The sequence below is a fragment of the Toxotes jaculatrix genome, chromosome 21 (genome assembly GCF_017976425.1).
Source record: "Toxotes jaculatrix isolate fToxJac2 chromosome 21, fToxJac2.pri, whole genome shotgun sequence".
Lineage (NCBI taxonomy): Eukaryota > Metazoa > Chordata > Actinopteri > Toxotidae > Toxotes > Toxotes jaculatrix.
The window spans coordinates 17,967,614-18,234,585 of record NC_054414.1 but is presented as its reverse complement, the minus strand read 5'-3'; the positions used below and the strand labels follow the sequence as shown (position 1 = coordinate 18,234,585).

General features: G+C 42.2%; 9 protein-coding genes across 12 annotated transcripts; 6 read left to right on the top strand and 3 right to left on the bottom strand.

Moving 5' to 3' along the window:
• Positions 1 to 25,768: 25,768 nt before the first annotated feature.
• Positions 25,769 to 71,844, bottom strand: tbkbp1 (TBK1 binding protein 1). Its single transcript, XM_041029501.1, is given in 11 exon segments — positions 25,769 to 28,342; positions 30,348 to 31,135; positions 32,779 to 32,894; positions 37,928 to 37,989; positions 39,117 to 39,319; positions 40,732 to 40,879; positions 43,300 to 43,404; positions 46,809 to 46,934; positions 50,564 to 50,822; positions 71,553 to 71,673; positions 71,676 to 71,844. Coding segments are annotated over 11 exon segments (2,226 nt in total). The 3' UTR covers positions 25,769 to 28,213.
• Positions 71,845 to 78,179: 6,335 nt separating this feature from the next.
• Positions 78,180 to 85,155, top strand: pdk2a (pyruvate dehydrogenase kinase 2a). The gene is made up of 11 exons (XM_041067240.1): positions 78,180 to 78,400; positions 79,116 to 79,257; positions 79,816 to 79,887; positions 80,065 to 80,249; positions 80,785 to 80,874; positions 81,043 to 81,120; positions 81,545 to 81,621; positions 81,715 to 81,813; positions 82,938 to 83,048; positions 83,424 to 83,537; positions 83,732 to 85,155. Exons 1-11 carry the CDS (start codon positions 78,283 to 78,285, stop codon positions 83,873 to 83,875), a joined length of 1,230 nt encoding a protein of 409 aa, XP_040923174.1. The 5' UTR covers positions 78,180 to 78,282; the 3' UTR covers positions 83,876 to 85,155.
• Positions 85,156 to 87,481: 2,326 nt separating this feature from the next.
• On the top strand, positions 87,482 to 91,063 carry LOC121200944. Its single transcript, XM_041066451.1, has 10 exons — positions 87,482 to 87,544; positions 87,629 to 87,697; positions 88,178 to 88,252; positions 88,500 to 88,565; positions 88,722 to 88,784; positions 88,861 to 88,903; positions 89,060 to 89,239; positions 89,329 to 89,598; positions 90,147 to 90,239; positions 90,361 to 91,063. The coding sequence occupies exons 3-10, from the start codon at positions 88,178 to 88,180 to the stop codon at positions 90,765 to 90,767; spliced, it is 1,197 nt and encodes a 398-aa protein (XP_040922385.1). The 5' UTR covers positions 87,482 to 87,544; positions 87,629 to 87,697; the 3' UTR covers positions 90,768 to 91,063.
• Positions 91,064 to 91,755: 692 nt separating this feature from the next.
• myo1d (myosin 1D) lies at positions 91,756 to 168,472 on the top strand. Its single transcript, XM_041066972.1, has 22 exons — positions 91,756 to 92,228; positions 107,138 to 107,346; positions 107,877 to 107,970; positions 108,857 to 109,022; positions 109,439 to 109,492; positions 109,679 to 109,774; positions 110,506 to 110,622; positions 111,178 to 111,381; positions 111,801 to 111,946; positions 112,129 to 112,243; positions 112,527 to 112,697; positions 122,819 to 122,889; positions 124,014 to 124,088; positions 124,630 to 124,762; positions 125,429 to 125,595; positions 128,153 to 128,360; positions 137,237 to 137,460; positions 138,155 to 138,293; positions 138,901 to 139,005; positions 139,207 to 139,320; positions 146,020 to 146,174; positions 164,259 to 168,472. Exons 1-22 carry the CDS (start codon positions 92,134 to 92,136, stop codon positions 164,413 to 164,415), a joined length of 3,015 nt encoding a protein of 1,004 aa, XP_040922906.1. The 5' UTR covers positions 91,756 to 92,133; the 3' UTR covers positions 164,416 to 168,472.
• Positions 168,473 to 172,600: 4,128 nt separating this feature from the next.
• cdk5r1b (cyclin-dependent kinase 5, regulatory subunit 1b (p35)) lies at positions 172,601 to 173,509 on the bottom strand. The gene has a single exon (XM_041029176.1). It carries the CDS (start codon positions 173,507 to 173,509, stop codon positions 172,601 to 172,603), a length of 909 nt encoding a protein of 302 aa, XP_040885110.1.
• A 2,896-nt stretch (positions 173,510 to 176,405) lies between these two features.
• Positions 176,406 to 183,269, top strand: psmd11b (proteasome 26S subunit, non-ATPase 11b). Of its 2 annotated transcripts, none has more exons than XM_041029413.1 (13): positions 176,406 to 176,515; positions 177,432 to 177,533; positions 177,722 to 177,918; positions 179,526 to 179,583; positions 179,887 to 180,081; positions 180,831 to 180,975; positions 181,095 to 181,155; positions 181,489 to 181,551; positions 181,832 to 181,957; positions 182,047 to 182,082; positions 182,174 to 182,225; positions 182,316 to 182,458; positions 182,554 to 183,269. In XM_041029413.1, the coding sequence occupies exons 1-12, from the start codon at positions 176,425 to 176,427 to the stop codon at positions 182,456 to 182,458; spliced, it is 1,269 nt and encodes a 422-aa protein (XP_040885347.1). In that variant the 5' UTR covers positions 176,406 to 176,424; the 3' UTR covers positions 182,554 to 183,269. The 2 variants fall into 2 exon arrangements, with proteins under 2 accessions (XP_040885347.1, XP_040885346.1); XM_041029412.1 differs by having other exon boundaries at positions 182,549 to 183,269.
• Positions 183,270 to 185,097: 1,828 nt separating this feature from the next.
• LOC121201380 (vesicle-fusing ATPase-like) lies at positions 185,098 to 204,693 on the top strand. The gene is made up of 22 exons (XM_041067198.1): positions 185,098 to 185,193; positions 187,647 to 187,732; positions 187,996 to 188,092; positions 188,974 to 189,013; positions 190,434 to 190,600; positions 190,793 to 190,900; positions 191,185 to 191,260; positions 191,763 to 191,918; positions 193,721 to 193,920; positions 194,828 to 194,993; positions 195,167 to 195,241; positions 195,587 to 195,774; positions 196,466 to 196,561; positions 196,869 to 197,025; positions 197,190 to 197,323; positions 197,680 to 197,746; positions 197,900 to 197,979; positions 199,324 to 199,458; positions 199,608 to 199,721; positions 202,469 to 202,524; positions 202,730 to 202,800; positions 203,464 to 204,693. The coding sequence occupies exons 1-21, from the start codon at positions 185,182 to 185,184 to the stop codon at positions 202,758 to 202,760; spliced, it is 2,241 nt and encodes a 746-aa protein (XP_040923132.1). The 5' UTR covers positions 185,098 to 185,181; the 3' UTR covers positions 202,761 to 202,800; positions 203,464 to 204,693.
• A 2,937-nt stretch (positions 204,694 to 207,630) lies between these two features.
• Positions 207,631 to 224,238, bottom strand: wnt3 (wingless-type MMTV integration site family, member 3). Its single transcript, XM_041067224.1, has 4 exons — positions 224,159 to 224,238; positions 212,920 to 213,161; positions 209,762 to 210,027; positions 207,631 to 208,110 (listed from the first exon to the last, which is right to left on the bottom strand). The coding sequence occupies exons 1-4, from the start codon at positions 224,236 to 224,238 to the stop codon at positions 207,631 to 207,633; spliced, it is 1,068 nt and encodes a 355-aa protein (XP_040923158.1).
• A 1,223-nt stretch (positions 224,239 to 225,461) lies between these two features.
• ormdl3 (ORMDL sphingolipid biosynthesis regulator 3) lies at positions 225,462 to 237,219 on the top strand. 3 transcript variants are annotated; one of them, XM_041029289.1, is made up of 4 exons: positions 225,462 to 226,538; positions 233,220 to 233,484; positions 234,340 to 234,491; positions 235,385 to 237,218. In XM_041029289.1, exons 2-4 carry the CDS (start codon positions 233,311 to 233,313, stop codon positions 235,518 to 235,520), a joined length of 462 nt encoding a protein of 153 aa, XP_040885223.1. In that variant the 5' UTR covers positions 225,462 to 226,538; positions 233,220 to 233,310; the 3' UTR covers positions 235,521 to 237,218. The 3 variants fall into 3 exon arrangements, with proteins under 3 accessions (XP_040885223.1, XP_040885224.1, XP_040885222.1); XM_041029290.1 differs by lacking the exon at positions 225,462 to 226,538 and adding an exon at positions 232,015 to 232,305 and having other exon boundaries at positions 233,276 to 233,484; positions 235,385 to 237,219; XM_041029288.1 differs by lacking the exon at positions 225,462 to 226,538 and adding an exon at positions 232,017 to 232,305 and having other exon boundaries at positions 235,385 to 237,217.
• Positions 237,220 to 266,972: the final 29,753 nt, after the last annotated feature.

The following is a 266,972-nucleotide window of genomic DNA, read 5'->3' as shown; positions in this document are numbered from 1 at the left end:
TGTCAGACGTCCCCAGCCATCGTGGGGCAACACTAGACCTGCAGCTGTACTCTCAGCTCTCAGATGACAATCCAACATAAAGAACATTAAGCCGTGTTTTTGGAAAGTGTTCCCCACTCATCAGGGCAGCTTGAAAAACACACAGAAACGGGATGTACGTGTGTGGAGCTTTGAAAACAGGTTCAAGTAAAGCTCTGCAGCTTTCTGCTCCTCTGTGAACTTTGGAAGATGTTTTACAAAAACTTGACAAAAAGCTCAAAAACCTCTGTGATGTGATGTGAAGCCACCGCCCCTGATCACCAGTGGACTACATAGACGTCACTATTGGCACATGTTGTGGTGCGACCCCCCAGGCACTTGCCACTTTCTCCAAGAGCTTGTTTGGGGGTGGTGTGGTGTGTGTGGGGTGGGGGTGTTGTGGTAGGAGAGTAATGGGGCAGTGTGCACTCTCTAGTTGGCCTATGAACCCTCACTAACCCCTATAAACACAGAGAGGGTATGTGTAAACCTAAGGCAACAAGCAGCAGCCTCTCGGGCACGGCCTGACACTCCACAGCTATGTGACCTTTCAGCATGAAAACACCTAAAACTCAATTTCATATTCTTTTAATTTGCTTAGTTCTCAAGGTGAACACATAGTCCTCATCACTTTGAGCTCCAGTCACATGGTTGAATTTCAGCCCCTGCGTATCATCATATCCCTCATTGCAGTGCAGCATTAAAGCCTTTAGATGTGATTGATTAACAGTGGCCCGCAGTGCTGAGGTTGCATCTGCTACATTTTCTTATTGCATGTGTCAAAACTTTCAAAAATCAAAATTCAAAAATCTTCTTCCTGAATTAGCAGAGCTGCATATTCAAAGGATGCGTCCTGTAGTTTACACTGGTTTCACAGTAAGCAAATGATAGACTTGACAGACGGATGAGCCAAACTAAAATAAACTAGGACCTGACTGATGGCTGGTGTTGCTTTCAAGCGCAGCCTTAGCTGTATTAGTTGGTGCCCATGTAGGTTCATTCATGCTGGGTTGTGCATCTGGGGCCCGCGGATCCATGGGAGGTCCTGCACACGAACACACAACACTGGCAGCTTTATGTTGCTCAGATAGACAGCACAGTGTACTGCTATGACAAAACAGGGCAGCTGTGCACTTCCACACATTCCTCTGGCCTGCTCCATGAACGCAGAGCCCCCCCCCCCCCTCCTCCCACCACCACTACCACCACCACCAACAACCCCTCCCAAAACACCGCCAGGCTTCCCTTACAGGCACCATACCTCCCAACGCACACCCATACCCTGCACACACCTCATACGCAGACAGACTCCCCAGCTCAGTCGCCGTCTACTTGCCTTGCCCTCTGACTACATTAAGAAATCATCGCCCTTGTCAGGTCCAGGCTGACCCTGCTATACTAAGTGCTGCTGTCAGGGTCAGATGGTCCAGGGTCAGCTGCATGGCTGCAGCTACTGTTGGCATTTAATTACAGGCAAATGAAAAGCTTAAAGCAGGTTGAGTATAAAAAGCATTAAGGAATGACTGTGAACCTGTGCAGAGTTACCGACTTTTAAAGGATTGAGTTTCCTCACATAGAAATTTTCTATGTGTGACTGAACTTGTGAATGAGTGGTTGTGGTTGTGCGGTTGTGTTTCTATTGGCCAGTGGCCCAGAGTATGTGTTTGGCATGTTTCCAAGTTCAGATAGTATGTTTTTATATGAGTAAGAGAGAGAATATGGAAGTGAGAGTGAATGTGCTCATGATTCTGTGCAGGACTTAAACAAACAGAAGCTGTTTGATGAAACTGATTAAATGTGGGATGGATCATGAAAGAAAGAGAGAAATGAAATGTTAAACGTCACGCTTTGATGGTTTTTTACCGAGAAATGAGAAGATTGATACTCCTGCTATGTTTGTATGCCAAATATGAAGCTACAGCATGGTTAGCTTAGCTTAGCATGAAGACTGGAAACAGAGGGGAACAGCTAGCCCGGCTTTGTCTGGAGGTAACAAGCTCTGATTCCAGCAACTCACAAATTAACATATTACATCATCTTTACTTAATCTGAAACCTAGATAACGATTGAAAATGGGGGGCACATCTCGCTTGGCTCAAGAAATGATTAAGCACTTAACATGACACCCCTTCTTAAACCCACAAGTTGTAGTTAACATAAATGTGGCATCAATCTTTTCATCTAACTCTCGTCAACAAGGTCAGAAAGTAAATAAATGTCAAATTGTTCCATTAATATAAAAAGACTAAACATGTTTTTACTGGGCCTATACATTTTTTCTCAGAGTGACTAAGTCACTGCAGCATCCTGTGTACATGAACTCTGCCTATTCTGTTCATCCACAAGTTATCTAAAAAAAGTTTTGAGTGTGTGCTTATTTGGTGATGCCTGGTTATTTGGGCCATGGAGAAGTACAGTACGTTTTCCCTTCAGTGACACGTTCTGTTGTGCCAGCTGTGCATCAGCTGCCACTGGACAGGCTCCTGTTCTAATGCCTAATTATCAGACCATAAATCCTCCTGAACAAGGTGTCAGGTGCTGTCAATTCAGCCAAGGTTTTCCATGTGTCTGTGTTCACCTATCCAGACAAAGGCACGGTCTGTACGTTTAATAATTCATTCCCCCTTATGCAGGTCCAGGGCATGTAGGCACCTCACATGGTTTCTGTCTGCCCTGAACTCTTAATCCCACACTGACACTTGAGAAATGGCTTTATTATCCTTGAAGTTACAGTAACTTAACTGGTGGAATTTAGAGGATGTCCACGGGATACCAGCAGAAATACGAGATGTTTAACTCTTGGCAGTGAAATGTTTGGAGAGTCACATCACATTTCCCGAAGTTGGTAAAATACTTTATCGATAATTCTGCTGACTTTGCTTAATTTCAAGCTCATACTTCTGTAAACATTCACTTTAAAAAAAAAAAAAGGGTTTCAGATCATCAAAGCAGTCACCCGGGTGTCCTTACTTTCACATTGACCCACTTGGCCACCTTTCTTTGCCTTAGCCCATTTACCCTCTGTCTACCTCTGACATCTCTGCCAGGCGCCTGGTATTTTTAGTTGCTGGCCTGAAGGAACACTGTTGGAAAACAGGGCTTTTCTTGGAAAACAGTGCTTTTCTGAAGCCCATAAAGAGAGAAGCAGAGGAAACATCATGTCTTTTCTTTCATTTTTCTTCTTCTTTTGCAGACAGTTGAGTTTGGCTCAGAGGGGCTGATAGGTCCAGCCCTGCTGGACCTATCACTGTGTTGATATGATTGTATGTTGAAAAATTAGTGGGTCTCGTCATAGCTATCAGATTGTTGGGAAAACAGCTATAATCAGACTTGAACTACTTTATAAACTCCCAAATGACAGACCACTTAAAACTTTTGACCCCCTTTGCTCCCTAACTCAGTCTTTGAAGAACACCGCCTGAGAAGGTGCAGCAGAAAATTACTTTTGAAGGAAATCTGATCTGAATGCTGTATTAAAATAATCTTGCCCCCTTGCTCCTTAACATCCTGCAAGCTTGATGCTGGGGGCCTTGATATTACAATCACTGTAATGACGCTGGGATTGATTGAATGATTGGCAGCTTGAGACATGAGCGATGAATGACCTGAGCCGCGGATTTAATGCACAAACCCAGTGATGGACACAGTGTTCTGGGGGAGGTGAAGACGTGGAAAGTGCAGCAGGGTTAAAGCGCAAGAGGCTGAGACTGAAGTGTGTGTGTCGGTGTAGGCTCACGCTGGAGTCCGGTAGCCCCCGTGTGTTTCGCTTGCTCCTGGGCGAGCGCTGGCATTTGTGTGCAATGTGTGTAATGTGAGTGTGTGTATTTGTGTCTATGGCCTGAGTGGCAGGAGGCAGAGGGGCACTGCTGGGGGTGGTCAAACACAACAAGTGAAGAAGAAGAGGGAGGGGGAGGTGTACTGATACCGAGGGGGTGTACGTATGTATGCGTGTGTTAGGATTCAGATCAGACACGTTTAGCTGGACACGGTGGCTTTAAGCGCCATTTCAGCTGACAACAGCTTGCCAACCAGAGGTCTTGCCTGCCACCGCCACCACCTAAGCCCTCTGATTCATCTGGCCCTATCAGTCCACTGCTATCTGTATCAATCATTAGAAATCATTTATTTTTAGTGGGATGTGGCCTCTCGCCCTCCTCACTGCCCTCTTGCCCCCTGCAGGCCTCCTCTGCCTCGGAGCCTCTCACTAATGAGTGTCAATCTGCAGGGCTGTGGCACTTTTACTGCAGACACCTCCCCTGACAAACGCAGGGCTTCAGTCAACATGAATCACGCAAATGGACCCCAGCAAAAGTGACAACCGTGCCATCCGCCGCCAAACCCCTCCCTCGTTTCCTCCCCAGCCTTTTAAAAGTTTCTTCATAAGAACCCGAACATCTTTTTGTTTTTCTTTGATGCATTTTTACTGCTTGATTTTTTCTTTACTAAGACCACATGTGTTTGACATCCCTCCATATTTAGTTCACTATATTTACCCTGCGCCACTTTATTTGAGTGACCCAGTTCTGACTGTGAAATTTATCCACAGAGCTACCATGGTGTGGCATAAGTGCAGGAGAGTTTCGGTTTTTGGTCTTAAGCCAAAGTTTTGGACAAAACTGAATGAGTGAACCGCACAGTGGTGTTGTGGTGTAGGTGGATTCACTGTGACATCAACCTAACTTCAACCTGATGAATTATGATGCACTGCTACTCTGCCCAAGGGTAAATAAAATAATTAAAACTAGCTTCATCTCGACCAACTACAGCAGTAAAATGCTGCCTCCACTTTGATACAACCTTTACGTGTGATAGAATATTTTCATGTTGCTTTGTCAACACTTTCTTCACCTACTGGCGTAGCATCAATGTTAAACATGTCCGCTGCATTGTCTCCTTCTTGAAATTTATTTCCGTCCAGCTCACAGCAGTAATTCATGTAATTGAAATTCAAAGATTATTCAGTGGATGAGAGAAAAAATTTGACATGTGATCAGGGGGGTCACCAGTGTCATGGGGATTCATCCTCTGTGTCAATCCTGTCATTCCATCCAGTAGTTTCTCACATATTTCAGTACAACAACATAAACATTGACATCATGGACATTTACACTGGACATCAAAAAAATCCATCTCTCAGCTCTGGGGGACCTCGGCTCCTGTAGTTGAACTTTTGTGTTGTTGTTTTTTGTATTGATAGTATTGATATGTGTGTATAGGGTCAAAGTCTGGTCACTATTTAGACCGCAGACCCCCCCCTCCCCACCTCCCCCCACCCACTGGCACTCAGTTTACGAGCCTGACATGACGATTTGAATTGGTCTGCTTCTTGACAACTGTGTTTTGTCCTGACAGCAACATAATGCTGGTATCAGTGTTTCTGTGATTGGATGAACCTTTGTGTCGATGTGTATAAATAAATTTACTTGTGTACAGCCCGTGCACATGTGTGTGTCTATCCTCTGTGTTCCTTTGATTCTTGGGACATTGGCGTATTCTAGTAACCAGGCGGACGTCAGAGATCTATTCTGGATGCCCGCTGCGACAGCCGGCCAGCAACAGCAGCAGGGGGAAGGAATGCCGTCTGTCCGGAGGCCTGGGCAGAGTGATCGCTGATCCTGTCGGAGGAAGCGGAGATGGCAGCTCTCCTGTTTCATGGGTTGTGGAAGAGAGAGGGAGAAATGAGGAGAGCGAGGGGGAGTTGGACTGGGGACATGACGCTCATGAGAGGGAGAGAAAGGAGTGAGAGCGGTGGTGGTGCTGGGGGGGCTGAAGGCATTTGGTTTGGTGCCAGTCGAGCCAGCTTTCTGGCATGCTGCATTCCAGGAGATCAACACCCCGGTGTTTCCTTTCACCCCCAACCCACATCAACCACCCTGTAGCCCATCCTAACCCCACCAGCACTGTGTTTTTCAGTAAATCTTTATTGATTCACTAAAAACAAACCAAGAATGTGTTAGCATCTGTACAAAAACAATATATGGTCAAAACAAGTGTAAAATATAGGACAAATACTGCCACAGGCTCCATTGATTAAAGACACTTTAATATAAGAGTACAGAGGGCTTCATAAATCCAAAATCCTGAACCCAATCCGAAACGGACCCACAGAAAAAACTAAACCACAATGTGCATGAAATAATAATAATAATAATAATAATAAATAGAGAACCCGAACACAACGACACCTGGTCTGACTGGACCTGATGCAAAGTGTGGTTGACCTGAACAGACCCTAACAGAGCGAGAACACCAACAACCTATTTAACGTTTATAAATAAAACTCCAGAAAAAACGTTGATTTAATAACAGAAATATTGTAGGACACTGATTTTACCAGAAATGGTCTCGGCTTCAGTTCCCCTGTCAGAACAAAGGAGGACTGTTTGTAAACTTTGCCTCGTGTTGCCTTGAACATCTCTGTCCAAACTCTCTGAGCAATGTATAGTTAATACATTGCTCAGCGAGGAGAGACACTGCTCCTCTATGAGTCCTATTAAATCACCAAGCAGGCTTTTGGTGTATGTGTGTTAGAAACGCTGGCTGCGACTGACACTGCTGGCTTCCAGTAGGGTAATGAGAGATAAAGTCCTTGACGGATGATGATAATTTGATATCAATACATCAACATATGATTTTCACTCATCCAAACCCATGTCATGGAAAGAAGTTAATCATGACACTGATATATTTAATGTCACTGGCAGGGAGGGACTTTCATTTAGCATGTTTTGCATGTTTGTTGGTTTGTACATGAAAACAGTGGCCTGGTGGTTTGGGATATTAACCGTATAATGTAATGTCCTGCCAACTATCTACAGCACAGCATCTGATAAAAGCATAAAAAGGCCCCAGAGTTCTTAACCAAGAAGTGCTTCAAGCTGTGCACTAATCTGCTGCGGTTCAGGGGATGTTTCCAAGAAATTTACCAAGGTACTGATGAAAAGTTAAGGGACCACCAACCTACAGTCACACATGACATTCTGTACTCCCTGTAGCTTATATCAAGCGCACCCTTTGTTGCAAGGCGGGCTGTTTGAGCTGGTACTGCCCTGCTCAGTGCTGAGCTCTGCTGTGGTGCTGCTTCACTGCTGCTTAGTTAACCAGCTACCTGTGCTTCAACACTTGGAGCCTGTGTAGCATTTCTAAAAACAATGAACAGCACGACAGGCCGGTTGTGTTGCTTTGTGACGGCTTGGTGGAGGAAATAATGGTGTTTGTGCTGAACTCTGTGTTGCTGCTGCCCGGATCTAAGAAGCCTGCTGGATAAGTGTTGCTCATATTAGCTGTAGGCCTCAGGCCTGAAGCTGGAGTTTCCTGTTACTGCTGTTGGCTGTTTGGGACCATGGAGACTCTTCCTGAAAGGTTTCGCTGCTTCACTTCTCAAGCTAAGTATTTGCTGTTTTTGTTTTTTTTTTTTCTTCTTTTGTGTAACATGCTTGTCCTGAGTTGATGTTTCATCTGTGTTTATGCGCTTGGAAATGCTTAGAAAGCTTTGAGCTGTGTCATGAAGTCTGCTGATTGATTATCTCTGCTCCTGTGCTGCTGCTGTTATTTACCTATTTGCAATGTATGCATTGGTGTGGACTGCAAATCAGTTTGCTGTGGTGGTTGAGCTTTGATTTGGTTTGGTTTGATTTGGTTGTTGTTTGGCAAACACTTCTCAGCTCACTGACTGTGAACTTTAGGGTCGAGTAGAATTTATAAATGCTTTAGTTATTATCACTATAATTGGTTCTACAGTAAGCTTCTGGCTTTTGCTGCTTTCCTCACTAATTACCTGCTGCTGTGTGGTTTATGTGGCTTTACTTGCTGCTGCTTCAGGTCAGGTGAACTGCTGGTTTTAGACGTATGTGTGTTACCACACTAGAGTTTATTCCCTGCAGTATCTGCGAATCAGCGAATGGCCTCTCAGCAGCTGCGGTCGATTCCACATGTAGCAGACTTTACATCTCTGTGCCAACTGTGGTTTTTCCCAACCTGCTGATCTTGGTGTTTGCTTGTGGGCTGTGATGAGATCAGGCCCGAGACACCAAGCATCATCCTGTGCGTTAGTGTGTTCACCTACATAAACTGATTCTGCTTAAGCTGGCCGACTGCAGTGACATGAAGCCGAACAGTGCTTTATAACATGCTGGAAATGCCACCAATGATGTCGCTGTCAAAATTTCAGTTTCAGACTTGAATTTTTTGATGTGGAACATCAAGAATTGCTAATGACTCAGATGCCAAAATCTGAAGTGACATTTTGAAGTGACATTTTAAACTTCAGGGAACATTATGCTCCATGTGCCTGGTGTTACATCTTGGCCTTCTGCCATCACGGCCTCCAAGTGCCCTTAAGCAAAGCATGGGATTCCAACCCGCTGTGGGGTATGTGAGGGATGTATGTAGGAGATTATTATCTGTGTGTCTTCTGCAGGAGTTTGTGAGGAAAAAAGGGGTTTCTCTCATGTTAAACACAGTCAACTCTATTGTCTTAATACTTAAAATAAAATAACAATGTAGGAGAGAATTACACCATATGTACTGTAAACCATCCACTGTAATTTGCACACAATAGACTAGAGAATGGCCTTTGAGTAATCATTGTATTCTCTGAAAACAAAACAAAACAAACAAACAATGAACTTCATAACAGATACATCTGACCAACATCAGTTTCCACTCTATGTTTCTAATCTGGTCTCTAACCACACCATGAAGTTCACATGAGCATGCTGGGTGTGAAAACCATCACATCCCCTCCGACCTTTGTCCCCTTCTTATTTGTGCAGTGCATTTTACTGTCAGTATGAACAGCAAGAAATCAAGTGGAGGTCAAATTCATGTTTGTATTAATTTATCAGCCGTCGTTATGGATGGAACCATTACAGAGCAGAGGATGAAACCTACTGACTGCGGTTATCCCCTGACTTTTGCTCTGATGTCTCCATGAGGTTGACATTTGTGGTTTTGGTTGAAGTGTCTTGGCAGTTATTGGGCAGATTGCTATGAAATGTTGTACAGATATTTATACCCCCCCTCAGAGTGAATTGTAATAACTTAAGTGACCTCTTAAGTTCCTCTAGCACCATCATCCTCAGGTCAACATTTTTACAGCGTTTTGCTTTATGACCAAATACCTGCAAAACTAATGACGTTCTCATTAGTCTCAGCTGCACTTTTTGTTTTGTGTTAAATAGAAAATGTTGGCATGCTAAAAGGCTAAGATGGTGAACGTGTAAAAAGTCGTAACTGTTTGTTTGCATTGTCATTCAGAGGTTAACAATAAGCTCAGAGTACTGGCTTTAAACCCTTACCCTGGTTATGTCTGTGTCCATATTTACATTTCTCTGAAAACTACAAGGGGAAGTACAGAAAAGTCTCTCAGAAAAGTGATGTCAGACCTTTCACATGTAGATATGCTTCAGTGTTTTTTTTTTTTTTAATGATTGCACTGCTTGCCTCTGTGTGTGTGAGAGAAAGACTGTGCATCTGTGTGTAAAAGGAGGTTTTGTGGCTATTTTTTATGAATTTGTGTGTGTGTGTGTATTCATGTGTGCATCCGTGTATGTGTATATTTTTATGAGTCAGTGCATGTGTGAGTGCGTGCACGCCTGTGTGAGTGCAGCGTGGTGGACGGTCTGTCAGCTCAGGTTAACCTGACGCTGAGTGGCCACACCTCGGGGGTGTGCAGGCCTGCGAGGCGGGCTCTCTCTCATCAGCAGCATTAGGCTGCCGTGTGTGATGGTTGCTGACCCCCGGCAGAGCGTTGGCCGTGACGGTCGGTTGGCCGGTGTTGGGCACCAACAACGCCAGGTTCTGGGCTCACTTCCTGCCAGGAGCAGCCTTCACTCTCCTGCTGTCAAATAGTAAGTGGCGATGGCAAAGATGGCACTTTGGGTAATTTGTGCTGGGCCTCATCAAGGACACCCTGTTAAAATGCCCCATGTCTCTGAGTCATAGACCATGGAGGAGATGGATGAGAGGGAGGGAGTGTCGGGGAAAGTAGTTTGAACAAAACTTTCTCCGCTTTCAAGAGAGAATTTAAGGATAAGTGCAGTTTATTAGAGCTTGGATCTAATTTCTGTAGTTATAGCCATCGATTCTATCACTTATGAAAAAACTCTGCTCAGTGAGTTGATTTTTAAGATTGACCCAAACTCACTGTTGTAAACGTCCGTCGGACTTAAAACAACAAATTCGGGTACAACTTTGACCAGCTGAATTTTCTGTGGCTGTGTGTGTGTCCACATTTTGGGTGCACTCAATTTTTTCACCTCAGACTAAACTAGTTTAGATAATCTGGCTAAACTTGTATCTTATTTACAACCTGTTTGATCTGACTATTTATTTTCTTTCTCTGTTGGAGCCTGATGGCCAAAGCTAAAAAAAATGAGTTTGTAATAAACTGGAGATCTTCATTAAAAGCAGCTGAATAATGCTCGTGCTGAGGTTACTGTGTCTGGTTGAGGGATTCCCTGTGCTGATAAAATCAGAAATGAAATAAATATAAACTGTGGTAATATGACACATTCTCTCAGCAACACTGTAGGTATGTTGGATTAAGGTCAGGGCTATAATCTGTGAACGGAGACATTTGGTTCCCTGTTGTGTGACGGTCAACAATGGCAGCAGGTGCACCATAGGGAAGAACAACAGGGAGGCAGGGCCACCACCAGGAAATGACCCCTGCCACAGAAACAACAATGAAAAAGCCAGGGTTTTGGAGCCTTGAAAATATGAAGTGACAAAGCGTGCCCTTTGTGTGGGAATTGACATGGTAGAAGACTGACACTGTGCACCCTCTAGGGGTTGATCTTCCAGTCAGGATCAAATGCCAAAACTAGGTCAGGGGGAAGAGAGAAAGAGAGAGACAAGAAGGAGGGGAGGGGAGGGGGTGCGTTAATATTTAGAAAAATTTGTGGCAGTTTATTTTAGTGTTGAGCACCTTAACCAGAATAGGCTGCACTGTGTGTCAAATACACCATTATCATCCACTCATCTGCCATTTTCAAGCATTTCTGCAAATGACAAAACTGACAGTTTTATCAGATATGAGACCTCAGTGGCCAAAAGACGGTGACAGACTTGTGGTTTTGTTGTCAGTGATGATTTAGTCCGTACTGTTGGCAAAGCACCTGTGGTTGTTACCGCAGGTCTCCACACAATTGCAAAGGGCAACTGATACCGACAACAGCAGCATATAAACTTTAGCTGACTTTTTAGGCTAGATGTCTTGCAGGATGTTAAACAAATGAAAGCAAGAACTGAAAATAGCAATGAGGAGGAGCTCCTTGGTCCTACTACGGCTGGGTGTGGAACCTCAGTACTTTTAGGAACCCTGTGAAATGTGTTCCTAATGTTGGGAATCGGCATCAAACGTCTGGTTGTAATCGTGTTGCATAAGATTTGATCAGACATTTTCCGGTTTAAATTAAAATTTTGCAGTTTTTTTTCTTTTATTTCAACCCTGTCCTGGAAAAATATATAGTACCGTAAATATATAAATTTAAAGTATATAAATGTAATTTTGAAGATACAGGGTTGTTTTTGTACAGCTGCTTGTTTTTAGAGAACAAGAGAAAGTTTAAAAAAAAAAAAAAAACATGTTCATATTTTCGAAACTCGGGTATCGTATCAATGTTTTTGATATTTCTCAAGCAAAATTCAGTGAAGATGTTCTGCTTCTCTTCTTCTTCTCTTCTGCTTGGTATTAAATTATCGTATACTGAGGATTTCTGGGTTTTCTATTAATTCACATACTTGGCAGATTAATCGATAATGAAAATAATCATTCAACCACAATAAAAACACCTATTTGTGTAGTGGCAGCATAGATTTTGTTCCTGTTTTGCATCACTTTACTGAGGCATAAAGAAGGACAAATATAATTGCCCATTATCGTCGTTTTAATGAAAATTAGCAAGGGAGATCGTAGTGAGGTAAAGCATCGTTTTCTCAAAGATTTAACCCCAAATAAGGGTTATGCATGTTGTAATTTGTGCTAACAAGGTGGAATGCCAAGTTCTTTCTTTTCCCCTCCAATCACCTTCTGCCTACCAGCCATGACTTGCCTGTAAAGTTCTCATCTGGGAACGCAGGGTCTAGCATCGTGAGATGAACAACAGCAGCGATAACAACAACCGGGCTGATCTTCCCCTCCAGAGGAACAGGGGTCTGGCTGGTCCAAGCACACCGGCGACCGACCCTCCCTCTGGCCCTTGTTTGTCACGAGCTGACCCTTCCATTTAATTAATTAAAATTAGCATCTGTCCCCTTGGCATTGACTTGTTACGTCAGATGGAATCAGCTTTTGTATCAGTGGGTCCCCGGGGCTGCTGGACCTAACGAGGCCCAAGATCCTAATTAGACAATGTAAGAGGGAGGTGAGGTGGAGGGGGGTAAGAGGGAGCTGGACAAGGAGGAGAGAAGAGAGGTGGGGGTCTGAGCAGGGGGGGCAGAGAGGGGTCCTGCTGGGCTGAGTTGGCCCTGGGGGGAAATGGGGTATTTATACACCCGGCACCTAAACATGATGGAGGGGGGAGGCAGAGGGGAGGAGTAGCCCTGATTCTCTGTCCGTGTGTTGTACATCCTCTTCCTTTCTCTGTTTATCTTCCTCTGTCTTTGTCCGGTATGTGTCTCTATCTGTCTCTTTCTGCCTCCTATTCACCTGTTCTCACCCTTATTGTCACACTCAAACAAGAAATACAGGATCAGACAAGGATGTACACTCACAGATTAGAGAACAAGTCAGCAAATTCTCACAAACCCTCCAGTTTCTTTTTATCTAAGTGTTAGAAGGGTAAAAATGTGTTCGTTTAAAATCGGATTTTGAATTGAAAAGAAGACTACACCTTTGCTGAATTTATCACAGTGACCGCTGTTTGGCTTCAAAAAACAATCCTTTTTTTTCTTTAAAGAAACTACTTAAAATTTTAACCCAATAAGCCAAAATTCTACATTTTGGCACATTAACAAAGTGTGGTGGCACCTGGTCCTAGATAAACCTAAACAGTCACTACATTTTCAGAGCAGGGCCTCTCTCACCCATGTACTAACACACATACTTGTGTTGTTGCCTCTTGTTGCTAGCTGTTGCACGGACTGCTTCCCATCTCTGTTTTCTTAAACCACAACTGTATCACTGTTGCACTCTACGCTTTGAAGCAGTTGTGAGAGCTGGTGGCTCTTCCTGGGTTTCAGGCACGTGTCATATCCTGATCAGCTCACTATCCGGGGTCGGTAGAGACGGTCCGTGCTCGGGCAGCTGCTGGTGACGGGGACCAGCTAACGTGAGCAGACAGGATGTGGGCAGTGATTCGTCCCAGATAGACCTGTGTCAGTAAAACAATGGGCGACATGAGAGATGTTAAAGCTTTCTGAAAGTATTAGAAGGAGAAGGTGTGTGTGAGGCAGAGAGAAAGTGAGAGCAAGTGAGTGAGACTGAAATGTTTTTTTAATCCACAGCAAGAGAGACAAAGAGTCTGAGTCTCTGGCAGGTCACTGGGAGATGGACATACGATGTTGTCCTGTATATTCATACTATACAAACTTAGGTTCACACAGTTCAAACTGTGGACAAACTTTCCATCTTTGCGTTTCTTTTCATATTTTTCAGTCAAGTGCCATGGTACAGCTTGGCAAATGCTATTTGGTCCAAAGGGCTAGAAGGCCGAAAACATAAAGAATGCTTAATTACTACTGCAACTAGTTAGCTAGACATACTGATGTTTTCAGCTTTCATTAGATAAACATACAGTTTAAACCTGTTCTCACACTTTTTCAGACTCTGTAAATGCACTTGCACACCAGTTCAGTGTGGGGAGAAATCTATATCTTGACAGATTTAGGGTTTAGCTGATGCTAAATTTAATTTTATTATAAGCAAAAGCAGATCATGATTAATGATCACTGATAAAAAAAAAAAAAAAAGTCACACACACCTTGCACATTTCTCAAAATCTTTTTTGAGGTTTTGACTAAGATCTACGTCCCATTTCCTCAGCTCATGTTTTATTTCACTCTTCCATTCTTGAATTCAAATCAAAGAAAATTTACCAAAGGCTGGTTTATATAAAACATTTTTCAAAGTTCATCTCTGGTCAGAGTATAAACTGTGAATGTGGTGCTGTGGAGCATTTGTGTGTGTATGTGTGTCTGATCACACAGACTGTAGGTGTGTGTATGTGTCTGTTCATAGACTGTAGGTGTGTGTGTGAGGCGTGATGATGGGGGTGGCCAGTCAGTCATCACCCAGTTTGTGAGTGAGAGGACTGGGACCACATGTCTCTCCTTTAACTGTGTCAGATCGAGGTGGCCTGTCCAAATCATGTCCACGTCACACGCCGTGAACTGGATTGCTTACATTTTTTTTGGTCCAAAACATTTTGACCGAGGACGTCACATACTTTCAAGAATGCCTGCTTTAATTTTAGTAGCTTCTGTTATCTGCAGCAGTTATATTATCCTTTTATTTCCTTGCAAAAATTTGTCAGATTTGTTTGTTTATTATTCCAAACCAACCCGGAAAAAAGGCTAACACTGAAAAGCTAAATTAATAGGAAATGAATAAATGAAATGTAAGTTGTCTTGGAAAACAGCCTCCATTGTCTAGATGTTGTGTGACAAACATAAATACACTCATGTGAGCTGATGTCAGTGGAGGAAAAGATAGATAGACATTAGTCATCTAAACTGAGGAAACGTGTTTTAACGTGTGAGACTGTGTGTGTGTGTGTGTGCATGCGTTCAAACACCTGTGTGTGTGTATGTCCAGCGTAGCTGTGAGGAATTCCTTCAGCCAGTCCCCGTGTTTGTCCGCTGCTGAGCATTCTCAATATAAGCACTCTAATTGCTCAGAAAATTACAGCTAACGATGATTGCACTTGACACGGGCTGACATTACGGTGACACCACAGCTCCTCGTGTTGCCCCAGCCCCCCACTATCCTCACCTCCCCGCCTCCTCTCCCCTCCCCTCCCCTCTCTGCCCGACACCCTCCTCAGGATGTTGTGCCAGCCCCCATTGACCGCAGCCTTGCCCCCGGTGACCGCCGTGTGCCCTGTGCTTGTTGAAGCTGTCCAAAGCAGAGATGTCCCAAAGTTCAATCTGCTTTGGCATCGCTTTCTGCCACCCTTCATCTGTCAGGCAAACTGTTTGTGAACCATAATGTGTTCCTCTGTTCTTCATGTGTGATCTTTATAGGTCCATGTGTGAGTGTCTCCTTGTGCTTGTAAAAGTGTGTGTTTTATTTTGTGGTAATGTTTGCATACGCTTTGAATGTGATCAGACGTGTGTGTTCAAAAATTCCAGTCAGATTATCTGAATCATAGTGATGGCAGCAAGTGTATCATGAAGAATAGATGAAGATGAGTCTGATGAAGAGAGAAGCTTAAGACTTCACACGACAGAAAAATGGATTGTGTTTAAAAAAAAAGAGAGACAGAGGTTTTTGTAAGTGTTCCTGTTCTTTCCTCTGCACACTGGCATATACTGTAAATTCATGTGTGCACAAGTGAGTGTGAGTAAATGCCTGCATGTGCATGTGCATGTGCATGAATGTGTCCATATACCCGGGCCCCTGCAGGCCGGCATGTGTCACCTCTTTGTCTTGTCAGTGTTAATGTGAGCATGGCCAGCCAGGCGTGGAGCTGTGACAGATCAGCAGACAAACCCCTGCTACCCCACCCACTCCCACCTCCTCTCACCCTATTTCCTCCTATAGTCCCCCCTCACCTCCCTGCTTCCAGCACAGAGATTAAATATCCTTTACTGTCCGGGCATCACCGCTGGCATGTAGGATTTTTATTTCATTTCAGGTCAGAACTTTCCGGCTCTGGTTCTCGGGCTACAATGCATCACGGCGCCACAATGCGCCCAGTGGGCACTGCCAGGGTGGCAGAGAGGATCAGCGGTGATAGCTGGGTCCAACAGGCACCACACAGGCGTCATACTCATGGCTGAAAGCCACAGTGTCACAGCAGCTCTGTAGCTTTAAGCTGTGGCATAAACTCTTACAACAGTACATATATGATGGGTATAGGTGCAGTGTGTGTATGTATGGTTGTGACAGGCAGGTAAGGTGTGCTGCTGCTGTCACACCGTGTAGCAAGCCTCTCCATTAAGCTGACCTTTTCACACAGCTGTGTGCAAAGCGCCACATACACAGTAAACGTCGCGGCTTTGTGGCTGAGGCGGTGTGGCGCCTCTCTCGATGCTGAAATGTGAATGAAACCAGCAGAGATGCAGACCTCAGATTCAGCCATGATAACAGATTTTTAGAGATAAAGTTTGTACTGGTCTAAATATGGCAACTACAAGATGTCAGCAATATCTGAGAGTTTCAGAACGGCCACACCTTGGTTGGGCTTGACCTGTTGGAGCCATGACGTCATGTTAACGTGTTTGATTTTTATGGTTACATCTGAAAATCGATCAATGGTACGCTGATCTGCAAGTAAATTCTGTCACTTATTATAAAGAAGCAGTGACATTTAAATTAACATTAAATTAGCATTATGATAAAACACCTATCTATTACTATTAATCGAGCTTCAGGCAAAGAGAATTGAATTCTAATTGTTTTCAAAATTAGACACAGACTCATTTCCTCTTACTGTAAATTATCTGCTCTAACACAAACACTATGGGTGGGTCTCTTGCACATACATGGCTGGTACATCTGCCTGTGGTCTGCAACACTCAAACTTAGTCAGTGGAAGCCTCGTGACTCACAGAGTTGACACTATCTTTACAGACTGAGAGGCAGAGACCACTCATCAGATTCAGATCCAGGCAGCTCTGTCATCCACTCGCATGTGAAGATGAATTCAAAACAGAAGCTATTACGTGTCTTTAAAATTCTGTGCTGTTGCCTTATGTTTCCAGTTTGGCCATTTTTCCATCATCCCACAAACAAGCATCTCAGTTCATCTGAGTGTCACCTCTCAGGGGTAATTTGGTTAGAAATAATTTTACATCTGATGGTTTTTGCTCTGTCACTTAGTTTCACTGCAGTTATTCATCTGAACACATCCACTAAACTGCTGCTACAGCGTCTCCTGAGTTCTGGAAGCCTTTTTTGATATGATGATGATGTTTTTCATCATTTTATTTGTGGTTGTAGTTGTTGATGTTTGTCTAAGCTCACGTAGCAGTGCAAGAACGAGGCAGCAGCTCTGTTGGATGTCTTACCTCTGTCTTACCCCGTTTCCTGTCCCTTTATGCACTGTGACTGTCAAAAAAGGCAAAAATGCAGACAGAAAGAAGAACCTGCATGCTCTACAGTATGTCAGTGATATTTTTACCTTTGAAGATGTAACATGCAATCTTTCAGAACCCAGACAACATTGATTAGGGTTGAATCTTTTGACAGAGCTTCTCTTGTTTGTCACTAAATCTAAAGTTACTTGCTGACTGACGAACACTGGTTAGATTCTTAGTTACTTTCATTGCTTGCGATATAACATTGTAAAATCACACCTGATAAAAACACATAGGTGTAGTATAACCACTGTTAAAAATTCCAAGCGTGTCGTCCTGTGTCCTCTTTTCCTGTCCTCCTGTCCTCTAATAAAAGCAAATGTCTCAGAAAAAAACACAAACTCTATTCCTTCAGGCACCCAAAAACCAGCATGAGTGGTATCACCTGCACTCTCTAATCTAAGTTATAATCACTCTCTCCATTGACTCAAACATGACAGCTGCTTTCTTAGCAGTTGAAAATATAATTCACTTCAGCTGCCCGCCCCCCCCACCCCGAAAGTTTGTGTTTTTATTACATCCAAAGGACCCCTGGCTCTGGCTGTTTGGCACCCCTGTCACTCATCCAGCCACAGTGATGGAGGTGTGGTAGAAGAGGAGGTGGTGGTGGTGGTGGTTGTTGGGGATGTGTGATGTGTTGTGACAGCGGGAGCCAGGGCTGGCGGGCGGTCACCACGTGGCACCATATTGCTGGGCTCCCCGGGGATGAGGGATCAGCATGCCAGCCTTGCCAAGAAGTGCTAATAGGCGCAACACGTCTTGCTTTCACACATTAAGGCAAGCGAAGGGTGACAGATCAGAGCTGTGATACTGCCGCCTGTAAGGAAAAAAAAAAAGGGGCCACGCCACCCGTTTGCCGTGCAGTGCAGGCTAATGATTAAAACTCCCCGAGTCGAGCAATATGCCCACCAATCACCGAGCTGATATGTTTGCAGACAGACATATCTCCGTCTCTCTGTCGTCACAGAGTAGAGCCCAGTGCAGCCTCACTCTTCGCTGGAGTGATGCTCAACTCCATATTGTAACTGACAATAAAGCTGTAAAGTGTTGAAACGGGATCAACACTTTTCGAAGAAGACATCTACGTTCTCACCCAAAGCAGCCGAGGTCAAGTGGGCTGCTCCGGGCCACAACACCTTTGTCACATCTGTTCCCAGAACCCACAGCTTGGACGTAGTCTGCTGAGCTGAACGTTTCACTGTGGAAAGGAAATGAGAGCGTCTGTGCACTCTCTCCTGTTACTTCCACCTTAGGGGCCATATGGTTGATTTGGCAGATTCTCAAGCACCTGCCTCCATTTGTTTGCCTCAAAGATTATTTGGAACGGTTTGTATTGAGCATGTTTGAATAGCAGATCGAGTGATCTGAGTCCAGTTTATTGCTCCAGTCAGAGCTGTTCAAATTGTTCTACGAGTTTCTATGATTAATAATTATTAACGGCTTTACCACATGGAAAAGGAACACATTTAAATAGCACAGTCACATTTTAGAGTAGTATTTGAATACAACACTGTCCGTGAGGCTGAATTCTCGCTCTTATTTTTGGAAGCTTGGCACATTTAGCTGCCAGAATACTTGGAGCAAAATGAAATGGCCTACACACTGTATTATTTCAGGCCTTTAGAATAACCTTGTGAAGCTCAGTCTGGAGCTTTTACAACACTACATGGCCAAAAGTATGTGGATGGGGGATCCACAGGGTTTCATTTTGTATACTCCTACTTCTGGGGCTCTGCAAAGAAATGGTTTTCCCAGTGTGGTGTGAAGAATTTGGCTGGTCTGCGCAGAGTCCTGGCCTCAGCCCCACCCTTTCCTGCTTGCAATTCAATCAATCACCTTGTTCAGTTCAACCAATCAGATTGTGCCATGACCTCTGTGAGCCAGAGGCCTCGTCTGGGTCAAACTTGAAAAACTCTTCCTTCCTCTCTAGATCGCATCCATACAAATCTTCATTCAGGGTTGTTTCTCACTGTTTGACCATTACCTGTGTGGACTCCACAGGAGCATCTTCCTGTACAGCTCATGATGTGATTACCTCCATAAAACACTCCTCACATGTCTCTTTAACTTCTCTGAAAACATCCTTTTGTCACCCCGACTGATCTCTGCAGGCGTAGTACCAGCCCTGCCTGCCTTTACAAAGGTCATTTCTTCCGTGTCAGTGGGACAAAGATGGAGTCACTGAAACTGTGTCAGGCATCTGAGAGCCATTTCATCTTGGTGGATACCCCGGCGAAGACCCCTGCGATACGTCCGCGGCTGCCTGTTCTTGATCAAATATTAAAGCGGGAGGCAGAGCTGACAGTAAAAACCTCTTAACATAGCTCCATCCTAATACTGACTGCGGTTACCTTCTAACATCCATAATGGATAATGTGTTATGGATAAGAACATGCTAACATGAATGTGTGGACACTGCATGAAGCTAAATAGAGGATTATAGAGCTTTACATTGAAATGCTAATGCAAAGTTAGACAGTTATACATGAAAATGAATGATTCATGGAGGCGGTGGCTCACCTCTGTGTCACCCCTAATGCTTGTGAGGCAACCAATCTATGTGGGCCAGAACAGGTCACGTGACATGGGCAATGAAAGTGTTGCTCAACACATGTGTTCAACACTGTGTCTGTACATATGTGTACAGTTTACTTGCAAAGAGACATAAACAAATGATGTTTTCTTAATGCCAGTGCTTCATTATAAAGCACTATATGTCCAAAAGTATGTGGATGGGATCCACATACTAATCTCTCTAAGTCAATGTCCAAGTTAATGTCTCTCACTCTTCCCTCTTCTGTCTTTCTCTTTGTTATTCCACCATAACACCTTGACAAAATAAACTTGAGTGGCAATATTTTTCACTCATCTGTCGTCCGTCCATCCACCCCTCCCCTCGCCCCTCTCCCCCCACTGACGCCTACAGTCCCTGGGGCCATGCTATGCTTGCTGAAGCGCTGTGTTGTGAGTGAGTGCGCTGCCTGCCATCAATATGGGTGAGTTACAGAGGTCGCCGGTTCAAACGCAGTTCACCACTTCACGCCGACACTAGCTGTGGCTCTACCCGTGCACATTACGTGTATTGGAGTGTCAGAGCGTGTAAATGTTTGTGGACAGATACGTGCATGCAGATGTGTGGGTGCCTGGCTGTGTGTACAGTATGTGTATTTTTCAGTTTACTATTTCCCAGTCCATGTATTAATGTATGTGTGTTTGTGTGAATGTGTGTCATCGTACTGTATGCATGTTTCGCCCTGTGTGATCTCTCACTCAGCCGCGGCGCTGAGGGATTCGATCTCTGGCCTGGGCTTTCTGCCAGCCGACATAATGAACATGTTGTCAGTGGGACATGTGGGACACCAGCTCTGATTCCTACTAGAACGGCAAGTGGCGAGTGTGTGTCAGATCAGCTGTATCACCGCGTATAGATCAGTAACCGAAAGGAAAATATCATGCAACTATCAATACAGTGGTAGTAGTTATATCTCTTGACTTTTCTATCAGTTCAGTATCTCTTTGGCCCGATCACTGTTGTCACATTTATGAATTAATTTTTGGACAGTGAGAATATTATTACTGATTAATGACATTTTTGGGAGTCAGGACGTTTTGGAAAGAGAGAATGTCTTTTTTGAAAATGAGAACACCTTCTGGAAAGTGTACATTTTTAAGTGATGCATCACAAACATATCACAACTCTTTGTTTCAACTGAAAATTCAAATGAATTCAGGCATAAAGTCAGGCCACAACTCCCACATTCTCCTCTTGCATTTTCCTTTTTATTGAATCTGTAGCAGCAGCCTGCTTCCACGTCGCCTCTGCCTTCTGTCACCTGCACATGAATTCAATGCTCTTTTGTGTTCCCTTCAAGAGATTCAGTATAGAGTAATGAGTAGAGCTGGTTCCCTCTTTAGTTTTACAACAAATGTCAAGACAATGTCAACATGACTTCACCAGAATATCTGGTGTGGTGTGAAGTGAAGTAGGGTGAAGGTCTGTGGTTTATGTGGTTTATGTGGCCATCTAGTGGGCTGGTAAAACACTTCCCACATGGAAACTAAAGGGGTGGAAAAATGTTTTTTTTTTTCTGCAATGGGGGAGTATTTTTTTACAGCCAGGTTTCTGTACTGATGATGTACTGTCACCTTTTGAACAAAAAAAAGAAAGAAATAAGAAATGTACAATACAGCTTTACACTTTTCTGAATAACTATGTACAGTAATTTACCATATATCACAAAACAAAATTATAGTTAGACTTGCTGTGTGCATATTTAGGAAAACAAGTGTTATGACGAAGCCTTGTCATGATCGAATATGCAAAAAAAAAACTTCCTCAGTGCCTGTCAGCATATTTAACTTCTACATGTTTTTGTTTTTTGACACTACGCTTTCTGTGAGATTTACAGATGTGAGACGTGAGTTTTAGTTTTCGCAGTGTTCTACCATTAAGTGTATGCAAATGTAAAAGCCTGCTCTGAAACCACAACGTTTCATTCCCCAGTGTAGAGCAATTCCTCTGCAGCCGTGTTCAAAGTGCTCAAGGAAACTTCAGTGTTGCTGTCACTTGTTGAGGGGAGAACAGGCCCTTCAACTTTCCTTACCCTTTGTGTTCCGGTTTGGAAAACAATCACAACTTTGAGATCAGAAATAGCTGACAAAGTGGTTGCAGTCAACGTGACATGTCACAGCTTAAAAGAGAAATAACGAAGTAAAGAAACGTGTCAAGAGTCCTGTAGCGGCTTATTACCGGAGACAAGTGTCAGTGACGATGGACCACAACATAGAAAGAAATTCACTCATGTGTAGCTCGTGTATTTTTTTTTAGCTCATAGCAAAAAGAAAAAGAAACAAAAAACCCCACAGTGGCACGTTTTTGTCTCAGTATGAGCCTCCTTCTGCTGAGTTCTTACTGTAAGTGACTAAAAACAAAATATATACGAAAAACACACTGGATGCGTTGAATCGTTTTTTAATTTCAGTGTTTTCGAACAGCTTCATGCTGATTTTTATGGTCTGTTGACATCAGCCAGTTACTGCATGTGAACATTTTTCCATATGTGTAGGAATTTGATAGCATGCAGTCATTTAAATTAAATCTTTAATATGAACATTTTCTAAAACTTTACCAGCAGTCCTTTTACCAAAAACAGCAGGCAAGGTGTGATGTGGTGAGGGTTAGTGGAAATACTGAAATGGCAAAAAAAAGCTTTGTCTTCTAAGAAAACTATGTCTGTGTTTGCATTACAGCCAGAGAGTTGCATGCATGCAACATACAGTGTGTGTGTGTGTGTGTGTGTGTGTGTGTGTTTGAGAGTTTGTGTACCGAGCAGTTGTTGTTTTTGATCAGTGAACAGAAAGTGCTGCTTTTCATTATTGACTGAGTTCGTGTGGTTTTCTCATAGTTCAGCCTGTTGCTTTTTCATATAAGTCTACCAGAGTTTGTGGTTTTGTGGCCCGGATGGGTGGGTGCATTTTTCTTTTTCCTGAGGCAGACTATGTATTGAGGTTAGCGACACAGAGCTAAAGATGTAGGAAACAAACTTGTTAAGAAGCTTGGCGGATAAAGGGAGGTCATGATTTGAGGTAAACAAAATGGCCTTGACTTCATGCAAAATGGGTTTGGGCATTTTTTTTTTCCAGTCTGCTCTTTGATTAGTTTGGAGTCTGAATCAAAGCTTAATATCTTAAAAATATTGAAATTTTCTACATATTTTTTGACAGAAACGCTTCCTGTGAATTGGTTCATTGTGAAATCATGTTGTCTCACATCAAAAAGCAGCTCACAGAAAATGACAGCTGTGAGTTGCTGGATGTTAACTGGTTTGTACCCCTTTATCAAAAGACCAAGTTAAAAAAAAAAGATTATATGTCATCACTTACAGCCCTTTTGATGCTTAATAAACATCTGTGTATCATGCATTTGAATAAAGGGTAATTTATCAAACCCTTCATATTCCAGTTATTAATGACAGTAAGTCAGTAGCAAACGTTCGTGCGGGTTTTTGTGTCACAAATAGCCATCAGGCCTGCTGCTATAAATCTTATAATTCATTGATTAAAGGAGATCAAATACTTCTTTCATTGTTGTAATCAATACCTTGATAATGAGTGAAACATGGAAATAATATCTATACAGTAATCTTTTATATGGCAAGTGCACGACAGCATCAAACAAATAACGGACTGAAACTGAATACGTCCAGCAACAATTTTGTTTCGTGTGCATCACAAGTTCTAAAATTAAAACGCAGCTCAGAGGAAATGGCATCATTTGTACATAAGGAATCCAGTTCGAGCCACATTTCAGTGCAAGTTCCAGTTTATTTATTAGAATATTTACAGACAGAGAAAGAGAGAAAGTAAAAGTGACTCTTTTTATATATCTCTGTTTTCTTTTTTTCTTACGCCCGTAAAGTAGTTGAACGCCAGCAGTGTTGTTCCACCACACACATGCTGCAGACATGACTTTTCATTAGTGTTGTGGAGAGTTCATCAGTGCTGAGGTCTCCGTGTACGCTTAGTGTTACCCAGGAGAACAACCCCCACGTAGTTACTTCATAGGAGAGTGAAGCTCTACAAGAAAGAAAATCAACGAGTTCTTTGTAACTGTAATTCTTTGTTGGACCTAGCTGTTTTGTCTCCTGAGTAAATCTGAGGGAAATTTTGAGCAAAATTTCACAATAAATAAATAAAGACAATTTCAATCTAATGCTGACAGATCTGATCTTTCCTCTGCTGTCTTTGTCTCTGTGTTTCATCTCCTGAGTGAACCAAGGAGTCAATTTGCTGTTAGGACACAACAAATGATGCAAAACAGACGAGACGATGTCAGATTGGATTTTCTGTGTGTTCACAGTTGGTGGACACACAAATAAAAAAAAAAAAAAAAAAAAGAGAAAGAAAATCCTAAACCTGAATGAACGATTCTGAACTTTATGCGATGGACCTCAGCACAGTTTGTGAACCTGCGGATGTGTTGCAGTGTAAACATCTGTGTGCATCACACTGTGAGCTCATACAGGGCGTGATCTCTCTGCATTGCTGGCCAACAGGTTGTGGTTGTGAACATCACACAACGCATTCAAAATACAGGAAATAATTTGTTGTCTTTGGCTAAGAGCCAACGTAGGCCCTCTGATAGGGAGGAAAAAAAAACGTACGCATTGTTTGTGAAATCTTTAACCGCTGCACATTTCCTCTGTGACAAGAAAAAAAAATGAACTCAGCTGCTTGGACTTCAAGTTCAAATAAATCACCTAACTATAACTTAAAGTTTCCAAATGCAGTTTAAGTAGTTTATGATGCAACGTTACATCATCATCAGTGAAGACAGACACTCGGTGCACATTTTGATCACTGTGCTTCTTTCTCTCTTTGCTGCCTGATAAATCAGACCAGGTAGAATAAGCATCAGAGACATATTATTCCTCTGTGTGACTAAAACCTTCAAACATTCATTTGTCTTTTTTCTTTAAACCCTTTGTAAGTGAACTTGTGGTGGTGTAGTCAGTCCAGATCACACGATGTCATGTGTGACAAAACCCTGAAACTGCTCACTGTCACACATCTCACAGCTAAAAACTGACTATATCTGGATATTAGTTGACTAAAGGACAAACCACTACATACTGAGTAAGAGAGGAAAGGTGAAGGGTAGTACTTGTATATAACTCGCATATAATTCATATTCAGTGTTGTGTTGGTGGTTGTGGTTAGGATTATATATATACCGATTTACAGACACTCCAATTTGAAGTTGTTGAATAAAAGAGTACATGTTGAATTAGTCTTACACACTTGCAAAATATCTGTCTGTACACAGCTTTAAATATATTTTTTTACACAGAGTGATATAGGAACGTACATACAGTATAGAATCATTGGGAGTCATTAAAGCCCTCTTCGGTTTAATGGTCAAGTATCTCTGTACTGCCTTGATGTTTTTATTCTGCACCTCAGTGTGTAGTAAAGGATAATTCCAGTTTATTTCAATGGTTTTTCCAGTTACAGTAACATTGTGATCACCAAATTATGTGCTGAGTTTTGTGACATTGCTAAAAAAAAAAAAAAAAGTGTGATATGGAAAGAAACCGAAGCAGTCAGATGATCACACTGTAAACCAGCCATCAGTTTAGCCAATTGAAACCCCATAACAAGTAGTGAGGATGACTGAAGGGGCAGGCAGAGGAAACATACAACATATGTTTATTTTTGAGACTTCTTTGAACCTCACCATTTTTCTTGTGAAGTTCTGTATAGGCTTCAGGGTTTCCCCCAGGAAACTGGTTAGCGGAGGTGGTAAAATGCTGCCTGGAGTCTCTCTAATCGGTCACTGATACAAAGAACAAAACATGGAGCTAGTGGTAATGACCCAGCTCTTCTATATCTAAACTCAGCTCCATACAGACCATGACGGGTAAGTTGAGGTGCTCTTTATTTTGGCGTGGCAGGGCTGTTCCACTATAATATACTGTGGAAAACCCTATTTCTTTTTTTTTTTTTCTTGGCCTCAAAAATAATTTGAATTAGATTTCGAGTGATAACAAATTCAGTTCATTCCAGTGGACTCATGACTCAGCTTCTTCTTTTTTTTTTTTTTTTGAATCAGCTTCAGCTTGGGTGAACTTTGACCCACATATGTGAGTCATTTTACCAACAGCAAGCCCTCCTCAACAGCGCAGACACTTCAGGGAATTTAGAGTGAAAGACATTAAAATGGAGGAAGATATAATGACTAGCTAGTTGTGTTGCACCTTTCATATTTATTTAACTTCCTCTGTCGGAGTATAAACTGCTCCGGAGTAATGCTTTACAGTTACGATACGGGAGACGAAGGTGCATTCGCAGGTCTCAGTTTAAGTAAACTCCACTAGATCATGACTGAACCAGTGTCCAAACCTACCAAAACGAGTCCAAGTGGCAATAAACCAGAATTATCCTTTAATCTGATATATTCTTTGACTCCCACTGGAAAATTCTCTTTATTTTTCAAACCTTCACAGAAAAGTTTTAGCCTGAAGCAAAGTCTCCAGAGCTTGTAGGGATTCGGGTGTTTTCAAGAGTACTTCAGCGGGGTTGAGGTTAGCTGACGCAAAGACTTGAAACCTATGTCCTGCATCATCCTGCTGCCACAGTCATTAGACTATGCGCTCTAATCTACTGCATTTCATCTCTTCAGTATCAGACCAGCTTAAATGCATCGGTGGGTGTGCAGGGACATCCCCGACATTAGAAACTGCACATGTAACTGAAAGCCTCAGATTAGCTGACATCAGTGTAACTTTTTTTTTCTCCTTTTTTCAAAAAAGAAGTTCAAGTTCCACAAGCAGATCTCGAAACGAGATTCCACTTTAGATAAAAATTAAACCCATGTATCAAAAGAAGAGTATCGTCTTTGCTTAAACCCTGCAGAGATAACGTTGCTGATTGGAGATGATGGTTCTGGTGTCAGATCTCCGAGATAGAAATACAGTACACTAAAAAGCCTGCCACTTCTCCCTCACAGCAGGTCAGAAGTCTTGATCTCATGCAGTACGTATTCTTTAAGTTTTTTTTTTTTTTTTTTTTTGTTGGGTGGTCTGGGCAGTCGTGACATCAAACTGTTTTTGAAGGTCAGATCTTTAGGAAGACCGAGGAGAATCCCAGTTGATAATTTTAAGTCTTTATACAGAAAAGCATCCCATGCAGTGGGATTTCGACCTTCGAATCCTCTATATACAGCCGTGTGCAAGCACGTGGGAGAAACATGTCACCAACATGAGACACGTGGTGCATCAACATTTGCAAAAATATATATTCATATATTTTTTTGCCTTACAGATAGACAATATAAATAGTAAATTATACATGGAAAATATATATGGGGACTGAAAACAGATACATTTTATAGGCTATGCTAAATTAAAGTGCTAAGATACGTAGATTTTTTTTAACAGGCTGCAAGCATAAAGGTATATTCTGACTAAAATTTCCCTCCACTCAGAAGACACATCAGCATCAGTGCCCCGCCCTGCAGGGCATCATCAAAACCGCCCTCAGGCTGATCCAAACCTACTTTCACATTCGTATTCTCCAGCTTGTCAGTTGATTTGTCAGTTGATGAAATGTGAGACTGGAATGTTTTATGCTTTCTTAACTGCCACAGAAACATACTCCCTTGTTTCTAAAAGAGTGAAAGTGAAGCGGCATCAAACCCTGATCGACAGCCAATCAATCAGAATTCCTTCACAGTGTCATTCTCTCACTCTACGACTTATCACTGTCCCATATGTGTGTCTGTCAGACCATTTCAACAAGCCAGCTTCTACCAGATCACTGTCCTTGGCACTTACTGCACAGGATCCTCTGCAAAATATACTGTAGTATGTGTGTGAGATAGAAAATTTCCAAGCAGGTGTACAGTATTTAAAGCTAAGTGGTAAGAATAGTCTGTCAAAAAGGACGCCTCAGCTCTCCCTGATCGTTTACTCTTGAACACTGAACCTAACGCTTTGCCATGCTGAGTTCCTGAACTGGCATGCCTGCCTCTCATACCCCATCTTCGGCTTACTTTGCTCAAGTGTACTAAGCGTGAAGCGAAAAACAACACGATACCTGAAACTGAAACTGTCTGAAATCACACAACAAGACTCATTACAAAACAGCAGCAACCAGAGCCAGTGATTATACAGGCAGAGCTGTGGTAAGGGCAATCAGTAAAGGACTCTGCATGTACACTCACAAATCCAAGACGGACCCGTGTTTAAGTACTCCCCAAATAAAACCGGCCCCTGTGCCGTTTTGCATCCCTACCTACAGATTTTTGCACATAGCTAACTGGTGCTAAATTGATCGCCTGTGATTCTACGTACGACTCTCCGTTTGTCCGGGTCTGCCAGTCTCTTACATAATCTATAAGAGGAGAGCGCAGATGTGTGTGTGTGTGTGTGCGGGCTGGTTGCCATGGCAATCAGATCTTGCTGTTCTCCAGGTGGGAGTCAATGTGCTTGATGAGGGCATCGTCAGGGTAACCAACGGGGAATATCAGCTGGCACAGAGGGCAGCTCCGCATGTCACTCTCCTCGGTCTCCATCCAGAGCTGCAGAGCAACACACACACACACACACACATTAGACTTAAAGATGAACCACACCTGGTCCTCAGATAACTCGCTTGACTGGACTGTGTTAGTCACTCTGTGGGAGGCAACAAAATTACATCAGCACTTGTAGAGTGATCACTTCAGACTTACACAACAGGGACCACTTAGTCTTGTGATGAAACAGACGAACTAGTAGTAAATCCAGGTGGAAGCGCTCATCAAAGTCCTGATTCACTGTTTAATCCGGTTCAGTTTAGAGGCGAGAAGAGCGAGTGGAGAGGTGGCTCAAATAGAAATTGTGCTTATGAAATATGCAAATTTGTTTTCTTTCTGAGTGACATGAGAACGCTGATATCAGTTTTGTGTGTGCGTGTTGAGTACGGAGCCGGAGTCGGGCACACAAATACATGTTTTCTTTTCTCTCTGTTTCTTTTAATAATTTTTTTTGGATGACTTTTTTCTTACCCACTCCTGTTTTCTTCTTTTCTAACATTTGTAAAATGTAAATTGCACTTTTCTATTTAATAATCTTGCCTATACATTGATCTTATTACAAGAAAAACAATAAACAAAAAACATACACAACATAATGAACTGACATCTTGCAAAGGAAATTTAGATTAGTAATCACAAAACTAATTTATATTATAAATAAATGCACAGACCCTCAGCACAATTCAGCAGTTTATCAGTGTCCTCCCGACACGACTCCCCACCACCTGCATAACCATTTCCCACCAAAAATCCATCACTCTGAAGTTAATTTTATTAGAAACAGAGGCTGCAACCATAATAATAATAATAATGACTATAGTAATAATTATGACACAGCATTATAGTAGATATTATATGGAGAAGTCTTGTAATCTATCATTGATCCAGTCTTTGCCGGCTGATATAACAGAACCAGCTCAGCTGTTTCTGATTTTAATTTTTTTGTTACCATGTAAATTGGTAGAAAAGTGTTTTTCATATAGTTGGTACACGAGCACAGCTGTGCAGATCTCCCAGGATCCGTGTTAGGGGGTTTGGTGTATGTCTATTTTGCTGAGAATCAATATTCGTTTTGAGATTCCAAGTCATCAAACTACATCGTCTTTCAGACTCAATGTAACAAAAGTAAAGTCTACCTGAAATTCAATGGCATTTTCTGTCTGCTGCAGCATACATTCAGTATCTGCCGTGTAAAGACTTTACACACCTTTTTTCACACACACAGTACGTGACAACATGTGTGAACGGACTGTGATGTGTAAATCGGTGGAGTTCCCCCTTAAAGGTTAGGGAACCTTCATCATCATGGTGAAAAGAAACCAACATGGTCCCGAAGGAAACAGGAAAGGAGCAGTGGTCGTTGACCCATCCCTCCTCCGCAACCTCATGACTTGGTGGCTCTACGCTGACTTTTTCCTTTGCTACCAGTCGGCAACAATGGTAATTCCTACCGCTGGTAGGAAGGTTGCCAGGTACAGTTTACGAGCACAGGTTTTGGTTTTAGAGTCTGCACAGACCTGACAACCTCAGTGTGAAAACGCTGTTGTGAAATAGTTCCACAGGCTCAAAAACCAACAAACCCTTGTATATTTCTGCTCATGTACAAGTCAAACAAATGAGACCAAACAATAACCATCTGTTATGTAGCTTCCCTTTTTATGATACGCTAAGTTAAACATGTAGCCCGAACTTAATGCACAGTCATTAGATCGAAATCAAACTTCTCATGTCACCCTCAGAAAGAAAGTAAATAAGTTTATTTCTAAAAATGCTGATCTATTCTTTTAAAGGAACTTGGAACTAGGAAGAGACACGGTGAAAACAGATGTCTTGAGATGATTGTGACATGCAGTGTGAAAAAGTCATGGGGTGAAACACAAATACTTTTCTGTAGCAGTAACTGCGTCTGTGACAAAGGGACACTGGACACTTGGTGTCCAATTCACTAAATGTGTAGCTGCACTAACAGTTAAATGACATTTTAGTTAAGTTTTATTCTTTGACTCACATTGATTGAAGGCCAGGACTGAGCATGCTCCGCTGACATGTACCCCGGCTGCGGGTGGCAGCTGAGGGTGTTAGGCCTCTGAGGGATGGGGAAGGCTGAGCAGGACGCTGGGCCTCTCATGACACCACTGGGCACTGCTGCAGAAAGTGCTCCCAGCGTCCGCGGTGGGCTGATGGGATGTGGGCAGGTCCACTCCTCCTCGTCTTCAGAGGACTGTGGGGGCTGGGGTGCCGGAGTGGAAGGAGGAGGGGGCTCGAAATGAAGGTGAGCCACCTCAGACAGTGGGAATGGCATCTCTCTGGAGTGGCGCATGGAGCTCTCCCCGTGCCCCCCGTCTCCTCCTGCACCACTTTGGTGGGGAGATGGGGAACCCCTGTGCTGCAGTCCACCATGAGGAGAGCCCACATGCTGGGGCTGTTGTTTTGGGTAGCTCTCAACGTAAGGCCGGGGCTTAGGCAGGGTGGAGACAGGGTCCAGAGAGAAGCGGGGTGGGCACTGGTAAGCCGAGGGGTCGGCAACCTCGGAGTAACTTCGACGGCCCTGGAAACTGGCCCTCAGGTGCTGGCTTGGCGGCCGGCAGGAGTAAGAGGCCGGTCCGTTGTTGACATCCAGCAGGGGTGAGCGTCGGTGCATGTCCGGTGAGAGGCGCTGCAGCACTGGGGAGCGTCTCTGTTGGATCGGGGAGTGATGCGGCGGAGGTGGGACTGGAGAATGGCGTTGTGAGATGGGCGAGTGGCGCTGGGATACTGGAGAGTGGCGCTGATGGTGGATGGGAGAGTGGCGCTGAACTGGGGGAACACAGAGGATAAACAAATACATAAAATCAGCTTTGAAAAAAACAACAACAAAAAAACACTGTCGGTTTTTGTGTACTTTTGGTCTGGGGCTGTTCTTAAAGAAAGGGAGATATTTTTGAACCAAATCTGTCAGTCACATACAGTGGGGCAACACGTATTGCTGCAGCAGACATTTGTGGCAGTTTTCGACAAAGTTTCCTACAGATATTCAACTAATAGAAATGTACATTATATTCCTCTTTGTATTCATAAAAAGATTTAGATCTGCACAATTGTAGTGTTTCCTGTAATTACACGACATGTCGATGAGTCAGTCACCCCTGAAGTCACCACTTCAGCTCCACTTCCCATATCAAAGAGGAAACATCGTTTATGACCAGTTGGTTGAGGTGTAAAAAGGGAGGAGGTGTTTGTGCACTGAAGTGCTCTCTGAGCCTCCAAATGAGGAGGAAACACTCAAATGGGTCTGTTCAGTTTACGCTTACTGTTACAGTGCAACACCCAGGAGGACCGTTACGGCGCCATGCAAATTCCCACGTCCCTGATTATTTCAACAAGTCACGAAAAGTATTTGTTTTGTTGTGAAAGGTAGCCGAGAGGCAATCGTATCACTTGCACGATCCTGCAACTAATTAAGCAGAAGTGCCGTTCAAGTCACATTTTGTAGATCAACGCGACACAACATGGCCTCTGGGAAAAGTCAGGCAGAGTTTGGGGTTTTCTGTGTTTTTCCCACAGTTAGCTGTGTAATACGCAGTTATTCGCCGATTTACGTATCACGGTTTTCCAGTTTGTAGAGGCACTGCGTGTGGCACCTTCTGGTTTGTGGTAGGTAGTAGATGCAGAGCTGTAAGACATTAGCTATGTGTGCAGGAAGAGAGAGGTGTTGCTACTGTTTAGCGCTTGTAAGTTGTACTCTCCAACTCTCCGTGCTTGCTGCTGTCTTTCAGCCTTACTTAAACCGTAGTGACAAATCACAACCAAACATGTAGAGAGCTACAGGAATATATGAAGAGTATGTGATTTAAATGACATTTAATTTTACAGAGTATCATCATCTTTCTAAAAAAAATCTGATTCTTCTTGTTGAATTTACAAAATGTTACACAAAAACCAAGAATTTCAGTGGTAAAATTTAAATAAAGACATTTGCCCAAGTTCAAATTTGAGGAACCTGTACTGAGTGTTTCAGTTTCAACTTTATTGTAAATTTACTCGACATTTTAGAAACATTATAGTTTTTACTTATTAAAAATCTTAATTTAAAAAGTGACTTTGATTTAAAATATAACTCTACATATTGTATACAGGTAATAGTTTGCAATTTTATATAATATTGGATAGTTTTAATCTATAAAGACACTGACGGATCACTAACAATAATTAAAGGGGCCTTTTTCTTGCATTAAGTACATTTGACTACTTTAATATTACTTAAATACTTTTATGTAAGTAGCACTGTCAGTGCAGGACTTGTACTTATGGTGAAGTATCTTTACAGTGAGGTATTACTATGTTTACTCGAATGACAGAATGAAACGCTTGCTCCATCGCTGAGGGACTGAGGGGATGCTGACTCATTTTTTCCACATTACTGATGTACAGTACTCTACATGGGTGCTGTAGATGCTAACCTGGACTGGCCTGCTCCTGTGAGGCTTTCCTCAGGATCTCCGTCTGCTTGGAGCTCAGTGCTTGGAGGCGCCCCAGCTCCTCTGTTAACTCTGTGTAGGCCAGAGCCAAATTCACCCTGCAGGAGGAAGGGAGGCAATTATCATAATTATCATAATCACTGCCATTACAGAATATTACACTGTTGTTGGAGTGTTAATGTATTACAACATACACAGTACTCTCTGATTCGTCACTGATATGTATACCATTGTTGGAAGTTAATCAAAGGCTTTTTAATACAGTAAGATGTATGAAACCACAGTGAACTGCATCACAAATCCACACTGATCCTCATCACTTTAAGCTGAATGAGCTCTGCAGCAGTAACAGCCTCACAAATCAGGCCGGCTAATTGAGAGGCTTATAGGCTTATATTTTTAGAGTCGCAAGACACAGCACATAATTGAAGTGCATAAAATCACACCATTTCATGCAAGATGTGTCATGACTCTCTCAGGGGCCATACTGACAGAGCAGCTCTATTTCAAGAACCATAAACAACGATGGTTGGCTCACAGGCTGCTGTGTCTTTTAACCATGGCAACAAACTGATTTAGTCCCAGCTCTTCATTTTGAAATTGATCTGAGTCCCACAATATAAATTAACGTGAGCCAAGCATTATAATCCCCCAGCACATTGTATATCTCCGAGCATCTATTTGACAGCTTAGATGGTATAAAGAGTGGTGTTTACTGTGTGTGTGGGTAAAAGCAGAGAGACTTATGTAGTGTAGGCTGCTTCATGGCAGAAGGTTTGCAACTATACAAGTTAGTCACTGTTTGCTCTAGCTGCCCTCAAATCTGATAATGGACAGCTTATCTCAAATGTCTAACCAATTTTTATAAACTCCTTACTTTTGACCTGAAATTGACTCATACCAGCACTGACGGTGGTAGATTAGAATGTTATTTACAAGATGAGAGACGTGAAACTTTTAAATCTCATTTTAAATCTGTCAAGATAATGAGTTTTGCTGCCAGCTTTGAGTGCTTTCTTGTATCATGACCAGCATTTCAAAAACATTAACGTTTCGATTAGCTTCATAAAGGCAAATTTAAATGTGCAACTTAAAAAGGAAAAAAAAAAGGAAAGAAATGACATGTTTTTATCGATCCGTGATCACACTTTTACCGGAAAGTTGAAAGAAAAAATAAAACACCTTATGAACGCAAATGTACAGGCAACTTCAACACCTGTCGCGTGATGATGAGCGGAAAGATAAAGACAAAAGGAGAATGCTGTTGTACATGAGTACCAGATAATAACCGGACTCTGATCTGAAAAAGCACCTCTGGTAACCAATTTAACCTCATTGTTGATGAGAATTTGACTTGGCTTGTTTCTCCATAGAGATTGTGATAGATAAAAAAAAAACAAAACAAAAACTACAAACAACACTTATGTATGTCCTGGGGATTTCTGCTGTATAAGTAGGAATAGACTTGCAACTGCAACTGCAATGCTGGAACCAAAAAAAAAAAAAAGAGAAAATTAAAAAAAGAAGAGAAAAACACTTATGTATCCTGCCTACACAGCAAATAAAACAGAGTCAAATTAAAAATATGTTCCCCAGCACACCCACACACTAACTTAATTGAGTCTTCCCACTTGTGTGTGTGAGCCTGCTGCCTGGTTATGTATCAGAGGAGCACCGCACATTTTTAGTGCTAATAACAGCAGATTCTTTTTCACTTCTGAACTACAATCTCATTCTCCACCTTTTTATATGTTACAGATATCTGCACAGACATGCATTAAAAAAAAAAACAAAAAAAAAAACAAGCTTAAAACCAGGATACACGGCTACAAGTTTATCACCCAAAATGTTTTAAGATAATGTCAGGGACCCTGTTTCAAGGAAGCTCACAATTTCATAAAAACTCTTAATAAGTCAGAACTTCCACCAGTTAGTTGTCTGGCCCACCTAGTTTTCCACCAACCTGCTATGACTCAGACAGAGTGGGGTATCAAACCCCCTACATTCCCCACCTCATAACAAACAACGCTCTTCTTTGTGGTACGAGTCGGTGGAACCTGATACTAACATTGAAATGATTCAGGGTCATCTGTGCCGAAAAGGCGCACACTCCCTGCGTGTGGCTTTGGATAAAAGCCTCCTGAAAACCTCTAAATATATTTAGTGGAAAATAGTAGTAGTTAGTAGGAAAATACCAATCATTTAGGTTACTTACTGGCATGGTGGGTGGAGTGCGCAGTGCAATATTCTTATTGCAAAAGTGCTCATAAAATGTAATTTATCCGCTTCCTTCCCTCCCTGCTCTCAGATGACTCTCAGCTCCAGCTCTTACTTTATCTGCTTTCTTTCTAAACGCAGGCCAATGCTTCATTTCTTGACAGTTTAGATTCGTGCACCTCTTCCTTTTCTCACTTGTACTATCTCACTTTTCAATTTTGCTTGTGTGTTTTGACAATTTGTGTGAGAGCCCCGGGTAAGAGTGCAACACCTCTCACTCATGGTCGTCTGTAGTAAAACTGATGTGTGAACACCTGCACGAGTGCACACAGGGACAAACTTTAAAGGGTTTCTCAGTCATTGTCTGTTTCAGAAAATCTGTGAAATGGGGTCTCTCTTTATGTCTAAAAATACCATGCACGTTCACCAGCATGCATCTGCTCTTTTGCATTCATTTTAATTTGTTTCCTTTTTCTTTGCTCTTATATGTGTAACTGCACACGTACATACTGTACAATGTACATTACAGTGTGTGGGAGGAGTGTGATAATGCTAGTGCAGCATTGATGAAAGCCTTGTGCTATTGAATTGATCAGGCACAAGTGTATACTTGTGTGTGCTTGTGTGTGTGTGTGGGAGATGGAAGTGTGGGCTGAAATCTGACCTCTGGTCTGATCGGACGTTTCAAAGAGAGCGCCGTCACTGCAGCAGCTGCCTATGAGGTCTGAGCGTCTTTGTCGGCTCTGAGCAATAATAAATGTTCTTTTTCAAATCTGCTGGAGCTCAGTCACGCACATGGCCTCCAGGGAAAACTAACACTTGAATACAGGGTGGTCAGCAAGATGTGGCGTTGGTAAATATGTTTGCAGACGTGTGTGTGTGTGTGTGGTTGTGTTCTCTGGAAAAAGGAAGATATCCATGGCACATAAAAAGAAACGTAGAAGCTGAATGTTGGTCTTTACCGGTTGCCTCTGGGCTCATGTGTTAAACAACCATCAGACCACAGTGGGGGCTTTTCACACTCTGCAGTACATGTCCCACCCTTACGTCTGCTATGTGCATGAAGCACATTCAGCCGAACACAGAGGTGTCAAACAGCCCTCACATCAAGCCATAGCACAATAAACAGTCACTGACGAGTTTTGCTAATGTTTAACTTCATTTGTCTTATAATATTTTTAGGGCCAATTATCAATTAAAATGGAGAAATGTTTTTTTTTTTTCCTAAAAGCTACACTGGGCTGTTCAGAGCACTGTTTTTTGAATTTCCAATAAGAAATGGGAATTTCACATCAACTCATAATTATAATGTTGTGATTTATTGGAAACAGTTCTCACTTTCTGTGAGCTGAAAAGGGATTAGTCAGTCGCTCTCTATACTGAAGTCTGGGGAGGGGGGTGTCAAGCCTGGTGGCTGCCAGCCTCTACAGCAGTGTGGCTTGTGGTTGGTGGAGGGAGCTTATTCACGTAGTATTGGTTATGAGTGAGGCAGATGAAAATTCACAAATGTAGTCATGAAAAATTTGACTCAGAAACTTCTATTATAAAACTTCTGGAAGAAGCAGAAAGGAGAGCTGTGGTAAAGAAGTAAAACATTACAGAAGCACGAATGTTCAGGAACAAGTGGAAGATGAAATTAAATTTAAGCTGTTGAAAATGTGAAGATCTTCACTCCTTTGCATTTACAGATGTTCATGAATTTACCAGCTGTTGGTTACAAACGTTTCAACATAACAGAGACGCTTTAAATTTATCGAAGACAAAACTGAGGCTTTTATTTGAAAAAAGCCAACACCCATCTCCCCAAACATCATCTCATCCAGATAATAAGGTGCTGATGATAATTAGGGCAAAGGTGCGTTAATATGCCCCCAAGGACATACAAAATCTGCCATATCAATCTGTGCAGTTTACACTAAATGAGCCCAATTACAAGAAAAAGTGCCAGGAAACACAGTATAGGCATTGTAGGTTTTAAGTGGGAGTAAATGATATTGTTGAGTAAAACCAAAAGGTGGCCAAGGTCTGGAAAAAACAGTAGGCTTCCACCACACACTCTCTAGAAGCTCTGACTCTGTGCCGCACCATATACTTTCGGTTTGCTCCCCATCGAAACACTTGTGGGGTTTCATTGTGTGGGAGTCAGCTGCCCAACACTGCTGTGGTTTTTTTTTTTTTTCTTCTTTTTTTTTTTCTACCTGTTACCTGTGACACTTGTAAGCAAACAGTCATGCAAAGTCTGGGGCAATTTCACAGAGTTATGAAGATAAGCTACTTTCTTTCCTCTCAGAGGAAGTTAAACACGTTTCCCATTTTGGCTGAAAGTGACAGAGAAATGCGTGGAAACACAACCGCTCGAATACTCACTACTGCTGTCATTTTGTTGGTTTCTGGTGTGGAGGATGAAAAGAAAGAAAGCGTACATAGATGAGCGTGGACTTTCATGCCTCTTAGAGATGAGGAAATGGACAGGAAGGCGTCCTACTCTGTGTTTACACTGCCCCCTGCTGCACCGACTAAGTTCTTGCCAAACGTCTGTGAGCAGACGTCACATACAGAAACACAGGTGTTACATTTGAATGCACAGATAGTAGAATTTACAGTAAATGCAGCTTATCTGCCCAAACAATAATACTTCTTCATTAATGCTGCCTTTGAACCCAGTTGGCCAGCGACGGAGAGCTTGACTGCTTTCTAATGAGGTCAGCCTGAGCACATCACAGCAGGAGAGTAAATATACTGATGAGCAGCAGCTTCTGGTGAAACATTTCTCCTTTTGCTCTCATCCTCTCGTTCCTTGTTTTCTCTGTTGCTGCCGTTGATGATGCTCTTTAACCAACATCTGTCCTGTCTGGACTCCTCCTGTCCTCCCTCCCTCCCTCCCACCACCCAGAGATCGGCTGTGGTCACTTACTGCTCATCTCCCACCTTCTTTATCCACTCCACATCACACTGCTTGCACGGAGAAGTCATTTCCTGCCGAAGTAGAGCGTGAAATTAGATTAGCATGCAGGTGCTGGTAGAATATTGGACAAAATCTGTCAGAAAGAGCCTGTTGAGACAACGTGTTCGAAGGTAACATTGTCAGAAAAAAACGTGTGAGGGTGGAGCGTCTTCGGATTGATAATTATGCTTTGAGCACTGTGTGTTTTCTTTGCATATACCTGTGGAACTGTGTACTTTTTTTGTCTTTATATGTTTAAGTAAAGCCATTAAAGAAGCCCCATTGTTTAGCAGTGTTGTCTGATATCGAATACAGATGTTTGTTCTACACAGGTGGTGTAAATGTGGCATTCTCATAAACCTGCAGTGACTTTTTGGCTCAATTATTTGGGCCACTTGGGGGCAGCAGAAACAACATTGACATTTTATCACCTTTGAAGTTGACATGGTGAACTCAGGGTCCTGTTTCTAGCAACCTGGCAAATGTAAGTGGAGTGTTCCCTCTCTTTTTTAGCTCTGTTTTTGGTCTCTACCAACACCTGAGGGAAATACCTGACTCTTTAGCTGCTCCACTGTGTGTGTCTGTCTGATCTTTGGTGCTGAGCAGGTAGAGCACCGTGGGTTTTTAAAGCTGTTTCTCTGAAGACGTTGCTATGAAAGCAGCAATGAACCACAACGGAAAAGTCGTGGTTCAGACAGCTGAACGATGAGCTGAGGCTCTGTAAACCTGAGGGAAGCTGCAGATTCAGGTGATAACTCTCCGTATGTTCATGACCATGAATGAAACCTGTCATATTGTCATATTTTTTTTTCACATGGTCATTTGATATCTTGTTATTGTGAAAATATTGATTATGGGTAATTTAACCATACCCTAGTCATTGTTTAGTTGGCATATGTGGATACTGTAGAGATAAATAATTAAACGCTGGCTTTGAATGGAACATGAGGTTTTACAAAATTGTCCAATATCAGTTTTCTCTCTGGAGATAAATTTGATCTGTACATTTTTCACAAATCAATTTAGGATAACTCTGGAAGTGCATCACAAGTTGCTCTTAGTTGCTCTTGCTTAGTCCTCGACATCACCGAAATTTTCCTGACTCAGTAAGCTCCACCCTTGTGGCACCCCAGGCAGTTGAAAACAAACCAACACTGACCCTCTCCCTCTGGCTGTTCTGTATCTGTCTTATCTCCTCCTTCAGTCTCTCGCACTCCGCCTTCAGCTCCTCTTCCCGCTGACACGCCCCCTGGGCCTCGTGCCGCGCCCCCTCCAGCTCGGCCTCCAGCCGCTGCAGCTTCAGGTCGGACAGGGCGTCCAGGCTGCGGGAGCTCTGAAGGGTCAGGGCTGGACAGTCCAGCACTGGTTGGAGGAAAGAGAGAGGGAGAAAATGTAGACATGAAAGACAAAAGACAACACCACGTCTTCATTGCTTTTCCCCTCACTGATGCAGCGTTCTACCGTCCACAGTTGTTGTACAATAGTTGAGTATGAAAGAGCAAAAGAGCTGACTTCTTCCAAGGCCAGCATCTTTCAGTTTGTACCTGGGTGATGTGATCTGCGTGGGCATGTTAGTGATTCAGCTCCGCTCACACAGACTCAGTCCTTGAGCCAGAAGACAATGTAACAGCGCAGCAGTATCATCTTTTATATCCCAGCTCCTCCTGCCTCCTCACCACCACACTCATATGTGCAGTCACAGGTACACACACACACACTGTATGCAGTCTGCACTACAAGATATTTTCACACATTCACCCTCATTCATATGCACATGCAGTTATTAATCAATATTGTACATTACTACCTCACAAACTCTGACTCCTCACACACACGAATTAAGGAACAAAAAAGCTTGCAGACTCATTTTTTGGCCTTTACAGTGCTGCCTATACAAAGTGATACCTTCTCCTCTTCACAGCACACCAGCAGCACAGGCATCTGTTGAGGTGGCAGTGACACATTTCTTCCATGTTTCCATCAGCCACCCACGTCATCGAAGAGAGCAAAGTTTAGCATCTACTGAGTCTAGAGCAGCTAATGTTCTAAAACAGAAGTGTAGTGGACTGCATGTTTTATCTTGAATTTAGTGCTGCGGTGTGAAAACGAGGCCGCCTGCTGAGCTGGTGAGACTGTTCCAGAATCCTCAGATTTGACAGTGGGGCGTTGCCTTGTTTGGAGCAACTTTGAAACTTTCACATTTTTGATGCAGGAATTAATTTGCATCGTAATAAGTCGAATTATCTCACAGGTTTTCCAGCATTTGGTAATACAGTCTAGTCACAATAGAGATCACTCAGCAGTGCAGATGGATGCAACAGGCTGAATAATACAGAGAAATGCTTTCAAAATGTTTTTGAAGCCAGAATGATTGAATTTCAATGATTAGCACCCGCGTAGATCACAGGTCTCTCTTTTCGCGACTGTAGCTGGGGAGTTGGAACAAAATGTCCAAGCTGGGTTTCTCCAACAGGCCGAGGATTAACCTGACCTCAGTTAAAATGCTTTCTGGCCAGATTGTTGGATTTGATTAAAGATTGAGTAATAGAGAAGAGATGAGCAGTGATTAACAGCGATAACTGGTGTCTGGGCTGGTTGGCCGGCTGGTTTGGGGTTTTAGTGATTGGCTTTTTTTTATTCCTCGGCTCCAGATACAGTTCTTTCAATTCTTCCTTTGCTTAACTGGAGACATTTTTTGGTACATCCAGTCACTGATCTGTGATCTCACATAGATAGGGACAGAAATAAAAAGATAAACATCCTGCGTCACTTACTGTGTGCGTCTGGGCCGGCGTGCAGCTGCAGATACTGCATGTCTTTGCTGTGCAGCTGCATGTTGAGTTTCTGCAGGGAACTGTCTCTCTGCCTCAGAGCTGACTCCAGGTTCAGGATACGCTCGACATGCTTCTCCACCAGGCTCGTCTGTAACCGCACAACACCACAACACCCGAAATCACCAGTGACATTGCAAGTAAACAGCCTTCATTACTTAACAGACATCATACACATTGTTTAGCATTTATGGCCTGCACCACACAGCCTGTTACAGCTGAGATGGAACAAATGTTTGTCTTTTTACTCGCTAGAAAAAACTTTCTTTGTTTTGTATTTATTTTTTTAGTCACAAAAACAAGGGAGAGGAAGAAAAACTAAACAAAAAGTGAATAAAACAGAAACACACACACAAACACAGTCATATCTATATATAGAAATATGTAGGTGAGTGAATGAGTCAGTGAGTGCACTGCTGGAAGGTTACAATCAATGAGGCCCAGTAGGTAGATGGAGCCACAGCTTTAGGTGACACTGACAGTGGGTCAGTCCTTGGCAGGTGGCAGTTCCAACATCGCTGGCTCACCTCATCCCTTAATCACTCTGACCACTTAAAACTGCTGAGGCTGCTCAGCGTGAGCTGCTCAGCGGACTTCACTCTCATATGAGATGGTTTATTATCACAGAGGGGATCTGGGGGAGACCAGCCAGCCAATCTGTTCAGTTGGAAGCCTCCACCTGCTCTGGATCGACTTTGATTTGTAACCACTTACAGTAATGTGTTAAAATAAGATTCTCACAGTTTGAAATCTACCAACAAAATGACTCACAAAGTCAAGCTAAAAGCTAATTTTAGTATGTTTTAAATAGTAGGAACATGCAGAATCTTGGGGAGAAAAAAAACAGTAACAATAATTTGCTGAATTTAGTCTGTTTCAAAAAGGATTTACAATAAAAAAAATAATTAAAATAAAAAATCAGGTGTGTGAGAATAAATTTTACTGAATGACTCTAAAATGTCTCTTCTCTCTGAGGGACTGTTCAATCAGAGTAAGATGCGATGAAAAAAGTTTTCTCAGGGGTAACTACTTGGAAAAGAGCAGTGGAGACTGAAGTTCACAATGAGATTTTGTGACGTGTCTGTTTTTCTTGCTTGTGTGAAAGTAACGTCAGCAGAGACAAAGAAACGCAAATATAGCTGTAAAACTCATTTACATTCAAATGAATGGCTATTAAAATTTTAACTTGCAACAGTATGAGTCATTGTACAGACTGATTTTTTTTATGGAATATTACCCATGAGAAGAAAACTGTGAAATGTTATTCATTTTATTTTGATACAAGTAAAATAAATTGTCCTGAAAAGTTGTGATTAGGAGGAGCATCCTTTCAATGTGTACATGCCGGAGACAGATGAATAAAAGACAAAGATCCTGTCCAAAGATATCTTGAATATTAAAATATAGTGTGGGTGAAGCTTCAGAAACACTGGACCCTTCGTGTTCTATGCGACTTTCATTGAATAATCTGTGTAAACACCCACATTTTACAAACTCTGTGTATCCAGCTTGTAACACAGGTTTCTGTTATGAATTTGTAATCTCAGGGTTATTTTCTCTGACTTGACGACGCTCACAGGCTGAGTAGTGGTATACTTGTGACGAGTAAACTGAGCCTTGTGCATTATGTTTGTGGATTGTCCCTTTTAAATGGTGAGCACGAGTTCAAGTCCACTTATTTTGTCCCCACGAGCTTCTGGACCTTTGACCAACCTGTGAGGGGGACGCTCACTGGAAGAGTTACTCCTTCAGAGGACAAATACAATGTCTGAATAAACAGGTGGAGATGAAATTAGCATTCTTTTCTGTCTCACCATAGCAAGGGCATAAGTGTTGTTTGTGTGAGACACATATTTAATAAGAGCAGCACAACATCACTTTACCACAAAAACAACACAAGACCAAATGTTTATAGATATATATGGGGACTATGGGGGCTGTCCACATACTTTTGACCATTTTGTGCATTTCAGAATCAGAAAACTTAGATTCTCACAGGAAGGTTCCTTTCTTACAATTGCTCAACTCTCATTTAGGAAAATGGAAGTAAATAAAAAAAAAAAAAAACAGTAAAAACAACTATAAAACACTGTGTGTACCGTACTATAAATAAATACTACGTACAAATGCAAGTGTGCAAAAAGTAAAAAGTAATGTGTGAAGGAGAATAACGGTGTGGACAAAAGGGAAAAAATGGAAACATGCAAAGCAGATTAACTGTAATTTAACATTAAATTAACCATAATGTGCAAAGTAAACTGAATGAAAAGTGTAATGTGGGTCAACAGTAAATTAACAGCAGAGCACTGATGGAGATGTGCATAATTAAGGTGAATTAGCGATAAACAAATATTCATGATTTTAAACCATGCTGAGTTTTACATTTTATATCCGTCCCTCGTCATCAGAGTGTGAAACTGTAAGAATTAATTAATGGGCCATATGGCTCCTGCATAAAGCGCCGGTAAAATAACAAACACACAGCGCGGCGAACTGAATAATGTCTCTGACCATCTTGTCGAGATCCCTCTGGAGGTTGCTCTTCTCCATGTGAATCTTCTCGTAGGCCTGGATCACATCCTCCAGCTGCTCCTCTCTCTCCTTTCTCTTCTGGAGCTGAAGCCGAGATACAGAGAAAGAGAAGCTGACATACATTTACTTTTTCTGTCCTTCTTTTGTCACTTTTCAAACTTCCTCACAAAGACAGAGAGAAAAGAAAAACACACAGACACACACACACACCAAAAACTTCCATTGTGAGAGTCATCAAATGTGTCTCTTAAGAAACTGTTGTATAACCAAGCAAATTTAGGACACTGAAATCCTGACACCTCAGCATGTACAGCAACGCCTCCCCCATCTCGACAAATGGATAAAACATGATTTCAACAATTCAACAGTGTTCAACACTATTTAAAAAAAAAAAAAAGTTTGTTGATGTCCCACTGATCTATTCTCCTCACACAGTGGCATAATAAGGGGGTGGGTATCAGTGGATGCCATAATCACATACCATCTGACACAGCCGAGACACAGTGACACACACCAAACTGAGTGAAACGACGAGACGTTCGCAGCAGATGAGGACACAGGGGCGAGATTTGTTTATTTATTTTTTAAATGGAAGAATAATGTCAGTTCAGACAACACAGAGAGTGAGAGTCTGCGGTAACATATGCTGCAGAAAACTGGCACCAAGGTGAGGACGGCTTGTCAGCAGCGTCGTGACTGAGGAGAGCCGGATTTCTCCGGACACGCACGCAGAAGCTAGACTTCGTTCTAAAGATGTTCTCATTATCACCTTTTAATTTTTCACTTCAGTGTGGATGCTGTATGTGGGATCGGTTTGTTGTGTTAAACGTCTCTTAGGTTCAGAGCTGTCTGTTTTTGTTCTGGTTTTTTTTCTCAGAGTATTTTTAGTTTAATTGGTCTTTTTTACAAACAGCAGCATAAAACACTTGATATGACTGCTGCAGTGTTCCAGTTTGAATGTTGCTGGGAAGTGTCAGTAAAATTGCACAAATTTAAAGAATAATTTTGGTTTATTACAGTTTATGAGCCTCTTTCCAACCAAAGGTGACAAATTTTAGCCACATTTCCAGAAACTTGGCAAAAGAAAAAGTGAATGAATGCACGTTTCCATCCACGACTGTTTAGCAGGAGTCGGTCCATTGAGATAAACTGATTAGCCACTGTAAAAGAAGAGGGGGAGCAACAAGAGGATGTAATTAAAAGAGAACTGGTCAAATGATGGTACATTAACTTTTCCACCTCAGTCAAGTGCAAAAGCTTTTTTGTGAAATTTACGATGTTGGAAACACACTTAGTGAAACAGGAGCAGTCAGATGATCAGACAGGTTATAAACCAAATGATCTCGACCTCCACCACAGTTGTAAAGCCACAACTATGGTGGGTCAAAGTTTAATAAAGAATCAGAATCAGTTTCTGCAGGTCTCCAGTCTGTGTGTCACCGTGTGTGTCCAGTACAGACAGACTCTGAATCAGCTCTGATCATATGCTGGGTCGTAATTACTGCAGGAGAAAATCAAGCTTTTAAAGGTGAGATGCAGCGTGTGAACTGTGAAGTGTAGGAACAATGACATGTAGTGCTGCTCTTTTCAACCACAGCCGCGTGTTAGCTGCTGTAGCATCACGCTGTAGCATCACGCTGCCGCCAGTGTTGTAGTTCCCTCTCAGTTCTGACAGCCCATGGGTCAGTTTTGGGTCAGAAATGTAGAAATCAGCTTGGTGAATTTATTGTTATTATTATTACTGATGAGAATGATCTCCCCATGATTCATGAACAGACAGGTTTTAATATATCAGTGTTTTCCTTTAATGTGAAAACATAATGACATCCCTCTTTAATCTTTACCACATCAGGGCAGCAGTGTTACCTTTTGCTCATGTTGTGTCTACAGACATCGGAAAACAAACAGCGAAACACAGAAATGAGTCACTGTTATAATTCTGCCCAGATCAACCAGCCAGGGCGACCCCAGGCGACAGTGAGCTGTTTGGCCCTGGTTTACCACCAGGTACTGCTGTGTGGTAATTGGTTTAAACACATTAATGGAGGAATATGCAAAATATAAACACAAAGCTGAAATAACAAAGGTCTAGAGATCAAGTAGTGAAGCAGGGTGTATTTTAAGGCCTTCATGTCAGTTGATATTGTGCTTTAGTGGTTAGAGGATTTTGCACTTTACGTACCGGGGTACAGCGCATTGATTCAGCATCTAATACATATTCCCAAACAATATTTACACACGGCATGCTCGCATGGTAGCCTTGGGTGTTGCGTGAGTCAGGCAGGAGGTGAGGAACAGTTGCACATGTGCAATTTTATCTGCATTTATGTGAAAAACGGTGACAGGATTTTTAGCTTCACACTTTCTGGCCTTAAAAGTCCTCTGACAGAAAATATATCACCTTTCTCTGCTTCTTCTTGATAACTGCAAGTCACCACTTTACCAATAGGAAGAGGGTGTGTGTGTGTGTCTGTGTGTGTGATGGGGGGGGTATTCCTGTCCCAGTAGAGCATGCTCAGTGAGCCGTGGCACATTTCATCACTCTGAATGGCCGGTGTCAGAGCCGTGTGACCTTGTGTGTCCCACGCTAATCGTTTCTGCTGCTCCCTTAAACCATTTCCTTCCTCTTTCTTGCTCTCTAGCTCCCTTTACCGCTGCCACTTACCAGTTTCACCACTGCCTTCCTGTGTCAGTTGTTTCTCATTTCTATTTCCCCACACCCTTGTTCTCACAGTCAGAGAAGTAGTGGAGTTACGAGTCAGGGAAAGTAGTCGTCCAAGCACATTATGGGTGCTGCCATTCTCCTCACTCACTGTAGCCTTATTTTGCATGGGAGTAAAACTCGAGTGAAGAAAAGTAGTAGTATGACTCTTGGTCATTGTGAAATACAGCCTGTGTGTTGCATGCACAGATCTTGCTTTATATTTTAAATCATGCTGTATATGTACTAAATAATACCTATTTATTTGAGAACATGTGATCTCAACATACAGTGCGGGATCTGTTAGGAAAGACATGTCGTCTTTTTTTTTTTTTTTTTCTCGAGGTATACACATTCAGCAAAATCTTGGCCAGGTTTTGTCCCAGTTATACCGCATCTCAAAAATAGAACACCAGTGTGAAAATCCCATGTCACAGTGCTCCTTGGACGGTTTCTTAAAAACACCCAATCTCAGTAATTTTGCTTGGACAGCAGCTTTAGTGCTTAATTAGTTCTGGATGTCTTTCAGCATATGTCCACCAGGGTTGGCCTCAATTCACTTTTAATTCAATTAATTCACATGCAGGGAGGGATTTCTGCAGAATGCAATGAGAAAAACCTTTAGTGCGATAAGGTTTTCTCTCCAGTACCAAAAAAAAAAAAGAAAAAAAGAAAATGGATTTATAATGAAGTGGATTTTTCTCTTAATTCTTACATATCCCATCATGCCTCTGCCTTCTCTCATAACTCCTTTGTCCCTCCCTGCTGTCCTCATCTCTCCTCTTACCTCGTGGGTCAGGACGTTGACTCTCTGCTGCAGGTTGCCATTTTCTGAGTGCAGCAGCGCCGTCTCCTTGCTCTCGAAAGAGCAGTAGGAGTTTGTGTCCTCCCCAAACTCGCTGATCATAGGGAACTGCAGAAACAACAAGAAAAAGGCATTAAAGAAACATGAAAATAGACGTGTAATAATAAGCATGTGGTTAAGATGGAGTGTGGAACAAGGTATAGTGAAATAATACAGTGAGCGAAACCCCTTTTGCTTATTTATAATTTTTGCTTGTTTGCTTATGCTCCTTTTTTCCTGCTGTATTCTGCAATTTTTTGATGATTTCACATGGGGATCATTAAAGATTCATCGAGCATCAACTGCAACTTCTGTCTGGCCCAGATCTCACTCAGAGACTCAGGGTGTTTTAACTAATGTCATGTTTTCCTCTTGAACTAGATTTAATTTTTTTCAGTTCACATAAACTAATTGGAGAATTTACACAGCAAGTTCTTTTAATCATACTTTTTAATTTCATCCCACACAATGAAATCTGGGGAGGGACCGTGACTCAGCTGTTTGTCAGTCCATCAGTTACTGTCTTTGTCCATCTGTCTGCGTTTATTGACGAAACTCTTGAGTATGATAAATACTTTTTCAAAAATCACGCTGACTGGCACAAGGGTGGGTGCTCAGATGGTCATTTTAATGCTTTTATGCCAATCACGATATCTCAGTCGCTGCTGACTTCATTGTTGAAATGTTCTATCTCATTGAACCACAATGTAATTTTGAAAATTACACAGATTAACCAACATGTTGTAATCAACTGGAAATTCTGAAAAATATCTAAACTGCAGTTTTGATTCCCATGAAAATGTAGAAAACATTGTCTGCACATCACAATGTTGTGGATGCACTGATTACAACCTCCTTACTGTGTTTTTAAAATTGCTGAGTTAAACTCATAGGATGAAAAAGGAGCTTCATGGCTCAGAGGAATAAGGAATCAGGTTACTTGTACTTTCTTTTAATGGAATTGGTTGTCAGAAAAAAAAATATACGTAGAATATCTCCAGACTTATCCTTTAAGCACCCAGAGGCAACATAATTCTATCTTACTTCCTCACCACAAGTCATCATCCACGGGGGAAAACATATTTATTGTTGTGTATGGTAATACAGGAAAACAGAGGTGCGACTGTGTTGTAACAGCGCTACATGAAAACATTGATAATATGCAGAAATAACTGGATCTTATGCAGCTACGATGGTGCGGATATGACTGATTATGTAATCCTAACTTTGTACAGTATGCGTTAATGGGCCGTGCCACATTTGCTGTTGTTTTACTTATGTAGTGAGCAATTTGTCTAGTTACAGCTCTAAACTGTTGTTTTTTTGGCAGAATCCCGTGATAGAAACACAAGACAAGTTATATAACTGCATGTGGTTCAACCTAAATGAACACATTTACATTTAGAGTGCCTACCATAAGCACGGAAAGCTCTTCATTTTCTGTGTGAAGTCATTGCTGCTGATGCAACGTCTATTTGAGGAGCAAACAGCCCTTTTCCATTTAGCAGAACACGTCTCTGTGCTCAGTTTAACAGTAAATGTTCGCAACATGGGCAAAATCCCCCCAGGGGGCCCAAGAATTCTCACAGTGCCGAGCATCGGGAACTCTAAACCAGAGAACAGCCTCACTTCAACCCATGTTCAAAGTAGCGGGAAGCACTTCCATCTGCATCATTACAGCAGCTGCACTCAGGCATCTTGTATTTAGAGGACTGCAGCAGAAACACTTAACTCTTCACAAAAAAACGGCTCAAAGTAATAGGAGTTTGGACATTTCAGGAGTCAATATTGTGGCGTTCGTATTGTCTAGATTGATTATCCAAATCTAAAAACAGGCACATGCTGTATTTACAAAGGCACAGGTGTGACAACTCCTACTCCAAACAGCTAACATCTGCACCTGTTCTCCCAAAATCAACACCTGTCTCTCTGGGAATGGGCCCTGAACAAACTGCCACTTGTGAATAAGTCAACAGCGCCGTGCCAGCCTGCAGCCTTCGGTAACAGCTGCTCACTAAAGGGATGCAGGATTTCAGCTCTGACACATACTGTATGTCAGGAGCAGAAAGGCAGAGTCAAAGTTCATTTCCATCAATCTGAAGTTTTCATCTCGTTCAGATCAATTCAACTTAAACCTCTAAATCCCAAAAAATCTATCAAAATAAATATATGAAAAACATCATCACTGATCATTCGGTTTTTATGTCAGTCCCCTGAGAATCGAAGCTTTCTGGAGTTTGCACAGACATTCAACGCCAACATCACAGAAGATTCAGTTTCAGTTTCCCTACTAACACTATCTCTTGTGCACCCCAGTGCAGCAATAGCTTGCATCTTTTTGGAATAGTCTTCTTCAGCAGTTCGAGTACAGCAGCGTCTTTCTTTTTTTTTTTTTTTTTTGTTATTTGAAGCATTTCATTTCCTCTCATACTACTCTCTCTCCAGCAGTGTAAACAGTACAGCTTGTTCAAGGCCCTTGTATACCTCAAGTAAAAGTGGGCGACGTTAGCTGAGGGGGAAGTGGGTACATTACAGCTTCATCGCCGTATAATTCCTAGAATAAGTAGAACACCAGAGACTAATGATAATAAGAAGAAAATCCAGGGGTGGATTTTTTTTCTTTAATCCTCCTTTGTTCTTAATTTCAGCAATTTCTTTCTCCCTTGTTCTTTATCTCCTTTTACTCCCTCATTCCTCTTCGTCTTTCTTACACCACATCTTTCCGCCCATTTAAGTCCCTCTTTCCTCGTATTTTTCCACTTTTCTTCACTTTCTGTCCTCCCACACTGTTCCTTTATGCTCATTCGCCCCACCTACCCCCTTCTATATCTCTGTCTGCCGGTCCGGCTTCTGCTAGGAGGTGGATTTCTGCTTCACCTGCTCCTGCAACCAGCTGGAAACTTAGTCTGATTTCTACCCCACAGCTTATGGGCCGTGCTATGCAGAGATATTTATGGTGTCTCTGACTTTAAGCCAAGAAGTGCAGAGCATATTCTGAAATTTCATATTAATTGACTCAGTGGAAACATTTTGAAAAGCAGCTTGAATAGTGAAACAGATTTCAATAGTTAATTTTCTTTGTGACATGCAGTAAAAAGAAATAAACACACAGTAGTCTTTGCTCTTCCCCAACACCTGAACTCTTATGACCTGCTGAATGAGCCTACATGACCTTTATGTGCAGCCCTTTGACATGACCATTCTTCATATACTGTAGCTATTTCCCTGCTGAATTCATTCAGTCAATTTTCCCAATAATCTTAATGTTTGTTGTCAGATTTGTCAGCGTCAGTAGGTTTAAACCAAAGAAAAGAATCACTGAAGATGCAGCAAAGCCACACGCTTCTGTTCAGATTATTTATAATCATCATTTTTAATCAGATGATGAATGAAAGAGGAATTTAAAAAATGAGTCTCACCTCCACACACCTGACGTATCACTGCTTAGTAGTTGTTGTTGTAAAAGTTTGGAAGGAGGGAGTTTGGTGATTGAGTGATCACTTTGTCTGAAGCATACTAAGCAGACAGTGCTAAGGATGAGTGAACAGCTCTCTCTCCCTTTGAAAGGCTTTCAATAAATCAAAAAACAAACTAGGCTTATCGTTGTCAGTACCTGAGACCTTCAGTCTGATGATTAGTTTTCCAAAATGCTGTAATATTAGACTTTGTGATGCGGCTTTGAACTGAAAACCCTTCACCTTGATCTCATAGATCTTGAGCTTCCTCTTGATACTGGTGTTCTCTCGCTCCAGGCAGGCCAGCCTCGTCTTGATGTCCTGATAGGCCGTGATAAGGGCAAAGTGTGAGGCTGAGTAGACATCGTCGGGGGGCAGGGGCGAGGAGCGCCATGCCATGCTGCCGCAGCCATCCTCCTTCAGGCCCCCTGCATCGCCGCCTCCTCCCAGCAGCCCCAGCTCCCCTCCGCCAAACAGAGACTGCATCACTCAGAGCCTCAACCTGAGGACAGACACAGACAGAGATTTGCTTATTTATTATTAAATCATCAGATTCTTTCCATTCAATTAAATGCACCCACCAAAAATAACACCGTTTCATCCTAAAAACATCAAGCAGGCAGCTACTTACAACAAACAAGAAAGAACAAAGCAGCTGCGAGCAGTCGGATTTCTGGCACACACACTGTAAAATATTCAAAAGCAAAGTGGGTACAGAGAAACTCAGGAGGGAGACTGAGGGACACTGTTACACTCCATGTGAAATTTCAAGATGACCCAGCACCTTACTGTGTCTGATCACTTCAGATGTAAATACAGTCATCCAGTTAGCTACGCCGTCACACTCGTATTCTGGATTTGATCACGTTTGGTTTATGATGTTTACAATCAAAAAAGAAAAACCTGATTTTTAATCACTCTGTTTCATGAATCACGTTGCCTCTAAAGTTTGGTTCGGCTTCTGTCTGAGGAAAACTGTAGAAGCTGTGTGATTACACATCAGGTTGGTGCAGAGATGCAAATCAGTGGACATTAACAGGCACAAAGAACTCAGCCTTAACCTGAGTCTTTATGACTCTCCAGGAAAACAAGAACAGTTAGAAAGAAAGGAAAAATGACCACAAAGAGACATAAAACTAGCAGAAAGGGAAACAACTAAAAACAATGTGCTGTTTAGGTTTTTCAGTCTTTCAGTTTCAGTGCCCACAGGCTCATTGTGTCATAGTCCAGCTGTGCACATCATCATGTTTTTGTTTTACTGACCTGCACACACGGCAGCTAGTGATCAGAAATCTGGGTAAGATTTTTACATGTCTCATGTCTTTTCTCAAAACTGGGATAAAGGCCAGGAGGTTTACAAACATACAACTGGGAAACTCCAACACCCTGAACATAACCAAGGAAACTAATGAGCATGTAAACATTCATTTTCTCTCGCAGATAAAAGCCTTAGCCTTAAGAAGTTCAAAGCCATTATCCTCCTTTCACGTTTGTCTTTCAGCTTCGACTCCAAACATTTTTTTTGGTGAGAGTTCCCCTTTTGGGAGAATGAGTAACCAGCGCATGAAGCTGATATGTTAATCAGACTCAGATTTACATATGAGCCTCATTCGTGCTCTTGTTCCATTTCACAGTACTTAAAAAAACATGAGCTTTGACAGCCTACGCTCCTTGAGTGGCATGATGGATGAGCTGGGTAGTTAGCTGACCATTGCTGCATAACAGCCAACCGGCCTTGGCCCCCGAGCCCCCGCCCCCGAAGACTCGAGGCGGTGCTGTCAAAAGTGATAAATGGCACCTGTGATGTCGCGTCCCTCTTTTTATGCAGCCACAGTGAAGGCGTGCACAAACGTCATACCAGACATAGCTGGACACACCAAGAACAGTTTGATTTACGGGTACTCAGAGAGTTACACAACAGCTAGTTGATTTGATGTATACTGGAATGGATGCCTTCCTGACTCCCAGCATTGCCTTGTGAGTCAGCGATTGCCTACTGAGCTATTTTCATCTGCTCCCTTCCTCCACGGTGCTATTTTCCTTGTGTTTCGAGAGAGAGGGGGAATAAAGCCTCATCCAATCTACGGCTCTTTTCCTCGCTGGTCTAACAGGATGATCCAAAAGCACTCCCACATGCACAGGCGTGCGCACAAACACATGTCTGTGCACATGCAGCCAAAAACACCACAGAGGAGCAGCCGCACACAGAGAAAAATACACGTGTGGACAAAAACGCAGACGACACAGACTCAGACGGTCTGTGCCGGTCACCTGCCAGCTGCCCGACGACGGCTATTTTCAATGAAAAAGCCCATTTAAACCAACTGTCCACTACCTGCCCAGCACCAAACACCAGACAGGCAGACAGGCAGACAGGCAGGCAGGCAGACAGGCAGACAGACATGTGAGCAACCAGCTGGAATATTTAGCAACTGGAGAGCCAGATGTTTTTCTTAGGAGTTGATGGTTGACACTGTTATGTGGGTTGTTTTAGATGGAACTGACAAGCAGCATGCAGTGTTTTCGTTATTTGTGTAGTAGGACTTGTTAGATGAAGTGAAAGACGCTCCGGAGGGACGCTGACTCTCACTTTAAGCTTGTTCGTATATGTTGTGGCTTCACCAAAGCAGTTCAGTTATTATGCTTCTTGTTTTTTTTTGCATTTGGTCTAAAAATGACCTTCAAACAGAGAAGTAAAGAACTGCAGGAGGTGCCACAGTGTTTCTGTTTGGATGCATACTGTATGAGAAAATGGATATTAAGGGGTAAGCCTTCACCTTGTTATATGTGGTGACCTCATTTGCATAAAAATCCTATGTATACACCATCCACCTACATTCAGGCTTGAGGACATAATTGTCCATAAACCAAAAATCTGATGAAACCACCGAGTGGATATTATGATTCAGTAGTTTGTGGAGTACATATTCACATTCTATATCCCTACATGGAACTACAAATACATTGGTTATATTTATATATCAGGAATGCAAGAAAATACCAATATCTCCACCATGGACCGGCTCACATGCTCCAGTAAACAGTGACCACAGATAGATGTGTCCTCAGATGGGATAAAATAACGGACAGGGGCACAAGAACATCCATTTTGTCTGTGCTCCTCTCATTGGCAGCACCGAAATGAGGCATTTATCACACACATACACACTCTCACACAGCTCCTACTAAGCTTCCCTTGCCCATCCCTTCCTTTGCTCTCTGCTCCTCTACCCAAAATATCCCTCATCCAGCTTCATCCAGCCCCCCCAACCCCCCCTTTCCCGATCGCACAATCCACTCAATCTCCTGGACCTCAGGGCTCATTTGCTGAGGCTCTCTGGGCCCCACTGGACTGTAGAAGGGAAGGCAGACTCTTCCATCCCAACCAGCTCTCTGCTTCATTATAGTGATTACCACAAGAAGTCATACATTACCTGGGGTCCACATGGCATTCGCTGTTCCACTGAGACCACCTCTACCGTTCTCTTCCTTCCTCTCCCGAGATTAAAGAACCACTCCCCTCCATCTATGTCACCGTATACTGTATTGAAAAGGCCAAGCACCGCTGCCGTCATCAGAAGACCTGGAAAATCTGGAGCTATGAACCTAGTGGGTGACTCCGTGACGCTATAGCCTTCATTACCTACATGTGGCAGCAATTTTACATGTAGGTCTCGTGTTTGAATAAACTCGAGAGCTCATCTTTTGTAAAAGTCCCAACAACAATCTGACAGGGTCAGACCTGCTGGCATTTTCTCACAGATCAAGTCTGAATCAACTGCTGTCACATTAACATAAAGTCTGCAGCGGCACAAGGCTGAATGAAGACAGAAAAAATATGATGTGGCTCGTAAAAACTGCTCTCGGCTCGTAAAAGCATTTAATTGTGATCACAAAAAAAATAAAAAATAAATAAAAAATCAGCAATTTTCTGTTGTTCAGGAGATTCTTCTCATGTCAGATGAGTCTACGTGTTTTCCTCTGTGAAACTGTTGAGCAGAGACTGTAAGCCACCCAGGATCTGACGCAGCTCATCTCCTGATCAGTTTAGCAGATTTTAGCCGTAACTCTAATAATTTCCCCTGAAGGTTAATGTTTTATTTAAGGCAGTGCACGGGGACCCTGGTCTATTAAAAATGTGTTTTCATTTAGTGTTCCACCGGGGCATCGGTCTCCCTAAATTTTCAGCTTTCATTAATACTTACTGAATATAGTTTTAAAAAATGTTTTACACTCAGCATTTGAGGAAATGGGAATTAGATCAGTCACAACCTAATGTTTTACCATTTTTAGCCATGTTAGCGGCACAGCTCCATGGGTAGCAAAGTCTGTTTGATGGGCCGGTGGTTTGGTCCAGACTGAGTACAACTCAACAACTATTGCATGGATTGCCAATGAAAATTTCTATACACATTCATTGTTCCCAGAGGATGATTCATAATAGCTCTGGTGATGTTTTTTGAGTGTGTGATTCTTAAAGTCTTGACATATACTGGTATGGACTCTCAGTATGACATATCATCACTTTGGTGACCCCATTGCTTTTCATACAGTGCCATTGAATTTACTTATCTGCCTCTCTTCTGTTTTCCTTTGCCGCCCTCTTAATAGAAAATAAGGAGTTTTTTTCTGACAAGGACTAAAATTTGGTGTCCCCTGTCCTACAGATTCCAAACAAATACAGAAGTTTACACGCAAATCCGTGTTTTTCATCTCAGCTATTAACTGAAAAAAATTCAAACTAAACCAACCTACGGCACAAACTGACTACGGAAAATTAATTAATGTCAATCAGACAAACTGCATCCATTTGGAATTTGCTTTTTCACTTTGTATGCATATGGTTGTATATTAGATGCAGTTACTTCAAAAGGCAAAGTGTAATATTGCAAACGCTTGTCATATCCTTGATTTAACATGACACACAACAGCTGCAGTAATCCAGAGTCTCAGCATGGTATCCCACGATGCATTAAAAAGAACAAGCCTCATCCATTTACAAACATTCATAACCCAATCAAATCCCAGAGCTGGGGCTTTCTGTAAATACTGCAAATCGTATTTTTGGGAGCCTTTGAGGATTGAAGCAACAGATGATTGTTCTCTCAATGGGAGATCTGTTTGTGTCTGCCTGTTAGCTAATCGTGGATTGTAGAGGAACATAATGGGACAAATCTCTTCTTACAGATGTTAATACTGATAAATTCTGGTCTGGTTCTTGTTTTGTGGCCTGACTCTTTCTTTGGCAACACTAAAGAAAATTAAACTCCAGTATGTAAACAAAAGCTATTATTTCTTTCTCCATAAAGCCTGTGCATGCATATATACAGGGTCCTGTCTGTGTATTTCTGCTCCTCTGTGCCTCTGTTGTTTCCAAGGTCATAAATATATGAGAGCAGTAGAAATCACGCCAGCTGGGTCAAGGCTGGGTTTTCCGGTGAAAACAGAACCAGGATCAAAGGGGAAATTGGGGGATTGAGTCCCCGCAGAGTAGGATTTTAATGTTGGATCTTGTGGGGAGGCACAACCACTTTCCTTTCTATCTCCTGCTCTTCCCTCCCCGCAGCAATGCATTTCACTGTTTATCTGTACCTCAGTCATACCGTCCTGCTCCTAACATCCCATTTGTTCTTTTCCCCTCCTCCCTCTTTATTTCCTCCCTCCTCTCTGTCTGGCACTAAACAGTCCAGCTCTCCTCAACGCCACCCTGTGATCCCCACAGGCTGGACATTTGGCACCTCTGACTCAGACAGTATGTCTGTGAATGAAGAGTCCAGGGCAGAGAGGTGGTGTGCCTTTCTGCCCCGTTCTCATCCGCCAAACACTCCCATAATGCCTAGCTTCGCTCCACTGCACCTGTTTTCTCTGCTATAGTCTCCTCTCGCGGTGAACAAGGCCAAAGCTGGACGGTACAACACACACTGAGAACCTATTAACATGCCGGCAGGTAGGGCTTGATTGTGTGTGTGTGTGTAACAGTGCGGACATGTGAGCACATGCACATCAATGTGGCTTCTTGTGGAAATGAATCAGTGCAAAAATATGTGTGTGTGTATGTGTGTCAGTACAAGGACAAAGCAGCAGCCACACAAGCAGGAAAACTGCTGTGTGTGTGTGTGTGAGAGAGAAAGACAGGTAGTAGTTGTTGATACTAGTAGTAGGTTAGTAGTCCTATGTACGGTGGCTGAAAGGGCTCAATTCGCTGTAACACAAGCAAATAAGTAAAACGCAAAGAAATTAAGAAACACATTCACTAAATTAACACTCAGTATGATGAAATGTGCTGCAAATACACAGAAATGTAAACAGAGAAACACATCAAATTAACTGCAGCTGGACTGACACTGTGCATTTTAAAGTCTCTCGTATGCTGTGTTAACTCTTTCGCTCACACCGTGCAGATCATTTGATCATCCGCTGCCTGGAGCTCACACCGAGTGTAAACATGGAAACCCCTGGCCGGCTTTGTCCATTGATAATTCCATGTTTAATCAACACACACGGCTGTATTTCCCAAACAGTGTTGACAAAAAGAGAGAAAGACGGCATTACTTTGTGCAATTTTACTATGAAAGCTACAAAAAAAGAAAACTATGGAGCTGCAGTCTGTGGGAAGATGGAGTCAGATGTAGGGTAGTAGTGCCAGAAGGGATGCTGGTGCAATATAGGACAATTCAGTGGATGTAATAATTTAGTACAGTCACAGAAAAGAAAGCTGAAGCTCTGAGATGTCACCAAAACTTTCAAATAAAGCAGGAAATTATTGTGATGTTTTTTTTTTGAAAGAAAAATGACTGAACACAATGATCGAGCTATTTTGTGGTATTTGGTAACTAGCCTAATAAGTTTAACTCCAACCTGATGTGATAAAACCCAACCATCTGGTACTGCAGACTGGTTCAAGCTAATGCCAAGACATATTAACAAATACTATTTGAGTCAAGTACCTTGAGAAATTGTCATTCTCACCTGCCTGCATGTGTCAAGTATAAAGAGTAACCGCCTCCACTGCTTGAATTAGAGCGGAGTACCTGCTCGTTGGATCAGTGCAAATGAGTATGATTATTTAATATTCAGTTCTGCCACTTTCTAATCAGTGTGGAGAGGAGGTAAGAGTGTGCAGCTGTGTGTGTGTGTGTGTCTGGACTATTAGACAACAATATCTATCTAAAGCTTGCTACCATTAGCCACAAGTTTAGTCAGTTCAGATTAGTTTAGATTTCTGATTGCACCGTCAAATCCTCTGTCCACAGACCATCAAATGAAAAAAGGGTCTGACGTTTATATTCCTAAAAATAAGGTACAGCTCAGGCTCTGATATCGATACCCATCCTTTAGTTTTTTGTTGGCCTAAAAGTAGCCAAAGTTAAAGACAGTAAGTACAAATATATTGGAATCAGCCTGTAAATGGCCCGGCAGGTGTAGGTTTTTAATAGCAGACTGTAAACTTCCCTTTCTTTGCTGTAACCAGACTCCCAGACGATGATACAGAGGATGTGACCTCTGTCTTCAGTGGCAGCCATGGTCCTGATTTATACCCTCAGATTAGATTAGATTATTGGTTTGAAGCACCGACCGATTCTGGTTTACTTTTACCATAGATAAACCAAATAAATGTTTTTTATGGCGCCAAGAGCACCTGAAATTTAAATTGGTGCTTGGGTATAATAAACTAAACTAAATGAAAATCAATGAATGAGATCGTGTTCAGATCCCATGAAATTTCACTTTAATTTTTAATTACAGAATCAAGTAATAGACCAATAAAACACATCTAATAAATAGACAATATGAATTTGTTTGTTTTTCTTGTTGTAGACTAAAAGGCTGAGTAACAGCTCTGTGTCTGCTCTGCTCTGTGTTAATAAAGATGCTGTTGCTGTGTGTGTTCAGGCCTGGTTACCTAGAAGACACATGGCTTCAGATCTCTGTGTACTCTAAAAACACATGTATACTGTACACACACACACACACACAGCGCAGCAGCAGGCCTACACCACCTGCCACTACTGTCCACATCCACAATATACACACCCACACACACATATACGTATACGTATACATACTCACACATACACACACACAATACAAAGCATTTATACAGCCTGTCAGCGCAGGAGAAAAACACCACCTCTAACAAATGCCGTGCTGTGCCACGCCATACCGCGCCATGATTCATCACTCGGGGAATCAGCTGTGTAGGCAGGCGGGCAGAGCGCTCTGTGTGTGTGTGTGTGTGTGTGAGAGAGTAAGGCAGCTGCCATGCGGGAGATTGATGGCAGGGGCAGGATGGAGACAATGAGCTGTGTTGCTTTTTTTTCTCTCCGTTTTCTGTTTTTTCTCTGCTCCCTTTCTCTTTCCTCCACATCTACAAGCCCCCCCCCCCCCCCCCCAATCCTTCTCTCCACCGGAGCTGAAGTGAACCATCAATTCCTTCCCCCTCTTTTTTTTTTTTTCAACCGTCGTCCCCTTGTGCTCTTTCTCTTGCTCTGTCATTCATCCATCTTAGTATTCGGCAGCAGAGTTCATCACAGCCCCCTGAGCGTAGACGGGAAAAAAGTATGTTTTGACTTTGAATGAGAACTTTCCCCACAAAAGACATTAATCTCCTCATTACTGCTACAACCAATCCAATACTTGGATTCCCTCGCTCTGAAATCTGAGTCAAAGTCGAGCTAAGCTGCAGCCCAAAGACCAGAGAGAAAAAGATGGAGGGGGTGAGATAAGAATGACTTTTTTCTCTCCTCTGGTTACAATTAAAGCCCACCCTCCTGTTACCAACTCTGCCTCGCCTCCCCAGTTAACCACGGCCACACGCAGTCTCTAACGCATGTGGTGCACACGAAATGCACGCACATACATGCTGACACGGGGAGTGAGCTGGATGACTCATGTGCGCCAGTGTGATTCCCAGTGAAGTAAAGCTTGTAATTTGGTCTCAGCTGTTAAAAAGCGCATTAAGAAAGAGAGTGCGATGCTTTCTCTCAATGCACAGTTGGCACGCCAGCAGGATGGAGTGAAACATGGCTGCCCAGGATAGATGAGACACACACAATGTGGTGAATGTGAGAGAGCAGTGATTGCAGTCAGCCTCACAGGAGGTCAGACGGAGACAGTTAAAACTGCACTGATCAATATTTCTGCAATAACAATGGGTGAAATGACTGAGTGTAATGGGAAAGGTGTCGCTCATAACGACAAACCCACAGAGAATTATCACCCAGCGCTGCCAGCTCTTATTCTGCTGACCCCGAGCGGCTGCGAAAATCAGTTCCTGCAGCTTTAAATTTTCATCTCAGGATAAAAGGAGATTTCATTTCACCTTGAAAAAACATTTTGCTCCAGCCTGCACATATGTACGGTATAACTGTTAGTGGTACACATTTGAATTTGTGATTAGTAAGCAAGGTTATCATTTAGTACAGTGCTGAAAAGATTAGTCATTTAACTGTCCAGTCTATTGACATCAGTTTTGATTATTAATTAACCTTTTCTAAACAGCAGCTTCACAGCAACAACACCTTAAGTGGAGAAGAGTCATTAAGTCAGTCATTGTCACATAGTGATAAGACTGTGTGTGTGTGTGTGTGTGTGTCTGGACTATTAGACAACGATGTCTATCTAAAGCTTGCTACCATTAGCCACCATAAGCTACTGCTCATACCAGGCCAACTGATGCTGCAGCAGCAAAAAATCTTAGGTGGATTTTTTTGCTTAAGAATTCAGTTTTTTATTTGTAAAAGAAAGAGCGTGCTGAAAAAGGCCTTCTACTAAAACTTATATTATCTCGATTTAAATCATTTATCAGGCACATAAACCACGTTCGCTGGTTCCTGTGAGTAACTGTAGGTGTTGGGTTGTCCCAGCAAACCAAGGAAGTTGATAAAGTACAAAACTAGCTAATCTGAGAAATAATCAACATGTCAATAATGGAAAAATCGCAGCTCCAATTTTATATGAAGCCCGCTGTGGAGTCTGCCTCACTGGAGAGTATGCAAAGCGAGGGTCTCATCCTCCAAGCATCATGGTTTATTAATTAATGGTTTGTGATTATTACACACAGCACAGTGTGGTTCTAGTTTTGTGGTTTTGTTTATGCTGCAGTTGTCGGCTGTGTTTTCGTGACCTGCTGCAAGGGAGGATCAGGTGGTGAGGAAGACGTTGTAATGCAAAACGGTACAGCATGTTATGACTTCACAGCCTTGAAGTGGAAAACAGTATCAGTCAGATCCCATGACACACACACAACACACACACACACACACACACACACACCTTTGTGTGTGCTTCCGCCTCACGGTAAATTCATACATTAATGCCAGCCAGAGACCTTGACAGCTGGAGCAGCTCGAATCATTCCAGTGCCAGTGGCCCTGACTCGTACTTGGCTCTCACTTTTGTCTTGTTCCCCCGGCATCTAAAGGCTCTTGTGCTTCACAGAACATCACATCCTCCTCCGATGTGTCTGTTCTGCCGTCATGCACTGACTAAAAGACAGACTGATAGTCAGACACACAGGGTTTTACACACTCACACACAAATAGACTAAAAATGACTGAAATGAAAAACGATGGTGCACCAATGATGCATGCAGTGAAAAGTAACTCAAATGGAGCACCTAGAAAAACAGACAAACAGAAAAAACACCACTCATTGATTGTGTTTTTAATTATTTTTAGATTTCAATTTCAGGCTCATTCGAGTCAAATTAACTGCGCCTGTGAGGACGCATGGAGTGACATCAAATAAATGGAAAATGCACAAAACAAAAACACGTTAACAGACATCCCCACTCAGAAGCATCGTGAAATGGTTTTATGCTGACAAAGGCTTATTCGAGGAGAGCTGGGCCCTATTATTATATTAAAAAATCTTTTCCCCGTATCTAAATTATACAACTAATTTCTATCTGAAATGAAATTGTAGAAATTACTCCAACTATAGCAAACTGTAGATGGAACTGCAAAAAAAAAAAATAAAAATTTAAATTAAAAATTAATTCCAGCTCTGGTCTCCATTATTTCTTTAGAAATAAAAATCTTTGAGAATGTGCTAAAGACAGAAAATCTAAGTGTTTAATTGGCTCCCAGTGCTGATATCACAATCTGTGGCTGCTGATTAATTAATGGTGCATGTTGCTGCTGCTGCTGCTGCTGCTTGTTGGATGAGTCCAGAGACACGATGATGTGGGAGGGGAGAAAAAGAAAGAGCACAGGCTTGGATCAGAAAGAATATATGATACATGAACATGAGCAGTGCATTGTGGGAGCAGGGTACTCATGATGTGTGCACGTGTGTGACATCATCTATACACAATGGAGACACCTCTGCTCATCCAGGCGACATTAAAAAAAAAAAAAGACATGCACGTGCATGTGTGTGTCTCCCAGATTGTATGTGTGTGTGTGTATGTCTGTATGTGATCCAGTTGGCATGTGTCCTTGGCAAAGGACACAACTGCCCAGCCACCGATGGCCTCTCTCCCTCTCACACGTACAAACACACACACATTAAACCCTCCAACCCTCTGCCCTCTGCCGCCCTTGTGATGCTCATTTCCTCACAGAGACTGGAGTGTTGAAGGGATGAAAGGGAGAGGATTTTTGTGCATGTATGTGAGTGTGTGTGTGATGGGGACAATCAAAAGACGGTGAGGGAGTGGAGGAAGGAGTAAGGGGCATAAGAAGTGTGCTGGAGCAACTATAGAAGTGTGGGGGGAGGAGGGGGAGGAGTCTGATCCCGGGGGAGAGACACTGGTTGTAAATGTGAATGTCACACTGGCTCAGTGGTGAGTCTGAGAGCTATTTAGACACACAGGCAGAAACACACACATAATAACTGAGGGAACAGTGTGTCAGAAAAATCTACGTCAACACAGAGACATTGGGAGACATGGACACACACACACACTGATATAGTGCCATGGCCTAGTGCTGGTATGTATTGTTTCTCAGTCCTAGTGATATTGATACTGATATTGACTTTTGCATTTTACTCAAATGCAAATGCAATTTAATGTCTCTAAATCTTGTGAAAAGCAAATAGTGACTTGGACTTGACTTGACTTGGGACTTTGTAGCTCGGAGTCCCGCCTCCTTGATGTGGTGAGAAAAAACATTCCTCTCACTTGCACTCCACTTGTACTGTTTGTGTTTTTTATCCAGCCAAACTGTTTTTAGCATGAAACGAACCTGAGAGGTTCACAGACTCTATTCATGAGCGGTGAACCCTGAACTCCACAGGGTTCGCCGACAGAACGGATGGATCAAACCAGAATGAGAACAGCTCCCAGCCTTTTGACTACAAGCTAAAATATTGTTTGTGACATCAGGTTAGTAGAAAGCGTCTATATCATCCCAATCGTACATGGAGCATCTCTGTCACACTCTCACTCACACACTTGTACACACAGTGGTTAATGAAGGAGGTTCACATGCACCGGCAGTCAGCACACACTCTCCGTTTGCTAAGAACAGGCACATGCAGAGAAATGGAGAAATAAAAAACAGACAGAAGAATGACAGGAGAGAGAAATGTACTGTAACCAAGTGACCTGGGGGAGTTGGGGACATGCAACACTTGTGGAGGATAAAGCAAACAACTACAGTAGATTACAGCACAGCTGACAGGGCGAGCAAAGATAGAACAGGGAGGGAAGAATGAGAGAATGAAGGAGAGATGAATGGAGGCAGGCAGGCTAAACAGTTCTGCAGGCTGGGCTTCGCTTTCTGTTTGGAGGAACAGGTGCGAGGGCTGCGTTCACCAACCAATTATCAGACACAGGCACAACAGTGTACTTGTTAGGGCATCGAACCCCTGTGTTCCAGTTCACGTGTCTTTGCACACTTCACACTTGGTAAAGATCATTAACTGAAGAAGCACCATTCAACCACACACTCTTGCCTGATTCCAGCTCCTCTGTCTGTGTAAAGTAGGATTCTGCACATGTAACGCCTCTCTATCCTTCAGCGTCTTGGCTTGAAATAAAAGATGAGGTTTTGAGAAAAGGTCTTTGACTGCAACATCAACCACACAATAAAAGAAGGTGTTATATGAGAGCAGAGAACATGAATCGCTGGAATCAGGCTTCTTTAGTCAGACAGGATAACAAGGTGGTGTGTGTGCAGTTGTTTGTGCTCAGCTCCTCCCTGCCAGATGTGGGATCCGGCAAATATATAGAGAAAACATTGTTTTTAAGGAGTGTTGCATAAGACGTTTTGTCCCAGTGTGGGAAAACGATGAGGACAGATCCTCCTGGATTATCGATATGATTGTATTGATTTCCACCAGGAACGATGAATTCATTGTCTCCGTCCACTGTGTACAGTTCATCTGGATATTGGCTTTCAGTACCATGGACAGCAGCCCACGCAAGCAGCAGCACTACCAAGGCTTTCCTGCAGGAAACAGTGAGCTCCAACACATTCTTGGACCTTGAATAGATGTGATACTGTTTCAGTGAGACAGAAACATGTGTTAGTCTGGACTCTCGGACTGAGATATTTTCTGCCAGCAACATGCAACTCTCGCGCGTCCTTCGTGGTTGCCCCACAAAAACACACCATCAAAGACGAAGCAGTTGTAAACATAAAGCAGCTGGGTTGTCTCTTACAAAGTCACCGAAGAGTAGCCCTAAATAAAATCCACCTTCAATCTTCTCTGCAAAGGAAAATGATGCAGCAGACAGAATACAAACACAACTGAGTGCTTCCTTTCAGTCTTGCTCCGCAGCCTGGATGTCGCTCTCTCTAATGCTCACTGTATTTCAGCTACATATTTATTGGAAGTCTATGTGCTGTGCCAGGGCCCTGCTGCAAACACAAAGATTATATCACAGATTATTCTTTCTATACTTGGAGTCAATCTGATGACAGTTTGTTGGTTGTTAGAGATGTGACAGCGTCGTCAATATGCCCGACTCTGCTCTCCTTTTTTCCGTGTGTGTATTTCGTGAAATATCAGCAGAGGAAAAATGTCACAGCAGCAGCAGAATTAAAATAGCAAACATTTTCTGAGATGTCAACAATAAGACATTTTCTTACAAAACAGTGGCGGGGCATTCTCAGAGTGTGAGTGTTTATTTTTAGGTGCACCGCAGGGAGTTTAGGCAGTCCAGTAACGAGTGGCAAGCAAGTGGGTAACCTGGTTTCTCTGAGACACAAAAAGAATCATGTGAATCCCCAGTGAGGATGAAGACTCCAGGCCCAAAGCGGACTTTCTACCTCTTTCTCAAACCAGGATATCTCCAGTGTCACACACGATGTCCTTTCTAGTGTCTCTTTTTACTATAAGCCCCCCTCCCCACACACACACACATACTCACACACTCACACACAGACTTTTAGCTGCTCTGCTTCCAAACACACACACAGGAACATAGACGTACTATGCATATTACTCTACATTATCCGTCCACGGTCGGCACCGTGCATTGACAGGGCAGAGACAGTGCGTGGTCACATTACACTGAAGTTACATCACATTCCTTCAGTCTCCTTAGCAACCAGGTGTCCTTTAACAACAACAGCTACACAACTACAACCCTGTTATGTCACCCTACAGTTATCACACAATGTTCAAGGTTCCATACCAAACAAACCACATTTCACATCAGTCCTGCTGTACTGCTGTGCAAAGACGTGGTGGTGTTTGGTGCAGTCAGTGGGGTTGCTCTTGAACAATGAAAACAGCCGGGATGGGGTCGTGGGAGGTGTGAGTTTGTTGCTTTTGAGAGCAGCAAAGCAGAGTTCGGAAAGAGGTGAGGCTTTCTTCCCTGAAAGAATATGGTAAAGTGAGTCATCTAAAGCCAAAACTCTGATGGAGAGGAGAGCCTTGGTGCAGGTGGGCCGCCCATGGCTTTTTCAGAAGCAGGAGAAAAGAGAGAATCAGTGGTCACTGCTTTGGCCCACAGATATTACACCACAGTTATATAAAAAAAGTAATAAAATAAAGAGAGAAAAGGTCATTCAGAACTAAAGGCTGATTGTTGTAAAGAATGAGCATAAGAGAAAAATCCACATTTTCTTTGAACTGAAGGACAATGTTTTTTTCATTTTGCAGTTGTTTTTTTAAAAATCAGATTTCCCACAGTAATAAAATTTTTAGGAAACACACTTGTTTGTTCTCTTACCAAGAGTTGGATGAGCAGACTAACACCTCTGTCACATCTGTACACAAAATGTAAAACTACAGGTAGGCACAATTAACAGTTTTGGTAATAACTTTACAGTTTGCCTTTATTTTCTCTTCCAAGCAAACATGGGGCTTTGTTTAAAACCTATTTGATCGTGGTATTATATTATATCAGCAAACTGAAACTTTCCTTTAGCTTTCCCCTTTCCACAAAAAAATTAAAAAACCAGAGCAACAGGATTCAAGCTGATATATAATAATAAAAAATAATTAACACCAGTCACCAATCTTAGTCACCAGTTATCTTTTGCAAATGGACTTTATCCTGTTTTCACCCAGAATGATGATTGTTTGTCCCACTCAGAAACCTGCTGCATGGACTTATGGAACAAAACAGCTGATATAGTCTGGCCAGGCCTCATTGGAAAAATCTGATGTACACTACATTTGAAAATGAGAGCATAGCAGTGCATCATTCCCTCTTTTTTCTCTCTCTCCCTCTCTCTCCCCCCCTTCCTTCACCTCTTGTGACCCTTAAAAGCCGTCTATGAATATTCCATCAGCCAGCAGAACCTCTGCTCTCTCTTCATTTAGTGATTCAGTGTGTAAGTAGCTTACATAAATGTCCATATTTATGTATATGAACATTATCAAAGCATAAGTGTGTAGATTCACGGAGAGAGCAGACCCAGAGGCAGGAAACATAGAACATGAGTATGAAAAAGTGGCAAAGACATTGGAGGAAAATGGAATAGGTTTTGCATAAATTAGCTATCTGTGAATGATGTCAGTGCTGTTTCTAGGCAGGACACTTCCTCAGTGTGTATGTGTGTGTGTGTGTGTATTTGGTCTAATGTGTGTTGCCCACCGGTGATGATACTGCAGAGTGAGATAAATGACCTCATATTCTCACGTCTGAGCCGGGCGCTCAGGTGCTCAGTGGAAACTACAGCATCATCAAGGTGCAGAGTGAACAGAGAAAGTTATTAATGCAACTTCAGGGTGAGATAAATTTACTGTAAAATTTACTGAAGATGGCATTACATTGCTGTGATGCTAAAATCAAACTTTTAAAGTCAGACTAAACTTATATTCCTGTATAAATGTAATTACTTTAAAAACAAGCTCAACAGCAGCCAGCCAGTGGGTCAGTGAGTAAAAGCTCAGGCTGTGCTGCCAAACACTGTTCAAACACACAAAACTTTATTTTAAATCTTAGTGGAGACACCAGATGCTAAATATGCTGGGCTGAATCCTGGGGCGTGTGTGAACAAGACTTAGAAACATAATGACAGTGCTAACATGCTAATGTTTACTATGTTCACCATCATAGTTTTGGCATCTTGCATTTGCAAACAGCACAGGACACAAAGTACTGCTGAGGCCGAGGGGAATGTCACTATTTTGAATCATATATAAATGATAATATAAAAGTAATTTCATAGCAATATATAGCACTACAGCTAAAAATGACATGTAGAACATTTCCATTTAATTGACTGGTGCTGTAATAAAAAATATGGAGTTTTAAGTTTGAATATTTCACTTCAATAAGGAGGGAACAGGATGATTTAATAACTTTAAAGCTACTTGCGCTAATCAGTGTTTTTATATTAATAATTGATCATAGAACTACATGTAATGTGAAAGGGAGAATTCTACATAAACAATTTTTGATTAGAGTCAACTGATGTGCAGGCAAAAGCTAAAGAACAGTGAAGCCCAGATTGAAAAGTCTTCAAGTGTTTGATTAAATAAACACTTTCCTTATTCTCTCATCAACAGGCCTCTGGGCTCCTGCTTAATCTCCATTTAGATCAATTTTACGTAATTATTTCGACTTAACACTTAATTCGGTACTGATTTGTCAGAGGTTATTCATTTATGCTAAACCCATCTCCCTGTGACACAGGTGAGAACAGTCATTAACACCATCAGTGCCAGAACATCTGATCCAGACCATGCAAACATCATGATCAAGGAAACAGACAAGTACTCACTGTTTGTGCCATCGTGATGCAGCTGACGTACGCTAAACTCAGCTGAGAAAGGAAGTAAATCACACGGCGTCTGCGGGATTTCAGATTCAATCAGTTTGAAAAACATCAACCCTTAAACACGAGTAGCTCTTCAGTCATAGAGCTGTGAAGCAGCGGCCGTGGTTTCAGAACAAAGATCCAGCCTATTTGCTTTGGCAGCTTCCTTTTCTCCTTTTTCGAAAGCCAGTGACAAATGAGAGATTGGTATTATGCTCTGTCTTTCATTTGTTGACTGACTTCAATCTTGGGAGGATTTTTAAATGCTCCGGTGTATTATTATGTCAGAACTGCCTCTGAAGAGACAGTGTTCGCTAAAGAAAATGAAGACCATTGTATTTTGTGTAGGGAGAACAGTGTATTCCGCTCAGTGTTGCTGTCGCTCTCAGCATCAGCATCGTCAACATCAGGTTTCTGGGGCTGTAGCCATGTTAAAGGTAATACACAGTTTTGACCTGCAGGCATAGATGAAAGGATGGAGGATATTTGCAGAGTTGGTTAGACAAAGTGGAAAAAAGGGAGTTGATTGAATTGAAACAGTCTACTGTCATGTAACGTCTGCAGTGGTTACACAAAGCAGTAAAATTAAACTAAATTTAGGCAGCGGTGTTAGAGGCCGAACAGCAGGGACCACCCAGAACAACTCCTGACCTCAGACCCAGATGGTCTGGGCTTAGCCCCAGACCTTGTCAGCTCCTGAAACACCCCTGACTCTCAGCATGTTGACAGCTGTGAATCTCAGACTCAGTCCATGAGGACAGTCAGGTTCAGGGAGGGAAATAACAGAGTGCACGTCCAGGCCTCAGAGAACATACACTTCATCTCACTCGATAGTCCTCACAACAGAAATGACAGCATCAGTTAGAATGTGCAAAACAACACGTTTGCTTTTAACAACGAGGACGTCCTGTGTGTATTATTACTGCTGTCGTGATTTGAGAGAAGAATGCCTCCAATGACGATCACTGAAAACTGATTTCTGTTTACATGCTTGTCAGAATTTGACGTACGACTTGGAGAAGAATTATTTCAGGGATCTGCGAGTTTAAAAATGTGCGGCTCAAAAAGCTGAAACAGATTCAATAATTTGCTGATTTTATTGATTTTGCAATACAGAGGCAACACTTTGCAAATGCTCCCTTTTTGAATGAGAGTTCAAAAATGAAATTGTTTTGATTAGAATGATAAAATTATATAATTTATGACTTTGAGGCTTTACAGTGTAGCTTTATCTAGAACACTGAACAAGTCGTGCCAACAGGAACTCAGCTGTAATTCCTATTTGCTTCTGCGAGTTAATTCATTCAGCAGAGAAAAACACTTCCTCTGTTCAGTCAAAAGTGCCAATGTTCTCAATCTGATTGCGTCAGTAACACCCCCCCCCCCCCCCCCCCCCCCCCCCACACACACACACACACAATTACACACACACACACACACACACATTGCAGGAGTTACTCAAGAGCAACCCCTCCTCAAGGTCAGCTGGCAAAATGCAGCTCCAAAAAACATTCAAATGTACTCCACAAACAAAACAAACACTTGAAGGGTGTGTCTCCTATTATGAGTCATGGCTCTAAACCCAACCTGTTGGAACTGTGATACTTTCGCCTGTAAAGCGCTTTAATGCCATCAAACAAAACAAAACACCTTTATATAACATGCCTTGTGTTGGATTGAGACGGTGTCCTTGGTAGAAATCTAATGATTTGAAAAGCAAAATCGCTGACATCCTCCAACCTCACTTCACAGCGCATCATGTTTCAGAAAAACAGCATCAACAGCCCTCATCAGCACATAACAAAGTACATTATACAACGGCTTCAAGCATGGAGGAGCTCGCTTCAGTCCCATTTATAAATGTTGGGGGGGGGGGGTAAATAAAAAAACATGATTAACGAGGGCAGAAAAACAGCAAAACAAACCCAGACCCCTGAGAGACAGCGCAGCAGCGCAGCAGATACGTGATTGGTGATTAGCACGTAGGCTAAAGCCAAGATTCACTTCCTTAAATTAGCTCCGTGGAACAGAACCCACTGGGAACGGACGAGAAGGGTGGGCTGAATTCTTTAAATGAAGTGGTGGTAATCAGCTGAAGTCTGAGACCAGTAAGATCCGCCTCTGCAAATGGGTGAAAAATAAGCAAAAGCAAAAAATAAGGAGCTGTTAATGTAACCTACTGACCCCTCTCATAGGCCCCTGCAGAGGCACCGACAGTGACTGACAGACTTTGGCATGGAGCTAATCATCAGGCCTGTCTGAGCATGTGAAATAATGACTTGGATCAGAGATCCCAATGCCAATAGCATGAGTAACTATTCATTTTTTTTTTTACTGTATAGGCTTTCCTCTGCATTGTTAAAAGTTATCCTTCCTCCACATTTCCCCCTGCCTCTGTGAGACCAGTGAGGATAAACCCGGCTGCATTTCAGCACCACGTCGCTGTCCAGCTTTAATCCACTCCAGACTTTCTCTGAGGAGAATAACAGGCCGGCTTAAAGCCTCAGTTCATACAAAAAAACCCCAAACACCTCTGTGTTAGGTATCAAGGTGGGATTAGAGACTCACCACTACAATATAATCTGAAACGTCTGCATCATGATATTCAGTTCAGCTCAAAGCACGTGGCAAGCAGTGTTTTACATGCTCCTCTACTCTTGTATTCAACAGTTCTTAGCCTGATGTACAGTGTTTGTATTTACAAGCCAGAAATGTTCTGACAGACCAATAAGCATGTTCTTTTAGACTGTATGTTTTCAGCCAAGCTAGCATCATGATGCTAGAGAAAGCAATGTCCATACTATAAAGAACCTGACAAATATGGGATGGATTGCCATGATATGGTACAAATATTCATAGTCCCCAGAGGATGAATCCTAATGCTTTTATGATCCCCTGACGTGTCCTAGCACCACCAGCAGCTCAAACATGTAAAATATCTCCACAGCTACATCATGGATTGTCATGGTTCTCAGATGATGTACCCTGAAGATGTTAGTGATTCCCGATTCGATTGGCTTGTCATGAAATGTGGCTCAGACTGAGATGGTGAACATGGTGAACATTGTTCCAGGTTAACATCATCTTCGTAGCGTTATAATTTTTAGCATGCTGACACTTCCTCAGAGCAACGCACAGATGCTCATAATGACATTTTTTCAGATCAGACACTATTTCTGGGAATACTGTTACAATCAAGCGACATTCAGGATGGGGAGCTGTAGCTGAGCTGAGCTGAGCTCAGCTGTGAGCTTCCTCTAACAGTCTGACTCCAGCAGATATTCAGTGCAGTTACATCCACATCTATTGTAAGAGGAAAGGGCAAGCAGTGTCTGTGCCTCATGTATTTGTGTATACTTAGCCTGATGTACAGTGTTTGCACTTCCAAGCCTGAAATACTCCTCGAAATTGTACAGCAGCCTGTGAGCCTAAAATTCCTAAATATTCTTACATGGTATTAAGTTTTTGCTGCGCAGAAACGTGTGTTTTTATATTTCTATTTACTACTACTGCGATGGTGTCACACATTCAGCTGATATTCCGAGGGAAGAATAAACAGGGCAAGTTCAGCTGTGGTGTCTTTATAGCAGGCTGCACTGAGGCTTTTTTTTATAAGTCACTTGGATATTAATATGCAGTGATAAAAGCAGGCCAGAGAACAACTACCCGCCGACAAATGTAGGCTACTTCTGCTGACCGCTTTCCATCAGCACAGAGCTGAAGTTGAAGGTTGCCTGCGGCCAGGGCATCGCTCTGTGTGATGCTGATGTTGCCAAAGCGCCGCGCACACGCGTTTGTATTCATCAGCTGTGGTCACTGCAAACAAATTGCGCGTACGATAAATAAACACAACAGATTATGTTTTTTTTTTTTTTAATTTATTTATGATACATCTCCGTGTTTGGCCCAATTTCTAAACGAGGTTGTGCTCTGCTGGAGCGATTATTAAAACATGGCTGTGATGCGCTACGCTGTTAGACATCCAGTTTGCTCCGTATCTTCAGCTCACATTGTACCCGTCACATGAAAGACACCGCACGGATTGTATAAAGGAGATAACTCACGCGCTCCCGCTGATCGATCCGTAGATGCCATCGCTCGGGAGGGTGGGAGGCGGGGGCAGGGCACCCCCAAAAAAGCGCTCTCTTTTCACGGTGTGTCCAGTGCCCGGTAAGAGCCTGCTGGCCGCCGCTCCGGTCCTCCTCCTGAGCTCCTGTGGCAGGGACAAGCACGCCTCCTGTAGCTGCTACTGTGCAGGACTGAGCATCATCACATCGCACACCGTGGAGCTCCACTAGTGTGGGATGATGATGTCGCGGGAATAGGAGCGTCAGTCTCTCCTTTTAACGAGAACATCTATGTCTCCTGCCTGAGTCACCCTGCATTTCAGAGGGAGAGCCAAGGCAACAAATCTCCCAGCAACTTGAAGCAAAGATTCACGTTTTGTAATATTCTTACTGAGATATTTGTCCCCCGAGGAATTCAAATTAAAGCCTGGCCCAGACACCTCATGTCCTCCCAGAGTTTCTGAGGAGGAGAGGGAATGAGATGAAAGCAGAAAATAACCAGGCTGAAGTGTATTTATATCTTAAGCATGCAAACAATTCAACAGCTTACATTTAAAGCCACATGGCTCAAACAATGGCTATATCCTCTAGATGTGAAAACTCTTCACACCTTCTGTTTTTCAGACTGTGAAGAAAAATTTCTGTTTGTGGCTAGAACTGGCAAAGTGTCCAAACTACATAAAGAAGAGAGTGTCAGGGACTGGAAACACAGTGTTTAACACAGATCCATATTTCACTCCTCTGTCTTTTACAGCCTTGACCCTCATATGAATGAATATTTCATCACATGTAAAAATGCATTTGTAATGAATTTTAAAAGAAAACATACTGCACAGTGGGTTTTAGACATTTCATATATGATGTAAATTTACATGCAATAAGTACATGTGGATATCTGACAAACAAAATATATTTCACAAGTGTTTCACACATGCTGTTGTTCAGATAGGGTCCCAGTTTCATTCCCTAACTGGAGTGAAGCTGAATAAATCCTCACAGGAAACTAGAATTTCCTCCTCCTGTTGTACGCCTCCACCAACCAGTCAAGATGCAGTTTAAATCCATGTCTCTCCTCGTATCATTTATGTGGTGAAGACTTTGGAAGAATTAAAAAAAGGTATTAAGTGTTTATTTGATCAAAATTAGTGAATAATGGGTTCTTGAGTTATAAAAAATGTGTTTGGTGAAATGACAGTGACCTTGATCTTTGACCTTTGACGACCAAAGTCTAATCAGTTCATCCTTGAGTCCAAGTGAATGTTTGAGGCAATTGAAGAAATTCCCTCAAATCATTCCTGATAGATCCTGATCACAAGAATGGGACAGACGTGTGTCCATATGTAGTACACTTCCACATTACATTCAGTCCACTGCAGCTGGGACACGTGTGTTGTCATGCATCGTATTCCACAGTGGACTCTGCCTCCTGTTTCACATACTGCAGCAGCCAATATGAGATTTCTCTGCTTAGAGCTTGATTGATGGAGGCATAAAATATTCTTTTAACCAACATAGACTCTATTGGAGCCTAATGGAAGTAGATGATATTCTGAGTGCAGAATATGAAGCTTGGTCATAGACACTTTTATGTGCACATCATAAAGCAGTCTACTCATGCAATATGTTACTTAATGGCTATCATCTTCCAGATTGTCTGCACAAAGCTCCATCTGAAATACTGAATCTTTAGATGCACTGAAGGACTGTGCTGCTCCACACACCACGCCTGTGTAAGAAATGCTGTCGTTACTGAAATCAGGAACAAAATCTAAAGATGTGAGCCTCCCAGGACAATGTGCTCAAAAAGTGTCTCCTCCGTCTTTTACAACAAGACTATATTACTACTATATTGTCGTTATTGTGCTTTTATATTATTACATTATATGTTACAAAATGCTGGTTCTCCAGAACCAGGACTCTGAGTGTGCTCCTGATTTCAGGGATATTATGATAATTTTCCTTGCGGGGCAGAGCTCACATCCTTCACCTTCTCCCTGGCTGAATACTTCATCAAATAAATAACATACTTGTGGGTGTTTCTTACATAACATACCCTACACATAATAGGCATTTTAAAAATTTTTTCTCTTGAATTTAATTCACAGATTCATTCATTGTCTTCACTGCTGTTTATTTGTTCTCGTTCTCAGTTTCAGAGGACTGAAACCAATCCAGCAAACAGTGGGCAGAAGAAAAAGAAAACACTGTTGCTGAGCCTTTAGGCAGCACATGATGTCTGCTGTAAAAGAAATGTGGCACAGAACCAGCCTGTCAGTGAGGGATTCACAATTTATTCCACGAGTGAAAGTAGCTTTAAGCAAATTTAAATTAATTTGAAAAATAAACTAAATCACATGTAAATTTAAACACAAACTTTAAATCCCAGGTACTGCTCATCAGTAAATACTCACCGAGATCCTCACAAACACTAACGTGGATGGCTGATTTAATGGCTAATGTAAATGTTAAACGTAATTTTTGGTGGCATGACCTTTGGAAGATTGCTTACTTGAGGCACCTAAGTTTTCTCTCCTTGATTATTTTTCCCCTTGTACTTTTTTCACTGTTCACTGTGAACAGTTCCTTTCAAAATGATTATAATGACCAAGTAAAAGCTCTATTCATATGCTTGATTAGCAGGATGTCTTCTCTAATCTGTATTCACGTGCCACTGCCATCATCCACTGTTTCATGAATAGGAACTTCACACAGTGTGAATGTTGTGGTGATTACACTGGTCAGACAAATTGTAAAAATGCAATGGGCTTGATTAATTATTAAATGATTTAAGGCAGGAGCATGTAATAATAAGGAATGGAGTTCAGTAAGAAGTGGATTTGACTTTAAACGTTAATCAAGGCGAATCTTTTCCTACATCGCAGCCTGTGAAGTGAGTCGCTGGCATTTAAATGCAGTTTTTAACTGAACTGACCTCAGTTCTGCCAAATGGGCCATCAACAGCTCCCCCTGGCCTGGAGCGAGAGGAAATTTCCACTGGAGTTGTTGTTGTCCGTCGGCTCGCTCTTGAACCAATATGGCACTGACAGAATGCAACATCTATGCCTGTTATGCCCTGCTGTTGACAGTGGGGAATAGGAGCTGACTACTGGCAGGAATGTAGGCTGATGGAGAGCGGAAAAGTACTGGGGCTAGCCAACAACTACCCCCCTGCACCCCTGACCACTTAGGCACTCTCCACTAGATGTGCCTCCAGGGCCAGTTTATACAGAACAACAGCCTGAAGTTAATCTGTCAAAGATTCATAAATAATGTTTGTGTTGCCACTCTTCATTAGCAACTGATAAACTGCCATTAAAGCCATAACGACAAGGGAAAATCTTTATAGTAGTTTTGACAAAATGCACTGGCACTATCAAAAGTACATTTACTCTGCTATTATAAAGAGAAATTGTAATTAAGGCACAAGATAAAATAAGATAAGATAAGATAAGATAAAGAGGTGGGGGTTGGTTGGGCCTGCACTGTTGAGTCAAACTTGTTGAAAAACCAGTGTATTGGGTATTGATCCAATGCCAGTGCTCTCTTTTTCCCACATTTACAGTCTGTGTACCACACTGCTGGAACTCCCAGGAAACACTTCTGTGTAAAGTAAAATGAGGCCAGAGACGACTGTGGTGCAAAAGCCGGCAAATGTCCCTTAATGAACGTAACTGATAATGGAAACTCTGAATTTTATCATGTCACTGATAAGGAAACTGTTCGTGTGGATCAGTTACCTCTGCCCACTTAATAAGATTATTATCTGTGCTGAGACAGATTGTTACCTGCTGTCACCTGTGCACTAATGTGTAAGTAGTATTTTAATGTTGTTATTGGCTAATGTGGAACTGATTGCACGTCTTCATATGTTTTAAAACCTTAATCTGCGAAGCAACTAGTAACTAAAGCCATCAAATATTTTCCTCTAAATCAGACAGTAGAATAAAATGGACATACTTGTATCTAAAATGCCTCAAAAAGTTTATTTAAGTACTTTGCTTCAGTAACACTTGAATGACTATCTGATTCCCATGGGATCTGTAGGAAGTGCAGTGCATGCACCCAATAGATTTCACAGGTTCCCGCTTTAAAGCATAGAAATGTCTTTTTGAATAGAATAAAATGAAGCACAAATCAAGTTTTATCTGGTTTTACAAAGCACTTTGGAGAAATGGCACTCCTCATGCTGGATGTCGGGAAGCTTAGAATAAGGAAATTTAACAACACTGGTGAACATGTGACCATCATAAATCCTACTTTTCATATAAATGTTGAGTAAACAGCAGTGAGAAAGAGGACCCTCTAAGCAAATATGAAATTAACTGATAAAAGTATGTTTTAAAAGTGCAGAGGAGCCATGTTTTTCACTGTACTGCCCTCAATTTCCTGTGGTCGAACACAAATAATTTCCACGGGTAATAAATCCACTGCTGACCAAAGCCTTTTCTATCCTAGCAGGAGATCCTTCAGGTGACTGATAGGTTTTTGGATTCCATTGCTCTCTTCTGAGGGACGCATCTGCCTGAAGGACAACATATTTTGCTGTGACTGGCAGATTTGAAAGTGTTGCATGACAGGCGACAACTTCTTTTGTGGACTCAAAGGTATTTAGATCCAGACAACACTGCCAGCAAAACTTAAAAACCTGGTTTGTAAAAAAAAAGAAAAGATGGTGGCATTTTGGTTTTAAGCAGACAGTTTGTTCTGTTAATTTAAGGTCAAAATACCTTGAGATGAAACCAGATTAAATCCTGTTAGAGCGTGAATGTAGCTGATGTAGTTCAACAAACGCTAAGAAGCCAAACAAATGTCATTTGACAACAATATGACTAATACTTGTTTTGTTATTGTCTTGCAGAGATCAGCTTATTATCTGCTGTGAGCAGGCGAAGCTGAAATGAGCCGTGGTGTTTTGTGGTGCAAATTTCTGACATTTCACTGCAACATTACTTTGAAGCTTTTCTTCTTCCCACATGCGACTGCAAAATGTGTAAAGTAATGTTTTGATGGAGAGGCAGGTCAGGCTGGCTTTATAAGGACAATCCCAACTGTACTGACACAGCCGTCGCTTATGTAATGGGAGATTTGACCAGGACACTGTGTTCCCTGACAAAGGCATTTCTATTCAAAACCATTGGTGGCAAGCTTCCGGGGCATCATTCACAGAGGGTGAACGTCTGTCCATCAGGGGAGGAGGAAGTAAACAAGGAGCGGAGGGTGTCCGACTGTGTTATCATCCAGATGAGGATGGAGACGGATGGAATTCCACTGAGTTTATAAGAAACTTCAAACTGCATCGTGTTCCTGTTAATAATATAATAATAAAACTAACTGCATGGGGAAGCTTATGTTCAACATATCCTCTAAATCAAGCAGTGTTAAATCTGAAACTACAGTTTACATGTGATAATGACCATGACCGTTCATACTGTCTCCAGCCAGATTAAAATGCCTAAACAATAGGAAGACAGCTACATTACATGCAAACTTGTGTTGTATTTTTCTCTTATCATTCATCTTAACAAGCATAAAATAATAATTTGATCACTGGTCATAAATACTACCTCTTATGTTTAAGCAAACACTGATTCCTGCAGTGCTGCACTGTTGTTTCAAAGTGCTGATTTATGGTCTCAAAGTCAGCTGATAAAGTCCACATGAATACAGGTTAATGACCATAGCTGTGCTTTGTGGTCACAGACTGGGTCAGAGGCAACAGAAAGTTCATCCAAATCGAGGCTGTAAGGACAGAGGGTGTCTTGTGCTGTGCAGCTTGTGAAACCCTTTGACACAAATTTGTGCAAACAGTAAAACACAAGGCCAGTGTTTTCACGCTTCCACTCTGGAAACTGTTCTCAAAAATGCTGGTTTGCTGCGGATGAATTGCCAACATGGATGCACTCTCAAACCCACATAAAGCAGGTAAAACAATGCTTGCTGAGCCACACACACCTGCAGGTGCAGACAGTGTTTTCCCAGGTTGATGCCTCTGGATGAAAAGGTTAAAATGTGTGAGAGCAGACGATAATGGAGGTAACATTTATGATGAAAACGAACTGCAGTTGTGCTCAAAGGTCACAGATGTAGACGATGATAAATATGACATGCAGACATAAACTCACTTTTTAATGTTCTACATCTCAAAAATCTTTAAATTTTCTACTGTTCTAAAAAAAAAAACCCAAATACTCTTTTTTTTTTTTTTTTTTAAACTCTGCCACAATTAATTTAGAAGATTAACTGCTTGTATTGTAAATACATTTACAATAAAGAATACATTTTTGCTGTTTTGTTGTCAATAAAATGTCCAGTTTTTGTTGATGTATGCTCCTGGCTGCCCCCTTGAAATACCTCCTAAAGGGCTATAACAAAGCGATGTATGGAGGTATGTAATAAGCACATTGGTTTATCTGGGTAGTTGTTCGTTTGGTAAGTGATCACCTTAAATCACCTTTCACAAAACCAAGGAAAAACACAACTGGCCCCAAAAGGACATTCCAGACTGGGAGCACACAAACTTAGCTTGACCCGCCCCCCGGTGATTTCTATTGGCTAAGCGCGAACGTAAATAAAAAATTTCCCGCCCTGTTATTGGCTGGAGCTCGGTGGGCTTTCAGCGGTAGCCTTCCCTGTTTTCATCCCACGGTTCGAACAGTTGGAGGTGGTTGTAGCCTGGGATCGGACGGTGTGGTCACGGAGAGAAGACCCGGAACCCTCCACAGCAATAATGAAGTTCGTTCGGTTTATAATGAAAAATGCCGCCTTGGCCAGCGTCCCCAAACATATCGAGCATTTCTCTAAATTCTCCCCCTCACCGCTCTCCATGAAGCAGTTTCTCGATTTCGGTGAGTATCGATCTGCGCCCAGATGCGTGATCTGTGCTATAAGAAGGCAGCTACGTGGAAGTGGACGGAGGCGGCGGTGTGAGTCTGATCACAGATGCGATGCATATTCGTAAAACTGTTAAAATTAACCGTGCAAATGTGCACGGTTCTGCTCAGTGGAGGGTTTGGCTGTGGCAGCACTGCGCTCATACGGCAGAGAGTTGCATCAGATCTGTAGCGAGCTCAGGCTGCACTCCCTGGGCCCTGTGAAGGACACACTGAATTTCATCTTCCAGCTTGTAATTTAAAGTAAAAGTCTTTCAGCAGCTTGTAAATCAGCTGTCATGCACATTGTGCAGAGGGATTCCTCATTATAAGTAAACATACTTAAAAAAAATAGTGATACTGTCTACAGAGGAAAAAATGCTTCAAAATAATGCAAATATCCATTTTAATCTGATATTTTTGATTACTGTCATCTGTGATTACTTTCCTGATTCGGGTTTAAATGAACTTATTCTCCATTCAGTCTATAAAATATCAGAACAGTGTTAAAACTGCTCTTTACAGTTTCCCAGAACCCAAATATATTCAGTTCACTGTCATATGAGACAGAAAACCAGAGGATTCTTTAGCATGTTTACTTAAATATATGATTCATCAGTTCATTTTCTGCCAATCAGCTTATCAATAAATGGCTTCAGCTCTAATCAATTGTCTCTCTGTGTTGACTCAGGTTCCATCAACGCCTGTGAGAAGACATCTTTTGTCTTCTTGAGACAGGAACTCCCTGTAAGACTTTCCAACATTATGAAGGAAATTAACCTCTTGCCTGACAAACTGCTCACCACCCCATCGGTGCAAATGGTGCAGAGCTGGTGAGTCAAACCAGGAAAATGCATTCATGTTCATGTTTTATGGCCCATGTTTATCAAACATCTTCACTGTGGCTTCGGTTTTGCTTCGAAAAACAAGAGTGAAATAGTGAAATTTGGATTTCTGCCTCCATTAAAACCACATCTGATGAGTGAGACGTTGAAAGCCACAGCTGCCGTTTGTTTATTGCCATGTAGTTGTGACGGTTTGTTTTCCCACTGTGTTAACGTCATGCTCTGAATTACAAAAGCAGCCTTTGACCAAGTTGTACGCCCTCCAACTAGCTCTGTGTGAGCGGGAGGTGGGAGGGGGATGTGAGCTGTGAACTTTACCCTAGTTTCTCGTCACATGTCACGTGACCTTGTTTTCAGCATGGGCTGCTTTTCTTCCCTTTGTGTCAAATGCACCATGACAGATATATCCTCACACAGATTAAAAAAGCAGCCATTTTTAAATGCAATAAAATTCCTGCAGGTTATGCTCTCACTCGGCTGTTTGCCTTGCATTTCCTTTATTATTTTTTCTGTGCGTCAACATGTTTTTATTTATGATTTTGTCAGGTACATCCAGAGTTTAATGGAGATCCTTGAATTTCTAGACAAGAATCCTGATGACCACAAAGTCCTGGGGGAGTAAGTTTCTAACATTTGTTCTTCTTTGTCTATTCTATTTTTAAATGATATATTTTATATCAGATTTTTTTTAGCTTTTGCACAGTGTCTACGTGGAAACGTGCTTTCACAACCACCTTAGATTATGATACAACATAAGTCCTGACAGCTGGATGTCTTCATGTCCCCCCTCCCCAGGTTTGTTGACGCATTAGTTACCATCAGAAACAGGCACAACGATGTAGTGCCAACCATGGCCCAGGGCATCATAGAATACAAAGGGGCCTTCCCACAGGACCCAGTAACCAACCAGAACATCCAGTACTTCCTGGACCGCTTCTACATGAGCCGCATCTCTATCCGCATGCTCATCAACCAGCATAGTGAGTAACATGCAGTGTTCAATTTCAAGAAGAATTTTATGAGTTATTCTTTACATAATATTTATTATTCTCTGTGTAGATTATCTCGTCGGTTAAAGTCAAAATATGTGCTGCAGCTGAGAACTGAAAAGATAAAATGCTTTCCTTCCCTCCCACATTATTCCTGGATTGTCAGTATGCAGTTAGACAGAGATACTCGGTCTCATTTTTGTGACTTAACACAAATCCATTTGCTGCAGTTTTATAATGCTTGGTCTGAAAAACAGCGGGTAGAGATCTGAAATTTTCCCCAAGCTAGATTAAACATAAAACCTTGATTTGCGTTCACACCGTGATGCTGGTTCCTCTCACTGTTTCTGACACCCACAGGGAAAAGAAAATCTGCTCCCTCAAATAATTCTTCAAAACATTTGCTAGCTGCAGTATCATCAGTCATGTTGAACAAAGATTAAATGAATATTTAAATTGATATTTTAATGTTCCATTATTTACAGATGACGTTCTTGTAAACTTAATGTTTTTTTGTTTTCTGCAGCTCTTATTTTTGATGGCACGACCAACCCTGTCCACCCCAACACCATCGGGAGCATTGACCCTCACTGTCAAGTTGCAGATGTAGTCCAGGGTAAACACTGAGAAGAATTTTCTCTGTTTTAAGTTCTAAAGCTGTTTCCTAATCTCCTTTTGTTGTATTAATTACTGCTTTAAACACCAGCGTTACACAGCCTTTATTTAAACTCTGCTCCCTTTTATATTGTAATTCTGACATTATCATCCCCCTGCTTTTTTCCAGATGCCTTCCACAGTGCCAAGATGTTGTGTGACCAGTACTACCTCCGCTCCCCTGATCTGATACTGCAAGAGATGAACAGTAAGTCGACACTGATTTAATCTGGCACGTTAGATACAAACCCAGTTTTACTATTAATGTCAACATCCCAAAGGGCAAAAGTCCTCGTAGTCTGTTGAAGAGATTTAAATAAAGAACAAATATAGCCAAGCCTTCTGTGTATACATACAGTACGAGTGATCAGATGTAAATTAGCTTTCAACCAGATGGACCTGATGGGCCTCTAATTATAGCACTGAAGCTGAAGTAATGGCTTAAGGGGCTTGGCTGACTGCATCAGACAATATTGACACACAGACCCTCTCGTCTCCGTCCTCAGTCACTGTAGAGGCAGAGCACAGCAGAATAATTGCCACTGATGGAAAATATCTAAGAGTGGTGAGGATAATGAATTTTAAATGAAGTGGATGAAATTAAAAACGCTATTTGTTTTCCCTCTGTGCAGACAAGAAGAAGAACCATTCAATAGGCATTGTATACGTGCCCTCTCACCTTTATCACATGCTCTTCGAGCTCTTTAAGGTATGATATTATGCTCAAATAAATCTGAAATTATTTTAAAAACCACTTTAAAATAAATGAGTTTTTTTACATTTCATATTTTCCTTTCTGCAGAATGCTATGAGGGCCACTATTGAGACCCATGAGAACAGCAACAACCTGCCACCCATTCAGGTCATGGTGTCTTTGGGAGGCGAGGACATGTCAATCAAGGTGGGTTAAAAATTATAGCACGGCTGCATGAAATGGACAGATAATGCTGTGGTAACTTATTACATAAGGCTGCCGCAGCAAATATGTCCTTAAGTAACTTTTCTTTGTCTCTCTTTGTCTTTGTGGTGTGGACTTTGTTCTTGCATGTTCAGTCTTCAGTGTTTGTGCAGTTTGCCTCCAGGAGTTCACTCCCATAACGTTCACATACTAATAGGAGGTGGATTAAAGATTCAAAATTGTCTGGAGGAGTGAATAGGAATGTGGGTGTGTTGTTGTGATTGCGAGCTCTGTGTCAACCAGCGCATGTTTAACAAGTTTAATGAAGCCTGTAAAGATAAAATGTTTTCACCAAGTTAATCTTTTACAGTGATGTTATTGTACAAGTTCAGATCAGTTCAGTTTTAAATCAGTTCATTATGTAGTATGCATTGGCTTTTAAAGCTAAACGTACCACCCTTCTTTTTTTCTGTTGTCGCGACCCAAATGTTTCTCTAAACCTGTTATGTAATGACTTCACTCTCTGTTAAGCACAGTGCCTACTGGCAAGCAAAGCTAATGAGGTCTGATAAGATTAGCTGTATGGGCTGTGTGCCTTCATATTCATAGAGACTTTAAACCTTGCCTCAATGCCCCTGGTTTCCGTCGCTTGCAGTGAAGATGATTGTCACCAGGCCACACTTCCCTTTAGTTTAGCCCATTTTAACATCTTTGAGCTCATTGTTTTGGTTTTGGCTGTTCACAGCTTAAACGAAGCCCCTGTTCGTGATTTTGTTCACCGTTACAAAGTGTCAGTGTCGTGTTTGCAGCTAGCTGCGGTTAAAATGAGGTAAAACATTCATTTAGTTTGCAGTCTCTTTACGATACAAATGTTCTATCTGTCTGTTTTCTCTGATGTACCTGCTCTACCAGCAGCAGCCTTTGACAAGCACAGGGCTATCACAGGAGTAAACAAAAAGAAAGCCACTTAGTTTCCAACCTTAAGTTGAGGCCAACTGTTCATGACAGGCAGGCACTTGTCTGCTGGCATCACTTCTACCTTTTCATGCTCAGCACTGTATGAAGACCTCACATCATTCTCTCTGTCTGTCTCTGTCTCACCCCTCTATTTCTGTCCCTTCCTGTAGGTGAGTGACAGGGGTGGTGGTGTCCCGTTCCGCAGGATTGAGAATCTTTTCAGCTACATGTACTCCACTGCTCCTGCTCCACAGATAGGAGAGCACACACGGCCTCCACTGGTAAGTGGAGATACAAGCTCCGGGGTGCCGGGATTTCATTAATAACTCGTTCACACTCCTACATATATTGAAAAACAAATGTAGGTTTTCTTAGCAGGCGTGGAAACACTGTTAATTGCACCATTTGCCGTTTGGTTAAACTTCTGCACAGCCTATAAGCATCTAAATGCTCATTTAGCCTCTTATTTATATTCTTTGCTATTTAAAGATTGAAATCCTGGCATCATTGTTTTCTTTAAAAAATAAGTGATCTGCAATGCACAAAGCAAACTTTAAAAAAAGACCTGTTTGTTCCATGGAAAAGTGCCGCTGCTTGCAGTGTGACAGAGAACAAAGCCTTCTTAAACCCTTGATCTCCTCTCGCTCGTTGTGCAGGCTGGCTTCGGCTACGGTCTGCCCATCTCTCGTCTCTACGCCAAGTACTTCCAGGGGGACCTGCAGCTCTACACCATGGAGGGCTACGGCACAGACGCTGTCATCTACTTGAAAGTGAGCCAGACGTGGTGATCATGCATGAAACTGTGACAAGATGCCAAGAGTTTGAAAGTCAGCAGCACATAACAGAGAGAAAATTGGCTTATGCCATGCCTTTGTTAAACACTAACCAAACTCTGCAGACCTGTGGAGTCAGTTCAGGTAAGACGGGCCATTTGTAATTACATCTTGTCTTCTTGTCCTTCCAGGCGCTGTCCACAGACTCCATCGAGAGGCTGCCGGTGTACAACAAAACTGCTCTGAAGAACTACAAAGTGAGCCAAGAGGCTGACGACTGGTGCATTCCCAGTAAAGAGCCCTTAGATCTGAGCAACTATAAGGTGGCCAAGTGAAAATGTCCCCCTGGTCAGGTGTTTCAAACCTAAGTACCACGAAGCCTCCAGAATATCTGCCTTCATATTCCCGTGTCATCATCTGCTAAGGCACATGGGTACAGTCTGATTTTAGCAGTAGCATGTTCATGTTGTTTTCAGTCCCTGTTGTCCTTCTGGGTTCATCATAAGAAAATAGACAAATAGAAAACAGCTACTAACAGACAATACTTGTCACTCACCTCTGAGACTTTGGAGATGCAGCTCCAAAGCTGCTAAAATAACATAGCATCAACAGGGAGTGTGTGTGGACACAAAGCCCAGAGTCACGTGTAGGTAGGGAGAGAGAGAGGCAGCACCCGGCATGTTGTGAGTAAAAAAAGAAAAGTGTGAATATGAGTGGACCTATCAAGAGTAACAGAGGAGGGTTTGGGTTTTCCAGTTTCAGACATTACACATGCAATAAGGTTTTGCAGCAGATGTTCGAAGAGGGACATAAAGAGATATTCAGTTAGACAGGGAACCTGTTGTTGAACGACTGTAAAAGAACCAGACCCTGTCACCCAAGCCTTATAGTAGCAACTTCACCCAAAGGCTCCTTTCATTGAAATTACTTGAACTATTTAAACTAATACTCTTGTTGCACGTTGTTAAATTTTAAGTACTGTAACACTGTGGAGTCTGTAGATTTGAACAAATGTATGGCTTTGAAGTTGAGTGGTTTTGTGCTCTGTGCATGGATGTTTATTTGGGCTTTTGATATTTCAGTCTTTAAAACGTTAATCATAGTATTTTCACTGACTGGTAAGATACAGTGTTATCTTAACATCAGTCTTTTGGACCAGCCTGAATGTGATCCACACTTCTGTGCATCCATTTGCATTAATTACAGAGATAAAGAGTATTGTATGATACAAAGTACAGCACCGTGGGGCCCACGTTCTCTAATATACAATGTTGTACAGCCGGTTGGTCTGGAGTTTTAATGCTTTAACAGATTTCAGTGGAGGCCAGTGTTATTAAACCCCAGAAGGTAGTTCATGTCATGTTTGAGTTCGGTACCAGTCTCTGATCCGATAAGGCACGGCCGGTCTCGGACTCTTTATTACACTGTGCCATATGAGGACAAAATGCCCTGGGTCCATATGTGTTTAAGAAGAACAGTTTTCTTTGTATTATATTTATCTTAATCATACAGTGTGTTAAAGCTTATTTTTATAGCTACACTTTTGTGACTGAAATTATTGTAAATACTGTAAATACAATACAGATAATTAAAAACAAACAGCTTCAGTTCAAAATCCTCCTCTTGTGTTATTTGAGATTGTCTGTGTAGGATTAGACTGCAGCTGATTCAGGTACACAAAGGTGATTGTATCAGTCAGTGGCAGCGAGTTTTTACCTCAGTGTTACAGGATCTGTTGTCAAGGTAGTGACAAGATCAAGTTCAGAAACTCTACCCTGCAGCACCAGACCCTCAGGCACAAAAAAAAAATGGTACTGCGTACATAGACGCAGGAAGATTTATGTCAGTAGAAGTTTCCACTCCGCTGCTGTTCCTCTGCTTGTGGGTACGCAGAGTTACGTCACTATTATGCCAGCAAATGACCAGGTGGATCCGAGCCCAGTAAGACAGAGGTCATCACGGGGAAACATACAGTCCGAGTCAGGGTCTTGTGGTTGTTTGAGATCAGAGGCATGTGAGACTCATGCTGCTAAAGGGTAAGAGCCAGAAGGGAGCTCTAATAATAGCTGGATTCTTTTGCCCTTTTGTGTCATGTATTTTCAATTTACAAGGAGAGGAACAGCATACATTTTATAGATTAGGGATGGCAGCAGTGAAAGGTAACCCAGCACATTCCTTCCTGATAATAAGAAAAAAAAGCATGTTCCTGCTCCAAGCATCAGACTTTAATCTAACTGTCCTATACTTTTATTTAAGTAAAGTGAATGATAATTCACATCTGGCACTTCTGTTTTGTTTTTTTTCCTGGGGATGCCCATCTGTTTTTGTTGATGAATGAAATATCCTGCGGCTTGCAGATGTCTAGTGAGGCTCATTTTACAGTCAGTGTCATGTTCATATGGGCCAAAAGCAGCAGCTGATCTAAATACAGACATTGAACCAGGGTGTTTACCCCCTGGCTGCCACAGCTACATCGAGGAGTGGAAAGAATCCAGCAGTGCCCTTCTCCTTATCTCATACAAACAAAAGGCTGATAAACTCTCCATAGCAACAGGAAAGGCAGCATTATATTGATGCAAACACCAAGCCCAATATCTGCATAGTGTGTGCTGTGATTCCTACATGTCACCACAGGTACAGTCTGCTTTTAATATAAGTTGTTCAGTGTTTACAAATAGAAATAGAACAAATGCAGGAAATGTTTGAGTCAGACCAGTTAAACATACATGTAAACACAGAACAGTGGTTAATCATGGACCCCCGGGGACACGTATGCTGTTGTCAGGGAAAGATTGTGCAGAGAATAAAGTGCATGGAAGTTAGCAGAGAATAAAAAAGCCTTTGGAACATGACGGCTGGTGTGGATGAAGGGATACGTGATGTGGCTGTGGGGTTTGTTTCACAAAACAAAAAATGACAAAGAATACACGTACACTGCTGTAAGAGGACAAACAACCTGGCTCGGCTCAGTCAAACCCCTCAGTCACCTTTGGCCTGATGCCCTGTTACAGATACTGAGCATCACAAAACCACAACTGCCAACATCTCAGCCTGTGTGTGTGAAAGTGTCAACACAGTAGCTGCCAATGTCACGTATTTTCATGAAGAGTTGATTTCAGCAGAAGTACAGTGGTTGGTGGGCTCTGGTTGCTCTTTCATTGGAGGGTTTTTCAACAATATCTTCACATGCTGCAAAAGCCCTAATTTACTTCCTGTGTTGTACTGTTGAAATGTACCTCTTCATGTCCTCCTGTCTTTAAAACGACACTGAAGCTCTACGGATTATCCAGTTTTCTTTCCCGGTACAGGTAACTGCTGTCTCACTGTAATGATGGGGCGGAGGTGCTGAAGTTGGATTGCTGTTGTTACCCTCTAGTGGTCTGTTTGATAGAAACACCCACTTCCTGTTGGTGGATTAGTTTGTGTTTTCAGTGATCATTTAAACTCTAAAATGTGCAGGATTTGCTGTATGTGATGTATTTTGGTCCATGTGAGGAAAAAAGAAAGGAGGAAAAATAAAGTCATTGCTCCTGCTCTCACATGTACAGTATGTATCATAGAGTTCAAGCAGAGTCTGCTTTTAATTACTCATATCCGATTTACTCTGCACTTGTTCATTCACTAATTAAACATGTTTTTGATCGTAGTAATTAATAATAAATTGTGTTTTTCATGAGTTGCAGCCCTCACATGAATGCTGGTTTTTCATACTTTTATCCATCTGTGGACAGTGAGGAGTAATTGCACTAAAAAAGAACAACTTTTACAGTTTTCCCGCTCTCTGCTGACCATACAAACTGAAAAGCTGCCAACAGCGCACTAATTTCATGTCTACGTTTGCAACTAGTCTGTGAAAAGTAACACCTTGACTGAGTGGGAAAGATGCCGTTAAACTGAAGTTTGTAATTTCCCCTTTGTTTGTGCATTACTGCATCACCTGCTGTTGAGTATATAAGGTCATGTTCGAGCAGTGGCTGAGTTTCTCACCATGCTGACATGAAGAGGTAAGAGATTTTTTTTTTGTGAAATGTGCACTTACATTTCTACGTGCTAATCATTATTGATTTAATGATTTTTTATTCTTTCAGTGCACACATGGCCTCTTTCTGATCACACTCATCACACACCAACAAGCTGGTGCCTGCATAGATATTAAGGTACATTTCTTATGTAGAATTATATTATGTTATATATAATTGTCCTCTAGTGTTGTTGCTTTTTGCTGTGTCCTGCAAATAATAATATTTGACATTATTTTACGCATGGACATGTTTCTGTTATGTTCTGCACGTTCACTTCAAATAACAAACATTATTGATCAGATTGACTGATCGATTAAATCAAATTGGTTCCTGTCATGTAACATAAATTTATTCCATATTCCTTTAGATTCTCATTTTTCTTGCTCCTTTTTTAGTAACATTATAATAAGAATAAGAAATCCTTTATTAGTCCCTCAGTGGGGAAATTGCATATTATCTAATAACATTATCAATCAAGTTGTATGTTTCTCAAGCAAACAAACAAAAACAACAGATATTGATACAGTAATTCCACTTGATTATACAGTGAGTAAGTGAGAAACCATATAATTGTCAGCTTTTACATAACTATTGTGCAACTGCTGTTGTCCCCAGATGGTTGTCTTAGCGGTGGCTGTGTTTGTAACGCTGTCATCTTGTGCATTTGGCTGCTCAGGGAACACAAATTCTGTGAGTATGAGCTTTGTTCACTGATGTTACAAAGCTAAAAGGCAGATGGAAAATAAAATTCATACATTATGCAACAAAAGTTTTTCCTTTTCCCAGATGTTGTTCAGGCTCAGACAGAACTGTGCTGAGCTTTTGTCACACTGAGCTTATAAAGAGAATAGAACATTACATTATATTAAAACCAATTACTCACAAAGTCATGTGACAAACTCCAGTTTTGCTCGACACATTTTCTTTTTTTTTCCAGACTGAGCTGAAGCTTTGGAGCATGGAAAATCAACCTGCTGGTGTTCAACTCGCTGCTGTGCTCAAGGTGATGTGATATAGTAAAGTAGAGTAATCAGATAAACGAATCAGCAACCTTTAGTTGTTGAGTTGTTTTGTGTTTGGTCGGACAAAACAAGACATTTGAAGACATCATTTTGGACGTCTGATGGGCATTTAAAGCACTCTCTATGCTGTGTTACAGGAGGTGGAGAGTCTGAAGTGTGAACAAGCAACACTTCAGAAGCAGCAGAATGCTCTGACTCAGGTAGTCTCTATATGATTTTCCCTCCACATGTGTCCATGCTGTACATCAGTTCCTGAATGTGACATGTTTTTCATAGATGCATTCAGCAAACTACTGGGAACGGGCTCAGAGGAAAGTCGGTCAGTCAATAAAATAACAACATTCTTTACATAAAATAAAATGACTGACAACATTCATTCTTCATTCTGTTTGTGCAGCAGTCTGCTGTGCTCTGCTGACCTAATGTTGGAGGAGTCAGAGACAGTAAAATAATACAAATCTCTCTTGTTACGCAGCAACAAACGTTCTTACTTATGGTGCTAATGATGAGGAGGAGGACGACTTGGATTTCTCTGAGGAAGACTCCAGGAGACGGGGTGACCCCTGCTTTCACTACACAGTCCTAGATGATGCTTGGCGTGCCACCAGCAGCACCACTAAGTCTAAGAATTGTGACCGCAACATCAAATGGAAAGGTTACTTGGTTTCCTGTTTAAATGCATTGTCTTTATAAATGATAACATTGATGATTATCTCATTTATCATTTTTTTTTTCCAATGGAAGGCTGGTACCGCCTCTTCTATAAAGGTAAGAGTATTCAGATGCCTGAGAGGTGCGTCGCTGTGAACAAATGCGGCACTCAATCCCCACTGTGGCTGGTGGGGTCTCACCCGAAGAGGAGGGATGGCATTGTCACCCGCAGAATCTGCGGCCACTGGAAGAAGAACTGCTGTGCTTTCCGATCCACCCCGATCCAGGTCAAGAAATGTCGAGGCAACTACTACGTCTACAAGTTCACTCCGCCCACATCCTGTAATCTGGCTTACTGTGCAGGTAACATATGAGGATGATCTCATTCCCAAATTGTACATTTGTACATTTTTGGAAAAGTTTTGCTGCCAGAAATTCAACAAAAAAAGTCTTAAAAATTCATGTTACTATGTTATTCTTTCAACAGGTGTCTTTTAATATGGTGGAAACCAAGTTTTCAGACAGTAAAAACACAATGCTTAATTGTTAAGTTATTGAAAAACATAAATGTTCTTGTTCTACAAATGTATTAGATCCTACATGTGATAATTTTTACAAAAGAGCATTTGTAGCATAAGATCAATAGTGGTCAGTTCATGAAACCACTTCTTCGGGGATCTGGTTGAGAATTTATATTAAACATTGCAGAGGGTATTCAGATTTCAGACAAGTAGTTTTCTGATTGAGGCAAGATGAAAAGTTGTGAAATAGTTTTTCTTCTTCTTGAACTGGAGAGATCTTCGAGCAGTGTTTCACTGCTACAATCTGAAAACATCAAACGCTGCTTGTCCTTTTGCAGGTTTGGGTACAGTGTGTCTGATGTCTGAATGATGTTATCCGTCCATTCTCAGATATCAACACTCTTATATGTGGGCGGTGCAGAAGAAACCAGTCCTGTGTGAGCCGAGATAAGATAAACTGGAGGTGTAAGACAAAGAGAAGAAGTAAGTTACCTTCTGTCTCCTAAAGCCTGGTTTACACTGGGAGTCAAAAATGAGCCTTTTACCAGAAGGTCTTTCATTTTTCAACTCATAGTAGTAATACTAAAATCTCTCCTTCTTTCAGGGCTTTCCAAAAAGGTCCACTTCTTTGCATCTTATCCTGCCCAACTCTCAGGCAAAGTGAACAGAATCAAGTACAGCAAGGTGCTGGTGAACGTTGGCCGGGCCTTCCGCAGGACAACCGGGGTGTTCAAGGCTCCGGTCAACGGAGTCTACCAGTTCTTCTTCTCCTCCCAAACAGCCAATACCAACCTTAAGACTGACCTGTGGCTCGTGGTCAACGGTTACTGGGTCGCCGTCTCTCAGACTCGCATCTCCCGCTCCTCCAGTGTCGGTAGCTTGTCCATGTACATGACCTTCCTCCGCAGAGGATCTGTGGTGTATGTCACCCACAACAGTGGTAAATCTTGGGCCAATCCTAATTCCATGACCATCACGTTTGGGGGCTCACTGCTTGCACAGATGAAATAATGTATGTATAAACATTTTGACAGTAGATTTCTAATGTATACCTGGGTATGAATATGAATGGGATTTGTATGTCAATAAAATATAAAGATATGGAGAGTATATCATGACAAAGTTTACACCATATCAATATATATATACATGTAAATATTTAATATAGTTTTATTGCTGTCTGAGCTTTAATTTAGCCACTGACACTGCAGAACACTCTGGAAGAGTGTCAGCTAAATGTCTGAAGTAATTCCTAAATGTTTGATTTAATGCTTAAATGTAAAAATTTAAATAAAATAAAAAAAGTGTGCTGTTCATTTCTAAATCCATCGTGACGACAAGCAGTAATAGTAGGACGTGTGGATTTATTGCTCAGTATTTATATGTTTTTGTTTTTATTACACAGAAGTTTAAACATGTAGGAAGCATTTTAATCCAGTAGTTGGCCTGTTGAACACTAGGTGGCACACTAACATCAGTGTGAGCCTGGTGGATGGCTGGTGGGGGTCTGTTCAGCTCCTTGTTCGGGAGCTTTCAGACAGGAGGCCTCATTCAGACTCACCAGGTGAAAGGAAGTGGCTTTGTTCTGCTGGTACAGGTGATAATGGTTCAGGCAGTGGACTGATTTAAGAAAGACACGTCCTCTGTCATAACTGCACTTTTCATTCATGCCCCATTAAGAAAATCCTGACAGCCTTAATTTTTCCTTTTATGGTAACAGAGGGCATGATAAACGTCGGGCCAAAACATTATGGTTTTCCTCCGAGTGTTTTACAACTTAGCGGCGGCCTCGTCATCGCTGAAATATGTATCGGAAACAGCGGAGCAGCGGTCTTCAGAAATATTTGTAATGCTTTGCAACTTACACACAGGGCCGCTCCGACCAACACCTCTCCACAGACCTGGGGGGCGGGGACTGGAGAGGGAGGCTTCAAGCCTATTGGTGGATCGCGGGTCTGGACGACAGGAGACAAACTCCAGGAAAACGGACGGAGCTGGCGCACGATGCAACGGGACGCGGATACGTTTCGGCGCAAGGAAGAAAACTTTGTATGGACATGAGGACATTTTGGGATAATTTGCTGTTTCTAAGAGAAAAGACAGCTTCCTAAGAGGGAAACGCGATCATTTACTTTCACTCTTCATAGCTGCAGGATTTTTTTTAACAGTTTCCGACTTTAATTAAACATGACTGAAATTACACTTTGACTTTTAGCGCACGAATGACAATGCGCGTCGACCACACAGCTGATCACTGAGGAGAGGAGGTGCTCAGGGAAGCCCTCCGATGTTCACCTTTTGTCGGCACTTTAAAACAAGCTGTTAAAATATTTTGTTTTTTTCCTTCCACGAGTTTCAGTGAGAATAAATAAGGACCATGGCAGAGCACGAGAGCCTGGAGTTTGGAAAAGCTGATTTTGTGCTTTTGGACAACGTGTCCATGGAAGAATTCATGGCCAACCTAAAACTCAGGTAAGCCAGCCCTGCAGCGGGGTCATTCACCTTTGTGAATCCACCGCTCGTGCTCAGGGGAGTGAATGTGGAGAGAGTATCTGAGGACACGTTTAGTGTCTTTATAAAAATCATTTTAGCCGGAAAGGTGTTTTTAAAACGGCCTGGTTGTCATTCAACAGGTGCTATGAGCTCATTCAGGGTGTAGTTCGCTCGTTGTAATGTATAAATGCACAAAACTTATCAATCTGCTCAGAACACCTCTCTCTACCTCTACCTGTGTTTGAATTTTAACCATGAAATTTCATGTTTGAGCAACAACAAGACGCCAATTGTTTGAAAGTTGCTGGCATGAGCCAAACTGTGGATAGTGTACATACCTTTTGATGCCTCCTTTCGATCAAACCGGTAATTCCCTGTGAAATATGCTGAGAGAGCCTCCACCCAAGCTACACACACACATAGGTTTCTGTCAGCTGTGTTGTCAGTGGCTCGGTGTCAAGCATCATGTCAAGCACGCTTTGTGAATGAGGAGAGGAGTGTGGGGTAGCGTTACGTTTCAGATGGGCTGCGGCTTGGAATCAGTTTCCCCATCTCCTCCACTCATCTCAGCCATCTGTGATGAAAGTGCAAACTGATCCCTAATGGCAGGTTTACAGAACTTTTACTCAGCAGGACTCGGTGGTTGGAGAGAGTTTTGTGTAGGTGTCAGAGGGAGATCACCAGGTTCAGGTTTCTGAAGCAGAAAACTCTAAATTACTGACCCGTATGTTCACATGAAAAAGTCAGTCCTTGTACAGTATTTTGTACACGCAGCCATTAATGAGTTGTAGAATAAATATTTGGAGTATTTGCTGGTTGGACGGTTTTCTTCTGCCAGTTTGCAGCCTCCATGGTTTCCCTTCTATGGCCAAGCAGAGCGAGCTACGGAGCTTACTTAAAGTTCTTACAAGAAGGAGTGTCCTCAGCACCAGAATGTTTATTATTCCTTCTTCTGTCCTCTGTGTGTTAAATGAAGACAATCTTTATTTTTATCTGCTTGTTATAAACGAATGTAGTGGTGATTTTAAGAGCCACTCCGCTCTGTTTGAGGCAGAAACCGGAGTCACACTCAGAAACTTTTCATACTTTGTTCTGCTTTATGTCTGTCATGATCTCTCACCAGGGTCTGAGGTTTAATTCATGGTTGTAAATGTAAATTCAGATGTTTAATAATACATCACATTGAAAGGATGAGTTGTGTATGTGAAGTTCTTGTTGATGTCAGAGTAGATGTTAATTTGTTCACAGATCTTAAAAAAAACAGAAACCACGTTAGAAAAACAACTATTAGATGTTTGAACTCTAGTTATTCTAACTATTGGCTCTTTGTGATGTTTTATTTATGGATGAGTTGCACTTAAGCAGAATCATCAGCAGTAGATAAATCTACTTAAAACTTTTGTATTTGGATCCAGATATGAAGGGAAATTGTGATGGCCTTTCTCTCTGTTTCCATAGTTAAAACAAACAGTATTTTCTTAATAAATTTATTGAGAAAATAACCAGCAGATAAATTGATAATGAAAGTAATGAAAAGTTAGTTTCAGCCCTCCTATACGTGTTTCATAGAGAGCAAGTCAGTTCTGGTTAGCTGTGTTTTTATAGCCATACCTTTTCAATTAGATGAGCTGTGGTGTGAACAGTAGCTTTGGCAGCCAGACAAGAGAACCTGAGAGCAGCCAGACAGCACCAGGCCTCATTTTCCCAACTCTCTCCCATTTTCTGTCTGTTTGTTTTCCCTCCAGCTGGACATCTCGGCCCGGAGATGGCGTGTGCAGATTGTTATTTGTAAAGGGTGTGACCAGCTGGGAGTGCTTCCTTTTTGCTCCTTTTCCCCTTAGTCTGAGAGTGCTTGCATGCATGTGTGAGTGTCTTTGCATGAGTGGGAGTGAACCACTTGACGAAGGGATGCAGAGGGCGCGAGGCATCCATTTGTCCTGGTACAGTTATTCAAAACAAGTAGTGCTGGAGCACGTCTGCACATCTCTCCTGGGTGTATTTTACTCTACATGTGGGAGCTGAGCTTCACAGTTAAATGCTTGGCATAATGAAAAAGGCTTGCTAAACACCAGAGCTCAGAGCTTAGAGCCACTGAACAAAATTAATTTCTTTGAAACTTTTCACATGTTCCAGAGGAGCAAACGAGCCGTTTTGCGTGTGTTTCATCAGGGTTGCTCTTTGAGAAGCACCCATTGTTCACTCTTCCAGAACTTGTGAAAATCCCCAAATAACCCATTTGTAGTGGGTCAGAAGCTGAGCTTTGGTGTGCGGCCAAGCCTTATTTAGTAACTCCCCCAATGCCAGAGTTGGTCTAGAAACTGAATTACACTGCTGTGCAGGGAATTTCTCGTTGTGTCATTAAATCCTGCCATGTTGAGTAGGTAATCAAGTCCCCCAGTGGCTGCATGTGAGGCGTGATTTGGAAAAGATTGCTCGTTTTCCCTCAGTGTGGCCAGACGTGGCTGTTCAAGTTGACATTTACTTTGTTTGACTTGAGGTTGAACTGTGTGTCCTATTTCCAGAGAGCCTCCCAGTCTCTAAATAGAGCCCAGCAGATGCCCAGTCTTTCTGTAGAGATGTCTGGTAGGATAAAAGTTCAAGCCAAATTCCTGTAGGGTCTTGGGAATTTTGCCTGAATCGACCAATCAGCAGATAAGTCCTCATGGACCAAAGCTGTGCCGCACAGCCCAATGGACCAACGTGTGTTTATGTCGGAGAATCATCTGACACGTGATTAAAAATGACTCATGACATGAAAACACAGTGGATTACGGAAGGGAAGGGAATTATAGTATCAAAATACATTTATTTTAACTGTGATTGCTCTCTCATTGTATAACTTGATGCCCACAGTGACTCCATCAGTCATGCTGTACAAATGACAGGAGTTCAGTGTCGTTAGAATGATGGATGCACCACAGGCTCCCTGGTTCTATATACTCTGCATGCTGTAGGTTTACAGTATGTGTACGTATCCCACCAGCCAGGCACAGTTTTACTGCTGCTAAATGTCTTTATAAGGCAGCATTGTTTTGTCTGTCCCTAGGAATCCAGGGGAAAAAAACATTCCTGCTAAACTGCTGTGTTTCCCAAATAATTATGGAAGGATTTTAAAAATTCTTCCTTCAAATGTGTGTATGATATTCCAGATCACAAAACTGAGAAGCTCTACGCTATGGAAACGGACTTTTTCATCTATTTTTGTGTGGACGAATGGAAATAGGTCAAGAGCAACACGACAGGGTCTGAGCTTCACAGAGTTGGTTGTTTGTTTTAATCTCGTTGCCGTACATGATGAGCACCGTTCATATCCCGTGGCAAAACACAGTCAGTTCCCAAATATATGTGCTATTTAAAAGTCAGCTTAACACGGTCTGAATTACTCAGATGTGGTAAACACCAGTATCTGGTACAAATATGTTCAACCAGAGGCGAAGAATTCCTCAGTCTGGACTGCACCGTCCTTCTGTTTTTCCAGTGGGATAGAGATAAGATTTATATCTCCAGAATGTCCTGTCTACACAGATGAAAATATTGTGCTGAAATTCTGAAAACTCCTGTTTGTTTGACTGTATGAGGAGCTCCAATCGATTTGACCTTTGAACCCATCAGTGGGGAGTTAAAAAGGACTTTGAACAGGAAGTCTCCACTAATACAAGGCAGGCCAACGAAGCAGGAAAGCTGGCATTTCCCCTGCCTTTGCTGCTCGCATTTCATTGTTTCCTGCAGCCCTTCTTCATAACTGAGCTGGGAGTCTATGTGCACAGTGGACATATATTCGAGATTCACAGTTAGGGTTAGATGTCACTCTCTCTGTGGTCTATCCTGGATTTGATCATAAAATTGCTTGGAAAATTATTTTCATGTGCTATTAAAGGAACAATGGCTCTCCTGTTACAAGTGTTCTCACCACAGGTAGACTAGAAGAGGTGTGGTGCAGAAAGGGACAGCTTCGCTCTTCTTCTAGCTCTCCTGCAGAATAAACAAAGGGATCAAAGTACCCATGTGGCTCAGGTAGGGTAAAGCTCGCCAGGTACAGAGACCTAAGGTCAAGAGTCACACTTTAGACATCTCCTCCTGTGAGATGTGGTCCAGTAAATAAGCCTGAACGCACAGTTGATATTCAAAAAATGTCCCAGCATGTGTCAATATGTCAGTGTTTTGCTCCTTTGAAGTTAAAGGTACTGGCATCAGGCATGGAAGTGTTTTTCGACCCGGGGTTCTCTCCCCAGCCCGATCCTTCTTATTTGCCTTTTTCATGCCTTTGTTCGTTCCTCAGCAATAAAACCAAAGTCCATGTGCAGAACACACAGTCCTACCCAACATGTTCTTGCCCTGCAGGAAAGATGAAAATGGGCGATAGTGTGCAGCAGATGCCTCTAAGAATATTTAATCCCAACCCCCTTATTAAAGTTTTTTCCTCTGAGCGGTGGTCAGTGACTGGAAGAGAAATATTTATAGATGAATGCTAAGATAGACAGTGTTCTGTGAGCTTCCTGCTCGCTTGTCCAGAAACTCTCGTCCTTGCCAAGCATTGACAGAGGCAATGTCAATTATAATCATAGGCTTATAGGTGGAGGATTTGAGGCAGATGACATAAAAGAAGCACAGTGTGCCAGTACAATGTGCTTCCTTTATGTTTTATTATTCAAAGCTTCGTGAAAACTCCCCACGCAGGCGCTGCTTCAGTGCCTCAGACCGACATTCCCAAGAGATCTCCGGCTAATCACAAAGAAAAAGAGTCTCCCGTGAGCTGCTGGATTCATAGAAGGCTCTTAGAGAAATGCCTTGTAGGCCTGCTCCCCTGCAATCCAGCAGCAAAAAGTCCAGTCTCGCCACAAGAATTTCCATACGACCGTCTGTAATCTGAAACACATTACCATCCTTACATAAACAGGGGCTGTGCTTGTGTAGCTTTATTCCCCTCTAAAATAAGTTCACCAGCTCTCAGAGACGTCTCATTTGTGGACTGCCTGAGTTGGCAGGCGGGGTCAGGCCATTATAGAACAGGCTTACAGTGCTTCCAAAACCAGTTTTTACTGGGTTTTTTGTGCCCTTGTTTCGTAGTTTTTTGTCATTTCATCTGGTCACTGCCTCTCATCATTTTCTCCTCTAAATTTGTTCCTCTTATACTATGTAGCATGCACGTCCTGTATACCCTGCCTAGAGTTTCCTACGTGGAGGACTGAGGTCAGATCCGGTCACTGGAATTGTCTTGATGATCCTGTTTAATTTTTCACTCTCTGTTCAAATTCTGGTTGTTTGGAAAGAATAATTTTCACTCTCGCCGCTGGTACAGTCTCACCTGAGGATTTGATGTCAGTAGGCGTCACATTAAAGCTGTCTGCCTCATGATTTAAGAAGCAAACACGTCCTCTGTCTGCAACATTACCCCCAGACACAACTTCCCAGAAGCCTTGTTCTCTCACACACACAGGAGACATGATGCATTCATGCGTCTCTCTTATCTCCTCTGTGAACCTCACTCTCTGAGGTAATGAGTGTTACGTTTTTCAGGAATCAGCTTGCATGGCGTTGTTTGGGAATCCCTAATGATGCGTGTGACTTACATGGCTGATGTTGCATGTGTGTGTGTGTGTGGTTGTGACCATACAGGTGTTTTTTTTCCTGTGTGTGTCATCCTCTGCTTCCTGCAGTGTTGTATTGTTCTCCACCTGTTGGAGCTGAGCCCCGAGCCACGGTGGGGGTGGAACAGCTTTCTCACTTTCACAGCCAGAGCCTCACATCACTTCACAGCCACCCAGTGACAAACACACCGGGCTGGATTATTAACTGCCACTGTTCATTAATAATTAAAAAGAAACCCATCCATTTCACACATCAACAATTTAATAATGTAATATATTATAATTTATAAGTCATAATAATCAGATACATTTATTTTTATTGTTCTATCTTAAGTACATTTTGCTGATAGTTCTTATGTACTTTTCCTTAAACGCACTTTGAACGCAGGTCTTTTACTTGTGATGGAGTATTTTTACATCATCGTATTGGTATTTAAGTAAAGATTTTGAGTATGTCTTTCACCACTGTCTGGAGAGGAACAGATCTCTGATCACTGATAAATCATTTTCTCTTGTCTATTCATGCTGTTGTTCTTTGTCCATCTGTCTGTTTTTGTGCTCTTCCCTGCCCTCCTCTTAGCCCCGATAGAAATCATACTACTTCCCTGAAATAGCGTGTTGAGTAATGTCTGGTTCTTTTGGATCGGTTCCCCTCTCTTTTTTCTCATTCTCTTTTTCTTCAGTCATCCCTTTTCGTTGCTGAGACCACTGTAATTTTTACATCAGCTGCTGCTGGCCAGTGTGTTAAAGCGTAAACAGGTTTTGCATCAGGCTGTAGCAGCCGGGTCCAAAAACCCCACCACCACCACCCCTCCCTTCATTTTTCCTGCTTTCACCAGATGGATCTTTTTTTATTGAATTTTGGAAATTAAATCAGAGTGAAATCCTCCTCCTCTTACTCTGGAAATGCATGTTATAGTAACGGCTCTGTGGCGGTATATGAATGAATGAATGTATGTATGTGTGTGTGTGTGTGTGTGTGTAAAGGGGTGTGGTTGATGGCTGCAGTCCCAGCCAGCAAAGAAAGGAGGGTCAGCCACCTGATCTGCAGCCTGGCTGTTTACACATGGCTCCCATTTCCCCTAAGTATCCAGACCTCATGAGAACATCCTGTAGTGTGAATGGGAGGAACACATGCTGCTAAGCACTGTTCAAGCGTGGCCGTATGGCTTTGTCTCTGAGCGTGCTTGTTGAACTCTTGGTACCACCTGAGGAGGATTGTTTTTGAAGTCCTCCAGAATACATGCAGGATGGATGAAACTTGAGTTAAATAATTTCCTGTTGTCAAAATGAAAAGTCTAAATTCCCCTAAACCAAACACACACACACAGGTCTGTGTCTTACTGGATGCAGATGTGTAGCATTCAATTGCTGTTACTCTGGAATCGGAACTGGGACTGACTTCTGTGGAAAGATGTTAAGCAGAGAGAAAGGAAAGCTGGTGAAACAGATGTGGAAATGCTGTGGTGACCATGGTAACTATCTCATCACCTGTCTGTAAGGTGCATTTATGCTCGTGGGTCATCAGCATAAAAGTGTGATACTCAGCTGTCTCAGAAAATGTTTGGTAAACTAAATTACCCATATGGCCAGAAGCAGAACCAGAAGAATATCACAATATTATCATCAGGTTTAGGGCCAGAGCTTCTTTTGGACATTAGACATTTGTTTTGTAATGTAATAATACAACTTTACTGTATGATTCCACTAAAAGTTGATGAATGATGATATTGAATTATCATGCAGTCCAACATGAATCGATTAAGGTACTGTATTAACCTAAGAGGTCGGCCTCCCTCTCTTTCTGTGTCTCTATTTTTAAATCATTAAATCTCTCACTTTCAGACCTTGGGACAGAGTTTTGTTCATGTGTTAAAAACAGAGACATTAGATAAGAGCGGATTTAGTCAAGCCCGTGTCACCAGGACATAAAAAGATGATGCGATTGTCTGTGTTATGTCATTTTTTGTTTTTTTTAGAATGGGTAAAATCTTCATAGTGAAACTCTGGAAGCTCACATTTGGGTATTTTTTGATCTTGGGTGTGAAGATAATAAAACTTCTTGTATGAACATCTTACATAATCTGTCCCTCTGCTCCAGCCAAGCTGTGCTGGTAGCAGGAAAACTACCTCTCCTGATTTTGGGAGAAGATTAATGTGGCCCTGAGGGCGGGTGGACGTGTTATGTGCTGATGAGCTGCGTCTCCTACAGACAGTCTGGGAGCTGCTGTTTAGCACTAAGCAGGCTTTACAAAGCAGCGGAAAATCCCCTAATGCAGAGCCCAGATGTCTGATGGCTGCAGACCGTGAAGGAGGCCTCTGTCACTCGGTTTATGAAAGAGTGTGGTGGAGGAGAGAAAGGTGGGGCACTTTTGACTCATTTCTGGAGGGTTCCCAAAATGAAAACTACAGTGATGTCTCACACAAAAGAAGAGTGTCGTCTTAAACTGGTCCTGTTTAAGAACAACCAGCCTTGTCCTACAGCAGAGCCGATCTTTACTAGTCGCTAAGGAGCAGTATTTTTTTATTTTTTTTTAGAGAGAGCTGATAAATGGACAGCTGTACATCGCATCAACAAGACCCACACTTCATCTACCCCTTGACCCACTCCCCCCAATTTTTATTTAAGTTTAATATTGCCATAGATTCTGGCGCTTCCTTTTTGCAATGTGCCCATGGATGTACACACACCTGTCACTGGATTTCTCTGCCACTGAGGAAAACTTGGAAAATGTGATGATGCTCAGGCAAGTTCTGGGGCTATATAAATCTACTAATTGTGTTATTTTATGGCATTTACTTATGATGAGCATCAGAGATAACAATATCTTTGGAAAGTGTAAGTTACACTAGTCTAAAAATAGGTGTATCGTGTTATGAGTCAGAGAAGAGGAGGCTTAAGTACCTTAATTGCTTCCATGAGTTGTGTGTCACAGCCGTTCTTGCTGGCCATTTGGGAAAGAGGCCAAATCAGTATGGCTGACTGCAGTAATTAACTTCCTGTTGTTTTCAGAACACCCGGACGTTGCCGTTAACTGTGCACAAAAACAGTGTAATTATAGGCCGTAAGTAGAAGACATTGCTGTATTTTTAAGGGTCTTTAATCAAAAAGGTAGAGAACCTCTGTTTTAAACAGTGTGTTTTCAGCTTTCTAGTAACAATGTGTATTTGGCCTTTTCCTGCCCCCGTGCACGAGGCCAGCTCCATAAAGAAATGGTTTTCCCAGTTCTCCCAACTGGTTTTCCCAGTTTGATGTGGAAGAACTCGAATGGCCTGCACAGAGTCCTGACCTCAACCCCATGCAGCACCTTTGGATGACTGGAAGCCAAACCTTATGAGGCAACATCACTGTTGGACCTTGTCAGCATATGGTCTGGTGGAAAAACTTTGGTTCAAAGGTCAGCAATAATTAGTACTCGGTATATGATACCAACGATTTATTAACCGGCACTTACAGTACTGAACCAACTCACGATTATCACCCAGAAGACAGATGATTAACATTTATGGTCTTGTTTTATGTTCAAATCCTCATGTTGATTGAGAAGTTAGAAGCAGTAAATGTTCGAATGTATGTGATAAATCTGTCATCAGCTTTGTGCTGCAACGTTCGAGAAAGAATAGAGCAGACTCCGGCTGTTCAGATGAGATGAACAATAGCATCAGTGGCTGCTGCTCTATGAGAAAACCAGTTTTTGAAAGACAAGATGTCCTTTACCGCGCAGCTGTGGGGATAAACCCTGAAGCATACTGCTATTACTCTAAACAAGAGCAGTGATAGTAATGAACTCAGAGATAAAAGTGGAACAGCCACAGATTATCTCTCTGCCCTTCATAATTCCTACAATGACCCTGAAGTTCAAGCACATAATGACAACATGGCCTGGCACAGCTCACGCCACTGTGGGCCTCAGATTGGACCATTACACCGATATAGGACACGGCACACACACACACACACACACACACACACATTTCTTATTACCAGATTCTTTCATTACTACAAATTTTATGATATACACAAAAAATAGGATTAAAGTCCAAACAGACTTAAAACAAGCTTTGAGTCTGTATTTAGAGACAAATCTGTGCCTGTTTTAATTGAACTTAACTCACAGAAGCTCACAGGCTGATTAGCTTTTTTTTTTAATATCATACAACTTAATATTCAGTGCTTTTCTTTTTGGAGTGTCTCAGTGTGTCTTTATAACTTTTGCTTTGGCTCAGACTGGATTTTGCTGTGTTTCTGAAGGATCGTGATTTTGTGGAATCAGACGATCAGATAAAACATCATAATTACAGCAGTGTGTCCAGCCCCCGGGGTAAAGATGTTGACGGTGGCATTTTCACATCATTTATTCAGTCACATTCACCTCTTAATTCTTTTCTCAAGGGTTTTTTTTTCCTCCTTTCTGAGGGGAGAGGGGAGGGATTGTTGGTGAGAAAACGTCATAAATCGCTCACACTCCTCCCTGAGTTAAACCATAAAAAAGACCCACCCAAACAAGATTGGAGACAGCGGTTGTGCGCGGCTTTGCTCTGTAATTCACTGAAGGGAGTGTGTCATGTGTACGAGTATGTGTGTATACATGCAGTAGGTTTGTGCATCAGTGTGTGTGTGTGTGTGGTATGAGGGTTCCTCAGATATTTTTAGGGCAGACAAAGTTCCTCGGTAGAGTAATTTCCCAAATCTTTGAAGTCACTTTTTAACTTTGGAGTGCAGCTGTTTTTGTCTGAATGAGATAAGTCGGAAGCTGAAGGCAGCAGAAATGTGCTGGCACCGGTTTTACCAAACACTGTAGTGAAACATTCTGATTTCTATTAGTCATTACAGCACAGCACATTACAGGAGCAGCTTTAGTGTGTTTGATGGTCGTGTTTCTACAGAATCCAACAAATCTTCAATTAACACTTCACTGTTCAGATTATTAGGTTTCATTAAATCTCAGGTGCTAAAATGGTGTGATGTAAAGCTGTGATAGTTATATTTCTGGAAAGTTTGATGGTTATCGTGATGATACCTTTTACTGTGATGTTTTTGGCCACAATAATCATCGCATAAAAATTTGAAACTCCCTAAGTGGGAGTCAGACTGCACACAAATCATCAGAGGTCTCACTGTTTGAGTGAGTTTCTTCCTCCCTCTTCCACTTCATCCCGGCTTTACCTCCTCTCTCTGTCTCTGTCTATCTGTCTGTCTCTGTCTCATTTCCTGGCAGCTCTTGGGAGGAGTCCTTTTGGAAAGAGATCACAAGGCTGCAGGTCAGACCAGTTTAGACACACTTCCCTTCACAGCTGGACAGACAGAACGATGAGGGAGAAAATAGATGATACAGAGGAAGCTGCTCCATCACACCTGTGATAAACCTTAACCCTCTTTAAACTCATATCTAACTATAACCTTTATCTGACGTGTGCTTTCACATGAGTCACTGCCCAGTTTAGTCTGCAAATTAAAAAACAAACCAACAAACAGACAGATGACCACGATACCAAATTTAAATCTGATTCAGTTTCCATGTGCCTATAAATAGCATTTCTGTGAGACTATTATGACCCATACGGTTCTCTAATCTCTGTCCTGTGTCATTTAAATCCTCCTAAATGAGAGTGGAACAGATGGATCAGCCAACCCTGTATCTCCGTTGACACGCTCCAGCTGATTGATTCTCTCTTCTCTTCTCTTCTCTTCTCTTCTCTTCTCTTCTCTTCTCTTCTCTTCTCTTCTCTTGCCTTTGACACAGACGTGATTCTTAGGTGGGATCAAACACCAGGACGCCTCTGGGTCTTTCACTGATTGAAATCTTTAACTGTTCAGCTTCACAAAGCATTGTGAAGAATTGGATGGTCTGACTGCGGTTTGTTTATCCAGTGTGTAATGTTTTGCTATTGGGCGGGAAAAATGAAAACCACAATGCCAGACTGACACACCCAATGGTAATAGTTATACAAAGATCCCCTTGATGCACATTTGAATGATATGCGTATTTATTTTGCCTGAACTCTCTGATATCTTTGTGTTAACCTTTGGGGAAAAGTCAGACTTGCTCCTGTGGAAGAACGAAGGGCACAGCAGATGTCTCCTGTGTCTCCTCATGTCACTCAGTATGAGTGAAATATTGTGATATATTAATGTGAACAGTACCAGACGTTTACAGCCTGTGTTTAGGTCCAGTGGGTGCACATGCTCAGGGTCCACATACCTGCACATATGCTCATTATGGCTGGCAGACACTGTCACCTTCCTTCTGTACATACCCAGCTGGGATCTCACATACACCCCTCCCATCATGTAAACCATTGTTGACAATCCACCAGAGGCCATTGTACATGTGGGTTAAGTGGGCAGCTCGCTGTGTTGGCCCGTGCAGAGGGAGACGGAGGGCCCGTCTCAGACAAAGACCTCCGATTGACATCTGAACAATGGAGCGGGCACACAGCAGCCTCCTGACTGAGGAGAGGGAGGGCACAATGAGTCTTTCTCTGGGAGACCAAGGGAGGAAGAGCCAGCGTGTTAGCTTAGCTTAGCTGCTTACACTGCTCATGCTTTGCAAGTTGCATTAGCATGTGAAGGACGGACAGTGTGTCTGTCAGAAGACTGTCAGAAGTTCCTTTCTGGGTCACTTTACCTTAGATTTGATTTTGATTTGATTACTGGATCAGTTGTTTGGTCTGTACATATAAGAATTAGTTAAAAAATACCAATTTCTCCACATCACCAAGTGTCTTGTTTTGTCTTGCATCCAGTCCAGAAGCTAAATTTAGTTAATTATCACATAACACAAACAAAAAGGGCAAATCCTCACAATTAAGAAGCATGAAAAATAACGTTAATGATTAATCAGTTATCAGAATAATCAATAATAATAATCAATCTACTAATTGTTTCAGTTTCCTTGCATTTTTACAATTTGCGTTCTATGTCACTGTCGCCCTTTTGTGCCGGTTTGTTCATGGCCTGACATACAGTGCGAATACTCACATGCAAATCTGAACACGCAAGGACGAGCTCATTGTAGCATGTGCTGTTACACACTCTGTTGTTCTCTGTGGTTGTTTGTTTTTTTAAACTCCTTGTGTTTTTTCCCCTTTGCTCTGCGGAGAAATGACCATTTATCAGTGTCCATGAAAGTTTGCAAGTGACCTCATGTCCCTGGAAGATAGATCTAATCTAATGGAAACTTTTTTTTTAAATCGTGCCTTCTACTCAGCTTTTTGTATGTTCTGTAATTCCAAGTGTATTTCTGTCTGTACTGGAAACATTTTATTTTTACCATCAATATGTACCCGGATACTTTACCAAGACCATTTCAAAGTTTAGAGAAGATAAACAGGATAAAAGGGCCATGGTCAAGGTTTAGAAAACACTGATAAATGAGAAGAGTGTCATGGGCATCTGTCAGCAGCTTCACCATTAATGTTTTGGTTGATGCTCAAGGCTCCTTATGCCAAAAAAATGTTGTCATCATTACAACAACATCAAAGCTTCGAGGAGTTTGCAGCTTTCTTCAGTGCTTGAGTTGTACTTTAATGAGAGAGTCAGCATTTTAATCTTAATGATATCTCAATATCTGGCAAGTCTTTAAACAAATATGAGTGCGTGATTGAGTTTTTCTGGCACTTGCTTCAAGCTCACGATCACAAATCCTTTACATAGACCTATTAGGAATGTTTTGGAATAATGTGCTTTTGGCCTTGTTTGCAAGGCAGCGGCAGAGGTTTGGCAGCTGTGAAGAAAGAGATCATTCTTCTGTGGAGTGAAACTGGGATCCTGGTCCTCTTTGGAGAGGAAGGAAGTCAGGCAGGCGGCCTCAGGCGGAGAGACAGAGAGATTGTGTGAGCGAGAGAGAAAAGGGCACAGAAAGGGTGAGAGAGACAAAGTGTGAGGGGAAAAAATATCCCCAAAAATATGTGGGCACCTGAATATTACACCCATATGTGATAGTTGAACATCTTGTTTCAAAACTATGGGCAGCAATCTGCTGCTGCCAGCCTCCACTCCTCTGGTTTCAGGCTCTCCACCAGATTTTGGAAGCTGGCTCCAGGGATTTGCTCCCATTCAGCCGCAAGAGCATTAGTCAAACGCTGATGTCGGTGATGAGTTTGGTTCACAGTTGGTGTTCCAGTTCAGTCCAGAGGTGTTGGATGAGGTTGAGCTCAGCGCTCTGTGCAGGCCAGGCAAGTTGTTTTTTTCTTTACTCTCTTGACTCAGGAGCACGGTGACATGGTGAAAGAGCACAAACAAACGGCACAGTCATAACTCAGGAATGGTTACTGGTGTTAGCCCGTGAGTCAGCCATAGTGACATGGTGCGAGAAGAGTCGTAGACCTGAAGCAGGACTAAACCAGATCCTCTGCTTTCTATCTAAGCCTGTTTTAACTCTCAAGGAGTCATTTAGTGTCGACCTGACTCCACTTTGTGCACGCAGACATTCTTATGGTGAAACAGGAAGGGCCTTCCCCAAAGTTGGAAGCACACTATTGTCTAAAATATGTTTGTATGCCGGAGCATAAACACGCAAACATGTGTGCATCCACACTTTTTATGTGTTTAGCTATATCTGACCGATACTGGTGGAAGGAAAGAAGTGAAGCAGGATTTAACCCTGGACACATTATTGGTTTCTAGTCGTCACTTCCTTGTTGACAATGATAAGAAGTGTGAAAAAACTCACCTGCACCTTCAGTGCAAGATTGTCAGTATCATCATATATATGGTCTGTTTACAGTTCAGCAAAGTCAGTATCATATAAAATTATTAATACTGGCTAATGTTTCACTTGTGTTAAGTCCTTTGTTATTGAAAGACATTTTGTTGTTTGAGATTTTGTATTAACGTGGTTTCCTTTTTGAATTTCCTGTTTGATGTCCCTGAATGACCCTGAGAGTGGGTCTGCATTCAACTGCGCTTGCATCTAATTTATGGGTTTCATTACCACTGTGGTTAATAACAACAGCTGAGTGATGATTTGAAACAACTGCAGTCTTCTGAAGCTGTTTGAACTGTGTTGATTGCTTTTATGGTTTATAGAAGTGTTATCGTCAGAGGCCTCCCAGTACAACGTGATATTGATTTGCAAGGGAAGTGTGGAATTCTGTGATATCCTGTTTTTCAGTGATTTCTGGCTACTTGTTAAAACTTAACTACACAAAACTCCAGACGGATACTTAAGATGTTTAAAGGCATAGGTCAGAATTTTTGGAAATACACTTATTTGCTCTCAGGAGGAGATTTAGATCGATTCCACTCTCAGAGACATGAGAGTAGCATCAATCTTCTCATGTGTTATGTGTCCACAGGTTTGAGAAGGGCAGGATCTACTCTTACATCGGAGAGGTGGTCGTGTCCGTCAATCCTTACCGTGCCATGAACATCTACGGCCGCGACACCATAGAGCAGTACAAGGGCCGTGAGCTGTACGAGAGGCCGCCCCACCTCTTTGCCATCGCTGACGCTGCTTACAAAGCCATGAAGAGGAGGAACAAAGACACTTGTATTGTCATCTCAGGTAACATGGGAAGCCCCCCTGCATGAGCTCCACACAAAGCACAGAGAGATGTTTTACCTTGTTGTGCTTTGATTACAAAAAGACAAAGGATGTTTTACGTTGTTGTTCAATTCACATGTTTGGAATAAAGTTTGGGATCACAGTGTATTTCTGAGCATTTTATTTCTTTTATATTGTGTTTACCTTTATGAAAAGTCCTGTAGTATTCAGTCATCCTCAGATGTTTTGAAGATCTGAAGGAGAGAAAAGTTGCTATAACTTCCATTCTCTTAAAAACAATAAAACATTTCACCTTCACTTTTTCTAAAGAAAAAAAAAAATCATGTGGCCTGGAGCGGTGTGGCAGCATGGAGAAAACATGCAGAGGATAAAGCACCACTCAGTGGTCAGAGGGGGAACTGAGACCCTCCCTCACAGTGTTGCTAAGAGACAGAAAATATGATGTTATGTTGAGGTGTGTTGGTTTAATCTGCAAACAAACTAAGTTGCATCAAATATATTTTTCTTAATGACTCTGTTTATCATTGCAGGGGAAAGTGGAGCAGGAAAGACAGAAGCCAGCAAGTATATAATGCAATACATTGCTGCTATCACCAATCCTAATCAGAGGGCTGAAGTTGAAAGGTGAGCTGCTCTTATTCACACTGATAAACCTAAAGACGGTGTAGAACCTGTGCACGGGTGGGGCTGGGTGATTAAACAGCTCATATTACCTGATACTTTCCTGTGGATTTCTGGATTGCAATTGTTTTTCTCACTCCGCTGGCACAAACAATTCACTGGAAATTTTAGCACAAAAAACCCTTTAATACTTTGCTTTGAGACATTTTGCATATTCAGATCAGACATGAGATAAACATGATATTTTAATGTAAACTGTGTTATATATTCAACACTCTTTCCTCTTCAACAGAGTTTCTACCTAACCTAATGCATTTTAGTGCCTGGCACTGAGTTAATAGCTAATTCTTAGGCGTTAGATTTTCTATCAGACAAAGCAGTGACTTGTATTACAGGTCACTTTTGTTATCTTATCACAGCTGTTGTAGTCAGAAGAAAGTTATTATCACATTTCAAGAATTTATTCCGCCAGTAGACAAAGGCTCTTAGATCAAACTAAGGTACAGTTACTGTTCAACTAGACTTTAGTCAGTGTCAGTGATAAGTGAGTGGGCGTCACCTGTTCCTGTAGATAGAAGAGATGTTGTTCCACATTACACAAGAAAATTAAGAGGAAAGCAAGAGATCAGCTTTGATGTAAAGTAAACAAAATGTAGGTCATAGATAAAGATAAGATTTAGTGCTGATAATACAAAAGTTCAACTTTACAGTTACAGTTCAAATAAATTTGAATATATAGTTTACTGGGTGCGAACCTGGCTTTGCTCCCCGCCGCTGCTTTGCAATGCACTTTCCCTTATCTAAAAATATTACACAGCCTAAACAAACAATTAAATTCACTTCTCTTTCTCCTGCTCGCTGACTTTAATATCATCCTGCCTTCACACAGGGTAAAAAACATGCTGCTTAAATCCAACTGCGTCTTGGAGGCGTTCGGGAACGCCAAGACCAACCGCAACGACAACTCCAGCCGCTTTGGCAAGTATATGGACATCAATTTTGACTTCAAGGGAGATCCCATCGGAGGCCACATCAACAACTACCTGCTGGAAAAGGTAAGGGCCCATCGACCGGCCTCAGAGATGAAATGAAGGGTAGTCACACCTGTTACCTGGTGACAGTGAAGGCAATACAGATGTTTATAGTGGAAGCACATAAATGTATTACACCTATTATAGAAGGCAGTTTGTTTAAATTTGACATCATATTTTGTATGTTAAGTACAAGTTTCTTTTTATTTTAATGGAGGGAAAAGGTTTAATATATTACAGCGTGTTTTCTCAGCCGAGCATGTGCTCAAAATGTGTTCCAACTGTGCTGATAATTCCCATACGGTACTGTTAGCCATATGGTAGCCATCTTTGTCCCTCTACAGCATGGTGGTGTGGGATGATAAGCGACGAACTTCCCTTTTACAACAACTGTTCTGTGACTCTGTCCTGTTTTTGTGTGCTGCTTTTTTCTCCAATAGTCCAGGGTGATTGTCCAGCAAGAAGGAGAGAGAAGCTTTCATTCATTCTACCAGGTAAATTTATATGTGTGTGATTCATACATGACGAGCTCGCTTATGACTCAGGCTGCATTACGTACAGTATGTACAGTACATATGAGTAAACATGTCGGAAATTGCAGCTGGCACCGTGTTAGGTACTCATTATATAATATCCTGACCAGTGATGCAAACTGTGTGTGTTTTTTGGTTCTTCTCCAGCTGCTCAGAGGAGCTCCAGATTCCTTGTTACGCTCTCTTCACATCCAGAAGGACCCGACGGCCTACAACTACATCAAAGTCGGAGGCCAGATTAAGGTACATTTACAACTCCGCACACATGCATACATTTGTATGTATGTATGTATGAAAACCCCAAAAACAAAAGTCTGAGGGAGTGTCAGTGTGACATGTTCGCTGAAGGATAAATACAATCAAGAAGACGACTTACAGATGTGTGTCTCCCCACAGTTTACAAGATTTTGAAAGAAACCACACAAACAACATATTTGTGGTACAAGTGTAAAGTGTGTAGAGATGACAAACTCTGAGTTACTGTACATATGTACTGTGTGTACATAAATGTAGTCTTTCCGAAGCTGTTGTAGTATAGATGTCTGCTGTACTGTGCCGTCTTTGCATGAGCTTAATGAGCAGGAACAAAACCACTTGACAGCAACAAACAGCCTGACGTCATGGAACACGATACGTCCAAACAGCTGAGGTGGTGGTTTGTTCGCTGTGTGCCCCAGCGGCTCTTATTTTCATAGCCAGACATCACAGTTCAGCACCAGTTTGTAATTTAATTAACTGTAGGAGTTTGATATTCTGCCTGGATTAACTAAAAGAGGTCAACACACACACACAAGACAGTAATAGATCAACATTTACATCTGCTTCTGCGGGAAAATCGACCACCAGTCCAATTTCAAACAGATAAAATGTTGAAATGAGCTCACTGAACATTAAAACAACTGATCCGATTAAATATTCTTTTTGTAATTTGTTTTCATCCCTCTCCAACATTTCTCCTCTCTCTCTTTTTCCAGTCCTGCATCAACGATGGGGCTGATTTCAAAGCTGTAGCCGACGCCATGAAGGTGATTGGTTTCACAGGGGACGAGATTCAGACTGTTTACAAGATCCTGGCCACCATCCTACATCTGGTAATACCCAATAATACCGAATCCCTGCTCGTTTCTTGCGCCAGCTGTGCTCCCAGATGTGAGTTCTGTGTCCAGATTTTAGGCAAATGTGTGAGGTAGTGGCAGCATGAACCAGTGCCCTTGCCAAGGATTTGAAAATGTGTTTGTTTATTTATTTTGTTTATTTTGTCACTGTATAGTGTGTCCAATTCAAAAGCAGCTTAGCATTAATCTTATTTTATGGTTTCCAAATAACTTCCTGGGAAGTTTCCTGTAAAGCATTATGTAATTTGGTAGCAATTATAGTGGAAAATAGAGACAGTGATAACACAGTTAATTGAGTTTAGTTTATATTATCAAGTTTATGAGCAGATGCTGATTTCCAGAGGACTTTCCTTGAAAGATCTTCTCCATTTTAACCCAAATAAACATTCATTCATCATTCTTTTTTTTTCCATTAAGTTTGAATTGTGTGTTTGTCAGTCTTCTCATCTAAGTCTGTTCAAACTGTTTCTTTAACCAAACCAAAACCAAATGCACTAAGGAATCCTTCCTCTCTCTGGCCTCTGTCTCCAGGGAAACCTGACGTTCGGGGTGGACGGTGATGTGACCTTGATCGAGAACACAAAGCTGGTGTCTGTGATCAGGGAGCTGCTGTCCACCAAGGAGGAGAATGTGGAGAAGGCCCTGCTGTACCGCACGGTGGCCACAGGTCGAGATGTCATTGAAAAACAGCATACGGCACAGGAAGCCAGCTATGGACGGGACGCTCTAGCCAAGGTTATTGTTGTAAATTACAGGTCGTTTGTTGTTTTCCGGGCTGTACCGCACAAAGTGGACTGCACTGAAAAAAAGAGTAAACATTGGCCTGACGATGCCTGCAGGGTTGTGACATTTCACTTTGTGCTTGGTGATATTTTTACTGCGATTCACACTGATTCTCACAAGCATGAGTCACAATGTTATGACTCCAGACAGAGGCTGGAGACTGTGGAGGACGCAATGTATGTAGGCAGCTTCAAGACCAGCACTGTGGGCTGCGAACCCAAGTCTGACTCACTCATATTTTGACATTTAACTCACAGCTATTCATCTGTGTGGTACACTACTCCGTGCCCTTGAGCAAGGCACTTGCTCACCAGCCGGCAGCCGATTAGTCTGCTACACACATCTTACATGACATGTTTTGTCGCCCTCAGGCCATGTATGAGCGTCTGTTCTGCTGGATTGTGGGACGAATCAATGACATAATTGAGGTGAAAAACTATGACGCCAGAGTCCACGGGAAGAACACAGTCATCGGGGTTCTGGACATCTACGGTTTTGAGATTTTCCAGAACAACAGGTTTGGATGAGACAGGATGCTCCACCATTATATGAAGCAAATCTGTATCTGCACATAAAATATTTCACATTTTAACATATGATTTTATTGGTTGTGCGAGGATTAAAGCTGTCGGCTATCAGTTTAGAATTATTTCTTAACTCAGTATTAACATTCAATCTCCTGTGTTTCTTGTACTATAGCTTTGAACAGTTCTGCATCAACTACTGTAATGAAAAGCTGCAGCAGCTGTTCATCCAGCTGGTGCTAAAGCAGGAACAGGAGGAGTATCAGAGAGAAGGCATCCCATGGAAACATGTATGAAGGACATTTTTTGATCTTAATCTATTTACTATCTGTTTTCTTTTTCATTTCTGTTGTCATCCTCGAGGTGTATTATTTGATTTTTAACACGTGACATAACAGGACTTTTTACAGTTTTACAAAATAGTACAAATCAAAATATCTTCATTTGCTTTGACCTTTTACACAAATTTTAGAATTATTCCTCCTAAACACACATATATATTATATTTTGTGTAACCTTTGTGTATTTTTGTCATCCCGATTTGGCTTCTTCTGCTCTGTGTCCTTTTATTAGATCGATTACTTTAATAACCAGATCATTGTGGACTTGGTGGAGCAGCAGCATAAAGGCATCTTCTCTGTTCTGGATGAGGCCTGTATGAACGTGGGCAAAGTCACAGATGAGGTTTTCCTCCAAGGACTCAATGGCAAACTGGCCAAACACGCCCACTACACCAGCCGCAAGGTAGGAGACACTAAATATGTCTCTGACTTAGAGTCGATCAATCATTTAAGTTTCTATTTGGAAGCTTCAAACATTCTCTGGTTGTAGCTTCTCCACTGACAAAACTTTTCTTTTTAATTGATCGATAATGAAAATAGTCATCAATTGCAGCTTTGATCTAACTGTTGATTTGATATAAACTAATTTAGAGTACATGACTTCTGCTGCGTGGTTTGATCTTCAAAATGCAGTTTGCTTACCTTGTTAAATGGATTTGAATCTTTTTCTGTTTCCTTTCATTTTTAACTGAGTGTGCTAGTTTTAATTATTTAAAATTTACAATAACAATGTTAAAACACTAAAGATAAACAAATGACAGCCTTAGTGTTTCAAGGCAGAACATGTTGTCTATTTCAAAGTGCATGAGAGTGGATTTATCATAGCTCTATGGTACGATGTGCAAATTTAAGATAGAACATTAAAAGGATCATCAAACAACAAACTTTAGTATAAAAGTGAAGCAACACATCAGATTCTGATGATGCAGGATGTGTCTGTGGTAACCTGAGAACACCAGAGGGCAGATTACACCGCAGTAAGGAACCATTAGCAGCAGAGGAAGAGATTGAACATGATCCTGTTTAATAATCAGGAAGGCTTTACAATCTAATTCACGCTAATGGTCTGTGAGGCCAGACACAACATAATCCAATTATATTTAACATCCAACTTTTGTGTTTGGGAGCTGATGGCTCAGACGGGGTGAAAGTCATTCATCGCCACTGATCTGACTGTTTTTCACTTTCTCTGTCGATGTTTAACATGTGCCGGGGTGTTCGGGACAGCCGGTGAGTGAGTAGACTTGAAACCGCAGCGTTTTTATTGAGGCGGCTGCAGTTTCCTCCCAGACCACAAGGGGGCGTCAGCTGTCAGAGGAAAGAGCGAACGGGAGTCTGACTCAACACTTTGCACAAGTGATGTCACTGCCAGCCAATGGGAGTGTATGGAGCTGGTGCTTTGCTGTGTTAGAATGGATGGTGGAGGGAGGCGGAGGGGAGGCATTTACAAATTTATGAGGAGAATCAAGCAAAGAAACTGGGAAGAAGACGGGGGTGAGATGGTGATGCAGTGAAAATTAATAATGGCAAGTGGCAGGTAAACATCTGTGTACATTTCTGGCCAATGTAGATAAAAACACTGCAGATAGAAAACAGAGGCCACAAAGTGAGGCACTGTGTCAGGAAGCCTATTCAGAGGCTTCCTGGCAACAACGTGTTCCCATGCGATGCAAAGAAAGAATATTGAGCCAAGCCAGTGGGCACTGAACCCTGCAGACGCTGTTACTCAGTGAATAAAGAGCACAGTGACAAGGAAACTGAATAAAGCAAGGTTGAATCAAGATGAGGTAAAGACTGCACTGTGCTGCAGGGCGTATTGATTGGCGAAGCTTTCTTTCCTCCTATCATCTTGTGGTCGACGTGCCCCCCCGCTGTCGCCCTTCTGCTGCTCTCTGACCTGCTCCTCTGGCGGCTGAGTTTAAAATACGTGAAACGAAGGGTTGAAGCGTACAGTGATCCAGCTGTTACTTCCTGGAACCAGTATTGGCATGAATCAATATTAGCCACAGATCTTTTTTCTCTGTGCTGTCTGGAGTCCTGTTGCCAGGCAACATTAACATAACAGACTTTTTGTCAGGACGTAGTGTGAATTGTTGGGGGCCTTGGTAGATCTCCAGGGCATTTTTTGGGAGGGAGGGACGGTGTGTATTACCATTTATATTAACATTCTTGAAAATTCATTTGGCCAGAGTGTATTAGAGATGAGCCTTCCACATATCAGTGTAATGTTGTCATTAAAATGAGTCTGTGCCTGAGAAACACAAAGCCGATGTATTACTGGGGATCAACTTTTGCGTAGACGGGTCGTTTACAAATTCCAATTTAACAAAAGTAAAAACCCATTATTAAATCAAATGTGCTGCTAACTATGACCTTGGTCTCACTGCAGTTTGGTATAATAGGCCGGTGGAGTAGGAGTAGTTAAGCGCATTCAATGATGTTTATCACGTGTAGACTCTGGTGTTCATCATGAGAAACAGCGTTGTACTTAAAAAGCAGAGTATATTTCTACATATTTATTTAATAGGTAGTGTTATAGTGTTGGCAGTGGTTTATTGTGACTGATTATTGTCGGTGCTCATACAAATATTGAGACATGTTTTTGTGTATTGATTGACATTGAGGTTGATTAAGTGTCTTATTATGACACACATATACATTAACTGAAAATGCATAGCAGTAGGTCTGTCAGGTCTGATTAGGCGTCTTTGTTTTCAGCACCACTCAGTGGTCAGAGTAATAGTTGCAGCCTTTTTCACCCATGACCCTAAAATATTCTGATGTAGATGCTGATGTTCAGTCGAGTCGAATGTTTTTATTATAAAGCAAACCTGATGAAGTCTGAAGCAATACGTGTTAGTTGCAGTTGCACAACATGGACTCATGAATATTATCAATGCAAGCGTCAGTGTGCTGTCATTTATCTTTGTTTTAATTCTTAATTATTACTCTCGTCCTGCTCTCGTCCGGTGTTGACTTTGTATTTCAGATGTAACAGCTTTAATTTATAGTCTTTATTCTTATTACTTTCAAATTGATTTTGATTTGATTTTTAACATCAGGGGAGGAGTAGAACTTTGAGATTACTGAATTACTTTCAGCTAAAGAAAAAAGAGAAAGAAATACACTCTCTGTATATTAGTGTGACCCAAAAATAGACATCCTAACCCACACTCACGATGCAAATTAGCTCTTGGGAAAGTTCTGAAAATTTCAAGGCTTTGAGGGTACGAAGTGTACACGAGCTCGGCAGACTTTAAAGACCCACCGTGGGCCTCTAGCCTCATAACTCACATCTCTTCAAGTCTGTCTGCCAGCATAAAAGTGTGAAGGTTGAAAAAAAGATGAAGTGTTGGAGAGAGAGAGAAGGGGAGAGAAGAAGAGGGGAGGTGCACAGGGAGAGACTGGGAATTAAATGTGAGAGGGAGTAAGATATGCACATCAACAAGAGAAATGGTTGAGCCCAGTAGAAAGAGAGCAAGAAAAGAGCGGCGAGAAAAACAGTACATAATGTTTACTAAAGCACATGTATTAGTGGTATATTCTACGAATATTTCAATGCTTCATTAATCCATATTTGTCACATTAAAAACAGACACACAAAGTTAGTGACGAGCGTGTGAACATAGTTGAGGAACCGGAGCTAAAAGAAAAGTGGATATTAGACTTACTCTCATCAAGATGACAGGAACACAGCTCCTAATGAAGCTAAATAAGCAACGGTGAACATGTTTGTCATATTAAGGTAATAATATGTCAGATGTTGTGTTTATAGCTTGTTTCATGGCCCCCAAGTGGCTTAAAAAGTCAAGTAACATAGATTTGATTAGCAGCTTCTCTTCCTAACATCGTATTTTGTCTTCGTTCCAAAGCCACAAAGACCCATGTGACAAAATGTGTGATGGAAGTTTGGAAAGGTTTTCATGTTTTCTGCTCCAGCCTCTTGGAGGAGTTTGCAGAGTGATATTAAATTAAAGAACTTGGGATCCCAGGCGAAATTCAAGGCTAATGTGAACTCTTATGGGAAATTATTCCTGACATTATGTTAGCAGTAAATTAGCAATGGCATAAAATAATTAGAGAAAATTTCTGAATTTAGCAACTTCAGTGGTAAGCATCAATTAAGGAGCTATGGCCCTGCACACAGGATGAACACAGAACTTTCTACAAACCAAGATTTGTTTCATCGTAAAGATCAATACTACGCACAGAGAAACTGGATTTCTTAAAGAAAACATCAAGTAACCTTCTCTCATAAAATGGTTCAGCACAAGAATAAAGCAACTTGTGTATAATGCTGTAGTTTCAAACAAAAAAAATGTCAACACAAGCTCCAACTCAGTTTCTAAGTAACTGCCAAACTGCCGTTTCCAAGATAAACAACAAACCCTGAGTCCTGCCCACACCTGTCTCTCACTGCCACCTCTGCCACAAAACACATAAAATATCTGTAGATTGAATGTGATTAATTTCTGCTTCAGCGCTGAGCTCACTGCTGAGAACCGAGGAGACTGAAAAGTGAGATGCATAGGAAGAGTCTGAGTCAGAGATCTATTCCAGGAGATGTTCTGTAACACGATCTGTGCTGTGTGTCTGCAGTTATGCTCTCACCCTCCTTCCAGCTCTGAACGATGTGAGACTCTGTCTTTGCTCTGTTGTCTACCTGTCGACAGCACACGCTCTGTGACGCACACACTGTCCAGGCTGTTCAGCCTCTTCATTCACTCACTGGATACCGCATGTGCACAGTAAATTTACATTACACACCCACATGCAGTGGCACATGGCCGTCACAGCCGTTCGTATACGCACACGCAGGGGCACACGTTGCCACGGTCCTGCAAAGACCTGACACCAGATCAAAAGCAGGAGAGGAAGTTTGTATCAGTAACAGATGAGTCTGTTTCACATCTCAGTGTCATGTTGCTTTGCAGTTTGCTGATGAGAAATTCCTTTTATTGGCTTCCTGGCTCCTCGGCCTTGTTATGAATTAATCAGGGGCTTTTGATGCATGGGAGCCACAGGCTTGTTTACAGAGATGCCTTGGCTAAAAGGAAACGCTTGAATATGATGTGTGTGTAAATGATGCTTCAGTGTGATTTCTGCTTGTGTGTTGATGCGGTAAAATCCGACTGTCTATCAGGTTGTAAAAAATGTTACTGATATTTAACTAGTTTCATAAGAATTTCATTTTTGTTGATGTACTACATGCAAACTGCGTACTTGTTTACTTGAGTCATTCAGCTTTTAAATCTATTTTAGGTCACTGCACCACAACCACACTGGCTGACTTTAATTTCCTTATTGTCTTATTGCCTGAATAAAACTAGCTGCAGACAAAAAAAAAGTTTTTCCCTTTGCTCTGTAAACAGCCTCAGTTCTTCATGACATGATTCCACGAGATGTGGGAAACCTTCCTTTGAGATTCTGAAAATGAATGAAGAAAATGAAGATTTCATTTCTGTTCTGTGTATAACTACTGGATGCTTCCAGTCGTCCCTTTGCTGATGCTCTGCTGTGAACTCGCCTCCTTCCCTTCCCTCGGCTCCTTCTCCTCTCATTGTGTGTTGCTTTGATCTCAACAGATGTGTTTAATCATTTGCTGACACGTTAGTTCCTGTTGGAGCAGCCATCATGCCTCTTCCCACTCTTTCGTCAGTTTTTTTTTTCACAGTCCCTCCCTCAGTACCTCTCTGTTGTCTTCACTTCCTCTGTCACCTTTTTTTTTCTCCATTTACTTTTCACATGCGTCTCAGCACATGGCCCGTACAGGTGCAGCATACTGATTGCATGTGATTTATGCGTGTTCTCCACTTGCGGCCACATGTATGAATGCATGTAGCAGGGCTGTGCTAAGTGGTAAAGCTTTCATGGGCCATGTGTTGGTGATGCTAATCCCTGACACACGCTGGTCATTAGCTCCAGGGAGGCACAAGGTCAGCAGCAGCAACAAGGACACATCGAGGAGTCTAACTGATGCTTCTGAGAGTTTTAAGCAGTGGAAATAGTATCCAGCAGTTTAAAGACATTTTGATGGGTTATACAGAAGATGTACTCATATATGTATATGTGTATATATATGTCTGTCTGGAGTGAGGATGTAGCTCGATGTTTTAATACCTCAACAGCTGCCACTCAGTGCACTGGGCATGAAACGCGAAATCCATCTCCTCATCCACCGTCTGGATTTGTTCCTGCGGTGCCCACTGTGAGTTGTTGACAGGTTTGGAGACAGTCAGACGGTGCTCATCGGGAGGTCTGGCTTGTGCCCTTGTCGATGGCTGTTTAGTCCAGAGGCTAGAGAGCAGGAGGGCACAGGTGGCAAACAGGATTGCTGGAAAAGTGATGGCAGGAGGTGCTGGAGGGAGAGAAGTGGAGTCAGGGAGGGTCAGACTGAGGTGGGAGTTCTCTCTGTACTGGGAGTGTCACAATAATCCATTTATGTGGACATAAGAATGTGTCTTTACAGAGAGAAGACTGGGGATTTTCATCATTTTCATTTTCATCTTCTTTTCTCTGCAAACAAAATCTCGAGACACGTCAGGGCAATAAGAGCTAAAGGTGAAAATGCATCTGTGAAGCATCTTATCATCTTCGCTTCCTGTCACATTACCACCGGGTGCTGCTGCAGCGTGTACCTGACACAGTCAGTCCACCATGTTCTTGTTATTTTCTCTCGCTTTCCGTCTCTCGCCTTCTCACCTCACTTCTCCCTCTGTTCACAGTTTTCCTCTCTGTTTTTCTCTGCAGCTGTCTCTAATTTATATGTTCCTGCCCCCCCCTCAACCCCACCCACCCTACCTCCACCTGCTCTTTTATGCCTTTGTCTTTATTTTGTTTATTGAAATTGAAAACTAACAAACCCTTCATCCTTGTCACTTCTCTGCATCTCCCGTTAAAGCTCATTATTTTTTTCTTCTTGACTCTTTCTTTCTTACCTCTGTCTGCTGTGGGCTGCGCTCTGTGCCCTTTTCTATCTGCTTAATTAATCTGTTTATTTTGTTATCTGGAAATCAGTAATTTCTTCTATACACACTGTCCAAATCAAATAAGGGAAGAGGGTGAAATAAAGGCTGAGAAAGCTGTGGAGGGTTGAATTATTATGTTGCTGCTGCTCACGGCTTTACACACCTGAACGCTTTGTTGACTTCAAGTCTATAAAACAAAAGTATGTTGCAGAGCTGAAGCTATTAATCAATAAATGTATTAGTCGCTCAAAAGAGAAATAATTATTCTCATAACTGATTAATCATTTAAGTTAATATTCTATGGTTCCATCTGCTCAGATAAAAGAAATTTGTGCTTTTCCTTTTTGTGAATTTATTATCTTTGGGTTTTCGACTGTTGGTTGGACAAAACAAGCATCTAACATTTCATAGGCCAAATGATTAATTGGAAAAATAATCAGCAGATTAGTTGTAGCCCAGTGCTGTATGTAGCACACGTCACTGGTATTTTATTTTGTCACCTCTGTTGGTCCTGGGAAAGTTTGCTGACTTGACTCTTTTTCAGCTCTGCTCCTGCTTTACATTCATGGAGTGAAACGCCTGAAGCTGCTCAGCATAATCGCTGCGTTTTACTGCCTGAATTAGCATCACTAACATTTCCACTGGAACAACTGCGGGTTGAGTGCGGCCAGTTATTTTTAAAGGGAAGGCACTGATATCTTCAAATGTCTTGGTTTGTTCAACCATCAGTCCAAAAACAAAAGATATTTAATTTACACTGATTAACAGGGAAAAGCAACAAAAGCTCACTGAAGCTTTGACATTTTTGTTTGACAAATGACTTAAAAAATTCACGATTATGGAAAATTGTGGTCAGTTAAATTTCTGAGATTAACTGACTGCTTGTTTTAGCACTAAAACAACATCTTCCAGTGTTTTCCTGGAACAACTGTTCGTGCTGTAGGTTATAATATTTGTAAAATGCTGAATATGCCGATAAATATTGACACACAGTCTTTTCCTTTATTGTAAGTGTCTCTGTCGTCTGTTGATTCACACTTACATTCCCCTCTTCACTTCCTCTCCTCATTATTCTGACCTTGTTTGGTTTCTATTAGTTTGCCCTCCCTCTCCACACACACACACACACACACACACACACCCCACCACCATTATCACACCCTCGGTCTTAACATTAGGCTGAATCCCAATCACAGAGGAGGTGCTAATAATAAAGCTGCCAAGATGTGTGTCTAGTTTCTGTGTGTGCGTGGTGCATGTTTGTTTGTGTGTGCTGCGTGTGTGACAGAGTGTGTCTGATTGTGATGGATGAGGGGCAGTGTGGCTTCCAGCAAATGCAGCCTGTCTGTCTGATAGTGCATCTGTCTGTCTGTCTGTGCTGTGTGTTTGTGTGTGTGTGTGTGTCTTAGTGTGCAGTTCTGTGTGTTTGTAGTAAGTGTGTGTTTTGAATTTCCAAATAGATTATGTGCTAGACTTTAGACAGTCGGAGGAATTTGGTCTTCTGCCCATAGGGAGAGTCCAGACAGGCTTAAAATTAAGATCCTGAGCATTAAGAGCTTATTGAAATGGCAGCGGAACCGCTAAATTATGCAGTGTGGTATTTTCAGAAAGTGTTGCTAACTATGTTCATGAAATAATCTGTATTAATAATTGTCTTTCCTTTGTTTGCCGAACATATTTCTATTGGCAATAAAAAAAATAAAAAAAACCCTCAGAGAGTAGAGAGGGGCACTTCAGCGCATCAGTAGATTGTCAGTGTCGGGGAGGTAAATAGTTTTATGATTTCACTGAGGGATGTCACTTTGATGTGTCAGAGATTTACTGTGGGCCCCTTTGTGGTTTTGATTTGGGTGTTGGGCCTGAATCAAGGTTGACTGATACATTCAGCTCCCTGACGTAAATCTCTCTGTGTCTGTCAGAGTTTTTTTGTGTTTGCAGTATTGCCTCTCATGTGGGACTGTTCCTTGTTTCGTTGTCTGTTTGATTGTCTGAGAGTTTCTCTGTGTGTGTGTGTGAGTGTGTGAGAGAGAGAGAGAGTCTGAGAGCGCTGAGCCCTTCAATGACTCATTCAACATTTTCACAAAGTAATGGAGCGAACGGTTTTGGCTTGGCTGACAGAAATAGCATCGAGACAGAATGTGGCAGTGTGGCTGTAAAAGTTTTATTTGTTTGCCGTGTTTTTCCTTCTTGCTTTCGTTCCTTCTGTTGCTCCACACCACTGCCCAGCGTGACAAAAAAAAGTAGAACAAAAATCAACACATCAAAATGTACAGAGAAGAGGACAGGACAGGAGATGTGTTTCCGTCGAGCATTTTGAAGTATACATTAGAAAATGTTGATGGAAAAACTTCCTCAGTTGCACAAAGAATTTGGTTTGATGTGGTTTTTACATTTTGTGCTTATTTTTGTACCAAACATTTAACTCACATGACACATCAGCTGTTTCTGCTTCTAAAGAAAGAAGAAGAAGAAGCTGTCTCCGGCGTCTTCTTGTCCAATTGAAAAAAAAAAAAATTCCTAAAACCAGTTGGGAAAACTGTTTCCATTAGGACCACAGGGCTTTGTGGATAGAATAACTGTCACATTGAAACAGTAACGGAATCGCAATCACAGATTGTTGGAAACTGGAACTAAGTTATAGGCATATATTGTGGATAGAAACATGTGGTCAGGGCTGTCCACAGTTATTTCTGTCTACACTTCTCTTCTGTATCTGTAACTTTTCAGACATCTGTCCCATGTGACTCACAGAGTCTTTTCTCCTCCTTGTTAGCCGCAGCTTTAATCTCTGCTTCCTGTTCTTCTGTTCTTGTTGGGATTGTAATGGGAGCGCGGGATACCTCTCTTCACTTCTGTCTCCTAATCTCTGATGTCAGCGTAATACCTCTAGTGAATCACACACACACTCACACACCTTACGCTACACCACAAACTTAGTTGTCACAGGCTGCTTTGCAGTTGTGGATGAAACAAGGAGCCTTATCATGCTCATCAGAAGCTTTTGCAGGGCTGCAGCAAACCCCTCTGCGCTTCCATTCATGCTTCCTCCCTCTCTGCTCTCCAGCTCGCTGGCCTACATACAGGCATCAGGATCACACACGCACTTTCCCACTCTCTTTTTTTTCTTTTGCTTGCACTGTCTCTTCCTATCACACCATATTCATTTCTCTTCCACTTCTTCTTCTCACCGTCTCTCTTGTCCCCGTTCTTCAGTTTTATTCATCGCAGTCTTGCACATTTTTTTTATGCTCTTCCTCCTCCCCTCCTCTTCCCCGTAAGACTTTATCCACCCTGACAGTGTTAGTGTTTTCTGCTCCACTGCATCTGCTGTTTCAGTAACTTTAACAATTCTGCAGATCATTCTGAGCAGGTTTAACCTGCGTGGTTTGACGTGTTTAGAGTTATAACAAACAGCTACTTATGAGTCTGGAAGTCCCGTTTAGCATGGGAGATTTTGCAAAACGAAATAAATGATAGAGCATAATATGAGGCGATAGACGGTGGATGATAGAGATGACCTTTACTCCTGCTCACTCACTGCTCTGTCTCTCTGCAGCTCTCACCAACTGACAAGAGTTTGGAGTTTGACAGAGACTTTCGCATCAGACACTATGCAGGAGACGTGGTGTAAGTATCTTAAAGTTTTATTTATTCAGGAAGAGCTTTTACTGGTGATTCATCCTCTTTTCCACATTTGTACATTTTTATATCTTCATGCTTCAGAGGTCTGCACTGAAACCAAAGACTTCAGGGGGTAAAAAAAGGTTTGGGTTCAGGAGACGTGGGGGAGCCGCTCATTCACGCTTTCTGACTGGACACTGACCAAATATTTTTTTCATAACCCAGGTTTCAGGTTTCAGCCTGTTGTTTAGCTGTCTGACCCACAGCTTTACTGTTTTGATTCTGCCTCTCTGATCTTATAGTGCTGATTTTGGCCTCAGCAGACAGCTCTTTTTAAAAACCCACAGCACCAAATGGAAGAAATACACGGTTAGACACCAGCTGGTGAACATAGTGGAGCATTTAGCAGCTAAAGAGACAGATATTTCCCTCTGGAGTTGGTAGAAACCAAAAACAAAGCTAATGATGTGTCAGCGTTGTGTTTGCAGCTTCTTTCTCTGCCCTCAAGAGGCCAAAAAAATCAGGTAGTGCAGGTTTACGGACTCAGAACTGTACACAAACTTACTACATATGCACAACCTCATCCCCACACACGCACTGGAGCACACACTCGAACATTAATTGACATCTTCATTGCATGATGTCCCCCCTAAAAATGACAGCACCACTTCTCAGTCCCTGAAGTACTTGGACGCCGTTCAAATGAATAAATCACACATGCTAAGCCCCTAAAAAGTGCTCTCAGGGAAATGTGTTGAGCCCATTTATGCGGGCTAAGTGTCGGCCACCCCAGGGACGGCTCAGGCAGAGGAGCGGGGCCTGGGCAGCAGCCTTGATTGATCCCTGAGCCACTTAGACTAGGCAAGAGGCAGAGACCACCTCACATCTCACAGCATGGAGTACAGCACCTCTGTTATATATATATAGTACATCACGAACAGCACATATTAACTGTGTGTATATTAAACTGCTGATTCAGGGTTAGATTTGGATAAAGGGACTCACACGTAATCATGTAGTCATGACTCTGCTGGTTTAGGAGGCCAAGCAGGACAGAGTGTGCGAACTTAACAAAAGTGTGTGTAGGTGTGTGCGCGTAGATGGATTTACTTTCCTCCCCCTTTTCACAGGTACTCAGTGGTGGGTTTTATTGATAAGAACAAAGACACTCTGTTCCAGGATTTCAAGAGACTGCTCTACAACAGGTGACACACACACACACACACTAATACACACCACTTCAATCACCTCCATACACTCTTCACTGTATGCTTTGCAGCACTTTGATTACATGACACCCTTCTAGAAAGAACAGCACAGGACTAGTACAACTAATCTCTCACTTTTGCTCTTATCCTCCTCCTCTTCTTCTTCTTCTTCTTCTTCTTCTTCTGTCCTCTGGTGTTCTTTCCTCTGGTGAATATAAATGTGAAGTCTGGTAATTCCTGACCTGACTAATGTGCATTTTACAATGCTCTTTAAATAGGTCAAATATTTTGGGATAGAAGCCAAAAAAAGTTTTAACACAGGTGCTAATAATGTGATTTTCTTTTGAGTTGGTGTTTTCTGAGACATTTCTGTGTCGTTTCATCAAAATTAGGTTTCTATCCTGGATTTAAGGGTAGTCATGTTTGTGTAATCCATATAATAAAAGTCTAATTTTATCATTTTATTACTCAGTCATGTAAATATTGTAACCTTTACTAATACAAATCTACTTTTCATGTTTTCCTTGTGTCTGTTCAGTTCCAACCCAGTACTGAAGGGGATGTGGCCCGAGGGCAAACTGAGCATCACCGAGGTCACCAAACGGCCGCTGACGGCTGCCACGCTCTTCAAAAACTCCATGATCTCACTGGTGGAGAACCTGGCCTGCAAGGTGAGGTGCACCCAGTATCCCCACTGAGCCTGGGGATTTAAACCCCACAGAGCTTAAATTCAGTCACTGCCCATTGTTCTTGGAAAGGAATTATGAAAGTGAAAAGGAGGACTTTGGACCACAAATGATACTGAGATGAAATCCAAGGCTGTCATGTTGTTCATGTCGGGTTCTAAATAGACAATAGATAAAAGACATAAAGAATATGGCATCACATAATTAAGTAAACAGATATAGAAAATGTCTTTGGCGCCACACTGCTGCTTCAGAAATAACAATGTAAGAGGAAGCAATGCATCCATCAACAGATCAAAGTCAGCGGACACTGTGATCACTAACGACTTCTTTCTCAGTAGTTGTTTCATTGATAAAATGTTTAGTACAATTTCCCAAAATCCAGAGTGTCTTCAGGTTGCTTGTTTTGGCCAAACAACAGCCTCAAATCCAAATATAATCAATATGTAATTGGAAGGAAAGCAGCAAATTGTCTCAGTTCTGAAGCTGGAGCTGGCACAGGGCTAAAGTTTGCTTTCCTAACCTGTATTTGCTCCCCCAGGTGTTGCTGTGAACAAGGATATATTATTTACCAGTCTTACTGGTTGAGTGTAGATTAACTACATGTTCAGTAGCAGTTAACTCACTGTCACCCCCTGTTGCTCTCTGTAGGAGCCCTACTACGTTCGCTGCATCAAGCCCAACGACGTCAAGTCTCCTCTGCTGTTCGAGCAGGAGCGCTGCCGCCATCAGGTGGAGTACCTCGGCCTGCTGGAGAACGTCCGAGTGCGGCGGGCCGGCTTCGCCTACAGACAGACATACCCCCGCTTCCTTCAGAGGTACCCCACCATTCTCAGCACCTCCTCCTGCCCCTGAAGCTGTGCAGTGGTCAACTATCAAGGATAGTGTATGGGGTGGGGGGTGCTAATCAGTTCTCATCTAATCTAATTTCAGCTAATTAGTTGCAGTTTTCACAGCAGTCATATTATTTTTGTCCCCTGACCTTGATTAAAAGCAGCTTTAAAACACTCAGATTAGATTAGAATTACTGGAGAAAGATGTTGATGTAAAACATTTTGATATGCTGAAAAATTACCCTGTTTAAATGTGGTAATGCAACAAACCACTGTTAGTCAATGACCTGCGTTAATAACTCATGTTTTATTCATGCCCATGCTCAAACGCCTGACGTTACAAGTCTGTTTACATTGCCCGTTAGCACTAATTGACTTGCAAGCAGAGAACTGATACTCAGTTTTTCAGACAAATACCGATGTCAGTATTTGAGAGTAAAAAAAAAAGCTCTTTTTTCTAAAGAATATATCGATAAACACAACACAAAAACCATATAAGGCAGGTTTTATTCATACAAAGAGGCTTTTCAGAGTATGATGGATTTTATACATACAGCTGTGTAAAGTCTCACACACTGAATCTGGATGTTGTGTGTTGCCCTGAGCTCAACACAAAAAAAGAGACAGAGGAGAAGGAGTCTGGGCTGATGTCAGTCAGATCAGGGCTCGGCTTTAGAGACTGGCAGTGGACAGACGTTCGTCCTCAAACGTCACCTCACCGCATGAATTTTCTCACATCTGATAAGACCCGGGAAGCTCCACTCACTTATGGCACTCGCACGCATGCTCATTGTGTAACAGATGAGATCTTAAGCCTGACAGGCTGGTTTTCTTTTTTTTTTTTTTGTGTTAAGTTTTTTTTTTTTTTTTTTTAATAATGCTTGTGGTTACAAGCCCCTAAGGCAATAAACATTTCCACAGAATTTGACCCAAAGAGCATAAGAGCGTAATATTGACACAGAAACATCAACACACACACACACACACACACTTGCACTGCACTAACCAACACTCCCAGATAGTACACAAACAGTGGTTGTAGCCTTGCCCTTATTCCCCAGCTGTCACACTCGCCCACTGCCCTCATAGAAACCATCTTGGTGAATGAAGGATTAGGTAATGAGTCTTTTGCATAACATGCTAACAAGTCATCCAACTCTGTTGCTCCAGTCTCCCTCCCTGATGTGTTTGGACTTGGTATTACATCACAGCGTTGCCTGTCGGTGAGCTGTGAATGATGCGGGAAGAAGTCTCTTAACAAATGCTGCGATCTTTGGATCTTGGAAACCAGAGAGTCGCTGCCGTCTTGGAATCATAATAATCTCCATTGTTCTAAGTTTTTAAATGAAACAATGGTCGAGCTTCTGCTCAAGGATGTTGTGATGAGCATTTTTCACTGCTTTCGGTTCTTTTATAGAACAAATGATCAAAAAAATAATCAACAGATTAATCAGTAATCAAAATAATTTACTTTAAATACATTGAATATGTCTAAATATACAAATAGAAATATATAAAAATAAATATAGTAAACTAAATTCATGGTCATTAAACTGTCATGTTTTTGAAAATGCATGATTCTGGTCCAGTAGCAGCGATGTCCTTTCCTCCTCCTGAGTGTTTCTCAGTCTCCAAACAACCCACTCAAATCACAAGAGTCTTATTTTTGTTGACATGCACATCAGCACTGGAGGGAATTTTAGTACGACAGCTTCATGAGCTGTTTCAGGACAAACTCAGCTCTGGTGACCATTCATCTAGCTGAACATAAAGTTTAAATTCATCAGTGTATTATTGAGTTTAGTCTCAGTTGTATGACTCCTCTGACAGGCTTTCAAAAACCATGAAGTTGATGGTTGAGAAAAAGAAAATAAAGCCTTTAAAGCTTTAACTTTTCTTAGTATCGCACTGAAAAGACTCTTAAGAATGTGATTTGACCACCTACCCATTGTGTTGGGCTGTAGATGCACTGTGTGCAATGATTAATTCTCTTTTCCATGTTCTAAATGATAGAATTTCAATGGCACCATGCCAAGAGCAAAGCCCCTCACTTTCTTAGTAATTAAGATTTATACAGCATCATGCAGGATTCCAGGGCCCATTTTTATTCCTTCTTCAGATGTAATAGAGTCTGAAGGAAGAAATGATTTTTATTCCGTGACAAAGAAATTAAATGGAAGCCATTTTAAACCAGCACATGGGACACACATAAATGATTCAGTTACAAAGAATCTGAGGAATTAGTCTGGATTTTGACTTGTATGATTTCGTCCTCATGGACTAATTGTGATCATTTTGAATTAAATTTCTAAAAAGCAATAAAACCTCAGTAATAAGAGGGCAGAGTCTACAGCCGTGCCAGCAGCTCTGTGAGGGTAAATGCTAAGGTCAGCGTGCTAAAATGCTAACATTTACAAAGCTGTATCCCTATCTATATATACAGTAATCCAGATCCTGCTCCATCTAGATTTTCAGTAACCATTCATTTGGTTTAGCTACACACTGCTGCTGTTCCCATTCAACCACTCTGTCCCTCCTCCAGATACAAGATGATCTCGGAGTTTACGTGGCCAAACCATGACTTGCCATCAGACAAAGATGCGGTGAAGAGGCTCATGCAGGGGTGTGGATTTGACCACGACGTAGCCTACGGCAAAACCAAGGTCTTCATCCGCACACCGCGTACCCTCTTCAGCCTGGAGGAGCAGAGAGCCGAGATGGTCCAACGAATCGTCCTCTTCCTCCAGAAGGTGAGAGTCTCGACTCTTTCAGGGGGTCCCCTGAACTCAGATACTGACGTGACAGCTGGAAACTGTACATCCTCTGTACGTTCTTTCTTTTTTTAACAATATCTTTTTCCTTTCCCTCATTTTGCCTGAAATTTAAATCAATGAACTTAACAAAAATCCTGTTTTTGGTGTTTGACAGTGAAAGAGTCCCTCTTCACAAACATCTGTCATTGTGAATACCACTGATTGCCACTCATCAACAACTATTATCTGACTTGGGCTTGGAACAACATCATGAGGGTGTTGTGGTTTCAAGGCCCGAGTCGTGTTCTCATTGGAATTCACCAGCCCTTGTTCTGCATATGAATAACCTCAGAGACTAGAAAAACTCTGACTCTGAGCACTGAGGTATTTTTGGAGCTGATATAATCTCGTATTATTAGCGTTATTCTCTGTCTCTCTGGGTGAATGTCTCCACCTCTTCTCTCGCTCTGTCTGAGTTTTCACCCACACAGCTCTTGTAAAGTTACGAGATGGGATGAGTGGATCTCACAGTTATAATTGGAGATGTTTCAGAGTTTTGGGCAGTAACATTGATGCTTGCATCTGATTTATTTTACACATAAGTAGAATGCAGATTTATCCTTAAATTATTATTAGGCCGAATTAGGACACTTCACCATGTGAGGAAACATTTCAAAGAGAATGAACTATACAATTAACTCGCTCTACCACTTCCTGTGCATGCACCCGAGTTATTTATTTCTCATTTGTGTGATTCAGATCCAGCTGTGCTGGTCGGCAGTTTCTACTCATGTGTGGTTGGAAGTGGGGAAGGCAACCATATATTTTTTATTTTTTTTTGCTTTGCTGTATCTGGCATCCTAAAACAGTTAAATTAATTAGTGCTAATTAATAAGTTCTTGTTTCTTATCCCAGCTTCTCAAATGTGGGAATTTTCTTTTTTCTGAACACATTGATTTCCTATCTTGTTGCTCTGTGACCAGTACATCTGTGTTTCCTTCAGCTGGGCATGTTTTAAATGACCTGCTATGAATATTGATCTCCGTGTGTGTGTGTCTGTGTCTGCACTCGGTTGTTGGTAAGCTCATCACGCGTCAGTGACTGGATGACACCTTCAGGCGAGAATGCCAGTATCTTGGCGTGATTATGTTTCAGGCGCTGACATGTGTCAGATCAGCGTGCGGAGAGAAACTTTCGTTACTTTGAAAGATGGAGAGATCGGTTTGTAAACGTGGAGTGCTCCTCTCGCTGGCTGTCAAATTAAGGACACTCTACAAATAGACCGTTTGCTTCAAAATGACATCTCTGACTGACAGGCAGGCGGCAACCACGTCAGCCTGTCAACACTGTGTTGGTGTGTGTGTGTATGCAGTTAGTGTGTGCACACTACATACACCATCATGAAGCACTAGATCCTACACCTGCGGGCCATGTGATCAACACCTACATTAGAATCATGGGGCAGATTCCTCCACACCATGTTGCTTTCGTGTCTTTCTCAGGGACTATCTCCGAGCTCTCAAACATCAAAGGGTTTTTCCAGCCAAATTGACTTCTGTAGCGGATTGATTGGTTGACCTCTTGTATTGATTGGTGTGACCCTTTCCGGGTTCTTCCCACAGACATCCCAGACGGGTGTTCCCTCCACCTTTCCCTCAGGAGAAATCCTATCTTGTATCTCCGAGGATAAGCAGGCCTTAATAACGAAGGGAAAGCCCAGAGGAATCGCAGCGCTTCCACCGAAACAAACGCTGCAGCCTGGCAGAGGTGTCGGAGCAGGCGTTTTTTTTTTTTTTTTTTTTTTATCTTGCCCTCTGTCAGTGCTGAGGCCGGGCATGCAGTATGTGCTTCACACGCAGACACGTGCATGCTCGCTCATGCTACATGCACTCACTGACACACAAAATCAAATAGTGGTGTGACAGCAGAATTGACTCCAGTATCTATCATGCTGTTACTCAAACAAACATCCCAGCCTGAGTCTGATCTGCTGTGCCAAGAAATCCCCTTATCAGCACCTGGCACACCACACTGCCTTATGCCAGTCTGTACCACAGTGCCAGGACTGTCAGTGTATGACTGAAGCTCAGACACACTCCTTGTCCCTCCGTTTGCCTCATGGATTTATAAAAATACCACTTAGTTTGTCCCATCAAACAGCTAAAAAACACAAACTGCGAATCTGCACACTTCCTAAGGACAGGCTGAGTGGTGCCTCACGGTGAAACTTCCTGTCCAAATTGGGAGAACATTGTGTTTTTCTGTAGCTGTGCTCTTATTCTACCACTTTAAATAAGCATAACCTCTCCCGCTTTCAGGAGGGGGAGTAGCTGAAGGGATGGGGGCTGGAGGAGGGGCTCCTTCGCAGCTCTATTTAATCCCATCGTTCTCTCCATCCTTCAGTCATTTCTTCATATGCTCACACTCACCTCATCTTTGCAGTCTTGTTGTGCCTCATCCACTCAGTCCACCCGGCCTCAGATTTATTACAATCAGGCCTGGGTTCATTATCAGTGATTGCTGAACATGTGCAACGTGTGCAGCCATGCGTCGATAACACTGACGTTTCTCTGTCTAGGGCCGAGCAATTCAATCATTACCACTTTAAGAAATAGCAAGTGGAAGAACGGGCCAAAAAAAGCAGGCAATCCGACATAAATACAGATGCCATAAATTATACATAGGCCACCCCCACCTTTCCTCTGTGTTGAAATGAATATTTCATAAATTCAAGCTCAGCCATCCACATCACAGTAACTGTCGCCGCTTGTCAGAGTAGCAACAATGACGAGAAGAGAGACTCCCCCCTGTGTATTCTGAGCCGCAGCCTTAATTGCTTTCCAAAGCTTTACATAGTCTGTGTGTGCAGCAGTAGGTTTATCAGACGTGGCGAGTGTTATGTCTGGGGTAGTAAGCTTTCACAGCGTGGCCACGGGGGGCTTGTCCGGGCAGCAGCTAAATGAAAATGCCTATAAAGGATAAAGAGCCATATTTTATTATTTTGTATTGTTTCCCGGTGGGTAACTCGTGTCTTCAGGCAATAAATTGTTCAGTAATAACTAAAGTCTTGTTTTGGGGGAAACTGACTGACATGAAAAGGGAGTAATCTGTGAATAGCTCTGCACAGCCCTCCTGTGTATCGCAGGCAGCTCAGTGCGAGCCCAGCATGGCTCCTCCTCTCTGCCTAACTGTCCAGGACTGATCTGTCTCCTGCTGGACCTCAGCAGAAACACAACCTCTAATCTTCTGATCCCCCCTGAACCTGCAAAGTATTTTAGTTACCATCCAAAGCTATCACCTCCACAAACACCTCAGTGGGTGAGAATGCTGCAGCAGATCAAAGGAGGGTGGTTCAACTTTTTGTAACAATCATACTGCTGGATTTTGAAGAAAGGAAATGTGTTTCCTGTGTCCTGAGACGTGTAGTTTAGTGTAAAACGTGACTGTTCTTCTCTGATAAAAAACAAAAAACAAAAAAAGCTCAGTTTTCAAACTCCCAGCATATTTTGTATTTAGAGCTTATTTTCCTGATCTTACATCTGCCCCTTGTCATGCAATTGATTTTCAAAAAAATAAAATCAGGACGTTGTTTTTCAGGGCCACAAAATCGACTTCTGTTTTCTTTCTGTGCTGAATTCTAAAAATAACCTACAGCAGCACACGTTACCTCTGGCAAGTATAAACACTCTAAAAGACTTTCTCCATGGCAACTTACATTTGGCTCACAGCCAAAGTTCACTGGTTTCTTTTTTCTTTTCTGCTTTTCAGATCTTGCTTCTATTTATTGGTCCTCAGATCCTCACACAAAATCTTTTATTTCAACAAAAGTTTTCATTTTTTAAAAGAACAGTTGCAGTAAAAGGGGCGTCGTCGCTGCCTGTGGATTTAGGATCTTGGTTTTTCAGTCAGTTCTTCCTGTGGATATTTAGGATTCTTTGTAATTAGACACACACACACTGAAGTACATCCATGTGCATAAAATCACATCATAGTACCTGTATAGCACTAATGGTAATCTATAACCAGCAGTGCAGATATTTAGAAAACGCACACAGTGCTGTACTGTATTCGTGACTCACTTCTTCAATAAGTTGATTTTATTGTGTGTCCTTCAAACATGTTTGACTAATGTGTGTTATATTAAGCTTACACTGCTGACCACTGCCAATTTTCTACCAATCTATTTTGTCCAGTCCCATGTAATTGATTGATGGGCCATCAAGAGCCATTCAATTTAATCTTCAGTACTGTCCCTTTCAATGAGGCTGTATTGTTCAAGATCCGCTTGAACACGTCAGTAGAGCACATTAGCCCAGGGCTAAAAATTTAAAATGATATGACACTGGGAGTCATGATTGAAGGAATGAGGAATCAGCATCAGTATGGTGATGTTGATGTTACCGCTGGGTGCGTGCCGCTCACCCGAGCACTTTATTGATTTATGATAATGACTGCTGGCCTGAGCCTCGGCCCAGTGTCTCTCCGTGACAGCCTGTGGTCAGAGCACGTTGCAGCCTCGCTAAATTGTGTCACACACTCTTGATGCCTCCTCCCTCCACCCACCGTGGATATCGAGCATGTCACTGGAAAACCAGCTCGATATCCCCAGAGGACGTGGAAACTCAGGCGTTCAGCAGTGGATTGCAGTCAAGTGTGTCAATGGTGCAGACCAGCCTATCTGTCTTTCCATGTCAGACTTGGGCCGCGCAGCAAGGTGTGAAGGGCTGTTGGCGTGGTTTGGATTGGACCTTTTAGACTGCCAACGCTGCAGCTCAGTTAACGACCTTTTATTAGAGCTACAGTCCCAATTCTTTGAGATTAAAGAGGTTCAGGATCAGTAATGGGTCCTGTCTGTGTTCAGCTCTGTTCAACATCTCTACTGAAACCTTCCAGCTCTCACCAGTTGCCCTGGCGCATGTGATTTGTGAATGCTTTTACCCAGTATGCATTTCAAACCAGGCAACCCCCGGCATAAAACCCCCAGCAATCTGTCCCGCTTTGTTGCAACCAAAGATCCCCAATCTGGCTTTGATGAGCTCGTAAATCCAGAGCCCCAGAGCGTGGTGAGGCCAGGCTCCATGATGGCAGAGTCTCTAAAAGGATGATCAGATGGCTTTATTGGCCAGAAGAGTAAGGGGGCAGACCGTCAGGGGCCTTGTTATTGGCCTGATTTATCCACAATCCCCTGAGTGTCATCTTCATCAGCTCGCCTCTGTCATCACAGCCGGTCTTTGCTGTTTGAGAGTCAGAAAATGCGTTTATGGTGTGTGGTTGTGCCTGTGTGGGTGGCTGGATGGTCCCATCATAATTCTAACCTCTCGCCACTTTCCACCTGTCACACACCTTAATGAGGCTCCAAAGACAGTGGAGCCAGTTTTATGTCTGCTCTTATCTGATTCATTGTTGCTTTATGGTTGTATTTTTTTTTTCTCCTGCTTTGCTTCTCACCTCCAACCTCAGTCATTGTGATTAGTGATTTGTAGCGTAGATAAACACGGTTGTTGATCTGGCATAGGTCCGTGCACCATGTAGATATCAGACAGGCAACATCTGAACTGAACTCCCTCTGAAAATCTGATTTGGACACTTGTTTTTCTTTGTTACTCTGTGTATCTTATGAGCACATATGTGGTGACACAGTGTGTGTGTGTGTGTGTGTTGTGTGTGTCTGTATCTGTGACAGTATGTATGACATGAAAGAAAAGATTTGATTCCCAACCACTGTCAGTTTATTAGATTAACAATTACAACATCAGTAACTGAGAATAATAATAATAATAATATAATCAGAACCTTAAAGAAAAAGTTTAAGTTCAAAGTAAACATTACACCTATGCATGAAAATTAGTGAGACAACCTGCTGTGACATTTCCATGTAATTGTACATAAGTTACTAACTTACACAGATTATGTTCGACTTACAGTCGAGGGCCATTTTGATAATAATGTTTGGTTCAATTCCTGCTTGTAAAACTCTGCTTAAATTACTGTAACAACCTGAAACTACAATCAGAATCTGAATGAAAGTGACTCTTAACCTTGTTCACAGAGACAGCTAAACTAGCTGCAGTCGAGCCAGTAGGTGAAACCCATTGATTCCTCCCACCGCAGTGACCCTGAGCATGTGGGAGAGTCGTCTCAGGGGTCGATTAGTGGTGAATATGTAGTTGCTCTTCTCTTCTCACTCTCATACATTATGTATTGGAGACAGTGCATCAGAGGACAGGGTCATCAAATGCCATTTTGCCATAGAAGCATAATTGAGGGACTTACAGTAATGCAGCATTAGAGGAGCTATTTTTGTCCCTGGATGTTGGTTGCTTTGCATTTTTTTTTGTTATTGATGATGCAAGACAAAACATAACAGGTGATTTAACATGGCATGCCAACTTTTCATGATCTTTCAAATTAACCACATTTAAATGGTTTTCAATGGACAGGAACGTCAGACAGATGTGACAGAACAGACATTCAGTGAGACGATCTTTGCATTACAAAGACTTGGACAAAGGACAGAGCAAACGTGCGTTTGATATGGAGGAGTCTGTGCTTTCTGATCTGCCCCGTTTCTGTTTTTTGAACTAATGAAAGTTACACTTGTAATAATTAACTAAAAGGTTCTGAAAAATCAGAGGTTCAGAGGATTTAGTCTATATCAGTTGATATCCAGGGGACAGATTACTCAGCTTACAGGACAAACCACATGATTACATAAACATTGGGGCTTTAAAGATCGGAATTAAACCTTCCTTTTCTGAGAAAGACTGTATGAGCAGGCTGACCTGGTGATTAGATGGCTGACTGGCCTTCTTTCATTGATCTCAGTGTGATTCAGCTTCTTCCGAAGGCCACACTCCTTCCAGTCCAGCAGCAGAACTATGGATAAGACAGCGCTTTGAGCTAGATCATTCAGTTATGTCTCTCCGGTTAGAGGTGGCTCCGTGCCACATTCCTTTAGTTAGTGACATTTCACGTTAAAAACCATGAAGTGAAACTTAAACACATACAGTACATTTGCAGCTGATATGTTTTGGAATGATGTGAATTGACCTCGTGCTTCCGTCTCCCACCGGAGCATGACTTATCCCCTTTTCTGCCAATTATCACAGCACCAGTCTCATCAGGTGAAAACCACCTCCTCCACAGTTTTAATATGCAAATGTGAGAAATCCTTTTCTCTGCCGTCGGCCTCCCCCACACTTTGAAAGATTAAATATTCATGATCTCCATGATCACTGTGAATTACAGTTCAGTGATATCCAGGAGTGAGCCTCCACTGCAGTGTGTAGTACTGAGGGTCTGTGGCACTAAATGCAGTCTATTGCTGATTATTTAGCATTATTTAGGTACAGTGCAGTCAGATCAATGTGTAAATAATTGAGAGGCCGTGTGTCTGTGTGTGTAAGAGAGAGGGAGTGTATACAGTACAAGGGGAACATATGGTGGTGATTTTAGTGAGGGTGGATCAGGAGTTACGGTTCCCTGGGGCCCCACTTACATCTATTATTCATGTTTTAGAGGGTCTGACAGCCATTCAACCTATGTTTGGTTACAGGCTCGGGGGTCCTTACTTTGGTCCCTGTTTTGTCTGAATCCACACTGTTCAAACAGCATAAGCTCTGATGTATAACAAATAAATATGTAAGAGTGTGTAATAAATTCTGAAATTACAAGAGTAATGAAAAAACAATTGTCTTTGTATAATTGTAAATTGTAAAAAAACAAAATGGCTACATGACGCGCTGAAATGCACATTTATATATCAGCTGCTGCAGCAATATTCTGCTGTATTTATAGCTGTAGTCCTCCTCCGGGTTTAGGTTTTAATGCAGGGGTTGTATCTCTTTATGGTCAGCTTTTTGCCACCAGTGCGTAAAGCCTAAAAATAACCAGGGGAATGGTAGATATTCTACTAAATAAATCACATGTAGATACAGCAGCTGAAAATGTCCCATAATCCCTTCTGCATTAGTGAAGTTCCTCCTCTGGTTAAAGGGGCACTTCACAGATTTTTACACAGAAACATCAGTTTTATAAGTAGAGGTCTGCTCGAGTCCTGTCGTAGGCAAACGATGAACTTTCAGGAAAATTTTGATTTATTGCTGCTCGTTTCAATTGCAGCTGCTCATTCACTGGTGGATCTTTGTTTTCTCTCTCAGATCCACTTTGGATCAGGTTTCATTATCCTCTGGTCTAATGCAGATTTGTTCTGATTTGTGTTTTCTGTTTGTTTTCTTTTATAAAATTATGCATGTAGGATTCAGGTAGAATTTCCACAGGTCTCTTTCTGATCCAGATTTGATTAAATGATCTATGACGACATAATGATGCCAAAGCTTGGGCATCTAACAAACAGAGGTTTTTAATTGCATCATGGGAAATGTAGGCTCCTGTCATTTTGCTCATTTCTTTTTAAAATCTCTCTCTTGTGAGTCCCCAAACTTTATGGAAGTACAACACAAACTGACAGAGAACCCATTTAAAGTCGCCATGAAACAGAGTTAGAGCCTGTTTATTTTCTATAATGTGATGTATATCTGAGAGAAATCGAGTATGTGGGTAGAGAATTATGAGATGTACTTAAATTCAGTTCTTCCAGTTTGATTGACTCACAAGAAAGTAAATAAGTGTGGCTTCCGAATACAGAGCAGTGTGGTTCTATAGAGCGCGGCTTTCCTCCAATCACACCTCTGTCATCCATGTTGTGGTATCAAGAAGAGGAGGAACCACACACACCTCATATTATTAACCAGCTGCTAGTATAGTACAATTTATATATGATAGAAAAGCATAAAGCATGTTAAAGGTATTATCTACACGAGTGTCTTTAATTGCCATTATATGCATTTCGTTATGTTGTCTTGTGTCTCCAGGTGTGGAGGGGCACCATAGCCAGGATGCGATACCGGCGGATGCGAGCGGCCCTCGTCATCCTTCAGGCTTATCGTCGCTACAAGGTCAAGTCCTACATCCGCGAAGTCAACCGCCGCTTTAAAAATGTAAGATCCATGAAGGACTACGGCAGACACGTGAAGTGGCCGACGCCCCCCAAAGTCCTGCGCAAGTTTGAAGAGGCGCTCAGGAGCATCTACAACAGGTACTCAGACGTGAAGATGACATTTTCTACGTAGTGTTTCTGCTGCCAGAAGATTCCAGCTGCTGGTTGGCTCCAATTATAGACAAGGTTTTGCGTCAGTTCTGTTGAAATAGTTCAAATTTAAAATGAAACTATATTTAAATGTTTAACAATGTACCACAATTTCTCAAACTGTCATTCAGAACAGAGACAGAGGCTGAGTCTCTTTAAGCTAAAATGATTTTAAACTGCTGTGTTTTTAAAGAAAATTGCTTTTCCTAAATTGGCTGAACTAAAAGTGGATCTGACCCGAGCCGCGGGAGACGACACATGGCCTCACGTGTTATTTTACATCCAGATGAGTCCATTTGAAGCAGCTTACACACGTTTCCTTCTGCCTTGGGCTCATACTGAGTATTGATTTTTCTTCCTCCATCAAAGACTCATCTCTGCCTTTCATCCCAATGTCTGTTTGTTTTTTTTTCTATTTGAAGTTAAAAAATAGTCTTCCTAGTGAATGATGTTGGCTGTCAGGATCTGTAAGTGAAAGGCCAGTAAGCACAGTACAGCTGGGGTCTACTGTAGTCCTGCTGTACCACCCCACTGCCCCAACTATCAAGGCCTTGTACAGTATTCTCAGTGGGCACATGCTGTTGTATCAGATGATACATTCTTAGTTTTCTCTTTGTGGGTGTTTGGATGTGTTTTCCTCCAGGTGGTGGGCATGGACGCTGATCAAAGGCCTTTCTCCAGAGGAGGCCCTGCAGGTGAGGGCCAAGGTAGCCAGCCTGGAGGCCCTGAAGGGCCAGAGGGCTGACTTGGGCCTACAGAGGGCCTGGGAAGGAAACTATCTGGTGAGTAGGTGGATGGTTGTGTGAAAGACGTACAGTGATACGTGTGATTTTATGGACTTGTTTCTTTGTGTGTCCTGCAGATGTTTCAGTCTTTATGTGTCTATAAAGTCCATATTAGGGCTGGGTATTGAACCTCAGTATATTTTTGGGTACTGAGTGAATGCATCTGACTCTTTGATCAGAGATTTCCTGATTTAAAGCTCAATTTTTTTTCTTTTGTTAAATGAAAAAAAGATTATGTAGTAAAACATTTATATCTTTGTCACTTTTTATTATTGTGGTATCAGCAGAGGTATGAGGCACATTTGTTTCTTGATGTCAGCGGATGCTGTAACTATTCTCAGTTTAATTATATCGGATTCAGGCAGTTTATTCAATGAAAACTGTGTTGACAGTAAATTTTGCTCGTTATGCGATTCATACTTTCAGTAATTGGATAAATTAGGTTTATTGCATTGATTTATGAGACTGTGCATAGGATTGGAGCTCTCCTTCACCAACCTCATCTGAGCTTGATCAGCGTCAGTGCTCTTCTATGAATTCTTTTTTTTTTTTAAAGGAGCTGGAGTGTTTTAACGGGTTCTGGGTGTTTTTTTGTGGCCAATAGAAGCGAGACAGCCCTGACACAGCAGCGTCATTCACACTCGTCTCCAGCGAGCTGCAGCGGAAAGACAAATTCATGAGAGTTCTGTTCTCCTGCAACGTGCGCAAGGTAGAGGGTTCACAGTGCATTTATCCACAGCTAACAACGTGCACACACAGTCACAACATGTATCTGTCTGTACAAAAAAAAAGAAAAACCCAACTGCTCCTGGTTTGTGCCACTTCCCCACAGGGTGTTAAGATGTTAGTGTGCTTGTGGGCGCTCACTGTATCCTGTGGGGTGACTAATGAGGAGCTTTGTATTTCCCAGATCAACCGTTTCCACAAGGCGGAGGACAGGGCTGTGCTCATCACTGACCGCCACCTGTACAAGATGGACCCCCTGAAGCAATACAAGCCCATGAAGAGCATCCCCCTCTACAACGTAAGACACTCCCTGTTATAACACCATTCCCTTAACGGCCTTCTTTATTATAAAAACCCAGGGTGCTAAACAGAGAGTGGCTCATTAGACACAGGTATAACACCATTTTAGTGTTCATTTCCAAGGAGGCTACATTTAGTGGCTTAATAGAAGCAAAGATCTTCTAGATTTAAATCCACAAAACACAGTTGTTCATGTCATTAACCAGTGTGGGCCACAATAAGAAGGATTTATGCAGAATTGCTTTGGGTTTGTACTGAATTTCAGGTTACACACTTAATCAGGCTCATAGTGAAAAGCCGTAGATCAAATTACTGCACAGTAAAATGCTGTCAAGAGCACAGGAGTCCTTTGTTTTTGTTGTTGATTCATCCAAAGTGCAGCCTGATGTCAGTTCCATATTTATATATAAAGAGGAAAGGGGAATATGAGGTGAATGAAGAGTTCAGGCACCGCGGGTTTAGTCATGTACATTTAGGTGAAATCTCACCGTAGCTCACAGATGTTTCACCATGTGACGAGGGCGAAGTAGAAATGTAATTCCCAAAAAAGAGGCTGAGAAGCACTACTTTACTCCACTGTATTTAACACATAAAAGGTTATATAAAACATTAATCCTCCAAATATAGAAGTGAATGAAAAAAGGCATCAAGGTTGTCAAAGTCAGGACAACTCTTCCAACCTCTGGAAGTTTGTTCCAGCTCTGTAGAGCATAGTAACTACATGCTGCTTCCACGTGTTCACGTGGTTCACGGGGTAAAAGACAGAGACGTATTTTAATCCTTAACCACTGAGAGATGTATAGATGAACAGCAGTAATTTAAACTCTATTATTAACTGTTTGATATATACTATTCTACTTCTTGCCAAGTCCAATTACAATGGCTGCTTTATTATACAGAGGCCATATATCAGAAGATGAGAGCCCACTCCAACGGATTAAAATGTATGAACTGCCCAGTTTAAATTACTGAAGACTGAGCACAGTAATAGGATTATTTTATTACATTCTTCTCATTCAAGTTTAAATGTCTATAAATGGACACACAGACACATGTAGACTCCTACATGTTGCTTTTAAAACACATAAATATTTTAGTTTAGAGGTTTTAGGAAAGCTATTCCTAAGTGTTTTAGATGGTCAGATCAGTTAGATGCCATCAAGGTCACAAGCAAAAATAGAAAATGTGCTGGTTGTCGTGCTGGTTGTCGTGCTGGTTGCTGTGCTGGTTGCCGTGCTGGTTGCCGTGCTGGTTGCCGTGCTGGTTGTCGTGCTGGTTGTCGTGCTGGTACTCAGCAGCGTACTCATCATTAATGAAAAATAATTGTTAGCTGAAGCTCTGCTTTTTATTGGGCATATCTGTTTTATACAACAGTGAAACATCAGTTAAACACTAGTTATTTGATACTTTTGCATGTTGTTTCTTCAGTGTATCCTGCTGTTTGTGATAAATAAAAATAAACACCAGGGTAGGAACTTGAACGGCTTCGTGAAGCTGTGGCAGCGGTGACAGTGTTATCTCTGATTTCCCACCAGGCTGTTGTCCTGTGGCAACATGTCAAGATGCAAAAATCTCATTCAGCTCCACAATTGGCTAGTTTTAATTTATATTCACACTGTGATAGGTCTATTGATGCAGCCACACACACTCAGCACATGAGGCTGTTTCCATGGAAAATGAATCCTGTGTGTGTTGACTTCATGCTACTTGTTTTCCCTCACAGTCACTGCCACAGTCCGTTTCATTTAAAATTTTCATTTCTTCGAACTTTTCGCACAAATGTCATCCATTTCTGGAATTTGTTTTTTACTGTTATTGTGACCTGGTCAGAAAACAACACGTTCTGGTTCAGTTTGTCCTTCTATATTTGTGAGGACCCTCATTCACATAATGCATTCACCAGCATCTAACCCAAACCTTAAACCAATAGTTTGGTGGACTCTGTGCTGTTCGGCAGATTTAGCGATCTTCAAACAGAGCCAGGCTAAGCTAAGCTAACTGTCTCCAAGGCTGGTCGCTGACAAAGGCCGGGGGGAAACGTTTTGAGGGTGGTGAAACTTGTTGTAACCTCACAGCTCGCAGGGTTAATTTAGTACATCGCACATTTCCACAGCACTAATTCCCAACTGAGCCATGTACATACTCACCCCTCAGCTGCGTCATCAGTTAATTCCAGTCGCTTCTACTTTACTGTTTTTCAATCGACATTAATGTCAGAAAAACTCCAAAATGTTGGCTAAAAGACATTTAACACAAACCATTTCTTGCAGTTGAAGGTAAATTTACTGCCAAATCTTCCTTCCAAGAAAACAAAGAGAGAATAGAAAACAGCATTCAATGAAAAATATTGATATTTCTTCTTCTTCTTTTATCCATTATGTTCTGCCATGACAGAAACATTGCTTACGCAATTTATTGCACCACTGACCTTGGAAGTGAGGCAGAAATGAGGCAGGAAGTAAAGGTGTAATACATTAATCTCTGAGGCGGATACGCCCCCGTCGTCTGGTGAAATGAGTGAGATATGAGGCCGGTGTGCAGTGACAACTGTGACAAGACACCCCAGTGTTCAATCTGACAAAGTGACAAGAAGGAATTACAGAGCCTGGAGACGGACACCCAGCGCCTGTATCGCTGCATCTGGAAGTGAAATGGGGAGATGGAGTTTAGACAGATGGTGGCAGAGAGAGAGAGCTGCATGAGTTAAGGAGATTTTTAGTTATTGTTCATTCAGAGACAGAGTGTCACACACACACACACACACACATAAGCTGATAGATGAGGCTCAGTCAGAAACACACGGCAGGGACAGGACAGGGAGCTACCAGTGCTGTAGGACACAGTACGGTTTGCAGCTTTCACACAACACAACAAGAGTAGTACAGTACACACAGAGCTCCACATACACATTATAACAGAAGATACACTCAAGGGTATTTTTAATCCTTTTTTTTAATCCCCTTTTTAACCATAAAACAAACTTTTTTTGTGTCTTGTTTTTTTATCTAAACAATTAAGAATTTGTTGTGTTCGAAAAGAATAAGTTTAATTATCAATCGCATGAAAAGACCAAAACCAACAATGAATGGGTTAGGGTTAAGGGTCTGAGTGTCACAGACAGCGCAGGAATGTATTGAAGGATAGGTTCACATTTCATATCACGTTTGTTTTAATGCAATACTCACATGACCATGACCGTATGTAAATAAAGAGCTTTTGGTCTCTGTCTTTGTCCAGACAGGCTCTGAAGAAAATCTGAATTCTATGTAACGGAATGGGGAACAAAGTCCATAGTTCTCGTACTGTATAAAAATACGTTCTGAAGATCAGCTGAAGCAAATGTAGTGCTTTAGCAGAGTTTAGAGTTAGACAAACCAAGAGGGTTTCTTCCAGAGTTACTGTCTTTTTAGTAGCATATTCTTGTTTTGTGTTACTGTCCCTCTGCGGCTTTGGAAGACAACGAAGAATCGTAAGAGACAGACAACCCAACGTCTGTGATCATAACCACTGCTCTTTTGCTTCCATAACACCAGGCTTTTTTACTCAGTGAAAGGGAGAGTGAATTGGTCAAGGTGAAAAAGTGCAAAGGCGGGTGAGAGGAAGTGCAGAAAGAGAGAAAGGTGGGTGAGGAGGATGAGCTACAGATACAGATGTAGGGAGAGCCATGGCAGCGTGACGCGGAGCTATTGATCGGAGAAGGTCAAACAGAGGGGAAAGCAGTTAGCTCATTGTTGATTAGCACTGATAGGCTAACACCACAGCATCCCCTCAGCTGTCCCACGCTGTGTATTTATTGCTGCTGCTGCAGGGCAGCAAAAGGGAATGGCCCTGCTGATAGATGTCTGGTACTTTAGCGAGGAGCCAGCAACGGTCTGCCAAAAGATTCATATGCCAATTAATGCCTGTGCTGCGAAAGTGAGATCATTACACTGTATTTCTCAATGAATAAAACAAATACTGTGGAAGAAGCGGTGAAATATCTGTTCTGCACAAGTGACTCATCTCGCTGCTTTCCACCATCACTTCTCTCCTTTTCACCTTCCATCTTTTTTTCCATTCTATTCCTGCCTCCCCCTCCACCCATCCCCACCTCACCCCTCTCCCTATCTTAGTGTTGTCTTTCCCCTCTCTTCTCTCCCCCTGCTGCCGCTTCTCTCTTCCCGCTGTTGTCATGCCAACTTCCCAGGAGACAGTGTTGTCATGGATACCGAGCGGCAGGGCAGATCAGCTGATGTCTGGTGTCGTTCAGGCATGTGCACAAATCGGTCTCTTGTATGTGCGCTCTTTTCCACCCATTTTTCCAGCGAGGCTTATCTGCGATCCCTCCGGCTCTCCTTCTCCTCACGTTCACGTTTTTTTTTTTTCTTCATTCACCCGTCGTTCCCCTCACTTCAACCAAACACCACCCACAGCTGCCGTGTGGCCATGTAGACTTTGTTTACATGTGCAGCCCTGTTGTGTTGTTCTTAACCAAATGGCTCAAAGAATATAAGGCAATGAACAGAAAAGTGGCAGCTTTCTGAAAGTAGCTCTCAAATTATGCAAATCTGTTTATACAGGAGGACAAGAAGCTGATTAAGCAGACATTGTGGTTGTGTTAATAAATTCATTCATCTCAGAGGGAACTTGCAGGAGGATCAGTGTTATTTTGCTCCATAAACATCTCTGCCCATCGCACTGGTGCCCTCACAGACTCACAACATGAATGGCTGCACAACGCAGCTGATCATATTATATTCATTTAATCACAAAGGCCATAGTCTTTGCTCTTGTCTACCTTTACCAGACTGCTGGGATGTGTTATATAACCCATAAGTTGCTCCCAGTAGAATAAACTGGGAGAGAACCTTCTGTTCAAATTATGCACTCATGACAAACACAGAGCTGAGTGGATCAGACCGGAGAGCACTTGACAAAAACCATCGTGGTCCTTCATGAGTGTTCACAACTTGTACACATTGTACAGCAGTTTCCTCAGTAGTGCTCTCACTGAAGTCCACCCACTGGTGTTACTGTTTGGGAACATGGCATTTATAAGACATCAGCAACAAGTCGTCCCTCAGAAATGGTGCAAGCCTTCCGGCTTACACAGCAACAAATATGTCAACATGTTTGAACTTATAAAACATCAGGAAACAGTGAAAAATATCAAGGCCTCAAAACTGGTACTGTATGGATGGTACACAGACTACAACCGTGATCAAAAGCTCGCTGCAGTCACACAGCCTGTAGAGGACCTTTAGTTAACACAAACAAACCACTGCACAAATTTAGCCCTCACTCTGAGACGCTCTCGGCCAAATTGGACTGCAGTAATGTGTGTAGTAAACGTTCCATCATCCTCGAGTTTTTTTTTTCTTTTGTTTGTTTGCTTTTTCAGATTTGTGCTGGTCGGACAGATGAACAACTGAACAGATGGCCGGGCAGATAAATGCCTCTAACAGATTTCGTACTCGGGGTAAAACTGATTGAGTGACTCAAGACAAAAAAAAAAATGAGACAAGGAAACAAATCAGAACGTATCATTACCCGACTCATTAGAACACTGAGTGTCGTTCCAATCAGTTAAGCCTTTAATATAAATGTAAATGTAATCGGCTCCGTGCAATTAACTGCGGGTGGATTGGTAGACAGAGAGGTATCGCTTAAGGCTTTAATTCATGGTGATTACGTGAAGTGTTGGTTTCTGAAGTCACAGGCGTCATGTTGGAGCTAAATAAGCTAGCTGGTTATTTAGCTGCTGGTAGCAACATGTCTCTGAGCGTTACGCTGTGGTGTGTGGATATTAATGTACCTGACTGGCAGCCCTGTGGCTGCTTCCTCAACATGCAGCGCCTGAGTTCAGCTCCAAAAGACAAATTAAAAGGGAAACAAATGGTTAAAGGTATAAGGGAGAGAATGACAAAGGAGGCAGAGGAAAAAAAGAAAGAAAAGATAAAGAAAGATAAACAGAGAATGGAGAGTTTATGAGACATGAGGCTGAGCTCTTTATCTGCCTGGGCAGATATTGTTTTTTTTCCTGCTGTGTCTACTCGTACAGCCAGACAATCCAATCCAACTGCAAAACTGGGATTCCCCTTTTAGCTGAGCTGCTTTCCATTGGTATGTGATTTCAGGGGCTTTGATTGGCCCTTTGGGATCCTGATCAATAAATCTCACTCCATGCTCCAAGTGCTGATTTAGGTTTAGGTCCCGAGTGGGAGGAATCCCATGCACCAACAGACACCAGACACTGGCCTTGATTTATTTATTTATTTGCGTTAACTGAGTTTATTTAACAACCCTCAGGACAAAATGCTGTAACCAGTGACACAGTTCAAAGTCTGTGTGGTGCAAGAATAAACGGAATAAGCATCATTTTATTAAGGCTTTTCTTTTCCCATTGAAATGAGAGATACACCAAATTCCTCAGGTCTCTTCCTTTTCCTTCCTTTGGATGTGAGAGAGGATGAATTGTGTCCCGGTGCAGCAGCCCCAGTGAATTCACGTCCTCTGGGCTGTGCCAAGTCAAATCCCCTGATATGCACGTGCATCTGTGTCTGTGTATGTGCTGCATTTGTGTTTATCTACAATACAGATGGTTATGTGATACGTTTCTCAGTACACTCTCCTGCCTTTGCACATGTTTGTGTTTCTCTTTTGGTTCTATGTACATGTGTTAAACTGTGTGTCCTCTCTCTCTCTCGATGTGTCCCAGGTGACTGGATTGAGTGTGTCCCCTGGGAAAGACCAGCTGGTTGTGTTCCACACCAAGGACAGCAGGGATCTGGTGGTGTGCCTGCAGGGTATGGTCCCTGACAATGAGAGCCGCATCGGGGAGCTGGTTGGCACCCTGCTTAGCCACTTCAAGAGGTAAGCGGTGGACAACAAGTGGTGGTGGAAGCTGAATTACTGATTTGTCGGCCATTTCCATCTGTTGTTGTCCTGAAATGCTTGAAAAGCTGGGCTGTGGTTTGTTGATTGACCTGTGGCACCAAGGTGAAGGTTGAGGCTCCTCCTCTTCCGTTCGCTGCGCAGTGAAAATTGCACATTTGAGTTAAATTCGAGCTGGACTCCAGAATAAGACGCAGTCTGAAACGACAGCTGACTGAAAATGACACCGTGTCAGATCAAATCGTCTTGGCCCAGATGTGTGGTATTGACCGATGTGACCTGTGGCAGGGGGATTATGGGGCAGATAGAGTGCACGGTCACAGCTGTCCTCACTTCAACCCTAATGTTCACTTAATCTGAGCTCAGCGCTCTCTTCAGGACGGGATGCCGTGAAGGCTTTCATTAATTTTGTTTCCAGCCTCCAAAGCGGAGAAAAACACAGATATAGATTACACGCTGAAATGAAATCCCTGAATCCTGCCGTCGCTCTCTCTTTTGCTTCAGAACAGTCTCTTTTCATATTCCTCACTAAACCACTATTCATGATGTGAGAAGAAAATCAACTGTGTACCTTTGTCACTTGAACACATTGAAGAACAAAAGCATTTTACTTTATTATATAACAAAAACCTTTTATATAATAAAATACTGTTATGTAATAAAATAAAATGCTGTCACATGCTATTAATTGCATTGTATTACAGTATTTAGTCAGTGTTAACAAGTATTCTTTCCCTGTCATTACAAGCAGCTTACACATGGTTTAGCTCCACATCAGTAGGAACCTCTTGTGTCCTTGAACTGTTTTTTTATTTCTTCCAAACACCTTCAAAGAAAGAATTTAGGAGGCAACTCTAGCAAAAGGTGTGTGAATTAAATGATTTCATTCATCCTCCGTGTTTTAATCCCAGGAGAGGATCACCGTCACCTTAGATAACAGTAGCTTATGTATAAACTCATACAGACACACAAAAAGTTACTCATCTCCAAAACTGAATATTATGCGAGCTGTGCAGAAACAAAGAAATGCAAAATGTTTCTGAAATATCTCAAAATCACCTTATTACTATACATCAGGAGGCATATGAAAGCTGCACCAGTCCTTCTGGGTCATGTTTGGCCTTTGGATGTGAGTAAGGTCGACGTGGAGGTTACCTGTCTTTCTTCTGTTTACTGTTACATTGCTGGTGTGGCTAAAAATATAACATGCATTAGAGAAATGTTAAAAAAAGAGAAGTAAATCTGTTGGTGTTTGATCTTTTCAGTTCATCTGATCATTCTGTTCTTTCCTTCCTGTGATTGCTGTTTTGATAAGGCATCGCTGCCCTCGCTCATTTCACTGATAACTGAATTGACTCTGGCACGTGTATTGATTTGTGCGTGCTTGTCTCTCTTTGTGTGTCCGACTGTGTGTGTATGTGAGTGAGAGAGACAGAGGGACAGTATTTGAGCATGCAGGCAGATGTGCCTGCATCTGCTTATCTCAGTGTGTGTGTGTAGCTTTGCCGGTGCGCAGTGTGTGGTGTGTGTGCGCTCCATCATTGCCATTCTGTGATGGTATCTTGTTTGATTGTGGAGCCCATTTCTCTGTAGGTGTCGGGCTGAGAAAGGCCTCCGCTGGGCCTCACGTAATGACCCTCCATGTGCTACGCATGGCGACTCATCCATCACTGGGAAACACTGACAGAACAAAGGGCACGCCGGCGTGTGCAAATATGCACGTGTGTGTGTGTGTGTGTGTGTGGGTCTGGCTGCATTTGTGTGTGCCTGCATGAGGAGGAATTCCTGAGAGGCAGTCTGCATGCGACTGTGCTCGTGTCTGTGTATCCGCACTGTATGATCCCTCGCATGCAGTGGCCCACTACTGCAGCTCCCTGTAGATGTGGCTTTAACCTTTATCTCTCCTTCAGCATGCTGCACAGTGCACAGTATGCACAATAGCAGGCAGGGAGAAGGGCAGCTTACAGCAGCAACAAAGCAACACTTTATCCTGCTCAAAGTGACAGCGAGGCCAAAGCTGAATGACGCCGCTGCTGGGAATAAACCCTCCTCTTGTCACGCCCGTGTCTGGATGCTTGAGTTTCCATGAGGCGCGATTTCTTTTTGACGCCTTCCGAAATCTGCTCGGCGTTAATCTGTTTTTTCACGTTATTATGATTTTTGATTTTTGGCCGAGGACTGAAATGGTTTCAACTGTGAAACAGTGTCAAGCAGAAACTTATCAATATCACGCCAAGTTGCCTCATACTGAAGTGATGTGGAGATTTTGGCAGCGCATACATAAGAAGATAACCCTCTTATCGGCCATGACGCACCAGTTGTCTAGAGAAATTCAGAAATACTTCATTCTTATTTTGCATAAAAAGGAGGGGGGGATTAGATTCCCATGCCTTCGGCCTCCCTCCTCCTTCTCTTCCTCCGTCCTTATTTTTCCCCTCTCCCTTTTTCATGCCTTTTTTTCCCTCATCCTATTTTTGACTATATCCCCTTTGTACCACCACCCCATACACCACCCCCACCCCTCCCCACCCCCCACCAGTCTTCCTATTTTCCTCCCCTGGCTCCCCCTTCTTCATTTCTGGAGAGGAGGCAATGAAATATTTAAGACTGTGCTGCTGTTGAGGCCTATATTTAGATGAGACTGAGCCACCCCTTTCTCCCTGTCTTGTGTGTGTATGTGTGTGTGTGTGTGTGTTGACATGCACCCGACTGCAGTGCACCCACCGTCCGCTGCCAGGATAGCAGAGCACACACCAGGCATCTGTCACACATAAACTCTTTGCGCGATCAATAAGAGATTCAGGTGATTCAGAAGACCTTGCTCCATGGTCCACGCTCTCGTATTGATTACCGTAAATTCTCAAACAGTGAGATGAGAGAACTGGCCTTCATTTGAAATGGGTTTAATTTAGAAACAGACCATTGTTCCTCATTTCACTGAGATTCGACAAATATGGTTTTAATTTCCTCCTGTTTTCTAGTGAGTTGCTAACATATTTACCTTTTGACTTTATAAATGTGGGATAATTTCCACATCACTGATTCTGTCAGTACAACCACAATCATCGTGTCTCACTATTGCACTTTCTTGGTTTTAAATGCTTCTGCTTTGCCATTTTTCAACTATTAAACCACTGTCAGTGAAACTCAACACTTCCTGCAAAGATGTTTCATATTAAAAGCCTTCCAATAGGCCAAGTGGCATAATCCCCCTCCCCTCTCCTTTTAATGTGAAACATGTACAGGAAGTGTTTTCGTTGACAATAGCTTAACACTTATATTTTTAAAAAAAAAGCAAATTAGTGAATGAAAACGAGGATGTTCTCTGTAAAAGAACATTGTGGAGTGGTGACAGGAATGTTTTGTTGTACAATGTTTTTTTTTCCTTTTCTCCTTTATTATTGCCGGACATTTATTTGTTTCTTCCAGTCACAACCAACCCCAGCTTTTATTTCAGTTCCGTCTTTTTCTTCTCATTCAGTTTTCTGACATTTCCAGTGGTTTATTTCTTAGTCAGTGCCGCATCACACACACTTCCACTCTGCTTCACACCTTCCCCGCTGAGATCTGAATGTAAGAATAGCTCAGCGTTTAATTATTCATCCACATCCTCAATTCTCACAGGTGGCAAACGTCAGTTTAAAGATTTCGCTCCACCAAATGCAACATAACATCATACTAATGCTAAAATATTCCTGTTATTTATGAGCAAGTGGAATGTCTGACAGGTAAAGGTGACATTAGATATGTTTAGATCCTCTTAACGTTTACAGCCAAATGGTTGGTTTTCTCTCTCACTCTCTGCATGTCTGTCAATCATGACCTAATGACAAAGTTGCCACATGGCCAACAGTTGTAAACCCCTGGTTCACATAATCCCCTCTGTCCTCCTGTCACTGTAGTTTCTGTGTTGTGTAAGCAGCTGGAATTGGTTTCTTAGAAAAGCACTGTGGATTGTTTCTGTAGCAACAGCTTGGTTTGGACTCCACCAACTGCTACCACCGCTGACACTGTCCACAGTGACTAATGAAAAACCCTGTGCAGTAGATTGAGTGTGTGTGTGTGTGTGTGTGGGTGTGGGTGGGTGATGGGAGTCATCGACAGGACTTTGTTAACCCTCAGCTGCTGCATTTTAGTGCATCGAGTAGATTGATGGTTTTGAAACGATTATAGTTGATGGACTGAAAATTTATTGACAGCGATTTTGATAAGGGCTGTTGCCAGCTTTTAGAACTTGACATGAACACTCATTTATAAATAAATAACCATTTAAGTCATGTACGAAACAAAAAATGCCAAACGCATGCTGATCCCAGTTTTTCAGATGAGAGCACCTGCTGCTTTTCTCTCCTTTATACCACTGTAAATTACATATGTTTAGATTTTTGACGATTGGCTGAACAAAACAATAGACGATCCAGCAGTTGTCGAGACATTTCACTAAAAACCATAAATGTCAGTGTCTTCTGGTGGCGCTGGAGGAAAAGTCAGGGGGTTACCGACATGATCAGGATTCATCCTCTGCTGAGTATAAACGTCTTTGTGAAATGTCACGGAAATCCATCTAATAATTCAGCCTGAAGCGACGGACCAACACTGTGTGTAACACCGGTAATAATTTTGCGACCCCATACATTCATCTCGTGACCTGTGGCCGGTCCTAACACCCAGGCTGGGAACCACTGGAGAAATCGATAATGAAAATAAGCCGTCGATGGTTTATTCTGGAGCTCACGGCCTGCAGTGAGCATGAGGACATGTTTCTTGGTTTTCCTCCCTCCCTTCCTCCCTCCCTCCCTCCCTTCTTCACTGTAAACTCTCCAGATCCATCTCAGTGACAGATGTTCACCTCCCTTGTATCTGTCTTCAACCACAGTTCCATCCATTCATACTCTCTCTGTCTTACTCTCCTCTAACCTCCACCACCACCATTTGTCCTTTTCTGTCTTACCTCCCACTTGCTCTCATTCTTCCTCTCCTTCCCCTTCACCCCCCCCTTCCCCATCCTACAGTATGAGTCAGCAGTAGTGTGCAGTGCACAGCCCTTCATTGATCTGTCAGAGTGATGTGCTCATATTCGGTTTATGCCCTTGCCTCTGCCCCCTTCCCTGAAGACCTGAACATTTAGCCTCCCTCCTGTCTGCCCCTGACACTGCAGAGGGGATTTAGGGGAGTGTTAAACCCGACTGCTGAGAGTGGGGAAAAAAAAAGTGGAACAAGAAAAGGAGGAAGAGGAAATAAAGGTGTTAGTGAGAGTGTGTCAGGATTTGTGAGCAGAGAGTGAGGGAAGTGAGATCGAGGTAGGAGGAAGAAACCCCAAACAATTCAAAAAATAAGAGGTGGAGGATGAAGAAGAAGTTGGATTCATCTGCTCGAGGTGAATCTGATGAATTGTGTGTTCTTGGCTCAGGTAACCTATCAGGAATCACATTAGTCTACAGTAGAAAGCTGCGGTTATCAGACTCACCGCAGACACGTTGGCGTCAGAGTGCTTTGTGATTATAATTTTCCTTTCAGTTTGTTATGTGTAGATGGATCTTTAAATGGATATCTGAGTCACAATATCTGCATAAGGCTTTATCATCTTTCTTCCTTCTAACACTGAATCTGTTCTCTTACTAGAACTAGAAAAATTTCACCTACAATGATACTTGTCACCTTGATTAGACACAGTCTTGGAACAAAGTCATATAAATATCTCTTCTTCCTTATTGGAAAATAATTACTATTACACCAAAACTTAAACACATTTGTTCTGTACACAAAAACATTCACATCCTTCACTCCACTCTGGGAAATGCCTCCCTGTTAAAACAAAAATCAGCTCCTCACTGTCAGAGGTGATGGAGATCAAGGTACTGCAGACCATCTCCCACTGTCATCTCGAATTTAAAAAACTGCAGGTACAAAGTTTATTTAATAGGATTATTTTTTGTGGCTCTGTCAGGTTATGGCTGATACCCAGTCCTGTTAAAAAGATGAGTACTGGTGCTGATACTAATCAGCAAATCCCTACCTGTGGTTTTTAAAATGCAGTTGTAAGGTGTGAAAAATATTTAGCTGTAAGGTAAAGGATGCGTTCTGAAGTAAAGGGGCTAAAACACTGGGATGTTCCTTTAATTAAAAGAAGGTCGTCCATTCATGTTGCTTTTCTCTTCTGGAGGATTAAATCTGCTGCTGAGTGTTTGAGCTGCAGAGACTAATGAATATTTAAGAATAAAAACTATTGTTCAATAAATGTGCCAAAGTGTATTTTCTGTTATATCTGGAAATGGCACTGACATCATTTATAACAGCGGAGATAAAAAAAGAAGGATGAGAGGGAGAGTGGTAGAGCAAAGTGATAAGAAAAACAGAGGGAAAGAATGTGTGTGTGAGAGAGAGAAAGCCAAGCTGCCTTTGTCTTCCTCACCAAGGTCACCCTTTCTGCTGAATCAAATATTTCAGACTGATAGAAGTGGGCTTCTTTCTTCTCCTCTTTCCCTCCATCCCTCCTTCTCTATCTCCTCTCTCTCCATCCATCACCAGCCCTGCTGCTACTCCTCGCCCTCCCCCTCTTGTTTTTCACTTCACATTCCACTTCTCCTCCTCCTCATCCTCCTCCCTCCCTCCCTCCCTCCCTCCCTCTCTCTCTCCCTCCTTTCTGGGGCGCTGCGGATGCAGTTCCCATGGCAACCATTGGATCCATGTTTGTCTGATACGTATGCCATCCATTAATAACCCTGCTGGCTGGAGATAATAACGGCACAGCTCGTCCCAGACCACAGACAGAGGAAAAGAGACAGAGACACGTACTAAAGAAACCAGATAGTGTACAAGAGGAAGAATATGAGAGGAACGTAAAGATTTTAAGAAAGATAGAAAGAAAGGAACATAAAAATATGTCAGAGAAAATCAGCACAAGCTTTTATTTTAGCTCTACAGTCAGTTCCAGCTGCGCATTAATCATCTACATGTGTCTGTAATTTTCTTTAACTGGTCTTTGCGTCATGGTTTTATACTGTAAGCTCATCCCAGCATGTTTTCAGGTGTGTCAGCCTCATGCCTCAGCCACATGCTAAATCAGTCTCAAGGACAAAGAACGTCTGCACGTTGTAATAGTAAATGCTTTGATGAGATAGTTCCTGTTTTAAAGTAAAATTGTGCCAGTTTGGAATATTTTATTTAGGCTAACGTCTTGTGTGGTTACTTGTGTTGAGACAGTATTTCACATTTAAGAACGTTGGCTTCTTTTGTTAATTATAAAAAAAAAGTATTGTTTGGTATCAAAAACCAGGTATATTTACATTTGTATAGAAAACAGTCATTTACTTTGTGCCGCCTTCTGTTTGTTCACCAAAGGGTCTTCAAGGATAATCTGTCTGCATCTGTCGTTATATAACCTCCAATCTGCAAAGTCAAATTGTATGAGAGTTCCCAAATTGTCCTACACACATAAAAGAGCCTCAGACACACACTCCGAGTCATTGTTATGTGGGCCAGTGGGGAGTCCTGCTCGTCTCATTGGCACTGTGCTGCAGCCCGGGGGAGGAGGAGGAAGGCTGGGTGGAGTGATGGATGGCGAGTGGCCAAGCCAGAGTGTGTTTGTGTTTCTGTTTTTGTGACTGTGAGGATGTGTTTTTGTGTCTGCTGACTGTGTAAGTATGCATTACAGATAATGCTTAGGTGTGTGTGTGTGTGTGTGTCAGAGGTTGCGTATGAATGAAAGAAATGTGTGTGTGAATATGTAAGTTGGTCTGACCTACTTTTCCACTGCAGCCCCCGAACTACTGCTGAACAACCTTTCTCTCTCCACTTCTTTCTCTCTCACTTACACAGGAATGAACGCACTCAGCCGAGTGTGTTACAGAGGTGTTAGCCTTTCTAATGCGTCTATTATGTGTTTTATTTTATAACACAAGCACCAAGAATTGGTGCTGAAACAATTACTTGATCAGTCGATTGACACAAAATTTTTCAAAACGCTATTTTGATAATCAAATAAACAGTTGATTGATCAATCAAAAAAAAAAAAGAACAGCTGACAGATGAATCAGTAAAACTTGTGATTGTTCTGTCGTATCAGCGTTCACAGCCGTCATCTACGCAGCTAACTGCACCAAAGAACATTATATTCTCGTACGTTGCAGTAATGCATGAAATCTCATGATACATGTGAACAAGATTGAACTCTTGTAATTAGCTGTGACCCTTTGACAGATTCAGCACTCCGGGACAGATTTCTTAAGCCTCATTTCAAATGCATTTTAATGGGCAGAGATAAAAAGAGTTCACGCTATTAGCAAGGATCAGTTTTGCATGGAAAATTCTCTGCCTCTGAAGTTTAATTGCAGACTTAGTAAATCATTTGGAATGCCGTCACTTCGTTAATGAACATTTGTATTTAAGAAACACTCGATTTTATTTCTTTTTCGGATCTCGGACAAATCCCACCACTGAACTTTGCTTGTTAGGCTTCCCCTTAAATGCAAAATACATTTAAACACAGTCCCTGTCGTTGATTGAATAATTAGTTTCTGTCTCAGTAAATCAGACACTAATTACAAACAGATTGCGAGCGCTAATTGAATGAAAGGCTCAGTGCAAATCGGCCTCATGCTTTCATGTCATAAATTTGGCCATCGTCTTTTTTGACTTCAGTGACTTTTACTGTTTTATTTTTGGGTTTTGGTTTTCATTGAATTTGCATGAACAGTTGAACATGGCATGTAAAACATTGTGCACATATATGTGCCGTATATAGATGTATTGTTGCAGCTGCAGTTGAGGTTGTTATTTGGTCTCCTCTTCCTCATTTAGGAAAATGTGTTTACAGACAAAAACTGTTTATGCTTGTTCCAGAATTAGAGATGAAACAAAATTAATCTGACTCTATTTTGATAAATGACTCATTGCTTAAAGCAAAAATCTCATTCTGTGTTTTCAGTTTCTCAAATGTGAAGATTTGCTGTTTGTCTTATGTAACGCTAAACTGAATATCTTCAGCATTGTTCTGTCTGTTCTGACATCTTAAAGACCAAGCGATTGATCGATTAGTGGAGGAAATCACTGGCCAATTATCAATACTAGGAATAATTGTTACTCGCAGTCCAAACTGGAATGTTTGATCTCTTTCCAACTGAAAGCTGTTACTTACGCTACAATCTGATACCTCTGGTTATTTTAAATTTTGTAATTATGGTAAATGTCCTACAGAATAAACCTGTTTCCAACACAAACAACCTGCGAGAGGAGGTGAAGCTGTGCAGCAGCTGTGTGAGGTACGATCTGTGGTCCACTTTAGTCTGAGCACTGCTGCATAAATACTCCAAATCCATAAATGGTCTGAGCAAAGCCCTGCAGGAATCAGGGCTGTAATTTATTTCTTGATAATTTGTGAACATAAATTACTGTCACCCTATTACAAATTGGTCAGTCATACTCTCAGATTAATAATTATCCTGATTAACACCCTAAATCCTGCATGTACATTCTGTTTAAGCTGCAGGTTTAGGAGACTGCCACCTTTTTTATTCCAGTTCAACTTCTATATGTAGTTTTTACTTACTCACCCTGGGTTAGGGTCGTATATTCACACACTCACATATACCGTATATAAATATATATGTATGTTCATCTGTAGGTGTGAGCTATATTTAATCTGCCGCTCACTAGCAGAGTAGTTGCTGCATTCCCATAGGAGCTCCTCTCTCAGGCTGAAGTGTGTGTATATAATGTATGTGCTCACTGTCACTGTGGGTAAAAGCATTCGTTAAGTGCCACACAGTTAAGATGATACAGTAGGAACCTTGATATTTTACAGTCTCCGTCTCTTCAGTGACCTCTACATTTACCCTGTAATCCCCCCACCCCGCCCCCAGACACACATGTTCCACCCAGCAACAGCACCAGTACCATCTCCCACTGTCAGGCCAATTATTATTGGCCTCACAACACTCCCTCCTCCCTCCTTCACCTCCTCTTATTTCCTTTCTCCCTGCCTCGCTCCATTCTCCTCTCCCTCCTTCCTTCCATCTCCTCCCTTTCCTTCATTCAGCTTCCGTCCCCACCTCCTGTCTTCATTTCCCACCTGCCATTAATCTCCCCGCCTAACATCTTTTCTTCAGGCTTCTTTTTCTGCGTCCCCCCACCCTTCTATTTCTGCTTCCCCATCACTGCACCTCCAGTTACTCCCATACTTTAATCTCCTTCACATCACTCATTCATTACACCTCCGTCTCTTTGTTGTTCCACCTCACACTGCCCTCTCCCTGTATGTCTCCCATTTCATCCATTAATTTCTGCTTTATATCCTCCCTGATGTAGAGGTTTGGCCCCCAAGCAGCTAAGCTCCACTGACCGGGAGCTGCTTGCACAAAGAGACACTTTGACGATGACTTTGATCCAACAAACAGTAAAACATCTGCGTCAGATAAAACACAAAGGAGTTCAGAAACTTTAAAAGTTCATATTTTCAGAAGCCTAAAAGATTTTAGATTCATTCAGTCTCTATGGTTTTGTGTTTTTTGAAAATAGGAAAATATGATAAATGTCTGAATTCATTAGTTTCACAAATCAGATTTACTTCAGTGTTCTGGGTAAACAAAGACTTTTTATACTATAAAACATGGCCAAAGGAGCAAGTAGTTCAAGGTTCAAAACCTTTTTACCCCAGTTGCAAATAATAATAAAAATTGCAAGGACATTTTATTTGGCCCATTCATGTGATAAGTGTATGAATCTTTAAACACTCACCTGCCTGGAGAAAGTTTATTTTTAAGGTTTCACGTCTAAACTGTCGTGTTTTGTATCTGTTGTATTATTTTTTAAAACAGAACAATCTTTTTAGAAATAACGGACGGTGAAAGGTTCATCGGTCTTCAGACTGGCAGAAGGCTAACATGGCCCTGATGGTGATTCATTCTGCACATTTCAACCTTCCCGTCACTGAATAGAAAACAGTGACGTGTCAGTAGATGAGAATAGATGAACCTTTGATTGATGCATTGATTAGCTTTAATGAACAGGGTTGGAGGCGTTGCTACTTGAGAAGTGAGCAGTCCTACTTCAGTAATGAGGAACTAATTGAGGCTTCCTGTCTTTCTTTTCTGTTTTGACTCACTTATTGATTTACATAATGTGTTTTTAAGCCAAATTCATTCAGGCCTGAGATGGTGGAGAGTCCCTCTGAAAGGCCAAATACCCAGCTGATCAGTGAGTAAGGTTTAACTTAGTATTTTCATTGTGTAGAGAGAATAATGAAACTGATAGGATCCAGCACACAGTTGACCTCCCACATACACACATGCACACACACAGACACACACACTTGTGTAACCCTCCTGCTGTGTGGCTATTATGGCTCTGCAGTGTGTGTTAGCCTCCACCATCTGTGGAGCAACTACAGTGTCCCCCAGAGACGCAGGCCTTTGCTTTGTACATTTCCGGTTCAGTTTCATGTCCCACTGATCTGTTAAACAGAGAGATGCAGAGGTGAGAGGTGTGTCCTTTTGTTTAACTGAGGCATCTGTGAACACCGGACTCCTGAGAACAGCTTGCACCAATAGCTGTTATTGATAACTATCATTCACCCGCTGTCCCGAGGGAAGAGGGAGAGTGTGTCTCCAGATGCCATGTGGACAAACCTGCCGGTGGTCAGCCCGCATGCTGTCGCCTGCTCCATCATCTGTTCTCCTCAGGAGTGCTGCGAGGAATTATGGGCTCTGGGTGCAGGATGTCAGTTTTGGCCAAGCCCTCAGGAACAGCACTGGGCTGTGAGAGGATTTTGGCCCAGTGAGCACAGTGAGTCTTGTGGGATGATGCGATGGAAACGAGCCCGAAAAGACATGAAAATGTGAAACTTGCATTTAGTATTCTTCGTAAAATAAGACTCTTTTAAACTGAGCCACCAGATCAAGGTACAACACACTGATTGCTCCAGTTGAACACAGTAAAATAATAACATTTACAAGGACATTTTTCTTGGAAATTCAGTCAATGGTGTATTAACATTAACAGAGGTTACACTGTTGTATGCTGAGCAGACAACTGTGTAAATTTAATTATGTTTCCCACGTTTTGTCAAATGTCACCAAGTGTCATTGTACATATTTAGTTTTGAATAGAAGAATAATTCAGTCCCTGAGTCACTTTCTGACACTACAGTAAAATTTCTGTAATTATTAAATTCATTATTAACCTTTTATCTCCTGCTTTGTATTGTAGGTGCTATTTTAAAGTGTATTGTATTGTATGTAGATTAATATCATGGCTTTCTGTGTAGGGAGGAGAGCAGATAAAAAAAACCCTGAGACAATGTGTTGCTCGTTTTTATCAGATAAAACAGCAGCTGCTGAATAACTTTTTTTTTTTTTTTTTAATCTACAGTATTTGTTTTCAGTTTTAGAGATTTCAAACAACACCACAGGACCGGGAAATAAATGTATAAAATATTTAGAATTTCACACTTGAGGATCACAAAAATCATTATATTCCAGACACTTCAGGGGCCCTCAAGGGCAGGAGGGGGGTCCTTGTTAGTCAGCGCCTCTGTTCTCCCACTGCAGCATCCCAGATCTCGCTTACTGTGCATAAAGAAACAGAAATACTAGCTTAGCATATTAACAAGGAGCGGTGCTTTTAACCCGTGTTTACTGTTCATGTGTGATCAAACTTCAACTGGAGCCTCGTGGGAGTTTTGGAGACTGTTTCTCTCCATGCTGTACCATCAAATGCGTCTCATGGCACAACAATGCATTGGTGTAAGAATAGTTCGGCTGCTCACGTGTTTGAGAGTGTGATGGACAAGTGGGTTTACAGTGTAATCCAGTGCCCACTTTTCCATATTTAATGACCTCTCTCTCTTCTTTGTTTGTCTCGTGCAGAGGCCTGGAGCAGGACTGATGCTCAGCCACTGTGTAGACCGCTCTGATGCAGCTTCACCCCTGAACTCAGCTTCTCCACATATACTGAAGACTGACCTCTCTCTTCTTCCTTCCTTGCATTATTTCTTTCTTTTCCCCTCCATACACATTTTAATCAATACCAGTTTTGCTGCCAGTGCATTTTTACCCCATTTTTTAAAATGACCTACTTAGTAATCTCTCCCGTTGTGACTACAGCTCTTTTGTCTGTGGCAAGAAGAAAAGATAACAGCTGAGAAAGGGAAAGCGTGATGAGAGGGAGACAAAGAAAAAGATGTGAAACCAGATATCCATATCCGCACTTGCTGCACTTTCTCAGCTTAGAAAATACAGCAAATGGAATCATTTGATGCAATAAACCTGCTGAAATACCCCGAGAGAAGGTTTTCAGTGCTGCATTTGATCTGGTCTTTGGGGTTTTTCCTTGCCTCTAAACATTTTCTTTGCTGTAGTTTGCAGTTGTCTTGTCAAGACAACGAGAAGTGAAATTGGAAAATGAAGACGTCGAATGATTTAGAAGAAAGAAGAGAGTGAAAACTTTGAAAAACAAGAGGACAGCACTGCCTGATGCACACGTTATCTACAGTTCTTACTTCTGACGTTCACCGATACAGTGTCTGCACTCTTGAGATATTAAGCCTTCGTTTAATACTGAGCTAAAGTAGCTGCATCATATCACAACTACAGTGTCTCAGACACCAGCCGTGCTGTCAGAGCTGCCTGCTCTGCCTGTTCACTTCTAAGTCCCTCTGCATTTTCTCTATTATTCATACACCACAGCTGCAGTTGCAGTACTAGCGAAACTGTGCAACATGGGCACAGTGATGCTAATTAAAGAACTGCACTCAGAAAGCCTCTTAGGCACTTTTCACACTTCGAACGAGTCCAAACCCCGGCCGCTTTAAACTGGGGCAGATAAGGCCATTACAGGTCCGTCCATCCACACTGGTGAAGCTGCTTCATATCACATTCTCTGTTTGCGATCGTCTTCCGGGAAAAGAAGTGAATTCCACCTTTCAGGATTATTTTCAGTCTGATGCAGGTTTGCATCTTGCGCTCTTTGTGCATCTTTTCATTTCTTCTCCGGTGTGAATGTAGCACACAGGAGCACGTGAGATGTGCGATGCAGCCATGTGAGACGGAGAAGGAGTGTGACAGTGAGAGGAAGAGATGCTGTGTCAGGTCTGGTGTTAAATGCAAATCCATGTAGTTGAGTGGGTGGGAGATGGAAATACGGAAAAAGAGAGATGGGATACAGAAATGTGAGCTTAAAACAACTGATCTTGTGTGAAGTGTCTGAAAAAGCAAAACCAAACCAACAGCCAAACTCCACTGTATTAGACATGAATTTAATGAGTTCTTTATATATCTGTGCACAGCATTTTTAACCTTCAGCTCTGCAATCAGTGTGAGAATATGAGTGTAAATATAAACTGTACACTGCACTCTAAGCATAAAATAGTCTCATTCTGTATCATCCAACTCAGATTCTTCAAAAACTGAATGAAAACTAAAGGCAAATCAAACATGTACCAAGCTGCGAGGTTTCCTGAAAAGTGTTGATGCTTTATTCATTGATTTGAAGTGAAACTGATCATTTGAATAAATGAACTGAAGAATGTATTGTTTTTAAAAGACTGAGAAAAGTGGCTGAGAAAATGCAATGAGATGTTGCAGGAGAAAAGCCTCGGCTAACCATCAGTCATGAAGGCAGCATGGTTCTGCCCCATGGTGCCTGACCTTCACACACACACACACATACAGACACACACACACACACTCAGGAGCACACTTACAGGACATGCATGTGCTTTCTGCTCTCTCCCTGCATTTTCCCTCTTGATCTCAGTGAGGTATCACAAACTAAAATATTGATGTGAGGAGGCTGTAGTTTTTTTGTATTAAGAAGAAAGTGGCATCAGTTGGTCAGATCTGTGTGTGAGGAGGAGATCAGCTCTGAGACTCTGACAGATCAAACATATGGGTTCATCTCCTGCTTCCATCTGCACAAACCTGCTGGAACAGAGGTGTCTGTGCATGTCAGGCGTATACATGTTTTTTTTGTGTGTGCACATTAGAGTTTTTTTTTTTTGTTTTATCTGTGCCCCTTCCTTCAGACTGGAAGCTATATTTATTTTCCTGCATACTCTTGGCACAGAACCTGAGCTTCACTGGTCTCATATTTTCACAGTCTGGGCCTTAACTATCATTTTCTTGCCCAGTTACTGAGAATCTTCACTTCCCACTGGTGCGAATATTTGCCTCCTTGATAACTGATTGAATGGGATTATGCCAAGAACAGAGATGGCTTTTAAAATTACGAGTCTTGTTTAAAGAGCACAACAGAATAATTTCATGATGGTGTTGGTCTCGCTGTCTTCCTTTCTCTTCAGTAACAACTCAGTAGCTTACTGATATTGTTCAAGCGGGAATGAGTCAGTTTGAAATGCTTCACTTCGGTAGCTGGTGTAACATGCTGTGATTTCATTTTCCGCCATCTTTAGAAGTGAAGAAAGATCCAACTTTGATCACCTCCTCAAAGTCCTGAGTCTTTATAGCAAGTCAGCTTTGCAGAGTGTCCCTCCCCTCCTCCCCACCTGCAGCGCTCATATATTTTTCAGCAGCAGAGAGCTTGGGGGAGAGCCAGGTACACTATTAGAGGGATGACTCAGAAGCGGGACTGGATGGCTTCACAGGCTGGAGGTAATCCTGGCTCCTCGACCCAAAATAGCCTGGATCGTCCTCTCCCACTTCTCTCACTCCGTTCTCATTTCGCCGCACCTTTCAGCACCCTGACTTTTTTACTTTGTACTCTCTGCATATTCTCTGTTTGAATTCCTCTTCTTTTGCTTTTCACCACTCTTCAGCTCTTTCTTCAAGCCTCCAAGAGTTCATCCTCAACTTTTATTTCCACTCATACTTCACTTAAAGCTTTGTGCTTCACCCTTTACCTCCTCTTTCACTTGTCCTCCTGTCCTCCATCCTTCCAAATAAAGAGGAGGTACCTTTGGAAGCAAGTGAGTTTGGACTCACATGGCACGAAGGGCAAAGACACACAAAGGGAACGGGGGGCAGGGGAAAGGAAAGAATTGATTTTCCAGTCAGAGAGGCCATCCAATGAAGGACTAAGTCTGCCCTCAGGGCTCTGACTGGCTCAGGCCAGCTCCTGATGGGAAAGGCCAGCCAGTGACCTTAAGACTCATCTGATCATGGTTTTCTATTCAGAGATAAAGTCTTCGACTGGATTTTATTGGAATGCCAGCGTATTTACTCACAGGCGAGCTTTGGCGCTGATGCACCAGAGAGGTGTCAAAGACCTGTTTGGTGTACCCAGTGGAAGCTTTGGAAGGGTGTGTTATATTTGTGTGTGTGTGTGTGTGTGTGTGTATTTCTGTGTATGTGAGCCTAACCCTGTTTGCCCTTCATGAGGAGCACAGAGGCAGCGTCCCCTCTGGCATTTTCAGTGAGATGGAGAAGTAACGGGATAAGAGACGGACAGAGAAAGAGACATATCACAACACACACAAACGCACATATACACACACACACACACACACAGTACCATTGGCTGGCTGGCAGCCATGACAGATGGGGGAGTTCAGTTCACGGGGGTTGCCATGGAAACCAGCATCAGCGCTACCCCGAGCTTCTCCGCGCTGCACAAGCCGTGATACAGAGCCGCACACACTCTGCAGAGGAGTGCAGCGTGGGCAGCAGCAGCCTCTTGCTTGTTGTTTATGACTTATTGTTGTTGCGCAACAAGTCAGTGTTATCAGGTTCATGACTCGTTCCCCAAGTTTAGATTCGAGGGGCACAGATTGGCGGCTTTGCGTGAATCCAGCAGTAATTGCGGATAATGGATTTGTTTACAAGCGACACAGGCAGCCATGATCTGTAACTGTGCCAGTGAGAAAGTGTGTCACGACGAGCACTTGACTGAACAGAAAGAGATGCATGTGTGTTTATCATGCTTTTAGCTTCCTGTCACCACCCCTCCTCTCTGAGCTCCTTTGCGTTTACATTACATCCTCCCCTCAACGCCACCTCCCCTCCCCTCAGCCAGAGAGCGATTATCACACAATCATCTTCTCATTCCTCCTCCCGTTTAGATTACGTTACTTCTCTCTCTCCCTGAAAAGCAGCCTTGCAGTTTATGCCTTTTTCTTCTCACTCTTTGATTCCCGTCATCGATCCTGTTTAAGAGCAAACGAAGCAAAGCACCCGTTCACCCAGAAAGGGTCTAACTCGATGTGACAGGCGCTAAAAGCCAATCCACTGCTGCGCTCCAGCCCAGCGACGCCATATGGATCATTCCTTCAACAGCGCTGCCGTCTCATTTCTCCCCTTTGTATTCATTTTAATTTTCTTAGTGTGTGTGTGCCTAAACATGTACACACATACACAACCTCTGCAGCACCATAATCCTGCACATACTCTCACTCTGACCTGCACAGTCATGCTCTACTCAGACTCACGCAGCATCACGCTCTTCCACATACATTCTCCCTAAAACTTACACTCTCACATTATAACATGATATGAGACGTGTCCATAAACTCATCATGGTTTTATTTAAATGAAACTACAGCACCTTCCCTGTCAATCAAACTGCTGTCCTTTTAAAGGAATAGTTCCACATTTTAGGTAACGTGTGTACGGTTCTCATGCTCCATAGATTTCACTGTGTGTGTGTGAGTGTGTGATGAAGCAAATATGATTTATGACCCCAAGCAGTAATGTGAGTCTGTGTGTATGACTGTGTGTGTGTCAGAGTGTTTACAGTACAGCATTAGTGTGTGAGAATAGTGGAGATTTTTGTGAGGTTATGATGCTGTGTATGAGAGTAAGTATGATATATGGGCTAAGCAGCCTCTCGCTTTTTTTTTCTCTCTCTCACACACACACACACACACACACACACACACACACAGTCACACACACACAGTCACACATTGGTCACTAATGGATCTGCATGTATCATTCCTCTGAATTAAGCTGTGAGCTGCCAATATGTTATGATTGTACGAGATTAAACGTATGAATAAACCAAAATTATTCCATAAATGTTCATTACGAAAGCCACAGTCTTACACCTGTCAGTGCTCATTAACCAATCTCTCTCTCATGCTCTCTTCTTCTGTCTTTTATATTCTTTGTGCAGTGAGAAGAGGAAGCTGCAGGTGAACATCACGAGTCCCATCCAGTGCAGCATGAACGGGAGGAAGTGCACGGTGATTGTCGAGCCCAAGATCAACCAGTCACAGCCAGACTTCACCAAGAGCCGGTCTGGTTACATCCTGGCTGTTCCTGGCAACTAAAATGGGCCAAACGCAAAAACAGTGACAGCTGATTTCAAACCAGGCCGGGATGATGATGACGAAGATGAGGATGAATCACTTCTGATTCACTTCTCGAGTGTTTTGCAGAACTGCTGATAACGTGACATTGTAGATAGCAGCTCTTTAGGAGGATTGTGAGTCCTCAAATTGCAAATCCAAGCCAAATTTGACCTATTTGTAGATTTGTATGCAAAGTTACAAAGAGAAGAAGTGTACAATACGCCAGCAAGTTTAAAAACATGCACTACAAGATAATTCCTCAAAGTGTTGTTCTTTCTTTTTGAAATCCAAATTTCAAATGATTTGCTTTGTGCAATATTTAGTTTATTGTGGACTGATTATTGTAAGTCAAGGTGAGAGGAGATTATGCAGCAACTGTTGCATAAGAGGGAAAAAAATCCAAAGGCTTTGCAGGAATTTTTAATCCCTGCAGCTCTCTGTGTAGGAGCCAGTTCAAAAGTGAAACCCTACAAAAATGAAGTAAGATGATATTCATGTATGACTCTGATTTTTCAGACACTCGGTCAGCTTTGATGATCTGCTTTAAAATAGAAGAAAACAATAGTTGTGGATATATTCTGAGGAATAATAATGTTAACTGAATACTTGCCTACCTAGGTGGTAAATGAAAGGAACTGCAGCATCTACGTTTGGTTCATTAAATGTTTACAATCACATATGGGAACAGCAAGTGGGCAAATGTGATTCAGTAGTTCAGGCAGTGTCTTATGCACAAATTCATTGTTAGTGTGTTAGTCACAGGATGTTAAGTAGGATGTGTTGAGCATGTCCCGAACATTGCAGCCTGCTACATACAAGGCGCTAAAATCTATTAATTTAAATCCTTCATCTTATACTCTCTATGGCCATGTCTGTACTTTTTAAATTTTCTTATACTGCTTATATATTAAACGTTAGAACATACTCTGTTTGAGCAGCGTAAGATCACAAATATGTATATGCACAGCACCTATACTGCATTTAGTGGACAGAGGATTGTGATAACTAATACTGTAATAATACTGTAGAAGGCAATTATGAAGACGATAACCAAAGCATTACTTTTTTCCAAGCGGTATTTTTACTCCATATTCTCTTAAAATGTAAGACTTAAACCTTCAGCTTAGCAACAGAGTCTCGCAGGTCAGTACTGTATAATCCCATGTGAACTCCAGCCCCTGAACATAGTCTCATTTGCTGTCTTTGAGTTAAGTGAATAGCCTAATGACTTGTAGTGGTCCTAAGTCCTTTAGAATAGTCTTCCACTTGATAAATAGCCCCTTCATCAGAGAGAAAGAGAGTGTGTGAGTGCAACTGTGTGTGTTGATTAGCTCTTTTAGCTCTCCTCTTTTTGGCTCGGAGGCTGAGGGCCTGGCCAGTGGCCACAGTGAAGGAGCGAAGACAGAGGGGTGTGGTCTGTAATCAGACGGCTGTCCTACTTTACCTCCCTCTCTAATGATGGGAAGGACTTTTTGTGTGAATACTACGGCTGTTCGGAGACTTGGTTCTCGTCTAAATTCGTCTTAGCTAAATTCTCTTCACTTTTCTGGAGCCAAATCACACTAATCACATCGTCAGCTCTCGAGCACCCAGAGCTCGGTTTGTACTGTTCTCACAAGCTGCCGGTTGTTTGCACGTTACAATATGTTCACTCTCCAACCACTGCAAAACATTTGTGGCCACACAGAAGCTCACGAGATGATGGTGGCTTTATGCTGTGTGTTTAATATTAATATCCATTCATACATAAGACACAAATACCTGTTCAGCACCAGCAGTAGTTAGTTGCAGTGGTTTTCTGAGGTATGTTGTTTTTTGAATGAAGATTGTGTGATGACAGCAAATGAATTCTTGCCACGTTATAAAACGTCTTCAGTGCCGAACATGGAAGGAGCTCATACGTAGATGGAGGATTTTGTTAGCTTGATGTTTTACGTGACAGTAAACGTCACAAATTCTTCGGATGAGAGAACCAACATTAAATTTACCCACAGAGACTCATCTGCATGGTCTCTGTGTGGAGACTGTGTAAAGAAGCCCGACTGTGGGCTGAGGAGCGACAGCCCAGGGTTATGAATCGGAGCTCCCTCGGTGTCTGGCCTAGTTGAAAAGGCAGGGACACTCTGCACTTCAACAGGAAGCAAAACCTGTTAGCAGTCGTTTTAGCCAAGCAGCACGGCACCTCTAATTGTACTTGAGTGTTGCCTGAACAAGTCGTTTATCTTAATTAGTTTGCAAGCGGCCCTGTCTTTTGAAGAGGCAAATCTCCATTCTACCTCGCAGCTTTGTGGTGGATGACCTTGTCCTGTGGCTTGATAAGGCACTTTGACGCAGAAAAGAGTTGTTTGGGGAAATTGGTGCATTCACAGTGTGGATTAAGGAAGTGACATTGGTAGCTTTAATAGACGGTTTTCAGTGGAGCTTAGGTGCAGTGGCTGCCTGTGATGAGTGTGTGTGTGTGTGTGTGTGTGTGTGTGTGTGTGTGTGTGTGTGTGTGTGTGTGTGTGTGTGTGTGTGTGTGTGTGTGTGTGTGTGTGTGTGTGTGTGTGTATGTGGACTTTAACGCTGCAGCTCTCCATATCCCTCAGCCTGGTAATCTCCCACAGGGCTTCTCCTCTCCTCCTCTCTGCTCGCCTATTCACCGCTTATCATTAGGATGGACTCCGTGTCACTTCTCACTTCAGCGCTTCTCTCTTTGCTTTCTTAAGGCAAAGGGGGTTGGTGAACAAAGCCTCGCTTGGCCTTCTCTCCTCCTCTGCTCCCTCTGCTTTCTTTTTCCTCCCTCCCTCCTTTCCCACTTCCCTTCGCCTGTCAGATCACTTGGCTCCTCGCCCAGCCGGGCTGACTGTACCGTCCTGCAGGGCAGTGAAGGTTTTCATGTTTTTGTTTTTTGTTTTTGTTTTTTTCCTTCAGACCGTCCTGTGCCCAGGAGGTGTGGAAATGGAAAGGGAAAGTACACCAGTAACAAGGCTTGTCAAACAATAGGAATATCATGCAGCAACAAAAACTTGGGAAGTTTTGGGAAAAAATGAGACAAGGCTGAAGTATATTAACCAGAAATGTAAATACTGTGGATCCAAAACCAATTAAGGGATAAGGACGGTGTCATATTTTTGTTATTGTAAACAAAGTCCATGAAAAGACCAAGACAGGAGACACTGAGTATTTACAGCAACAGGACTGTGCATTTGGGATTGAGTTCAAACAAACTACAGTGGCCATGTTCATCATAGTGAAGGAACATGTCACCCGGTGCAACTATGTGACTCAGTGATGTGTTTTCTGTAGTTTCTGGACGATGGAGTGGCACAGAGGCATGAAATATATCAGGCTTTAGATACACAGATGATATCTGACCATAGGATGAATTTATTGTTGGTTTGGTCTTTTCATGAGTTTTTGTTGACACTAAGAAAAATACTGAATGTCACCAAACTTATCCTTCAGTGCGCTCTGATTTGTTTTTGGTGTGCAAACCCAATCAGGAATAATTACTTTTTCATTATATTGATCATCAGCTTTACCGCAGACTTGACCTAATTAGCTCTTTAAAAATGAGCATGAGTGAATTTCAGATATGAATGTTAACACTGTGACTTGTGCCATTGGGTTCTTCTCCTCACTGGTCTCTATGGTGAGAGCTTAACAAGTACATTCCTCCAGTTTTCAGTGTTTTTTTTTCCCCAGAATATTTGACACAAGACTCCATCATCAAGCCCGTCCACGTTAGCCAAAGGGTAACAAATTCCAATTTTCTATTATTTATTCTGTGGCTTTAAGCAAAATCTGTACCATGCACCATTTATTCAGTATGTGCCTAATTTTATATTAAGTTTATATTTTGCATATTTGTGTAATATTTCACTATTACATACCATAGATATACTGTAATATCCAGACCACGTCTAAAGGGATACTATTTTGTGCAAATGTATTCTGTATAAATGCAGATTATGCATTCCAATGATGTTCCATGATGAAAAATATTTCATTAATCACTTTATTAATAAATTTATTTGCTTCAGTATCTGCTCCACATCTTGTAAGCTTGTCTGCTGGTTGTTGTGTGCGTGGCACGGCGTAATCCACATAAATCGGCTGGAAGTCGTTGGTCCAGATATCACGCAAAGACTGATGTTGTGTTGACTCAAATGTTTCCTGAGGCCAGCCGTAGCCTCTAATGGGTGATGTGGTAATAGCTGGGCAGAGCTCAACGTTAATCCACCCACTAACAGCTGTTTCACCGGGTGACGTCGAGACAGCTAAAACCCCTGCAGTCGGCATGACAACGCTGCTTCCCACTGCCACTGTGTCAGCCATCACCAGCTACATCAGCAGGGGTTTATAATCCACTGGCTGATGGATGATTGTCCACTGCAGAGAGTAGGATGACTCCTTTTTTTCCACAAGGGCAGTGACTAAGTAAGACTGGACTGACTGTGACCTGGTGGTTAAATAAATGGGAATTAATGGACAGTAAGTGATAGGCAAGGAGTGAAGTGACCCAAACCAATCCGTGTGTGTAGGGATCTAATAGAAATTAGATCAGATATTAAGTAGGTAATGAATAAAATGTTGATGCCTTCAGTTCCTGTCATCTTAAGTGTGTATTTGATGACGGTACAGCTTGAATTCATGTGCCAGGGCTGTGGGGATTCTTCAGACGCAAGACTGGAACTCACTGAGATATAGTGCATAAAGTTACTGATCAACAACACTTTGAAGATTGAGAATGGTGGTACCACTCTGTCTATAATCTGCATAATACAGTATATCCAATGCTACCTATACATGTCTTCCCCTTAAGTGTTTTTCTTTTAGTTTCTCTAAAAAATTGAGGATCTGTAGATAGAGGATGTTGTATTATGTGCACTGATTTTGTGATTTTAGCTTCTATAAATAAAATCCACTTGCTGATCTATTTATTTTAAAGAGTAGACATGCCAAACGTCTTCTGTTTGCAAAAGACACGAGGCACAAAAGCACAAGTGACGGCCTTGAACGATCAGTGCATTTTATTTTTCCATCACAGTACAAAAATAAATTAAAATGAGCAGAAACTAACTGAAAAAAAGTTTCAATTACAGCAACAGCTTTTTTTGTCTTTTTCAAAAAAGAAGATTTTTATTGAACAGCATCAACACCCCTCCCTCACCCCACCAACGGAAAACCAAGTCCTAGTGCCAGTGTGGTTGGTGTTTGCTCCTTGTCCATAAGAAAACAACAGGTCACACATTCTTCTGTACAAATAAAACGCTGCCTTTCGCACACACGCACACACACATTCACACACACATGCAGCCACTGAATGCCTCTCTTTTTGAAGTTTTTAACCGCTGTTTCATTTTTTTTTTATCTACAAAGTACGCAACAAGATACAGAAAAGAATTTTGACAGAAATCTTTAACTATCACTTGAGTCTTTTTTTCATATTTTATCAGCTTTTGAAAGTATTTTCTTAAACAACTACTCAATGATGCAAAGTGGAAAATAAAAATGGCACATTTCAAATGAGTCGGGGGAAAGTGGACAGAGAGAAATAGACTCAGGGTCTCTGTTTTAGACCCTTTACCCCAATGCCCTGCTTTTTCTGCCAGAGCAGAGACCCATCCAAAGTGTGTCCCTGTAATGTGCCGGTGCAAACACTCTGAATGAAGTGTCTCGCTGATCTAGCTCCATATGGCAGCCACAGTCCCACAGCAGAGGAGGTCACAGGTTGTGACCATCAGAGCTGTTCACTTCTCTGATTCACACAACACAGCAGCAGCAGAGAGACCTTTCATTCTCTGGGAACAACTTTAAAACATGTAGTTGGCACCACTGGTCCCTTATGCTTATGCCAAAACACTGCAAAGGAAAGAAGTGTACAGATTTTCTATGTCAAGGTGACATGTGAAAACCAGTAAATAAAGTTCTCTTATATTTCTGGATGGAAATACTGTAATTTCTCCAGTGATTGCAGTCATTGCAGAGACAGCGAGGAGCTGCAGTGGAGTACCTTCTCTGTATGAAAATAAAAAGCTACATATCTCAGTTGTTCTGCATGTTTTCTGTTTTGGTTGCCATGGTGTTCCCACTGCACACTGCAGCATTTCATTTTTAGTCTTGTGGATTCTGTGATTGAAAATGTGATTATTCCTACGGAGGTCACCTCATCTCCTCCAGGCCCTAGGCGAATGTTCGTGATGTCGCCTCCTGTTTGGTTTACACAGAGGTGATGCTGCTGGATTATCCTCAAGGTAAGCTGTGCTTTTCTGCAGTGGTGATGAACAGGTGTCATTGAAACTATTTGTTCCCTTAGAAAAATGTGTGTGCTTTCTCTTTCTGATATGTGTTGTCTCCTCTGCAGGCCTGTGTCGCAGGGCTAAAAGATGTTTTCAGGGCATTTTCGTGAGTAAAAGGTCATTGATGTGTTGTTCTGTCAAGGTGTCCTTGATGGTGTCACTTTGGTGATGGTCAGATTTAACATTGGTTTTGATCTAAGAGCTTTTTAATTAGATATTCACTGATAAATCCCTGTGACATTCATTTGCACAAACCAGATCAATCTTCATTCCCACCAAAGATAAGCACACCCTCCATCCCAGCATCTCTCCTGTCCTTCCCTTTTCAAAGTCTCTCTTTTACATTAAATGTGCCCAAATAATAAATACATAAATGGCAATAAATTAGGTGTCAGTAAGTAGTTATTAGTAGATGAAAATCCACCCCATCATTTAACAGCTTGACAAACATTACAGTATCTCAGAATGTTCTCAGGCCTGTGGGATTTTCATCAAAGATATGGCACTGTTTTAACATTTTCTATGCTGAATCATAAGCACAAAATCAAACATCATTCCAAAGTGGTTGCAACACAACCTATCGACATAAGTACAAAAAGAATTTCCCTGGTAAACAAATAGCCTATTTTAGCAAGCATAGCTAAATAAACTAGTGTCACTTTGTTCACAGCATTCTCTAATGCAGATGCAGTTGGTTTATAAATCAAGTAAAAAGAAGAAAAGTAATAGTTGCTCCTGCTCTCCCAGGAACTCTGTAAAATTGCATGGCACACGTGCAAAACATTACATTTCTAAGTAAAAAAGAAAAAAAATCAAAGAAAACTTGTTTCAGAAACGCAATAAATAAGCCTCCATAGGTGTAAGCCTCTGGGGAGTAAAACATCCATTAACTTGTTTTATTTTTTTTTTCTAGATGAAAATAAAGTAGGTCTTTCTGAACACACACAGTATGACCACTCAACACTGGCCACATGTCCTCTGGTTGTTGTCTTTTTATCAAAAGTCCCACAATGTAATGTTTGCTTATTGTCCATCCAATCGGCCCTTGTACTGTAAATGTCCTGTTGCGGAGTCACAAACAGAAACCCACAAAAATAGCGATCCAGCCTTGATGGCCCCTGCTGTTTTTTCCTTAGATGGCCAGATATGCATTGCAGCAAAAAGTGTCCATCGTATCCATGTGAATGTTGGGGACGTGGGTGTTGGCATTCCAAAGAGCCAGGGTTTGCAGCCGGAGATGCCTGTTCATCCATGATGCATGAAGAAAGCCAGTCAGGCGATGGCCCTCACCCTCCTGCAGTAGGCAGTGCACATCACAACAGTCAGAAGGTCACTGGTAGGCTGCTGAAGCCTCAGTCCTGTCCACATTCAATGCTGTAGATGTATGCTTCCTTTTCTAATGTTGGTTTTTTTTTTTTGTCTTTTTTTGTCTGAATTGTTTTTAAGATTTTCAGTATTTCATATAGATATATATCTGTATATTAGCAAAGGATTTACTCAAGTCTGGCATTTTTTTTTTTTTTTACATCATTCTCTCTCAGGCTCACAGAAAATCCATCCTTGTGTGAAAATAGAATTTGGTCTTGATAGTTACAGGCAAAAAAGAGTGCTCTTGCTCTTTCAAACCCTATGCCCCATTTTCGGTGACCATCACAACTGCTATACCTCAAACCAAAATGCAAACCCCAGCAAAATAATTAAACCTCCCTCCAGAGTTTAAGATTCTGTTGTTATAAATAATACTTCCAGATTGGTCTAATCCCACTGCAGTTTGGAAAATAATAAATAAAAAGCACAAATTGTCTTTCAAACTTGTCAAAATGCCAGACTGGAGTATGACCCACCCACCCTGACCCCTCTGCTCCCCCCCCAGCATCCCCTCACCGGTCCAGGCCAATGAGCAGGCGGCTCCTCTCCTCCTCCTTCTGGCTCTCGTTCTTCAGGTCGGCAAACACCTGAGTGAAGTAGTGTGGGTCGGAGTTGATCTGGAGCATCTTTGCGCTCATCAGGTTGATGATGGAGAGGCAGCGGTCCCAGAAGGTCTCCTTGGAGCTCTCCACTAAGAAGGGCTTGAGGGGGTAGGAGATCTCATTGCCCATGTAGGAGTAGGACAGGTAGAGGCAGGTGAGCAGCACAGCCTGCAGCTCGTGCTCCGTGGCCACCTCGGAGGAGACCACGTCACGGCACAGCATGTACACAAAGACCACATTAGCAGGGGTGATGAATCCCTGGTCCTGCCAGCCTTGGAGCAGCAGGGAGCGGTCCACGCTGCGCAGCCACAGCACCGGGTCAGTGGGTGACAGGTGTTTCAGCCGGTAACAACGCCGGCACAGAAACTCCCCCAGGCAGCGCAGCAGCTCACTGGTGGAGGCCTGGACAATCACTCTCTTAGGGGTCCCAGGGGCCACATTGGAGTTGGTCAGGGGGGCCTTCTTGACAGACGATGCTGTGTTGTTGGAGCTCTTGGTGAGAGCTGGGGTGCTCTGATCCTGGGTGAAGGTGGACAGGTTGGCACAGGACTGCGACTTCTTCAGGTTTTCGTTATTCAGGTGGGTGACATTGTTCTGGTAGGTGCCATTGGGCTGCACCTTCTTGGAGCCTTTCTTCTTGGCTGACACTGCTACAATTCGCTTCCAGGGGAGCACGTTGATGAGCGAGTGGCGCTTCAGGTTCTTGTCTTTGGCATTCTTGCTGTTCTGGACAGCCGTGTAGTGGCCCACCGTGGCCGGCCCATCCTCAAAGAGAGCTGCCTTTCGGTAGCTAGGTGACAAAGACAGCACGGTTCCCATGGTGAATGCGGGGAGGCGTCCAGGGGCTTCAGCCGCACTGGGTCAGAAGAGCGTCTGCCAGGGGAGATCCTGAGGGTCTCAAGCCTTCAGTGCTTCTGGGAGCTGGGAGTCCCGGGCTACAGGCTGCTGCTGGGCATCTAAAGCCGTGAAGGAGATTGTCCTGTAAACAGCTCTCTGAGGGGATAACGATCACCTCGACTGAAACAGTCTCTGTTGTGTTTCAGCTCTTTGTCTGCGTCTCCAGATGGCCACTGCTGGAAACAGAAAAGATCAATAATCAGAAAAATAATTGGTGAAGGGTCAATTCACTTTAAATTAGCCTATCTATGTTTACAAATAGCAAAAAAAATTGTGTTGATCTGATATTAGCTCTAAAATTATTCAGCTTATACCAGATAATATCACAGTTATCAGGTCTGTAACGCTCTCATGAACGTGTGCCTGAGTGGTTTATCTGACAGTACCTCAGGCTTATTAGCAGTATTGATTTGACTCAGTAAGTGGTGGAATGGATCAGCCTATAGGCTAGCTTATACTAATTAATTCAAACGGTATAGATCCCCCTTTGCTGCAAAGGCAATCATCCTAACATTGAAAACATTTTAGATTGTTGTGCGACAGCAGTAGATTATAGAGCACGCGGAAAATTATAATGATTTGTGTGATGTGAAACAGCTAATCAAAGGAATCGTACTCCACATTTAATTGAAGATAGATTCTATATCGTAAACACGTGAACATTTTATAATGAGAGATCTATATTTTATGGGCAATGGCCGACAAGTCACTCTCAGCCATGCGCCACCCTCGCACTAAAATGGAAGACTGAAACGTAAACACCATAATAACAGGTGAAGGTCGCGTTGGATGTATTCAGGAAAGCCAAGGTCATATGATTTACCTCCGTTTAAACTAAGTAAACAATGGGATAAATGATTTTTTTTTTGAACGACATATTTTCTTGCTCTCTGCAGCCTTTTCACGTGAAAGACAGTCGATGGATCGACTTTGCTCACTTGCGCAGGATCCGAGCTGCTCGATGCTTCATTCCATCACCCTGTTATCAATCTGATGATGAACTGATCAATTGTGGAGGAAATTCCAAAACAGCAGCTTCAGCTAATGTGAATTAAGTGGAGTATAATGATAGGATTTATGGGGCTTTCCCTCCGATGAGGAGTTGTGTACATCGGGTGCTCTCCATGGTGCTGAAACTGAGCGTCTGCGTCGAAATGAAAACGTTGGCCATAATAGGCGGTGGCTTAAAAATGAAGAAAATCCTCATTTCCCCCCCATATCCCTTAATATATCACACTAGGTCGGCCAATATGATTGTATAAAGCTTCACATCCCTATTTCTTTCAATTAATTCCCATATTTTCATGGCTGGATGAAGCTGCGCATCACCTGTTTTCAGATATAACGAATCCTCGAATCTGTGAAACCAAATGCACAACAATTTCAGCACGAATATGTTCCAAAATCAAAACAAACTTACCAGAGCTCCAGCTTAATGAGAAAATAATTGCGCTGTAGAGATGATGCTCCTCGTCTCAAGCCTGTTTTTCCTTATAAAAGGCGACTAAAACATAAAACCATCTCGGAGAATATAAATGCAACACAGAAAATAATCCGAGCCGAGGCAAGAAGCAAGCATTGAATGAACACGCCTGGTGTCGGCGGTGCGCAGACGATGGTAGGCAGTTGTGGAATGGATGCTCAGATGAGGATGTGCTCCTGGTCCTCCCGGCCGTGAGATGCGGATGCTGCGAGGGATGATGTTGTGTTGTGTTGTGTCACTGACTGTGTGAGGATGGCTGACGCAAAGGCGGTAGTCGGGCGCCGCTCTGCGCTCTATGCGCGGTGCTGTCTCTGCTGGGAAACAACTCCGCCTATAGCCGCACACACAGGCGCTCATGCAAACTGAACTCAGTGAACTCGTGATGTGTTTTTCTTCATGACACCATTAGCATCAGCCTTATCAACTAAACTGCATTCCCCTCTTTGCGTATATGAAGTGAGCTGGCAACCATAGGTTTATATAGACAAGCTTATATTGTCTGAGTGTGCGACCAAGTCCGTTTTAATCGTCACAAAGGGTTAAGCAGCAGTCTCAATCACTCTATATTCTCTATGTAGTCCTCCACTGGAGGTTTGACCGTGTGTGTGAGATACGCTAATATGAGTTATGGTTAAACCATAATTTTGCCATTTTGGCCTGCTGTTGTTTTATTCAGCGTTGGACATCGGCCATCCATTACAAGTATGGTAGAGATTCCCCTCTGACCACAGACACAAAGAATTTTACTCTTTCATTTTATTGTTCAAATAGTATTTTGTGTGTGTGTGTGTTTTGTTTTTTTTTGAACATTTTTTTATTCAAGGAATTGTCCTGACCGAGTTATACCATGGGTTTTCATATGCTATGTTTGTTTTTCTTTAATAAACAAAATCCTGCAATTTAATAGTACTAGCCTATATGGTTTCAGAGGAGGTAGCTGCTATTTTAGATGCTTTCCCACAAGAATACATGGATTTGATGAAATTAGACATTTGTTCTTTACAGATTATTAGAAACAAATGTCTTAATGTGGTGAGTCTGGGTGTAGGTTTTTAGCCAGATACAGTGGATGTAAATTTATATTTTATTTCCAGCCAAGATGACTCTGTATTGTCCCACTATTCACAACAGAATAACTTAAATCACACATTACAAACACGGTTACGATTAGCTCCAATAACTTGAGTCATTAGGAGAAGGAGCTTGTGAGAAATGTTTGCGAAACCTTCTAAAGGAAAAAAAAAAACTCTATTTCCCAAAAGCCTTTGAATCCTTTCGTACACTGACGTCACAAGCGCAAAGTAACGTAGTGCACGCACGTAATTTTCATTCAAGCAGTATTTGAATAAGGAAGATGGCGGCTGCAGCAGTGGTTGAGTTTCAGAGAGCCCAGTCTCTCATTAGCACGGACCGCAACGCCTCTATCGACATTCTCCACTCAATAGGTGGGTGTTAAGCTGGTGTTTTGAGGTGGACACTGTCCCTCTGACCATCGTGATTTGAAAATGTTCAGTCAGTTCTCGGCGGTGGGGTAATCGTGCTAGCTAGTGGTGTTCAGTAGCAGGAGCCGGCGCTGTGCCGTGCTGACTCACTGCTGAACGGTGAGCAACGGTAACTGCTAGTGGATGTTAGCCAGTTAGCTCGTTAGCAGCTTTGCTAACTGTAGGCCCGGGCTAGAAATATGTAGTAGTTACCAGTAATGTTGTGTTTTGGACACTCTAGTGTGGTCTTGTGATGTTGTGTTACAGACCGCAGTGTACAAGCTAACTACCATTAGCTCTAATTAAGACTGACATGTTAGCATGATTACTGTTGCGGCTAACGTTATTAGCTTGTTGTGAAAAGCCTCAGACCTGTGTTATCCACAGTCAGTGGGACAATTGTGACTAATTGGCCAAAGGTTTCTTGTGTGTTTGTGATTGCGTGCACTTACAATCAAATGGAAATTTTATTACTGTCTACTGTAAATAGTTTTTACATTTCTCATAGGCACCGCTGTCATCAAATTGCCTTGTCACAGCAGCCCATTAGCTGTCAACTGTCCCGGCGTTTTGAGTAAACATTTATATATTTCCCAGTAGTGCTGAAACGATTAACTGATTAAACTGGTAGTCATTTGTTAGTTAATTAGTTCACCAACATTTTCAACAGCTGATTAATCAATAATGAACATAATTCTTAATTACAGCCCTAGATATCAGATTGATGTGTGGGTGTAATGTTGATACTTAAAAGTCCAGAACTGACTTAAAATACCAAAGGATAGCTCACAACAGTTCTTGAAACTTAAGAGGTTGCATCATGTTGGGGTTTGAAAGAATAAATTGTGTCTAATATGAACTTATTCCCTCTCTTTAACAGTGAGGAGAGATGTTCAAGAGAACGATGAGGAAGCTGTCAGGGTTAAAGAACAGAGCATCCTGGAGCTGGGGACACTCCTGGCCAAGACAGGACAGGCTGCAGGTAATGTTTAAACTCTGAAAGGCTTTGATGAAGTTTACATGTACATGCATTTATTCAGTGCCTATTTTTGTTTTGCAGCTAAGCCCAAAGTTAATATCTAATCAATCTCTTCTTACTGGGTGGTATTATATCACGTTTTGTGTCTCTTCAAATATCCATGATGCATATCTTTTGGTGTATGTCTCCAGAATTGGGGGGTCTGCTGAAATTTGTGAGGCCCTTCCTGATTTCCATCAGCAAGGCCAAAGCAGCCCGGCTTGTCCGCTCTCTGCTGGACCTTTTTCTTGACATGGAGGCAGCAACGGGGCAAGAGGTAGAGCTGTGTCTCGAATGCATTGAGTGGGCCAAGGCTGAAAAGAGGACCTTCCTGCGACAGGCTCTGGAGGTGAGGATTAGTAAAGTCTTTATCTACGCCATATATACTGTAACATCAAGTGTCTTCTGAAAAACGCTGCAAAAGCAGCATGCCTCACTGCCAGAATTGGCACCATTAGATACCTGCTGGTAAGGCAGAAATAATGAAGGTTATTTTTTTGTTATTTCAAACAGGCCAAAAATGGTTTGCTGCAGATACAACCTGCCACCAACAGCTGATGTATTCATCTTCTCAGATAACCCAGGTTAATGCTGACATACAACAGCGTTTATGATTAATGATAGTGAAAACAAAAGCGATATGGGGAAGGATCAGATTTAACATGTTCAGACTCATGGAGCGGGAGACTCTTTGATCTCAGGCAGATTGTGGTGGAATATTTGGTTGTAGGTAGATGTGCAACACCGCCACTGTGGCATTACTCTTGGTGAAAAAAGAAAATGAAAACAATAAACTTGATAAATGCGATGAAGCTAATGTGTAAGCTTTGCCTGAAGAAAGTGACAACAAGAGGTGCTAATACATCTGCTACACACTGCTATCTATGATGACATCACCCTGCTAAGCAGCCAAAATGGGCTTTGTGGCCAAGTGACTGCCAGCAGGTTCGCACTCACAGCCAGAAATATCTGGGGCTTTTGGCTGAATTACAAAATACAGGATCAACAAAATGTTGTATTAGTACTCTGCATAAAATGTAGAAGAAAACTATGTAATGAGACTGTGGCGTGTATGAATGGATAGGAGTAAAAAAGATTAGAGGAAACTTTCTTCATAGTGCTGTGAGTGTACCATGAGCTCAGGCTTAGAGAGAGAAGTCCACCCTAAAAAACTGTTCTGAAAAACAGGAATGCTTTTGCATTTCTGTTCTGAACATCACGTTTGAACCATGGAAAAAAAAAGACGTAAAATTTCCTTTCATGCTTAATATTTTGCACCATCATTTAACATGTTTGTCTGCCAGCAGGAGCCTGAACAGTAAAGAATGTGAAGTAGTTTAAGGATGCTGCATCTGAAGTGAAATGATCATCACTTATGTGCATTAGTGTGAAGTTTTACCTTTGAGAACAGTTGGTCCTCCTCCTCTTTCTGGCACTTTTTGTAGCAAATGCAGGAACTTGTAATTTAACAGATTCTTCCAAGAAGTGTGTGGGTGGCATTTCAGCATCTTGCTGTTTGCCATAAATATCTTGATAATGATTGACATTTTGGAGGGCCATGGGATTTGTGCACAAGGTCCCATTCATCATATTTCTATGATATTTCTTTATCCCTTTTTTTGTTTGTATCAGCTGCAGACGGAAATTAACTAGTAGCTAAAGATTTTTTTCTGTTTTAAGAAGTAAAATATGGCTGTAAATATAAATAAATAAAAATAAATAAAAAATATATATAAATATTTTTAAAAAAGGATAAATAGGAACACAAAGAAGCTGTGGGGCATTTTTGGGCCCTGTTTAGGTCGAAGCTAAGGTACCTGCTTTTGATTTTTGTTATAACTGGTATCCTGGTAGTTTGTTCTTTCAGGTCCAGGATACTTGCCACAGCGTTTCTATAAGGCAATAGATTGGCACAGCTGCTCTCTGCTTGTCTAACAGCACTCTGTCTTCTTTCAGACACGGCTGATCTCACTCTATTTTGACACCAAACGATACCAGGAGGCCTTGGCGCTTGGTGAGTGCTGAGAGACGGGACTTTCTTTTAGTAAATGGCAACATCTGTCTTCCTGCATCAGGGACTTAACATATCTATCAATCCTGAATACCACACAGATGTTTTCTAGACCACCAAGAAACACAGATACTTTCAAAAGATTTATTTTGTTCTTGCAATCGTCTTTCACCAAGTGTAAAAACAATTTAGCTTATTAATAAACAGAAAGAACAGCACATGTCAGCTGTTTTCAAAGTGTTGTGTTAAGTTACTGCAGCAGTTAATGTGCACGACATTAACACTCGTTCATTCTCTTTCCCTCAGGCTCCCAGTTGCTCCAGGAGCTGAAAAAGATGGATGACAAGGCTCTTCTGGTAGAGGTTCAGCTGCTAGAAAGTAAGACGTACCACGCTCTCAGTAACCTGCCCAAGGCCCGCGCAGCCCTCACCTCAGCCAGGACCACCGCCAACGCCATTTACTGTCCCCCGAAGCTCCAGGCAGCACTGGACATGCAGTCAGGTCAGATGTGTTCAGTGTTCTCACTTCCAAAGCAGAGGTGTGCCTCATAACATTAACAATAGCTCAGCTCCTCTGCACTCAGTCTTATTATTGTGTGATTGAATCATACACCAGATAATGTTATTCAGTTGACTCTTTCTTCCTTTTATTTCAGAAAGCATGTTGCTCTATAAAGCTATGAGCTTTTGATTAGTCTGGTTAAATTTTTAAATTTAATGGTGGTTTGCAGTAATAAAAATTGTGTGGTCACGTGCTAAGAATTAAAACTTGATTTATATCATCACAGTATAATTAACGTGACTCGAAACCATTCGCTAAGCAACTCGTTCTCAAGAGTGGCTTGAAAAAGGAGTGTGTTCTTCTGTGACTCAGCTCATTTTACACTGATAACTATCTCAGTGTCAGACAGTTGGTGTTTACTAATGTGACAGCACAAGAGCTGGAGGTATGATAGTATCATGCTTATTCGTGGCTTTGCAGCATCAGTGTGAAGTGTAACAAAGACACAGTTTATAGTTCATAACTCCGTAATTTCCAACATTATGATTAAGTGGTCCTTCAGGCAACAGCCGGAGAAAATCAACACACAGTTTTTCTTTGGATCATACGTGCACACAGCAGCGTCACTGTTTATCTATAGCGCCAGCAAGTTCCTCCAGTTTCTGTTGACATTTCACATTTCAGAGTGACTGGCGTGGCTTGTTTTGGCTATGGATGGTAACTATCGTGCTGTGTCGTCTCTGTTGCAGGGATCATCCATGCAGCAGAGGAGAAGGACTGGAAGACGGCCTACTCCTACTTCTTCGAGGCCTTCGAGGGCTACGACTCCATCGACAGCCCCAGAGCCATCACAGCACTCAAATACATGCTTCTGTGCAAAATTGTGCTCAACTCGTGAGTACTTCTTAAACTTACAATGTTTTAATATTTAAACTACCTTAACATTCATGTTACCTTTGAATCATGACCCATTATTTGATTGTTTCTGTCTTTTTTTTACTTTGCTCTCTCAGACCAGAGGAGGTACAAGCCCTGATCAGTGGTAAACTGGCCCTGCGATACGCCGGCCGACAGGCAAGTACCAACCATTTTCTTCTCATAACACACTGGGCAAAGCAGGGGTTTAATATATTTCAACTCTTTGCACACATCAGTTGTTTTTTTGTTTCTTTTTCCTGAATATTACATCTGTTACACAATAAGTATGAATAAGGGTGAAACATAAAACAAACATACTATCTGAACTGTATGAAATGCAAGCTGCTTTTGGGGGAACCTTCTCAAACATCTTGCACATAAAAAAATGCTGCCACTAAAAGAAAATGACCTTTATTGTGAACAGCTCTGTTCCATTAAGATTTTTTTTCTGTAGAATGACAGTTTTCTTCTTCGTCTTTACCTGTTTAGACAGATGCACTGAAATGTGTTGCCCAGGCCAGCAAGAACAGATCATTAGCAGACTTTGAAAAGGTAAGAACCCTATCTGTCCTATTGATGGATTTTCATTCAGATAAGACAAACTCCATTTAGGCTTTTTGGTTTTGTTTTCTCTTTAGCTGCTGCTCCTGTTACCTGCTGGTTGACATAAACAGCACTGGCAGAAATTAACTTTTGCTTCCTAGTTTTTAATTTAAATTATTGTGCCTGATAATTCCTAATAAACTTTGTTGCTTAATACGCAGTGTATTATAATGGAGTTTTTGTAGTTTTCTGCCTCAAGTTTTTAAAAACAAAGTTTTGTGTTTTCCAGGCCCTAACAGAGTACAAAGCAGAGCTGAGGGACGACCCAATCATCAACACTCACCTGGCCAAGCTGTATGACAACCTGCTGGAACAAAACCTCATCCGGGTCATTGAACCATTTTCCAGAGTACAGGTAAGGAATTTCTAATCCAAACCTGACAAAGGAAACTTGCCACCGTAATTAATTTGATTCATTTGATGTACTTCTCTCTCTCTTTTCAGATAGAACACATATCGGGTCTAATCAAACTGTCAAAGGTAAGTATCTGCAGCTATCCAGTTTTTCTTGAGCATTACAAGCATCATCTGTAACTCTTAAATTTGGATTTTATTTTTTATTTTTTTATAGGGGGATGTTGAGAGGAAATTATCACAGATGATTCTGGACAAAAAGTTTCACGGTAATTAGAATTGTCTCTGCACGTACAAACAGACACATGCACCAAGAGACCTCAGTGCACTGTAATGTTTATTTTATGACACTGCTGCAGGAATCCTTGACCAAGGTGAAGGCGTCTTGATCATATTTGAAGAGCCCCCAGTGGACAAAACATATGAAGCAGCCTTGGAAACAATTCAGAACATGAGCAAGGTCGTGGATTCACTTTACAACAAAGCCAAGAAGCTGACATAGGTAAGAAAAAAAACCCTGTAAGGTAAGAAACGTGTCTTTCATGCTCTTTCATTCTTCTCTGCTAAATGTTATTTTCTTTCTCGTCCTCAGAGTAGATTGCCACGGCAGTGCGATGGAGGAACTGTGTGTGTTTGACCAGCGTGTGTAACATTTTAAGAAGGGGACAAGGGAGAGCAACAAAAAGTCCCACAAACTGCAACAAACAGGATTCCCCCATCAAACTCCCCCTCCTCTCCCTCAACGGACAATTTCATCACTTCTTGTTTTTTTTTTTGTTTTTTTTTTCCACTTTAATTTTGATATCTCTTCAGGATTCTGTATAACACTCAGCGGCCAAATCAGGCCATCAGGGAATATTGTACAACCACAATAAAAAGATTAAAAGGTTTAAGAATACATATATGTTTATATCTGGTTGGGCTTTCCAAGCCTTAAGCTGACTCCACCGCAACCTCAAAGGTGCAACATTGACCTCTGTGGCCTCAGACTCTGCCACCAACTGTGTGTGCAGAAATGAGGCTTTCTCCTTGTCCATATCTTTCAGAAGCACACTGTTCAGTTTTTGGAAGGTTGGGATACTCCTTAGGATACTGAATTATGGTCAGAGAGCTCCCTCTAGCTCTCCTTTTCTTTTTCCTCATCATATCAATGCCAACAGTTATGTCCCCACTGTATTTCAGATATGTATTAAACTCTATTTGTTTTTGGTTTTGTGTTTATTTTTTCTCTCTTAAAAAAAAAAAAAAGAAAATCAGATGGTTGCCACATTTCTGCCCCTCCTGCTTACGTAAGTTTATAGAACAGACAGGATGCCATTACACCACTAGTGCCACTTTTTCGGCGCGTCTGTTTGCCTCAGTGTTTGGGTGCAATATGAAATCGGAGGGCAGAGGTGAACAATGCCTCTGAGCGTCTGTGAGTTATCCCTGAGTGAGTAAATCTCCATTGTTAGTTCCTAGCACTAGTGTGGTATGCTAGTAACCAAACAATTTGTATGGTTTTGATTTTTTGTTTTTGTTTTTCTCTTCTAAAGACATTTTCAAAATAAATATTTTGTATTTTAAGGATTTTTGTCTTGTCTCTTGCAAAAAAAAAAAAATGCAGATGGTAATTTGAGCTGTTTCATTGTTCACTGAGCTATGGTATGTGTTTTAACAGTATGAGGGTGAGAAAACTGGATTTTCATGCAAAGTGCATTTGAAATGCACTTAATGATGGTAATGTGACATGGAAAATGTATACAGTAGTTAGGTAGAGGTATGTCTTTTGTTTTCCAAAGGAAAAGTCAAAGGGAAAGTGTCTGGGCAGTGAGAAATATTTAAAATTAGCCCTATAAAATACAGAATTCACCCAAGAGTCTCTTCCTCCTGCTGCTATACTTGTCACTAATTTGAAAAAGGAACCTCACATCAAAGGGCATTAAATAAGTTTAACCGACAGCTTTTGATTGTCTTTTATTTATAAATTTTTTATAAATTTATTTTATTTTATTTAAACTCCTAACTGTAATTTTTACACAACCCATGTTGTCAAAAGTGGGTACAGACATTTTTTTTTTTTGGTAACTGAAACTGCTTTTCTGTCTTAGTTACATTTCATCACAAGCAATAGAAGATTCATCTGTGGACCATTTCATGGACAGGTGCTGTTCTACAATGCCTTTTGAGAGCTAGACCTTTATCACGACAGATAAAAGTTTTCTTTATAACATTAAGACTCAAGTACGTGCCACAGACTGAAGGATTTCATTTCCTCCTTTCAAGATTTCTGATGATGAGAAGCACAATCATGTTATTGTAATAGCAACTGTAATGCCCTCACAGAAAGATTTCCAAACCTCAAATATTCAGTCACAAAGAGAAAAACTTCTAGACTTGATAACCTTCAGTATTTTCACTGTGAACCTTTTTGGCATCAAAAATAAAGAGATTACTCTGCCTCTCATTCAAATCTAATGTTTTTCAATAATAATATTCACTTTAAATTTGAGAAAATATATAATAACGTAGGTCTCAGCCTGGCTCTTAATTGCAAGCATTTTTAAAGAAACCTCTTTATCTGATTTGATGAGATGATTCAGATGAGCTAAATAATTTGGTGACAGTTGCCTCTGTATTCTTGTGTTAGGTCTCAGTAATACAGATAATACAGTACAACTATAAAAAGACAAACATCTTTGATTGTTGGACTAGCTGGTAACTGTGTATATTCTGCATAAGCTTGTTCCAGCTCTTCACTGAAGCTACAGTATATAATGTTTAAACTGTGTGGAATATTTAAAGACAGGAGCTGCATGAGTTCATCGGTTCAAAAACTCAAGTTATGTGGGTTTGAACAGTGTTTGGCAGCACAGCATGACTTTGTAATGACCAACTGACTTAAAGAACCTAAAAAACCTAAGACACTGCTGCCCATAAACACAAATGGATAATTTTTTTTTTATAATTTATTAAGGAAAATATGTGTGTGAAAATATCAAGAGTTCAATGAGTCCACTGTATGCAGCACAAAGTTGTCCCAATCACTGAAATGAGTGCGGGATTAAATTTTTTTTTTTTTTAAATTAAATAAATAAACGTGCGTTTACGTGTGCGTGGTGGCGTCACGTCCGGAGACCCCGCCTCTTTCCACGTCACTTTCTCATCCCAGCTCTGTCAGCTTGTTGCACTTGAACCGGGGCAAAAAAAAAAAAGAAAAAAAGAAAAGTACGCACAGAGAGGAAAATGACGGCTCGGGTGAGTTCATTTAAAGCTAATATTAGAGCGTAGACACAAGTACACTGCTACCAGAAGCTACTGAAAGCTAAACCTAACGCGTACTTTTTTTTTTTTTTTTTTTTTTTACATGTAAAGTGAGCCAGCGCGGCGTTAGCCTGTGTGGCACAATTACTTGTCATTCAAAACTTCGTAGGCAGCCCGGAAGACGAACGGAGTATCTTATGACCACTCATACCGCTGCTAGCATGTAGCTCTGTTGTTTTAGCTGTGAATTAATATGTGTGATTTTGAGCTGCCAGGGTTGCTAAGCAATATTGTCAGTTTAAAAAAAAAAACCGTTATTGAGTTCGATATAAAAAATGCCGTAAATAGTGGTCCGACTTCTACAGGCTAAATCAACGATGGCTGTTAAGTGAAATGAAGGAAGTGTAACAGCTTTAAAAGGAACTAGACGAGCAGCCAGTTAAACTGGACCGATGCTGAATGTTCAATGGCCGTTTTCATGTAGCTGCAGTGTAAACAAAGCGTCTCTGTGTTTGTGTTTTTCCATAAATGCACTGTGGAGCTGTTTTCAAATACAAGTAGTGGCAACTAATGGATACAGCTGGGTAAAAGCTCCCATTCCATTGAAACTGTTTGTTTTTAAGGCTGCCGTTAAATGTATTTTCATTATCAACTCATCAGACAATTATTTTCTCGACTAATCATTTTGGCTATAAAATGTCAGAAAGCCGACAGACCAACATACCAAGATCCAGACATATTCAGTTTACAGTGATATCACGGAGAAAAGGCTCAGTTTCAGAAGTAAAACTTTCTTTTCAGAACATTATACTGAGAGAGTTACCCTCATTGTATGGTCTTGTAAATACTGTGACTTTACTATACATCATTTAGCCTTTACATTTGAGGTGATTACATGGGAACAATGCAAGGAATGCACTTTACACAATCTCTGGTGCATAGGAAACTCTTTGGTTTTTCTATGCTATTAATTAGACTTTGGCTTAAAGGCACAATGCATGGGTCATTTCATTTTCAAAGAAGTTTCAAACAAAAGTTTCTGAGGCCAAATTTAATTAACCAATACATTTTTATGCATTTTTTAAATACAAGAGCCTTGGATGGTAATTTGACTGCTATTTGATATTTCTTTTGTGCCCTCTAGATTTCTGTATTTTGAGGTTGTATGTGTCCCTGTTTGTCAATCCACATTCTTAAAATGGGCAATATTATCTGTTTCAGCTGGCTCTAAATGACCTCCTCAGTGATGTGACTTGTGACACGCCAGCAGTCGGTTCTCTGTGAAAAGCAACATGTTGAAATTTCGTTGGCCCCCTGTTAGCCTACATATTAAAATGCTAGAAATAGAGTTTGATGTTTTTTATATGTAGGTCAGTAAGTGATTCTCTGTTGGTTTGCTGCAGTCTAATTTGGTCTTTCAAATGGGAGCAGGGTGATTGTGTGTCTTTTTCTTAGAAAGATTTAATTAGACTAGATTGATGCTATCTTAGCCATTGAATTGTTGTCCTCTATTAAAACTTAATCTTCAGAGTATCTGCCTAAATACATCCATAATATACAGGACATTGCAGTTGTATTTACACTGAACACTTATGGGTCTTTGGTTGATTTTCCTCATTAATTCAAGCTGGTTGAATCCACATCTGCATACTGTAGTTTACCAACTTTTCTACCCCACAGACATTTACTATTGGTTTTTGTAGTCACTAAAAATAAATTAGACGTCTGAACCTTTAGCTGATATTTCATCACAGTGGATCATGAAGCTGCTTGCCTCATCATGGCTATGGGGATGTTGATGCAGCCAGTCTGCAGTTCATACTGTAGGGAAAAATGTTGTCAAACAATATTGCAATAGTCCAGTAACAGTATCTGTTGAGCAACTCAGTGTGAGGCAATGTAGTATTTCACTTATAGAGTTTCTGGGAAGATGCATTTCAGTCCAGAGCAGAGCTAGAAGAGCTGCAGCTTTCCTCTAAATATTAATGAGGTTTAACCGCTAAAGACAGTTTCCCCTTTTATTTCCCCTTAAGCAGCTTTGAGGTTGTTAAAACCATCTTTTCCTATGGCTCAGCACCTCTGTAAGACAGTCTCAGCTAAAACAATTTAATTTTCACATCTGTGAGCATCTGTTGGCAGAAAAAGCTGGGTTTACGCTGAATTTAAGCAGTGTCACACCCTGTGGGAAGTTTCAGCTGTACTGAAGGTCTAGAGAGGCTTTATTAGTGAGATGAGATCTCCATAGCAACATGGATGTAATGGTGGTTTTGTGCAAGTGAGCCCTACACTGATGGGAACTGGAAGCAAAGCCTCAAGAGTGCTTGCCTGCACTGCCTTTCTCTGTAGCTGCACATCTGTTTGGAGATCCATCCATACGGGCTGTAAGCACTGTGAACTATTATCACTAACTGTCCATAATAACAGCTTTTTCTCTTCTCTGTTTTCAGTTTATGCAAGTGGCGCGATGCCCGACAGACGAACTGTCGTTGACCAACTGTGCCGTCATCAATGAGAAGGAGCCACAGTTTGAACAGTGAGTGGGATTTACTCTGATACGCGTCACTGTCCAAGCTACCGCTTGTGCTTCTTAACAGATGCATCAGTAGCTTTGTTACACATGTGTGCATCAGCTCAGTGATGATGAGTGAGATTCACTTCTATCACCAGACCATCCCCTCAGATACTCCTGTGTTTAGCAGATCCAGGAAAACAAGACAAACAATAACAACGGGGTTGACAGTTGTTCTGTACCACATATAATTCTTTCCTCTGTCTCCTAATTATTCATCTCTGCAGACATGTGACTGTGCGCAATTCAGCCCACAAGTATGTGTTCACCTTGAAGACGCATCCAAGTGTTAACTCCGGGACCATCGCCTTCAGCCAGCCACAGGTGCGTCAAAAACAACACCTGAACCACAACCATCAAGCTACATGCAGTCATACACAGCCCCAAGTATCAGAGGCTTTAATTTAAAAAAAAGGTGTGAGAATCGGAACCTCATTCATGCCATATGGGAATCAACTGTTTAATCTATGAATCCACTTTGCCTGAAGGTTTAACATGTTACCCCCCCTCTTGGTTTAATGTATCAATACCAGTGCACCTTTGATCTTTTTCTGTCTGTTTATTCATTATATTGTTGTTTTTAACCTTGATAGCAGATTGTGACCTGATAAACGTTTGAGCTCTCTTGCATGGTTGTCTGTGGGTTCTTTGCATGGACCTCTTCGCTTGTCTCAATCTGTCTGTTACTGCTTTTTCCTCTTTCACCTTGCCTATCTCTGACCGCTCCTCCTCCGTCTATAAACTTGGCAGCAACAACAGCACACAGGTACTACTGTAACCTCCTCAAGACGGTCTTATTTTACCTCGGGAATTCATTAAGTAGCACCGGCTGATCAACTCATTTTTGACATGGCAGCCGTCAGTGACCGCCATCTCAAAAAACACAGCCTGTGTGTAAAAAATAGTCAAGTGATCATCAAAGTTATGTAAAGTCTGGATCAGAGTTCTGTATTTCAGTATAAAGAAGTGTTGTGAAATAAGACCAAGCTGCAGAGGAACGTTGCACTGATGTCTCTGTGAAACGCGTAGTGGTGTTTATTTGATGTGTAGTTGTCCTTTGTGTGATAGCTTTGTTCTTCTTGAAAATGTCATTAGCTTATTGATGGTAACTCATTTCCTTTTTTCCTGCTGCAGTAATGTGTCCTAATACAAAGGCAATGATGAGACGTGGAGCTAAATCAGTGACTTTATCCATTTCTTTACAGAGAAAATGGGCAGGCCTATCGATTGGACAAGAGGTTGAAGGTAAGCGTCACGTTTATAGCAGAAGACGGGTGATTTTCTACATTTACCATGTGCACAGGTGTCTGATTGTTAAAGGACGTTCTCTCAGCCTTTTGTGATGACTGCCGTTAATTTGTCATATGTTGATTAGCCGTGCTTGACATCTTTTTCTCTTGACGCTGAAGGCCTTTTGACACCCCAGACATCCCACCACAGTAGGAACATGAGAGCCTCTGATATCAAACTCAGCCTTTGGACTTTGAAGGATTCATGTGGATTCAGTGTGACAGAGTTTAAAGGCTGCAGTCTTTGTCTCTGCCAGAAAAACATCAGACTGTTCTGACTTCTGATGATCACATCCTGCAGATTACTAATTACATGTGGGGTTAGGGTGGTTAACTATTGTTTAGGTGTCATGAGAGGAGGAGGGAACATGATTTTCCCAGCAGAGATAGAGAGAGTATAACAATATGGTTGGGAGGGTGTCACTGCACATCTGTCTGAGGAGCTGGCCAGCGTCCAGAGAAAGAGGAGGCCTGTTCTTTGATGAAAATATTTCACTCAGTTCCCTTAGGCCGAAGTGATGCCCAGAATGATGGGCTCTATTATGAAAGTGTCTGCGGATCAGGAGTGAAAAGGAGGAATGAAAATATAATCCAATGAGTGAAAACAATGAATAAGTCTCATGATACCAGAATCATTCTCGACATCGTCTTTAAAAAAAAAAAAAACTGCAAAGCCATGTCTCTTTTTAGAATTTGATCAAAGCTATGATCTCACTGTCCTGTCTGTCTGTCTGAAACCTTCCATTGGAAAAAAAAAACAAAAACTAAATATTAAATTCATGTCCATAATGGATAGTAGTGGATAATGGAAGCTTTGGCAGTGTCTCCTGGTAACTGTGATATGATTAATGAGGCAGTGCTGCAGGTTTAATCTTTGTAATTACCTGGCAGCTGTGGAAATATCAGCACAATCTGAGAGTGAGCTACTTGCAGTCTATCTAATTTCCATAATGAGGCATTAGCATCAGTTTGAAGATGTGCGGCCTATTTGAATAGTAAATGGGTGCCACAGATCATATCCAGTTCAGGAGCTGCCTACTGTGTTGGAGATTTTATTTCTCACATCAAAGGTTAAGGGAACCACTGTTCGATCATAACAGCTTGCTAACAAGGCATTTATTGATTATATGATTATAGCTGGTTTCAGAGGAAAAGCTGTACCGCTGAACCACTGTACGCTACCTGCACAGCCTCAAACGAGAGGCAAACAAAGTTAATGGCTAGCTGGGGGAAGCGAGAGTAATGTCTAGCAGCTACAAGAACAGATATTATCATATGAGTTGGTGCAAAGCTAAAAGAAGAGTGAATGATGGGCATAGATTTGAAAGGCTGTTGTCTAAACTATAAACCTCCTCATGTTTTTTCTGCATCTTTAGTAACAAACTACAAGTTTGACAAGGCCAAGCAGTGTATAAGCACCATGACAGTGGAGATAGACTTCCGGCAGAAGAAGAATGTGGACAGCAACCCCTACGACTCCGACAAGATGGCCAGAGAGTTCCTCCAGCACTTCAACAACCAGGCCTTCAGTGTTGGCCAGCAGGTACTTAGGACTTTAAGGGGTTAATCATGTTGCAGGCTCACCATTGAGTTTATTGTAGATTCAGGTTTATATTTGGTGACAGAGTCATTTTGACTTTATTTATTTGGTTGATTGTGTCCATATGCTATTAATTCATGATGAGTTTTTCTGGAGAAATTAAAAAAAATCTCCTTATCTCCTTTTTTTTTCTAGCTGGTGTTCAGTTTCTCTGATAAGCTGTTTGGCTTGCTGGTAAAAGATATTGAGGCCATGGACCCCTGCATCCTAAAGGGAGATCATGCTGTTGCCGAGAAACACAAGGTACCTGGAGAATAATCTGTCAGTGTCCCACGAAGTTCACACACCTCACCTCTGTTCAATTACAGGATTTTATAAATAGCATGGAAGTCATTAATTTTTTTAAACCTTCCCCATGTAGTTGAAGTGTTGCAGCTTTGATTTCCACCTTTTGTATATACATAAATATCATAATAAATATATAAATATGTATGTGCAGTTACCCTTGTTGCAGAGAAATTAAAATGGTTTATTGTACTGTGACTCAAACCAATTCTCATCTTTTTTTTGTGTTTGTTTTTCCTCAGGTTGAGATTGGTTTGTTGCTGGGAAACAGTCAGGTGATTTTTGAAAAGTCAGAGAGCTCATCCATGACCCTGGTTGGTGAGTGTCTGCAGCATGCACAGTTCTTAGAGCAGCACTTTCTTAAGCAGAAAGAAGTGTTTTTACATTTTATACCTTCTCAGTGCCATTCTCTGTAAATCCACAAGGGGGCACACTTCACACATTTTCTTGGCAGTGGCACAATATTAAAGTCCCAATGTGTCAGTGGTCGTCTACTATGCAGTGTGCCTTTATATCAAGGGTTAAATTTTAATATGTTCTTTTTATATGAACATTTTATTATAGACGTCAAGAATATCTTAAAGTCATGACCTCACCTCATGTAGTTTAAAACTTCTCTTTGTGCCTGTTAGATGTGTCATATTAACTTACAACAAATTATTGTATATCATAACAGTGTCTCTCTGTATCCTGCCATAATTACTAGAAGTGATAGGAAACACATAGGAAACATACCAGCAGAAAGGAAGTACACTTGGTTTTCGACTTTTAGGTGATATATTAGATATAATTAGTGTTTTTGTGTCAACCCCTCCTCCAGGGAAAGCCAAGACCCGAGAGACTCGCCAGTCCATCATCACTCCTGACTGGAATTTTGAGAAGATGGGTATTGGCGGGCTTGACAAGGAGTTTTCTGACATCTTCCGTAGAGCCTTCGCCTCCCGTGTCTTCCCTCCAGACATAGTCGAACAGATGGGTGAGTTTCCCCCTTTGTTTCTGTCTAGCCATCACTTATTCATTTGTTTCTGCCCGTTCCTCCGCTTTTTGTACAGTTTTGCAGGAAGTCATGTGAGGACGTTTTCATTTTCACATTTTCATCCATGGCTTTACTGAAGGTCCTGCTCAAGCATATGTGAAAAGTCCTTATATCAATTACATAAAAATGACTTACAACACAAAGTTTCTACCTCTGGTAAGACGTTACCCAAATTACCCCACTGAAATTTCACAGGGCTGTCTCCCAACATTAAATCTTGAAAGTCCATAAGCCAAAACAAGAATAAAAGACATTCAAGTTGTTCTTAAATAAGTTCTTCCTCAACATGCTAAATGTTATCAGCTGAAATGAGAAAAAACACAGTTTCCATCAGGTTGAACAGATTAGTAATATCAAAGATAATCTCTGTTTTTAGTTAGAATGAGTTTCATCCTTAAATCAACATCATGGCAAACAAATCTATAATAATTCCTTTGAGAAAGGTATCGTTGCCTGAATAAGCAAAACTCTGTGATTAACAGGCGAGGCGGCGTTCGTCTGTGCTGCCTGGACCGTGACTAAAAACTCTGGCATCCCCCGACAGTGATCCCTGCACACACTCATTAATAGATCTTTGACAGCTGTCAGATTACGATGATGATTCACTTTTCAAATAACAGCAGTTCATTCTGATGAAAGCCACCAGGTAGTCTTCTTTGTGACTCATACACAAAAGCCTCTCTTCCCACACACATGTGCACACAATCACATCAGTCCTAATCCTCGCTGCTAGACCTCAAAGTCTTGTGAAAACCTGTTGTAACGACATCTGAGCTCGGTAAATACACACATTACTTTAATTTGGCGCACACAGACACTCCATGCACATAGTGCTGGCGGCCTGCGGCAGCGTCCAGCAGTGTGTGAGCTGACCTTTAGCCGGGTGGTGGTGTGCAGGGGTTGGCCTTTGGCTGTGGCCAGCTGGCGGCTGTAATGAGATGGCATGTCCTGATAGAGCATTCAGCTAAAGGTAAAGCTGTAATTGGCAGGCGTGGGGAGCGGGGAGCGCAGGTGCTGACAGAGAGGTGGTTTGTGCGTGTGTGTGTACACTGCGCATTTTGTGTGTGCGTTCGAGCTGAAGCTTGAAGTTTCACCTTGTCTCCCCTTTGCTCCTGGAGAGGTGAAAGCAGGCAGACAGAAGCTTCAGTCCTTTCTCTCCCAAACCCCAACACAAACACATCACTTTTCCCTGCCCCAGTCGAGAAGCCGTCCCTTCGTCCCTCCACCCCCACCTGTCATCCTGGCTGCTTTTCCTTCAGCAGGCCCAAATGGCAGCTCAGATGGTTATCTGGGGCCTCTCAATTAGTCTGGGCTAAATGTCATTAAGCAGGTGCAAAAGGCCATTAGAAGACCGGCACTGTAAACCTGGTTGAGTGGGGAGCTCACAGACTCCACACTTGATCTTTATGGAGAAGGAATAAAACAAAGGAAATCAGAAGTGCAGCGATGGGAACTGGTACAAGCCTGCCATTGTCCATTCTCTTCACCTCTCTGTGTATGTGGACATCTGGACCAACTGTCTAGATCATGATGCTTTGTTTGGTCTTGTGTTGCAACATTTTTCCAGCTGTTGGCCTGATGTTGGCCGGAGACAAGACCTTAGTGTAAGTTAGATTTTTGAAACGCTGAGAAAGATTTTGAGCTTCGTAACTAGTAGAAACGTTTACTGCTGTAAACATGAACAGCCTGTGCTCAGTTTAACACCAGTCCCTCTCTCCCTGGTTGTGTGTGTCTGTCTCCAGGCTGTAAGCATGTGAAAGGAATCCTTCTGTACGGACCCCCAGGCTGCGGTAAAACCCTGATGGCACGGCAGATTGGCAAGATGCTCAACGCCCGGGAGCCGAAGATCGTCAACGGCCCCGAGATTCTCAACAAGTACGTCGGGGAGTCTGAGGCCAACGTCAGGAAGCTGTTTGCAGACGCGGAGGACGAACAGAAGAGGGTGAGGGCAGGACACATTGCAGTTTAAACTTACATGCACACGAGTGTTTATCCTTTATAAGCCAGAAAATCACCATTATTGCTGCAAGAACTTGGAACCACTGGGAAGCAAAACCAAAAATCCCACACACAGCACTGGTGTTGACAAATGAGGCTGTTTTATTGTAACTTCCATACTAAGTTACCTGTAGTGCTACAACTTGGCTGAACTTATTATCTACACGAGATAAAAAGTCACACTAGGTCTGCTCTCAGGGATCAGCGTTCTCTGAAACACAGATAAGCATTTCATCTATCTAAACAAAAAAAAAAAAAGAAAAGTAATTTCTTCAGGAGTGGAGAGATCTGCCCTTTAGCCAGACATAGCTGTGTGTGTGTGTGTGTGTGTGTGTGTGTGTGTGTGTGTGTGTGTGTGTATTAGCAGGGGGGCTGTTAAGCATTGAAACCCAGCAGTGATGGTTGGTTTGGATGGTGAGACACCAGTGTCGAGCCTCACTCTTCACCACCTAATGAGGGGCTGGGTTGTCTTTGACCTCCTAATAGACCTCCCTACACACACACACACACACACACACTTCAGTGTGTAATAAGGACAGCTCCACACCTGCTTTAAATGCTATGTCTGAGATTGACAGGTCTGTAGATGGAGGGATAACCCCCCACCCTGCTGCTCTTTTCCATCTGTCTCTTTGGTGAGGGTCAGTATGAAAGAAGCAGCTTGAGAAAGTTTTGCATAATCCAGTGCTACAGCTTTTAAAAGTCACAGGGAAAGTGGTGCTGCTGTCCTTTATTCCCTTTCCTGAAAAATACCTGTAAGGTGAGTATGCTGCATCGTATAAAAAAAACCTAGCAAACTGAGGGGATAAAGGAAAAATTTAATGATGCAGCCTCCTCTCTCTGCTGAACAGCTTGGAGCCAACAGCGGTCTTCACATCATCATCTTTGATGAGATTGATGCAATCTGTAAGCAGCGTGGCAGCTTGGCAGGCAGCACGGGCGTCCACGACACCGTGGTCAACCAGCTGCTGTCTAAGATCGATGGAGTGGAGCAGCTCAACAACATCCTGGTCATAGGTGCTCACACTGCTCACACACCAACACACACATTCTTCTCTGTTTACAGTTTAAAAACTCACAGCCTCTCTGGTTTCATCCCTGAACATCTGCACTCTGTCTCATCCCTCTCATTCATCCTCTCCCTCTGCTTTCCCTCCTTCCCACTATCTGTCCATCTGTCCCTCCCTCAGGTATGACCAACAGGCCAGACCTGATAGACGAGGCCTTGTTGAGGCCGGGAAGGCTGGAGGTGAAGATGGAGATCGGTAAGAAGTGAAGAACGCACAGAAAAAGTTTCACACACACTGTTAACTCCACACAGTTTATCTCAGTGGACTGGAAAAAGAATCAGGCCTGTAGTGATGACACACAGCAGTGAACTTTATCTTCAACAAGTTCATTATTTAAAATTTAAAAGTAACGGCAGGTCCTCTTAGTGGACTGGAACAGGGAGACTGATAAGTTAATACCAGTGTAAACCCTGGATCAGATTGAAGCTTCTCTTGCTTCAGCAGTAGGTGAAAATATTTGCTCTTTCTTAGTCACTGTGTTACTGTAAATGCGTCTTTGATCATAGTTCTAAATCCTTTATCTTCCCTTTCTTCCGTCAGGGTTACCGGATGAAAAGGGCCGCATTCAGATCCTCAACATTCACACGGCGAAGATGCGTCAGCACAACCTGCTGGCCACTGACGTAGACCTTAAGGAGCTGGCTGTGGAGACTAAGAACTACAGTGGTGCTGAACTGGAAGGTCTGGTCAGGGCTGCACAGTCCACGGCCATGAACAGACATATTAAGGTCAGAATCCTCGAGGGATATGTGGAATATTACGACTCATATTTATACTGTATTTATAACGTTTTGTGTTACTGGGTTTAGGGTGTATGGTGTAGGTCACACACCTCTTGGGCTTAGTTCATTACTGTGTACGGAGCCAGTTTGACTAGCCACCCAGGTGAGGAAGGAGTGTGTGTGTGTGTGTGTGTGTGTGTGTGTGTGTGTGTGTGTGTGTGTGTGTGTGTGTGCACCCTCACTTAAGTGTTTTATCAGGTGCATAGGCTCAAATCTGCTCAACTCAACAGGACACACAGATAAGGTGAAGTTTTCATCTGTTAAGTGCTCTGCCCTCACAGACAGACAGACACACACACACACACACACACACACACACACACACACACACACACAGAGCAGCAGATATTATAGGGTGATGATAAATAACGGACAAGGGCCTTACACATGTCTGATAGCTGTGACGTTTTTCCTCCTCCCTCCCTCCGTCTCTCTGTGTGACCTTTCTGCTCTGAGGGAGCACATTGTCTCCCGACACATTGTGCAATCTAAATGTGCAATACTTCATGTAATGGATTTCACTAGTGGGGACATGGAGTTCATGCAGTAATGAAAGTAACTCATTATTTGCTGTCTGTTGAGCTGTGTTTTGTTTGCGTTTATAAATATGCACGTGATTTCTGTTTGTTTGTTCCAGGCCAGCAACACGGTGGAGGTGGACATTGAGACAGCAGAGGATCTGCAGGTCAGCAGAATTGACTTCATAGCCTCGCTGAACAACGACGTCAAACCTGTAAGTTGCTCTACACCTCTTCTCTTCTTCTCCTCTTCTATTTCTGTGTCAAACAGGTCTTGTTAAAACATAAAGCAGAATACAAAACACATCAAATTAATGTGAAATTCACGTCCCTTTATTCTACAGAATATCTGATAGCAATTCACAAAAAAATCATGAAAAAAAGAAAGTTTCAACAGGTCAACAGTAAGCGATCAGTGTTAAGCCTCAGTAGTCAGTAGTCAGTAAGTTGGCAAGTCTATCCTTTACCAAGAATTTATAATATTTTATGATTCATTTAATTTAATTTCTTCCTCTCTTCCAGGCGTTTGGTACCAACCAGGAGGACTACGTCAGCTACATCATGAATGGTATCATCCACTGGGGCGACCCGGTGTCAGCGGTGTTAGAGGACGGGGAGCTGCTGGTACAGCAGACGAAGAATAGCGACCGCACTCCGCTCGTCTCTGTGCTCCTGGAAGGTAGAACACAAACATCCACTCACACACACTAACATCTTGCAACTCGAGGCCTAACGTCCTCAGTCTATACACAAAATAAAGCCAGTAAAAGGCCCCTAAAATAAAAACTGCAAATGATTTGCTTTATTGCAAACAACTAATTTGTGATTGTTCGTCTCCCTCAGGCCCACCCAGCAGTGGTAAAACAGCACTGGCAGCTAAGATTTCCGAAGACTCCCAGTTCCCCTTTATCAAGTTCTGCTCCCCAGACAAGATGATTGGATTCTCCGAGATCGCCAAATGCCAAGCCATCAAAAAGGTGACACGGTTTTTAAAACGTATTTAATACGCTCTCCTGAAAGTCCAGTAACATGGAAATAAGATTCAATAACAGGTCTAGAAAGGAAAATGTATCTCCAAGACAGATGCAAGCAAGATGGCAAATGTTATGCAGTTCAGGCCACACTGTTGTTTCTCATGTTCTGTTGTTTTCTCATCATGTTGTTCAGAGTAATCTCCAGTTAATAGCTTTATTTCCTGACTGCATCAATGGGACACTGAAATGAAATTTACTTACCATAACATGTTATTTTTATTACTTTCTGATTATGCACAAAACCAAGTGTTTTGCTTTGATCCAGACTTGGCTGTACCTTTTTTTTTTTTCTGTGACAGATATTTGAAGATGCCTACAAATCCCAGCTGAGCTGTGTGGTTGTGGATGACATTGAGCGCTTGTTGGGTAAGTTTTCACTCAGAGAGCCCCAGCTCTACAGCACAGTTAAAAAACATTTTTATCTGCAAATAACTTGATTTAATTTTATATCAAAAGTTTGAAATAAATGTGAAATAGGAAATGAGAAAATTGTTAATAGAAAACTTTCTGTGTCGTCAGACTATGTCCCAATTGGCCCTCGTTTCTCCAACCTGGTGTTACAAGCTTTGCTGGTGCTGCTGAAGAAGCCTCCTCCAAAGGTGAGGAACACTTTGTTGTGGTGTTTATTTGTAGCATGCTCACTGCGGTGCTGCTAGTCCTTAAGCGGCAGAAAGAGGGCAGCAGATCTTATGGATGCCAGTAAAAAGTCTTGTGAGGAATTGTTGGAGGTCTTTGGCTGCGACTGGCATGTGTGAGCGACTGTGTGTGAGTGTATGGTTATTAGCCCGTGTTTTGGTCCAGGCCTGTTGTGCTCAGAGTGAATGGTGGCGGTAGAGACCCATTTCTCATAGTTCCTTTGGTTGTAGTTTGTGTGTGTCTGTTGTTGATGGGTTTGTGAATGAGAGTATAGCCCACTATATGGCTGCATGTGCATGAGAAGTGGCGCGGGGCCTGGTGTTGAATGCCTGGCTGCAGTGCTCCTCTGGGGTTGTAAAGCGCTGGGCCCAGCAGGGTGCCTGGGGCCAGGGGAGGCCAGGGGGACACGGAGGAGAATGGGCTCTGTGAGAGAGCCAGGACCTGGCAGCACCACCGCCTGTGTGGCACCTCATCTGCATGCAGCATCACAACCCCCCACGCCATGGGGGGGCAGCCAGCAGCCATAATCCCCCTGTCTACTCGCCACTCCTCTGCCTCTCCTCCTTCGTCTTCTTCTCCTGGTCCAGCTCATCGGCTTAGTGGAGCTGCAGTTCTTTTGCTTCTCTTCTTTCGTCTCTGCTCATATTTGTCTCCTGTTGTCTTCTGCTGTTTTGTTCTCTCCTCGTCCCTTCGCTTTCCTCTTTCCTTCTTTCCTCTGTGGTCTGGTTCACTGTAATTTAAATAAATACAGAGAATCCGCAATCAGTTTGTCCAGAGCTCACATTTACATCCAAAACGCATTACATAGACAGCAGCCTCACCTTTGCAGTAACTCTGTGTAATGGAAACACTTAAGCTCAAGACAGGAAACATTTAGACAAAGTGGTGCAGACTGCTTAAGAAAATCGGCTCGGAGCTTCATCCCCTGATGAAATTAAACCACTGCACTGTGGAAAAAGGGAAATAAGTCTTTGCATGACTGTTCTCACCTGGTAAACTACCTTACTAAATATCTCCCATGTTTTAAATGTCAAACAGCAAGGTTCAGTTCTGTTCACGTCCTCAGTTCAGAGGGGCTCTTACTGAAACGTAGAATTGAAAACCATATTCTGAATTTGTAGCAGGTTTGTGTCTACCCCTCTATCTCCTCTGCACTTCCATGTGACTGTCTTTCTTCCCTGTTCAGAATCAAATGGATAAATCACACAACAGTGTTCAGTTTGCATTGTAATGCTATATTTAAGAAGTTAGGAATGGTCTGATTTACAGATGAAATCATTCTCAGCTCATGTCTGCTTCTCTCTCAGGGTCGTAAGCTGCTGATCATTGGCACCACAAGTCGCAAAGACGTCCTCCAGGAAATGGAGATGCTAGATGCTTTCAGCACCACCATCCACATCCCCAACATCTCGAGGGGAGGGCAGCTGGTCGATATCCTGGAGGTAACAGACAAACACACACTCCAAAACAGAAGCACCTGCAAACACACATCGTCTGAAAGTGTATACATGGGTAGAAGCAAAGGTGTTAAAGGTTGTTCAGACTAGGCAAACCTTTCTGCTGATATGATTTATTTGTCCCCTCCCCACAGCTGCTGGGCAGTTTCGGGGAGAAAGAGCGGGCCAGCATAGCGAAAGCTGTGAAGGACCGTAGCATGTGGATCGGCATAAAAAAGCTGCTGATGCTGATTGAAATGGCTGTGCAGGTGAGAAAGAGACACTTTCTTTGCATTTGCATTTTTTTTTTTTTTTAGCCGTGCTCCCAGAACGGCTGCAGTGATTCCAGAGTTGTTCTTTTGGTGGGTGACTAAAATATCTGAAAAACTATTGGATGTACTGTCGTGACATTTTTGTGATATCGCCCTTTGTTTTGTGCTAAAGAGCATAGCTTAGTCTGCTAATACACTAAATTAAGATGGTCAGCATTATACCTGCTAAACATCAGCATGGTAGCAGTGTCGCTGTGAGCAGGTTAGCATGCTGACATTAGCTCAAAGCACTGTGACTAAAATACTGACATGTTCTTATGATAAATCTAATGCAGATTCAACTCCTCGTGCTCCGGTGGTTTTAAATGATAGAAAGGTCAAGTAGACTTGGGTGTACGTAAGTTGTGAAGAGCAAGGCAGTCTCTTCTTTTCAGTAACTCACTCATCGCTCCACGTTTTTTTATTCGAAACACACATTTCAAATTGGCTCAGCCCCTGTACTATTGTTTTTCTAATGGTGTGGTCTGAGCTCGAGCTGCCTGTCCCTCCTCTTCCTCGACATCTGGCCAGCATTCTCAGCAGTCAACAGAATCTGTCTCTCAGGCACAGAAAACTGTCATCTATTAGCCGGAATGAAAAACGGTGTGGCTGTGCTGATGATTTGTTGAGCAGAAGGATCCAGTACAGTTCACAAACCATACTCCGACACAGTTGCGATCCAGTACATTCATAGTTATGAAACCATGTTCTGCGTAGCTTTCCAACTTACATTCATGTGTTCTGAATCACAGGGAAGCTGCTCACACTTCATGGTTTTGGTTTACCTACAGTTTCGGTCAGTCATACTTTGGACCAACAGAAGAGGCAGGTTTAAAAAAAACAAAAAACAAACAGACATTTTGTGCATTAAATCCACCCAACTATGGAAACAAAAATGAAAACACAGACCACCAGCTCACAGCAGATTCTTGGCTTCCTTTCAACACAACACTTGTATGTATAGAGATAAGAACAGTAGGTATAACGTCTGCTTACCTCTGTAAAGTTGTGGTTTTGTGCTTTTGGCCTGGGAGGATATGTTCTTGGGCATTTTTGAGTCACTGTTGAAATTGGTTTAGTCATTTCTGTTCGTCCTGTACCCAGATTAAATGAAACCCTGGTTGAGGCGCCTGGCCCTGACAAAACGTACGAGGATAATCTGTTCTGTAAAAAGTGGAGGTGATCACACACTGCGCAGTGTTCCTGGGAATCCTTGTGATTTTAACGGGGCCATAAGGATGGGTGGTTTAATGGGTGGTATTCAACAGGAGACAGATTCATTCCTGGCTCTGTCCAGACAGTTTTTTTTTATTGTTCAACAACAAATTTGTGTCAGAGTTCACCAAAGCTGATGTTGAACTTGAGCCCTAAGCTGGATTTGCTTAGAGCTCGTGAGTGAATCCCCTGATCTCTGTGATTCCACTGAAATGAGCTGAGCCGGTTACAAAATTTGATGGGGCGGGGGGGCATCGAGAAGGGGGGTGTCCAAAAACGAAGCCAAAAAGTCAAAACTGATTCAACTTTTGCTGCAAGGTCACATGATGTTGTACAATCCTGTCAGAGTGTTACAAACCTGTGTTTTGGTATCTAATAAGCTTACAAGCACATAAATCCATTTCTCAAACTGGACTTCCTGGATCATATTTCATTGTCTCACTGGTATATGCAACAACATGTCCCCGCAAGCGCCCCCACAGTGGGACTTTTTTCACTATGAATGTGGCCTAAAAGTCAGAATATCTCCCGTCTCTGCTGCATTGATTCTGTTTTTCGAATCCCCGAGCTTCATGGAAGTGTAGTAAAACGCCGCTGCATTGCTCTTTTTAAAGCTTAACTTGTCGGATATGAGTCGAGATCATTTTTTAGGTGGAGCTTACCTCAGGCCTGAGCCTAAATAAGATCCAACTGTACTGATTGTTGGATCGAGCTGCTCGATCCAACAATCCTTTCACAGCGGCTTCTTTGTCGGTGCTCCTCAGACAGGAATTTTCTGTCCTTTGCCCACAGTTGCAAGTCCATCTGAAAAGTCAGTTCCCCTGTCTTCCAAGTCATTTTTGGTAGCGTGACAGAACAGGTAGCAGACTTGCAGCAAGCAGCAATCGCAATTGACCTAGATGTGACTGCTGGCTGGTGTTAATTTCTCCCCCTGACTGTGTGTCTGTGGTATGTTGATGATGTGTACGGCATGTTTGTTGAGGCTGGATGCTGTGTAATTGCTGTGGTATGCACAAATGCAGCCCATGTTCTGCGCCCTGCGCCCCCCCCCCCCCCCCCCCCCCCCCCCACGCCCCATCCCAAGCCTGAAGAAGTATGAACCCGTGTTTGCCGAGACATGCTGCAAACAGCCGCACAGCTACACGCATACACATTCACAGTTAGTCTCCACTTTATCTTTTTTCCTCTCATCCCAGCGTTTCTGACTTCCCTCATGTCTTAACTCTGGTAGCTACAGGCAGTTGCAGACGCACTGTAAGTTATTGCATAGGTTGCCATTCATTTTACTTCCTCTTCCCCTCCTCCCGTTTGTTCAGACTGAGGCATGAACTCCAGGACCTGCCACTCTTCCAAAGCGCTCTGATGTCTCAGCACCTCGTGTCTGAATTTTAAATCAAACCAACACTCGTTCCAAAAAGAAATAAGACCTGTTAGTAAACATGAGGCTAATTTACCGTATACATGTTAGCGCTAATGTGTCTGTCTTTTAGATGGATCCTGACTGCAGAGTTACCAAGTTCCTGAGTCTACTGAAGGAAGAAGCAGCGTAAGTATTTTTTTTTTTTCCTCTTTCTGACCCGACTCCTTTGAGCAAAGCGGGATCATCAGTGACACTGAACACTCGCACCATGTCCATCTGCCATTTGTGTAGCAAAGAAAGGAAAAACCTCGAAAACCTCAAAACCTCAAAAATCATTGCATCAAGTGTGATTAATAATACACATTTTGTCCCTTTTTTTTTTTTCCTGCAGACTCGGTTCTGATAATCTTGTGGCAATCTAGACTCAGTGGAGCCGCAGTGAAAGAGAGGCATCCTTCAGTGGTAAGGCCTGCATCAGGCTGCACAGTTTCCTTTCCTGGGGGGTCTGAGGGGGGACTTGATGTAGATATCTGTAAACTGCTCTCGTGTCTGTACGGGCAGAGCGGGCTAGTCTCTGGTTAGCTTAGCGTAGCATGCAAACATCCTAGAGGACAAAAACTAAAGTGTATAAACCACAAGACTTTGGTTTTTGTGCAGATTAAATAAACGAGATATATCATAGTAACTGGTGACCTTCGGAGGTACGGTCCAACTGTTCCTAACTACCTTGTTGTAACTGTGGATATCAGTGCTCCTGTGTCTCAGCTGTTCTGCTCTAAACTATAGCTGATATGACTCATTCTTGTGTGTTGATCAAAGACAATAACGGACAAAGTTTGAGCAGATACTTCTCTTTTGTAAAGTTGCCTGGCTAACTTGCTAATCCTGCTCAGTGAAACGCACCTCAGGAGGACAGGCTGCTCAGGGTGATGAACAACAAAAACTTGGAACAACTTTTCAACTTTCAGCGAGAGCTTTGTTTCTCATCACAGCCTCAGAGACTTATGGTATAGTTAGCACACAGCGTGCCTAAAAATAGGTCGACTAGACAGGTGCTCTCATGTGGCAGCATGTCTCCTTCGCCTGCCTGTCTCTTCTCACTTTTATTTGTCTCTCTTCACTCAGTTGCTGAGGAACGGAAGCCTGAAAGAGGCTGGCAGAGAGATAATTTCCATCTCTCTCTGCATCCTTCCTTCCCATCCCTGAAGCTCTGTGTGCTTTTCTCTGCACTGCAGCAGCAACCAACCAGGCAACCTCCTCCTCTTCAGCACTATGTGAACATGTAAAATAAAAGAAACACGCGGCCTTTGTTGTATCTGTGCATATTGCATTTCCCGGAGCCTAGTGCTGTAATCCCCATGTGATGCCGCCTGCACGCCATTGTGATTTTATATATGAAAGAGGCAAAAGGTGAATTTTGACGGGAAGCAGACGAGCATGCACGAACACTAACTATAACACTGTTTGTTTAAATAAGCCTCATTTATATGCACAGATGTGTGATCTGATCATTCCAGGACGTGGTGGCTCCGTGACTTAAAGATCTCACTTTGTTCTTATCCCCATGTGTACGTGCTTATTTTATGAATAAATTAATTCTAGTACTAAAAGAAGCTCTGTAGTTTCTGCAGTTAATTATGAAATTCAGTGACCAAATGTTTTAAAAGGGACGTTACCTCGGTTCAGGGGCTCACGCTGCTTTAAAAGACACACCACCTAGAAGTCGAGATCCACAGTTATATATAGGAAAATGTGGGACTTTAGAAGTTGATTCAGTTGAAACACTGTCCTGCTTACCCAGAAAAAATATCCAGTCTCTATGAAAATCCTTGTGATAACTCAAAAAAAAAAAAAATTCTACCAGTTGTTTTCATTATCAAGTGTTCTTCTCATAATTATGACATGTTGTAATCATAAGAAAGTATAATTATAACCCAGCATAATCTCATAATTATGAGAAATTTGGCGTGATGAAATGAACCTACCGAGACATTTGCGGTTAACCTCCACAGCATCAGTGTTGAGCAACGGCTGTAACAACTCAGCAAGAAGTCAGTGTCAGACATTTACCAAGCAGCTACTGCAGCGCGTCTGATAGGCTGCAGAGGAAGTGATCCATTGGATGCAGGTTCCTTCATCCAGTCCTCCATGAATAGAAACCAAAGCATCGGTTACTCCTCCCGCGCTGCTGATGGAAATTGTGTATTTTTATATATATATATATATATATAAGTGAAATGAAATTAAAATGGTGCATTTGTGTACTTGTGTATGCATTTGATGATTGTGCAGTAATTTTTTCACCTCATTATGCATAATGACTAGTAACATCCAATAAAAATGTGACCACTTATACTGAAAGTTAACAGTCAGTTCTTCAGTAATATTCCATATTTGCGCCTCGTTGTATGGCAGCACTCTTCTAGAAAAAGCTTTGCATCATTCTGTGTTTTTCTTATTGACATAAATTTGATGAAAAGACGTTAAGTCAGCTTCTCAGTACAAATCAAAAGTTTCAGTTCTCAAACAGGAGTAAATGGTGCTCTGTTTTTAGCGTGTTGGACTGAGTCAGTATAACAGTGTGTGTTCGTGGTAATGGTGGAACTTGTCACCCGGTGCGACTGTGGCTCAGTGATGTGTTTTTAAGTATCTGAACAACAGTGGAGCTCTGTGTCAGGGAGCAAATTAGATGTCTCGTTGTAGGTTTTTGGTCTTTTGGTGGAATTTGTTGACAGTAAGAAAAATGTTTGAAATAGCCAAACTTGTTCTTTAAATTCCTAATTTCTTAATGAAAGTTCAGAATCAAAGGCCCATGAACAGTATATGATGCAGCTGTGGGAGTGACCGTGTCCAGGGATAAGATGTAATAATAATCATCGTATAAAGCTCTTTCTGGTTTAGTTTAGAAGTGAGGTGATTAATATGTGTGTGTCCTGGCTAAGAAGCAAAAAGCACAAGGTAGACGAGACAGTTTTGTTCTTCAAATATATAATCTTAGCTCAGTCATACAGATATATACATTGTATAATAAATAATATTTATAAAAACATAACATTTACGATTATAAAATAAAAAGGGAATTATTCACTTTAAAACATTTGTACAAAACTTTGGATATAGCGGGAGAAGTAGGGGTCGGGGGGTTGGAGGGAACTGAACACAGAAAGGTAGGCCCAGGTAGGGAGGGCTGTGTAGAAGATGACGCAAATGCTAAGCTATGTCACACAGAGAGGACCGCCTATACACTAACTTGTATTTTTGTTGTTGAATATAATTAATAGGAAGCAGGTGGGACTGTCAGAACATGTTGTGTGGAAACCTCTCACAGTTTGTTCCACCATTGTGAAGAGCCAGCCCGTCATCCATCCATCCATCCATCCATCCATTTTTCCATCCACTTCTGTTTGTCACTGGCAGCTGTCACACTCACACACACACATCCACATCTTGCACAACTGTTTTCAGCTTAATGTTTTCAGAGTCTACATGAACTGGAAGCTTTTTCTGCCCAAAAATCACAACTATTTTCCTCAGTGATCTTTAAAACCATTTCCTCCTGTTAAAAATTACCAGGCAGACTCAGCTGGGCTGACGTCCGGGCCTCTGAAAAACACCATTTTGAGTAAATTACACCGTATTGTTCTTCCAATATTTCCAAAACCAAAACAGCGAGGCAGAAGTGTTTTGGGATTCGCTGACAAGAATACAAGTTCATAAATCAGGCCTCTTAAAAACCTCAGCTGTCTAACGGAGGGAAAATATGGAGAGAAGGAAGGAAGGAAGGACGGAAGGATGTGAAAGCCAATCAGAATCTACTCTGCACTCTGGTCTCCACATGTCGTCACATGTCCCCCTTTTTCTTTTTTCTTTTTTTTATTACAGTGATAAAAAGAAAGATTTGCTTAAAGTCTATAAGATGGACCTGACGAGTGCATGAAGTGTTAGATAATAAGATCTCCCGATAATCAGTTTGCTCAAAAGACCAGAGTTAATATTAAGCATGCTAAAGCTTGACTCAGGTTTGATGCATAAATTCGTAAATGAAACAGCCATAAATTATCTTCTGCTCGCTCATAGAATTTGAACGCTGTGTTTTCCTGGTCGTTTTCAGCACGACGCTCCTCAGACCGAATAACATGTAGCTCGTCTGTTGCATCACACGTGTGGAAACCATGAGCAGTTTACAGGTCGATCTCGCCCCGAACGCAGGAACAAAGTCGTCATTCATAAGAACTGCTAGCTTGCAATGAAGAAGGATTTGCTCGCATAAACAATGCTCAAATTTTTACCACCTGGAGTTATGTGTAACTGAATAGTGCATACGTATACATGTGTAGGGTTGTTAGTTAGTGGAATGAGCATGCTTGTTCACACACATGCCCCCTCCTGCATACCTCCACTCCCAGCCCATTGGTAATATTTCAGAAATGCAGGGCTATAAAATCAGGCTGTAGCATATATCTTCCAGGCTTCCCGGTCGACTGGTGCAGTAGAGTCAGTCAGCAGGGAGAGGCAACACTGAGGATTTCATCAGCTCAGTAGTTTACAAAAGACAGGACTGTGGCACCTCCGACGCCTGCCTGCCTGCTGCTTTTAGTTCAGTTCAGTAGTTACAAAGTGATGGTTTCCTGGGGCTGCCGACGTGTTCAGTATCACTTATGTCTAAGTGACGGCGTAGAGGTTGGTTTAGTTAAAAAACAAAACAAAAACAAAAGGTAAACCAGCCAGACTGGCCGGAGAAGTGAGGTGTTAGTTAGAAAATGCTTTTTATTCAAAAGCAAAGAGAGTCTGAAAGTTTGTTTTTTTTTTTTTTTTTTTTTTTTTTTTACTGCATTAATCTCACAGGTAAAAAGTGTTACTGTACATGCCACAAGCATTGTGTTGGCATGGAGGAGGGGAAATAAATAAAGACAAGGGGGAAGGGAGGGGGCTGGGGGTCGTGGCCCAATGCTGCAGGGAGAGGAATCAGGGGGAAAGTGGCACAACTCTAGCTTCTTCCAATGAGAAAGGTCAGGTCCACGCAGGACTCTCTGATCAGATACTACGGAGAAGGGTGTAGTGGTTTGGAAGACAGGGTGTAGTGCAGGGTTTTTACATGAAAACATATAGAAGTATCCATTACTGATGTGCCATTACCCATAAGGGTCTGAGTGCGTTTGTGATGAATGTGTGTGGGATACAGAGTGTGTGTCTGAAGAAGCAGGGATGTCGTGCAGGAGGTGGGGAGGTGAAGGGTGGGTGGGGCAGCACTTGTAGTCCAGCAGTCAGTTTGTCTTAGAGCACAGGCCTCTCTCACTTGCACGTGTGCACGTCGTAGACACGCACACACTCCTGACAGCTGACGTAGCAGCACCAGTGGAAGATGCAGTGACACTTCTCCTTGCGCTTCTCAGTCCGGGTGTTGTGGCCGCGGCCGCAGCACAGCAGGTCGCAGCCCTCGATGCCGTGTGAGGATACGTTGCAGACTCGGTCGCGTGTCCCAAAGGAGCCTGTCTCTGGGTTGGGCTCGCAGAAATTGGGCGAGCCCTCGTAGTAGACCAGGTCACGCTCAGTGGGGTGCTTGAAGAAGGCGTACTTGACCCGCAGCGTCTCCACCCAGCCGCGCGACTCACGGTGCTTCTCCACCACCATCTCTGAGGCGCTGTCGTACTTGTCTTTCAGGTAGTCGCCCAGCATGCGGAAGTCTGGCTGCGCCCACCAGCATGTCTTCACCTCACAGCTCCCTGACAGCCCGTGACATTTACAGCGCAAGTGCATGTGGTCGAGGATGGTCTGAGAAACACAGAAGACACATTTAAGTTCACCTTGTTGGAATATCTGAACCAGAACCAGAACCAGGCCTAACGTCCACTAACTTTTACCACCTCCGTTTGTTGAATAAAATCAGATGAAACATGGTCAAACATCTCTCTCCCAAAGAGAACCAGACTCTGTACAACTTATTATAACTTTGGGTGGAGTATCCCTTTAAAGTTTAATTAACTAAAATGTGCAGGTGTTGGTTTGATAACTGACTCAGTGCTCATGGGGCAGCCGCATCAGTCACCGCACGCATGACCTGATGGAATTTTATGGTTAGAAATTTACAGGAAATTCAGTAATGCAGACTAACAAAACCACTAAAGACTCACAGAGCAGGCCAAGAAAAACAATATGCCACTGGCTGCAATTTATTTAAGTGTCATGCAGCTGTGAAGTACAGAAGGTCTGTGCTGCAGCTAATTCCCTCTGAAGTCACTGGCTCACATCATGAGTGTGCTGCCGCGGGGCATATTTCACCTTTGTGTTTTGATTTTTGTTGTGCTTTAATTCAACAGCTATATTTAGCTGCAGAATTCCCCCAGCTGGGGCGGAAGGCAGGTGGCTGTGGCACCTCTGGGTGAGGAGGGGGAAAGCAGGGATTTGGGGCGGGGGGGGGGCTAGTGACATCACACTGTGAGCTTGTCATGCCAACATCAAGTCCCAGAGGCCCTCGGGGCTAAATAATGGAGCGTGAGAGGGCCAGGTGGAGAGGAGAGGAGACTCCTGACAGTACGGCTGTTCAGTTAGCTCCTGTGGTCTCTCTGACTGCTCCTGTGTGCTCAGATCAAAGAGCTGTCTTGTTGCCGTGTGGTCCCTCCATTTGCCCCTCAGCGAGCAGCCGGGGAGCCTGTTTTCTCCCGGTGGTGACAGCAGCCAGTGATGTTTTAAGTCTGAGCTGATTTCCTTCTTTTTTCCCCCTCAACTCACTCGGGTTATTTGACTGTCAGGGAATTTTTCATTGGGATGCAAGGCATGAAAGGCAAGGTGTGGGGGCGAGGCGGGAGGGAGGGTGTTGCCGAGATGAGTAATTAACCAGTCATTCAAAGTCAAGTGCTCATTTGCAGGTGGAAACTCAGAAATGTGCGGACAAGTCAAATACCAAATCCCTACCCGTCACATGAACAATTAGTTTTCCCAAACAATGATGCTTCCTGGGTAAATCCGTTCCCACTGCGAGACAGTCGGGTCATTGTCCTTTGTTTACTGCGTCTTGGTCTCAGTTTTCACCTTTTGCTATAATTTATAGAGCAGGGTGAGCTGAGGCTGTCTAATTAATGTGATGTATTACAGTGATGTGGAGCTCCACCACCTGACTGTACCACATGTGCCCAACAATGGGACCTGTGTTTATCTTATAGAGTCACCTACAGACATTTAGCACATCTTTTAAATGTCAGGCCACTGACATGTTCTCTATCTGGCCAAAAGTATCAAGACTCCCCGGTTCACAGGACTGACCTCATCCAGCACCTTTGGGGTGAACTGGAACACAGAGAGCTGGACCTCATTGACTTCATCAGTGGCTGACCTCAGTAATTCTCTTCTAGTTTTCCTCAAGATTTTGTACTGTTTATTAATATGAGGAGCAGAAAGCAAACAGCATGTGTCTGAGTGTGTTTACCGTGCGTCCTGCCTCGTTGTTGTGCCGGTTCATTGCTGAGCGAGCGTCTGGACGGTTCTCTCTGGCGTCGGCGAACTCTCTGGACACCAGCACTCCGAACTCTGCATCCTCACTGCAGCCGCCCCACTTCCAGCCCTCCCCAGGAGGTCCCTTGTGGTGGGAGTCACAGCCGCACATGGTGGATGTTCCCTCGGCACAGGAGCGCGTCACCGCGAACGCGACGCCCGCTGAGGCTATAGCGTGGACAAATGCTGACTCTCTGGTTGCTGAGAGAGAGAGACAGATGAAGACAGACAGGAGGACAGAGAGGAGAAAAGAGAGATTGGGAGTGTGTCAGTCTTGTGGACGAGGCAATCTGTACTGCTGCCAACATCCAGACAGAGGTATTGAAAGGGATACCTCCAGGCAAAAGCCTTTTAACACAACACTTCATCTTTGAGAAAAAAAAACAAGAAGCCCATAGAAAAACACCCCCACCCTCTTATTTATTTTACAGTATGAAAACATGGTTCACAGTATTTAACATATGATCATCATCAGTGAGGAGGAAGAACACAGTACAGGACCCATGGAGGAGCCTAAAAGCAGAGTCCCTGCAGTGACATCAGCCCATTGTAGTTGTGTCAGGAGGGCCTGACGCTCGGTGGGATCTCAGTGACCTCCTGTCATCCCTGAGGTGTGCTGCTTTGCATCTGGATAGTGTTTCAGGAATGTTGTCACCCCCACACCCCACCCCCCCCCCCCCCCCCCCCCCCAACCCACTTACCCCACCCTCCTGCCCGTCCCTGTCCAGAGCCCAAGGCCTTCTGGTGAAACCTAGCAGTGTGTCGGCCTGTTTCTTTTTCACACTGAGGGATGGAGTTACGCCTCCTTTGAAGGCAACAGCTTATTATGTAACCAGACACCATTGTTTCACAATCACAGCACACTTACCGTGGCTCACCCATTACACACACACACACACACACACACACACACACACACACACACACACACACACACACACACTCAGGTATGACGAGTTGTCCTTAAGCAGTGGCTTGACTTCTCAAGAGCATCGAGTGGCCTCAGTTTCTGATGTGCTCAATTGCGTGATCTGAGTTTTGAAATTTGTATGAACACAACCGGATAATTAAAGTCATATTTTGCAGACCGCACAGTGGCTACTAAAGCCAGGAATTCCTCAGCAATTCCACTGCCAAAGAGGCCTTCAAGACCCTATCAGACCACTTTACAAGCCACAGACAAGGTTTACCAATGTTTGGCTGGAGGCTAGTCATATTTTCCCACCCTACATGTGATTGCAAGTAAAGTTACAAAACAAAAAACTGCATTTTGATGTTAGGTGTCAATATTTGTGTTGTTTTATTAACTTCACAAAGCTGATTTTATTAATTTTTTTTTTTTTTTTTTACATTTCTGAGTGTTTGCATGCTGAATGTTTACAGGGTGAAAGCTCAGACGTTTCATCTGATGAGATCTTTTGTTGTGAAAACATGATGCAGATACTGAAAAACTGTAAATCGCAACTATGTTTGGTAATATTTTTAAAATAGTGGTACAAGACTAATCTTTAATATCTTATTAAATAACTCGTGTATCTGTAAATGTATTTTCACAGTTAATTCCTTGTAAAGCGGGACAGTTTTCTTCTAAATGCCCAGGAAGCCCTCGTATGGTTGGATGACACACAGTCCTCAGGTTGGGCATCCCCGCTCACCCTGGCAAACCTAACTGGGCCCTCCACAACATGGGCCTGTGAGCCCTGGGCCCCTGGAGCTCTGGCTGTTAGCCAAGGCTAGCGCTGCTCCTGCTACCTGCTGGGCCCATCAATCCGCCTTTGTTTCCCTTGTGTCACACTGTATTATCCACACAAAGGGCCCAGCGACTCGCGCCCCCACAGCCCCGCTCTGCCCGGAGCTGGCATTCCCCAAACTCCCTAACTCCCTCCCCTCTCCCTCCAGCCACCCCTCCGCCAACACCCTGAGCTGAAATCCCATACACCACCACCCGCCACAGGACCTCACCCCCCAGCCCCCTCCCGTACTTCCTCCAGGCATCCACCAACAGCACCACCATGGACAACGCACTGCTTACAGTGGCTGGGGCTGGTGGTTGGTGGCTGTCCCTTCCCTAACTCGAACGCTTCCATTCATCATTCCCAAAGTGACACGCTCTCCTCTTCCTTCCCTCGTTCCTTTCTTCCTTTACTTCCCTATCCCAAAGTGCACACCCGGGCTAGGTTGGGAGAGATCCCCTTTCAGCCTGTTTTCATGACAGAGTCAAAAGGGCGTGTGAATGGGGCGTCCGTGGGAGCTGGACTGTGTGAGGCGCGCACTGGTCTTCATGCACAGTAGGGGTTGAGCGGAGCCCCCCGGCCCTTTTCTATTGCCTGTAATCTCATTTGGCCTCCCCTCTCCCTTTTATTTGACTGAGGAGCTTGGACTGCTCACACTGCCCATTTCTGCCCAGATTCCTTCCCCTCTGACACACAGGGTAATTCATTTCCAATCAGCAGCCTCACTCGCAACACACAAACCTCTACCTTCATAATTAGGGACTGGAAGGCCTAAAGCAGGACACCTGCACCCATTGTTTCCCACTGTCAGGTTTAGTGGCATGTTTAAAGCACAATTAGTATTCTGCGTGTGAAGCTCCTGATGGATGTCTCCAGTATATCAGCTGTACTTGTCAGGTTTCGCTGATAGATTTACCACGCTGACCCTCTTTCATGTATGAGAGTGTAAACACGGTTGGGAAAACCAAAAAGAAGCCTCTGACTCCAAAGACAAATGTGATATTGAAGCTAAAGATGGATGGAAGTTGGATAATGTGTCAGTGCTTGTACCTGCACTCATTTCTCACTGCAGCCAGGAAAGGTGTATATTATTGTAATTGCCTTAGTTAGTCAGCAAAAGCCCAGAGTACAGACGGTGCTAAGCCTGAGGGGGGGAAACTGGGAAACGCTACGTTTTGTAACGGCTTGCTGAAGCCTCAGCTACACAGTGTGCTTTTTACAGTAGGGTGTTGTTTTAGATCACAATGTTTTTTATACTTTAAGCCTCAGATACACGTTACAAAATACAACAATAAGATTCACTTGAAGCCTTCTTTCTTTTTCCTGTGCTTGTATTTGTTTAAAAAAAAAAAAAAAGTACCTTTATCTAACACAGGGCCAAAGATGGCAAGGTTGTCCTTGATGGTGGTGCAGTTCCATCGGCGGCCCCTGAACTGGTGCTGGCATTCCTGGATCCCCAGCTTGACGCCTTCGGCAACGCTGGGCATGATCTCTATGTAGTTGCGACAGAAGCGCAGCTGCTTGGGCACCAGGCCGGGGATGGAGCCACACAGGATGGGTTGGGAGCCCAGAGACGAGTACTGCTGCCCAAGGGCCAGGGACCTGGGACACACACACAGAGGGAAAGCATCAATAGGTGAGGTCTGCTGTACATAAACGCACCTCTGCATCTGTGTTCAGCAGTTTAGGGACTTTTTGATACCAAAAAAAAAAACAATTCTTGTAAAGATTCTTAGGTTTAGACAACATGTAAAATTGTGGCTTATTAATTTTTTAAATGTGAAAAATATATATTCCTTAAAGGAAGGAATCAAAAACGAATCACATACAAACTCAGTTTTGTTCCTGTATCTTTATCTGTGCTTTTACACGCTCGAAGAATGTGGCAATTAAAACTGCTCGTCTCACAGTACAAGTCTATGCCCTCCCTGAACCCAACCCCACAATAGCAGCGATGGTGACCTGCCAGGGAGGCCTCCGTGAAAGGCAACCTGCTCCACGAGAGGGACCGCTTCTGTATTCATTAATCTCAGGTTTTGCTGTAAGCATAGCTCTGTGACAATACCGTGATTCATACTTGAGTGTTTTATTGACTTATCTGCTTCATGTAGTTTATACTAAGAGCTCCAGTTTATTTTGCCTCCTGTTTTCCAGCAGGAGGAGGAGGCTAATAGGCCCACTTCAGGGCAGGGATACAAGCTATTAGTAATGACTTTTCAAAGTGCTCCCACTTGTTAGCATACACAGATGCTGATCTAACAGATAACACACAAAAACCTGTCTGCTCAGTTTGGGAAAAGCCCCCTCATACAATTTCAAATAAATGACAACACCTATCTTTGCAGTTCCATCATTGATTTGCGGTTTTCCTCTGAAGCTTTTAAGAATGCAGCCGAGTTTGCTGCTGATGGATGAAAATGGCATTTCTGAAGATGTGTGCCTCACCAGGAGGCTCGTGCCTAAGCAGGGATAGATCACCACCACGAGACAGCCAAGGCCAGCTTGCGATGCCAGAAACCATTATGGTTTCATTCAAGTAATTAATTTTAATTGCTTTCTGTTTCTCTTGAAATAAAAGGGGGAGAGAAAACATGTTTGCCATGCCCATGTTTTAACATGCTTAGTGTGATGACAAGCTTAAACAAAACTGTACGGTTTCTTCCAGAAGCTCATTTGTTTATTGTAGGATGTCGGACTCGGATTTCTTGTTTATTTATATCTAAGCCTTCAGTATATCAGCTGAAGCAACATGCACGTTTCAGTACAGGTCTGCATTCTTCAGAGATAAAGGATGATGGTGTTTACAGGTTTAGGGAAGTGATGATGTGCTGCCAGTTCACAGCTCAGCTCCAACAGGAGCGGTTTACCAGCGCCGAGCCGACTCTCCGGCACTTGGCTGAGTCTGGGTGGACAACGTGGCGCTGGAGGCCATGAGAGGATCACGGAGGAACAATTGACACTGATCAGATCAGAGCGCCACTCAGGATGACCTCAGGACCCCCGCAGGGCGCAACCCAATCAGAGCAGCCTCTGACTCTGACAGATGAGTGCAGTGCAGTGCCCCACCCCAACACAAAAGTCAAGCCATTGAAGTCACAGGGAAAAAATCCCCCCTCAGACAGGTTCACAGCTCTTGTGCGCTTTTGCTTTCTACTTATGGCTACCACCAAAACCCTGCCCCCACATCCCAGCACCCCTCTCTCCTTCCATACGCCGTTTTTGATCTCAGGTGAGCATTGTCACAGCAGGCTCCAAGGTATCAAGGCTTGCCAGTGGAGCTGTTTTGCTTTTACAGCTGGTCTCATGGAGTATATGACGATCACATGCTCAGCTATGAGCCACTTGTATTGTAGGCGTGAGCTTCCTGACTCGCACCGATACAATACAAACAGTTCATAAACAGTTTCAGTACGAAACTGATCACAGCCCCTCAGAGATGGTACAGTCACAAGGAAAAATGAGTCTCCTCTCCATCATATCCAACTTAATAATTCAGACATAAAATAATTTGATGTTCCCATGCAGAGTTAGTAATTTGATAGAGCTCATCAATCTCCATTCATGTTCTTGTCTTGAGTTTACCCAAGCGAAGACAGCCACATTAGCTCATCTGCCAGTCCCGGCCCCACCAACATCACTGAGTTCAAGTGTTGCTGACTTCACTCTGTCTGGTGACTGAGTGACTAAGGACCTTAATTACACTGTCTGCTAGTTTGGTTACTGCCCATTAATCTCTCAGTCGTGGGACGGACCAGAGCGAGCGATGCCCGGCACACAGCTCAGATCTGAGCTGTGGTGTCACATGCTCCCCAGTAACGTCAGACAGTGAACTCAAAATAAAATCTCTCCTGCTCAAGTGAGATATCTTTGCATTTAGACCACTGTGCCAGCCTTTGCCTCAAATCAGGTTCCATTCAGGACAGCTAAACTGCTTGCCTGCAATTCTGAGATACAGGCTTAGCCAGTGAATTTGGGATTTCTGATGGAATCAATTAGCTAACCGCATGGGACTTTGTGGTGGCCATAGCATGTTTAGACTACAGGCTGTGGATCTGCCAGCCTATTTGTCTTTGTTTGCAAAGGATGTGCATCATTTGATCCGTATGGACAGATGAGATGAAAGGGATATCTTTTTGGCTAGGTGCTAATGAGAGACTTAACCCTGAGGGGTTATGAGGCGTATCGTGCAAACAGACACACGCAGACGCATGCATGTAGACCACGTGTGCCATGCTGATCCTGCCTACTTTGCCTCACTTCTCGGAAGCCACGAGCAACGTGTCTCAACCGAGTGAGGGAGCAGCAGACGCAGAAACCTCCACAGATGCAGAATGCCGGGGGAATCTGCTGCAGGGGACGAGACAAGCTGCAGAGCAGCAGAGAACTGCAGGGCTTGGCAGGTGCATGCCCAGGCAGGTCCGTACAGGGGCCTCTACTGGCCTGGGGGGGTTTACGGCTTGGTTGGGGGTTTTCTCAGTATCTAAACTGGGCTGATGTGAAAGTATGATGGGCCGCTGGAAACCACAGAAATGAAGCAGAGGAAACAAAGGGATTCCACCACACACCTTGCTAAAGAGTGGAAATTCACGCAATCACGACCATAACACTGTCAACAAACACTTTTAACTCAACCACCCCCAGTGCAATAAAATCACTACTACAGTCTCCGTGGCTTGGTTAGAGAAGTGAAGAGGCGGCGGCGGCGGGGTTACTCTATTGCATCTTGTTTTTATTTTGTCTCTGAGTGAGCTCAGCTTGAGTCAAGGGGTGAGTCAAGGCATCTTGTGCTGTCAGAAATATGTTGCAGCTGCTATTGTGGGAGGTCTGCATTACAGAGGTCAGTGTGTAGCACATGTCTGTGCACAGATGAGCTTTCTTTGTGTGACAGCCTCTCATGTCCAGAGGCACGAAAAGTACCAGGTGACCCTCTGAACCTGTTGAGCAGAACATGACATCTGACCTCACCGCCTTTAGCCTGATGGCCTCCAGAAACAGTTTGAAGTTCATGACCAGGGTCTGCATCCAGGTATCAAAGGACAGGAGAGCTGGTCTCCAGCCTGTTTGCATCATTAATCAAACAGAAGGTTATTATGATCAGGTGCTGCAGGTGTTGATCTGTTTTTCTTTTGTAAAGTAATGTAAGTTTCAGTTTCAACAAGCGCAAGAAGTATTATCCAGCTCCTTTCCTGCGTAGCTTTACCACAAAGTAGAAGTAAAAGTTCTGCATTTTAAATTCAAAAGCACATTTCAGCTCACATTGTTGGTATCAAAAGCTAAAACAGTCATTATGCAGGTAAAGCATGAAGTGACAGTGTATTTTACATTTTATATCTGGTCTGTTATTATTGATGTAGCATTAACACGCATGCAGCATTTTAATTTTGAACCTGGTATAAGTGGAGCTGCAACTTATGCAGTCAAATACAACAGTGCTGCAATGAATCCTACTCTCATGACGGTTATTATTGTTTTTTTGTGTTGAAACCGTTTTGCAGGGGTCTTGATTCAGGAGAAATTCAGGAGGCTGCAGTTCACGGTGCCGTTAGTCAATACTATGTTATTACTGACTATACTTTGTCCACTCGATTAGCATCAATGAGGTGAGACTAAATATTAGAAACACATTTTAGTATAAAGCATTACAAGTGCCTTAAAATCTAAGCTACCGTGGTCAAGCGGTTACTTTCCACTGCTGGTTTCCGCTGAAATGATCATCCATGAGCACTGGTCAGAAAAGACACGTAGTGCAGAATGTTTTATTTTCATATTGTCTGGACTGACTGAGTTAAATCAAAGTTTTTTATGAGTATGAGAGTGAAGCAGAGAAGAAAAGAGAGGGATTAAAGAGCCTGTCACAATCCATCCCTCTATACATTCCTCCTTAGGCACTGTTCACAGACTCATGGAAACCTGCGTACATGTATGAGGGCAGAGTGAGCTTCGTGGTTGTGTTGCTACTTGTAAGTTCCTACTTCCAACAAGGTTATCACTTACGATAGCAAGAGGTGGATGCCTTGTTCGCAATCCCAATTCGCTGCAAACATTTCGGCAGCCTTTGGTCTGTACCTTGTTTTCACCCCTGTAGCAGAACATGCTGAAAACTGTTACACACGATGCTATAATTTTCCGTTTTGTTTAATCACAAGCTGGGACTCTCTCCAGGCTATTTCTGTCAGGTCAAGAGGAGAGGCAGGGCTGATGATGAATCAAAATATATGAAGATACACGCCACAGTGAGGGCTGGATTGGATGGTTTCATTCTGGATTTTTATATACAATGTAATATTATACACTATAATTCATTAATATACAAAATATTTAGGTTTGCTCTTAATAATAAATGTAATTATCATTTATGTTTCTCGTAATGGTTTAAAGCCACGGATAAACAGAGTTAATAAAAAGGATTTTACAAACAGATTTGATAAAATGCTACCATTTTATCGATGCATTTGCCCACAGTGATTACTGACGGGTGGGTGCCAGTCATTCTAACCCATGTCTGAACAAGTTAACTTATTTCATTAAAGAGAAATGAATAACGTTAGCTAAAGCCGAGTTTGTGCCTGAAGCGCCGCGTACCAAGTGTGTTCTGTCACTTCTTCAGTAACAGCCAGGCTCCTGAAAAGGCCTCTGCAGTAAGAGACTGAGAATATTGTTTGCATTAAACTCTAATCTACCTCTAATTTACCTCTATATGTTGACGCCGCAGCTCAACTTGTCAGATTTGCCTGGAGGACATTGTGTTGCTAAATGAGGCCCTAGCAGTGAAGTCAGAGACGTGCACTGACAACATTGCCATCAGAATCTCATTTGTAAATCCCAAAACAGAGTCTGCGGAGACACAAAGACACTCGAAAGAGAGTAAGTGGGCCAAGGAAAGTTGCCGGCTTTGCCCGAGGATGGGACTTTTCCTGGTGGAGGCTGGAATGCAAAGCTCTTGTCTGTGTCTTGTTGTCTTCTCTTTTTCTTTGGCACACTTTTGATTTGTAGTCCAACAGCTCCTGGCTGATCAGATAAAAAATGACAGGACCCCTGAAAAATGTTCCAACCTGTTCTTTCTTTCTACCTCCTTTGCTTCCCCTCCTCTCCCCTCTCTCTGCAGACTGTTGCAGAGAGTGTGGAGTTGGGACAAGGAGCCCCTGCAGTCACAAACATGGAGACGTGATGAGGGAAACTGAACAGGGTATAAACTTGTAAACCTGCCTGTCAGGGAGTGAATGAGAGCAGCAGAAGCTCTGCACAGAAGTGCACCGGAGAGCACAAGGAACTGACGAATGCATGTCAGACTGGAGGCTTGGTGTCTTGGTCTGCCTGTAGGTGGACACAGCAGCGTCTGAGCTGTTGTCTTGAAAGGACAAAGCTTGTTTGAATGAGAGTCTTGAGGGACTGTGAATGAACCACAACTCAAACAGCGCATTGTTCCCTGACACTGCTCATTAGCGGCTGCTTGTTGGCACCGCTGCTTGAATTCTCAGCAGTAATGCATCCTATGCAAATCATAACTCGTAATGGATTGTCTGGAATCTTCCATTGTATGTCTGGAATTTCTTTGTGGAAATTTCGAACACCACACAGTGTCTTCAGAAGTAATTAAAAAGCTAACTGCTGTTGACTTTCTCATGCTTGGTTGATTTGAAAAAACGAGATGTGAAACATCGCTGTTGGGCATAAATCTGGTTAGGCTCAGCCTCAGCTCCACTGCTCAGCTGTTGCAGGTTCCCACCTTTATGAATCCAACTGTTATTCATATTTTTACTTTTCCATTTTCCACTTTTTACCCATGCGTAGAGCAGGTTGTTGTATATCAGTGCTATTTTTTAGAGCAGGTTGAAATGTTCCCAACGCCGGCATCGAACGTCAGATCAGATTCACAGTCACCGTTTATTTCTTCTTTAATTTGAAGAAGAAATTAAAAAAAGTTTTAGTTCAGCTGCTCGTGTTTAGAGAAGTCTTATCCTTTAAAGATGTTTGGTTTGTTTTGTTAAATGGAAAACATGGATAAATTTCTTAATTTTAAATATTGTGGTATTATTTTTGATGTAAGCACTGAAACTCAAACATCATGCAGATGTTATCACACCATCACTTGTTTTGTTATTATATAAACTGGATCCCTTGTAATTTATGGAGTGATCGTCCTCTCTTCCTTTCCACATGGCATCTAGTCATTTGCTTCACCTGGTCAGTGACCTCAGGGCTCAGGCTGAATACAGGCTGTACAGGTGTGATCAGCACATCTTTGTCACTGACCCTGTGTGTCAGAGAAATTGCTCTCTGCTAATAATTAACCTCTGTAACAAGCCATACAGGTGAGATCAGCCAGGTAATGAAGACTTTAAATATTGTGTGTGTGTGTGTGTGTGTGTGTGTGTGTGTGTGTGTGTGTGTGTGTGTGTGTGTGTGTGTGTGTGTGTGTGTGTGTGTGTGTGTGTGCCTCCACACGTGTCCCCTAATGATCTCTTTGCCCCTGGCCGCTGCCGTTTTCCCTTTGAGGAACTGTCCCGGCCTGTGTTTTAGTGCACCTAATAGCTGTGCACTGGGGGACTTTGTCATTTCCTACAAGAGCACTTTGCATGTCCTTTGATGGCGGCTGAAGATTAGGACTCGCCCTCGCTGCTTTGAAATACCACTCTCCTTTGAACCTCTCACCTAGCTGGGTTGGACGGGATCATGTCATCCCACATGCCTGATCGCTGGAGACGGTGCGGTAAAGGTTTGTGAGGTGACGTGTTGGACCCAGCATTAATATTGTCTCACGCAGTGGCAGTGCACCTGCTTTAGGGCTGAGATCTTGGTGATTTTAGAACACTCCTCACTTAGATAGATTTTTAAGGAACAGGCTCTTTCACATTCCCTGTGGCTCCATGTGGAGACGTTTCTCGTGGGCCTTTGACCCAGGCTCTGTGGCAGCTCTCAGCCATTCATAGTGGGGTCCTAACGTTTCTTATGAATGACATTCTTCTGGATGCTCCTGCTCTTTTCTCTACCTTCCACTGCACCGTTGAGAATAATGCCCGAACATCCTTGATCTTTTCACACGGGACGGCAGACGGAGGATTTTCTCGCAGCAAGAATCATTTAAGTGATCCCTTCTCCAATGGCAGGGGTTTCTGGGGTTGAAGATTGGATTGAGGATGTGGAGGTGGGGGGTGTCGCAGTCAGATAATGACATTCCTGAGACCCAGAGATGGACTCTAGAGCCCCCTTTAAGCTGCTCAGGTTGAACTGGAAAGGACTGTGTATTGACTGGGCAGTTTGGTAAACCTCGATAGCTTTGCTTGAGGTCTCTCGAGAGGTATCTCACTGATATTAGTGAGGCCCCAGTGGCTCCAGAAACTTCCACAAGTAGCGCTTCTCACAGCAAACACAATTTTAGTCAGGAAGCTGCATTTAGGCTCGCACATGCTTCAAAATTTAATTAAAGGGCGTCAAAATTGAATCACTGAGTCCAGGATTCTTATAGTGCTGCGTTTTTCGTGTAGACGGCTTTAACAGTGGGACAAGAAAATTATAAAATACTATATTTGTAATAATTTAAATGGAATATTCTGCACAGTTACATAATTGTGCTTATTGTTTTTAATTCCGATGATACAGATTTGCTCCCAGTGATCGCCACTGGTGTTTCACCTGAGTGGAAGTTAAGCAAAGCCCTGTCTCACTGCACTAATTTAAAGATATATTGGTTGATCAGGACTGCATCATTGCTTATTGAAGCTGGTGATGATTTCAGCAACTGCAAGCTGTATGCTGACCTTTACCATAAAAATGTTTAAGACATTGTGTCTTCGTCCGTCTCTCGGTCAGTTTTTGTCTCACCCTACCCTTTGTTCTCTGTTTGATTTCATAAGGACAACAACGTAAATCTTAAGTAACTGAAACATTTTAGGGGTAAAAAGCTGAATCCGTGTGAGACGGCCCCACTTGAAATTGAGCGCCAGCAAAATTAACATCGAGCGAACAATGTCTCTGCTTTCTCATGCAGATTTAACAGCACAGATGATAACGGAGGATTAAGAGTTTAACAGTTATTGGATTTGAACATGTTGTGGCTGTGCGGTGTGATATGACAGAGTTAAACCGATAATCACGGCTGACGCTCGACGGTGGTGGCTGCTGTTGGACTAAATTCAGCAGAAGGTAATTCTGTGCTGAAAGTGACTGTCATCATTTCACTTCCAACCACTGCTGTTTATGCAAGAACACAAAGACACTGCTGGCTGACAGAGTGGTTTAAGCTGTTCTGGAAATAGTTGATGAGTTAAGCCACGCTTACTTAATGTAACAACAGTAGTACAACAGTATAATAGTGACTCTTATTAACAACTTTAGCGTTAAATAAGAAAAGCACATGGTGTAAAAGTCCTCAGCCTCAAGTTCTTATGTTTTGATATTCATCGATTGTTAAACTCGGGTTAAAAGGTGAAACCACAACACAGCAGTCAGTCCAAGAACAGATATTTTTTCATTTTCAAACCACACAGAAAGGATGGCGCTGTCAGATATTTGGACAGAGACACTGTGAGACCTGTGGATTATATGGGGTCACAACACAGCTTCAAGCTGTCATGAATTCTTTCAAACCTTGATTTTGCCCATTTTGTACAAAACCACTGTTTTCCCAACATTCTTGCATTTCAAGAAGGAGATTTACTGCTCAGTCTCACCTCTCCAAACCCACCTCATTAGTTTGCTGTGCCTTCTCTCTCTACTACACCTCATCTTCATCCATGCATATGTGCATATCACTGGAGTTATTTATGCTCTGTTTTGTTTTCAACACCCCATCTTGTAAAAGCGAGGCTGCCAGGCATAAAGCAGTCAAAACTCCTCTTCCCTCCAACCCGTCCCACCGTGGCTTGAGAATTTATGGCCAAGTCATCGCCCCTGAGACAGAAGCTGAGAGGAGTCTGCCTGGGCCCTTGCTGAAACTCGGCACCCTCTTGTTTGACGCACCACCTCTTTTTGTCTCCTTCTGGACATTTTCAACACCGCGGGGTGATGCCACTGACAGCGCTGTTTGACACCCATTCCTCAGCACCTGCCCAGTCACCTGGAGCTACGGCTCAGCTTTTCATCTTTCCACCCTCCCGGTAACCCCTACCCCAGCCCGCACTTCAAAATTTGTTACCCGAAATCAAAGGTGGCGCGCATTGTTAAGGTTCGAACATTATACCAGTGTCATGGAAGCTCCTTAACCAAAACAGCTTCAGGTAATTCACAGAGAGAAAATCCAAGCTCTTTGTCAGTGGTGTGTGATGGTTCTTGCTGAAGCCAGGAGTGGGTGTAAAGTCCTCTTTGCCATTAACACTTCAGCCCTGTGGCCTGTGTGCTTGGCAGCTGCCTGCTCTGTAAATGAAACCAGAAGATGCTCGCGGTTTGGACAGCAGTGTGGTGGGACCATATGCTAGTTGGGCTACTAAAAGTGCAGTAGCTCTGACAAGTATTGTGTCGTGAGCCAAAAGAGCTTTGTCATACGCCTACGCAAATATCACCAAAATAGAAGCTTTATGTTACAAAAGAGGACCAGGAGCTATGAGGTCAGCTGCATGTAGCTGAATTTGTAATGAGATAAACCTCTAAATTTCAGTTGTTGGTGCCAAAAGCGATCTGGGATAATTTAACAAAGAATAAAACCCTGCGGCACCTAAACACATTGTCTCCTGACAAATCCGTGGTGGAGGGGGTGAATTGTGGTACAATTGAAAAGCAAAATGATATGCTTAACTGTTTTTTTTTTTTTTAATGGATTGATTTAATTACAACTGATACCCCATGGCAGACTGCAAATTTGTGATATTTTTTAAATTGTATACAAGTCTGTCAGTGCCAAAACATTTTGTGTTCAGTGCATGTCATACATCTACCAAAAAAAAAAAAAAAAGAAAAGAAGCAATTCAGATTCAGTTCACGGCATGTTTGGGGGCCGGCGGCCTGAATGTAGGACAGTGACGCACAATAGCAAACAAAACAAAATGACGCTGATCTTATAAGTCATGATTGTCTTGACTTTCTAAGACGCTGCCAAAATTATATGGTTGTGTTTCAAAAAGGAAATTGATCATGACTCAGAAAGAGGGAGCTGTTTTTGAGGCTTTGCTGAGTTTTCATGTGCAGCATCAGTGCTGTCATTGTGTTTGAGCGATAGCTTCAATTTATGTAATAATGAATAATCTCACTGACTTACTCTGTTGTGTGGAAATGCCTCGCATGTCCTTACAGTGCTGTTGACAATTCATATCAACATGGCAACCACTCACTAATGTTTTTTTTATTTTTTTTTCATAAATTCAAAATAAAAGTCAACATGTTTGATTATTTAATGGCTCCCAAACTAAAAATTCACCCTCTTTGCATTACAACATACTCCAATATGATAAATGGACATGAGTGTGGAGGGGAAAAGAACGGCGAGCCTTTTCCGTTACACTAGAATTTGAGGTTAAGATTTTTTGGACCGGGCCAGAGAACATTTTTCCACGCAGTCAACTGAAAGTGCACATTCTGCCCTCTCAGAAATGATCATTTGACCAAAAAGACTCTCTCTCTTTATGTGGCTATAGGGTCTGATGCTGAAACTGTGGATTTGTACTCACCACCAGATGGGATAGCCTCCAAGCACCCGTGAGCTGGACAACCACACACACATCAAATATCCAATCAGATACAAATCCATGAGGTAAGCCTTGTAGTGTGTGAGAGGGTAAATGGATCAATACATAGAACTTCCAGTAGGCAATGAAGAAGAGTTTCCAGGAAGAGAAGCTTTAGGGCAGCTTGATTGTTGAATGAGGGGAAAATTGAAATGATATTGAAAAAAAAATCTTCCTCCTGTTTTCCCCCCTTCTTTGAGTCGGGCCAGGAAAGTGTGTCTGTCTCCTAGTAGTTAAGAGAATAAGTGTCTCTCACACACATGCACACACGCTCCTACCCGTCCTCTCCTTCCCTCCCTCTCTCTGAGGTTCTTCCCTAAGGTAGATATCTTTTTCTCTCTCTCTCTCTACTTTTTTCTCCCTCAGGATGCCTCATCCACAGGCCCAATATTAAAGGGGGGGGGCGTGGGGTGGGGGGGGGTGTTGAGGGGGAGGCGGGGGGAATGAGGTTTGGAGATGTCAGCTGGCAAGCCAATCACAGAAGATGGCCTTAGGTTACGAAAAAAAAATTATTATTCGTTCCCATCTGTCAATCACACGCCACCCCCTGGTAATGTGGAAAAGAAAGGAAAGAGTGAAAAGAGGGAGGGAGGGAAATGGGAGAGGGAGGTATAGGGAGGGACGCATGAAAAAGGTAGAGCAGACTTGTTACTCAACTTGTTTCATACGTGATCACTGAAAAAAAAAAAAAAAAATTCACCAAAGTGGCTGGAGGAAGGTGGAGGGATGTAGGCCAGCTTCTCCTCCTGCGATACAGGGCTCGCACACGCTGACGTACATGTTGACATATTGATTTTTAGGGGTTGTGCCCTGACTAATTGATCCGGATACACGTGCATACAGTGCACGCACACCCGTGCGCGCGGACACACACGTCAGCACGCACATAATCTCTGCCCCACTCACGGGGACATATACAGTGAATTTTCTAAATTGTTGTCCGCCCACCCCAACAGGGGAGGACATAAAAGGGGACACAATAAAGCCATAAACTGTGGTGGTGGCTGGGCCAGGCATGCAGGGGTTATATGCTCCAGCGGCCCAAAGGCAACACATTTTACATCAATACTATTGTCATTCTGATGGGCTGTGGGGCGAGCAGCCGTGGGACAGGAGGAGGAGGGAGGGGAGAGGGAGACTAGAGAGAGATAGAGAGTGAAGGAGGAGGGTGGGACACTTGTGATGGACTTAGCCTGGAGTAACCATGCATTTGATTCACATACAAGGAAACTGATGAGGACGAATACAAACAAGATACCCGGCAGAGATCAAACAAAGTCAGCCGTAGTGATAACAATCAAGTTAAGAGTTTTGTCTCAGAGGATTGTCAGCCGGTCGTCATGGAAAGAATGACCACCAAAGATGTGACCACTGTGAAAGACATTTTAAAACCAGTAATGAAGGGGTTCACCGGTACAAATTTCATACTTCACTTCCCAGAACATAACTTTTTATGAAACGTGAGGGTCGGAAGTTTCTTTAACATCGGTATTGTTTTACTCCACGTCACAGGCCGGTGCTCTCCGCTTGTGCCATGTTATCAAGCAAGTCTGTTTTAAGGTGGTAGTTTCTTTGTAGTCCGACGTTAGTACATGAATCATAATCCTCACAATTAAATGTAAATAGGAAGAAAAAGGACTAACTGTTTGACGTATTTCCTGGGTGAAATAAAGGTTTTATACCGCAGCTTTAAAATGAGCAGATTTATCACTGAAAACACATTTTACAGTTTTGTTAGTGTAGATGGATTACCTGATGGATTTCACAACAGACTGAGTGTGTGGAGCCATATGGGAACCAGCCTTTGGGAGATCTGTTTCCAAGTAAAAGAGGTCACAATACGTTCAGTGTCAAATGTTTTATTGATTTCATCCTAATTCAATAATTCAGCACAAAAAAAAAAAGATTTTCATGGGGGTTTGAAAATGAAATGAGGCCAATGAATAATTACAGGAATATACATCTGGTACCTGTGCCATAATGTGTTTTAATATTAGATTTCATGATGCTGCTTAAAAGGCTGCAGGTGACTCATATATCTCACTTTCACTGTGGTTAGATGCACAGTTTGTATTAAGTCCTAAGTGGTTTTAATTGTACCAGCAGTATTTATACTTGAGTAACGTATCTCACTTGTCTCTCCCTCTGATGTCTGCTGCCTGGGGGCCGTGGTCTTTCTCCTGAGGACCTCCGGGGCATGACTGAGCTGGGCGGACCGAGGGGGCTGGAAGGTCGCTCAGCAGGGGCTGGGAGCGTGCACTCTGCAGAGAGAGAAGGCTGAGTGCCCACCGCAGGGAGAGAGCCCGGTGACCACAGTCTGGAGGTCAGTGGTGGAGTGCCCCCCTTCACCCACCCCTCCTGTGTTTTATTCCTCCATAACAAAGAAGATAGGGAAACAGGCAGTGACTGAGCAGCACTCGACCTACCGCCCTGTTTAGGGTAGTGGGGGGTGGGGGGTTTCCTCCAAGTCTCTAAATGTGACAATAATTGATAGATATCTTTGTGAAACTTGTATGAAGCCAGTCTCCAGCCAGTCGTAGTGGGGAGTCCTCTACAATATACCAATAAAGATGTCTTTTCAATGCCTCAAGTCAAGCTGCGATATGTCATGGCGGTGCTGACAATGAGGCAGGTCTGTTTTCGATCACGAACATTGTCGTGTGTTACGGCATCATCAAAAATGTGCCTAGCTCAGCTCTGGGATTTGGATGACAGTTGCTCTGTAGGAGCGGTAGACGGTGTGCAGGGCCAGGGATGGATGGAGGGAATGTGACAGTGGTCTAATTTATGAGTGCAGGCAGAGGAATCAGTCTGCGGTCTGCGTCTGAACAACATTGAAACCACGTTTCCCAGGTTGAGGCCACAAGTGCAAAGCAAACTGTCTGTAAAGGCAACGGCGATTAAGGTCAAGAACATCGGAGCCTGATCTCAAAATGAACTGTGACTCAACAACACTTGTGGTGGTGTTTTGTACAAATCTCTGCAAAGGAAGGCCTCAGTCTGCGTGTCTGCATCAGTAGGTGCACAGGAGGGGGAGGCACACACAGAGGTCCCCTACCGGGCCGGTTTCTACGGTGACCTGAGAAAGGCCGTAACCAGGTCCGGCTCTTTCTCAGGCCTAATCAGCGTATTACCACAAAGAAGGACATGTGTTCCCCCCCCCCCCCCCCCCCTACTTCTCTGCCCTCCCTACTCAATCCGACCAGCATGGCTGGACACAGGCAGCCAATAAAACCAGGATTAGGAGGGTATCTACACACACTGGGCTGAAGCGAAAAAGTTTCTGAACACGCCCAATCCCGCCCTGCTCCGTTCACAAACTTCTTTTCATCGTTCTTCTCTGTCTCTCATTCTTACCATCTTCCACTTTATTTCACTTGCTCCCGTGTTTATATCCTTCCTTTGCCTCTTCCTTTCAGAGCCCTCACCCTGTAAGCTCTTCACACAATGGGGCATCCAGAAATTACTCATTTTGCTGGAGCAGTTCGGCAAATTCCCAATGCCTCTTGCCCAGCTCCCCCTTTATGCTCTGGATCCTGTGCTTTTTGCTGTTATGATAATGAAATGTGCTCCATCACAATGACAAAGCTGTGCATGTGTTTGGCTGTGTATGTGGAAGAGAGAATTTATGTGGATTCACGCTCCTTTACATATTTTTGCATGAATTCAAGCTCTTCTAACACAACGTGCACGATGGAAACCTTCCACTTGAATTTCATGTCCATGAAACAGATTTTCTTTTGCCTCTGTCTGTGAAGTAGTTGCCTGATTAATTAAGACCATATAACAATAATAACAGTAACGTCCCCTTGTGCAGTGCGTTGTGTCTGTATAGGAAGTACATCATGTTTACTGTCGTGATCTGTCTGGAGACTTTTGGAAGTCATGTGCCTCGAGGTGGCTGAGAGACTGCAGCTTTACCTCAGTGTCTCTGCTGACGTGTTCTGGAAATGGGAGAGTGTTAAAGACGGTGTCAGTGCCTTTGTCGGGACTTTTTAAGACAGGGGACAAAAACGACAAGAGCTCTTCCCCCAAATAAACCTTTTTCATTAGAGCAGCAAACACTTCATCCCTCTGCTGTGTGAACGAAGCTCTATTGGTGTGTGTGAGTCACTCAGCAAGGTCCCACATGGAAGAGCCTAAACCCTCAGCGGTCTTCAGCCGGACACTGAGGCGGCCTAATTAAAGGGCACTTAAGCCGCACAATGTGCGCCGGTGCAGGTTGGAGTTGGTGGGGGTCCCCGTCGAGAGGGACAGAATTCATGGCACTCGTAAACAAGGGAGTCCAGGACAGAGGGACAGAAGAGGGCTATGTGCCAAAGACTTTGTTCACACAAGATGAAGAGTCAACAGCCTCCCTATCCCTCACCCCTCCTTAGCCATCCCCCCTAATAACCACCTTCTTCAGAGGGGCTGCAAACACAATGCCATCCCACTCCCCTCCTCTTGCTCTCAATCACTGTTGGGACAATGAGGGGAACCCCCGCCTCCCCCCAACCCCACCACCTCCACCATCTTTCTGCCCCTCCCCGACCCCCAAACAGACACTTCTTTTATTGAAATTCTTTGGTGTTCTAATCCTCAGCTTCCTCCAGGGGCAATAATGGACTCCCTGCGTCAGCCTTTTCCAGCGAGGCTATGATCCAAGCCTGCCTGGGTCACAAGTCCACCTCTCCCATTGGAGAAAACCACCCCAGCAGTGTCATTCCTGTCACATCCAGCTCATCCACAGGCCGTACGAGCTCCAGTGCCATTGACCTTAAGAACACATTTGTATTGCTAGTCGTGCATAATTCTATATTTTCAAGTAGCGTTTTCTACAGAACTGCACAGTTACAGCTGGCAATTGTGACCTTTATACTTTTTATGCAAAAAATAATCAGATGCCTTTAGATTAACAGAACAAGTTAAAGATGCTTTTCATTTTTTCTTTTTCTTTTTAAATGATATTTATCAGCTTTGTTCAATTTGAACAAATCCCCATTTTGGCTTCGCTGCATCTCAGTTCATCTGTGCACCATTCAAATGCAGAATTCAAGGAGTTTACCAAGCATTTTCGTGTTGCCTAACAGTTGGCAGGAAGTGTGGAAAATGCTGGAAATATGAAATACTGGTTAAAATAAATTGTCAGCAAATTGCATAAGTGAAATGACAAGAAACACAATGACTGCTGAATACAGATTATGCTGTATATTTTGAGTGATTAGAGTGATTAGTAGACTGTAGTGAAATATTACTGTGGGTGATCCATTTCAGTGCGGGAGGACAAAAAAAATGAAACATACCTCAGAGTATAAAGCATCAGCACAAACTACACTTCCGAAAAGACTAGAAACTTGAAGAAACACCACTTTAAAACATTTTCAATAAAAACTACACATTATAATTTCTCATGAAAGTAGGAGTTGTTGTTGCATGGCTGCTGGATCACGTCAGACTGACTTTATGTAGGTGTTCCTAATAAACTGACAAAAAAGCGTAGGCATTAAGGCATTAAGAGTTATTTGGACTAAAACTATTAGTGGTAACAAGTAGAAATAACACAAAGGACGAGCTGTGCTTAATTATAAAAGCTTTCATCTTGACTGCACCACTGTGCCTCTGTTAAAGCTGCATCACTGTAGGTGCAGCACAGTTCCACTGCAGGATGGCACCAGCCAGTTCAGAGTGTGTTGATGGTGACATCTGCTGGTCATACACAGCCAGAAACTCGGGGCTGTCACACATGAAACACTGTGTCCTGTCGGTGGCTGCGACACGTGTCCATCATAAGTTACCAGAATCATTACAGTTGGGATTTGTTTAATTGAGACAGACCAGAATTCAGCGGAATGGAAACAGCAAAAGAATTTGACTGTAATGTTAAAAGAGGAAAAATTGAAAGGTCCTGGACTCATTTCAGTCCAAAATTTAAAGCTCTCCCGCAAATACAAAACAGTGTTAGGTTCAATATTATGGCTGTAAAACTGTAGCTGATAATTAAATACAAGTTTATGAACCTGAACAAAAGAATACAAGCAAACATAACAAATGCACACCGGTGCACTGCATGGCACAATGAAGCAATTCACATCCAGGCATGCTCTGTGGCCTGTAGGTCTGCATGTTGAACTGGCACTGGACTCACAGCTACAGATGCCACAGCAGAAGACAACATGCAATGCATCTCATCATTAAAAGCTTTTACTACTGGCATGAGTCCTGTTAACAGAATCACATTACGTCTGAAAGCCTTGGCCAGATGACCTGCGGGCATGAGCCAAAGTGTAGAGAGATGTAATCTGCAGAGGAACATATCTAAACATCTATTAAATATGTGGTTGTGAAGAAATGGATACGACCGCAGGACTCTGAGGCTTTGATTTTATCATCAGCAGTGGCAGCCAGAGTTGTCTTACTGCGAAGATCAAATATCCACTCTCCTTCTTGGCTGAGTGTAAATAATTTTTTTCTTATCTGTACTATAAAAGAAACGTGAAATCAACAAGCTGTGAACTAGGGAACCAATTATTTAAGAGCATCTTATTGATTATTGATTATCTGCTCACACTTACAGTGTTTATAGCTTAAGAGGACCTTAAATTTTAGAGGTGATTTTGTTTTGTTACCTAGAATCTGGTTCCTAACGCCTTTGTTTGCACAACGGTCCCTTGAAGTGTATTTATTCTGCAGAAACGACCAGAAAAAGTTTGCTGTCTCCCTTTAAAACGTCCCTCTAAATGTCAAATATCTCCAGATGACGACTTGCTGATCTGATACTGCATGTAGGCGTCATCATTTGCCCCCCGTCTTCAGGTGTTTTTTTTATCAGTGTCATGTATTTTGCCATTGTTCCAGTGCCAGCAATGATCTCACAGCACTGTCATCCACCGTTCACAGTCGAACAGAGCTCTAGGTTTACACAGCCAAGACAGCTACAGCACCCGAGGCTACGAGCATTGGAGAGAGCCCACTGTCAGCCGGCCAAACCTGTCTGATGCCACTCATCACAGGGGTACCCTTAGAAACAGCGGGTGTCGTGTAACATCGCATGCAAGTAGAACACAGTTGACCCCTCAAGCCTCGGGCTACTGTGGGCCTAAATTAGTATTAGGGCTTATCTTGGGATCTAGAACATGACACTGTTGATCTTTGATTTTGGGACCGAGGTATCAGCTCTGTCAGTCAGTTTTCTTTGCCTGTAGCAAGGTCTCCTCTCACCCTAAGGAGTCAAGGGCCTCCTTTTGTACAGAAGTATCAAGTGCTAACCAAAGTGGAGTCAGAGTACAGTCTGTTTTAATTAAACACAATTGACAAACAAAGTTAATTTAGATTATATCAATACAATTATACAATAACTAAATAAAATATTTAAAAAAAACAGAGACAGAAAATATTTTATTTAGTTCTGTTTGTATATTTTACTTAGTTCAAAATGTACACTGTACAATGGTAGTAATATAAGATACTATGACACACAGCAGGTTAGTTTAAGTGAATGTATGGAGCCGAACAAACCTTGAAATATCATATTAATCAAAACAGATGTGATTAATAACCTATAATCAGTATTTTCTCAAACACCGTTGAAAACATTTTTATTTTTCCATAATCAAACATTGCAAACAAGGGTCAATCATGCGCGTTCCTTCGGACCCCTCCCCCCGCCGTGACGTCGAAAGGGGGCGTGGTCGAACGTTTTTATCAACGCATTGAACGGCGGTAGGTCAGCTTTGGCCACGTGACGTGAGGCGACCAATCAGAGCGCAGGGCGAAGCGCAAAAAAACCCAGTCGAGGTGCGGGCCCGTGGAAAAAAAACGGGCAGAGATGACGTTACGTGGTGAACGGTGCTGTGTTGTCACCAGCTGTTGGCTCGAAGACGAAGGAAAAGTGGATGTGTCTCAGTGGATTGTGCGTCCACGAGCGGACCGTAACGGCTAACGTTTGGGGATCAGAGCTGCCGCCGGATGACTGATCGGGACACCGGAGCCTCGCCAGCCTCCCGCTGACAGAGTCAGTTATATAACTGAAGGCATCGTTAAGACAAAAAAAAACTGTGATAACGGACTGGTGCCCGAACAGGTCGGAGGTGAAGCCATTTTCCTCTGCAGTGAGTGTAATGATTTACCTCCTCCAAACGTGTGTGTACTTTTACGTCCAGCAGCGCCCGGTGGTCCACTTGTAGGTCTTTGTGCGGAGCCACGTTGCGGAATATGTTGTAGCCAGTTTAATTTTAGGCTCTGACAACTCAGAGAGCAGCGTGCTGGACTGAGCAGGCGCCTGCCTCATTGTTTACTCTTGTCAATCAGTGGATCAGACAGAGACACTGACACACACACACACACACAAAACATTAAAGATATATCTTCATTTAGCTTTAGCTCCGTGTTAGTTCCTTATTCACCATTACTACAGAAATTGGTGGTTTCTGATTGGCTGGCAGGTGTCCCGTTAAAATCATTATTGGTTGTGTTTTGTTGTGCAGATGAGAAAACGGTCGCTAATATGGGATTGTGTTAAAAGCACGTACCACACGTGACCTGGGCCACAAGGTTCATTAATATCACCACAGTAATGATAAAGAGTCTTATTTGTTTAATTTTTTTTAATTTAGAAGTTGGAATTTTTTAAAACAAGTAAATAAATAGAGCTGAAGCGATTAGTCAGTCGATTTATCGTTTTAATTTTTTTTGCTTTGAAGCAAAAATTGTGAAGCAATCATTTCCAGATTTTAACCTCTCAAATGACCTTTGAAGACGCTGGCACAAGTTTTAATGATAAAGCAATAAACTGAGAAAATAATCATCAGATTAATCGATAGTGCAGTTCATGTACGTCAGTGTTCATTCCTTCACTTTCGCCGAATCATGGTAAACACACATGGACCCCAGGAGGAGCAGATACTGTTATTTATGTCATTAACATAAATCTTGATAATCTTCTTGGTTATGATTTGCCAGACAAACCTTTGCAGATGCCATGTGTGAATAATCAGGTCCAGATTTCTTTCTGTTTTTCTTACAGAGCTCAGACCAGCCAGGGTTCAGACTGAGATCACGTAGTGTCTGTGCATTGTACAGGAGGCAGAGTGCTTTACAGCAGCACCGCCGCCGTCATGAATGTGGGCACGGCGCACAGCGAGGTGAACCCCAACACCCGGGTGATGAACAGCCGGGGCATGTGGCTGTCTTACATCCTGGGCATCGGCCTCCTGCACGTCATCCTGCTCAGCATTCCCTTCGCCAGCGTACCCGTGGTCTGGACCCTGACCAATCTCATCCACAATCTGGTCAGTGGAGCAGAATGCCCATAGGCACCAGCACTACCACTGCTAGCCTTAACATTTACTGAACAAGCCAGCTCAGTGAGGGACACATACAGTGCAGTGCAGGCTTAGTAAAGAGGTTTGGGATTTGGTGAATGAAAATAACTGAGTCAGAGGTTATAAAATGTCTGCACTGTTCTATGAAGTAGGTAAGAAAATGTCCTTCTTGCTGATTCACTGCTCTTAGTAATGTTCTTTGTTAATAAATTCATTCATTCATCTTCTATACCGCTTGATCCGTCAGGGTCACAGGGAGCTGGACTGTGGGTGAGAGGAGGGGTACACGCTGGACTGGTCACCAGTCACACACACACACACACACACACTCACACCACCGTGCCTCCCTTTGTTGATAAATTGGTGCCAGTAAAGTTTCAACCAGTTTTTAATTTTCAGAGTTGAGATATTCCTCAGTCTTGCATCATAAACGTTGATTGCTTAAGACTGTCTGTCTGTCCGGCCCTCAGTTTCAGGGAAGAGTTCAGTATTAACCACAGTTTAATCTTTTACAGAGGGGGATTTTAAGGTTGTGGATTTGGTTGTATCATACGGTTTTATCACAACCATTGGAATCCACAGATCACATTCGCTTGTTGCTTTTGGACTCTTGGGTCTGTAAACCAAGAATGTCTTCGAGGCCGAGCCCTTAACCATTTTTCAGCCTCTGGGGATGTGGGCAGGGCTGACTTCCTGGGTTATTTTGTTCCAGGAACAATAAGTAGTGTTAGTCATTCACCAGTATGTAATTTATATTCTATATATTTCTTATCACAGTGCTCTTCTTTGTCTCTCTGACTATCTGTCTCTTGCCTGTTGCAGTGCATGTACCTCCTGTTGCACACAGTCAAAGGGACGCCCTTTGAGACCCCAGATCAGGGCAAGGCTCGCCTCCTCACGCACTGGGAGCAGATGGACTATGGTGTGCAGTTCACCGCTTCACGCAAGTTCCTCACCATCACACCTATTGTCCTGTAAGTGGCCCTCCAATCCTAATGCTTGTGAAACAGGTGCAGGGAACAGCTGATCATGAAGCATGGATCTAAACTCAGACCGGACAGACCAATCAGAATGACTAAACACTGCGACAGGGGATTGAATCTGTGTCTCTGTGGCGGCGGAGAGTGCTTTTACCCCTCGTCCCACTGCGGTCTTTAATCATTGAGCTACCTTTACCTTTGGATTTAGCACCTGGTACGAAATTACTGTGTACCTGCGAAAAATGTACGTTTAATTACTAAATGTAGTCCTCCTGTACCTTTATTTCTGAGTTTGCACTCACGAGGAGTGTTTATTGATTAGCCTCCCTGCTGCTCCCTTATTAGCCAGCCTCACAAATGAAGGGGTTTAGTATTTGCAGCAGCACCCCTTGCTGCTTTCATGCCCTTTTCTGTCCTTATTAACCAGCAGAGTTCAGTTTACAGGAAGCACTCTGGTTCCCTGGGGTTGATCTGCCAGCTCAGCCTGAACATTGTAGTGATAGCAGTTTTGCAGGTGTACACTTTTTTTTTTTTTTTTGCCCTAGTTTCAAAGGACTATTTGACATTTTGTTTCACAACCATTGTCAGCAGGATGAGGCAAGTGGTCAGTCTCTTGGCTCCGGATGGAAGAGCTACGCTTCTGTGAAAGTATTTTGGGAGCTTTTTTTTTTTTTTTTTTTAAACATGTCCTCACTTGTTCAGCAGAGAACAGAATGTGCAATTCTTCATTTTAAGCTCACAGAAATCCCTCAGTGGTGTGTGCAGTTATGTTTCTGAAAATTCTGTTTACATCAAATCAGCATAGCTAGTTTCCCCTTCCATTCATTCGGGTGTTTCTGTAGGCTGTCATCATTACTTCTTCTTCTTTTACTTTATCCCTGATTCAGGTATATCCTAACCAGCTTCTACACCAAATATGATCGGGCCCATTTTGTGGTCAACACTGTTTCCTTGCTCACTGTACTCATCCCCAAGCTGCCCCAGCTCCACGGTGTGAGGATCTTTGGGATTAATAAGTACTGACAAGGCGGAAGAGGACACCTCCTTCCCTTAGTCCCCATGGACTGCTGAGAGCACACAGAGTATCAGGGCTCCTATTTGGCTCCAGATCCATGAGGATCCGTGGCTCTTTGGCTCACGACTCTGCTGAGCAATGCTCTAAATGAAGCCTACTGGGGACACTGCCATGGTACCAAACCCCAGGACAGAGACACAGTACTCTATAGAGAAAGCACAAAGGGAAAGTGTACTGCTGTGATTGTTGGAGGCCCATTTCCTTGAGTTACAAGTTTTCCAGAGACATTTAAAAAGCCTTTGTAAAGGGGAGTATTACGTCCATTTCTGTAGAAATGACAGTTTCCTGATGTGACAGGTGTCGGGGCAGACGACAGTGTAGTTGCACAAATATCATGTGCCATTTTACACCAGTTGGCACACCGAGGCAGTAATCTGAGTTTTTTTTTTAAATGGTACACTGCTGTAGTTATTCAGCTTCTCTCCCACGTTGAGCTTTCTCTTTCTCGAGGCTTAGACTAACAATACCTTAATGAAATGGACTGCTGAGGCGAGACACAAGAAACCACAAGGATCTATGTTTAGCCCTCACTGCCCTGCTCAGGGCCGCGATTAGGAAGTTAAGCAACTCTTATTTTATCTGACCACTTCCATATTTGGACTCGGCCTGGTCTGTGTCACAGCGAGCCTTCCGTCTGCTGTCAAACTGTCTTTATTCACCTGCAGACTGAAAAATAGATAAAAGCAGAATGTGGCATAATCGCAGGATTACGTAACGTTTTAAACATTAAGAGGTGAAAAGTAATGTTTCCTCTCTTTCACTAAATTCTGTTAAACAGTGTTGTCATACTGGAAAGAGTGGTTTTAAAATGGGATCTAAATGTATTGTTGTTTACTAATGTTAACCTGAACAGTGTTAACCACACATTTCACTCTCAGCTGTAGTAATAGCAGTAGCCATATTAACATTAATATTGACAGTAGTAGTTCAGCTTTTCAATCCTGGTTCACTTACTGTTACATGCTGTTTCATCTTAATTATTGCTGAAACCAAAACATGTGCATTCAGTTATTTCTTTTAGCAGACTGATGTATTGAATTGGCGTAATTTATAACGGATGCAACCAATGACAAGCGTGGACCAAAGATCCAGACAGCTGAGGAGTTGTAAATACAAGTGGATCTGCTGCAGCGTTTATCTCTTCATCTTGATGTTTTCAGATCTTGTCTTCATTATCACCATAAAGGGCTTTATCCAAGGACGTGCTACAAGATTTTGTAGCACAAAGTGACCATGCATTTTTTTTTTTTTTTTACTGGACTGTTTAAGACAACAGTTGTTGAAAGATAGTTGACCTGAATGTTGATCAAATGTGAAACAGTGTGCTCATGGCTTCTGTTCAGTGGTGACTGTTTTTGCTTTTTGAAGGAAATGTCAATGTGATCTCCTGTAAGAGTGCTTGACCCAAAATACAGTATTTTTCAAGTATCATCTCAGATCGTGCGTTTTGTGTTGCCGTGCCAGAGTTTGTCAGTGTTTCACTGAAACAGACAAAATCTGTCGGTTTTATTAAGATAGAGGCAAAGTGAAGAAGTGTGTGCTCGTAGCAGTTTTTCCACTTCGTTATACAAATTTGTTCTAAAACTGATGGTTGGTGTGTAATCATGTGAGCCTGTTAAAGGCTTTGAAACCTGTAGGAGCATCTTCCCTTTTTGAGGCTTTAATGAACTTTTTTGTGCAGGTTTCAGGTCAGTCCAGAAGGCTGAGCATTAAATCTAAATGTAGTTTGATAGATTAGAAGGATTACGGATGATCTAAACAGAAATTTACATGTCTCCATGACTCAGTGGCTTGTTTTCGTTTGTAGCCTTTATTTGAGTTCGATCCAAGATTAGTTTCTCCACAGCAGTTGTGTGCATGTCCTCAAAGCTTCCTGACTGCATTGCAATAATCAATAGTTACGGAAGCCCTTAGAAGGGAGTGAGAAACAACACATTTTCTAAATCTGATCTAAATTGTTTTCTCTTCTTGTATTTTTTTATGTGTGAAACAAGTGGAAAAAAAGTTTTCTTTGTCAGGATTTTTCTGTTTGTTGTTGTAATACTTTTTTAGGCCAGAAGAGGCTGAAGTGCACCTGGAGTTGTGCTGCACTCTCAGATCAGACTTAGCATTTTTTTTTCTCGCTCACGTCTCAGGGCCTCTGTGAACAGTTGTTTTCCTTCGGTACATCAGACTAATAAAAATTACATTGTTGTTGTGAACCTTACAGCTTTAAACCATATGGTGCTCTGCACTCTGTCAGCAAGCAACCGGAAACAAACCGGCACTTTGAATCAAACATTTAATCCTTGGTCTTTATTTCAACATTGCAAGCTGATACAGGTACAATACCGGGCTCGCTCTGTTACACAACACCAGAGGCTTTTTAAACATTGATTAAGTGAAAGTAATGTCGAGGTATGAGAGTGAATAAAACTCTGAAACTCACTGAATGAAAGGCAAACATTGTCTTTTATCGTAAGCCTCCACCTTTCTCAGTCTGTGCATTTTATACAGTGACCACTGAAAGAAGACCAGCTAGTCATGTTCATGTGATTATCTAGCTGATAAGAATCTGTCTCCTTTTGTAATATGAAATGTTACTGTTGCTCAGGCAACGAGGATAAATCGATAATTAAATTCTTTAATAGATTTCAGGCCTGACTGCCGTTTCCCTCAGGATGTCTGTGCACAGCATTGTTTTCATATTCTTTTTATATCACATGAGCTTTAGGAGACCAGTGCCTGGGGTGAATATAAATGGGGATTGGTGAATGTGAATTCACGGTTTAATTAAGTGAATTACTTCCTGCGGAGTGTGGTTAGAATCTGAGGCATGTAATGCACAGTAATGTGTGTGTGCAATACGCTGTGACCGCAGTTCAATTCTAAAGATGAACTGTTCAGTGCTTGCATTAATCTTCATAAAAGTTAAATAAAAAGCATTTGGAACAGATTCACACAATACTGTAGTTTAAAAATATATATATATATTAACCACAGCTGCAACTAAAAAAAAGTCAAACTGTCTTTCTCCAGCAGAGGGCAGCAAATGAATGTTGCTGACCTTAATCCAAAGCGACGTTCAACCCCTATAAATAGGAATGTGGCAAGGGAGAGATTGTTGGTCTTTTTCTCGTCTCCCACATGATTTATACATCTGGTTTGTTTACTGCACAGTGCGACGTGTACGCTGAATTCTGTTCAGCCTCAACATTCACATTAATTTGTGCCCTCTCCCTCGTGCTGGTGATTCAGAGCCAGGCAGTATAAGTCCATACATCAAATAAGAATTAAAAATGAAAGAAGATTAAATCTAAATGAATCTGATGATAATCCAATAATGATCTGTCTTCTCACAAGAACAGCGAACAAACCATTCATGCACAACTCCAGCAGGTTTACTTTGCATTGTCTTGGGTGAGCGAGTGTAAATGTGTTGCCTGTACCTCAGTGACTGATGTACTGTATCCCCCATCTCACCCTGTGTGTTCAATTAACTGAATTTATTTTGCTGAAAGAAATCAAATTTAGATTAGAAATATTAGAGCCACTGGGTAACTAGTCTATACAACTTTTAGGATGAGGATTTTACAAAACAATTAATAAGCCGCAACACATGGTTATAGACTAAACCAGTGGTTCCCAACCTTTTCGACTTTTTGACCCACTTAAGGTCCAATGTCATGTGATCCTATAATCTGTCAGATGTTAATGGTTCCACATTAGAGTGATGTTCCCTCTAAACTTCTCAAATAGTTTAATTTTAAAAAACTCTACAATATTTAACAAAAATCAAGGATTAGGGAAAAGTCCACAATATGAACACAGACTGGGGAAGCACAACCTTTTTCTTCTTTCCTCTCTCATTAATTAATTTTACTTGCAATTACTTTGCTTAATTTAATTTACTTAAGAAATTCCTCCACCACTGATGCTGGGTCAACATGGGTATTTTCCTTTTATTCTTTAAATTCTAATTTTCTGATAATGCTTCTGTGGTTTTACTTTGATATGATATGATTAGTTTCATTTGTTTAAATTATTATAGTATTATAGCAGTACCTTTACGTAAGTAAATGATTTTAGTATTTGTCCCTGTATCCCCCCAATGAAGAAATTTTTAGAAGAAATGAGAGAAATCATAATAAAAATTATAAATCCTAGCGAGCTGTGAGTAAAATGTTAGCGCTGGCACCGGGCAGGCAGCATGTCTGCTTCCTTCTCACAGGAAAACAAAGTCACGCGGCTGCCACACAACCAACATCATTCAATATGGAAGTCAACCTCCCCAAACAAGCCCTTAGCAACGGGGAGAGCACGTGGCGATGCCATCTACTCTGACTGAGTGTTTGAAATATGCATGGCCCACTCTGCGAGGCTCCCACAGCGTGAGCTCTGTTTTTCTGTGGATGTCACAGCATCAGGGATGAGATAAAACACAACAAACCATAGATTCATCTCTCTGCGTCCCTGCTGTGACACTGACACTGTTAAACCTGATAATAATGCGATTGATCGTGAGTGTTGTGTGTTTCATGCGAAAGGGAAGATGGAGGTGTTACTGTACGGAAGCCGTCAACTATAAATAGAACCAAACTAGAACTGGATCAATTAATTATGAGCTCTGGATACCCCAGGGGGTCTTTGAACCAACTGAAAAAGCCAAGGGCAGGACTGATGACAAGAGACAGTGCCCCCTTGGAGCTACTGTGCTGTCACTGAAATGCACTGTGGGGCTGCCGGAGAGTGCCTGTAGACTCTCTTAAGGTCAGTCTAGTCTGTTTAATGGCTGTTCTGCCAAACGTGCTATATAAAGTCTTAAACTCGGGAGATGGTGAAAAGCAGAAATGGATGTGGTATGAAGCAGAGCTGTATACAGTCAGTAATTATATGTTTGTCCGCGGCAGCATGGTATGGATTTATAAATGCACATTTCAATCTCCTCTCCGCTGGACTCCAAAGCTCAAACTCTTATATTTAAATTAGCATTTAAATATATTTTTTCCTTCCATGTCTTTGTGGAACATTCTCTACTTTAACCCTGCTCTGTCACTTTAGTACGGTCACTTTAGTGATCCTGCTTCAATCCACCTGTTGATTTTGTTATTACTTGAACCAGTTTGTACATAACCATATTTGGTTTCCTGTTAATAGAACATAATCACTCTGTCTTGTAATGTATATCTTGTAAATAAGATTGGTCCTAGCTTTATTTTACTTTATCTTATTTTATTGTATTCTAGTTTTTTTTATATATATATTGCATGACTCTTATTGATGTTACCTTCTATGTATGCACCAAATCACCAAAGCAAATTCCGAGTAATGTGAAACCCACTACAGGCGAAACTTTACATGAGCTAATGTGAGGCAAAGGATTGACATGCAGTCAGAGACGTGTTCCTGGGAAGTAAAAAAATCTGAAATAACAGGAAAACCTTCAGTTCTAGTTCAGTTCCATAAGATCTAAAGATGCTTTGCTTTAAAGCTGCTCACAGCTTTATTTCAAATCCTTTGGTTTTCTGTGTAACATTAAATATTCATGACTAAATAAGCAATAATCAAAGTTTAAGTTTTGAAAAAAAAAACATCCTCAGTTATTATTTATGAAGAGTTATGAGGAGTTTAAGCCCCACAAACTCTTCAGTTCTCTGCGGGTGGCTGAGATGTGATTGACGGAGACCTGTCAAAACAAGGAAATAATGACGCAGACTGTCAGCAGATTTTGACTGAGGAAACCGTGAGTCCATGAAAGGGTCCCATCCCTCAGTGGAAGCTGCTGAACGCTGAAACTGGGTTTTCAGGCCCTTTAGAACAGCTTTCATGCTCAACCTCAGCTGTAGTGGCCTCCAAAAAATAACAATGATAACATAAATAATGTGTTTTCACAGCAAGCAGCAGGAGCAGAAACTGACCTATATCTGATGGCTGGTGTTAGATTCTCCCTGCCTGAATGTCTGGGTAAGTTGATGCCTCTTTGTTGAGGTAATACTAAATCACTGGCGTACATCTTTAATAAAGTAGAAGAAAACTGTGATACCAGTGTCAGATAGTGAGCTTTGGGAGAGTTTCATAGAGCCCCAGCTGTTTGACTTGAAACTGAAAACCACTTTAGGGCTTTTACAGATGAGACAGTTCATGGTGACACCTTCAAATGATGAATAGCTTTTACGAATGAGCTATGTGCCCAGAGTGAAGCTATAAGCCAACTCATAAAGCCTTACCCAGATCTATCATAGGAACCATGAATATTCATAAACTGTTCTTGTTTTACATTATTAACGTACTCATTCCACCCAATAATAAGATTTATGATTGCTCTGTGACACCCAGAGTTTAAAACCAGCAGAATAAAATTTTCCGGTCACCATGGCAGTGCTGCATAAATTGAGAAAACGCTCCAGAAATGCAGTCATAAATAAAACACATCACAGCAGAAGAGACAGGCCTAATTAGCTTTCACTTCGCTGCAATTTAGCGCTGCACTGCTGGGTATTAAGCCATGACTGAATTCGAACATTCTTAATTAATTACCTTGGGCTTACTGAGCATTTTGCGCTGGCTTTGTGTTATTTTTTTGTTTTATTTTCCCTCATCAAGGACAGTCAGCTCTATTGTTTTCCAACAGTGTTTGTCTGTGGATACGTGGGCGGAGTTAGCGGGGGCTTCTGTGATGTTTCATTATCAAACTTTGTGTGAGCGCAGGGGGTAAAGCGACGGGGAGGAGAAGATGCTGAGGAGAAGAGGGGGGCAGAACAGTGTGTGTGTGAATCAGGACTATAGTCAAAACTGCTTGACCCAAGTCTGAGACTTTCTCAGAGTTGGAAATCCGAGTCTGAGCAGGAGTGAGATCAAGTCAGAGGAAAAATAAATAAACAGTTTTCCATGGTGAAAGTTTGCGTGTAAAACTACAGTGAGGATGCAGAAATAAGCAGCTTGTGCATTTCTAAATGAACAGGCCGTGTGATACTGAATATTATGTAAAAGGCAAGAAAAAAAAACTGGCAACTGGACTTAATCTAAAGACTAATAGGCCGAGACAAGTTGGAGACAGGGATGTATTTACCATGGTGAACACTGAAGTCATGTCCTCTGGCTTGTGCCTGGGAATTTTAAACTGTATTGTTTTTGGACAAAAAGTAAAGTAAAAGCATTTCTCCCCCTGGAATTATATGAAGCTAGTGTGGAGGAGACACTGAAACGTTTAGGAGGATGAGATTTACTGAAAAAATACAGAACAGTTAAGTTCATTATTAAAACTTAAGAAATGTAATTATTTATTTTGGTGTCCAATCACAAGATTCACTGGGGTCGATGTGTATTAGGGGATTTATATTTACAATATCAGTATTTCTGGCTACGGCCGGGACTTGGTGTACTACAATGCTGGAGTGTATGTGTCATTCAAACTCTTACGTGATTCCTGGGCACTCGTCACCAGCACCCTCTGAAGTAATTTCATCGACTGCAGCACAATTACATTACTCTCCCACCACTTTGAGTCCGCTCAAGGATGAAAGCCTCTCTTCAGGCAGTTAGGTGTTAGTATGACATATGACACACAGGTGTTACATACTGCATGTCTCTCTGACTGACATGCTCGTATCTACCTGACCTAAGTGGCTTTTTAATCTCCCTGAGGAGTCCAGGTCGAGCTCCTGCAGGATCAAAACAGCCAAGGGCAAACCTTGCCCTGCATCTGGCAAATCACCCCAGCATGGTTTGTTCTCACCCTGCTGCTGACGCACATCTTAGGGCTAAAGTCCTGTTGATTAAATTGATTCCTTATTCGTTTTCTTTTTAGATTACAGAGCTTTTCTCTAGCGATGGTATTCAACCACGTCAACACGCGTTTGCACCTGCATAAATATGGAAATCTGTGTCGTTCAAAGGGAAGAACAAAGATAAAAGAGACGTTTTAAACTCAGTCCACCATGGTGATTAATAGTAATTAATGATTAGCATTTTTGTGATTCAGGACTGTGTGCGTGCTCTTTTGATCGCCATCCTGCACCGGATCTTTTGTGCTTGAAAGGCTTCACTGCAGCTATGCCCACAGAGTTTCACTATTTCTTATCACTTCACTGATTCTCAGAGGAGTATTCTCTTGAATGTAAATCATTTAACTTAAATTATTCTTAAGAAATTCTTAAGAAAATGCTATAAATTGGACCAATTAGTATTGTTATGCAAAGTTAATCTTCTTTTTGCATTCAGTGATAAGATTGTAAAGTTTCATTGGTAAAGGAAGCCTCTCCAGCGAGCAGTCATCTGGGATGTTAATAATTTCATCTGTACTATACTTTTTAAAATAGGTTCAGTCAAGCTTTCTAGCCATTTATCATTTTTCATTCCCCTGTGTTATTATCAAGTCTCATTGAGAGCTGCCACCATAGAGCATGTTAGTTCTAAAAAATAATTAGATGGGATGGTTCTACTTTAGACAGTTTTGTGTTCAGAAACTTTTTTTTAGTGAGATCATGAAAACAAAGTTGTTTTCAAAGAGTTCTCTTCTACTGAATAAGATCAGACACTAAGAATGATCATTTTTCTTTTTCATTGCAGACTTTAGAGAAAACCACACAGTCAGGTTCAGTCAGGACTCTGACCAAGAAAAGATCTGTTTGAGCAGTTTCTTCATTTTACTTCATTTTACCCATCAGCCGTAATTGACCTGTCAGTCTTTGTGCAACTCAAAAAGACTGCAAAGCGTTTAGAGGGAAAATAATAAGTTTTTTTTTTTTTTTTAACCTATTAGAAATATTTAATATTTTTGAGTCCAGCCGGTCTGGAAATGTTGGGAGATAATTCTTTCCTGTCTGAAAAAATGAATTTGACCGTCGATTTAAGGAAATGAATGGCATGGAGGACACTGTCAAATTCATCAGAAACCCCCTTCTTTCCATAGACACTGACACTGTATTTGTCAAGATGCAGGATGTCTTTTCCTCACCAAATGGACATGGAAATATATTAGTCATATAAGTCAGGGAAAAACACTTTTGGGGACTGTGCACTGAAGGTCAAAGCCTAATTTGGCTCCACTTATCTCAGTTAGATGACCTTTTTTTTTTTTTTTTTTTACAGATGAAAATAATCAAAACAAAGCACAGGAACCACCTGACTGACAGGTGCCTTACTGACTGTGTGAGACTTCTAAACATGAGCCCATCTACAGAGCAGTAACAGACAGTGTGCACTCACAGCCATCACTGGGGAGGTTTTCCACAGGGTGAAATACTGAGTATAGCTCTGAACTGCTTGTTTATTTCCCTTTTGTTGTCAAGTGGCATAAGGTTCAGAGTGAAGATTTATGCTGCTCTTTTATATATTTATTTTTTTAACCTTGTTAAGCTGCATTTCATGCATTGCACTCATTCATATTTTAATTTCTGCCTTTTAGGCTGATTTTGAGAGCTGTGTTCAAATGGACTAGTTGTAAAAACATAAAGAAAAGAGGCAGCATTATTCAGCATGTGGAGTTCCATGTGGAGTTTTATTTATGGTCTGAACAACAGATCTTGAACGGATCATGAGAAGGGGTAACAACTGGTCTAGAAAGAGTTTTTTTGCTAAGGGAGCCTGAGTTTTTGAGGAATTGCGTTTGGCAAAAAGAATCAAATTATTTACAACAAAATCAAATTCTTTATTCTTCATGAATACTCCAGCTTTAACAAACGGATTTCGACTGGTGCAACATTATCGGGGCAAATGTCAAAAGCCAATCAGAGACGGTAAAAAGTTTGAAAAACCAGCTGCCCTATCAGATGCACCCATTTAGTCAGGCGGTCTATTTAAACCCCCCTTTGCCCCGCCCACTCGTTTGATGCCGGTGCAGGTGTGTTGGACCGTGGAAGTGCTGCTGCTCACTGCGGTAACTACAACATCTGCTTTTAAGGTAGTTTTTCGTGATTTACCGCGCCTCCTTAAAGTCATATTTGTGTGGGAAATGTTTTGGCCATCCCGCCGTTTGCCAGCTCCAAAGAGGATGAAGTTATTCATCAGCTACCTGCGTCAAATGCGCGGAATTTTTTTTTCAAAATGGCGGAAGAGGAGGAAACCTGGTCGCTGTACAGGTAAGAACCTACATCAACCACCTGAGACCAAATGCTAAAGTAAAAGCATTGAAAAAAAGGAAGAAGAAATGAATACTGCAGTTAGCTGATACACATTTACAAAAGGCATGCCGATGTGAGACCAGTTCCAGTGTTTAGGTAAGAACTTGACTGTTATGCCAGAGTTTTATTATTATTGCTCAGTGGCGCCACGCTGCGTCTTCAGGTTTATTACATCAGAAACAGTGTGAGAATAGTTTTATGTTCTGACATTTTGTTTGTTTTATTCTTCATCACCAGTAGATGACAGTGTGAGAGAGATTTAACAAAGGTCTGAGGTATGACCTGACCCAGGCACGTTGTGGTTTATGGTCATTGTCTCTGTAGCACAGGGTTATAGCATTTTATTAAAAAGCTCTTTCTATAACCAGATGTTGATTTTTAGCCATATTGTTTGCCATAGGCTGGGGGTATGTGATAGCACAAAATTCTCCTTTGGTTTTAATCCAATGTCAAGTAGTACCAGGGCCCGAATCACAAATACAGGCACTTTTTATTATGAAGTGACGCTCCTTGTGTGGTCAGTCGCCTGTGCCATGTTTGTGTTCCCATTAAACTAACAAGCAGCAGCAGCAGCAGCAGAGAGGCTCGAATGTGAACCAGCATCACACTCGTCAGAGGATGACAACATTTTATTGGCAGTTCGTTTTTCCACTCTTTGTTGAAATAAACATAGAAGAGAGACGGATCCGTTTTTTTTTTTTTTTTTTTTTAGTTGAATCTGTTCCATCGATGCTAGTGTCAATACTCAAAACAAGACTTGGTTGTATTGATACTTTAGGTATTGATTTGCCCACGCCTGTGGTGGGCTACACATGCACACAGGCGCTGTGGGCTTTGATGGTTTCCTGGTAGTAGTGTCACATGCTGGGCTACTTTTCCAGTAATTTCTATTTTATTTTATTCTGGAGGCCGGGTTTGCATTTTACTGCACAGTTGATTGAATGAATAAATAATATAAGAAACATTTCACCTCTGCTCTTTAAATTCTACAGCCGTGCATCTCTACAGTGTGTTTAGCCATAGCTTCTTGTGACTGACCTCCAAGTCAATGTTTCCCTGTAGGGAGTTCACCCCCACCCTTTATGGATCATCAGGCCCACAACTCATTATTTTAATAATTCATAGGTGATAGCATGTAAATGATGAGCGAGGTAAGTCACCCTGGATGAATCTGGTGCTGCGATGAATAATGCAGACTGCAGCAGGATCCCAGGACACCGGACACAGCACTCCTGCCGTCCATCTCCCACCAACCCCCCCCTTTTATGTTCAGTCCTTCTTTCATCCATTCCTCCTTTTTACTCTGACTTTATGTATCATCACGCTCCTCTTCCTCTCCTCTTTCTCTCTGTCTCCAGTGCTTATTTGTTCTCTGTCTCACTATCATCCATTTCAACTTTTCGCTGTGTCTCTGTCCGCCTCCCTGTCTAGCTTTTTCTTTCCCCTTCTATCCCCCTGACCCCTTTCTTTCACCCTCCCTCTTTGTTCCTCTGTGAAAGCATTAAGAAATTATTCACAGTGATTTTTTTTTTTTTCTTCCCCAGCCTGGGTTTGAGCTGAGTGCTTGGCTGATTCGCGCACCAAGGTCAGCCACAGTGGCTGCTGCTGTGAGTACATCTCCCCCATTACCTCTTTCATACAGAGCTTGCTTCCATGGCCTGGAGAAACGTGTGTGGCTGTTAAACCCATTTCAGTTGTTTGCTTGTCATTGTAACTTGAATTCTGTCACACTGGCCACAGCAGCACTTTGGCCAGGCAGTGTTCACATCACTTCAGCTCCCACTTCTTTATGAAGATATGAAGGTTTGGCTGGTCAAGGCCCCACAGAGATTCCCTTCAAGATCATGTTTTTATGAGCTTTTAACGGGGAAAAAAAAAAAAATCATTCAAGTTTGTTCAGACCCACATCACCTTGTTTGTAGTCCAGATACCAAAGTTTGAAAAGCTACCAAACATGTCTGACTGATAATTAGAGAAATGTTGATATTGAATATGTCACCCAGTGTAAACAATGCAGAGCTGAAACAGACTGTTTCATGGGGAAACAGAAGGGGAGGAAGGGGCTAAAAATGATTACTAGTAAAAAATACAGAATCAGTTTTTAAGTTTTCCTGACAGATTACCTCTTTTCTGTGTGAATGGTTGCTCTTATTTGTTAGAAGCTAAGGCAGTGAGTGAGCTAAAGATTGCTTTTTCTTGTTTGTAGGTGACACTTCCTGAGTCGGTGAAGATGAATTCAGACCAACTGCAAGTTCAGTAACTCCTGGAGTCACGGTAAGGTTCGTTTAATCACTGCACCTGGTTTGACGCTGATGTCCTGAGGATCACTGCAGAAAGTGTTTTCCGGTAAAGTCTATGTTCAAACATCTGGAGGGACGTGAGTGGTGTGATCTTTTTGGAAACGTATGATAACTAAGATGTTATTAAAAGAGAGGGGAGATCATTCAGGTTGCCCTGTCATGACGAGTGCTGGCGATGCAGAGAGACAGACCCTGGATTCTGTGGTGGGTCATGTAATTCTCGTTGCTCTTTCTCACACTGGCTGAGATTATATTTCGTTTACATTTGCATCAGGATCATTTTCTTAGAGCGAGTGCAGCACTGGATTAAGCTTAATTCCATTGATCCCAATCATTACAAGCAACCGGTTCTTGTTGTAGGATGTGCATGGGTCAGTGGTTTCCAGTCTGGGGGTCGAGACAGAGGGTTCACAAAATTATAGATAGATTAAAAAAAATGATGCCTTAGTTACAGAAATATAAACTTATATAACTTTGCCCTAAATTTAATTAACTGGCAACATTTTGTTTTAAATCATTGGTAAACAACACACATTCATTTCAGCTGGAAGCAAACGTATTGAGGTTCGATACCCAGACCTAATAATGATTCTAAATTATAGCGAAGGACAAGGAAAAGAAATTGAAGCTGGTTCATAGTTTTCCAATTAGTTAAGCCCATTTTATTATGTAGGTTTTCTTTAATAACTCCACTTTAATATAGTTTCTGTGATTTGATCCCAAGATTAAGTGATGTTGCATTTGTGTACTGGAAAAAAAATATTACCCTTCTGAATGATTGATTTGGCTGATCTTATCAATCACCTTTTTCAATATTGTGGAGAGATATCATCAGTAGACAGACTGAGCAGGGATTTTCTCTCTTGATTGCTTTTTATATATTACCTCAACAAAGTCAAATATTGCTTTCGCTATTAAAGTCAATAAATTTTAAAAGCCTGTCCAAATGCAGGTAATCTATAATTGTGGGTAGTATGTCTGAAGACAGACTGTGGCTCTGTAGACCATAGATGCTGATGGCCTGAAGGGGCTCTACGTTCAATTATAAATGTATGTGCATCACTGTAACTGCAACACTTAGCCATATCCGCAGCGCTCGCTGTGTCCCCTATGGGAAGGTGGATGGAGCGGGACACAGTAGAGAGGGGTGAAGGGGTAATGTACAGTATGTATGCATGACATTGAGCTGGAGCAGGGTGGGGGATGGGCGTGAGAGTGGAAGACGAGGCCTGCCGGCTATTAGCCATGGCCTGACTGAGACACGAAGCACAGCGTAGAGGCGATTAGCTGACAATGAGAAGACGAGTGGCCTGTCCATCTGCCTGGCATACATCATGCAGACAGGCCATGGCCCCACTGCTTGCATTTGCGGTCCCATTAGGGAATCAGCCCTCGGTCATATTTCTTGGATCCGGGCTGAGCAGATCAATGAAATGAGATGGACTTGCTGCCAGCAGGCCACTTGTGTCTGAGTGGGGCCATCACATCTCTCCTCGCCCGTTCTGAGGCGGACGTGGGGAGAGATTTGCCTCAGCACTTTGCCTGAGGGGTGAGGAGGGTGAGCGTGCTGGTGATGAGTCACTTCCACAAGTTGTTTATTGATCGGCTGTGGGGCATTATATCTCAGAGCTCGTTAAGTATGCTGTCTGCCCGTCTGCTCTGCTTATTTGCAAATGGCAATGATGATCTTTGAGACTGACAGAATGTTCCTGCTGTTCAATCGGTTATCGTGGTGTCAAAAGAAAAAAATGAAGCGGATAACAAGGGATCAGAGGTGTTAGTGCCTGTCAATTGGGCAGGTACATATTTTATTCTATTCCAAATTGGTTTTGGTTCGCTGGAGATAACATTTTCCTCTGGCTGACGTGGGAAAATGAATTCATTTCACACAGAGCACAGAGAGATTTTGTTGCACAAAATATGTGCGTGCGTGTGTGTGTGTGTGTGTGCGTGCAGAATTGTGTGATGCCCATTAAAATTCCAGATGAGCAGCCTCGCACTGCACCGCTATCACAGTCTGCTCCGTCTCACTTTGTGCCATTTGCACGTTTCCTCAGAGATTAGCCGTTTGTTTAAAAAAAGCACATCAGGAGAGTGAGAGGGGACACATGCAAAATTGAAAAGCTGTACTTACAAACCAAACAACACCAATGAAAAATGAAGAGCAGCTAACCTGAGCAGGGCTGGGCATCAGTTCACATTCTTCAGTACTTGTGCTGATACAAAAGCCAAGTTTTGGTTCTGATCTTTCAATACTTTGCTTAAGGATGTACAGGCATGTTTTTCTACAAAACTTTATTTTTCAGTTAACAAAACAAACCAAAGTTTTTAAATGTTAAATCAGGCAGAGACACATTTTGGTCAGTGTCAGAAAAGTCCATTACGAGGTGTCTAAATGTGATTTTATGTTCTCAAGACATTTAAAAAAAAAAGAATTCTGTGATGTTGCTGTAAAGCAAACAGACTGTAGTTTATGTTGTAGTAAGGCTGACAGGAAGTGGGTAATGTTCACTCATCTGTACCGGGGTAGGACGTCTCAACACGTGCCCTCTTTTTAACGCCTCGCTTCCCTCTAATCTTTGCCTTCAGTCATCTCTGTAGACTTTGCTTATTGTGTGCTTTCCCTGAGGAGCACGTTCAACATCTCCAGCTACATAATGTGACTGAGGCGACAGGTGATTGTGGCTGTGGTTTGACAGTGCCTGTGTCCTGCAGCTTGGTGACACTGGGATCCCTGTTGGCACAATTGGAGGCACAGCTAACAAGGCATGTTAGTCATGTGTTATTTCCCCACATTAATAGATGGTGTTGCTGCTGGGGCTCACATGCACCGGAGCTGACAGCTGTGGGTTGCACTACAGATGGTGAACTGTATATTTAATGAAAAATACAAAAATGTCTGCTCGAGATACTTTGGAAAAGTCAGAGCTTCAAGCTCAAACACTCGGATGTTTGATTCAGAGCCTGCTGCGCTGCAGTTTATGGGCTTTTTCAGGAAAAATGGGGTAATAAGAACTGAAAGGATTGATGTATTACAATATAGGCTGGTAAGAAGTAGCTGCTTTGCCAAGTATTATCTTTACTACAGTGTTAAATGTTTTATTGGCCATATAGGTCGAGACAGTTTGTTCCTAGAAAGGTCTGAAATCGTGCATCGTCCTTCTTGTAATGCAGTGTTTTGTTCTATTTCCATTTGAGGCTGATACATGCGCACAACATACAGATGCTGTTAGCAAAGTAATCCCCGGAACCTCCGTTTGCTTTTTATTTTTTTAATTTTTATTTAATTCAGCATGAATACAAGTTCTGAACTGCGATTCTGGCTTAATAAAATATCATTTTCAGCACCAAGAAGCAGCATAAGAGGAAGAAATAAAGGCAAGTGTGGAAGTAAAGAGGGAGAAGAACTGTGTATATATCTGTGTGGATGTGTGAGGAAGAGGAGAGGAAATACTGATTGCATGTGACCTATAGTATGTATCCTGCAGACAATGTCCACAGTGATACGTGATGTGTGACTGTGTCAACAACAACCAGTGACACCACTGACCCTCTCCTCACTGTTTGGCTTAACTGTGGAAAGCCAGAGTAGTTTATTAATCCCGAAGGGAAATTGTTGTGCTGCAGCCGCCACTTCACATCAATCACAAAAACAATGAGGTAGGTAAATAACAAACAATGTAATTAAGGGCTAAATTCTGCACAATAATTAAATGGACTAAATAATATAATAGATAATACGAGTAACAAATATAAATAATAGAAAAAGAAAATAGAGACTAAAGATAGGCCCATGGGAACATGCAGCATAGCTTTGTGTTGACTTTACACTGCACAGTGGAGGTAATATGAGTGAAAGCATTAGTGAAAGTCAGTGGAGAATACTGAAGGATACTGTATTGTGAAGCTTCGCTCTCAGCAGGACGGGCTGTATCGTCTGCAGAGAAGTCAAAGAACATGATTCTTACAGTTCTACCTGCTGTGTCCAGGTGAGGAAGAGCTCGTTGAAGCAGCCAGATGAGGATTTATTGCTCTTTGGTCCTATATCAGCCCAAAACCCAGAGATACTGTCCTACATTCAAACAAACAAGTGATCTGAAGTAGTTACCTTTGTCTCTTTGAAAGTGAATTTTTTTTGTCAATTGTTTATTTATTAAACAGCTGTTGACCCCTTTTTTTTTTTCTTAAATTTGTTTCTTGTGAGTCTCCCAACTTAATGGAAGTGCAGTAGTGAATTGTTAGAGTGCCCTTTTAATCAGAAGATAACAATCAGGAGATTTCCTCTCAGTCTTTCTCCACATCTTCATCTCTTCTCTTCCCTGCACGCCACCTTGTCTTCTCAGAGCTCTTATGTGCTGCTGTAGTTTCCATCTTTCATATTAAAGGCTTTTAACCCAAAGAGCTGACACTGACGGAGATAGAGCCTGGCAGCTTTCTGGAACCGTCCACACACCTCTGAGCATGCTCCAAGCAGCGTGGATGTGTGTGTGTGTGTTTTTTTTTTTAGTCTGTGTGTGGCTGAGGTAAATGTGTGGTCAGATGTACATGATGGTATTTGAGTTTTCAGTGAATGTCAGAGTCTGAGGCACTGGAAGGAAAACATACAGTATGAGACAAACTATGCATACATGTTACTTACATCAGGCAAAATAAATAAATCATGTTTGTCAGTACAGTATGAAAAAAGCATGTCGCTTGTGCTTATAAAAAATTCCACGAGCATAACCTTGACTGTGTGTCCATGCCTCGAGCAGAACTGTTTGTTTTGGAAATGTTTATATAGCTTGACAGAAGCCAACAAAAACAAATGTCATTCTTGAAAGAACACGGCCATGAAATTGTAGTGTGTTGCTTTGTCATAAAACGGTTCTTTTCTTTCTGGATTCACAGTGTGAATATTCAGAGCTGTCAGTTACAGACAGAAAAGGCAAGGAAGATATCAGGGGAATAAAAAGATTTTTATTTTACAGCACAGTTGCAGGGGCGCACCTTGTGGCGTTAGCTGCTACGCATTAGCAAATCAAAAACACATAATGTTGCATTAAGTTGCATCAATTCATGTAATTCTGGCGGCGGCAAACCGATGAAGCGTTGTGTTAGTTCAGGCAGGTTACATCAGTCATGCACCAACATTATATAATAAAATCCATCATTGTAGGCTCCAAATGTTTTCACAAATGTTCATGAGTGAAGTGAGATTCTAGTTAGGCCCACCAGCCAGTCAGCCAATTAGCAGGGTTTCATCGTAGCTGCTTTTATATTTTTAACAGAATAAATTGGTGTGCTTAGATTGAGTCTTGTAAAAGTCGGATACTGAAGGTTTTCGGATTTCAGATCTGTATGCAGCCAGCTAGCCTCTGGACTTGGGTTTAATCTCTCTGACCATTATACTTGTGCCGCAGCACTTCTAAAGCTCTGTGCTACATAATGTGAATTTTAAATATATTCAGCTCTGTAAGTCACACGTGCTGCACTCTCCTTGAAGTGGCACCCAAAAGGGCTTAATTCAAATGGTTTGACTTTGACAAACTGTATTTGCATTAAACAGTAATATGGGTCACACTGGCTAACAGCCAGACTGCAGCCTGTTATGCAACACAGCAGCCACAGACTCTGTACGACATCCCACCTCACCTTTTCTGCTAATGTCTCATTCCTGTCTGATTCTAACATACAGGCATACCTTGTTCTGGGAAAAGTTAATTTCTACTCAGTTTGAAGTCTGGATGCCTGATTAGTTGGTCAACTGCAGCACATTAAAACCCTTACAAATGTAGGTGCAGATGTTATTTCAGATGTATTCCTCATTCTTTAAAATCACTTCCAACAAAATCTGTGGGACTCCCCACTGTCAGAAAGGGATTGTGAACAGTATTTCACTTAAAATCATGTTAATACAGTTTCCTGCTGTTTTACATGAGTGGACTAATGGATAAATATCTGACAGTGCCAGGAAATTTAGCCGTAATGAGGATTCATGAAGCTCAAATTTCAACTCCGACACTCAGTCGCTGCTCTAATTTACTGTTTTTGAAGCAGCTCTGGAGTATTCACCGCTCTGATGTTACACACTCTATTTTTTTCTTTTCCTCGTCTCAGACCTTTGGAACCGAGGTGTTTGTGTTCAACTCAGGCTTAAGATTAAGTGTTCAGCTTAAGCACAGATTGTCATCAGCCATAGTAATAACACTGTGTGAATTTCTATGTTGACTGGTAGTACTGTTGAAGCTCCAGCTCTCTGACATGTGGTACATAATTTTACTGATGTATTAACCATTTATCAAGTAACGTGTGTTTATAATAGAGCACCTTATATATGATAAAAATAGAAAAAGTCGACTAGAATGTGAACTGTCTGGTCTTTTATTTTTTTTGTTTGAGCTCTGTATGAGTTTAGGGCAGAGTATCTTCCACAGGAAATTAATTCTGCTGCAGTATTAAACTGCGTTTAGATCCACTGCTGGAGATAAGTTGCAGGGTGACCGAATGATTTACTCATAATGTTAGGTTATTTGGTACTGTAACGAGAACAATAAACAGATAAGAACATGAAGTTAAATAAAAACATACATCTCTTGTCAGAGAAAAAATGTTTGAGGAAATGGTTAAAGCAAAGAATGATTTTTTTTTTCGAAGAATGGGAAGAGCTTTTAATAATCAAAACCCAGAGGGTTTACATCAAGGCCCGAGAAGAAAGTAGCTGTTCAGAGAGAGAGGGGAAAAAAAGTTTCAGTGAGAGCCAGCTGCATCTTCAGCTCTTTGATGGGGTTTGCATTTTTTAAGATGTTCTCAATCAGAGGGCTTCTGAATTCATCCCGAGGTTTTAAGTTGGTGCTGTATAAAATATTAGCCCAGAAGAGTCAGCCAACAGAGTTTCACAGGAATATTTCTTTTAAAGTTAAAGAGGCGGCGAGCAGGTGGGCACTGAACTGTGAATGAATAAATACAGTACGTGGAAACACATATACACGCACACGCAGTCATTGGCATGCTCCTCCTCTATCACGGAGATTGCATTTCTCATTCCCTTTCTGCAGCTGTCCTCGTGTCTCTGCCTGGCCTTTTCCTCCAGCTGTTGCTTTGATATTGGCTTCATGAAATCTGTGTGAACACCATAGATGCAAGTAATCTGTCCCACTGCAAGGGCTCGTTCAGATAGTCTCTCTCATTCTCTTCTCATCTTCTCGCGTCTTCTCACAGTCTTTAATCCTCCCACCCTCAGCAGAATACAAGGCGTTGCTGTTTTTTTTTTTTTTTTTTTTTTTTTTTTTTTTTTTTTCTCCTGTGTCCTTTCATAACGTGGAGCAAGTTGGGTGAAAGGATATAATGTTTTTCCACGTTTTCTACGGACATCTGACTGGGTAGCTTTGATGAGGTTTCCTCCAGGTGTCCTGATAATCAGGTTCAATGTTTTGTCCTGTGCTCGCCCTCTTTGTACCGGAGCTGTTAGGGACAAAATATATTACTTTGAAAGCTAAGGAATCAAGCAGCACGGTGAGCGTCATCAGACAGCGGCACGGAGAATGAATCCTAAACTCACCTTGAGCAAATCAGTATCGAATAAAGTCAGCCTCCCTGTTTTACAGTAAAGTTGGAGGTAAAATCTCTTTGCTTTTCTACTCCACTGATTGTTCAGCTGTATCTGTATTCAAAGGTCTCCATCCACTCTATACTTTAAATAATTGAACCTGAAACAAGAGTCTGCAGCTGAGCTGAGGCTGTGCTTTCACCACAGCTAAATGCTAATGTGTTCAAGGGGACAATGCTAACGCGCAGATGTTAAGCAGGCAGTGTTTCCTCATCCTTATATTTTAGGATAGTTTTGATAACTGGTCAAGCCACTCCTGTTGGAGCAAACGGTATTGCTTTAATGGTAAACGCAATAAGCCTGCCCCTGAACACCTCCCTGTTCATGACCCATTAAAAGCTCTAACGAGGTTGTTTACAAAGAAGAGACTGCTCGCCGCTCAGGAGACCTTTCTCAGATGTGTCAGAATCAAAGTATGGATGTTTTCTATTGACGGGTGGGTGCAGCTGCTTTTAATTTTGACCATTAAATGTGATAATGAATGGGATGCTTCAGACCTCATTATAGTATCGAACATGAGTTGGGAGTCTGCTGAAGGAGGGATGATTAAGCTAAGCCCGTGCAGCCTTCACTGAAGAGGCTGAGGCAAATAGAGCATGTTAACTGAGTCTTTAGGGACTGTGGATCATAGTCATTGATTTTGGTCTTGATCTACTTACGGTGTCCAATTAAGTTAAATTCGTATAACTCAAGATATGAATAAAAGCAGTTGATGCGATAATAGAGACCTCATTTTTTTTGTTGGACAATAAACTGGACTGCATGTCCAATATCTCCAGGTTTTATATTAATAGTTGCAAACCGCTGATGTGACCGAGATGAAAGTGAGCTAATTTAAAACCAGGACACAGACGCTGTGACTACACACACTTTTCGTTGAAGATGAGGGTTTGCAGAAATCTGATCAGACACATCCACAATTTACATGCACGTAATATTCCACACACGAAAAATCAGATTAAAGTGGAGGAGGACGTGCTGCAGTGACATCCTCATTCAAGATTAAACATGTAGTCGCCCAAGAGGGAAGCAATTTCACATTAAAACAAAGTATTGTGTGATCAGCATTTAGAGGCGATGTTTCCAAAATGTCACGTTGTTCCTGTGAATATTGAATGAGTCTGTGTGCTGTGCCGCAGCAGCACCAGGAGAGATGATCATCTAGCTGTGAAGGAGAATTACTGGCTATCATCAATAATATTAAAAGATATCATCATTATCAGTATTAAAAATGTATTTTATGAAATCTGTTCCAGACAATAAAATAAAGTCCAGATTTTTTTTGTTGTCCTGCAAAAACTACTGAAAATATTTATTTCTCTAACACAATACTGTCAAAAAGACAAATGAGAAATTGGATTCAGACTAATGGAGTCTGAAACGGGGGATTAGTTTCTTCCTCTGGTTAAAATGCCGTCGTTTATCTGTTTCAGAAGGAGGGTTTTTATGACCAAGGCTTTGCTAAGTTATTTTGCTAAATTAGTTTCTGTATTGTTAATCTGCAACCTGCGCAGTTTGTTATGTTAAATACGGCTGCACAAATGAACATGGAATTTTCTGATTTAAAAAATTGCAGACGCACACTCAAGATTGTTTCTATAAGAAGTTTTCAAGTACTGTTCAGTTTATTTTAGTCATGTAAAATAGATTATTAGGCATGTAAAATATGTATAGCATTGGTGTTTGATGTCTAGCCTCTGATCTCATCATTCCCCACAAGCATTCATCAAACTCATCAAAGCAGGGATTATGGACCACAATAACTTATTAGAACTTATGGAGGGGGGGGGGGTGGAGACTCCGAGCCTGCAGATGGATGCTAAGGTGGAGGTGGGGCTTTCAGATGAGTAGTGTGGCAGCTAACATGTTATCTAAACAGTTAGTGGAGCACTGACTTCTTGAGTGCACTGCCGTGATCAAAAGGAGGCCTGATATGTACCGTATGTTGCCGCGTGTTGCAGCAGACTCACTGCATATTCAAATCATGCTTTCAGACTTAGCTTCGTTTAGTTAATGCAGTGTTGACAAGTAAGACTCGCCGCACACCTTTTGTTGCCTTCGTAGAGGAGTCTGAGTTACTGCAGTGACAGACTTGAACTGAACACATTTAAGCAGAGATGTTTGGGTTAATTATAGTCGGCAGTCGCCCCCCTCTGACAGATGAACGTGTTCTGTGTGAAGCCTGAAATTGGTTATGACAAAGGCTTTGGGGAAAAATAACATGAATGTACTGCTTCTGTCTGACCTCCACAGCGTCGATGTGGGAGCTCTGTGTGGAGTTGATAAAGCTCAGCAGGAGGCAGGAATTACTTGCTAGCTTATGATTTAAATAATCAAACTTAATTACTTTTTGCATTGTAATAAAAAAAAGATATATATACATATTTTAATAAAAATCAGAAACACTTGATGCTTTAAAAGTGGAAATTCGGCCAGGAAACATAAGAGAGTACCATTCTATTCACTGTTCGCCCTGTAAAGGTAACAGCACAGTACAGAAAAGACATCTACCTAAAACTATAATAAAGATACTGTGCAAATCACTATGTTGTCAGTTGTCGGTTTACCAGTGCGGCCACGGCGATGATAGACAGCGAGAGCAAAACACTTCAGCAAAGATCTTTTTTTTACTGTTACACTGTTATAAGAAAATAACTCAAGCTGCTCGGCTGCAAAACACAGGGAACGTACAGTTTATAAAAAGCAATAAAAAGTAATTCAAGCAGAATTTTTTTACCTGCACAAAGAGAGAGAATACAGATGAACACTAAAACGATAAACTTTAATGTAAGACCCTTTTAAGACAAATCAGCTCCCTCTAATACGTCTTTGTTGAACTGCTTGTAATGGCATGGCTGACACGAGGCCACGTGTCCAAAGCACTGGTATTTCTCTTTGAAGCAGTCTGAGCTTTTCTCTTGCTGCTTTCATCCTCTCGCTTTCACATGCTTTTGGTTCTCCTCTCTGTATGTTCTTCCATGTACCAACAGACAGCATTTGATGTAAGAATTTCCTGTGTTATGTGAAGACATCTGTAGAGGTGTGGCTCAGATTAAAAGAGTTTGTTTGGGTGGGGGAATGTTAGCCCACAGATCACAGTGTTGAGGTTGGTCTCTGTCTGACAGGCAGTTTTTTACACAGCCTAACAGTGGCCAGTATTAAAATGGAAATATAAACTTGCTAAAACTGATAGTCTGCAATAAATCCTGCCTGGAAAGAAACTGTGGCACAGTACGTCCTGTAATGAGTTAAAGGTTTGGATCACTGAAGTTACAGAGACCATATTTTCTTAGCTACCTCTCTGGTATGGAGCCGTGCAGATAGTTCTGGCTTTTCTTTTTTCGCAGCAGCGATCTTAGATTTCTGATTGAACTACTTTCCCCTGAAGAAATAGTCCCTATAAAAACCGTTCACAGCACGGTCCTGTGGTCTTGCGCCATCTGTGGTAACACTTCAGCCGTTGTCTCTCGGCCCATGGGGCTCGGCTGCTTTTCATGCCGCCCTTCAGATCAGAAGCTGATTTACACTTGTGATACCAGCTGAATACATCTAATTAGATAGCAGGATAGAAAAGCAGCCGCTCCCTGGGTCAATTACCCAACACTTAACCCTCTGTAACAGCTCATCAACCTGTAACATGGACAAAGCCAATGACTCACAGGTTAATTGGGTGCAGGTAAACCTTGTTGTCCTGACGGACCTCTGCTAATGCTTTCTGCGTCTTGATTGACTCCTGGTCCCGCTCTCACCTGCTACACCTGCGGAGCACATACATCGCTGTACGTCAGATGGTGCATGTCCTCATGTGTGCTGTATTTACTGGCACCATAACAGTGCAGTATGTAAAGAGAACTGAACATCTCATACACAAGAATCCTGCACTGTAAAGGACACAGAATGTAAACATAAGCTTTGGTAGCAGTCAATAAGTCAATAGTCAATCATCTCCCATCTCATATACAGCATGTACTGTATACCGGGATATACTTTATCTGTTATCATCTGCTTCTGCTCTTTACCTTTACTCATTGAGATTCTGTTGTTGTCCTACTGTCCTCAGCTCGCCGGTTCTCCTCCTTAAAAGGAGCAGACATTGGAAATTAATCTGAGCCCAGCCCGATGTTATCAGCTCACTAACCAGCTAATGTAATCGAGCTAATACGAGGCTTGTTTCAGTATGGTTTCCCCTCTAGCCTAAAGCCAATATCGAGTTCCACTGAACAAGAAATCAATTCATGAGCTATGAGAGGATATGAAACACGTAAACCAGGGCTGGATGGAAAAATAGATTTATACTTTTTTTTTTTCTTTTTTGAATGATTCACAGTTGCTTTTTAAAATTTTGTAAAATGTGGCATGATGTGGGCTGTCGTGGCTCAGGATGGTTAGCCCACTATCTCGTAGTGGATCTAGAGCTCACTTCTACAAGAGGGACAGACTGAGGAAAGACTCCACGGACTGGTCTGAGCTCTGTCCCTGCCGGGGAGCTAACACTGGCTAACAGCTGTCTGCTGATATCAGGCTGACGTCAGTGCAAACAGTGCAGATGAATTAGTGAGCAGACTTTCAGGTTCTGTCCTGTCTGTGCTCAGAGTGATCATTAAAGTGGATGTCTGTACTTGATGTGGCATCTGGTACTGACAGTGCATGGGTAGCTGAATGCGACAGCATTTTTTTCTTTTTTTTTTGTGTATTAGGCTTCTGCTTTACATTTTTCCGTCTATCCATTGCTCCATCTCTGATTAATCAGTTCATACAGTGGGGTTTGATGTGGTCCTATAGTGATTTCTTCTTCTTCCTCTCATATCAAAGGTCCTTTGCAGTAGCACTCGAGCAGTGTTGTGTGAGGCATTTCCGTTCGTAGGGTTTTGGGTAGAAATATGGGACTGATGATGGAGATAAGGGAGGAAAATGCGGCGGAGTGTGCAAAATCAGCGACATCTGAGAGCGCTGGTAATGAGCATCTGCCCATCAGTTTGCAGTGAGTCCATTTCAGAGCAGAAATGATGGTTCAGAGCATCCCACAGCACAGAAATACAGGAAAATGAACATTTCACTTTTTTTTCTTATAAATTTAAGCAGAATCAACTCAGCCACTACTGCAACACACCATCATCAAGGGACTAATATCCATCACCAAAAAAATCCTTAAATACCAAATCCTGCATGTGGCAGCTTTAAGAGGCAATGGGGAAAATTGTGTTTTCATCTAGAGGGTGTGTAGGTGGTAATTTTCTTGAATGCTCTTCAGCTCTTGAATTTCAATCTTCCCTTCACGTTTGGATGCTCGAGAGAAAGCGGTGGGTGAGAAATGGACGGGGAGGAAGCGATGGGGGAGACAAATGAGTGGCAATACTGTGCCTAAATATGGCCATGCCAATAGAGCTGTTTGAATTTGACAAATGCATGGTGTTTAATAGAAGATTGTGTACATCAGAGACGTACTGTACGGTCCTCATTAGTCTGAATCCCAGTCGGTTTATAATGAACTCCAACCCTGTTTACACCCTTCATTAACAGGCATGCTGGGTTACACCGCATTAAATCTCAGTGGCAACGATCCTCCACACCACCTCCACAGGTGGTCAGAGATGCATTGGAGGTGGCTTATTAATATCAAAGTGTAAATGCAACCTGAGAGCCTAGTCCTAAAATCCGGTTGTTATTAAAAAGTCTTAATCATGATGTGGGAAACTGTTTGTTGTAAACATCCATCACAGTTTACAGTCCGACTCCTCGGTTCAGCTTTGACCTACCACATTTGTGTGCCCACGAAGTTCAGAGATCCATCAGAGATTAACTGTGCGGGAACGATATTATTATAACTGATAGAAATTATGGCTGCATCAAATTTCTGATCTGGTGTTGTTCTCCCACATGTATGATTAGTGTGACTACACAGAAACCTATTTCAGCGACTCAAGCTTCAGCACATTCATGCTCAGAGAAGGATGTTGATGTGCACATCTGTCACCGCTGTTATAAGGAAATATATTGGGAGTTTACTGAGACATACGATGTGCTAAAATTATTACAGCTTTGAGTGAAATGTCACGCATATTTCTGTTTGATGTTATTTTCCTTTCTCTTTTAAATGTAGAAGTTCACATATTGTCACAATATGTCTGTCTCATAAATACCGGTTTTGTGCGTGCAGTGTAGCAGCAAGTTTCTTTTTTGCACATGTATATATATTTTTTTTAACATGTGGCTCTAGGACATTGTGAGAAGTTATCCCATGCTCAAGCTTAGTTTTTTTTTGTTTTTTTGGATAATGACCAAAATGAATAAAACTGTATCCTAACTCAGACACTCCCAGCACACACAGACACACACACCTGAATCCTGGCTTGGAAATCATCCTCCATCTTCCTCCATCTCAGAGAGGGCGCTTCGCCCATCTCAGCCAAACCATGACTCAAAGCTGTGAGTCACTGATGAGAGGGCAGGGATCAGAGGATTAGAGCTTTTCCTATTAGGCAATCGTTTTGGTCCAAAACACCCTTTTCAGCCATTAACCGCAGTAAAAATAATCCAAACTACCTCAGTTTTATGATGTTAAAGAAGTATTTTACTGAGCCTAATTTATTCGTGAGCACTGGTCGATCCTGTTGCACATGGTGACGTGATTCCATTGGTTTTGGTCTTTTTTTGTCGTGCACGTACATATGAGCTAAACCAAAGAAACCAATATAGAATTCATTACTTCCAAAGCTTTTTGGGATGTGGTTTTGTCTGTTTGCAATTCTGGAGGAGGAGGAGGAGAAGATTTCAATGTGTGTGTGCGTGTGTGCGTGTGTGCGTGTGCGTATGCGTGCGCGTGTGTGTGCGTCACTGCTGAACATACAGTGTATTCTAGGTGCTGCTTATGCTGAAAACTTATATGCTGAATGTTGAAGCTTCTACCAAAAATAGAAATAATCCTTGAAGCTAAATTTGTTTATTATCACAAGTTATCTATCTTCTTTAGTGTCTCTAAATAAACCCTGCTTTAATATTGAGAGTTTAAATAGGGCTAATTTCAGGTACTTAAAGTAGTTGTGTTATTCTGTTTTTCTGTATGATGATATAGGAAAAGACAGTTCGAGTTTCGTTCTTAGACAGCTTAGACAACAAAGACAGCTTGTTTACCTATTTCACACCAGTTTGCTAACCATCTTTACTAAATGTCTTTGGCAGAGAATATTAGCAGATACAGTTGATGTAGTTTAGGGCTATAAAATATTCAACATCTCTATATCCTCAGAAATTGCCCACATTAAACCTGTTGAACTGTATATCTATAATTAATCTTTTAAATTTAAATGCACCTGTTTATCAGTTTTTTTTATTTTTATGGGCTAACAGCACATAAACATTCACCACCCACAATCTCAGCCTAGCGTATTTCATAGAGCCACATCAGGATTTCATACACCTGTGTGAACGGATGCTGTGCAAGGCAAACTAAAAATATGCCCGCCTTTAATCTTAGAGAGATCTCCACATATATATTATTAATGGTGAGCAGACCAGCAGCAAAGACATGACCCTGTATTCCTCCCACTCCCACTCCTCATTACTGCCTGATGAGAGCTGGAACATCCCTTCAGGGCTTAGGCAATGCACTAATAGCTGCTGTCTGGTGACTGAGAGGTCTGGTGGAGAGTGCAGTCACCCATGGCATACCAAGCTCTAACCACTCATTCATTCAGCCAGAACAAATTGACCCCACTAACAGCAGCACCTCCTGTCAGCACAAGTGGTTGTAATGCAGGAAATACAAAAATGTATAAATAATTATATATACTTTAGTATGAGAAGGCATGAAGGGTGTAGCGTTTCTCCCGGAGGAATAAAAAGGTGTGCTAAGAATATATTTTACGGGACGTTTTTATGAGTAGAGTACACAATAATCAGTGTCGTCAAAAACGCAGGGTGCTATTCATGAAGTTTTACAGTTTGTTAATAAAAACTTTGTTCTAAAAAAAAAATAAGGGCCAGTATGTAAAGGCCCTGCAGATACACAGAGGGGCTGTCAGTTATTCTGGCTGATTAGGCCACTCCTCATGTGGAAGTAAGGTGGAGCTACAGCGTGCTAAGAGTTTTGTGACTTCATCAGACTGTGTGGAGGCTATAGATAGAGTCAAATGCTGACACACCCAAACAGGCATAAAATAATAATAATGATGATAATTTAAAAAAAAAGAAAACAGGGCGGTAAAGGGAGCTGTCAATCAAGCATGGTGGTGAAACTTATTCAGATAAAAGCAGCACTTACTGTAAAGTGGAAATCCTCAGTCCTTGCTGTACTTACTGTGCAGAATGCTCCATTTTAAAGTGTTAGATCATTTTTATTGCTTGTGCTTGGAATATGATTAGCAAGTGAGAAAATGAGGAGAAACCCCCCCCAACACACATTTCTGTTAAACACATATCTCTGAGTTTTACACTTTTTTCTAATCTTCATTTTAGCCATTTATTAAAAGAACAACTCGCATTCATCATTTCTGTAAATATTCCAACGTCAGCCAGCTGGTTAATACTCAACTTTTAAAACCAATGGCGGTTTTCCTTTTTTTGTTGTGTAGCACTCGATGGTTTTATTTAGGTTACGATCCAAAATTATTGGGAGCCGCCACACTTTTTAATCTAATAGCTGGTCATGGTGGACCTATTTTTTAGAGCAGCACTCACATTTTTTTTGGCCGCTGAAGTTATACTCCACCACTGGTGCACTGAACACAGTCCTGAGAAGAGGCTCAGATCTGTGCTTTACTAAGCCATGATTTATTGCAGGATTTGTATTGGATTGTCCCAGATTGCACAGGTGTAACCTACCTAATAAACTGTGTGTATCATTATCTCCCTATCTTCAGTGTTGACAGCCTTATTATTCAGCAGCTGCTGTGTAAATATAAAGCGAGCCATGTAGAGGCCAAATGATAGTGGTCATAATTTAACTTGGTCTAGAAAGATCAACAGAGTCTGGGTGAGAATACTAATAATAATTCATTTTAATGAATACAGATCAGTTTGGATGTGATTTGGATCACTTGTTAAGGCATGTTGAGAGATTACTCATTTTGTGGTTAATTTTCCTGCCTTAACTGTTAAGTTTTTAAATATTGCCCTAGTTAAAAAGCAGCGTTGTTTTCTCATTCCTACCATTTGTTATCATGTTTATTCAGCCATACAATTAGCTGATAGCAAAGAGAACAGCTGCCAAGTTCCCATAATGCACCGTGCTGTCTGGGCTATATGTTTTCCTGCGTTTGTTGACATGGTAAATAAATGGCGCTTGTTTCCAAGTAATCATTTCCTGATATTTACTTTGCCCGTGTGAGAGAGCAGAGAGCCTTAGATTTACTGTTGTTCATTATTGCACAATATAATAATGACACTGAGGAAAACGGTCACATGCTGTCAGTGTTGGACATAAACAGGAGCTTGTGTCTCCGGTTTTGTGTTTGTGTTTCTTACTTGTCTCCTTGTTTCTCTCCTGTAGATCTTTAGCATTCACCCTGCAGCTCTGGAGAACATGACGAATGGTAAAGTCCTTAATGGTAACAACCCTCTTTGATTAAGAGGCCAGAAATAAGACAAATAAGATGCATGGATTACGTGTCACCCCTGTAATAATCTATACAGCAGAGATAACTGGCCTCCCTGGCTCACCTGAATATCTGACAGGTGTGTCAGAGCGCATTGTAAAATCCCAAACTCCTCAGTTACTGCAGGTATATTCGTTTACAACATTTCTGGTCAAATTGGAAAATTTTAAAATAGTGGCTGCCTAGTTACAATCAATACACCTTGGCCAGACAAATACTTCAGTGTGTAATTATACATATCACCAATTACCTCCAGGTTCGGCGATAGATTTAATAAAGCTTCACTCCATTCAATTTAACACCCTGCTATAGAAATGAAGTCAGTCAATGCACCTTTTTATCAGATTATAGTCTATTTTATGGTTAATTATAGCATCTGTGGAGGAAAAGCGGGGGGAGTAAATCTCTGATAGTAGGTGTGAGGTGTAAATGCAGTGGTGCATCATATTCTTCATTATCAGCTGCAAATTCAGAAACAAAATGCAGTTCAATACTAAATAATATAATAATAAATCGGTTTCTAGGGAAGAATCTGATGCACATTACAATGTAAATTAGCCGACAGTTATTGGGATCAATGTTCCACGCCATCGGCCACTCAAAGTTTGTGTTTGTTCTGCATAAACATACTGTGTCTACGCACCTTTGTATGGATTACTGCTGCAGTGATTCACAACATATTGATGTTAATGATGCATGTTTGGCAAGTCTGACCACGATTCTCTCGAGAAGTTTACCCGCCTTTACTTCTTTCTTTTGTCTTTTGTTTGGTATTAAATCCTTGTTTGTTGTATCTAAGCCATTATCTATGTGACCTTTTGAGGCTGAGTTTCAGCCTGAGTAGGCGGACGTAAATGATGCACTACATAAGTACACATCAGCTGTCTAATCGATGCTCTCTCAGGAAGCGGCGCACAGTGTTTGGTCAGAGGTTGTAAAACTGTGGAGAGATTTCCTTCACGTTAACTTTGATATTAGATATTAGAGAGAAACAGATGCAGCACACGTAGCCACATGAAAATGGGCGTCTTCAAATCAGAAACGACTGGGAAAAGAAATTACATTTGTTCCCGGGGATTCCCAAACGGATACGATCACTGTCCGACAGGCAATTCAACATATGTGATAAGCAGCCATAGTGTTATTTGTGTAGTAATTCTAATAGGTGAAAAGTGGTCATGAATTCTGCTTTGTGCTTCAGTTAGTTGATCAGATGATACCTAACACGGGAATGATGCATTATATCCGTCTGAAATTGGCTTCCTGATCTATTGTTCATTCCTGTAATTTGTCCACATTTTGGTCCATAGTTGACAATAATGTGGATGGATGTTTAATATTTAATATGACGGCGGGTGGAGTGGGATGGAGTGGGTGGGGGGGGGTAATGTAGGAGCTGGCCCCCGGAGCCAGACCTCTTTCCTCTTCCTGTGCTTCTGCTGCTGAGTTGGCAGGATGTCCTCGGCCACTTAGCCACTCCATTACCACTGAACTGCTATTGAGGCTCATTTTTTTTCAAACTATACACACAAACACAGTGGTCAGTTTCACATACATACATACATATTACACATATGTAATGGATGGATGGGAATACAGAAATACAGTAGTGCAAACGCGCACACACACTTTGTATTTACCCGGTGCAGTGCAGGCGTGCTCAGCTCATATTCAATACTCAGGCAGATGTGTCTTTTGTTTATTTCTCTTTGTGGGGAGGCTTTTGGTGATACAGTCATCGCTGTGATGTTTCACACCCGGATCACCTGCCCTTGGCAATAGAGTCACAAAGTGAGAAGAAGAATTTTGAGCATTCCTT

What these genes read in the sequence shown, in the direction of transcription:
- pdk2a (XM_041067240.1), top strand. Translation starts at nt 78,283, where the DNA reads ATGAAGTTCGTTCGGTTTATAATGAAAAATGCCGCCTTGGCCAGCGTC. An exon ending in AGTTGCAGATGTAGTCCAGG is followed by an intron (nt 80,875 to 81,042) that starts GTAAACACTGAG and finishes GCTTTTTTCCAG; the next exon opens with ATGCCTTCCACAGTGCCAAG. An exon ending in GATACTGCAAGAGATGAACA is followed by an intron (nt 81,121 to 81,544) that starts GTAAGTCGACAC and finishes CCCTCTGTGCAG; the next exon opens with ACAAGAAGAAGAACCATTCA.
- LOC121200944 (XM_041066451.1), top strand. Translation starts at nt 88,178, where the DNA reads ATGGTTGTCTTAGCGGTGGCTGTGTTTGTAACGCTGTCATCTTGTGCA. An exon ending in ACGGGCTCAGAGGAAAGTCG is followed by an intron (nt 88,904 to 89,059) that starts GTCAGTCAATAA and finishes CTTGTTACGCAG; the next exon opens with CAACAAACGTTCTTACTTAT. An exon ending in CCGCAACATCAAATGGAAAG is followed by an intron (nt 89,240 to 89,328) that starts GTTACTTGGTTT and finishes TTCCAATGGAAG; the next exon opens with GCTGGTACCGCCTCTTCTAT.
- myo1d (XM_041066972.1), top strand. Translation starts at nt 92,134, where the DNA reads ATGGCAGAGCACGAGAGCCTGGAGTTTGGAAAAGCTGATTTTGTGCTT. An exon ending in ATGGCCAACCTAAAACTCAG is followed by an intron (nt 92,229 to 107,137) that starts GTAAGCCAGCCC and finishes ATGTGTCCACAG; the next exon opens with GTTTGAGAAGGGCAGGATCT. An exon ending in AGAGCATCCCCCTCTACAAC is followed by an intron (nt 139,321 to 146,019) that starts GTAAGACACTCC and finishes GATGTGTCCCAG; the next exon opens with GTGACTGGATTGAGTGTGTC.
- cdk5r1b (XM_041029176.1), bottom strand. Translation starts at nt 173,509, where the DNA reads ATGGGAACCGTGCTGTCTTTGTCACCTAGCTACCGAAAGGCAGCTCTC.
- psmd11b (XM_041029413.1), top strand. Translation starts at nt 176,425, where the DNA reads ATGGCGGCTGCAGCAGTGGTTGAGTTTCAGAGAGCCCAGTCTCTCATT. An exon ending in AGCACTGGACATGCAGTCAG is followed by an intron (nt 180,082 to 180,830) that starts GTCAGATGTGTT and finishes TCTCTGTTGCAG; the next exon opens with GGATCATCCATGCAGCAGAG. An exon ending in CATTAGCAGACTTTGAAAAG is followed by an intron (nt 181,552 to 181,831) that starts GTAAGAACCCTA and finishes TGTGTTTTCCAG; the next exon opens with GCCCTAACAGAGTACAAAGC.
- LOC121201380 (XM_041067198.1), top strand. An exon ending in CAACAACATCCTGGTCATAG is followed by an intron (nt 194,994 to 195,166) that starts GTGCTCACACTG and finishes TCCCTCCCTCAG; the next exon opens with GTATGACCAACAGGCCAGAC. An exon ending in CGTCTCTGTGCTCCTGGAAG is followed by an intron (nt 197,026 to 197,189) that starts GTAGAACACAAA and finishes CGTCTCCCTCAG; the next exon opens with GCCCACCCAGCAGTGGTAAA.
- wnt3 (XM_041067224.1), bottom strand. Translation starts at nt 224,238, where the DNA reads ATGGATTTGTATCTGATTGGATATTTGATGTGTGTGTGGTTGTCCAGC. An exon ending in GGAGGCTATCCCATCTGGTG is followed by an intron (nt 213,162 to 224,158) that starts GTGAGTACAAAT and finishes TGTGTGTCCCAG; the next exon opens with GTCCCTGGCCCTTGGGCAGC. An exon ending in TGGCCCTGTGTTAGATAAAG is followed by an intron (nt 210,028 to 212,919) that starts GTACTTTTTTTT and finishes TCTCTCTCTCAG; the next exon opens with CAACCAGAGAGTCAGCATTT.
- ormdl3 (XM_041029290.1), top strand. Translation starts at nt 233,311, where the DNA reads ATGAATGTGGGCACGGCGCACAGCGAGGTGAACCCCAACACCCGGGTG. An exon ending in CCAATCTCATCCACAATCTG is followed by an intron (nt 233,485 to 234,339) that starts GTCAGTGGAGCA and finishes TGCCTGTTGCAG; the next exon opens with TGCATGTACCTCCTGTTGCA. An exon ending in ACCATCACACCTATTGTCCT is followed by an intron (nt 234,492 to 235,384) that starts GTAAGTGGCCCT and finishes TCCCTGATTCAG; the next exon opens with GTATATCCTAACCAGCTTCT.